Source organism: Pseudorca crassidens, chromosome 3, assembly GCF_039906515.1.
Source record: "Pseudorca crassidens isolate mPseCra1 chromosome 3, mPseCra1.hap1, whole genome shotgun sequence".
NCBI lineage: Eukaryota > Metazoa > Chordata > Mammalia > Artiodactyla > Delphinidae > Pseudorca > Pseudorca crassidens.
Window position 1 is genome coordinate 112,546,979 of NC_090298.1, and position 252,776 is coordinate 112,799,754.

At 46.2% G+C, this 252,776-nt stretch overlaps 1 protein-coding gene and 1 long non-coding RNA gene across 10 annotated transcripts; one reads left to right on the plus strand and one right to left on the minus strand.

The window, feature by feature from the left end:
* Window positions 1-20,110: 20,110 nt before the first annotated feature.
* Window positions 20,111-153,166, plus strand: LOC137221692 (uncharacterized). The gene is made up of 6 exons (XR_010942114.1): window positions 20,111-20,295; window positions 145,857-145,964; window positions 146,692-146,791; window positions 147,594-147,762; window positions 147,978-148,123; window positions 151,923-153,166. It is a non-coding gene; the product is annotated as an uncharacterized lncRNA (long non-coding RNA).
* MACROH2A1 (macroH2A.1 histone) lies at window positions 144,068-224,129 on the minus strand. 9 transcript variants are annotated; one of them, XM_067731804.1, is made up of 9 exons: window positions 223,956-224,123; window positions 213,710-213,914; window positions 193,273-193,379; window positions 192,612-192,809; window positions 171,059-171,169; window positions 161,667-161,757; window positions 156,758-156,847; window positions 153,987-154,161; window positions 144,068-144,848 (listed from the first exon to the last, which is right to left on the minus strand). In XM_067731804.1, exons 2-9 carry the CDS (start codon window positions 213,879-213,881, stop codon window positions 144,683-144,685), a joined length of 1,110 nt encoding a protein of 369 aa, XP_067587905.1. In that variant the 5' UTR covers window positions 213,882-213,914; window positions 223,956-224,123; the 3' UTR covers window positions 144,068-144,682. The 9 variants fall into 9 exon arrangements, with proteins under 9 accessions (XP_067587905.1, XP_067587903.1, XP_067587906.1 ...); XM_067731802.1 differs by lacking the exon at window positions 161,667-161,757 and adding an exon at window positions 163,519-163,618; XM_067731805.1 differs by having other exon boundaries at window positions 171,059-171,166; window positions 223,956-224,122.
* Window positions 224,130-252,776: the final 28,647 nt, after the last annotated feature.

The window sequence follows — 252,776 nt, forward strand, 5'->3', positions numbered from 1 at the left end:
CAAGGTGTTGTCTAGTTACTACGCTATATGCAGTTGACCCTTGAACAACATGGGAGTTGGGGGTGCCCACCCTCCACGCAGCAAAAATCTGCATGTAACTTATAGGCGGCCCTCTGTATGTGCGGTTCCACTGTATCCGCTGTTTCCCGTCCTTGAATTCGACACACCGTGGATCGTGGAGTACGGCAGTGTTTACTATCAAAACAAATCTGCGTGTAAATGGGCCTGTGCAGTTCAGACTCGTGTTGCTCAAGGGTCAACTGTAGTTACTTTTCTCCCTTGTAACTAATAAGTGGTCTGTGAGGAGACACTCTGACATGCAAATACCCTGCTCGTCATCAAATACCCTCCACCCCGAATTTAGCATCCATCAATGATCCCTTCTCCAACCAGTCTTTACTATGTTGGTCATAAAATGGTGATTTTCCAGTCCCAATACTTTCTCCACATTTATCAGTTCTCATTCTCCTTTGATGAAGAGCCTACCATCCTTTTCCCCAAACCTCTCTCCTTCCTTTTTCCTTTCCCTCCTCCTCCCCTCCCTTCTGCTTCTGCTTCTCCTTCTCCTTCTCCTTCTCCTGCAGCTGCCTCCTCAGTATAGGCTCATAGATGCCTATTTTATTCTATAGCTTATAGGGTTATAAGCTATACTATCAATATTTATTTTGATGCTGTAATTGTCCCAAGATGTACACAGTGAGATTGCCTTCCAGCTTGGCTCCTGTGTCCTTCTGACATGCTACCATCAATATTTTGAGTTTGCTTTCTGACACTAACAAGATGTTCCAGGCTTACCTTGTACCTTTCTTGTCGTAGTCTCGGAATCAGGAATTTTGCTAAGGAAGCCGGCTTCCTTTTAGTGCGGAATGATATTTAAATAGCAAGATCTAGGCAGTAGGTATGCCCAATGCTACGAAGTGTCATTGCTTCTAGACCCCTTCAAATATAGGAAACCCACACACACTTATATATCCTAGCTTTAAAATATAGAAATAAGTACATATACATATTTGAAGTTATATATACATATATGTATACATATTTGAAATTTTATATACATATATGTATATAAAATACATATTTTCGGGCTTCCCTGGTGGCGCAGTGGTTGAGAGTCTGCCTGCCGATGCAGGAGACATGGGTCCGTGCCCCGGTCGGGAAGATCCCACATGCCGCGGAGCGGCTGGGCCCGTGAGCCATGGCCGCTGAGCCTGCGCGTCCGGAGCCTGTGCTCCGCAACGGGAGAGGCCACAACAGTGAGAGGCCTGCGTACCGCAAAAAAAACAAAATGCATATTTTCCCATGATTCCATGATGTTGCCCTCAAATCCATTCCATTCCTACGTGTTCTTCATTGCCTCCCCTCATCCCATATTTGAATCTCCCTTCTTCTGCAGTGAGAACGCTGGCTCCCAACAACAGCACAATTTACTCATATCTTCAGTCCTACAATATACATAAAATAGTTTCACAATGGCTACACCCATACCACTATGAAAAACAAGCCTAATTAAAAGAGTTCACAATTAGTTTGCAGGTCTTTTTTCCTTTAGACTGAGGGTATATAGTCAACATACTTTGTTAAAAAATTACTTGGATTACTTCTTATTTCCTTTCCTCTTCAGTGCGGTTAGGGTTTGTCAGATGATTTCTCATGATTAGATTGATCAGGAATACAGTTTGCTTCATTTGCTTTCAATTTTAGTTTTTTGTTCCCCTCATCCGTGTTGATTTAATTTTATTTTTGATTATGTAGAATATTAATATGCTTCCAAAAGTCCAAGCTATACTAAAAGTATGCTCAGAGAAGTGTCACACCTCTCCATATCCCTTTCATTCCGTTTCCTCCCCGATCCCTCAGACGTAACCAATTTTTTTTTCTGTTTTTTTTCCTTACTGTGCTTGGTTTTTTTTTGCAAAAATCAGCAAACACGTGTTTTCCTATTTCTCCTTTTTTCTTACACAAAAGGTAGCATACTATAAGTATTCTTTTGCATCTTGCTTTTTTCTTTTAACAGTATATTCTAGAAATCACTCCATATCAATTCATAAAGATCTTTCCCATTCTTTTTTACAGCAGTATATTTTACTCCATTGTATGTATGTAACATAAGTTTATTTTCAACCAGTTTCCTGTGTTTAAGAACTTAGGTAGTTTCCAACATTATGCTGCAATGAATAAACTTTATGTGTGTATATGCTTATTGTGGGAGATGTATCTTTAGGGTAATTTCTTAGAAGTAGGATTGCTAGGTAAATAAAGACATAGTTTTGTTAGTGTTCCAAATTCCTCTTCATAGGAATTGTGCAAAATGCATTCTCACCAGCAGTGTATGAGAATACCTGTTTCCTTACAGCTTTGCCAACAGACCGTATGTGAAGATTTTGAATTTTTGCCAATCTGATGGATGAAAAATAGTATCTCAGTGAAGTCTTGATTTGCATTTCTCTGATTATGCATGGAGTTGAACATCTTTCATAAGTTTCAGAAGCATTCTTAAGTCTTTTTGGTGAGTTCTCTGTTTATGTCTTTGCTCATTTTCCTATATGATTTTGGGGAGTCTTTTTAAGGTATATTAGCCCTTTATCTGTGATGTACGTTGCAAATATTTGCTTGCAGTTTGGCGTTTGTCTTTTGATTTTGCTTGTGGTGTTTTGTTGCCATGGGAAACTTAAAAAATATTTGGTAGTCAAAATTATCATTTTTTAAATTTGATTTCATCTGTATTTTGATTCATAATTCTTATAGAAGAATTCACTCGTTTTCTTTTAGTTGTAGTGTAATTTAGTTTTTCACACTTAGATCTCTAGTCAATTTGGAATTTATTTTTGCATGTAACATAAGGAATGGATCAAATTTTAATTTTTTTTCCAAATGTCTATCCAGTGTATCAGCACCCTTTATTACAAAATCTATCTCTGCCTGAGTGATTTGAGATATCACCTTTATCATGTACTAGATTTCCACAGGTGGTTTGGTTTATTTCTGAACTTTGTAGTTTCTTCCATTCGTCTGTCTCTTTATGTGCCATTATCACACTGTTTTAATTCTAGAGGCTTTGTAATATTTAAAACTATCTGGTAGGGCTACTTCCCTTTTCACTGTTTTCCTACCTATTCTTACACATTAATTTTTCCATATGAACCTTACTATCACTTTGTCCAGTTACAGAAAAAAAATCTGTTTAGAATTTTTATTGGGATCATATTAAGTTTATAAATTAATTTAGGAAGAACTGACATCTTAACAATGTTGGAATCTCCTGACCATGGAGAAGGGTATCTTTTCCATTAGTTTAAGTCAACTTTTGTGTTTTTTAGGAGTGTGCTATAGTTTTCTTCATAAGGGTTTTGAATATTTCTTGTTAGATTTATTTTTAAGTACTTTATATTTTCTACTGCTTTTGTAAATGGGAGGTTTCTCTTCTGTTACATTGTATGATTGGTTTTTATTTGTGCTTATGAAGCCTATTGACTCTTGCTATTTATTTTATATCATACTACCTTGATGAATTATTTTCCTGTCTGAGTTAATTCAATGGCTCTCACTATGTGGTCTCAGTACACTTGAGGTTCCTGAAACACATTTAGTGGATTCACAAGGCCCAAATAATTTTCATAATAATAAGACATAATTTGCCCTTTTAACTTCATTCTCTCTTGAGTGTATAGTGGAGTTTTCCAGAGGCTACATAATGTGTGATATAATAACAGACTGAATGCAGAAGCAGATATGAAAATCCAGCTGTTTTCTATTACGCTCAACAAGAAAGATGTGCAAAAATGTAAAACAATGTCATTCTCACTGGAAGTCTTTGTTTATGCTTAGTTTTCAAAAAATGCTCTTTATGTTAACATGTTTATTAGTGTTTACTTTTTTTTAACATCTTTATTGGGGTATAATTGCTTTACAATGTTGTGTTAGTTGCTGCTGTATAACAAAGTGAATCAGCTATATGTATACATATATCCCCATATGTCCTCCCTCTTGCATCTCCCTAGTGTTTACTTTTAAGTTAATAAATATTTAAATTTTTCTCAGTTTTAATTTCTAATCTAGTAAATATAACCAGATATAATGCACATAAATAAAAGCTCTTTGAGGTCCTTAACAATTTTTAAGGGTGTAAAGGGGTTCTGAGATCAAAGTTTTTGAGCAATTCTGAGTTAGTTTTGTTATTTATTCTCTAGGTTTTCTGGGTATACTATCATGTCCTCTGCAGTACAGTTTGCTTTCCTTATTCTTTTCCAATTCTCAAGACTCTTATTATTTTCTCTTGCCTAACTGCATTAGCTAATACTTCCAGTACAATGTTAGCAGTGGAAAAGTGGGCATCTGTGTCTTGTTCTAACTTCAGTGGGAATGCCTCTGGTGTTTCCGCATTAAATAATAGGCTGAGATGCTGCCTTAGGACTGTGTGTATTATGTTATGTTTATTGAGTTCCTTTCTCTGAGTGTGATGTATTTCCATTATTGTCTAAAAATTTCTTTGGTGTTTAGAAAGGTTTGTATTTTTGATCTGGTGGTTGCCTTTGTATTTATACCTTCTATACTGCCCTTAATCCATCCTCTTCTTAAGCTTTTACTATGTGGTCTGTCAGTTTTAAATGATATACTTTGACTCCCACCTATTACCTAAACAACAATCAGTGGTCATATTTTACATTCCCCTTTGTTCCCATTTTAAAGGTTGCATTCTTTCTGCTTGGTCAGAACACATAATGTGTATATATCCTTCTGTTACCACGACCCCACCTTTTGTTATTCTTAGCTCTATAATTAAATATATTAAGTGATCACCATCAGTCCCTTTGCTGAAGCTCCCTATTATCTTTTGGTTGGGTAAAGCTTGGTTGGATGAAGGCTAGATATAAAATCCTTGGCTTGTACTGTCTTTCCTTGTGTGTTGAAAATGCTGCTTCACTCTGGCCCTGTTGTTTATGTTGCTCTCCGGAAGTCTTATGCCAGCCTAAATTTCTCACCTGCATAAGTATTTGATGCTTTTGCATAGAGGTTCCTGAGGACTTTTTCTTTGTCATTAAAATCTAATAGTTTTACTAGGGAACATCTCAGAGTTGATCATTCGAGATCAATTTTCCAAGCACCCAGGGGCCTCTTCAATATGTTGGTTTAAGATCTTATTTCTGGACAGTTTTCTTGGATTATATTTCTAAATACTATTTCTGTTCCATTGTTTTGTTTTTCTTGCTCACAGACTCCAATCATACATATGTTGGACCTTCTTTGCCTGCCTTCTATTTCAGTTACTTTCTCTTTGATCTTTTTTACTTCTTTTTAAACTCATTTCCATTCTGTTTTTTGTTTTACTACCTTTCTTCATTGTCCCTTATTAACCTTTTATTTGGACCTATTCTCTTGTGGGTACCTTGTAATTTATTCTTTATTTCTGAGATAGTTTTGACTTTTTCTTCAATTTTTTTTCCTGAATTTGATCAACTTTCACTGCATTTCTTCCTGATTTTGGGGATCCTCTTGTATTCTTAGTTTTTATATGTGAATCTAGTTTTTTAAATCTTCAAATTGATAATATTTAATTCAGCTTGAAATGTTACTTTATAGTTTTCTTCTGCTTCATGGTTGACTTTTTTGGAGGGGGAGAATTTTCTTTAGCTAAGATGTTTTTATTCATATTTTATTTTTTCTTCTTATAGTAGCTAAGTATGGCAGTAGTCTGATTTTTTCCCCTCCCACTTCGAGGCATTTTTAAGGAGAGTTCCTGTTTCAAGAGTGCCCTCTTCTGTCAGTATAGTGAAGTGCAATTTATTGAATGGATAGTGCTGGGGTGGGGGGGAGGAGGAATGGTTGGTTGCTTGCTCTCTTTTTTTCTGCAAGAGTCTTAGTTTCCGACACCCCCCCCCACACACACACCTTTTTTTTTCTTTTACTGTCACACCTCTAAGGGGCAGCACCTCTTCTTTATTTATTTCCTTCTTCTTCTAGAAGCCATAATTCTCTATCATTGCCACCTCTAAACCTACTCACTTTCAAGTGCCTTGCCTGTAGCCAGTGTTGTGAACTACTAAGTTTCAGACTTGTGTTCATTGTTCTGCATTTAGTGGGGGGTTTTATTTTTTTCAGCTTTATTGAGGTATAATAGACTTTAGTGTTGGACTTTTCCTTTCTGGGGTGATTCCGTCTATGGTTTATCTATGTCCTCCACTTGCCTCTCCTTTTTCCTCATGGAATTTCTTAAGACTCCCCTTTTTAGCTGTCTATACTTGCAAACTTGCAGCAGTAGTAGGTGCTCTGTTGGAATTTGGTGCTTATTTCTCTACTTGACTGTAATTTGAGGTTCATAGTATTATCTAGTACCTTGTAACATTGAAGGCATGGGTCATGTGTAGATATATTTTCCTTGTTGGTTTTCTTTTTTTCCTTGTCAATCTTAGCTTTTTGTTTGTGTTTCTTGTTTTTGGTTTTAGATGTGAGGAGAGGTTTGGATTTAGGAGGCCATAATTACCTTCCATACTTATTGCTGAATAAACAGTGAAAATACTGATTTTAAAGGAACTTTTGTCATTTCAACAAATAATTTTAAAATTACTTGGATTAACATATTTGGTGACAGTAAGACCACTAACTGTGTTAACCATGTTTTCATTTATTATTTTCAGTGGGAGAAATGCCCCATAGTGGAAGTTTTTAGAAATATTTTCATACAGCATATGATGTGAACCTCTTGTGGGAGAGGGGGGTCCCTATAGAAATATAATTGCTCTTCCTAAAAACACTTATTCTCTGAAAGCCATTTCAATTTTAATGCTGGCATTTTTCTACTATTCCTTATGGTTCAAGAACCCCTGCTCTCATCTTCTTTGCTGGTCATTGGCATATTGTTAAGTATCCAGTAATTTTTTTAAGCATCAAAAGAAATACTCTTAAGCTCTACATTTTTCTCTTGATGGAAATGAGTTCAGTCCAGGGTAAGTCTTTATAGGTGAGAAGAGCCTTGGTTCTGACAAGTGGCTGCTAACAAGAGAATTGTCTTTCTAATGAGGCAACTGCACACCTTTTGCTTCTTGGAGCTGCTGTTTTGCTGTCTCCACTAGTCTCTTAGGGCTTTTCTTACTCAATTTTCAGTAGGTATTTTGTTTTTGTTTTTTCTCCTAAAAGAATCTTTGTAAAAACTGAGAGCAGTGCAAGGCAAGTATTTCTTGAACAAGACACAAAACTGCTAACCATACAAGAAGATAAATTGATAAATTAGACGACATTAAACATACAAACTTCTCTTCATCAAAAGACACCATTAGGAAAGTGAAAAGGCAGTCTATAGAATGGAAGAAGACATTTGCAAAACCTACGTCTGACAGATGACTTGCATCCAGAATATATAAATAACTTTTGCAAATTGGTAAGAAAAAGAAGATAGCTCACTAGGAAAATGTACAAAAGACCTGAAAAGGTACTTCAAAAAGAGGATATCCAAATGGCCAAAAAGCACATGAAGTAGTGTTCAGCTTCATTAGTCATCAAATAAATACAAATTAAAACCACAGTGAGATAACATCACATATACCAGAATGACTGCAGTGGAACAAAGAAACCCAGAAAATACCCAACTGTTGGCAAGGATATTGAATACCAGAAATCATATATACTCTGTATAACTGTGTCTATCAAGGTTAAACATACGCCTTCTTATGACCCAGCCTTTCCCTAGTAGGTGTATACCCAACAGAAATGCAAGCATACGAACCTTGAAAGACAGGTATTAGGATGTCTATAACAACACCATTTGTAACAGCTACAAACTGGAAACGACCACATTCCCATCAAGAGTAGGATGGGTAAATGAATTACGGTATAAATTCACACGGTAGAATACAATATATTGCAATGAAAATGAGAAACCTACTACTATTTGCAACAATATGGAATGGAGCTCGTGAACATAAAGCTGTACTTCAATACAAAGTTAAAACAGAAATAAAACCAAAAAACTAGGCCAAACAACCTAAAAACTGATGCTCAGATGGGAGGTATTCCTGTGGTTTTGTAATAATGAGATCCTCCACATTTAGAACAGGTTGGCAAGGACATCCAGAGCTAGTTGGGCCCCCAGCCCACTGAAGGGGCCAGCATGGCCACCTGGCCAGCCTCTGAGCCATGGCTCTAGGACACACGGTAGGGAAAAAACCGTGATAGGGTCACAAACTCAAAGCAAAGACAGAGTCTCCTCACCCACAGAGGTTATAGCTTTGAGAATTCCTTTGTTTTTAATCAATTTTTAGTTACTCAGGCAATATAGAAATATAATTTCCTTACAAAGTTAAAACATTACTGGTGATGCGATATCTTAGATTTGCTTTAAAACAATATGGGGTGGGGAGTGGCTGGGGGCCCATAGTTGAAACAAGATTGGTCATGGGCTGATGGTCATTGAGGCTGGGCAGTGGATACCTGGGACCTTGTGGTGGTGTTCTCTCCCTTTTTGTATATGCTTAAAATTTTTACTGTAAAATGCAAACACACAGCACATCATTACTGAAAAGGCTAAAGTCGCTATAGACCTCTAAGCTTCAGATACTGGTGTTCATCCCTCTCTTCCCCCATTCCCCAGCTCAGTTAACCACTGTTACCAGTTTGGGTTTTGTCTTAGGAGGAAACAGATGGCACATTCTAACTAGGATAATTTGAGGAGTTTTTTAATAGAGAGGCAATACATAAAGTCATGTGAGGGGAAGCCACAAAGCATCACGCAGCACCCCGGGGAAGTCTTTCTCACCTTTAGGCCCAAGAAACCAAACCTGGGGAGAAGAGAGTGGGGCACCTTGAAAGGAGCGGGACCTTTGGTTGAGGGCTGTGGCCAGTTTTGGAGACTCCATAGGTGGAAACTGGGAGCATAAATACTCCAGTCTCATTCTCCTCCATTCCTTTGACCTCGTGCTGGTGCTCAGCATTGGCTGGAAGGCAAGGCCACCCACTGATGGCATTCATTCAGGTCAGTCTCCCAGGGCACGGAGCAGGCTGGAGCACAGCGGAGAGGGGATCTGCAGGGGCACATGGAAGATATCTCATTGAGTGTGGATCTTGCCAGATGTTTTTTTTGTGAATTTGCATATATGTTTATCAATCCAGTGGTTTTGTTTTCATTGTTTTTTAATATCCTTGGGGTCATGTCCTGTCCAGGTGTTCTTTCCATGCCAGTACTTCAAGGTCAACCTCATTCTTCTTTGTGGCTGGAGTATTCCACAATGTGGACACAGTATAGTTTATCTCGCCCTTACCCCTTGACAACAATTGAAGTTGCTTCCTTCTTGAGAACTTGTCTTAACCCTGGAGACTCTCTTGCCGTCTTGGGAACATCTGGGAAATGGCCATATGTAATACGTTGTTTGTTCCCATGGAGTCTCATGGCTGGTTGAAGCCTTTTTGTGTTGTCGTATATACTTGAACTGTCCAAACAGTTCTGATTTTTTGGCTGCTGGGGAGAATGTCAGGTAAGGAGAGTCATGAGGACTGTATCAGGCGTTGGAAGACGGGTTTGAGTTCCAGGTTTGCCACAGCCTTGCTGTGTGACCTTGAGCAAGTTGCTTAACCTCTCTGACCCTCAGTTTTACCTCTATAAACTGCAGTTGATACTTATACCTGCTCCACCTGCCACCCCCTGCCCCCCACTCCCCATGGTAGTTGTAAAGGTGTTCGGAGACAAAGGGTGGGAAAGAGCTGGAAGTGGAAGCCAGTGACAGTTCCCTGTCAGGGGACAGGGCTTGTGCCCCTCTCCTCCAAGCTCCCCTCTGCAGTCAGGACAATGGGAGTGTTGCCGAGAGGTGTGCTGTTTCCCTGCACACAGCACGCCCGTGTCCTGACCCAGAGCCATGGCTCAGTCCACCCCAGACCAAGAATTGTCTGACGTTGTGCTTTTTGGTTGTTTATTTCTAAGGGGCTAAGTTGCTGTGGGATTTGTACTTCTTTTTCGTGGAAGACTGAGTGTCTCTTGGTATTGGAGTTTTCTTTCCATGGTTGGCGGACCAGTAGCTGATCCTTCCCTCTTCCTCTGGCTTCAGATCAGAGAGGCAGCATGAGACAATATCACCCCCCGACAAGGGCAGGATGGCAAGCTAGGGAATGGGTCTCCGTCTCGTACTTCTACCAAAGCCTCAAAACTTGCCTTCTGCAGAAAGCTTCTCTCACAATAAACCACAGCTGATGCTCCTCGAGTGCTCACTCTCTGCCTGGCACCATGCTAAGTGCTTTCCATATATTATCTCATTTAGTCCTCACAAGAACCCTAGGATCACTAGTCTTACTTACATTTTACAGAAGAGGAAACATAGGCTCAAAAAGTTTAAGACCCTTGCCCCAGGTCGTGCAGTTAGAAAGAGGCAGAGTTAGAATCCACACCCCGGTCCAGTCTCTCGGACAGCAGGGCCATGTCCTCGGCCACTGGGCTCTACTGCCTCCTGGTTCACCCTGCCATCCCTGAACTCTGTTGCACATTTCTTAGGGTTTCTGTGTGATTTGACCCACAATATTTCCGGCCCATGTGTGTGCCTGGCTCCCTAAAAAAATAGTGAATGTGTTCTCTGCTCTTTTTTCCCTCCCAGAGTAACTGGGACAGAGTTGTGTATGTAGTAGGAGCTCAGCGAATGCCAATTTCTTATGACAGTCCCACTGGGGGTGCTGTTGGCAGGCTCGGCATAGCAAAAAGCTATGTTGGCCCTTTATGGAAGTTATCAGGAAGATGAATAAGGCTTGAAATGCGAGACCCTGGCAGGGCTGACTCAGACCTCACAGAATGGCTTGCCTTGGCCTTTGAAGAGCTGAGAGCTATTTACATCCAGCTAACGGACCTTACTGGCTGTGAGCAGTCAAAGCCGCTGTATAACTGCTCTGGCCTAAGGCCACAGAGTGAGTGAGGACAGGAACAGGAAGAGACCCCTCTTCATCCTCATCCCGTCCCGGAGAAGCCCATGGGGAAGCAATGGCTCTGGTTTGGTGGGAAGCCACTGGCAGCAGGCCTGTGTGGGGTGGCAGAATCGTCCCTAGTTGGCAATGCGGTATGCTGAAGTCTTTCCCGGCACCGGCTGCTTTGCATAAATAAATGGCGGCCAGCTGTTAGTCCTCCTATCAGCGTGAACATCCATCACGGCTTGTTTCAAATACAAGGCTGGGAAGGAGAAGCTCAGACGCCCATGAAAGGCAAATGTTGGGATGATCACCCGGCCTGGTCTGGCACACATCGGCTTCGAGAAACTCACAAACTGGAAACACTGGCTGGGGTCTATCCCGGGGGCTGGGCACAGTGTCTCATGTTCTCTCTAGGTGTCCCCCACCCCACCCAGGGGCTGAGTTTTTTTCCAACGGGGGACACACAATGAGACCAGTCTCCTGTTGGGGACCTATCTGGTGGAGCCAACGCAGTGCTGATGGCTGCTTCCATCTTCTGGGTGTCCTTCCCCGTCTCCTGCCACCAGCCTTGACTCACAACAGACCTTGAGAACAGGTAGGCTGGGAAGGGAAAAGTCTCCTCCCGTTGGGCCCAGCCCCCAGCCTGCACATAGCGGTCACGGCCCAGTGGCCGTTTGAGGTGCCCTGGTGTGGGGCTTAGCTGGTAACACGGCAGAATGTCACCATCAGTCTATGGCGAGCTCTCCAGTGCCACTCTGTCCACCTGCTGCAGGCCCAGAACCCACCTTGGTAGTCTTGTCTGCCTCCAGCCGGGCTGTGTGAAGGAGGCAGGTGCCTGCCCTGCCTGTACCCCTCACCTCCTGCGACCAAGGATGCTGTCTCTCTCCTCATTCGTTTTAGATCATTCGTATTGCTTTTTTGTCTCTCTCTCTGGGAACTCATTCATTCACCTACCCATTCTAAAAATATTTATTTTGCATCTACAGTGTGCCAGGCACTGGGAAGACAGGGGTGAGCCAAGAGGTGGTCCCGACTTCCTGGAACTGACGTTTCATTGGAGGGGAGCATAGTCAGACAAAACACAAGAGACTAAAAAATAACAGCCTGTTGGGAAGAGTGCTGTTAAAGAAACAAAGGGTAGGTAGGGTAACAGGAGAGACCTAGTCTAGATGGAGTGGCTTTTCTGAAGAGGTGACTTTTTAGGCTGAGGCCTAAAGACTGAGAGGGAGTCTGCCAAGTGAAGAATAGGGCAAAGAGCATTCCAGAAGCGAGACTAGCATGTGCAAAGGGCCTGAGGTCGGGCAGAGCTTGGTTTCCTTGTGGAATTAAAAGACACCAAGGTGTCTGGAGTGTAGAGAGTTGAAGGCGAGCTAAGAACAACTCAGGGTGGCATCGCAGGCCCTGTGACAGTCTGGAGAGCAGAGGAGCTTAGCGGGCTCTGCTGAGGCAGGGAGGTTTAATGGGGGCAGGGGATGCGGGACACTGAGAATGTTGCTTTGGGTGGTTTGGGTACATTTGTTACATTTATCGGGAGCCCAGTGCTTGCCAGGTCTTGTGCTGAGTGCCGGGGCAGGTGAAATTTAGTTTGGACCGTCTCCTGGAAGCAAAGAGGACCCCACGTGGGTCTTTAATGTGGGGTGACGTGGTGAGATGGGAAACGGGGCAGCCACAGGGGTAGTGGTTTCAGTGGGTTCTCTGCAAAACGGCTTCCCAGAAACCAGCCCTCCACTTTCCACCTGCAGCCTGGGGCTCAGGCTCGTTTGGTCTCTCGCTGCAGATGTGTCCGGTGCCCCCCTCACAGTAGGTGCATGCCGCACCCAGACTCTGTGGGGTGTGAGCTGAGGAGGCCTGGTCCTTGGGAGGAGGAGGAGGTCTGCTCTAAGGCACAGAAAGCACAGAGGTTGCAGCCCGCGTTGCAGATGTAAAGGGGAAACAGCACTTGTTGCCCACCCTCTTTGCAGGCGGAGAAACTGAGTCCTGGGGAGAGAGTAAAGTTTCTTGACTAGCTGATAATTGTACTTTCCATTTAATGTTTGAAAAGTACTTAAAGAGATAGGTGCCTGGACTTGCACAGCTCAAATATCTACCGCTAGTGCCGTGAAGGCGCTCGGGTGTTCCTGAGAGCATCCAGCAGCGGTGTCCTGGAGAACCCTTGGCTTGTGTATCCCAGCTCCTTTATTCCTGAGGACAAATGGAGTCACCTCTGGCCACAGAGGCTCTGCACCCTCATGTTTCTGGAGGGGTCCTTCCTGTTCTTAGGTTCTTTGCTTTCCTTGCAGGTTTACATAAAGTGTTTATAGCTGTTACCCATACTAGCCTCTGCTTACCACCATGGAAAACACGGGCAGGACTTATTTTGCTTTAGGATTTGGGCTTTAAATGGAAGACACTAGTGTGTGCTGGGAAGGCTGTGGCCTCCAGAGTCATGCTGTGCGGGTTCTAGCTGTTTGATTTTGGAGGATTGACTTAACGTCCCTGAGCCTCGGGTCCAGCAGGGGAGAGGGGAGAGAGTCAGATGGCGATTCCTGCAGTGGTGACTACAGCTTGCTTGCCAGGTGCTTGTCATTAGGCACCTTCCACCCATAGCTCAGTGACGCTCCACCTTGAATGCAGCACAATCACTGGAGGGTCTGTGCAAGCAGGTTGCTGGGTCCCACCTCCAGAGGATCCCATCCAGGAGGACTAAGGTGGACATGAGAATCTGCATTTCTAACCAGTTCCAGGCTGCTGGTCCCAGGACCACACTTTGAGAATGCCTGTGTGAGTTAATTTAATTCAGTCATCACGACAATCCCCTCAACTTGGTATTATTGTTATTGTGACTTTGCTGATGACGAAATTAAGGATTAGAGACTGAAATAACTTGCCCAGGGTCACACAGCCACTGGGTGGAGAAGCTGGGATTCACATCCAGGTCTGGGCTACGCAAAGCCATTGTTCTCAGACTCTGCAGGAAGGATTGTGTGAGTCCCAGCAAGGTGCCTGCCTGTCAGGGATGAGGCCCTCAGTAAATGCTGGCTGCAGTCCCTTTACCCCTTTCGACACCAATGGGCCTTTATCCAAGATGATAGTTGACACCAAATGGTTTTCATTATTGTTTTGTGATACAGCAGAACCAAATTATACTCAGAAAACTTGGATGAGAAAATCCAAACTTGAAAGGATGAGTAGCTGGAGAGACGTTGATTCGCCAGACAGTCATAGGCCTCCAGGGCCAGCAGGGACTGGGGAGTCACCTGGTGTCCCTCACCTTCCCCAGCAAGGGGTTCCCAGCCCCGTGGGAGGGCTTCTGGGGCTGGGGAGCTTACTCCCTCCCCTGACACTGGGACAGGGAGAAATGGCTTCATTTTCAGAGGGCGGGGATTGGCCTGATGGAGCCAAGCCAGGCTAGCAGAGGGAAGTCACAGCCTCTGTCTTTCTGGGCCTCTTACCCAACTGGGGTAGAGGATCCCGTCCCTAGAGGATAAACTGTCTGCACCGTGAGCCCTTCAAGCCTGTGCAGACAGCATGGGCATGAACACGAAAGACTGAGTCCAGGGAAGCAGTGGGGACCTTAAAGCTGGACTTTATAGGAGGGGAGGGATTCCTGGCAGGAGCGAAGGTTCAGGGCGTGGAAATGCACATGGCACCCTCAAGGCTCATCATCTGGTTCTTCCAACACATCCCCTCCTCTCTCCCCCGTGATGTTTCCCCTATGGAAACTTTTTTCTACTCTGGTCAGACAGTGGGCAGCCTTGAATACCAAGCTGAGGCATTTGGGTTGTCTCTGTTGAGGTAAGGGAGCCAGGGGCTACAAGGTTCTAGAAGGAGGGAGACCCACCGCCCAGCCCATCTCAGCCTGAGCTTCAGCTGCCCTGGGGCCGTGTTGCCTTTCTTTTTGAATTCTCAGCTCAAACATTTCTGCAGACTTTCCATGGGAATCCTCTGGAAGCTGAATTAGCATGGAGACTTCAGCCAGGCAGTCCCTTCTTTGCCCCCACCTTCCTTTTTTTTTTTTTTTTTTTTTTTTTTGCTGGCAGAGCCGTTGTCCTGTTCCAGCTCCCCCAGCCTGGAGCAGGCGCTGCTTAAGCTGGTACCTTCATCTCGGTGAGCTCAACCCTAAAGTCTCTGGGTCTTAGCTGGATTAAGGGCCTAGGTTGTTGCTGAGGAGGAAGGAGGTACCTCCATAATTGCTGTTTAAATCTACCTAACAATAGCCACATGTGAAGCCAGATTTGAGGCTTATTATATATGAGCACCATTCTTCCCCCAAGCATGTCTGTGTTTGCATAGCTGGGCAGCACGGGGAAGGGGGAGGGAGAAGGTTGCAGGGTCGAAAGGGGGCTTCAGAGGCCCCGATGCTGAGAGAGAACGGCCCTTGGTTCAGCCAGGAAGACTGGTGACCAGAGTCGCCCAGCCCCGACCCGGGGAAGCTTCCTTCTGGGGCACTGGAACCCATCACCCACAGAGCTCCTCTGACTGTAAGCTCTGAAGTCCCAGCAGGAGCAGCTGCTTCAGAAAAGCTTGGTGGGGGCAGTGCGGAGGGACTCACCCCAGGGCACTGCTCCTTCCCTAGAGGGTCTTGTCCCTCTGCAGCAGCTGCCTGCCGTCTTGGGGTGACACAGAGGGAAGCGTGGGGTGCTGTGGAAGGGCTGGCCCGTCTGCAGCCATTTGGGGACAGGCGGGCATGTGCGTCTCAGCTTTTCCCTAGTGCCCCTTGCCCACCATATAGGGTGATGGGAAAGAAAAGTGTGTTTTTCAGGTGTGCCCCGCCGTTGGTTCCCGCTCTTTCCACTTGGGGGTGGAGGGCAAGCGGGGGGCTCAGTTTCCCTGCTCTGCGTTGTCAGGCCTGTGAGCGGACTGACTCACATGGTCTCATTCGGATCAGCTGCTGTTTTGGAGACATGTGCTGTGCACGTGTGTGTGTATCTTCATGACAGGGAACCGGGTCAGGGAAAGGCCTGGAGTGAGCATGGGGATGCCTATCGAGGGAGTGTGGTCCCCAGAAGGGTGCAGCTAGGTTCCTGTGCGACCCTCTGGTTTGGGTGCTGTGCTACCGCCTGAGGCTATGGGGACTCCCAAGCAAAGGTCCAGCAGCGCCAGGTGGCTCTAGGGCCCCGGAGGCAGGACAGCAGGTGCTGGCCAAGGCAGAGGCCAGTGAATGCTGGTGCACCGGGAGGGTGACCGTTCTGAGCCCCAGGGGCGGGGCAGACCTGGCTTCCCTTTGGAGTGTTCCTCTCCTGTCACTCATCAGACACGGTGGCTTCTTAGCCATGGAGAACAGAATTAAAATCCTGCAAAGACACGTCTTTCCAGGTGACGGATCCTTTGATTTGTGCTTTAAATTATAGATTTCAGCAACTTTGTCAACTATGTTACTAAAGTTGAATTTCTAGAATGGAATCTAAAGCGTCATAAAGACAAAGCACAAACAGGGAATACGTTTGTATCATACGATCGATACATGATCATATGTCATACAGATATAACATACAGATTCCTACAAATCAGTAGAAACTTCTTTCTTATGAGGCTGGGGAAGTAGGAACCCTTGTATAATGCTGGTGCACGTGGCCAGAGTGTTGCTGAAAGGCCCTTTGTCAAAATGTATTAAATACCTTTAAAATTCGCACAGAGCTTTATCTTTTGTCTCTTTCTACATGGTTCTGTTTCTTACAGATTTTTCTCCCTGTTTTTATTTTTTTCTGGTCAAGAACAGCAAATTTTCTTTCTGCGGGTCCAGTAGTATAATACATTTGTTATAACTTTTGTTATATTTATAATGCAGTTTGTATGGAAATGCTGTTACAGATCGTTTCTATCCTGTCCGTAGTCCATGTTAGTAATGTTTCTAAGAGTGCTTTAATAAAAGCGGGGATGGGGTTGAGGAGAAGGGAGAAGTATGGGCTTCGGTGATGGTCAAGGGTGCCAATCCCAGCAGTGTACCTTATTTCCTGTGTGGTTTCAGTTGGGTTACCTAACCTCTCTGAGCCTCAGTGTCTGCCTCTTTCACATGGGGTCCTGCTCACCAAGGGGCACTGTTGCGAGGATCAAATGAAGGAATAAGTGTAAAGCCCCTAGGCACTGCTTCTGCACGTGGGGAATGCTTGATGAATGGAGTGATCGTTACCAGGTGGACAGGGTTCATGTGACTAGCAATCACTTGGTCCCAGGGATCTTCGGTGGTTCCTCAGGTCCAATCCCCTGCGTCTTGGCAGGACTGTATTCCAGGCATCCTCAAGAGACTGCAATCCACCCCCATCTCAGAGAGCTCATGGGGAAGGAGAGCCCAGACTCCTGCTTACTAATGCATTCCAGGGTCACGCCCTAAGAGCCAGGTAGTCCTCCTGAGTGTCTACACTTAATCCCCACGGCCAGATTTGAAGCTTCTTTTTTTCTTGCTGTTCTCTTAGGGAAAAAAGACTGAAATTTTGCTTATGTAAGAAGGTGTCTGACTTCCGTGGCAAGCAGCTCTATCTTGCAATCTCCGTATGAAATCCCCTTGTAGGAAGGTTCAGGAGGAGGAAGTGGGAGGGGCCGTGGAGAGAGAGCTGTAATATCCTGGGGCTTGTCCCTGAGCAGCCCTTGGAAAGGAACCACATTGCTGTACATGCCCATGTCCTCCCTTGGGACTTGTGTATTCTCCTGCATTCACTGTATTTCCACATGGCTGTCTCAGAGGAATATAAGACTCACTCTGGGGCTTCCCTGGTGGCGCAGTGGTTGAGCGTCTGCCTGCCGATGCAGGGGACACGGGTTCGTGCCCTGGTCCGGGAAGATCCCACGTGCCGCGGAGTGGCTGGGCCCGTGAGCCATGGCCGCTGAGCCTGCGCGTCCAGAGCCTGTGCTCCGCAACGGGAGAGGCCACAACAGTGAGAGGCCCGCATACCGCAAAAAAAAAAAAAAAAAAAAAAAGACTCACTCTGACCCTTCTACCGCAGCACACCCACTCCTCCAGGCTCCCTCATCTCAGGGGATGTGTCTGTTCATCCACTCACACAGCTGGACACCTAGGAGGCACCCCTGACAGGTCCTCTCTCTAACCCCCCGGGGGATCCAGCCCTACGTCTTGTTAGTTTTATGTCCTGTAGCTCTTGAATCGCTCTTTTTCTGTCCACCCTCGCTGCTGCCACTCTAGTCCATCTGCCTTTGTCTCTCACCTGGACAGCTGCCGCTGCACCCTAGCTGCCCTCCCACTCTCACCTGGCCCTCCTGAGTCCTTTCTCCACTCAGCACCCAGAGCCATCTCTGCAAAACACCCTTGCACCCACCTGCTTAAGCCATCCAGCGGTGTCCCATTGTCCTTTGCATAAAGACAGAATTCCTTTGGGTGCCCCATGAGCCCTTGTCTGTGGTCGTGCTGCCCCTTGCTCTCTGCCCCTCATCTACTTTGGCCACCTCTCCCAGTTCCTCAAACATACCATGTTCCCTCCTACCCCAGGGCCCTGACACATGGTCTTGCCTCTTCCCGGACCACTTTCTACCCTACCCATGTTTGCCTGGTTAACTGTCACTTAACCCTTAGATGTCGACTTAACAGTTACTTCCGGAAAAGCCTTCCCTGACCCTCAGGCCAGCTCAGGTGCCTTTATTAAAAGCTCTCCTAGACCGGAGCTCCTCTCCTATAGAGTTCCTAGCTGAGTTTACAGTTGGGCATTCACGAGCGTGGCTATCTGGCGTCTGTCTTGACGTGCCACCACATCATAAGCTCCAGGAGCACAGGATTCTTGTTGGTTTAGTTCCCTGTTTCATCCTGTGCCTAGCATCATGCCTGGCTCTCGGTAGGGACTCCATCCACCCCGTGGGATGAGTGCTTATCTCTGAAGTTCAACAAGGACCAGAGCTTTCCCAGCCTGCCATTTCGGGATTGTCTTAGAGCCCAGGCCTGCTTTCCCTGGCATCCTTTCCGTGGTCGTGCTCCCTTTACTACCCAGATCGTTTTTGTGGACAGGTTTGGTGTTTCGACCAGACAGGAGTTGTTCATCAGGTGCTTTGCACAGGATTGTTGTCAAGTCCTGACCTATGAGGACCTTTGTGCTTCTGAATGGCTGGTGCACTCAGAGTCTTTGTGGATGGGATTATACCCCAATGCAAGTAGAAGGGCTCTCGTTGTTTGTAAGAACCCTGGGGTGGAAAAAAAACAATCCTTCGGTAAAGCAAATAATTACCAGCTAATTGGTCCCTTTCGTGACTGCAGTTTGCTGTATGTACTGAGAGCTTTATGAGCTACCTGCTAGAGAAATGAGTGGCGTTAGCTGGCTAGAAGGTCTTTGTGGGAGTAGGGCCCAAGGACCCTGGTGGTCATGGTGTCTTCTCAGTTAACTGGCTCCACCTCCAAGTCTCAGAAGTGACGTCAAAGGTATTCAGTGGTTCCCACAAATAAATTGTTACTGTGTACAAACTCCCCAGTGAGTTGAAGAGCGAATTCTCTTTCTGTATCCGCCCCAGTCTCCCATCTCAGATGCATAACACCCTCTGGCAGCTCCAGTGTCTCAGTATTGGTGGGTAAAAAATGCCAACCTGAAAGGCAGGTGGTCTGGTGGGCAGGTTGGCCTGGGTCTCGTCCTGGCTTGTCACTGGCTGTCTGTGTAAGCTGCAGCGTCCCTTCATCTGTTTGACCTCAGTCTCCGCCTGCCTGATGCATTACTTACGTGTGTTGTGCTCACTCTAAGAAAATGGGTTAGAGGTGCTTTGAAAAGTCTACTTTATTCAAATCCAGGGAACTCTGAGGATTGAAATAGACCAGTTGGCAAATTCTGGTTTTCCAGTGTGAAGATTTTTTTTTTTTTAATTTTATTTATTTATGGCTGCGTTGGGTCTTCGTTTCTGTGCGAGGGCTTTCTCTAGTTGCGGCGAGCGGGGGCCACTCTTCATCGCGGGGCGCGGGCCTCTCACTATCGCGGCCTCTCTTGTTGCGGAGCACAGGCTCCAGACGCGCAGGCTCAGTAGTTGTGGCTCACGGGCCTAGTCGCTCCGCGGCATGTGGGATCCTCCCAGACCAGGGCTCGAACCCGTGTCCCCTGCATTAGCAGGCAGATTCTCAACCACTGCGCCACCAGGGAAGCCCCAGTGTGAAGATTTTTTAAAGCTTGATCTTCTATTCTCATGCGTGACCTTCTTGCATGAGCTCATCTACTTTCCTGTGCCTCAGTTTCCCCATCTGTGAAACAAGATGGGTTGATTCTGGGTTGGCAAATAAGAGAACTAAATGTTGTCCCCCTCTGTCCTCCCACAGTTAAGGCAGACATCGCTAATGAAGTCCGAGAACGCAGTCCTTCTGAGCAGAGCGCCACAGCCAGCCAGCCAGGGCTACTCTATCCAGGCTGACATCTCCAGCGAAGCTGTTTGCCAGTCGTGGAGAGCAAATCGTTGCAAATCAATCGTGAGGTGCCTAAGGGAGAATCAAGGCCCAGGGAGGTTGACTTGCCGAAGACTTGGGGGGTAAGTGCATCTATGAACTTACAGCCAGCTTTGGGATGGTGTTTTGGGTGGGTTCTTATGTTTGGAACATACTGAACAGGTCCGACTCAGGGCCAAGATGGGCCCTTCGTGTGTTTCAAAGGCATCACTTTTTTCTTCTGCCCGCCTCGCAGGAGGCCTTTGACTTTGTCATCTCCCGGAGGTCTCTGTGTGAGTTCCTTTGTCTGGCTGCCTCCCCTCTCGGGTGACCATGGCAGAGACCCCAACAGGGATTCTGCTTGTCCCTGTGGAAGCAGATCCGTGGCCATGTCCCTCCCTGAGGCCTGGGGCTGAGCACGCTGCTTGGAACACGTATTTGGGGCCAGGAGCCCCCGGAGGTACCATCCTTTCTTTAGAAGCAAGCTCGTTTCCCATCTCAGAGGTGCCCCAGGCAGCGGAGTGAGGACGGAGAGTTATTCTGTGGGGAGGGGAGGGGCCTGGGGAGTCTGTGCTGCAACAGGAAGCTTAGGTGAGTGGCTCAGAGCTCTCCCGCCCTCTCTCCCCGCTCCTTCCAGTGTTGGGTCCTGTGCAGGCACGTGGCCGGGGAAGGAAGGGCGGGCGTGCCAAATGGGGCCTGAGCTGAATTCAGGTGTGGGGTGGTGAGCGGGCAGTGCGATGTTTGGCATGGGCTCCCGAGGGCAGCAGGCCCGGTTGAGACACCAGCTCTGTATCGTGGGTGGGGTGGGGACTGGACTTAGGGGCAGAGGCCTGCTTGCTGGGGGCCAGAACAGGGTGGGTGGAAGTACCACGGGAGAGGCGAAGGTCCTCTCTGGTCTCTGGACCTTTCTCATCCCTTTCTCTAATTTTATTCTTTCCATTTTGCTTAAGAAATCGATGTAATGAAGACGTTATGTGGCCCAGTAGGCCAGACCCCAAGTGTGACCTCCAAACCCCAGATCCAGATAACCCTCCCCCACTGCTCAGGCATGTCCCAACGGCCAGGTACCCCTGCTTGTGAATTCTGGGCGTCTCACACAGGCCCTTTCCTCCGACCTGGTTATGCCGTTTAACAAATTCATTTGGGGGCGAGCTCGGAGATGAGCTTCAGAGGAGAGAAAGAATTGTCTTTTCTTCTTAACTGTCCCCGGGACGCCTCGAGCAGGCTTGGAGGATTCTCACTAATCTAATCCCTGTCAGAAAAGGAAAGATAAAACAATTCAGGCTTTAGAAGTCAAATCCCCTTCCTGCACTCACACTACGTCTATCTCTCTCCCGTACCATTTTTCCTCCTCTGTGATGAAGCCGAGGTTCAGCTTCTCTGTAAGGGTTTCAGTGGATAAGGATTTCATATTTCACTCTTCCATTTTTCATATTTAAATTTGCTTTACTCTCCGATTTGACTTTCCAATGACCCTTGAAGAATTGGCATATTTTAAGGAGGGGGAAGAGATCTCATTATAGGAAATGAGAAAAATGGGGCAGAGTTTTAAAACTTTTAATGACTAAAACACAGTGTTCCAAGTCGGTATTGCACTGGGGTTGAAGTCACCGTTTGGTTACAAGTCTTTAGGTCTAAACGGGGTTGATGACATCTGTTTAATTTTAGATGTCTGGAATACATTCTGAAAATAATGAAATCCAAATGTATGACCAAATTAGAGAACAATTTTATCTGCGACAAAGAAGTTTTTAAAACAAGAGCAAACATCTCGACCAAACAAAACTTTAAAAGACCTATCAAACCTTTGGTCATCTTGCCTCGACTTTTCCCAGTGGGTCTCCATGGTTGAGAGAAATTTGTGTGTGAACCAGACGTTATTATGTAATTTTATACCCATTTTCCTGTCCTTTCTCTGGGCGTGAGCTCTGCTCTGTGCTGTCAGCCATGGAGAGACCATATTTAGGGAAGAGAGGACCGTTTGCAGCAAAGCTTCATTGACGAAGCAAAGGGTACTTGTCACAAATACTTGGGGGGCCACTCGTCAGCTGTTATGTAATAAGCTCAATAGCTTGGGCAGGGCCCCAGGGAAAACTACAAAGTGCAAAGGCCGTGTTTATGCGGCAGGGGGCTACCCCGGGCATCGGGAGAGAGAAGGAGTACTTCTGACTCTCACACGCCTGGTGTCACCGGGGTAAGTCCCCGACCCTTTCTGGGCCTGGCTTTTTCCATTTGTATGAGGAGCTCAGGGATTCTGGGAGGCTTATTGGAGTTGGCCTCTCTCCAGGAAGGTTGTATTGTGGTGAGGGTCCCCTACGACTGGGATGTGCACTGAACAATTCCTCCCACCCTCCCTAAAAGCCCAGCATCTAGTATGACGTGGAGGTTCTGTGTGGGTCTCTTTGTTGTCCTCATCCCCGGGAGTCCTATGAGGGTGGTGTTGGCTGACCAACATTCTGTGGAGTCCACTCCATGCTGCCAGGGGATCCAGCGTCTGGCCATCTCCTCCATCCTGGGCGAGGCTTTCAGTTAAAGACAAGAAGTAAATTATGGTCAGAGTTTTGCCTGATATCTTAAAACATTTGCTTGCTTGGCAAGGTAATTCTGCCCTTCCTGGGTGTTTGCACCTTCCAAATATTTGTAGACTCTTACCTCCATGCCTTGTCCCACCCCTCCAATGTCAGCTCAGGTCTCTCCCTGAGAAGCAGCCCCTTCTCTGTTGAGTTCCCCCCAGTCCCCTTGCCCAAGGCCATCTGGCCAGGTCAGCTTCCTGAACCATAGTCCCATGTACCATTGTCTGTGCATTTCCCACATGGGTTAGGCTTGTCTGCTGGACATCTCAGAGGTGGAAGAAGGCTTCCCAAGGGCTTGCCCTTGACCGGTGACCACAGGCATAGCTGGAAATGGGGGGTACCTGCCTGTGCTGCCCAGGCTCAAGTGCCTGGCGTAAAGCTTGGGCTTGGTGACGCTTCCGAGCCAGACTGGCCTCTGCAGAAATGAACAGGTGGAGGTGCTGGCTGCTACGGATAGGTGACAGATGGATGGACAATGCTGAGGTGAGCCCGGGCCCGCCCAGAACTCTGGGGTCTGTACACTTTGTCCATCGGCCGCTTCCTTGCACTCTCTGGCCCATTCTCAGGACTCTGTTTTGCGGCTGATGCCCCAACTAGTTGGGAGGCGTCATTAGCTGTGCTCTTGGCGGTGGTGGAGGATGACCTGATGGTGGTGATATTTGGCAGGTATATTTGGGTACATTGGTGGGGATTCCAGAGGCTCCATCGTCCAGGAACGTGGACTCTTACCTCAAAGACAGTGGGCTGAGGTCAACAAGATGAGAGGCGTAGGAGCGGGGGACAGAGTGACACCTCCAACAGCAGGTAGTTGGTGAGGAGCTGTGGGTCTCTAGGGACCTGGAGTGGGGGTTTGGTTGAGGTGTGAGAGGTGGTGGGTGGAGAGCAGAGAGCACTGGCGTGGGAGGCGACACGGCCCCCACCTCTGATGCTCCGTGTGACCTTGGGCCAGCCAGAAACCCTGCTGGGCCTCGGTTCAAAATCTGTGAGATGTGAAGGCTGGTACCAGCCTGATAGGCTCATGGTGAAGCCCACATCACAAAACGGAATCGAAAACAACTGTAAAGATGGCATTTTGTGGAGTCTAGACAAGAATGAGGAATGTGAATTTTTGTTGGTACTAATAGAGATGCCAAAGGAGTATTGATGATAATAAGTCCATCCCTATTTTTTTTTTTTTTTAAGCCACTCAGGACAGAGGGTTTGAAAGAACAAGGAAACAGGAGTCAGATTATTGGATTTCCAGGTTTCTTGTCCCTCACTCTCTGTGTGGCCCCGGGGCCGAGTTCTACATGTCTTTGGGTATTAATGTCCCTGTGTGCATGGAGGGGCCTGTAGTCCTCACTCTCTTTTCCTCCCTGGGCTGCTTAGAGGCTGAGGTGTGGGCAGGGTGCTGGCGATGTGAGCAAGTGCTCTTGCGGCCTGGAGACACCATGGGTTGGGCTGGTGTTGACGGCGTAGGTTGCTGGGAAGGGCATTCAGGCCAGGACGTCTCGGTGCAACTCCGAGGACCAACGCATACCCTGTGGATTAGCCTGAGCTGGACGTTTCCCTGTGGCCCAGGAAACGAGGCTGCAGAGCTCGGTCCCTACATTTTTGTCTGGCAGTGAGGGGCTGAGTGGACCATAAGTTTGTCGGTGTGGCCGTCATTAGAACTCAGCCCTTGCAGGTATTAAGTGTGACTTAATGTTTTAACTACGGCACAATAAGTTTGCAGCATCAGGGCTGTGTCTAGCTACCTGGTAGACTGAAGGCATACAGAGGCACAGTCACATTCAGCCAGATACATATCAGAAGGGACTCCTGGGCACCAGGCTTGGTGCTGGGCTTTTACAACTTTTTAATTTTTTAACAGCTTTCGTTTTAATAGAGCAGTTTTAGGTTCACAGCAAAATTGAGGGGGAGGTAAAGAGAGTTTCATTTACTCCCCCGACCACAGTAGCACATGTGTTATCACTGATTAACCTGCGTTGACACATCATGATCACCCAGAGTCTGTAGTTTATGTCGGGGTCCACTCTTATTGCTGTACCTTGTATGGGTTTGGAGAAACGTTTAATGATATGTATCTACCATGATGGTATCAGACAGAGTCGTTTCACTGCCTTAAAGATCCTCTGTGCTCCCCCTGTTCATCCCTCCCTTCCCCCACCCCCTGGCAACGACTGATCTTTTCACTGTCTTCAGAGAGGTGAAGAGACCTGCTCAGGTCCCTCGGCCATAAGTGGGGAGCCAGGATTTGAGCCCTGGCTGTCTTCCTGCAGAGCTGGTGCTCCAGAGCGCAGGGCTGCCTCCTCGGCATTTCGCCCTCAGGCCAGGGCAGGCGTGGCCCAGGGCAGCCTGGGCAGTGGGGAGGTGGGAGTGGTGGCTGAGGCTCTGGGGGGTAAAGACAGCCACTGTGATTCCCACTCCCCTTCGCCCCCACCCCTGAGCTCTGACATAATCAGGACACTGATCTTCAACATGTGGACAGTGGGCCTTGTGAGAAAGGCCAGGGTGTTGGGGGAGGTTGGGTGGGTGACAGGAGGAGGGCTGAAGAGATGGGATGACACAGTCACTCACGTCATGGTGACTGAGCATCAAGGCTGAGCCAGGTTCTGTGCTGGATGCTGGGGGCACAGCAGAAAGCATGACAGATGAGGTCCCTGTCTCCTGGGGCTCCCACTCTGGTGAGAGACACAGGTAGCACACATATATTAATGACCAAGGAAATTGTCGGGGGTGACAAGTATACCGTAAAGCATTAAAAATGGTTGATGTGAGGGGCATCTCTTTTAAACTGGGTGGTCAGGGACGGCTTCCCCAAGGAGGTGACAGTTTGGCTGAGATCTGCATGACAAGGGATCAGCTGTGAGAATATCAGGGGAAAGCATTACAGGCAGATGAAACTGCAAGTGCAAAGGCCCTGGGGTTGAACAAGACTGGTGTGTTGAAGATGCAGAATGGACAGTACAGCTGGATGTAAGAATCCAGAAGGGAGTGCTAAAGGATGATGTGGGTGAGATAGGGTTCAGATCCTATGCGGCTGTGTGGGGCAGTGTCTAGAAGTTTGGATATGATTCCAAGTACAGTGGGAAGCTAGAGTGGTGGTGGTGGTGATGACTTGATTGGATTTATGTTTTAAAAAGATCCCTTTGACCACTGAATGGACAGTGGATTGTAGGGAGCAGAGGTGAAGATGGGAGGTCAGTTAGGCTAGTGCAGGAGTCCGGGTGCAAAATGGTGATGGCGTAGACTGGCGGGGCACGGTGAGGCTGGAGAGACGTGGGTGGCTCCAGGTATGTGCTGGGGGTATAGTCGAGAGGATTTTCTGATGGATTGGCACTCCGTCCACAGAGTTGCTCAAGCCAAGAGTTACACCTAACTTCCCTCTTTGCCTCAGCCCCACAGCCGTTTGCTGAGGTGAGGGAGGAGCAGAGGAAGAACAGGTTTGGGGGAGTGGGAATCAGTACAGTTTGGGACCTGTTAAGTTTGAGAGGCCTCTTAGACATATAAGCGATGACATCGAGTTTGCCGTCAGGCGTGTGGCGCTGAGGGGAGGGGCGGGGCTGGACATGGACATTTTGGCATCATGGGTGTAGAATTCAGCGCCACAGGACTGGATGAGCTGGTGGGTGGAGAGAGAGAAGAGAAGGGGCTCAGAGACTAGGGACAGGGCAGTCGTGGATGCGGGAGGCACCAGCCAGGGCGATGGGGAAGGTACAGCCAGACGGGTGGGAGGGAAAGGCTGCTGAGGGTGGCCTTCGACCACCCGAGCTGTTGGTGACCTGGTGAGAGCCAGTCCACCGGGGAGCTGTGGGAGGAGACAGCTCTATCCGATTCCCCCCCAGCTCTCGAGGTGTTTTGCCATAAAATGGGCAGCAGTGAAACGGGGTGGCACCTTGAGAGGGATGTGGGGGTCCAGGCAGGGTTTTCTGAGACATAGGAAAAAATAGAGCACATTTGTATGCTGATGTGAAAGATGCAGGAGGAAGCAGAAGTTTAATGATCCCGAGAGAGGGGCCATCGGCAGGAGCAATGTCTTTGGGAGGGTTCAGGAGGTGCGACTTGGTGTTGAAGGCAGGAGCTGGCCTTGAATAGGAGCAGGGATGCTTTCTTCATGCCCAGTCGCTGGAGGGAAGGCAGGGAGGAGGGTGGATTCGGTGGAAGGATCCCTATGGTTCTGTGACCCCTAGATGTCTGTCCCCAGACCAGACCTCTCTCCCGATCCTTCTGCCTTATCTGACTCCTAAGGTCTCCAGCCACGTGCCTCTGAGCATACTCGTCCTTTCTTACCTTTGCGCCCCATTTTATCCACTTCCACTGTCTTCTGTGCTTCAGCCCGTTCTTCCCCAGCCTACCTCTTAGACGCTTCCTCCAGGGAGTCTTCCCAGATTACCTCAGCTGCTGGGGCCCTGATGATCCAGAACCTAGACAGACCCCTGGTTACTAGGCCTCCAGGACCAGTGGGAGGGATGCTGCGTTGTCAGATCTCTTGTGCCATTGTCCTTAAGTCCTCTGTGGCTAGGGAGCACGCCGTTACTTTGTGGAGTGAGAGAGGAGAAATTGAGGGCTTGAGTCCTGAGGTCTCACTGACCTGGGTTCAAGTCAGAGGTACCTTACTGGTTCTCTGACCTCTGGCAGCTTTTTTTTTAGCCTCTCTGAGCCTTGGTTTCCTCATCTGTAAAATAAGGTTAATAACAGGACTTATCTCGCTGGCGTTTGGTGAGGGTTAAATGAGATAATGCACATAAAACTGTGCCTGGCGTGTTACCGACACTCAATTAATATCATCATGATCATCGTCATTCATATATTATTTTTCCCTACCATTTCTTCAGTGGGACCTTAGGGAAGTCACCTGACCTTTCCATGCTTCAGTTTCTTTATCTGAAAACCAGGGATCCTAGCGGCACCCTCCTGAGAGGGCTGCTGTGTTTAATGAGGTGAAGTGTGCAAAGAGTTGAATACAAGAGTTGGCACGTAGTAGGTGTTTAAGAAGAGGGACTTGCTGCTGGTGATGATGCTGGCAGTGATGATGATGATCACTGTGCCTTCCTGTTTCCCGGGACTGTGCAGCTGGTTGCCTGGGCGGGTTGGTGGGGGGTCCCTCCAGCTCTGCCAGGCATTGGCAAAGGTGCCCCCCACCTCACCCTGCTCCTCCCAGGCTCAGCTCTTCACGTGTTCCTTCTTACACTTTCCCACGAACCCATTCATCTCTGGCTGTAAGGTTACAAGGCTTTGAAAATGGATTTTAAAAATTATACTCTTCTGTCCCTTTACATTTCAGTTTAAATCCGCCTAGTGCCTTAATGAAACTCAGGCTATTTTGGGCCTCTTGGAGAAGTGAGGCTGACAGTGCCTTCTGAAATTTATATAAAAACATAGGAATGCACATGGACCCAAATATATACTTGTATAATTAAGAATAAAAATCATAATCCCCTAAGCGGACTGTGTTAGTGAGCATCAGGTTTAATAGGGGATTAGGAGGAGGAAGTAAAGTTGCCCAAGGGGTACACGGAGAGACTTCAAACACCTCTCAGAAAACAAACTAACGCGGTATTCAGAAATCATTTTCCAAGGGCGGCAGAGGGGTTCCTCGGGCTTCCCTGCTTTCTTTCGAAATGTATTTTTAACACTTGTATAAATAGTTTGCGCCTGTGGCACGGGGCTTCCTGTGCTCCCTTCATTAGCTGGCGTCTCTGGAAGAAGAATCCGGCTCATTATCTGGGCATTTGGACCTTCCTGGCGGCGCCTGTTGCTGCTGGGCCCGGCCTGGGACCACTCTTTTCTCTTTCCTATTGCCTGGTGGGGTGGAACCCATTGGTGTGTGCCTCGGCCTGTTTCCACATCTACCCACTCAAGCCTGGCTCCTGGTAGGTGGCCTCAATTCCTAGAGAACGGGACTCCTCAGGCAGAGGGCGGTGGCCTGGAGGTTGGAGGCTGGACATACCTCAGGCTTATCTGAGAAGCTGGCAGAATTGGCCTTCAGCGCCCAGTCTCCTCTGGCCCCTTGGTTTGTTTCCCGTTCCCCTCTCCTCGCGCATCTGCAGTGGAATTCCTGGCCTCTGCAGGTACAGAGTTTCCCATCACTGGAGGTATTCAAGCAGTGTCCGGGCCTAGGTTTTGAGGGGAGCTGTGCCCACCTGTGGAGTGGACCTGAATGGGCATTAAAGTTCCTCGTAAACCTGAGATTCTGTGATTTACGCTTTACAAATGGAGTCTGAGCTGGGCCATGCTGAACGTTTACAGTCACGAGGATCCCTGTGATAGAAGATGCAACACCTGGCTCCAGTCACCATCAGTGACCGCTGTTCTGCTGTCCTTGCCTGGGGCAAAGGAGAGGGCTTGCTGTTCTCTCCAAAGGTTCCAGGCTTACACGCAATCATAGGGCTGCCTCTGCAGATTTGATCCTGCAGGGACTCGGGACAAATTGTGTCTCTCTGGGGACCCTTTTAAAGCTCCCTTTCTTCCTGTGTAGGATGGGGGTAATAAATTATCATAGATCCAACTTATTAAACTCTTATTATGTGCCTGAAGCCCCTGGTTGCTTATAACCACTCAGGAGGCAGTACTATTATCGCTCCCACTTTGCAGAGGAGGAAACCGAGGCCCACGGAGTTGAACTCACTCGCCCAAGGCCACAGCTAGTAAGTGATGAGTGATAACATCTGATAACCATGTGCTGGGGATCTGCTGAGCTCTTCACGGGGAAGTGGGGGTGACCCCTCGACCTACCCTGAGTTCTGCCGGGAAACCAGGAGGGCACAGCCCGGCCTGGCTCTTGACCTCCTGGGAAGGCTCCGTGAGAGGAGCGCCTCACGACTTGGTCAGTGCCCTGTCCAAGGCTGGCAGGGCACAAGCGGTGAGCGTGGCATTGCCTTTCCCACCGAGAGAAGAGCTGGCCAACCAGTGGCATCCAGGCTGGGTGGTGGGTGTGCCGTCTTCTAGAAGTTTTCCTCACCTTTGCAAACGGGCTGGCCGCTGGAGGTGAGCCGCGAAGCTGATTCACCCTGAGTTCACATGAGGCCGCTTGCCCGGTTCGTATCTCTGCTTCCCGCCAATGTTGGGCAGGTGCCTGTGAGGAAGAAGGAGGGAACTTCCTTATCCTGAGGAAGGGGGTCATAGAAAGGGAGGGAGCGCTTATTTCCCTGATCTGTGGGTAAGGACACAGAGAGGACCTGGCAGCTTCCGCGCTCACGTAATACTGCTTCTCACTGGACCTGTGCGTAAACCTCCCCGACGCCCCCAGGCTGCCTGCCCTGCTCTCAAAGGGGGCTTTGGTCTTATGTCACAGAGCCATGGTCCCCAGCAGTGGGCTGCTGGTAGGGAACAGGACCATTCAGCTGAGCTCACTGGTCTGGCTGCACCAAGGAGGTTGAACCTTGAAGCACGGGAGAATCTCTATTGGCAGAGCAGGGGGTGAGAGTGGTTTTGAGCAAACCCCTGGACCATGAGTGGTGCTGAGCTTGCAGCACACATGCTCTTGTTTCTTGCTTATCACTGTGCTGCTACCTGCCTTTTCTCGGCCAGGGGACAGAGGAGGGCAAACGACTTGCCCAAGGTCATACAACTGGATCTGAAGTTAGGACAGAAGCATGCCCTTGAGCTCTCCCCTTGAGCAGCTGGGGGAAAGCGTGACCTACGGAAGGACCTGGTGTGTTTGGTGAACAGCTGGAGGGAGAGGGTGGAAGGGAGGAGGTGGCAGAACGTGAGGCTGGGGTTGATGGTGGTGATGGAGAAAGCCCAGAACGTCAAAGGCCTCATTTAGTAGTTTGCTCATAAGCATTTAACAACCAGCTCTCCAGGAAGAAGAAGAAGAAGAAAAAAAAAGCCCTGATTTGAAGTGTTTGCCCATTTCCATGGTGTAAGTATTTCCACCATGGCCCACTTCAAGTTACCCATGTGATAGCGCTAAGTTCTCGTGAGGCAGCGTGAGCTGTCTTCAGCATTCTCACGGCTCATCTCTGTGCCTCTGGTGTTTGGGGTTTGTTCAGGAGAGAGAGATCGTAGGACGACAGGTGACCTCTCAGGGTTGGCTCATGTTGGGAAAAGAGGCTGGAGAACATGGCCAATTAGGAAGCCACTGCTGACCCTTGCAGGCTGGAGGCGGCAGGGCTCAGGGCAGGCAGGGGTGGGTGGGGTCCTTGAAAGGGAGGGGCCAGGTGCCATCATATTCAGTGAAGCAAACGTCTTTCCCTCTGTTGGAAAACGCATGGGTCTCTTGCTCTAAAAATTCATGTGTCAGTGGGAGGCTTCTGGAGGCAGTGAGACCTCAATGCTCCCACCTCCGCGTTCCCCTCCCAGGTCAGGCTGGGCCTTGAGCCGTTTCACATGGGAGTGCTGGGCTTCCTTTTGTGCGTTCACTTTGTACAGCAACGACATATATTCCCCCAAGAAATGACCTGGGAATTTTCATTTGGGAAAAAAAAGATTTCCTTGAAAATAAACCCAGTTGGGGAGTTCAGGGCAGAAGGGCACATCAGTGTTTTGCTCAGCTGTGACAGAGGCCTGCTGAGCTGCTGGGATATCTTTGGGACTGGGGAGAGTTCAGAGAGGGCCTCCTGCCCTGACCCCATGTGGGCAAGGGGACCAAGGCCAGAGGAGTGTGGCCGGACAGACTGAGAGCAGGGCTGGTGCAGAATCAGCCCCCAGAGCTTCCCGAGGGGAGATGGTTGGGCTGAACTTTGAAGTGTGGGCAGGATCTGGAAGCATCAGGGTCTCTAGGTGGGAGGCTGAGGGTGTCTACGTGGCCCTCATTTGCTCAGAGCTGTTCCCAGACCCTCCCCTGCTGGCTCCACCGGCAGGAGTCTGGAGGGCTGGAGGAAGGGAGAGAAGAGGGCACTCCTTCCCATCTCTCTCCCGCAGCACCTGCCTCCCCCGGGGCTCCAGTTCTCACTCGTTGGCCTGTCTCCCCATGGTCTTGGCTCCCTCAGCAGGAGAAGGCCCTTATGTGAATGTAGCTTCTGCTGGACGGCCTGGTTTCTGGGCTCTCGAAGCACCTCCTCTAGCCTTTCCTCCAGTCCTAGGGTGGAGATTGCCCTCCTCTTGCTAAGGCTGACGACCTCTGCATCGCCTGTCTTTCCCCTCCTTGTCTTTGCAGCTTCTGCAACTGTGTAACCGCATCACTGTGATGCCCTCCTGGGCGTGAGCTCTGGGCTCTGTTTTCCCGACCGGATCCTGACTGATCCAGCCTGCCTCTTGGGGTGGGAAGGGGTGAGGGGCAGGAGAGGCCTCCTGGGAGTAGGGGGGCTGGGGTCTTGAGCCAGACCTGATGCCTCTGCCCCCCTGGACCCCAGACCCCTGAGGCTTTGGCGACTTCTGAAGCTGACTCCTGCCATCCCAGCAGGGCTGTCTTAGAGGCCAGGAACTTGGCTGACGCAGTGACCTATTATCTTGCGGTTCCTTCGTTCGTGTGGTTGGAACTGGCCCCTTGAGACTCTGCCAGCACCCACATGCTGACTGGGTGCCTTTCCCTCTGCCAGGCCCTTCTCCCTCACCCTGCCCTGACCTGCCCAGGGTAGAGGGCCCACTGACCTCTGGCCCAGGCCTCCCATTCTGTAGCTTCTTGGAAGCCTGTATCTGAGTGGGTAGAAAGGGTGAGGCCAGGATTCTGTCTTGTGAAGAGGAAGCACTCACCCAGGGTGACGCACCAGGGACAGGAGGTCTCAGCTCTGAGACACTTCCAGGCCACGAGTGTGACCACCAGGCTTCTAGGAGCAAAGCTGGGAAGTCATCAGTCTAGTCCCAGCTTCTGTTTTATGTGTGAAGAAACAGCAGCCAGGCAGGAACAAGGACTCTCCCAGAGTCTCTCTGAGCCAGTGGTGGAGCCGGCGCTCAGGCTGTGGTCCCCATCCGGCACCCGGTGGGTCCTGTCTCCAGGCCCTCAGTGGCTTTGGGAAACACAGTGGGATGGGCCGGAAGAAGGTGTGTGGTGAAAGCAGTGGCCCATGTGCAGGCAGAAGAGGCCTCAGGCAGGCCAGGGCCGCGGCGGTGCTCATTGCCCAGGAGCCCCTGCACCCAGCAGCCCACACGGAGGTCAGCAGAGGCCTCTCCAGGGCCGAGGTGCGCCTGGCCACTGTTCTCCAGGGGCAGGGTGTGCATGTGTGGCTCCCTGCCCTGGGAGCGGGTGCAGCCGCAGAGAAATCCCCAAGTACCAGCCAGCAGGATGGTGCCAGGTTGCACAAGAGCTGTGTGGCAGTGGTTGTGCTTGTGTGACTTTGTACAGAACTGGGGGGGCTGCGCCTTTCGTGGGTGAGGGATGACTCAGCAATGCCCGGCCCCTCAGGGGAGTTGCCAGGGGAGACCAGGACGGCAGGACCACCCTGAGGGTGGAGACAGTGTGTGCAGAGCCCTGCGGGAACCCGGCGGTCGGGAGTGGAGGGTGCCTTCTGCCCAGGCCGCTGACCGGCTCGTGCACCTGTGCGCTGAAAACACGCACCACCTAAAAGGTGAGGGCTATGTTTTATTCGGCAGACTGTCTGAGGACTTAAGCCCAGGACACGGCATCTCAGATAACGCTGAGAAAACTGTTCCGAAGAGGCGAGGGGGGAAGCCAGGATATATAGAAGTTTTTGCGACAAGAGACCAGGTGGTCGGAACATCAAAGGATTACCGTCAATAAAAGAAAACCAGGCATCTCAAGTTAAGGAAGTTAGCGCTTTTCTCTGTATGGGAAAAGGCAAGAGTCTGGGCTCACTGCATTCATTCCTTTGATCTGCACCTCAGCTATCTGGGGCCTGTATCCCCTGTCTTCTCTTCCTCAGTGCCCTCCAAGCTCATCGTCTGGCTGGAAGGTAATGGCTTGATGGCTACAACATCCTTTGTGTACTGATACGGCGGGCAGTACTTTCGTTCTCACACCCACCAAGTCCCCTCCCACACCCAGCCCTCGCTCTGCGGCTGCCTGACCAGCACGTGGGCCTCCGCTGGCTGACGAGCTCCCCTCACGCTTGGGCAGACCCCCAGCTCTGGGCAGCAGCCGCGGGTCTGCACACATTTGAAGTCGGGGACCTTAGAGGCAGGCCACGCCAGGAGTTCAGTGGGTAGTCCCATTTGGGTGGGAGATAGTATGTGTGTGTGTGAGAGCCCCGAAAAAGATGTCTAGAGAGCAGAGGTCGCTGCCTTGTCACACGAGGCCTTCAGTGACTGGTCTGCCTGGACTTCAGTGTGTGAAAACACAGAACCATGGAAGGCTTTGGGGCAGGTGGGCGCTGATGCCAGAGAAGTGCTTCAGGAAGGTAGGGAGGGAGCGCGTGGGTGGAGCTAGAGCAGGGTGGGCAGCCAGGGTTGAGACCACACAGTTTGTAACACAAGCACTGAAGCGGGCAGGTTCGGGGCGGTGGCCACAGAGGGGGAGCCAGGCTCGGTCAGCCTCGCTCAGCTGGTCCCCAAGGTCTGAAAAGGCACTGCTTTCCCTATGGCAGAAGGGTTGGGGGTCAGGAATGTGAGGTGGCAGTGGAGAGCACCCTGCCACACCCTGACTGACACCGTGGACAAGTTACTTAATGAGCCATGAAGTTACTAAGTTATTCACTTATTAAGCAAACTGAGACTCCCAACCTGCTAGTTGGAACCGATCCATACATCCTAGCATTGTTGAGAGGACTGAATGTATGCAGGAGGCCTGGCGTGCCACCTGCTGCTTACCTGGAAAGTGCTGGGTCCCTGGAGGCAGAGGGAGGGTGACTGATCCCCACGCTAGTTGATGATTTCTCCCAAAGGTCAGATCCAACGCCCCAGCATACGGCCTTCCAAGGCCCCTTCCTTCACCGCCTCTGTGAGGCACCCTCGGGTCAAGGTAGGGTCACTGCCAAGGCCCCTCCCCACTCAAGGCACCTTCACCTCTCACTGCGCCCATGACTTGGACGAGGCAGGAACCAGCCTGCCCTTTTTACCCGCTGAGGTCACTGGAGGGTCATGGCCCGAGATGCCCCATCTCCAACCACGGGGCTGGACCCAGGATGGGTTTCCCTTGGCCTCCTGGCTTGGGGAGCCGGTGAGGAAATGTGCCATGGGCTGGGTGGCCTGACCAGGCTGCTTCCATCTGTCACTCCTAAATCCCCCTTCCTTTAATGACGCTTATTGTAAGAAGTGTCTCAGAGAAAGCCTTTTGAAGTGAAGAGATGGGAAAGGAACGTTGCCATTAACTGAAACGTGTTTCTGGGAGGGCCCTGGTTTCTCTCCCATCAAGCGTGGGCCTAGGTTGGTGGGGGTCCTGGACAAGCCCCTCTTCCTCTTGGGACCCCAGTCTCCTTTCTCGGGTCCTTGAGCCGAGAGTGTGGGCACGCTGGGGGCCACTAGAACATGGAAGAGCACAGAAGCCTCCCTGCAGTCAGGTGAGGGGAAGGTGGGCTCGGAGGCAAGTCTTGGGGGTCGCTGGAAGGGGCGCTTCCTCCCTGGGAGGTGGGCAAAGGTGCCGCCGGCTAAGGAACTAGTCCCAGGCCTCTTCCTCCCCGTGGATGCCACACCCTGGGCTGACCTGTCCCTGGCTTGGTGGGGCTGCCGGGCCTTTGTCTCTGTAGGTTCCTGGCTTCATCCTCACGCCTGGGCAGTGAGCGGAGATGACTGACACAGAGCAGTGCTTTCTTGGCAAACAGGGCACTCCCTCCTGTTGGAGACTGGGTAGGAGGCTGCATTTGCCCGGGCCGAGGCTGTGTGTGTGTGCATGTGTGTGAGAGAGAGAGAGAGACACCATCAGGAGGGTGAGGGCCTGGTCCTCAGGTCACTGGGACAAGCAGCCTGAGGCCTTGGAGAGCATCTGCAAGAACTGCTTCCTCCAGCACGGGAAGGAACAGGCTGAGGAGAGGTTTTCCTCCCTGGATGTTTGCTGCACGGAAGCCCATCCTCAGCGTCTGAAGAGACTGAGGGGCCATGTAAGGCATGAATAAGGAGAGTTGTTTTTGCTCTAGGCTGATGCCCCAGGGAGCTGAGTCTTAAGAGAAGCTGCTGAGTCCCACGGCTGTGCCGGGGGGGCTTGCGTGCTGGCAGGAGACTGGATAAGGTGACCTCCTGCTCAGCTGCACCTGCTCTCTGACCTCCGGGGCAGCTGGTCTTGGCCAGCACCCACCCTGAGGACAGGTGCCAGGCCACAGTGAGCATTTGGGCAGGGTGCCAGGGCCCAGTCCCATTGCAGAAGGGCTCCCCCTGCAGGCAGCCCCCAACCGTGCAGCCCAGGGCTTAGAGGTCCCGCATAAAAGAGAATCATGGTGCTCTTGTCCATACTGACAGGGGAAACAAAACCCAGACTGGAGAGAACTTATGTTCTCAAGTATAAGTTTTTCCGCCATAAAATTTTAATTAAACCTTTGGCACCCATTATGTCTTCATCCCTGGAAAGCCCTTGCAGATGCCAGTATTACAGAACCATTTCAAAACATGTGTGGATCCAGTAAGCTGATTTGCAGTTCCACACGGGCCCTGCCAGGACGGGAACTTTAATAGTTTTCTGGTGGCCCGATGGTTGCATTTCCGACTGGTAAGATTGTGCTTAATCCCTGGGCTGGAATTCAGTGCATCAGTGCTCCGCTGTGTCTCCTGGGGGGCCTCGGTGACAAGTGCCAAGGTCCTTGAATAGGTAAAGAGATCAGTGGCTCAGGGCTCTGCTTTGTAATTCTCAAAGGTCTGCATTTCCATTTTGATGACAATCCTTGGAACTCATATGATCTTATCTATTTTATCTTGGTACCCACCTTGTAACCTGGTATTGCTGGATGATTTAAGAAACGTTCGCATGTCTTCCTGATGAGGTTGGTGTATTTGATTGCTCACGTTTGCTCCAAGGGAAAGTGAAATATAGCCTCAGTCCACTGTCTGGAGGAAGCTTAGTTCGGTTGCGTTCGTTCAGACAGAGAAAAGTGAGGGCAGAACGAGGCACGTGCCAGTAGGCCACGCCAGTGGCCAAGATACCTGTTTGCTGGTGGCCAGGGTCACTTTCATAGGACAAACAGATCCCAGATTGACGTGCGGCAACCGGTTAGAGTGTGTTGGCAGCAACAGTGCTGGGAAAAAATACGTGAGGAAGAGATAGCTCGAATTAGGATGAGAAGATTAAGAGTTTATTTAAGGCAGACTTTAGTACGACCATAAGGCTGATGTGGCGTCAAGTGAACAGGATACCGCTACAGAGTCATCACGTGATCCCTCATTAAATTGGTGCTGCAGGCCTGTGTGTAGGGTTTTGGTTTTGTATGAAAGCTGCTTATCCTTGTAAACAAAGCCTTAAGGTTATTAATGCCACTTTGTTTGCACACATCTGTTTGCAAGCATTTACTCTCTGTGTTGGTATTAATTACATCAAAATACAGAAACAGAACTGGCTCGAGGCCCTACCTTTCTACTATTAAAACCCATTCTTGGCAATTGAACTCGAGCAGAACATATCATCTAATTTTGTCGGTTTTGTTTGGATTTAATTTCCAAGTTCGCCTTGGCTTTTTACGCGTTCAAGATTGCTAAAGTGAGGAGTGGCTAGCTACGGTTTTGCTTCTCTGTGTGCATGCGTTCATTTACTAGTACATGGTTTGAGCTCCTACTGTGCAAGACGCATGTCCTAGGCACTGAGGAGGCAGCAGTGAACACATGAGATCCCGGTCCTCACGGAGTTTACAACCTAGAGAGGGAAATAGACCAAAAACAAAACAAAACAAAACCCCCACAAACAAATGAGTAAATATGTAAGATGAGTAAATAACATTATTAAGTGGAGATACAGAAAAATTTGGGTGAGGGGACAGAGCTGATGAAGAGTGACCTTAGATACGATGGTCGGGACAGGCGTCTCTGAAGCGGTGACGTTACTCAGAGCCCTGAGTGAAGCGTGCTGGTCGGGAGAAGAGAGCTCTAACTTAGGGAGCAGCAAAGACCCCTGAAATGGGGACATGGTCAGTGTGTGTTGTATAATATTATTTTAATCGCGATATGAATAAAACTTTGATATTCCTCAACACATGATGAGACTGGGTCCTGGGGTTTGGGGGTCTGCAGTGAGAAGTTGGGCAGCCTCTCAGCCTCCTGGGGGTGAGGAGACCCACAAGGACCCCTGACTCACAGAGGAGCAGCCCTTGGGAGCAAAAGGGCTCCCTCAGGCTTGCTAGCTTGGGAAGTGGGTACACCCCCTTGAGCTGAAGGAAAGCAGAGGAGCTGCTGGCACCCCGGCCCCGTGTCCCGTCCACCCCTCCCTGCCCCCAACCCGACGACTTGGTGATCCAGAGCTGCGTCACAGTCACCTAGGGGGCTTGTTAAAACACACACTGCTGAGCTCCACCCCCGGATTTCTGATTGAGGAGGCCTGGGGTGGGGCCTGAGAATGCATTTCATCCAAGTTCCCAGGTGATGCTGCTGCTTCTGCCGGTCCAGGGACCACACCTTGAGAACCACTGAGAGCAAACCGAAAACCGCGCTGGGATCTGTCCAGAGTGACTAGAGAGGGAACGAGGACTGAGCCTTCAGGAACTGACCTGCCTGGGCTGCACACAGATGGTCCCCTGGCTCAGTGGGCCCTGCTGCAGAGTTACAACCGTGATTCTGGGGCCCCCAGGGACATGACCAGGTCAGATGTGTCCCTCGCTGAACGCTGGTGCACGTGTGGGACGGACATTGCCCGTGCATCCGCACATCCACACCGGCTGCTGTGGCCATAACAGTCAGGAGCTTCCCGGGTCAGGTCCTGCAGCTGAGGGGCGGGCGGCGGGGGCACAGCCCTGGCCCAGGGCCCTGGGCAGCCAGCGCTCAGAAAATGCCAGCGGATGCTGAGTAATGCCAGCACTGATGTCACCGCCTAGAGATTCTCATCTCTGCCCCGTGGTTCCAGGGTCCGGCAGCTCGTCTGCCCTCTTCTCCCCTCCCTGAGTTTAGTCTCGTCTCCCAGCGCAGCTGTGTGTGAGGGTCCTCTCCCAAAGGTTTGGTGCTTTGGAAATGGGAGGTGGTGTTACTGAGGGTCCCCCGCCCCTGGCTCTGTTCTCCTCTCTGGTACAGCCGTGGGCGTGGGTTTGAGCGTCGAGGGAGAACGGAGGCTGCGGGCTGTGCTCAGCAGCCTGGAAGCGTGGCAGGAGCTGATGGGAAACAGTGGAGCCAATGGCTCTGTGCACTCAGAATAAATCCTGGCTTCTGAAGAAGCTGCAGAAAAATGATTATTCGCAGCTTCAATGGTCATCCTGAAGGATTTGGCGGGACTGAAACCGGGCCCATTTTCTCATCTCTGTGCACCCCGTGCTGCTGGGTCAGGGGTTGCACAGGCTTGTCCCAGAGGCAGAGAGGCCTGGGTTGGCCCCCGTCGCCCCTTCTTGCCCCTCCCACCACCCTGTGCACCGGGAAGGGATGTAGGGCCCTTCTTCCTCGGCTGCCCTCCGTGGCCAGCTGCTGCTTGTCTGTTGCTTGCCTTTTGGGCCTGCTGCCACGGATGTGAAAGGTGCGTGTGCGTGTGCAGCCGAGCTGGGATTGGGGCGTGTGTCCAGGGATGCAGCCGTGGCCCTTTCCTGTCTGGGGCGCGGCGGGACAGGGCTGCTATGGGCGCCTTGGGGAACTCAGCCTTTCCATGTCTGTTCGGTCCTTCAGAGAGCGCTGCTGAGGGCTCTGGGGAGACAGCAGCCAGCTAGATGGGGTCTGGTGTAGCTGGGCCCCTGGCACTGGGTGGCCTTGCCAGCGGTGGGCCTTGTCTGGGAACAAGGGCCCGCCTTCAGCACGTTTCCCCTGTGTGTGTGGAGAGTGGACTTAGCCCGAGCCCTAGGGAGCTGAAGGTTCCCACAGCCAGGGAGGAAGCTGCAGCTACAGACTGACGGTTCCCGGAGCTTCTGTTGGCTTTGGGTGATTTCAGGAAACAGTTGGCCAGAGCGCTGCGAGGCAGAGCTATGACCACTTGGCCCAGCAGCCAGCAGAAGGAGTGGCTTAGCCTTCCAGAGAAGTGCAGTGTGGGTTGCCACACCCTCCCCTGGCCAAGAGTCCAGGGAGCAGAGGACCTGGCTCTGTCCCAACTCGGCCCTGCGGACGTCTCTGCATCTCTCTTAGCCTGCTCCCTGGCTGTCAGGAGAGACTAGTCCCCCCCTTGCCTGGCTGCAGTGAAAACCCAGTGAGACGGGACCTAAGTACCCCACCTCTGCCCACGTGCAGAGGTGGAGAATCAGACATGGAAGGAGTCTGAGCTTTTGTGGTCCCTTCTGTTGAGGTTTGGAATCTGGAAATGGATCGTCTTTGCCGGTGGTCCTCACTGATGTGGACTGTCAGGGCCTCCCCCTGTGAGCAGCGTGGCCTTGCATCGCTTGGAGGTTTCCGTCTTGCTGGACTTACTGGAAGGAGCTATAAGTGAAACACTCTGCCCCAAAATGTCAAGTTCATCAGGGGGTTTCATGCCAAAGCCCCTGAAAAGTGGCAGACGTTTCTTGTTCCTTGTCTTGTTTGTAGTGGCAGCGTCTGTTGCCCATGCCCGGTGGCCCTGGTGTTTGAGCTTAGGGATGTGGTGGGGACATGGGGGTAGGGGAGGAGGAGGGAAGAAAAGGGGAGCATTGGACAGCTTACCAGGCTGGTAAGAAAAGATACTTTCGTTAGGTAAGGCATGAAATGGGAGCCCAGTTGGAAATAATAATAATGGTATGGATATAGTGTTATGAATATCGTTATTTTCCCCCAGCTTTGGCCTGATCAGGGCTTACATGCACTGGGATTTTATATATATATATATATATATATATCACATATTAATATCAAGTGTTATTAATAATCTTAATTACTAAAGAGTAGCTAACTTTTACCAGACTTTTATTTGCAGATACTGCAAAGTGCTAAGCCCTGTAATATGCATTATTTCATGAAATTATCTCAAGAACCTTATGGGTGATTATCATCCCCATTTTAGAGCGAGGGAAACGGAAGCTGAGAGGTTGAACATCTTGTCCGAGGTGCGCTGAGGCAGGGCAGGGGAGCCAGCAGCTCGAGCCCCCGCCTCAGACCCCGGGTTTCCCCTAAGGATACCACTTCCTGGGTGCTAGGTTGTGCCTGGGTGTGACCGATCGGCAGGCAGGGCAGGGCTTTCATTATACTAATGAGGAGGACAGTGGTCCAATGGCGGTCAAGGGCAAAGGTTGTGGAGCTGGACTGCCTGACTCCACATGCCCATAGGACTGCTTACCAGCTGGGTGGCCTTGGGCAAATGACTGATCTGCTCCTCGGTTTACTCATCTGTGCCTCCCTCGAGGGTTGTTGTGAGGATTAACACCGGCGAAGGGCCTAGAAGGGGGCTGTTAATATGCGTTCATCATTGTTCTGTCACTGTCCCTGTGCACGGTCCCGGGTCCACACTTGGGGGGTGTCTCTGGGTCAGGATGGAGACTGGCATGAAACAGGTGCTCAATAAATATTCTCTGCATGAGGGAATGGAGTTTACCAGGTGGTCGGCAGGGCTCCTCTAGTCATCAGTCTTCTCTTCCAAGGATCTTCCCCACCGTTTCCTGCCTGAGACGGACCCATAAGTAGGGCTGACCCTGCCTCTCATCCCCGCTGGCCAGCACGAGCTCGCTGGGTCTGCCTGGGGGGAGGGTCCTAGTGGACCCCGGTGATGGCTGGAGACACAGGCTTCTCGGAGAGGCAATTGATGGCAGATGCCAGCTCTCCAGCCTGCAGGGTAGGGCGTGTGGGAAGCCGGCTGTTCTCTGAATAGTGGGGGCTGCTCCGTGTGAGTGTGTGAGCTGCGGAGCTGGAGTCCCTGCCCGAGCCTCGTGGGAGGGGCTCAGAGGGCTGGGCGGGCCAGTGCAGGAGGCTGCAGAGCCTGTCAAGGTTAAGAGATAGGCCTTGGCTCTCCCCTAGGAAGTCATTCAGTTTCTCCCCTGACTCAGGCCACATTGTTTCAAAGCATGTGGTATAAACTACTAACCACTGGGGAATTGCTTGAATTAACAAACTCATTTTTCCCGAGACCTGAGGTTGAACTTGAGTGAGGAGTTCAGGGCTCTTTCGCAGAAATCCAATAGATCAGGAGAACTCATGTTACACCATGTTTTCAACCTTGATCAAATGCACATTTTGCACGGTGGGGCCTTCTCCACGCCTGCACACTTCCAGCTGCACCGATAGCTCAGGACCGTGGCAGACCGGGGCAGTAGCTGGCACTGGGGTTGGGCTTTGGGGGAGCTGGCCTCCTGCCTGGGTTGGAAGGCGCTTCAGAAAGGTTCCTCTCTTCCTCTCTCCCTCTTCTCCTCCCAACTCCTGCCACCCCCACGCCTGCCCTTCTGAGTGCCATTACTTAAGAGGAGGCATGAAGGTTTTGCTGGAATGGTCCTGGGTTCTGGGCTGAGTCACGGGGCCCCAGCTCAGCTCTCCGGTGTGTCTTGTCTCTGCCTGTGAAGACCTGCTGGGCCTGCTTGCCCTTCAGCGGGGCGCCCGGCACAGGGGCCACTATAGATCTGCAGGGTCAAGCAGGAATCAGTCCCTCTCCCACGGCCCTCCCCACCCACACAGCCCATGGCCAGGCCATGTCCAAGAGCGGAAGCTCAGGGGAAGCCTGGAGATGGCTCTACAGCCTACAGGACAGAGGCCAGTCCCAGTAGGCCAGGAACTCCCCAGGGACGAAGTTTCTGTGTGCGGTATAGGACTGAAACCACAGGGGACGTGGATGGCAGAGGATGGGGAAGGTGGGGCTCAGGGAGGAGTTCACGTAAGGAGGGTAGGCTTCCTAGAGGAGGCTGGGTGGCTTGTGGAGCCCCAAGAAAGAAGAGAACAGATGAGGAACTTCCCAGAAAACAACATTGCTCCCCAGACCCTGTCCTTTGCCATCCAGATGCTGGGGATTCTGTTTTTTGTGAGGCAAGGTGTATATGGCCCAAACTGGTGGTTCTTAAACCAGGCTCAGCCGCCTGATCACCTGGGGAACTTTGTAACACTATAGACGTACAGCCCCACCCCAGACCTATCCAATCAATTGCCCTTCGATGGGGTCTGGACATCTGCAGTTCTGAAGCTCCCCAGAGTGTTACGGTGCTGGGCCAGGGTCCAGAGACCCTTCCCCCTGCATGGGTTGGCTGTGCTCAGCCCTCTTCTTTCCTGGCTGGTGGCTATCTGGGGCTCAAGGACATTAAGCCATGGGGACACATTCGATGGAATCGCCATGGATTTCAGTGTCCCTGTGGCCCCACTCAGCTCAGGCTGTAGGAGGGCAACTTCTGGATCACGGAGGGTAGGACTTCCGGGCCCCAGGGGTAGGAGAGGATGGCTCAGCTACTCCCCTGTGCTGGCCTCTCTCCACCTGATGGTGGAGGGCTCTCACCCTCTCCTCTGCCCCCTGGCCTCTGTCTCGCAGCTTAGGGAGAGCCGGCTTTGGGAAATGTCATGAGTTTTCAGCTACAACTGCTGCTGCACTGCAGTTCTCTTGGGATTTTGTCATTCCAAGTTCCAGGGCAGGGAATCAGTTTGGCCCAACTCCGAGGTCAATGGTAGCCCATCGATTCCTGCGTCGGGGGCAGAGGGGAGGACAGATAATACAAAACACAGTCGCCAGTGCATCAGGGGTGGGGCAGGCAGGTCATGGCCATGTCCAGTACAGTCTCTTGGTTTTGAGGCAGAATCTTCTGGGAAACTGAAGCCTGGTAGAGGCATCTCCACCAGGAGAGCTGGGTGGATAGCCTTGGCCTCCATGTGCGGGCAGGAGAACTGAAGGTTAGAGAGGGCACCCCACTAGAACATTGACAAGCTGGAGTCTTCATTGTCATTTAGGCTGAGAAGAGGTCAGCGACCCCGGAGGCGGGTCCTGGACCATCTTCTGGCCACAGGCGTGGCTCCTACCTTGTGCATTAGGGGGAGTAATAGCTGCATGAGGATTGCTTCTCTGCCTTGGTCTCCTTGTGATGGGGAGCTTTTATCACAGACTGTCTTCATCTGACCTCCCCATGACACTGGATGAAAAGTGTTGTGTGAGCTTTTCTGGGCAGAGGGTCCGTACCTCTCTGAGATTCTCCCGGGGCCCTGGACTCAGTCATGTGTAGACCTGCTGCTTCTTGGAACTTGTTAGTTAAAACAATTTCTTGTGTCCGCAACTATGGAGCACGTGGCCTGGCTCTTTGTCATCAAAGACATGAGGAGGTGCCTTCAGTCTTTGCTGCAGGCCGGGGAGGTTGTCACCCAGGAGAGGGTGCACAGGGGCTGTGTTGTGTTCACGTGCTCCCCGCTGCTGGGTTGGCACCTGGCTCGGGAGAGCCCTTGCACTTGGGTCCAGGAGCGTTTTTTCCCCTACCTCCCCCTGTTCTTCCAAAAGAGCCTCCCCTGGGGCTGGGGAGCCACGTGAGCTTCTTGGAATGTGTGCCCACAGGGAGAAAGAGCCTCCTTCCTTTCCTGCCTCTTTAGGGATCATATCATAGCCCATGACCAGAGTGTTCCCCTTGTGGCTTCCTGTCCGGGTCAGGGCCAAGTTTCCCAGGCTTTAAGGGGTTCTCTGAAAAGATCAGACCCAGCGACGAACGCCACTGCACCTTTCAGAAAGCAGCTGTCACACAAGGTATTAGTTATGTGCCCGGAGTTTCCGACAGAGACATGTCAGTGCCCGGCCGGAATGCCTGAAAACATTCATCCCGGTGGCATGTAGGTGCTGACGGTGGGTGCTGCCACCCTCCCGCTGCCCGTGCTTCACATGGACATGTGTGTACTATTTACGTGGCTAATAGGCTTCTTTACTGAGGGTGACGTTCACATGCTCTAAAAAGTCCATTAACTGAATTTAAGCTTCTCCAAGAGGTCGTGGGGCCTAGTCTGTCTTTAGCATGTGACGTGGAGGGAATTGGAAATCCAAGGACCCCTTCTGCTGGGCCTTTACCGGGACTGGAGACAGTGAGCTTTGCTGAGTGAGTAGGTAAGTGAATGAGTGTGTGGGCTGTGTGAGACAGTGAGAGGATGGTATCTCTGGGGCCAAGCGTTTGTCTTGCAAGGCTCGTGAACAAAATGAAGCTATTTTTAGATGAGTATTCAGCAAACAGCCTTTGATTTTGAATGCCAAGTGGCACGGTCAAAATTCTCTATGGTAACAAGACAGCTTTTTTATTTTTGAAGATCAAAGTGTTTGAAAATACTGTCCTCTGTTTTCAAATCAACTGTTCAGAAAGCATTTTTGTTTTTGTTTTTAAGCTAAAGACTTCACAGGTTGAGAACGCACAGGCGTTTACCTTTCCCCAGTGCGACATTTTAAGCCTGAGCTGAGGATCGCATGTGCGTTCAGGCAGGGCCCTTTGGCCCATCTGCAAAGGGGACAGATCTGCTGGGTCCCTCTCCTGCCCTTGGAGAGTCACCCAGGTCCCGGAGCCACAGGCGGGCGGTAGATTTGTTTAAAGCAAGGTCTCTGCTGCTCTTCCTGGGCCACGGCAGAGTTTGAGTGACTCATACACCCCTGGTCTGGAAGCTTTCTCCAGTCACCCCCTCCCCTGGACCTCCTAGAGAGTGGCCACCCCACGCCTCTTGGGGCTCACACCTGAGAACAGTCAAACTGAGAGCTCCCAGGGACAAGCGTGGACCCCTCTTTCTGAAGCCCTTTTCTAACCCATTGCTGGACTTTTCTTACCCATTGAGTGTCTGATGCCACTGTTCTAAACAGAACAGCGTGAGGTGGTGGGAAGCCATAACATGACACTCTGCATCCTGGGAGGCATGTGCCGTGGGAAAGATAGAAACTTCAGAACCAGAGCATCCTGAGCTTGAATCCCGGCTCTCCGCTCACTAACTGTATGAGTTTGGAAAAGTGACATGACTCCTCTGAGCCTCAATTTGCTTACCTGTCACATGGGGGTGATGATATCCATATCTCACAGGTTGTTTAGAGAGCTTTGTGAAAGTGATGACCGTTGAGGGTCACGCTCAGCATAGATACTGCACATGAGAGCAACATCACAACAGCCCGGGTCTGAATCCCGGCACTGCTACTTCCATGAACCTGAAGCTCAGGGAGACCAAGTGACTTGCTGGTTTCCTCTGTAAGTGGTGTGCCGCCTCCTCCCTCCCCGTGAGGGCCCACGCCTCTGGTACCGGCCTGAGCCTGTCGGTGCTGATGAACGTGCAGTCGGCCCTCTCTGCTCCCTGGTCAGGTCAACCAGCAGTGGCTGGACCACCCCATGGGCTGTGGGTACTGCCGGGCTCCCGTCTACACGTAGGGGCCGCGGTGATTTCACGACCGTCCTCCCAGTCTGGGTTTGGGGGATTTGGAGCAGAAGGGCCTTAGCAAGTGCCCCCTTTCCCAGGCAGGCCCCCGAGCCCACTCCACTTCTTGATTGCTAGCAGGCCTCAGAACTGGCCAGGCTGTGGAGCTCAGCCTGGCCCTGACCCCAGGCCCCGAGCCCCCGTGCTGCCCCGCCTGTCATCCGCAGCCCCGTCAGGGCCAGCTCTCCGGGCCCAGGGGCTGCCCTGTGTTCCTCTGAGTCCCTGGCCGAGCGCACAGAGTTATGTAATGCTGCTGAGCCAACATTTCTGAGTCGCAGCCAATTTGCCGGCCTCGAGTTACACTGTGCAGATGCTCTGCGTTACGGTTGGCTTTTGTCTCGGAGGCCGTAAGTAAGCAGATAGCATAACTCCGCTTACCATTAGACGTTTCGCAAATCATCTGGGCTCTAGCGTGCCGCAGCCAGACAGTTCATTTATGCTGCGAATGGTATGATTTGTAAAGTAATAAATTTCCCGTCCCTCTGCCAGCAATAAAGTACAGCAAGCAGGCGAGGCCAGAGGCCTCCAAAAATACACTGGCTCCCAGTGAGACCTGGATGAGGGTTCTGTCCAGGTTCTGTCTCTGTTCCTGCCTTCGCTAGATTCTGGGAAATCAGGTTTGGGCCATAAATCCCCTCGACCATCTAGGTGGCCCAGGGTCCTGGCACGGACTTGTTATGAGCATGTGTAATTGGTCCCCGACCATGACACATTTGTCACTTCCCGGGCCCCTCTCGATCCTGGCATGAAAGGGCAGGATGACAGGCCTCGCTCAGACCGCAGTGATGGAAAGTCGTTGCCTGTCCCCCCCTCTCCCTGGCAGCACATCTCTGCTCGGGGCCGAGTCAGGGCTGTTTGGGAAGTCAACGGCAGACAGACAGCTGGTCGGAGCGCCTTACAGCCTCCCAGGAAGGGGTGCAAGAGCATTGCTCCACCCACAGATCAGGGGTCTCTGTTGTGAAGGTGGTTGCTCAGGGAGAAAGTCGAGGACAGAATTGGAACGAGCCTTAGGCTGTCTGGGTCCCACTTTCCTTTTTGGGGGGCGGGTCAGTTGGTGGTGGGTGCCTGTGATCAGCAGATGCTTTCATAGCAGCAGGAGTTGCCAGGGAGACCCCAGAGCTGCAGCCCCAAGTGCCAGCTGTGGTCTGGGACCCCAGAGTGCAAGTGCATGGCTAGGAGTCCCCATTTTTGACCAGCTCTGTCTTCTTGTCCTGAGTAGTGGCTTCTGTGGAGAGACCTGGCTCTGTCTCTGACCTCTGCCCCGGGTGATTGTGACGGCCGCTCCGTTAGACAGTCTGCTGCTTGGCGATGTCTCTGTCCCGTCTGGGGAAGGAGGGCCTGGGAGTGGTCCACAGGGTGCAAACACCCTCCTGCTCAGCTCTGGGGTGCTTCTCACGCCCTTCACCTTCTTCCTCCTCCTCCTCTACCTCTGCCTCTACTTCTCCCACCACTGATATTTGCTTTTTCAAAATCCCATTTCAAAATGAAATACCGTTTAAGAACTAGATATAGAAAAAGGGAGCTCTCTGTAGCACATTTGCTTTCTAAACGCAGTCGCGGTGATGGTTTTGCTGTGTTTCCTCCAGACCGGCCTTCGGTGGCCCCGCGAGAGACACCTTCCCTCAGTCAGGGCAGCTCTGCTGCCCCCCTGAGGACATGCGGGGCTTGTACGGAGCTTTTTGTCTCGGGGTGGGGGCAGGTGGATTCACTCCTCCCAGCGGGATGTGAGGAGGGTGCTTCCCAAAGGCAGAGCCCCACCTTGGAGATGGGCCCCCAGGAGGGTTGGAAGGAGCTGAGGCCTCCTCAGGGCTGTGCTTCCCTGAGCGTAGCCCCCAGGACCTCCTTGGCTCTTCTGTGTGCACCACAGCCTCCACTGATGGTCCTACCCTGTTGTCTCCTTCCAGCCTAGGTAGGTCCGTCCCTCAGTGGCGTCACTCCCTGCATGTTGACCTTGGGCCACTTGCCTTGCCCGTCCCGGCCTCAGTGCGGCCCTGAAGCGGGGTGCTGGTCCCTGCCGGGTGGGGTTGTGTGAGGATGAAAGGAGATGGTCTGGCATCCAGAGGGCTTCAGCAGTGCTGACCAGTTGTGCAGATCCGCCTGCAGCGGGCACAGGGCTGTGCTGTGGCTCAGGCCCAGGAGGGGCCCAGACACTGTCATGCTCGCAAATATCTCCCTTCCCTGCCCGGACTGGGCAGTGCACAGCCTCGCCCTGGAGGTGGCCACCCTGAAGATGATGTTTCGGGGCCTAGGACTGAAAACTGAGAGTCCAGAAGAGAAGTTTGCAGGGGAAGGAGGAGAGCCCAGCATGGGCAGTAAAGGGGAAGACTTGAGTCTTTGGACCTTGTTCTGGGGGAGAGTGGGCAAGGGTGGTGGGCTGACCCGGGCCATGGGGAGGAAGCTGCTCATTGCCATCTTGGTCTCTTTGGAGAGAGGTGAGGGCCGGAGGCCGAGAGTGTGGTCAGGACCTGCTGGCCAAAAGACCAGATGAGAAAGGCTGCAGAGAAAGAAACACTGCTATAGATGGCCAGGAAGGGTGACCTGAAACAAGTGCTGAGGCTCCAGGGGGCAGGAGTCCCGGGCAGGAGACCCAGGATGGAGCTGGTCTCTGCAACCAGAGCTGCGGGGGGTGCGAGCACACAGCCCCCAGGGGACCGAGCCTGGTGTACAAGGTCGGTAGGGACTGGTAGAGGGCCGCCTGGTTTTCACAGGATGTCATGCATTACTCTCTTCTTTCTAGAGACATGGCAGATGTCTATTGAGCAAGTTAGATGGGCCAGGCACCATGGGAGGGACTTCATGTATATGAGCTCATTTATTTAATCCTCACTGCAGCTCTGTGAGTGGGCATTAGAATGGGGAAACTGAGGTTCAGAGAGGTTAAATTGATCTGCCCCACCTTTCCCAGCTAGGAAAGAAATAGAAGCAGGATTTCAATCATTTCAAAAACGTCTACTAGGGACTTCCCTGGTGGCTCAGTGGTTAAGAATTTGCCTGCCAATGCAGGGGACACGGGTTCGATCCATGGTCCGGGAAGATCCCACATGCCGCGGAACAACTAAGCCCGTGCGCCACAGCTACTGAGCCTGCGCTCTAGAGCCTGAGAGCCACAACTACTGAAGCCTGTGCGCCTAGAGTCCGTGCTCTGCAACAAGAGAAGCCACCGCGATGAGAAGCCCGCGCACCACAACGAAGAGTAGCCCTGGCTCGCTGCGACTAGAGAAAGCCTGTGCGCAGCAGTGAAGACCCAATGCGGCCAAAAACTAAATAAATAAATTTATTTAAAAAAAAAACAAAAAACCTTCTACTAGACCGTAAGCTTTGTGAAGGTAGAGCCTGGGCCAGTCCGGCTCTGGGCTGACTGCCCATTGCACAGCCAGCTACCTGGCACAGGCAGGATGGAGCGAATGAGCCAGTGAGGGCAGAGATGGTCCCCGGTCTCAGTGTTTCCCAGCCCACACCTATGGCCTGGGTGCTCCACCTGGCCGGTTCTCTCTGCCCTGCCTGGGGGTTCCACTTGCTGGTGGGGCAGACCTTGGGCTGACAGCACCCTTCTCCCTGCTCCCTAGACACTCTAGGCCCCAAAGAAACTATTGAGTCATGTGTTTTCCTTGGGCTTTGGTGATTCGCGATTCATGTTTGCGAGGAAGGAAAGAGAGTGACTCATGCTGATTTAATAAGCTTACGAACATTCTCAAGAATCGGCTGATAGATCGCAGGCTGGCAGCCCACTCCCCAACGCCTGCCAGCGCCAAGCGCTCAGAAATCACCAAGTTAAACAAGTCTGCAGAAAATTCAATCTCCCTAGCATTATTTTCCTTATTTGAGCTAATAGCACAAGGCGCCTCTCTTCTGGCAACGCGAGGTGCACCAGGGGGCCCCGCCGCCTGCCCTGGGGTCCTGTGGGAGAAGGAAAGCAAATGCTTCACATTCGGCAAGTTCCTGAGGGTTCGACAGCGATAAGAGCTGCTAAGACCTCCCAGGGTTTACCTTGTGCCCTCGGAACCAGCGGCTGAGCCCCTGGGGAGCCAGCCCTGTGCCCCAGTGCCTGAATGATGGGGTAACGCGGGCAAGGCCCCTTCCCTGCAGAGTAACGAGAACAAGGCCGACAGCAGCCGTCCTAGCCTCTCTGGGCCGTGTCAGGACTAACACGCCTCGGTCAGGCCCGCTGAGCTCAGGTTACTCGATGTAAACAAGTGAAGGTGCAACGTGGCAGCCCAGAGGAGCAGGCCAAGGTGGCAGGGAACGCGTCATTTCAGACCCTCTCAGGTGACCGAGAGGATCCCTGACATCTAGCAGGTGTTGACATGGGGGTTAATCCTACTGGTTTATGGTTCTGTGCTGAGTCCCCATGTCCCTGTGCTCCAAGGCACTCAGACCAGTGGGCTGGAGAAGAAATTCAGAGATGCACTAGGCCAGCATCTGTGCAAAGATCCTGTTACTGTCTGCATGCTCTCAATTGGGACTGCATCCTTTCCGAAGTTCCTACAGTCCAAAGACGGGGGTAGGAGGGGTCAGGCCATGAGGAATCAGGGTGCCCTATTCAGATGCAGGTGATTTCCTAAGTCTGATCTCTTTTCTGTAAGTTCTTTGGTGTTCCCTCCCCATAATCACTGAGACCCTAGTGGGAAATTAAGCTCCATGCTGGGTCCAGCCAGAGGGACAGCGTTCTGCTGGAGCAGGTTTGGTGAGTCTGGTACTGGATTAGAGTGCAGTCTCCCCCGCACCGCCCCATTCCTCCCTCTTTCTATTCATCCAGCCATCCAAAGAATATTGATTAAACGTGATAACGTATGTAAAGCATTTAGCATCATGTCTGGCTCCATAAATGTTAGTTTTTATCATCAATATCATTGCTATTATTTGATATCTGTTGCATGCCAGGCAAAAAGGTGAATAATGGTACAAACTGGTGAATGTGCCACATGAGAGCTGGAAATCATCGAGACAGTCTAACGTTGCCCCTCATGCTGCAGGTGGGCATAGTGAGGCCCCGAGAGATGAAGAGGCAGACTGACGGGGGTCTCACGGTGAGGGCGCAGCTGTGTCAACCCTAGCGCTCGGGGCCCCCTCTGTCGTGGTGTGCGGCTGTCACACTGGGGTGGGGCAGTCTGAAGGAGCTTCGGAACCCACCTGGGGAGGGTGGGTTTTAAGATGAGCTTCGGAATAAGAGTAGGAATGAGACCCGCAGGAGAGAAGGGGCAGAGTGCAGCCTGGCGTGGCACAGTGTGGAGGAGGAGGCTATCGGCGGAGAAGGACAGCGGGAGAGGCACCACAGCCATCTGTGTGGCATCATTTGAGGAGTCCTGAGGAGGCTGCATTGTCCTCAGATCATTCTGTCATTACCAGCCGGTGCTTCTTTCTGGCACGTGCAAATCGGGACTGTTGGGGTTAGGGCTCAGCTCAGCCTGCCTTTGCTCATGCTCAGTGAGGACCCGTGGGTCCAGGCTGCAAGTCACAGGCCAGGAGCGGGTTCCTCTGGGAGAGGAAACCCATTCAGTCATAATTTGCCATTCACCCCTTGCATTTGTTTCCTTGGGCTGTTGTAGCAAATCACCAGGAAGCTGGTGGCTTAAAAGAACAGAAATTTATTCTTCCACCGTTCTGGAGGCCAGAAGTTCAAAATCCAGGTGTTGGCAGGGTTGGTTCCTTCTAGAGGCTCTGAGGGAGTATCTGTTCCATGCCTCACTTGTAGCTTCTGGTGGCTGCCGGCAGCCCTGGACTTTCCTTGCCTTGGAGCTGTGTAACTTGTCTCTGCTTCTATCCTCATGTGGCCTTCTCCTCTTCTGTCTGTATCTTCTCCTCTTCTTATAAAGATACTAGTCATTGGACTTAGGGTCTGTTGATGAATGAATCCAGGATGGTCTTTTCTTTTCTTTTCTTTTTTTTTTTTTTTTTTTGCGGTACGCGGGCCTCTCACTGTTGTGGCCTCTCCCATTGCGGAGCGCAGGCTCCGGATGCACAGGCTCAGCGGCCATGTCTCACGAGCCTAGCCACTCCGCGGCATGTGGGATCTTCCTGGACCGGGGCAGGAACCCGTGTCCCCTGCATCGGCAGGCGTACTCTCAACCACTGCGCCACCAGGTAAGCCCCCAGGATGGTCTTTTCTTAATTGCATCCACAAAGACCCTTTTTCCAAATAAGTTCACAGGTTCCAGGAGAACATATCTTATGGAGGACCACCATTCCATCCACTATACCCCTAGAGCAGTGTGGAAGTATGGCTCAAGAGATGAGTCACGAGGTCACTTTTGATGACATGAGGGGATAAGTCTGGTTGAGACACAGCACTGAGGGTACTAGGAAAATTCCCAGAAGTGTTTGGACCTTGGATGTAGGGGGTTTTTTTGAGACTGAGGGACCAGCTTAGAACTGTTGATCGGGGGCATATGGGCATCCAGCAGGGCCTGTTGACAGAGTCCACCGTGTTGGGGATGGACCATTGTGACCACCGCCTGCTCTTGGAATGGTCCAGCGCAATGCTATTACACTGCTATTACACAGCACATTACAGTGATGGAAATGTTCTTTACTATCTGATCCATCTGACACAGTGGTCACTAGCCACGTGTCTACTGAGCTTTTGAAATGTGACCAGTACAATGCAAGGACTAGATTTTACTTCTATTTAATTTTACTTTATTATAAGTAGACCTGTATGGCTAGTGGCTACCTATTGGCCAGCACATCCCAGCACATCCCAAATGTCTTGATGTGACCCTTTCCCCTCGTCTGCTCTTCATTTCACTATCAAAAATACATTTCATCATAAAGAGCTTAAATTCCTCTTTTGCTTTTTTATGTGTGTAATGCTTACTGTTTTAACTTTTGGCTGAGGGATAGAGGCCAGATGGAGTTGACTGGTTTTAGACCCAGTACAAGAAAACGTGGCTTGCTCTTTGAGTAACGGGAAAAGAGTAGTGTTTCCCTGTGGACACGCTTGTAGCTGACAGTTGCCTGGTAGTTAATCCGGAGCTGCAGCTAGAGAGGCCGTGGTGAAATCTATCCTCACTGGCAACGAGGAGGTTGCCTGGAGAGGTTGCTGAGAGCCCGAGGAAACGGGTGATGGCCCGTGTCTACTCCTCTGGCCCATGTTTGGGGGTCTATGGGTTTGGGCTTCTTTGCTCAAAAAGAAACTTCTTTTCATGGCGTCTGGAAAGCCATAGATACAATTTGGGTCTCATAGAGCTATTTCTCCCAAACTCCTCCTTGTATTCCTGCTTCCCCAGATGGGATACTGCACACTGTCTTACTTTAGAGTTAGGATATTTATTTTTGCACACTGTTTAGACATGATCTTAAGCAACACTTCATTTATTTACACACTTGCATGTTTTGGACCCTCTGGATGAAAAATAAAGCATTTTCCTGAGAGCAGAAAATCTCAAAGGAGGCAGTTCTCGGGGTGACGGGGTCTGCGTTGGTGGGACATGTGTGGGCTTACAGCTCATCTTTCCTCTTTCTCCTTGCTTCTTTCTTACCTGTGCTAATCAGACCCGGTGGCTTTGGGTCTTGAAGCTCAGTCTGCTTGCCTGCCTCGGTGCTCACGCTCGACGGGAACTCAGGGGTCTCAGCTGGAAGTCATAGGCCAGACACAGAAGAAGGTTCTGGCAATGCAGGAAGAGCAGCCTGTTTTAGGTGGGGAGTTGTGCTCAGGGTCATGCTAACACCGCACTGTGTACATGTAAGACACAAATGAGGGATTTAGAGGTGAGGAGTCCGATGAGTGTTGCTAGGCAACTTTTCAGCTGGGCCTGGAGGTAACATAATCTCTGGGAGCAGCCTGGTAGGAGGGCCTCCTAAGGACAGAGCTGAACTTCAGAACCAGTGCCTTCTGTGCCTGTACCCGCCAGTGCTGCCTCTGGGAGGGAGCGGGAAAGGTCAGTGGAGCTGTGTTACATAAGCCGCTGGGGTGACTGACGCGTCCACGGATTCTTTATTTGTTATGTCCTCTTTTTCTTACGTATTTACTTGTACCCCACCTTGTACAGAAGGGCATCTGAGGTGGTTTCAGAAATATAGCTGCTGTTACAGGATAAACATTAAATAAGGGAAGAAACTGGGGCAAAGGGAAAAGAAGGGTAAGGAAACGGGTGCGACTGGTCATTTGACAAGTCTCTGTTGAGTATTGATTGTGTGCCTGGCTGTGTAGGTAGAGCAGTGAACCAAACAGCCACAGTTCCTGCTCTCCTAGAACTTACGGTCTCGTAGGAGAGGTGTGAAGAAAAAAAAAACCCACGAGTCCAGTGCTCTTACTGGGGGTAGGCTATGAATTAGATTCTGAGACTCCTAGTGGCCAAGGCAAGAGGGGACCACAATTACGCGGGGCTGGGTGTATTCTCAGTGTTGTGTTGGTAACAATAGAGCAACAGTAATGAGCTTCGTCCACCTGTCCTGGACGTGCAGACCATGGCACAGTGCCCTTCTGCCCCTATGCAGAGACGCCTTTAGCCTCCCCTTCACTGCCAGCCTCCTGGCTGGGTTCCAATAGTCAGGCCAGATGTCCTGGGAGGCTGCCCGTAAGTGAAGGACTCGAGCACTTTGGGCCCAATGAGCTCCAGAACTCTCCCTGCACCTTCCCACACCGTGTCTTAGGCCAGACCACCCCTCCCCCGGGATGCCAGTTATCTCTGTTGCTGTCACTGTCTTCTCCCTTACCTATTTAGGGCTCTCCATTGTTTTCAACGTGCCCTTTACTGGCAGCATTTCACTTGATTCTCCCAGCAACACTTGTGAACTAGCCATGATTTTAGCCATTTGACAACAAAAGGAAACAAAGACACAGAAGGGCAAAGCAGTTTGCCTGAGGTCCCACAGCTTCATGACTCCACTTTGACCCTATCTTTTTTTTTTTTTTGCGGTACGTGGGCCTCTAACTGCTGTGGCCTCTCTCGTTGTGGAGCACAGGCTCCGGACGCGCAGGCTCAGCGGCCATGGCTCACGGGCCCAGCCGCTCCGCGACATGTGGGATCTTCCCAGATTGGGGCACGAACCCACGTCCCCTGCATCAGCAGGTGGACTCTCAACAACTGCGCCACCAGGGAAGCCCTATCTTTGACTTCCTCCAATTTGGTATTCATTATTATGCTTTCTATAGCCGGAGCCCCACTTGCTTATACATTCTGGAGAAGCCTGATCCTTCAGCCCCTGGCATCTCTTTGGGAGGCAGGTGGAATGTCATTAGCCGCTTCCATTGGCAGGCCAGGGTCTTCCCGTCATCCCAGGGACGGGTGGGATGGCTTGCTCTTTGAGTAAAGATACTGGCAGGTAGGAATCCATCCTTCCAAGGTAGCCCTTTTGTTTGTCTATTTATTTATTCATTCATTCATTCAACAAATATTTCTTGAGCATGTCAGGTGTTGTGTGTTAACCACCCATCATCCCTGCTTTCGAGGAGCCCAAGGTTTAGTTGAGGAAGAAGGATCAGTACATGTGAGATTTGAGTACAGAGTGAGAGAGGTTTGAGCATGAGGTAGAGTGCTAATCATCAGAGCAGAGATAAAAAACATAAGCAGGCTAAATGCATCCTGACTGTTTAACGACTTTTTATGTCCTGGCCACAGAACTCCCCTCATCCTGAGCGCCCCTCCACAGGGCTCACTCTATTTGGACAAAGTCCACCTTAAGGTGCAAGGGTTCAGAATGCAGTACACCTTGTACAAGTTAGCCATACAGAAGCAAGAAGGGCCTCACCTCCTTTGTTCTTGGAAGTGCACTTCTATTCATGCAACCTTAATTTGTAGCAACCTAGTGGTATAAGAGAGAGCCTAGAACAGGTACGCCTGCGATACCAGCCTCTTGTACAAGCAGTGCTGCCCAAGTGGGCCATGCTGAGGAACGCTGAGGGTGTCTTTCTCAAGGACATGAAAGCAAGTGCCTTGTGTGTGCTCCAATACTGAATGCTACCCATTCTCAGGTTACACGAGCAGTGCTCTTGGATGGATTTCAACATTTTGATCCCTCTTTAAAGAAAGCAACCACAGCTATTCCAATTATGAATTCTGTAATACCGTTTTGCAGCCATTGGGGTGGGAGATGACTGGGCCATTGTGTTATCATTCCATGCATCTCCCAGAGATAGAGACCTGCATAAGTAAAACCATATTTCTGTTTTCCAAGATCCAAGGTACCAATCCCAGGGACTGTCAGGCAGGCTCAGGAAGCAGCACGTGGGGAACATTCTCAGACTTGGTAAGTGGCTGGCCCGCTGATAGAGGAGATTAAGGTGCTTTTGATCTCTTTGCCCCTAATGGCAACGTCTCTAGTTTTTAAAGTGACCCGGGAAAGTCTTCCTTTGAACAGCCAAGGGATTGCTTCAAGAAAAGCAAGCCCTATTCTAGACAGACTGTCAGGGAAGTTATGCTGCTAAATTGTAAATGTAGTTACATGAAGTTTTCCTTCCAGTTCCTTAAGATCGTGGGTTTGGCCTTCAGATCCATTAGTTGACGACCCACAGTGCACTGGGGCTCCCCACTCCCTCCTCAAGTCAGGCTGTCTGTGGAGGCCCCCCAGGGCCTCAGGGGCTCTCACTGGCCAGCCCCGTCTTCCCTCTGCATTTGCCCAAGGACTCATCTGCAGGCTCGTCCTACTTAGGGCCACTGCTCTGCTGCCACACTCTGCAAACCTCCACCCAGTCTTGGCCTTCTGCCCATTATATTGGGTGGGTGGACTGGAAAGAGTGTTCTCCTGAAGACAGTAGGGCGATGTGAGGGCATTCTGGTGACATGAAATGTGGGAGTGGCACTTGTGGAGGATTTGTGTGAAAAAATGGTTGTGTGTGTGCGTGTTGCTCTGACCTTGGATGTATGGAGAGCTATGTGAATTAGTCAGAACTTAGATGTCAGGTCATCGGCATAAGAAAATTTAGTTTAAGTCAATATTTAACCTCTCACTCACTCTTTTATGAAATGGGGGTAAAGAGTAGACTCCAGAATCCAGACTGCTTTGATTCAGGTCTTGGTTTCTCTAGTTATCAGCTATGTGGCCTTGGTCAAGTCATTTTATTCCTCTGAATGTGAATTTCCTCATCTGGAAAACAGTATCTAGTTCATTGAGTTGTGACAAATAAAATCATGCATATATAAGATAGTGCCTGTTTTACCTGCTGTGTGCCCAGATGTTTGTTGTTATAGTTATTCTAATGTTAGCCATTCCTTCATTGATTGCACACAAATTCTTTTTTTCTTTAAAGTATTTATTTATTTATTTTTACATCTTTATTGGAGTATAATTGCTTTACAATGGTGTGTTAGTTTCTGCTTTATAACAAAGTGAATCAGTTATACATATACATATGTTCCCATATCTCTTCCCTCTTTGCACACAAATTCTTTACCCCATTACTATTCATAAGCTCTATGTGCAAGGAGCTGTGGGACTAAAGGAAAAGGGTAAGATTTTATTACAATTTCACTAGAAAAGAATAAGTGTACAAAAAGTGAATTTGTGTCAAAAATCTTATAAATACATACCCAAAGTTACTCATATTCATATTTAATGAGGGCTTTTGCATGGGCTGTAAACAGTTGCAAGAGAACGTTGCACCCTAACAGTAAGAACAAGGCAGACTGTTTACAAAATCATGTATTTTTAAGTGTGTCAGAGAGCTGAGGACACAGGGTAAACTGATGAATTAAAATCCAAAGGGTGACAGCCCCTCCAAGAAGAGATGGGACACGTGATTGTTTCACCGTGTGCTGAGCTGCAGGAAGAAGAGGTAGCCATCGTAGAAGCAAGTGAGAAGAAAACAGCTGAAGTTGGAATGAACTTTTAAGAGCCAAGTGTGGGCTAGCCTAACAGTTTAGAATTCTTGGAAGCCCCAGACCCAAGAGGTGTCTTCCTACTTACTTTTGTCCATGGGCTTCTACTGAGCGCTCACAAGGAAGATTGGGGGCAGGACAGGAGAACAGAGAGAAAACTCTCTGTTCAGGTACACAGGACCTGCCCGAGTCTGTAGTTAAAGCAGGAGAACCAACAAAAACTCTCCCATTTCCTGACCTTTCAGGAATAAGAGGCAGAAGTTATTTGCCACTGGGCGAGGGTAGGAGTGTTGAGAGACCTTCACCCTTGAGGAATTATCAGACAGAGGCTGTAAAATAACCGTCATAAATATGTGAAAGGATCTGGTGGGAATCGTGGGCAACATGGATGAACAGATAGAGAATTTTTGCAGAGGTATGAAAAGTATCAAAAAAAAGATCTAAATGGAAATACTGGAAATGAAAAACAGGATGTCAGGCATGAAAATTCTGTTGGTGAATTTAGGAGATTGGATACAACAGAGGAAAGAATCAGTAAAGACATGTCAATAGAAATCATCCAAACTGAAACAAAAAGAGTAAAAAAAGGAAACAGAGCGTTTGCGATCTAAGGGATAACACCAAAACATCGAACACACTTGTAACTGGAATCCTAGAAAAAGAAGGGGAGAGAGAAAACGGCAGAAAAAAATATTTGAAGAGATAGGGACCAAACATTTTCCCAAACTAATGGGAAAAAAAAAAAAAAATCAAGCCACCAAAGGTCTAAGAAGCTTGGAGAATCTCAGTTGGAATCGTAGTCATATTGCTGGACAAGGATAAAGATAAAATATTTCTGTTAGATTTATCATAGACATAGAAGAACAGTGACAAGAATGGTAATTGACTTTTCATCATAAATAATAGAGGTCAGAGGCAATGGAATGTCGTCTTTAGAGTGCTGCATGGAAAAACAAACAACACTTGTCAACCTGGAAACCTATATCCAGTGAAAATATACTTCAGAAATGAAATAAAGACATATTCACGCAAACAAAAGCTGAAAGAATCCATCTCCAGAAGAGCAGAAAATGCTAAAAGCAGTTCTATAGGCTAAAAGAAAATGATTTCAGAAGAAAACCTGTTCCTACAGAAAGGACTGGTATGAATGAAGAACCCCAGAAAGAGTGAATAGGTCTATAAATTAAAAGTACCTTTAAAACTCTTTAAAGATAATTGGTCAGTTAAAGTAAAAACAATAACAAAGGAATATGGAGGTTTATAGTCTTTTAGAACTAAAACCTGTGGTGACTAAGAGCACAAAGGGTGAAAGTGTTGTAATTGGAAATATATCATTATTAGTTCTTAAACTATGCAGGAAGTAGTAAAATATTTTTTGCAAGTTAACTGATAGATTAAAGGCAAACATGTAATCTCTAGAGAAATCGTTAAAGTATGATACAAATAAGCATGCCTAGCATGTCAATAGGGGAAGTGAAATGAAATACTAACAATATTTGTTTCATTACAAAAATTCAGGGTAGGAGTAACAGGAAAACAAAGGGTGTAAAGGACTAGTAAGAATCAAATCCAAATTTGGTACATTTAAAATCAAAGTATTGAGGCTTCCCCGGTGGCGCAGTGGTTAAGAATCCGCCTGCCAATGCAGGGGACATGGGTTCCAGCCCTGGTCCGGGAAGATCCCACATGCCGCGGAGCAACTAAGCCTGTGTGCCACAACTACTGAACCTGCGCTCTAGAGCGCGAGAGACACAACTACTGAGCCCGTGTGCCACAACTACTGAAGCCCGTGCCCACGTGCCTAGAGCCCATGCTTCGCAACAAGAGAAGCCACCGCAATGAGAAGCCCATACACCGTGACAAGGAGTAGCCCCCACTCACCGCAACTAGAGAAAGCCCGTGCGCAGCAACGAAGACCCAACACAGCTAAAAATAAAAATAAGTAAATAAATAAATTTATTTTAAAAAATCAAATATATAAATAATTGAATTATATGTAAATGGATTAACCTTCCCAATTAAAAAGCAGGGATTGTCAGATTGGATAAAAATGCAAGACCCAACCATATGTGGTTTATAAGAAATACACTTTAAATATAAAGTCACAAATAGAAGGAAGGTAAAAGATTGGGAAAAGATACCATGCAAACACTGGGCGTAAGAAAACAGTTGAAGCAATACTAATATCAGAAGGAGCAGACTTCAAGATGATACAAAGATAAAAGGTGCATTTTATAGTGGCATTAAGTGTTAATTAATCAAGAAGATATAAAAATCTAAAATTTGTCCCTAATAACAAAGCTCCAAAATACATGAAACAAAAATTGACAGAACTAAAGCTGAATCACAGCTGAGGAATTTAAGACCCTGCTCTTTGCAATTGATATATTGAAAGATTGGTGACTATAGGGAACATTTGAACAATGCCAATAACCTGATCTAATTTACATTTATCCAACACTCCACCCAACAAAAGCAAAATGCACGTACTTCTCAAGTGTACATGGAGCATTCCTCAACATAGACCATAAGCCAAACCATAAAACAAATCTAAATAAATTTATAAGCATTGAATTCCTAAGTATGTTCTCTGAACGAAATAGAATTAAAGTAGACATCAGTGACAACAAGATACATACAAAATTCTTCAAATATTTGGAAATTAAACAGTATAGGACTAAATAATCCATGAGTCAAAGAAGGAGTCACAGGGAAATTAGAAAATATTTTTAAATTAATGATAATGAAAAGATGACGTCAACATTTGTGGGATGCATAATTTTTAAAGGGAAGTGTATAGCTTTAAATGCTTATCTTAGGAAATAAGGGTGCAAGATCAACTACCTTTGCTTGCACCTTAAAAGTTAACAAGAGCTGAGCTAATCAAACCCAAATAAGAGTGGAAATCAATGAAATAGAAAACAAATATTAGAGAAAATCAGCAAAGACTAATGTTGGTTTGTTAAAAAGATTAATAAAATTGATTAACACCTAGGAAAATTTATTATTTAATGGATAAAGAATTTCAGTTTTGCAAGATGAAAAATTCTGGAGATTGGTTATACAACAATGTGAATATACTTAACGCTGTTGAACTATAGACTTAGAAATGGTTCTGAGGGTAAATTTTATGTTATTTATTTTTTGACCACAACAAAAAATTATAAAAAGGAAAAAGTGAGAAGACACAAATTATTAATACCAGGAATAAAAGGGGGCCATTACTAAAGACATTAAAAGGGTAAAGAGGTGATGTTATGAACAACTCTACAGCAGTAGTTCTACAGAACATCCAATTTCTACAAAATATCCAACATTCAAAAAAATCCAAGTCATCAGTGACTTGGATGAAAGGGACACATTACTTGAAAAACATAGCTTACAAAACTGACACAAGAAGCAACAACAAATCTAAACCCTATATTCGCTAAAGACATTGATTTGGTAATGAAACAACTTCCCACAAACAAATGTCCAGGCTCAGATAGTTTTTCTGGTGAATTCTTTCCAGTATTTAAGGAAGAACTAATATCGATTTTACACAAACTCTTTCAGAAAATAGAATATTAGGGAATACTTCCTAACTTATTTTGAGTACAGCATTCCTTTGATGCCAATACCAGACAAGGACATTACAAGAAAAGAAAATTACAGAGCAAAGTCCCGCATTAACATAGGTATAAAAATCTTTAAGAAAATGTTAGCAAATGCAATCAACGATGTATAGAAAAGTGTAGAGTCCATCCCAGGAATGTAAAGTTGATATAATATTAAAAATCAATCAGTATAATTCACCACATTAACTACAGAAGAAAATAATATTTCCATAGATGCAGAAAAAGCTATGGATGAATTTCGACATCTATTCATGATAAAGACTCAGCAAACTAGGCACAAAAGGGAGCTTTCTCAACCTGACAAATAGCATCTACAAAAAACCTACAGCTGACATACTTACTGGTGACTGAATTCTTTCTTTCAGAGGTTGAAGACTAAGTGAGGATGACTCTTTTACAACTTTTATTCAACACTTACTGGAAGTCTTAGACAAGGCAATGATATAAGCAAAAGAAATAAAGGACATACAGATTGGAAAGGAAGAAGTAAAATTGTCTTTACTTACAGGTGACATGATTTTGTACAAAGAAACTCCTAAGGATTTTTTTTAAAAATGAGTAGAAATAATAATTTATTTTGCAACAGTGAAAGATATAACAAAGTTATGGTTCCACATACTAGAAATGAACAGTCGACATTGAAAGTTTTTAAATAACATTTACTATAGCACAAAAAATCAAATACTTAGGGATAAATTTAATGAAAGATGCATAAGACTGAAACTATAGAACATTGCTGACAGAAATTTGAGGAGATCTAAATAAATGAAGAAATGTACCAAGTTTATGAATTGGAAGACTCGCTATTATTAAAATGTCAATTCTCCCAAATTGGTCAATCCCAACTGAAAGCCCACAAAGTGGGCATTTTTTCCTTTGACAAAGTGGTTTTAGAATTTATATGGAAAGACAAAAAGGCCTATAATAACCAAACAATATTAAAAAGGTAAAACAAATTTGGAAGACTTACTGTACCTTATTACAAGACTGACTACACAGCTATAGTAATCAAGACAGGGTAGTATTGATGAAGAATGGATAAATGGTTAAGTGGAACAGAATGGAGTCTATACATAGACCTACAGATATATGGTCCAAAGATTTTTGACGACAGTATCAAGGAAATTCAATAGGGAAAGAAAATCTCTTCAACAAATTGTATGGGAACAATTGGTTATCCATTTGGAAAAAAAAAAAAAAAAACCACAACCTTGGCTTCTATCTCTAATCATCTGTAAAAAACAATTCAATCTAGGTCATTGACCTAAACATAAAAGCTAAAGCAATAAAATGCCTAGAAAAAAAAATAAGAGAGTTTTTGTGAACTTAGGGTAGACAAAGATTTCTTAGAGAGGTCACAGAAAACACAGGCCATAAAAACAAAACTTGGTAAACTGGATTTCATCAAAATACTAAATTGAGGCTCATCAAAAGACACGTATGTCTGACAGAAGACTTGCATCCAGAGTATAAAAACTCTTAGAATTCAACAGTAAAAAGACAATTCAATTAAAAATGGGCCTAACCAATTTTAGTAGAAACGTCACTAAAGAAGATATTCAAGTGTATGTCACCTGAAAAAGTATGCACCTGAAAAAGTGTTCAACATCATTAGGTTTCAGGGAAATGCAAGTTAAAGTTACAGTGAGTTACTGCTAGTTATGCGCTAGAGGTTATCCACTGAAAGGGTTAAAGTGACAAAAATTGACAATGTGAAATATGAGAGAGGATGTGGAGGGACTGGAACTCTCCGGCATTGCTGGTGGGAGTATAAAGTGATATAACCACTTTGGAAAACTGGCACCTTCTTAAAAAGTTAAAAATACATGTATCCTGTGACCTAGCAATTCCACTTTTAGATATTTCCCTGAGAAAAATGAAAATACATTTTCACAAAAATTTTTCATAGAAATGTTCATAGCAACTTTATTCATAAAATTCTGAAACTGGAAGACAGCCCAGGTGTCCACCAGCAAAGAATGAATGGATAAACACAGTGTGGTACAGTCATGACAGAATACCAAGTAATATAAAGGAAGGAGTTTCCAATACACACAGTATCATGGGTGAATCTCAAAACCATGATGAGTGAATGAAGCTGGTTACAAAAATATGTGTACTATGTGGTCGATTTACAAGAAATTCTAGAGTAGGAAAAACTAACCTATGGTGATAGGAATCAGATAAGCAGTTGATTCTGGGGGTGGAAAATTGAGAAGAGGTGTGGGGAACTTTCTGGATGAGAGAAATGTTCCATGTCTTTGTATATATTCTTCAGGATGGATTGAACAAAACACTTAAAACCTGAGCATTTCACTTTCTGTAAATTATATACTAATAAAAAAATGTGGGATAAAAAATCATTTTCTTTCACTGGACTTCAAATCCCAGTTAGCAGATTTGAAAGTATTATATTTAAAATAACCCAATGATATAACTATTATATTTTGATGGGAAAATGCTATGATAAAACTATTGGAAGCTTTGAGTTCACTTTTTTTTTAATAACTAAATTTATTTATTTTTGGCTGAGTTGGGTCTTTGTTGCTGTGCACAGGCTTTCTCTAGTTGCGGCGAGCGGGGGCTACTCTTCATTGCGGTGCTCAGCCTTCTCATCGCGGTAGCTTCTCTTGTTGCAGAGCATGGGCTCTAGGCACACAGGCTTCACAAGTTGTGGCTCGCAGGCTCTAGAGCACAGGCTCGGTAGTTGTGGCTCACGGGCTTAGTTGCTCCACGGCATGTGGGATCTTCCCGGACCAGGGCTCGAACCTGTGTCCCCTGCATTGGCAGGCGGATTCTTAACCTCTGCGCCACCAGGGAAGCCCTGAGTTCACTTTTGACAAAGGTGGTAAATTCAGACAACATTATGGTCTAATAAACTTTATATTGTAAAAATGAAAAAAAAAACAAGTATTGGAAACCTAATTTGAACTATTTCACAAGAGCTACATCCTTTAAGCCTGTTCTCTAGCAGCAGCTATTCTCAAACCCAGATCGGCTCACTCAGCCTTCGTTTGCGGGGAGGTGAGGCTGGGTTGCAGGTGAGAGGCAGCCTCCGCCTGCCTCATGGTGAATGGGCACAGCGTCCACAGAAATGAACTTCAGTGGTATCTGTATATTATCTGCTGCTGAATCTGGAGTTTATGAAACACTGTTCACCAGAGTTCAGAAGCTGGTGAGTCGTCTTGGTTATCTCTTTGAGGAGCCCAGTGTATCCCTCTCACCAATCTGTGACATCAAAGATTCGGTTTCATTGCAGAATTCTCTGGCATGATTGGCTCCCCTTGGGAAGGGTTTGGAAAACAATGATGACTCAGAGCTCCGCTGAGGAGCATCTAACCCACCTTCCTCCTCCACGTGGCTTAGCCTAGAGAAGGAGGGGGCAGGGGGACCTGGCCCCCATGGGAAGGAGGCTCAGAGGCCTTGCAGAGATTTGGGGCTAAGCCCTCCATCCTGCCTGTGGGAACAAACCTCTCAACCTAGGCTGGGAAGGGTAGGGTTTATTTGCTTGCTCTCCTTGCTTTTTTGGTCTTTGGTGATAGTTTTCATTGACTGTGGAGTAAAACTACACTCCTTTCCTGAACTGGCCAGGGTCAGTTTTGATTCTGGGTTCTCCTTTTCCCATCCTTTTATTAAAGTGAAATGAGGATGGTTCCCTATCAGGTTCTTAGGTGAGCGTATATTTCTGTTTGTTCTGCTTCCCATGTTTTCCTTGCTAGAGTAAATTTTGTTTTCCAAAATAATATAAATTTTAATTTGTTTACATGTTTTTAAACCTAAGGACGTGAGTTAAATTTTATTTGTAGACAAAAACGGAACGAAAGATTGCTTCCCTACTTGTTTTTCTGCTCCCTGGCATACACTTTGGAAGTTAAAAATCTGGGTTGTTCCTTCTCGTGCTAACAATTCCCATCTCACTAAATCATGGCACAGATGCGAAGTTTCAGTTTAATTTGGATTCTGGTATTATGCTTACAGAGGTAAATGAAGACCCAGGCTTCGTAAATCTTTTTTGTTTTTCCACTTTTATTTTTACACGTAGCTAGACTCAAAGTTTATGTCCATTTAGCTGACCTTTTCAGTAATAAGAGCTATTTTATAAGGCAGCAGAAGTGAAAGTTATCAGCAAGGCTGGGTAATGTAAAGTATTTATGAATGAACGTGCAAAAACCAACCTGGGGGTGTAAAATATGGGGCTGTGCTCAGTCAGAACTGCTTGTGACTTGAGCCTTCTTTGCAGTAAAGCATAATTCATGGTGCTGTTAGCCCTTAGAACAGGAAATAATATACCCATTTAACTTAATCACAATTTATATTACATGTGCATATTTCTAAACAAATGTTGTAGATGGAGAGTTTGGTAGCAATAATATTTATGAATTACACTTTTAGTTAGCAAAGGAAATGTGTGACCTCTTACATTTGGTTTGACATTTGAATTTGGTGTTCAGTGTATTTGACAGGGGTGATGGATTCTCATTAGCTCAACGTATAAACAGGAAATGCTTCCTCGGTGAACAGTTATTAATGTGGGACATCTCTGAATTTGAATTTTTAGTTGCTTATTCTGGTCCAGACTGTGAAACTTATTTAAGCTCTCTCTTTAAAAAAATAAAAGGAAAAAGCAAGGTTTTAATTTTGTGGCTAGCGAACCTGAGCATATGCATGTCAGCCTCTAAAAAACGCAATGGTTCGTGGGCAGGTGGGAAGTGAGGCTGCAGAGATCTCAGACGCAGGGAGCAGCCGGAGCAGCGGGTGGCCCCCACGTGGAGTTGACTTGCCTTAATTTCTAAATAAGATAACCTATAGGAATTAGAACATGACGTGGGGGCAGATTGGAGTAAGCTCATACTTAACCTTTATCCACACCAGGATTAAAGCAGTTGGTGCAAAACGGGAATTGGAGCCCATTTGCAACATGGTTTAAGACAGCAATTTCATTTTGAGTTTTCAGCGCTAACTTGCTACTCTGCGACGATACCACAAAACAGGAGCTGGAGGAAAAGGTACGGGAAAGTTCAGAGTGACATCCGACTTCTGATGGGAATGAGGAAAAACCAGGCCAGCGCGTGGGCCTGGGCCTGTGCTCGGCCTCTTCTGAGTAACGCTCAGAATCTAATTAGAAGTCAGTTAGAAACCCGGAAAGTGAAGCTGGCAGGCCCTTAATCTGAATTTCAGGTCTGCAGAGGGGGAAAGTAGCATTTTTATTGTTGGAGGTCAAAGTTTAAATTTAGTTTATATCAGATTACCAAAATATGCTTTCGGTAAGGTTAGATTCTCATGCTCGGAGAGAGTGGGACTGTAATGAAAGCAAACAGGGCCGGAGATAATCCCATTACAGATGAACTCTTCACTCGAACTTCAAACATTGGGGAACCATAATAATACCATCTCAGCAAGAAGATAAAGGCTGAGCATGCGGGAGCTGAGAGGGAACCTCGCTGACCACCCTATTTAACATACCCCCTTCCCCTATCCCAGGAGCACACCCTGCTCCTGCTTCCCTTACAGCATTTGGCAAAATGACTTATTTATTAATTAGTTTTTCTTCTACTTCTGCCCCTAAAATTTAAGCCCCACTGGGGTAGAGATTTTTTTTTTTTTTTCCATTTTGTTCCCTACAATATGCCCACCCTGTAGATCACAGCTAAAGCATTCGCTAAAGAAACACTCACTAAACATTGGTGGAATGAATGAAGGAAGCTCACTTCCCCTGAGCAGAAAGGGAAGATTTTTAAAATCAAAGATTTTGAAACCAAGGTAGGGAGTCAGCCCCTTTGGGTTCTGAAAGAAGCGACGATTGCCCCAGAAGGAGGAAGGTGTCATCATTCCTGTGGGTTCTGGGAGGGAAGCTGTGAGTCTCAGATTGAAGGTTGCCAGCTCCAAGTCCATGAGAGCAGGAGCCATACCTGCCCTGGTACCCAAGGCCTTGCACCCAGCTATGGATGTAGCTAGGGATAAAGCTGGACAGAATTAACGAGGAATTGGGTTGGAAGAACCCTCAGTTGCACATCTGGGAAATCATGTGTGTCCTTGCCCCACACTCTCAGGACAGTGAATGAGTACAGGCTGAGCAGGACCAAGTGAACACCACCGGTCACAGACCGGACATGGATGGGGATGAACCATCTGAGGGCTGAGAAAAGGAACTGGCAGGGAGGGATGCTTCTCTCTTCAGAGCTGGCTTTGCTATCCCTGAGTAGACTAGGAGTATAAACCCAACCAGGACATTCCTGGGCTTGAAACAAAATAAAGCGTCACCCTTTTCAGCTAACGATGTGCCTGTGGGAAAACCACGCTCCTTGCTTATCCCTCCTTTAGAAATCACATAAAATAGCCCAACTGCTTATGCCTGCAATGAAAATATTTTGCAAATTACCCTCTTTCCTCCTTCCCCGATGGAAATAATGCACAGCCTGTCCTCTTCCTTCTCCAAATACTCGCTTAAGAATATTGGTATGGGTCACTATTTTCATTTGGCCTCTCAAAACAAAACTTTGTTTATCAGTCTTGTAAACTCCAGATCCTAGCTCTCTCCTTCCAACCCCTGGTAGTGTTATCATTCTGCAAGACAGCAAGGTGGGAAGCCAGATGCTTCTGCAACAAAGGCCAACTGTGCAGACCAACATAAGCTTGTCATTTACTCATCGAAGCCTCTGACAAGGGAGCGTGAGGCCAGGCAGAGCTGGTCGCTCGCTGCCCTCAAGCAGCTTAGAAACCAGCTGGGAAGACAGCAGCCGCCATCTGTGTGCTTCCCAGTGAGGCGGGTTCACTTGAGGCGGGGGTGGCGATGGGAACCGACCTGGGCGTGGCATGAATACCACTCTGTGGCCCCAGAGGTGAGCCTCTGCTCCCTGGTGGGGCTCCCAGACTTTGGAGAGGCTGCCTTTGGCTCAGCACTTGGGGCAGAGAGCAGCCTGGCTGTGAATCATTCCCCACAGAACCGCTCCTTGGAAGGGAAACCAAAACCTGTCCTTTGCAGAGGCAGTGTTCAGGCTGATGTGCAGACTCTCGTTGACCAGTGCCACCTTCTGAAGAGAAGGAGGTGCAGCAGGCAGAGCTCAGGAAGCACTTCTGAGCATCTACTGAGTGCCAGGCTCTTTCCTAGACCCCAGCCTCTCATGACCAGGCTCATTCACAGCCAGGGACCTTTTGTTTGTGCTGCTGCTGCTCTTGTGCTCCCTAATCCTCCATTTATCCAAGACCTTGCATTCTCAAAGCCTTGGAAACTTCCACCATGAATCCCTCCGTGAACACCCGAGATCCTGTCTGCCCCTGAAGCTCTGTGGATTTTAAAGTTGTTTCTAAGGGTTTCATGTATTTTGTCCTCCTGACTTGTCTGTGAGCTCCCTGAGTTCAGGGGCGGTGCTGCTTCTCTGACCATGCCATAGTGTTAATTAGTACACTCCATTAAGCATGTCTTGAGGTTCAGCTATCACTTCCCTTTTACCAAAGAACTTTGTTTTTGGAGTGATTAAAATTTTTTCTACTTAAAAATATTATAAGTGTAATATATGTTTGCTCTAAAAAACCCAAACAATTCAGAGTTGTATGTAGAAAAAGTTAATAGTTCTTGGGTCCCGCTTCCAATCCCATTCCTCTGAGGTTATCAGTCCTAACAGGATAGGGTAATTCCATCTACACCTCTCTCCATGCACAGACAAACTTAAATTAAAATGTACGAATACACGTATATTGGAATGTTAAATTTTCCTATTTTAAATTATTTATTTATCGTTAAAAAGAAAATCTGGCTCATACTAAACAAAGTACTCTATCTTGACATTGCTTTTTAATTAACACCACATCGTGGTATTGTGTTAGCTAGTAAATTTGCTGAGAAAAGCCTCCTTTATCAGTAAGGGGCATAGGCAAATTCAAACCTTCTGACATTCATGGATAACTCTTTTTTAATTAATTAATTAATTTATTTATTTATTTTTAGTTGTGTTGGGTCTTCGTTGCTGTGCACAGGCTTTCTCTAGCTGTAGTAAGCGGGGGCTACTCTTTGCTGTGGTGCGCAAGCTTCTCGCTGTAGTGGCTTCTCTTGTTGCGGAGCACGGGCTCTATGCCTGCGGGCTTCAGTAGTTGTGGCATGTGGGCTGAGTAGTGGCTCGTGGGCTCAGTAGTTGTGGCTCGCGGGCTCTAGCACACAGGCTCAGTAGTTGCGGCACACGGGCTTAGTTGCTCCGCAGCATGTGGGATCTTCCCGGACCAGGGCTCGAACCCGTGTCCCCTGCACTTGCAGGCAGATTCTTAACCACTGCGCCACCAGGGAAGTCCCCCATGGATAACTCTTTAAAAGATTAATTAATGTAAAGGAAAAATAAAGAAAAAGAGACTGAGTAATAAAACAATAGATGTTAAAGGACACTGCATTATAATATATAAGTAATTAAAAAGGAAAAAATTCATCATGGCGTTTTTCTGTTAGTACATGTATGATGTTATTTATTCTTTTTTCCCCTGATAGCTGCATAATTTATATTCAAGGGTATAAACATAACACAATTTATTCAATACTTTAACTGATGGACATGCATTTTGATTATACTTTCTGCCCTACCAAACAATGCTGCTATAAACATTCTTATATATATGCCCTGTAGGACATATTCCTATAAGTGAGATTGCAGGTATTTTAAATGTTAATAGGTGGTGCTAGACATCTTTTCTAAAGGTTGTAGCAGTTCATCAGACCCTAGCAATGAATGAGCACTCCTGTTCCCCTACACTTTTACCAGCACTGGGTGCTACTATTCTATTTTAATTTTGTCACCCTAATGGGTCAGATTTGTTGTTTTAATTTGTATTTCCCTAACTACCAGTAAAGTTGCATATCTTTTCATTGCTTACTGGCAATTCACATTTCCTTCTCTTTAAATCGCCTTTTCATACCCTTTGCCTCTTTTTCTGCTATTCTTTCTTTTTCTTATTTATTCGTAGAAGTCCTTTATTGAGATAGGATATAAACCCTTTGCCGTAAGTTTTACAAATTTTTCCTCCCATCTATTCTTTTAATTTTGTCTATAATAAATCTGGCTACCCAAAAATTTCAAACTTTGTGTTGTCATGTGTTAAAACCTCTCTTTCTTTGTGGCTTTGGTTTTTATGTCTTCTTTAAGAAGACCTTGCCCCTCAGAATTTACATACTTACAATTTACATTTTCTTAAATTTTCTTCTAATATTTTTTATAGTTTTATTTTTTTCATTTAGATCTTTAATTCACCAGGAAGCTGTAGACGGTATGATGTGCAGAGCGGTCTAGCTTTATTTAATAGATGATGATGGACTAACTGCCTATCCATAAGGGAAAAAACCAAACCAAAGCAAAACATCCTTTCCCCACTGTCTACACCTGTGTCATATATGGAGTTATTCTCCCTTATGATATATTAGGTCCCCAGACCTTGCTTTTAAAACTTTTCATTTGGGGTGGAAGACAGCACCCATTGTCCCGACAATGTACAAAGAATCAACACGAGCACTGGTTCCCTGCTTAGGTAAATCTCACTTTTCTTGACATTTAACTGTCAACAGGGAAAGGGAGGGTTTAGATTACACTTTCTCAAACTTAGGCCTATGTGAAGCTCTCAAAGCAGCAAATATGCCTTCTTTTGTCTTGAAGAAAAAGGACCAAATTTTGAATTAAACAACCCCAAGTGGTGCCCTAAATCACCAGGCTTCTTACATGCTGGTGGCAGCAGAGCCCCAGTACAAGAGGTCCTGGTCAGAGGCACCCTTGTCCTTGGGAGGCTTGGGGGGTGGTGTCTGGCTGGCTTTCTTTTCAGTATCTACTCCTGGGCTGAGATTTTCTTTAGGCCAAGTTTCAGCCTGGAGCAAATTTTTTATGGCTGTGAGCTAATCCCCTAGCAAACCCTGGTTTATATAGAAACGCTGACACAGTGCTAGCTCTGGTGATTCAACTGGGGCGGCTGGGCTATTTTTGGCTCCCTGATGCCAATAGGGGATCATTCTCATTTAATAGATTCCGTTTCTGTTGGGACAGGGATCCCGCTTTTTCTTTCCAGTGGGGTGGTGGAACTTCTTGCCCCAAGACCTGAGCAACTGGGCGGCTGCCGCGGGTGAGGGCTGCCTGCCACGGGAGCAGCTCAGGCTGCAGTAAGTTACAATCAAGGTGGGCTTTTCATCCTGGGATTGCAAGAGCCTTAGAAACAAATAAATATTTTCATCTCCTATTTTGTCTCTGGGCAGTGGACCCAAAAAGCATCTTGATTCTTCTCAGTGAAACTTGGGAGAAAAGCTGAGGATGACTTAATTCCCTCTTCCTCTTCCCCTTTCTGCACTTCGTTCTTTGTACTGAGGAGACCTGCAGCCAGGGTCCTAGGCAGCCACTGTTTGTGGGTGTGAGCCAGGCAGGGTTGTACTCGGGGGCCTCTGAGCGGTGAGGCTGTGCACATGGCAGACCCCTCCTGAGATGGCTCCTGTGCCCCATGTCGGGGCCGATGGGGCCATGGGATGGATTGGGGGCTGGCAGGAGGGGGCCAGTTCTTGGTTTGGGCTTCAGTTTTGTTATCAGCAGGTGTGAATCTTGGGTTTCAGCTTGAGCTCTTAGAAGAACTAGGGAGTGCTTTCTTTCCATTCCTCTCAACTGTCTCCTTACCTAGGGTCAGACTTTAAAAAAAAATTGTGATAAACTATTCATGACATAAAATTTACCATTTTAACCATTTTGAGGCATATAGTTCAGTGACATTAGGTCAATTTATATTGTGCAACCATTCCCGCCATCCATCTCCAGAACTCTTTTCATCTTACCCAGCTGAAACTCTGTGCTCATGAAACAGTAATTCCCGTTCCCTGGGAGATGGACTCTTGCCACTGCAGGATAAGGGGGTTTGGAGCTGTGAGCTCTGATGGCCTGGGGTGGGTGGTGGGGTGTTGGGAATTGAGCCTGCAGGTGCCGTGTGGCCTGGTCCTTTCTTCACTCCTTCTTTCCCGGGGCCACCATTGCATTCAGTTCTCACTGCTACCCAGGGCCCTGTTAGGATGGCTCTCAGGGCTGCCAAGAAACAGACAGCTCCATACAGAAGGGAGCCCTCTTCACCACGTCAAACCTGTCCCAGTGATGTTTGGAGGATTAGACAGGTAAATGTCATGGTCCCCATTTGTCAGAAAAGACCCAGAGCAGCAAGAGTAAGCAACCCAGTTACCCAGTGGCCGAGCTGGGGCTTGAACTGGGGCTGCTTGGCTCCAGAGCCTGTGCCCTTAACCCAGGCTGTATACTTATTGATAAGCTCTGGGGCTCCTGAAATAATCCCCAGACCAACAGGGTCATTGCAGGAGCACCGAGCGTTGCTCTCAGCTCAGCAAAGCATCCAGACTGGCCCCACCTAATTCGTGGCCTTTGAAGTCAGCAATGTCAAAAGCGGGACAGCCTTGTCTTTTACCAGTTTTATGGGGCCTGTCAGGGGGATGGAAACACTTAGAGATGGCAGGCAGATAAAGGATGGGCCGGGCTTGCCCTGATAAGGTGGCCCAGGACCGGGGAGACACTGAAGCCGCCAGGGCTGTGGTTTCTGCATGGGAGTAAGCGCAGTTTCTGGCAGAGCCGGAGAAGCTGTGAAGACAGGCTGGCGGCCACGGGATTTAGTGGTTTAGCTTTGTTGAAATCCTCAACTTCAAGGACTTCCCCTGGTGACTGAGTTTTGTCAGGCTAATTAAGAGCAAGCCCAGCCCTGCGGCCAGCCAAGCTCTGGGAAGAGAGGAGGGAGAGAAAGGGTGGGCGAGGGATGCCCAGACGGCTGGGAAGCAAGGAGCTGGTGTCACCCCTGATGAATGAGGGCCCACCTGTGACTGGCAAGACAGATGGTGAGGAAGATCCCGGGGTGAGTCCTGTTCTGCCTTTCACAGCTCCTCTTCCAGGCACCCCCTTCACCTTCCCAAAGGACCTGCCAGGCCAGGGTACCCACCTGGGGCTGGGAGGAGTTGGGGACTCAAGCCTGGGGAGTGGGGGGCTTAAGCATCCTTGGATTCAGAGTTCATCCATCATCTTGCCCTCACACGTGAGCTCGGCTGGAGACTAGAACCCGATGTGTGTCTCGTGAGGGACTGTGGGCTTGGAAGAAAGAGAGGAGCTGTGCGCGGATGGGAGCACACAGGGAGGCTGAGCGCGCTCCCAGATAAACGCTTCTTCAGGGCCATCTCCATGACGCAGGTGCTAGTGAGCATACCTGCCCAGGGCCTGCCTACAGCACAGGAAATAGGTTCCAGAAGTGGGTGGGGTCTTATTGACTAGTTGAATCCTCCCCAAGCCCCTGTGATGTGAAATGGATACTCTTGTTATCCCTGTTTTACAGCTGAGGAAATCTAGGCTCAGAGACGTTGAATAACTCGCACAGTGTCACACAGAATGTATTTGAACCTATGTCTGACCCCAGAGCCTAAGCTCTTCAGCGCAGGTTATGGAACCGGCAGCAGTGCCTGTCTGGCCGTCTGCCCTCAGACCGATGCAAAGAGACAGACCTGAGATGGGGCCCAGCTCACCTGTGGCCTCACGTCAGTTCCTTCTGCTTAAGGCTCTCTGGACTCAAGCTGGGTCCCTCAGCCAGAGGTGCGACAGGAAGTGTGGAGAGGCCTCAAGAGCCCCATTGGCCACCGCACGGTACTGGGAGCAGATCGGGGGAAGCCCTCGAAGGCAGGGACCACGTGGGGAATCTGTGTTCACACTCCAAGAAGCTGAATAACAAGCCAGGCAGTTCCCGCCACTGCTAACAGAGCAGGGGCACAGGCGGAGCCGGCTGAGGCAAGGGGTGAGGGAGGGGTTCTGGGAGCTGGGAGCCCTTGCCTGAGCTGGAGAGCAGGACGCTGGGTCTGGGAGGGTGAGCAGGAGTTGGAGGACAGCCCCGAGTAAGGAAGAGCATTGCTGCTGGGCAGAAGAGCCCAGTCGTCTGCTGTTTATGACCTTGAGCAACTTAACCTCTCTGTGCCTTTCTGCATCCCTGGGGATAATAATAGTACATGTGGCAAGTGGTTGAAGACCAGATGAATTAGTACAGACAGAAATCTAGGTCTATCTTCAGTAAACTGTGAAGTGACCACGTGGGCTCTGGGCTGCTCTTATTCTCCCAGCTAAGAAACGCTAGCAGGCACAACCTTTGGACAGAGGTGGAGGAAGGGGGCCGGCTGCTTGGCCTGCAAGCGGGCAGGTTACCCTTGTCTTTCTGGCCTGGCTCCCTGACCTCCTACTCTTTTGCATGGGTCTTCCCAGTGTGACATGTCAAGTATCGTCCAATAGAACATTTCCCAGGGTTGGTGGTGTTGCTCCAACTCGATTAAGAGTTAAAGCTTGTGGGGAAGACCATCCCAAAGAGTGGAGAGGTGCTTACTTCATTCAACACACAGTCTTTGACAGGTCTCTGTGCTCCCTGTGCAAGGCAACAAGCTAGGCTCTGGGAGAACAAACCAGTCATGGTCCTTGCCCTTAAGGAGCTCACAGTGGAGTGAGAAGACGTTATTCATTCATTCATGCATTCACTCAGCCACCATTTACTGAGCACCCACCTGATGCCAGGGACCTCTCTAGACGTTGAGAACCCAGCAGAGAACAGGACAGTTGGCAACTTCCTGCAGGCTACACTGGTGGCTTGCTTTTCCAGGATGGCATCAAGATGCATTCAGTCTGGCGTGATCACCGTGACCCTCAGTCCCTCATATGTGCTGAGTACTGGGAATCCACTGGTGGACAGTATGGCAGAGTGGTTAACAGCTGGGTCTCGGGTCACACAGCCTGGGTTTGTATCTTAGCTCTGCTGTGTACTGGCTGTGAGACCCTAGGCAGGTGACTTGACCTGTCTAAGTCTGTTCTTTGTCTGTAAAATGGGGATGCCAGTGATACCTTTCTCGTAGGGTCATGGTAAGGACGAAATGAGATGATGTGCAAAAGGCACTCAGTGCTCAGCACACTAGCAGTACTTACGCGATGTCCACCTGTTGGGACCACTGTCGTTATTGCTCTCCTCCTGCTTTTAGGTGCTCACCTGAGACCTTGGGACTACTATCCCCTCCTCCCAGTTGATTTTAGGATTTAACATCCAAGTACTGTTAGAAAATCAGGTGTGTAATTCCGGTTCAAGGTTAACAAGTTTCCTTATTTTATAAGTAAACTTTGACATATATACACTACTATGTATAAAATAGATAACTAATGAGAACCTGCTGTATAGCACAGGGAACTCTACTCAATGCTCTGTGGTGACCTAAATGGGAAGGAAATCCAAAAAAGAGGGGATATATGTATACGTATAGCTGATTCACTTTGCTGTACAGTAGAAACTAACGCAGCATTGTAAAGCAACTCTACTCCAATAAAAAATAATTAAAAAATCAATTAGACTCTGTAATGATCTATATGGGAATAGAATCTAAAAAAGAGTGGATGTATGTATAACTGATTCACTTTGCTATACAGAAACTAACAGCAGGAACTATCACAACTTTGTAAATTGACTAAACTACAATAAAAATTAATTAAAAATAAAAATAAATAAAAATCAATCAATCACCAGGGCTTCCCTGGTGGCACAGTGGTTGAGAATCTGCCTGCCAATGCAGGGGACATGGGTTCAATCCCTAGTCCGGGAAGATCCCACATTCCACGGAGCAACTAAGCCTGTGCGCCACAACTACTGAGCCCATGCTTTAGAGCCCGTGAGCCACAACTACTGAAGCCCGTGCGCCTAGAGCCCGTGCTCCAAAACGAGAGAAGCCACCACAATGAGAAGCCTGTGCACTGCAGCAAAGAGTAGTCCCCGCTCGCCACAACTAGAGAAAGCCCATGCACAGCAACGAAAGACCCAACACAGCCAAAAATAAATAAATAAATTTATTTTAAAAAATCAATTAGAAAAAGGCAGACAACCCAATGGAAAGATGGGTAAAGACTTGAGCAAGTAGTTCACAGAAACAGAAATAAAAATAGCTTATAGGCAAATGAAAAGAAGTTCAACCTTATCTGTATTTTTTAAAATGTCTATTAACATAACAAGATACAATTTTCACCCTGCAAACAAGTGAAGGTTTAAAAATTTGCGAGTACCTTTTGTTGGAAAGGGTATGGGGAAACAGGCACAATCACACATAGTGGGCGGGGGGTATGAATTGGTGTGAGACTTCTGGGGAAAGTTTGACAGTTTCTGCAGTATTAAAAACACACCATCCTTTCAACTTAGTAATTCTACATACAGGACTTTACCTTATGGGTATAATAACAAATGAATACAGTGATATGCATCTAAGGACATTTACTACATCCCTATTTATTATAGAGAAAAAGATGGACAGAACTCTAAACATCCCCCAATGGAGGACTGATTAAACTAAGGTACATCTATACAATGGAGTACCCTGCAGCCGTTATAAAGAACATGGGGGCCTATATGTACTTTGGAGATCTAACATATTGCCAAGATATGTTAAATAAGTATAGAAAAAGGAAAGTGCAGAGCAATATGCACAGAGTTCTTCCATCTGGATTAAAATAAATAAAAGGTATAGGCCAATATACATGTTTATATGTACAGAATATACCCCAAGGAATGTCTAAGAAACTATACTCACAGTGATTTCCTTTAGCCAGAGGTCCTGGGAGCCTGAACAGGCACAGGGGCCTGATGACTCTTCATCCTACCTTCTTGTATTGTCAGAATGTTTTTAATACCCATGAATTGCTTTTATAATTCTAAAGAAAAAATCAAACCAATTAGATCTACTCAGTAGTAGTTACAACATTTGTAGTTAAAAGATGAAGTCCTGTTCCAAGTTTTTTTGTCTGTGTTTTGGTGTTGGGACGGACACAGTGTTCTTCCTCTGAAACCCTCCCAAACTAGCTAAGAGGTGGCTTTCAGGCAGGGTTACCCATTTAGGGGTTTCAAACATAAAACAGCATCCTGCCATGCTTTGCTCAAGGTGGAGGAGAAAGCCCAGGGGTTGAGTCTGACCTAGCTGGTTGCGGGGGCTATCTCTCCTTCCTGAGTGCTTGAACAGTTGGTGGTTTGGTCCTGCATTTTGATCTCCCCTGTAGAATCAGAATCCAGAAACCCCTAGGGTGAGGCCTGAGGTTCTCAATGCATTCTCAGAACCAACCTCACCCCTGTGCTGGTGAGCAGGTGTTCACCAGGAGAGAGACCACAGAGGCAAGTGGTCCTGGAGGAGGTATGGCTAAAACGAGTCCTCCAAGTGGGTAAGCAAACGTGTGTATTTCCTGTGAGGACCATTAGGACAGCTTTCATGTGTATGGAACTTGGGGCCCAATCTATCCTCTGTCTGTCCGTGAATCCTTGGTAGCTAGAGGGGTCTCCCATCAGGAAGTAGAGAGGTAGGAGCCTTTGGAACAAGAATCATGCACAGCCGACCTGTAGCTTCTAATAATAATTCAGAAGCCAGAACGCCCATATTTTTTTTCTCTCATTCCTCCACCCCTTCTTATTCCTTTCCTTTTCCTCCTCCTCCTTATTGTTTTTCCATTTAGAAGTTTTATTCGTTTTTGTTTTAAATTTCATGTAAAAATAAAAGTTATATTTGCAAATAGTTTAGAGAGTCACATATTACCACTTGTGTAGACACACACACACACACACACACACACACACACACACACACACAAATACACCCACCCCAGTCCTGGATTTCTGCCCCTATTTTCTACTTCTCAGAGGCAACTACTTTTAGTAATTTATCTAATTCTTTTGATATTTACCTCTGGTATCTCTAAATAATGTACTTACACTTATGTTGCTTGAAGTTTTCATTTTTGCCATGGTTGATTGACTTCTCACTGGGGAAGATGAGGATTTAACTCTTTTTCGTCATCACCCGCACCTCCCATCTCCCATTGTTCCAAAAGAGTAGCATAATTTTATTAGATCAGTGTTTGGTGATTAAATTATTGTGATCCTGAAAACTCTATTCACAGCTGAACTATGAAGACTTGTACTTTCCTGATCAACATTTCCTCTCTGGAGTCAATTACCTTTTTTCCCCTCTGCCCAGTTTTTTTATTATAGGTCACTAATTCAACACCAAACTCTCCCCCAGTTGAATAAAATTTGTCTTAAAGTTGTTTTCATGAACCTTATTCTATCATGTCCATCTTCTTGAGAAAATCTCTCCTGCAACCTCTGAACTTGGGTGCTTTCTGTTGGGTTGGCCAAAAGGTTCATTCGTTTTTTTCCGTAAAACAGCTTTAGTAGCACTTTGTTGCCTTTAACTTCATTCGAAACAATTTTGTTAGATTGTATTGTGACAGCTGTCATACCAGCATTTAAAAAAAACTTATCAAAATTCATGAATTTTTGTGTAGCCATTTCAATATTGAAGATGGAAGAAAAAACCAACAATTTAGGCATATTATGCTTTATTATTTCAAGAAAGGTAAAAATGCAACTGAAACGCAAAAAAATATTTGTGCAATGTATGGAGAAGGTGCTGTGACTGATCGAACGTGTCAAAAGTGGTTTGCGAAGTTTCGTGCTGGAGATTTCTCACCGGACAAGGCTCCACGGTTGGGTAGACCTGTTGAAGTTGATAGCGATCAAATCGAGACATTAATCGAGAACAATCAACGTTATACCACACAGGAGATAGCCGACATACTCAAAATACCCAAATCAAGCACTGAAAATCATTCGCACCAGCTTGGTTGTGTTCATCGCTTTGGTGTTGGGGTTCCACATAAGTTAAGTGAAAAAAACCTTCTTGACTGTATTTTCACGAGATTCTCTACTTAAAGGTAACGAAAACGTTCCATTTTTAAAACAAATTGTGACAGGCGATGAAAAGCGGCTACTGTACAATAATGTGGAACAGAAGAGACAATGGGGCAAGACAAATGAGCCGCCACCAACCACGCCAAAGGCTGGTCTTCATCCAAAGAAGGTGATGTTGTGTATATGGTGGGACTGGGAGGGAGTCCTCTGTTATGAGCTCCTTCCGGAAAACCAAACATTAATTCCACCAAGTACTGCTCCCAGTTAGACCAACTGAAAGCAGCACTCAAAGACAATTGTCTGCAATTAGTCAACAGAAAACACATAATCTTCCATCAGGATAACTCAAGATTGCCTGTTTCTTTGATGACCAGGCAAAAACTGTTACAGCTTGGCTGGGAAGTTCTGATTCATCTGCTGTATTCACCAGACATTGCACCCTCGGATTTCCATTTATTTCGGTCTTTACCAAATTCTCTTAATGGAAAAAATTTCAATTCCCTGGAAGACTGTAAAAGGCACCTGGAACAGTTCTTTGCTCAAAAAAGATAAAATGTTTTGGGAAGATGGAATTATGAAGTGCCTGAAAAATGGCAGAAGGTAGCGGAACGAAACGATGAATAAAGTTCATCATTCAAAAAGTTCTTGGTGAAAATGAAAAGTGCGTCTTTTATTTTTACTTAAAAACCAAAGGAACTTTTTGGCCAACCGAATAAATCTGCTCTGCAGCTTTTGTTTGGGGTTTCTTCATTAGCATCTTGGCAATTCCCTTGGTTTTTCTGCTGATCTTCTGTTTCCTGGATCCCGTATCCTCCTCTTTCTTGGGTTTCTTCTTTGCTTTGGTGGAGTACATTTTCTTCCATTAACTTACAAAGAAGTAAGCATTGTTTTTGTGACCTTGGATGTCTGAAAATGTATTTATTCTACCCTCATGCTTACTTGATGGTTTGGCTGGGTATAGTATTCTAGATTGGAAATAATCTTTCAGAACTGTGATGGCCTTTTGCCATTGTCTTCATGGTTCCAGTGTTGCCAAGAAGGCCATTATATGAAATCTGTTTCTCTCTCTCCCTCTCTACTATAGGAGATCTTCTTTGCCCTGTTGTTTTGAAATATCATGATGCAGTTCCTTGGTGTGGATATTTTTTTACTCATTGTGCAGGGCACTTAGTGAGTCTTTTCCATCTTGGAACTCATGTCCTTCAGTTCTGGTTATTACTTGTGAAAATTGTTTCCTTGATTATGTCCACTTTCATTTCTCCTCTTTGTATGTTCTACCTCCCCATGTGCTCCCTGAAGCACCTCTTATTTAGATGTGCATCTACTGAACTGTTTCCCCAATATTCTTATTTTTTCTATTTTCCATCTTTTTGTCTTCTATTTTCTGAGCTGTTTATTTTGAAATTTTTATGCATTTTGTTTCTGCCATCATTTAAAAAAATTTCCAAGAGCTCTTTTTTGTTTTCTAAACATTCCTTTTTAAAATAACATCTTGTTCTTGATTCATAGATGTAATCAAGATGTATAGATGTATCTTCTCTGAGAATATTATAGTTTCACTAAAGTTTTCTTCTCCTTCCCTGTTTAATTTGGTCTCCATATTTCATATTATATAATTTCCACAAATGCCTGGTTATTCTTGATTGTCTCCTCACATTTAAGAGTAGAGGTAATTAAAAAGCTGACTTCAAAGCTCTATGTACTTTAGGTGGGGCTGTTTAAACTATGAACTTCATGTAGCATAATCTAGCTGGGCTATTTTCGTTGGGAATCCTCAATGCTTGTGTCTTTTGGACTTTTCTCTTGCAATGATCAGATTGTTCAGAGAAATTGTCTCCAGTCTTCTGCCTGGAGGATATATGTTTGGCTCTCAGCATTCAAGGAGCTTAGGAGGGGAAGAAGGCTAGCTGTCTCCTTATTCAGTATGTGTATTACTAGCCTGCTCAGGCTGTCATAACAAAATACCACAGTCTGGGTTGCTTAAACAACATAAACTTATTTTCTCACTGTTGTAGAGAGTGGAAGTCCAAGATCAAGGGTTGGTTTTTGCTGAGGCCTCTCTTCCTGACTTTCAGAAGGCTACCTTCTCCCTATGTCCTCACATGGTCTTTCCACTGTGTGCATGAGGAAAGAGAATGCTCTGGTGTCAGCCCTTCCTCTCCTTATGAGGATACCAGTCCTATTGAACAGAGCCCCAACTTATGACCTCATTTAACCTTAATTACCTTCTTAAAGGCCCAATCTCCAAATATGATAATATGGGGGGTTAGGCCTTTAACATGTGAATTTGGGACAGGTACAATTCAGTTCATAACAGTAATGTAAAATTTCACTTAACTGTTCGGTTTTCATTCTGATGCTTTTTCCTTCACGTGTGTTTGGTGATCTCAAGACTGTTTCAACCTCTCTAGAAAATCATCTTTGAGTCTACTGCTGGAGTGGTGATGAGGCTGCCACCTGGCTACATTGAATGAGGATGGGTCTCTGAAGGCTTGACAGTTTCTTAAATAGATTATAAACCAATTCTCCTTTTTAAAGATGCACATTCACCCCCAATTCCAGAGGTAATGTTGCTGCCAATTCCTGACTAGTTGAATTTTGGCTTTCATTACTGTTGATTTAGGACTAAGTTTTTCAGGTCTGCTAAATTGGTTACCACTTATCCAGCTTCCAAAATGTTCTTGCTTTGTAATCTTTCCTGTTCTCTCTGTCCATGGGAATTATACCATAAAAACCTCTTGTCAACTTGTGGGCTTTCTGGAGGGAGTAGAGGTAAATGCACCTTTGTTTAATTCTCCATCTTTAACTGGACGCCATATATCTCCTTCCCTTGAAAGCCAATGGAAGCCCATTTGAGGAGTTAGCTTTGATCCCCAGTCCATTTCTCCCCCAACTCTGATGTTTCCACAAAATGTATCTATTGCATCCAAATGTGTTTGATTTTGACACATTGGTTGATTTCTGAGGACTAATAGTCTGACATCACTTAACCAAAAGTTAGGGAGCACACTCGGAGCTCATCACAAGTATGCAAACAATTTTAATAAACTCAGAAAATGATTTGTGCTTTGAGTTGAACAAAGCCTCCACGTTTCCCTGAGCACCATTTCCCTGCATTTTAAAACTTGATATATTTCCAGGGGAATCTAATCCATATGTTTCCTATTTTTTTTTTGCTTTTATACATCATAATATTGTTTCATAAAGCACTATTTAAGTCAACATTCTTTATTAGCTTTTTTTTTCTTAAGTAAGCTTTTTTCCTTAGCTTTTATTTAGAACAGTATTTTTTTCAAAACTTTCCAACCACCAAGTTGGATTGAACCCCCAAAGATCTGAGTTTCACTTGAAATTTTGGCTTTTGTTGGGTTCTGATTAGAGGAAACCCATGTTTTCTAAAATCTTGTGGGTTCTATGTTTCCTAGTTGAGCAAATCTGTACCCAGAACCCACGCCACAGATCATCTTATTCCATGGTTATTTAGGCCAAAAAGGAAGTGCATACCTGCAGGATACCTCTTGTGGTCTACTATGCCACTGAGTAGACAAGAGTAGAAGGAGCTATAACTCTGCCTCTCTGGGAGTTGACAATCTAGTTAGGGAGACGAGGAAGGAAAGAAAGGGTCTATCATTTCTTCACTACTTACTACGTGCTAGATAACGGACTAGTTACTTTGCCATGATGGTCCTATTTAAACCTAAGAATACTCATGTATTGTGTATAAATTTAATCCTCATAATAAGGCTTCAGGGTAAATATAATTATTATCCCTATTTACAGAATAAGGGAACTGAGACTCCAAATGCTACTGATCTGACCCAGTATTGAATAACTAATAAGTGGTAGAGAGTCTGGTTTAGAATGTAGGCAGGATTCTAAACATATGAAAAGCAGGAAAATGATTAGGTACCTGTTTTGGAGTGAGTATTCAGTAGTGATTATGAAATTAATGTAATGGGGCCAATGACACATACAGTACTGTAAGATTGAGAGAAGATTTATGAGGGCTGCCACCATTAGGGAAGATGTCCTAGAGGAGACTGTCACCCCAAACCTATCTCCATCTGTACTGCTGCCAAGTCCATCCAAGTGACTGTCATCTCTTACCTGGATACCTGCTAGAACCTGCCTACTGCTCTCCCCACTTTCCTTCTTGCCCCATTACTATCCATTCTCCACACAGCAGCCAGCATGATCTTTTTTTTTTTTTTTTAATTCAAGGTAAAATTTGCCTACAGCGAAATGCATACAACTTAAGTATGTAAGCTGATGAATTTTCATGAAATGTATACACCGGTGTAAGCAACACCACAGTCAAAACAGAACATTTCCATTACTCTTATGTTCCCTTTTGGTCAATACCCACCTCTGATAGGCAACTATATTTCTTATTAGTATAACCATAGATTAGTTTTGTATGTTTTGAGTTTCATATAAATGAAATCACACAGTTTATACTCATTTGTGTCTGGTTTCTTTCACTCAGCATAATGTTTTAAGGTTCATCCATGCTGTTCTGTGCATTAGCAGTTCACTTTTTAAATTGTGAAATTGTATTTCAATTATATGATAATATCACTATTTATTGGTTTTCTCTTGAAGGAGATTGGGTTGTTAAAGTTTGTTAAATGAAGCTGATACAAGCATTCTTGTACAAGAGAACTTGTGGACATATATTTTTATTCTTTTGGGTGAGTAACTGAGAGTGCAGTTGCTGGTCATAAATAGATGTATGTTTAACATTTTACAAAAATGTAAAACTGTTTCCAAAGTTCTTTCACCATTTTACACCTCCACCAGCAACATATGGGGGTTCTGTTTGTTCCCCTTCCACTAGACACTAGAACAAGTGAAAATAAGAAAGACAACACCCAATGTTGGAGAGGCAGAGGAGCTGGAATAACTGGATATTGATATGGGGAAAATACAGCTTGACCTATCATATACTTCAAATTAATATCTGCATATGGTGTGAGGCAGGAGTCAAGGTTTAGTTTTTCCCATATCAATATACAATTGTTCTAGCATAAGTATTATTATTTTATTATCTAGCCCTATTTTTTTAAAAAAGTTTCCTTTTTCAATTGAAGTGCCTTTGCTCTTATGTCAAAAATCACATATGCAAGAGTCTATTTCTGGGTTATCCATTCTGTTCTTTCGATACGTTTGATAATCTTTATGCCAACACTACACAGTCGTAATCTTTTAAAATTATTTTTTAATTGAGTTATAATTGATATGTTATATTAGTTTAGGTATACAACACAGTGATTTGTTATTTGTATTTATTGCAAAACGATCGCCACAGTAAGTCCAGTTAACATCCATCACCATACATAGTTACGAATTTCTTTTTCTTGTGATGAGAACTTGATAGATCCACTCTCCTAGCTACTTTCAAATATGCAATACAGTATTATTAAGTATAGGCACCATGCTATACTTACATCCACATGACTTACTCGTTTTATAACTGAAAATTTGTACTTTTGGACACCCTTCACTCAGTTCACACCCCCCAGCCCCCACTTCAGGCAACCACCGATCAGTTCTCTATATCCATGAGGTTTGTTGGTTTGTTTGTTTTTTAGATTTTACATATAAGTGAGATCATATGGTGTTTGTCTTTCTCTGAGTGACTTATTTCACTTAGCGTAATGCCCTCAAGGTCAGTCCATGGACGTTGTCCCAAATTGTGGAATTAGGAAATTCCAGATGATGACAGAAAATCCCTTTTCATGGCTGAATAATATTCCACGTTGTGTGTGTGTGTGTGTGTGTGTGTGTACACAGATATCTATATCACATTTTGTTTATCCATTCACCCATTGATGGACATCTAGATTTCTGCCATGTCTTGGCTATTGTAAATAATGCTGTGTTGATCATGGGGGTGCATATATCTTTTTGCGTTAGTGTTTTTGTTTCCTTCAGATAAACACTCAGAAGTGCTAGAGCACATGGTAGTTCTATTTTTAATTTTTTTAGGAACTTTCGTACTGTTTTCCATAGTGGCTGCACCAACTACTTTCCCACCAACAGTGCACAGGGTTCCCTTTTCTCCTCATCCTAGCCAACACTTGCTATTTCTTGTCTCTTTGAAAATAGCCATTCTAACAGGTGTGAGGTGATATCTCCTGTGGTTTTGATTTACATTTCCCTGATGATTAGTGCTACTGACTTAATAGTTGTAACTTTATAATGGTTCTTAAAATCAGATGGCGTGAGTCTTCCAAATTTGTCCTTTGTTAAGATGGTTTTGGCTATATGAGGTCCTTCAAATTTCTAAATAACTTTTAGAATCAGCTTGCCAATATCTACAAAAGATCTTGCTGGGATTTTGATTGGGATGGTGTTGTATGTATAGAACTATTTGAAGAGAATTGACACCTTAACTATATTGAGTCTTCTAATCCATTAACCTGGTGTAGCTCTGCATTTATTCAAGGCTTCTTTAATTTCTCTTCTACCTTGTAGTTTTCAGTGTAGAGGTTTTGGACATTTTAAATTAAATTTATTCCTAAGCAATTTGTGTTTTATGATGCTATTTAAATAGTAATGTGTTTTAAATACCATTTTAAATTGTTTGGTACTAGAATATAACAATTCCGTTGATTTTTGCATTTTGACTTTTATACTGTGACCTTGCAAATTTTCCCTATTAGTTTTAGTAGTGTGTTTTTTTAGGGGTATATTTTTTACAATTTGCCATATAAACAATCATATCCTCAGAAGAGAGATAATTTTAGTATTTCTTTCCTACTGATCTGTATGCCCTATTTGTTTGTTCACTTATTTATTTAGCTTTATTGCACTGAAAAGATCTCCTGTTTACTGTTGAGTGGAATTAGTGAGAGTGCATATCCTTTCCTTGTTCTCTGTTAGGGAAGAAAGCTTTCAGTATTTCACTAAATATAATATTAATACTGTTAGTCATCATTTTTTAAGAAGTTCCCTTTGTAGTAGGCAGACTCTTACATGGCACCCAAAGATTCTCACCTCCTTTTATTCATACCCTTGTGTAATCTGCTTTCCTTGAGTATGGGCTGGGCATATCGACTTGCTTCTAATGAATAGAGCACAGCAGAAGTGATGGAATATCACTTTAGAGTTTAGGTCATAAAAAGACTGTGGCTTCCATCTTGCGGTTCACTGTCTCTTGCCAGCTTGCCCTGAGGGAAGCCAGGTACCATGCTCTGAGCTGCCCTATTGAGAGGTCCATATGGGAGGGAGGTCTCCAGCTAACAGTTACTGAAGAACTGAGGTCCTCAGTCTAACAGCCCATGAAGAACTGAATCCCACTAACAGCCATGTGAGTGACCTTGGAAGTGCATTCTCTGCCACCTGCATCTTCAGAGGAGATTGTGCCCCAGCCGACAGCTTGACCATAACCTCATGAGAGACCTTGAGCCATAGGCAGTTAGTTAAGCCACACTCAGATTCCTGACCCCAGAACCTATGAGATAATAAATGTTGATTTCCCCCTTTCATTCCTGGTTTACTAAGAATTTTTATCATGAATGGGTACTAAATATTGTCAAATGTTGTTTTTGGTACCAATTGAGATGATTGTATGTTTTTTATCCTTTAATCTATTAATGTGGTAAATTACATTGATTTTCAGATAAGCCCCACATGGTCATAATGTATTATTCTTTTATATATTGATTCAATTTGCTAATATTTTCTCAAGGATATTTTGCATCTGTGTTTATGAGGGATATTGGTCTGTGGTTTTCTTTTTATTATTGAGGTATAATTCACATACTACGAAATTCATTATTTTAAAATTCAATGTACAATTCATTGATTTTTTAGTATATTTACAAGGTGTGCAGCCATCACTACTATCTAATTCCAGAACATCTTTATTACCTCCAAAAGAAACCCTGTACCCATTAGCAGTTACTCCCCATTCTTTTTTTCTCTAAGTCCCTGGCAACTACTAATCTACTTTCTGTCTCTATGAATTTGCCTATTCTGGGCATTTCATATAAATGGAATCATACAATATGTGGCCTTTAGGATCTGACTTCTTTTATTTTGCATACTATTTTAAAGATTCATTCATGTTGTAGCATGTAACAGTAACTCATTCCTTTTTATCGCTAAATAATATTCCATGCTATTCCACGTGATGTGATACATCACATTTTATTTATCCATTTGTCAGTCGTGGACATTTGGATTGTTGTCACTTTTTGGCTATTATGAATAATGCTGCTATAAACCTTTGTGTAGAAGTTTTGATATGGACATATATTTTCAGTTTGTCTGAGATATACCCAAGAGTGGAATTTCTGAATTATATGGTAAGACTATGTTTAACTTTTTGAAGAACTGCCAAAAATTTTCCCCAGTGGCTGTACCATTTTAAATCCCCACCAGAAATATGTGAGGTTCCTAGTTTCTCCACATTCTCACAAACACTTGCTTTTATCTTTTTGTTTATAGCCATCCTAGGTATATAGTGGCATCTCATTGTAATTTTGATTTGCATTTCTCCAATGCATAACGATGTTGAGCATCTTTTCATGTGCATATTGTCATTTGAATATCTTTTCTGGAGAACTGTCTACTCAGCTCCTTTGTCCATTTTTAAAAATTGGGTTATTTGTCTTTTTATTATTGAGTTGTGATAGTTCTTGATAGATTCTAGATACAAGCCCCTTATCAGATATATTATTTGCAAGAATTTCCTCCCATTCTGTGACTTGTCTTTTCACTTTCTTAGTGGTGTCCTTTGAAGGGTGAAAGTTTTTAATTTTGGTGATAGTTTTTTTTTTTTTCTTTTGTTTCTGTTGGAGTCATATCTAAGAAGCCATTGCCTAATCCAAGGTCATGAAGATTTATGCCTAAAGTTTCTTCTAAGGGCTTTACAGTTTTTGCTTTTACATTTAGATCCTTGATCCATTTCAAGTTAATTTTTATTCAGAGTGTGAAATAGGAATCCAAATTCATTCTTTTGCCTATAGATAACCTGTTTTTCCAGCATCATTTGTTTAAAAGACTACTCTTTCTTCCATTGAATTGTCTTGACACCCCTTGTCAAAAATCAGTTGGAGATATATGTGTGTATATGTTAATGGACTCTCAGTTCCATTCCATTGGCTATATGTCTATCCTTATGCCAGTACCAAACTTTCTTGATTACTGTAGCTTTGTAAGTTTTGAAACTGGGAAGTGTGAGTCTTCCAACTTTGTTAATTCTTTCTCAAGATTGTTTTGGCTATTCTTAGTTGTTTCCATTTCCAAATGAATTTTAGAATTAGCCTGTCAGTTTCTGCAAAAATACTATTTTCCCCTAATATCTGGAAGAAATACTTTGAGACTATGCAAATATCCCGTTTCTCCTCAAACTTTCTCCCACTAATTTTAGCATCCATCATTGGATCTTGTCTACAACAATTATTGTGATATTCTAACAGTGATTTTCTATTTCCCTTACCCCTTCTGCTTGTATAAATTGGAATGCTTGGAAGAACTGTTCCTTCTCATCCATGTCTCACTTTCTCTCAGTATTGGCCCATGTATGTTTATTTTATAGGTTATCCTATAGGTTATTCTGTTGTTATGCATCTTATTGCTCAAATTGTTTGAGCTTTGGCCATTGGGAACTCTTTGAGGTTGGCTCCTGAGCCCTCTACAGGTGTCCTCATCTTTTTTTGAGCACTTCTTTACTTTCTAGCACACAAGATGCTCCAGACTCCTCTTGTATCTTCTCTGCCCCAGGTTTGGATTCAACCGTTTATCCAAGGAGCCCTGGTTGTGATAGTGGTTGTTTTCAGTTTTTGTTTTTTAATTGGACAGTGATATTCAGAAGCTAAAATCTGGGCATTAAAGTCCTCAGTGGTACTGAGATGTCATTGTTTCTAAGGTCTGTCAGCACACCAAACTTGGATATATATACATACACTAACTCATGCGTACACTCATTTATATTTATTTTTGTAACTATCTGTCTAAGTGAACATATTTTGAAAACTGTTAGTTCTTATTGATAGTTCTAATTCCAACCCAGTACCAGTGTGCCTTCTGACCTTTGCCATTAACTTATTTGTAACTGCTTTTACAGAAAGTTAAAAACCTAGTTTTCATTATTTACAATATATCTATTTATTCCTTCAACTCTAGTATGCATAGGAAGTTGCTTCAAAGTTGCTAACCTATACCTCTGTGAGAAACAAATTTACCAACTACAACATACTATTTATGTACAGTTCTTTTTCTTTTTAGCTTTACAGTATCTAGTCCAAATATGGTTTTTGAAAGTTACTAAGGTTAGTTCTTCTCTTTTCCATTCCCTCCAGTGTGCTTATGCTGTTAATTTGTAATACATTTAGATTTTACACTTAGGTTACAGTTAGTATTTCATCTTGGGTTCTCACCACATCCTGGTTGATTGTATTTTCTATAAATTTACATGCAGTAAAACTTGTTCTTCATAGTGTACAGTCCTAAGGACGCATACAGTCATGTCTTTACCACCAGAGTTGTGATGCAGAACAGTTCTCGCACCCCCATGTTCTCTTTTAATTTGCATTGTATCTGCCCCTTCATTGCCCTCTATCCCTGGCAACCACTGATTTTTAGTCAGTTTGCCTTTTTCAAAATTCATAAAAACAGGAGTGTAGGATATATAGCTTTTTACATCTGACTTCTTCCATTCAGCCAAATATATTTAAGATTCATCCATGTTGCATGAATCAGTAGTTCCTTTTCATTGTTGAGCAGTATTCCATTGTATTGTTGAACCATTGGCATGGTGTTTATCCATTCACCAGTTGAAAAGCATCTGGGTTGTTTTCAGCTTTTGGTGATGATGAGTAAAGATGTTATATAAATGTATGGGTTTTTGCGTGAACTTAGGTTTTTACCCAAGAGAAATAAAAACTTAGTACCGGGATTGTTTAGTCTTACAGTAGTTCTATGTTTAACTTTATTTTTTTTAAAAAAAAACTGACAGCAGTGTTTGCAGCAGTGGCTTTATTATTTTGTATTTCCACCACCAACGTATATGAGTTCCAGTTGTTTTGCACCCTTGCCAGCAGTTGGTGTTGTCATAAAAAAACAAAAGCAAAAACAAAAACAAAAGCGAAAATAAACAAAAACAGAAACAACCCCCCCAAAACCCCTTAGGCATTCTAATAATTATGTAGTGATCTCACTGTGGTTTTAATTTTCATTTGCCTAATGACTAATGACATGGAGCATCCTTTTATATGCTTATTTACCCTCTGTATATCTTTGGTAAAGTGTCTGTTTAAATTTTTTGCCCACCTTTAATTTGTTTTCCTTCTTTTTAAAGTAATTTTTATTGGAGTATAGCTGATTTACAATGTTGTGTTAGTTTCTGCTGTACAGCAAAGTGAATCAGTTATACATGTATACACTCGTTTTTAGATTCTTTTCCCATATAGGCCATTACAGAGTATTGAGTAGAGTTCCCTGTGCTGTACAGTAGGTTCTTATTAGTTACCTATTTTATATACAGTAGCGTGTATATGTCAATCCCAATCTCCCAATTTATCCCTTCCCTCTTGGTAACCATAAGTTTGTTTTCCACATCTGTGACTATATTTCTGTTTCATAAATAAGTTCATTTGTACCATTTTTTTAGATTCTTTTTTTTTGAAGTGTTGAATTACAATAATATATTAGTTTCAGGTGTACAGCATAGTGATTCAGCATTTTTAAAGATTATATTCCATTAGAAGTTATTACAAGAAAATGGCTATCATTCCCTTTGCTTTACAATATAGCCTTGCTGCTTATCTATATTATACATAGTAGTTTGTAGCTTTTAATCCCATACCTCTAATTTCTCCTTCGGTAACCAATAGTTTGTTTTCTATATCTGTGAGTCTGTTTCTGTTTTGCATATGCATTCATTTGTATTATATTTTAGATTCTACCTGTAAGTGATATCATACGGTAATTGTCTTTCTCTGTCTGACGTATTTCACTAAGCATAATGTTCTCTAGGTTCCTCCAAGTTGCTGCAAATGGCAGAATCTCATTCTTTTTTATTCCATTGTATATATACATACTACATCTTCTTTCTCCATTAGTCTGTTGATGGGCATTTGGGTTGCTTCCATATCTTGACTGTTGTAAATAGTGCTGCAATGAAACAGCTCATACAACTCAATATTAAAAAATAATAATAATCCAGTCAAAAAATAGGCATAAGACCTGAATAGACATTTTCCCAAAGAATATGTATGGATGGCTAACAGACACATGAAAAGATACTCAACATTGCTAATTATTAGAGAAATGCAAATCAGAACAACAATGAGATATCACCTGACACCTGTCAGAATGGCTATCGTGAAAAGTCTACAAATAATAAACATTAGAAAGGATGTAGAGAAAAGGGAATTCTTTACACCATTTTTGGGCATGTAAATTGGTGTAGCCACTATGGAAAACAGTATGGAGTTTCCTTAAAAAGCTAAAAATTGAACTACCATATGATCTAACATTTCCACTCCTGGGTATATATCTGGAAAAAATGAAAACACTAATTTGAAAAGGTTATTTATTTTCTTATTGTTTAGTTTTGAGGGTGCTTTATATATTCTGGAAACAAGTTTTTTATTAGATATGTAGTTTGCAAATATTTTCTCCCAGTCCGTGGTTTGTCTTCTCATCCTCTTAGTGTATTTCATAGAACAAACCTTGAAAAAATCCAATTTGTCAATTTTTCTTTTATGAATCATGCTTTTGGTCTAGCTAGAACATCTTGGGGAGAATTAATATTTGAATAATATTGAGTCTTCCAACTCATAAACATGGTATATTTCTCCATTCATTTAGGTCTTTGATTTCTTTCATCTGTTGATTTATACTTTTCATCTACAGATCTTGTGCATATTTTGTTAGATTTATACCTGTGTTCCATTTTTTGATGCTATTGTAAGTAGTACTGCTTTATTAATGTTGAATTCCAACTGTTTATTGCTAATATAGAGGAATACAATTGAGTTTTGTATATTGACCTTGTATCTTACAACCCTGTTATGCTTACTTAGTTGTAGGAGCCTTTTAAAAGTTTTTTTTTTTTTTTTTTCCTGTGTGGCCAATCATGCCATCTGCTAATAATGATGGTTTTCTTAGTTTCCAATCTACAGACCTTTTATCTCTTTTTCTTGACTTATTGCACTGGCTAGGACTTCCAATATGATATTGAATAGAAGTGGTAAGAAGGACTGATTTACTTTGTTCACAGTCTTAAAAGGAAAGTACTCAGTCTTTCACTATTAAGTATGTTATTAATGGTAAGTTTTTGTAGATACCCTTTATTAGGTTAAGGAAGTTTGCTGCTATTACTAGTTTGTTGAGAGTTTTTAATCATATGGATTTTGAATTTTGCCAAATGCTTTTTCCAATGTTGATCCAGCCTTGAATTCCAGGGATAACCCCAGTTGGTTGTAATGTATTATTATTCTTTCTTTTGTGGTACGCGGGCCTCTCACTGTGGTGGCCTCTCCTGTTGCGGAGCACAGGCTCTGGACGCGCAGGCTCAGTGGCCATGGCTCATGGGCCCAGCCGCTCCGCGGCATGTGGGATCTTCCCGGACTGGGGCACGAACCCGTGTCCCCTGCATCTCAACCACTGCGCCACCAGGGAAGCCCTGTAATGTATTATTATTTTTATGTGTTGCTGGATTTTGTTGAGGATATTTGCATCTGTGTTCATCAGGGATTTGTTCTGTAGCTTTTTTCCTTATAATATATTTCTCTGGTTTGGGTATTAGAGTTATACTAGTCTCACACAATAAGTTGAGAAGTGTTCCATTCTTTTCTATTTTCTGTACGAGGTTGTGTAGAATTAGTACTATTCCTCCTTAAATGTTTGATAAAAGTATTTAGAGAAACCATCTGGACCTGGAGTTTTATTTGCTCAAAAGTTTTAAATCATGAATTCAATTTCTATAACAGACAAAGGACTACTCAGTTTATCTACTTTTACTTGAGTGTCTTTCAAGGAATTGGTTCATTTCTCCTAGTTTGTCTAATTTGGGTCTTTAATATTTCCTTCCTTCTACATATTTTGTAGTTAATTTTCTCTTTTTTCCTGGTTTCTTAAAATAGAAACTAAGATGACTGATTTGAGAACTTTCTTCTTTTCTAATATAAGAAACTAATGCTATAAAATTTCCTTTAAGCACTGTTTTAGCTATATCCACAAATTTTGTTATATTTTCCCTTCATGTTCTTTCAGTTCAAAATATTTTCTAATTTTTCTTGAGACTTCCTCTTTTATCTGTGGGTTATTTACAAGTGCACTGCTTCATTTCCAGATATTTGCAGATTTTCCAGATCTTTCTGTTATTGATTTTTAGTTTCATTCTATAATAGTCAGAAAACAAATTTTATATGATTTCAAATTTAAAAAACATGTTAAGTCTTATTCTGTGGCCCATAGTATGGTCCATCTTGGTGAGTGATCCATGTGTACTTGAAGATAATTTTTTTTCTATTGTTTTTGAGTGGCATTTTATAAATGTCAATTAGGTCAAGTTTTTTGATGGTGCTGTTACAGTCTTATATATCCCTGCCGATTTTCTGTCTACTTGTTCTATCAAGCACTGAGAGATGAGTGTTAAATTCTGCCATTATAATTGTGAATTTCTCTTTGGCTCCTTTCAATTTTTCACTCCTGTTAGACTTCGTTCATATATTTTTCAGCTCAGTCAGTTAGGATTACTATGGTTTCCTGATGAGCCTTTTAACATTATGTAATATCCCTCTTTATCCATAGCAATTTTTCTTATTCTAGAGTCCACTTTGTCTAATATTAATGTAACAATTCCAGCTTTCTTTTCATTAGCATTTGTGTGATATATCTCTTCTCATTCTTTTACTTTTAACTTATGCATGTCTTTGTATTTAAAGTAAGTTTCTTGAATACAGGATGTAGTTGGGACTATTTTTTTTAAATCTAATCCGACAGTCTCTGTCTTTTAATTGATGTATTTAGACCATTGCTTTTAATGTAATTATTAATATTTATATTTAGGTCAACCATTTTATTATTTTTCTATTTGCCTACTCTGGTTGTTTGTTTTTTTCTTTTGAATTTTTATTTTATATTGGAGTATAGTTGATTCACAATGTTGTGTTAGTTTCAGGTGTACAGTAAAGTGATTCACTTATACAAATACATGTATCTATTCTTTTTCAAATTCTTTTCCCATATAGGTTATTAGAGAATATGGAGGAGAGTTCCCTGTGCTATACAGTACATCCTTGTTGATTATCTATTTTAAATATAGTAATGTATATATGTCAATCTGAAACTCCCAGTTTTTCCCTCCCCCCTCCCCACCTTTCCCCTTTGGTAACCATAAGTTTGCTTTCTAAGTTTATGAGTCTGTTTCTGTTTCGTAAATAAGTTCATTTGCATCATTTTTTTAGATTCTGCATATAAGCAATATCATATGATATTTGTCTTTCTCTGTCTGACTTACTTCACTTAGTATGATAATCTCCGGGTCCATCCATGTTGCTGCAAATGGCATTATTTTATTCTTTTTAATGGCTGAGTAATATTCCATTATATGTATGTTCCACATCTTCTTTATCCATTCATCTGTCGATGGACATTTAGGTTGCTTCCCTGTCTTGGCTATTCTAAACAGTGCTGCAATGAACATTGAGGTGCTTGTATCCTTTCAAATCATGGTTTTCTCTGGATATATGCCCAGGAGTGGGATTGCTGGATCATATGATAACTCTATTTTTAGTTTTTTAAGGAACCTCCATACTTTTCTCCATAGTGGTTGTACCAATTTACATTCCAACCAACAGTGTAGGAGTGTTCCCTTTTCTCCACACCCTCTCCAGCATTTACTGTATGTGGACTTTTTGATGATGGACGTTCTGACAGGTGTGAGGTGATATCTCATTGTACTTTTGATTTGCATTTCTCTAATAATTAGCGTTGTTGATCATCTTTTCATGTGCCTCCTGGACATCTGTATGTCTTCTTTAGAGAAATGTCTATTTAGGTCTTCTTCCCATTTTTTGACTGTGTTGTTTGTTTTTTTGATATTGAGCTGCATACGCTGTTTGTAGACTTTGGAGATTAATCCCTTATTGCTTGCTTTGTTTGCAAATATTTTCTCCCATTCTGAGGGTTGTCTTATGGTTTTGTTTATGGTTTCCTTTGCTGTGCAAAAGCTTTTGAGTTTAATTAGGTCCCATTTGTTTGTTTTTGTTTTTAATTCCATTACTCTAAGAGACGGATCAGAAAAGACATTGCTGTGATTTATGTCAGAGAGTGTTCTTCCTGTGTTTTCCTCTAAGAGTTTTATAGTCTTACATTTAGGTCTCTAATCCATTTTTAGTTTATTTTTGTGTATGGTGTTAAAGAATGTTCTAATTTCATTCTTTTACATGTAGCTGTCTAGTTTTCCCAGCACCGTTTATTGAAAAGACTGTGTTTTTTCCATTGTATATTCTTGCCTCCTTTGTTGTAGCATAATTGACCATGGGTGCGTAGGTTTATCTCTGGGCTTTCTATCCTGTTACATTGATCTCTATTTTTGTTTTTGTGCCAGTACCATACTGTTTTGATGACTGTAGGTTTGTAATATAGTCTGAAGTCAGGGAACCTGATTCCTCCAGTTCCATTTTTCTTTCTCAAGATTGCTTTGGGTATTCGTAGTCCTTTGTGTCTCCATACAGATTTTTAAAGTTTTTGTTCTTGTTCTGTGAAAAATAACATTGGTAATTTGATAGGGATTGCATTGAATCATAGATTGCCTTGGGTAGTATTGGCATTTTGACAATATTGAGTCTTCCAATCCAAGAACATAGTATATCTTTCCATCTGTTTGTGTCATCTTCAGTTTCTTTCATCAGCATCTTATAGTTTTTGGAGTACAGGTCTTTTGCCTTCTTAGGCAGGTTTAGTCCTAGGTATTTTATTCTTTTTGATGCAATGATAAATGGGATTGCTTCTTTAATTTCTCTTTCTGATCTTTCATTGTTAGTGTATAGAAATGCAACAGATTTCTGTGTATTAATTTTGAATCCTGCAACTTTACTGAATTCATTGATGAGCTCTAGAAGTTGCTAAAGGTAGCATCTTTAGGATTTTCTATGTATAGTGTCATGTCATTTGCAAGCAGTGACAGTTTTACTTCTTTTACAATTTGGATTCCTTTTATTTCTTTTTCTTCTCTGATTTCCATGGCTAGGACTCCTAAAACTATGTTGAATAAAAGTGATGAGAGTGGACATCCTTGTCTTCTTCCCAATCTTAGAGGAAATGCTTTCAGCTTTTCACCATTGAGTATGATATTAGCTGTAGGTTTGTCATAAATGGCCTTTATTATGTTGAGGTATGTTCCTTCTATGCCTACTTTCTGATGTCTCCTCTCTGTTTGGCTCCTCTGTACATCATTTAATGCTTTCTTTTGAAATAACTGAATATTTTTTTTGTTTTTAATTTTTATTTATATATTGGCTTTTTAAATTATATCTTTATATATAATATATATCTAATATACCTATCAATGTTATATATAATTTTTTAGTGGTTACTCTACAAGTGATACAATATAAACCTAACCTTGCAGTCTATTTAGAGTTAATATTTTACATTTTCAAGTAAAATATAGAAGACTTACAACCAAAAAGGTACTATTAACCTCCCCACTTTGTTATAGTTGTCATAGGTATTATATAAACATACACTGAGCCCTTCTCTTAGGGTTCTGTAGATTATCATGTTTTCTTTCAGCAGTCATATGTATTTTTGAAAACCTGAAAGGAAAAAAATAGCCTATTATATTTACCCTTACTGTTTCTATTCCCTCATTTCTGAAGACTGGAATCATTTCCCTTTAGCCTGGAAAACTTCCTTTAGCATACATTTTAGAGCAGTTCTGCTGGTGACAAATTCTCTTTGGTTCGTCCCTTCACTTGAGAATGTCACTATTTTCCTTTCATTTCTGAAGGCTATTTTCACTTGATACAGAATTGTGGGTTGACATTTCTTTCAGCACTTTAATGATGTTGTTTCACTATCTTCTGACCTCCAAGGCTTCTGATATGAAGTCAGTAGTATTTCAAACAGCTAATCTCCTATATATAATGTGTTTTCTCTGGCTGCTTTCAAGACTTTTTTCTTTATCTTTAGTGTTTAGCAGTTTGATTTTAATGTATCTGTATGAGCTGTCTTTTTGGATTTGCTCTGTTTTAGATGTGTTTGACTTCTTTATTCTGTAAATTTATGTTTTTTGTCAAATTTGCTAAGTTTGACATTTATTTTTCTTAATTTTTTTTTCTCTGCTAATCTTTCCCTTCTCCCTCAGGGACCTCAATGACATGAATGTTAGACCTTTCAAAATTGGCACACAGGTCCCTAAAGCCCTGTTCATTTTTTCTCAATAATTTTCATCTGTTCTTTAGTTTGGGTAATTTTTATCCATCTATATTTATTGATTTTGTTCTTTTTTCTGTCATCTCCATCCTACTATTGAATCTATCCAGTAGTTTTTCACTTTCAGATGTTGTATTTATCAGTTTCAAAATTTCCATTTGGTTCTTTTTCATAATTTCTATTTCTTTGCTGAGCACGTCTATTTTTCCATTCATTTCAAGAGTGTTTGTCTTTACCTCATAGAGAATGATTATCTAGCTGCTTTAAAGACTTTTATAATTCTAACATCTGATTCACCTTGAGGTTGGCATCTGTTGATTGTCCTTTCCCTTGAGAATTGGTCAGATTTTCCTGGTTCTTGGTAGGCTGAGTAATTTTGTATTATACCCAGGGCATTCTTTATATTCATTTGTGAGTCTCTGGGTCCTGTTAAAATATTCTGGAGAATGTTGATTGTTTTCTTTTAGTAGGCCACCAACCTGGTTGGGTTCAGATGACAAGTTCTGTCTCACCTTCAGTTGGGAGCCTTTTCTCACCTTTTCCTGATCCCTCCTCCATAGGATTTCCCCCACACTCTCCAACTTCAGGGCCTCCCTGGCCTGGTCCTCTGGCTAGAAATTTGGGGTTCTCTTGTTGATTTAGCCACTGACACTGTTGCAGTTTTGCATGATTGGGCCCATGGAAAATACTGACATGGTCACAGAACAGAGAAGAAAGCACAGCACTCTTTGCACAGCAGGATCCCCCTTTCTCAGAGGCACAGGCTTCTTGCAGGTGCCTGGCTTGTTGCCCTTTCCATGGTCCTGCACTTCTCAGACTGAAGCTGGCCTTGGGGTGGAGCAAGGAGGGAAGAAGGAGATTAAAAACGATGTGAACTCCTCCACATTCTCTGGTTTAATTTAAGGGCTACATTCACCAAAAGGGTCATTTCTTAGAGTTTTTGCTTCCTGCAACCACTTTGCTATTCCCCCATTTGACTCACCCTTCAGTTAAAGCCAAGAGATAAAGGAAGAAAAGATAAAACCATATAACTCGTTACCACCATACTGATTATACTTCAGGTTTTGACTTCCTTCACCAATCTACCTGCTGTTATTTACTTTTCAGGATCCTCAGGTAGCTGCTTTCTGAATTCTGTCCAGCATTTTTAGTTGTCATCATTTGGATAGGCTGTAGTAGACTTGCTCCATTGCAGTTGGAACTAGAGTTAAGCCGGTTTTTACTTTGGGGCCTTAACCTCTGGCTTCTGCATTTGATAGCTCACGTTTGGGCCCTTACGCCTGCATGGTTCGTGCAGATTCAGAAAACTCAGGTTGACGGACAGAAAGATTTTGTCTCTGTACAACAAGGAGTACATTCTTACCTCCCAGGTTTATGCAAGCTTGGTTCTCTGTCTCTGTTGCTTTGATCTCTGTTTGTGTCAGGGCATTAGAAATTAATTGGCATTGGTCTCATCATCTTCTGGGGCAGATGGAGCCAGAAAGGCTAAGTCTAGTCTCTTCTCCTTACTAGCTGTTTGATGCTGGAAGGGCTGCTTTACTTCTCTGAGCCTGAATTTCCACAACTATAAAGTATACATGAAAATGGCTGACTTGAAGGCTAGTTCACTTAACAGTTATTTATTCAGGATCTGTCACATGCCAGACATTATTCTAGGCACTGGGCATATAGTAATGAAAAAAAGCAGACAAAAATTCCTGTCTTCATGAAGCTTATATCCCAATGGTGAGTGGTGGACAACAAAAATATGAGTGTGGGAATTAGATATAATTTATTAAAAGCAAGACTAATAAGTGCTCAGTATATGCTCCTCACCTAGACATGGAACACATAAATAGCATGTTTCTCATGGTGTAGGTGGCAGTCAACTTTCCCTGGCATAGTGATGAGAATTAAAGTGAGCTCCAAGTAGTTTGACTTAAAACAAGTCTTGGCTTCACTTCTCTGCCCATCCCAGTTGTGCATGTACTTCCTGCTTACATCCAGAAATGGAAGTGCTCCAATACTGGACAGACCCCATTGACAGCATCGCCCAGTTGTAACTATTCCAGGCAGAGCAATTATATGTAAGAGATGAGGCTTTGCTTAGAAAAATGGGCCTGGAATAAAGTCAGATCCTTGATGACAGTGAGTCTTTTTAAATCTTAAGACCAAAAGGTCATCGTGGTTTCACTCTTGTGGCTACTGTAGTGGAAGAATAGATAACCTGCATTCACTGATTTATACGGATGGCAAAGTTACAGTAAGTTAAAATAATTCATTTGCTATGTGCACACTTTCCTATCCATGATCTCCTTTAATGCTCACAATATCCCTGGAAGGAGAAGGAGAAAAAAGAGAAGAGGGAAAGGGAGGAGGAGGAGGGAGAAGATGAAGACGATGATGATGGTGTGATGAGACTAACAGCTAACATTTATGGAGCACTTGAACTAAACACTTTATATACATTGTCTCATTTAATAAATGAACAGGACCAAGATTACTGTATTGGTTTCATTTCAGGGAAGACTGGGGCTTGGGGAATCAGTGGCTGGGATAGGTCTCAACCCCAGGCCCAGTCTACTGTCCCCTGTCTGCCTGGAGGACGGGCAGAGTCAAGGTCCTGTTAGTCATGTGACTCCAGCCACCTCCCAGGGCCCCCCCTGCAGGGACCTGCCAAGCCCTCCTCCCTCCTTCCCATCCCACCTCCCACCATCTCAGGCACAGGCGGGTTAACAGCAAGACCCCTCTGATGCAAACATTTCCTGGGTGGCGACCTTGCCCCAGATCCGGGAGCCTGGGCTGTGGAGTAGTGTGTCTGTCACACTAGCTGGTTATCACCCAGGAAAGTGTGACACTGATCATTGTGACGTGGCTGATCCAATGGTGCTGTTCAGATGTGTGACTTGTTGACTTGGCTGTTTTGACACGGACATTTTGACATGGTCTGAAGAAAAACATTGAAAATATATTAAAATTTCAACTTACAAGTGTTCGTTTTATTACCTAATAATGTGAAGGATGTCCTTGACTCTATCCCTGTTGCCTGAATATGAGGTTCCAGAATGGAGGAGGCCCTTGGCTGGAGTGGGGGTGAGGAGGGTGTGATGAAATCTGTAAGAACTGTATTTCTTGGTGGTAGGCAGGCACGAAGACTTGGCTGATTTCTTTTTGGATGCCGCATCAAAAAACTCCAAATCCTTATGACAGGCCACTCTTCACTGGGCATCCCTAGGGCAGGTCTGGGGGTCCAGGCACCAGAGGGAACCAAAGCCAGGGTGGTCCCTGACCCACAAAAAAGGAGGGCTCCGGAACGTCATGGCACTTGTTGTATCCCTCTTGCCCCAATCCATCTTTATTTCCGTCTCCTCGTGCCACAGTCTCTGCTGCCTCTTCTCCTCCTGGGCTTTTCCATGAGAGCACTTGGATGGGGTGTGTGGACACAGACACTAGGCTCTTTCTTAAAACGGCTTCTTTGGTGTTTCAAGGTTTTGACTGCTCATCTTTGGCTTTCCTCAGTGCATGTGCTGCAGTGGTAAAAGCAGGAGCTAAAATTGGGGGGCTGTCTCAGATCCCGGCTTTATAAATGGGAGATATTGTCTACTGAGAACGTGAGCTTTCAAGTCAGGTGGACAAGGGTTTAGCCTGGCCTCTACCACTTAACTGATCAGGTAGGCTAACTTCTGTGAACCTTGGTGCTGTGGACTGAGTTGTGTCCCCCCTACATTCATATATGGAAGCCATAACCCCCAATGCGATTGTGTTTGAAGATGGGGCCTTGAGGAGATAATTTGGTTTAGATAAGATCATGAGGGTGGAATTATTGCCCTTATAAAAATAGACACCAGAGAGCTTGCTTATGTGCCCCCTGCCAACTCCCCCACCCCGCCCCATGTGAGGACACAGTGGTAAGGTGGCCGTCTGCAAGCCAGACAGAGCTCTCACCAGAACCTGGCTATGCTGGCATCCTGATCTTGGACTTTCCAGCCTCAAGAAGTATGAGAAATTAAACTGGTTGTTTAAGCTACCCAGTCTGTGGTATTTTGTTATGGCAGCCAGAGCAGACTAAGGCTCTTCGTTTCCTCACCTGTGAAATGAAGGTTGTAATGTTTATTTCATAGACTTTAGAGAGTTTGAACTAAATGAATATGTGACTAGGAGCCTGCATATTACTAGACATTTCTTTTCATTAATATCATCAAAAATAGTCATCATGATAATTATAAATAACAATAATTTCATTTTAGGGCTGGGAAGTTCCACTGAAATGAATTATCGAGATAACACAATTTTACTTTCTTATGCAACAACTCTGAAACCAAACACGTTCTAGACCAAATAACATATATCACATACTTTCTGCCTTCTTAAATAGTACCATGAAAATAACATTTCATAGTGCATAACATTAGTAAGAGCATGGTTTTCTGAAAGTTTTGTTTCATATATTTATACATAAAATTATACATTTGAGTATACTGAAATGTAAAGTATATTTCTAATGACATGATTTTGAGCATTTTTCATATGCTTAATTGCCATCTGTATATCTTCTTTGGGAAGGAGTCTATTCAGATCTTTTACTCATTTTCAAAATTGTCTTTTTTCCCCTTATTATTGAGTTTTAAGAGTTTTCCCAGTCTTTGACTTTTCTTTTATTCTCTTAACAGTGTCTTTTGTAGAGAAGTTTTAAATTTTAGTGAAGTTCAACTTACCAAATATTCCATTCATGGATTGTGATTTTGGTGTTGCATCTAAAAACTCATTGCCAGGGCTTCCCTGGTGGCGCAGTGGTTGAGAGTCCACCTGCCGATGCAGGGGACACGGGTTCGTGCCCCCGTCCGGGAAGATCCCACATGCCGTGGAGCGGCTGGGCCCGTGAGCCATGGCCGCTGAGCCTGCGCGTCTGGAGCCTGTGCTCCGGAACGGGAGAGGCCACAACAGTGAGAGGCCCGCGTACTGCAAAAAAAAAAACAAACCCTCATTGCCAAACCTGAACAGGCCTATACCTGTCAAAGTAATTGAATTTATTTTCAAAAACCTCCCCACACAGAAAAAAAAACTCCAGGCTCAGATAATTCCACTGGTAAACTGTATCAAACATTTAAGGAATATATAACAGGAACCTTACACCAAATCATTCGGAAGACAGGAGGAAGGAATATTTCTCAACTTGTTTATGAGGACAGCATCACCCTGGTAACAAAAGCTGACAAAGACACAAGAAAACTATAGATTAATATCTTTCATGAACATGAGAACACAAGATGCATTAAGGACACAAAATCCTTAATATAACTTTGTTAGATCAAATCCAGCAATGTGAAGAAGGATACACATCATGATCAAGCAGTGTTTATTCTAGGAACACAAAGTTGATTTAATATTTGAAAATCAGTCAGTATAAGTCACCTTAACACTGAATAAAGGAGGAAAACTATATGATTATCTCAAAGACAGAAAAAGCATTTGACAAAACTCAACAGCCACCATCCTCATAAAAACTCAGCAAATTAGAAAGAAAAAGGACTTTTTCAACCTGATAAAAGACATCTACAGAAAACCTACAGCTTATTTCATAATGGGGAAGTATGAAACACTTTCTTCCTAATGTTAAAGACAAGGTAATGTTGTTCACCCTCATCACTTCAACATTGAACTGAAGATCCTAGCCAGTGCAATAAATCAAGTAAAGGAAGTAAGACATACAGACAGGGATGGAGGAATTAAACTTGTCTTCATTGGTGTATAATATGATCATGTATATGGAAAAATCCTAAGGAATTTATGAAAAAGCAACTAGAACTAAAAAGTGAATTTAACAAATTCAGAGGGTACAAGGTCAATTTGCAGCAATCAGTTTTTTTCCATATACTAGGAACAAACGATTAGAAAATAAAATTCAAGAGACTCTTGCATTTATAATAGCATAAAACCCATACAATACATAAGGGAAAATTTAACAGACTATGTGTAATACCTCTATACTAAAAACTACAAAACATTACTGAGAAAATTTAAAGAGACTTAAATAAATTGAGGGATATATCATGTTCATGGATTGTAGCACTCAGTATAGTTAATATGTTAGTTCTTCCCAAGTAATGCAATCCAAACCTGTTACAGCAGATTTTTGTTTAGAAATTAACAAATTGATTCTAAAATTAATATAGAAACACAAAGGTCCTAGAATATCCAGAGCAATCTTGAAAAAAGAAGAACAAAGTTGGAGAATTTAAACTACCTGATTTCAAAACTAACTAAAAAAGTACAGCAAACTCTAGTGTGGTATTGATTTAAGGACACACATATAAATTAAAAGAACAGAACAGGAAGTCCAGAAATAGACCCACATATATGGTAAATTAATTTTCATCCAAGATTCCAAGGTAGTTCAGTGGGAAGGGGATATTCTTTTCCAATATTGTTCTTGGAACGACTGGATAGCCATATGGAAAAGGAAAAGCACCTTGACCCACTGTACCTTACACCATAAACAAAAATTAACTCAAATGGATCATGAACTTAAATGTAAAGTCTAAAATTTAAAACCTTCTAGAAGTTTAGATAGGAGAAAATCTACCCCAGATTGGGGTAGACTAAAATTTATTTGGGCACAAAAAAATCACTAATCATAAAAATTTATAAACTGGATTCAGTAAAGATTAAAACCTTCTACTTGTCAAAAGACACATTTAATAAAACGGAAAGGCAAACAGACTCAGAAAATATTCACATATCTGATCAAGGACTTTAGCTAGAATATGTGAAGAGCTTTATAGCTCAATAAGACAGAAAACCTAGTGTTAAAATAAGCAAGATATTTTGAATAGACACTTCACACCAGAGCACATATGAATGGATGATAAGCACACGACTATACATTCAACACATATTTAGCAGGAAAATTCAATAACTCATCCACTAGAATGACTACAATTATAACAATTTTTTTTTCATTTTAATTTGCAATTTAATCCCCAAATTGATTTACACTGTTCCCTCCAGAAAATATAAAGATACCAAAAAGGACAGTCATCTATATCGTATCCTCAATGATAAGTTTCTCAGAAAATTTGTGGTTTTATTATTATTAAATATGTCATCTTTATTACATTATCCTCAAAAGCAGGCTATTAAATAATTACATTTTAGATTAATGTTAATTTTTTTCCAGTTTTATTGGGAAATAATTGAAATATATCATCGTGTAAGTTCACCATGATAGTTTGATATATTGTATATCGTGAAATGATTACCAACAATAGGGTTAGTTAACATCTATCATCTCATATAGATAAAATAAAAAGAAAAGCAAATTTTAAATTTATAAATATTATGAGATAAATATTTAATACCTCCACCTCTTCTTCCTCTCCCCCAAATTTTATCATACTTTTAATTATATAGTGTTTGCATCATTATAACAATGTAAATATGTTCTCCGCAGAACCTATTAGAATACTGTGATTCATGTCATTTTAAAATTTTAAGTATAATTGACCTATGATACTATGTTAGTTCCAGGCACACACCATAGTGATTCTATATTTCTGTACTTTACAAAATGATCACGATGATAAGTCCAGTTACCATCTGTCACTATACAAAGTTATTACAATATTATTGACTATATTCCCCATGCTGTACATTTCATGCCCATGACTCATTTATTTTATAACTAGAAGTTTGTACCTCTTAACCTTCATTACCTCTTTTACCCATTTTCCCACCCCCCCCCACCCCCTCTGGCAACCACCTGTTTGTTTTCTGTATCAATGACTCTGTTTTGTTTTGTTTATTCATTTGTTTGTTTTTTTAGATTCCACATATAAGTGAAATCAAACACTATTTGTCCTTCTGTGTTTGAATTACTTCACTTAGCACAGTACCCTCTAGGTTCATCTATGTTGTTGCAGATGGCAAGATTTCATTCTTTTTTATTGCTGAGTAATACTCCAGTGTGTGTGTGTGTGTGCGTGTGTGTGTGTGTGTGTGACATCTTCTTCATCCATTCATCTATCAGTGGACACTTTGGTTGGTTCCATGCCTTGGGTATTGTAAATAATGCTGCAATGAACATAGGGGTGCTTATATATTTTCAAATTGTTGTTTTTGTTTTCTTTGGAAAAATATGCAGAGGTGGAATTGCTGGATTGTATGGAAGTTCTATTTTTAATTATTTGAGGCATCTCTATACTGTTTTCCATAGTAGCTGCACCAATTTACATTCCTACCTACAGTGCACAAGAGTTCCCTTTTCTCCACAACCTTTTCTTGTCTTTTTGATAATACCCATTCTGACACATGTGAGGTGGTATCTCATTGTGCTTTTGATTTGCATTTCCCTGGTGACTAGTGATGTTGAGCATCTTTTCATGTGTCTGTTGGCCATCTGCACATCTTCTTTGGAAAAATATCTATTCAGGTCCTCTGCCCATTTTTTAATTGGGTTGTTTGGTTTTTGTGATGTTGAGGTGTATGATTTCTTTGTATATCTTGGATATTAACCCCTTAACAAATATATCATTTGCAAATATCTTCTCCCATTCAGTAGGCAGCCTTTTCATTTTGTTGATAGTTTCCTTTGCTGTGTGAAAGCTTTTTAGTTTGATGTAATTCCATTTGTTTATTTTGCTTTTGTTTCTCTTGCCTGAGGAGGCAGGAACAAAAACATATTGCTAAGACTGATATCACAGGGTGTCTACTACCTATGTTTTCTTCTAGGAGTTTTATGGTTTCAGTGTTACATTTAAGTGTTTAATCCATTTTGAGTTTATCTTTGTGTATGGTATGGGAAAGTAGTCCAATTTTGATTCTTTTGCATGCAGCTGTCCAGTTTTCCCAACACCATTTATTGAAGAGGCAACTGTTTCCCCATTGCATATTCTTGCCTCCTTTGTCATAGATTAATTGACCACATAAGTGTGGGTGCATTTCTGGGCTCTCTATTCTGTTGCATTGATCTATGTGTCTGTTTTTGTACCTCTACCAAACTGTTTTGATTACTGTAGCTTTGTAGCATAATATGAAACAGGGAACATGATACCTCCAGCTTTGTTCTTCTTTCTCAGCCTTGTTTTGGCTATTCAAGGTTTTTTGTGTTTCCATACAAATTTTAGAATTATTTATTCTAGTTCTATGAAAAATACCATTGGTATTTTGATAGGTATTACACTGAATCTGTAGACTGCCTTGGGTAGTATGGTCATTTTTTAAAAATTTTATTTATTTAATTTATTTATTTTTGGCTGCGTTGGATCTTCACTGCTGCATGTGGACTTTCTCTAGTTGCGGAGAGCGGGGGTTTCTCTTCGTTGCAGTGCGTGGGCTTCTCATTGTGGTGGCTTCTCTTGTTGCAGAGCACAGACTCTAGGCATGCGGGCTTCAGTAGTTGTGGCTCACGGGCTCTAGAGTGCAGGCTCAGTAGTTGTGGTGCATGGGCTTAGTAGCTCTGCAGCATGTGGGATCTTCCCGGACCAGGGCTTGAACCCATATCCCCTGCATTGGCAGGTGGATTCTTAACCACTGTGCCACCAGGGAAGCCCAGTATGGTCATTTTAACAATATTCATTCTTCCAATTCATGCACATGGTATATCATTCCATTTGTTTGTGTCATCTTCAATTTCTTTCATCAGTATCTTATAGTTTTCCAAGTACAGGTATTTTACCTCCTTAGTTACATTTATTCCTAGGTGTTTTATTCTTTTTGATGCAATTGTAAATGGGGTTGTTTTCTTAATTTCTCTTTCTGATAGTTCCTTATTATTGTATAGAAACCCAACAGATTTCTGTATATTAATTTTATGTCCTGTAACTTTACTGAATTTATTTATTAGTTCTAATACTAGTGGTGTCTTTAGGATTTTCTATATATAGTATCATGTCATCTGCAAATAGTGACAGTTTTACTTCTTCCTTGCCAGTTTGGATTCCTTCTATTTCTTTTTCTTGTCTGATTATACTGTGTTGAATAAAAGTAGCACGAGTGGGCATCTTTGTCTTGTTCCTGATCTTAGAGGAAATGCTTTAAGCTTTTCACCATTGAGTATGATGTTGGCTCTAGGTTTGTCATATATGACCTTTATTATGTTGAAGTATGTGCTGTCTATATCCACTTTGTTGAGAGTTATCACAAATAGATGTTGAATTTTGTAAAAAGCTTTTTCTGCATCTATTGAGATGGTCATATGATTTTTATTCTTCAATTTATTAATGCAGTGTATCACACATCATTGATTGTTCAGTGGATTTTGAACCATCTTTGCATTTCTGGGATAAATCCCACTTGATCATGGTTTATGGTCCTTTTAATGTATTGTTGAATTTAGTTTGCTAATATTTTGTTGAGAATTTTTGCATCCATGTTTATCAGCAATATCAGCCTATAATTTTCTTTTTTTGTGTGGTGTGTTTGTCTGGTTTTGATATCAAGGTGAGTTTGGAAGTGTTCCTTCCTCTTCATTTTTTGGAGAATAATTTGAGAAGGATATATATTAACTCTTTTTTAAATGTTTGGTAGAATTCACATGTTATGCTCTCTGGTCCTGGACTTTTGTTTGTTGGGAGGTTTTTGATTACTGATTCAATTTCATTACTGGTAACTCATTCATATTTTCATATTTCATATTTCTTTCTGATTCAGTCTTGGGGTATTGTACATTTCTAAGAATTTATACATTCCTTCTAGGTTGTCCATTTTATTGGTGTATAATTGTGTGTATTAATCTCTTATGACCCTTTGTATTTCTTTGGTGTCAGTTATAACTTCTCCCTCTTCATTTCTGATTTTATGTATTTGGGCCCTCTCTGTTTTTTTCTTAATGAGTCTGCCTAAAGGTTTATTGATTTTGTTTATCTTTTCAAAGAGCCAGCTCTCAGTTTCCTTGATCTTTTCTATTGTTTTTTAATTTCTATTTCATTTATTTCTCCTCTGTCTTTATGATTTCTTTCCTTCTACTAACTTTGGGTCTTCTTTGTTCTTATTTTGTTAGTTCCTTTAGGTGTAAGGTTAGATTGTTTATTTGAGATTTTTCTTATTCCCTGAGGTAGACTTGTATCACATCAACTTCCCTCTTGGAACTGCTTTTCCTGTGTCATATGGACTTTGGGTCATTGTGTTTCCATTTTCATTTGTCTCCAGGTGTTTTTTTGATTTCCTCTTTGATTTCTTCCTTTGACTTCTCCATTGGTTGTTTAGTAGCATATTGTTTAGCCTCTGTGTGTTTGTGTTTTTTGCAGTTTTTTTCCTTGTAGTTGATTTGTAGTCTCAACATTGTGGTCATAAAAGATACTTGATATGATTTTAATCTTCTTAAATTTACTGAGACTTGTTTTGTGTCCTAGCATGCGATCATCCTGGATCTGTTCCATGTGCACTCGAAAAGAATGTATATTCTGCTGCTATGTGATAGAATGTTGGAGTAAGTCCATATGATCTAATGTGTCATTTAAAGCCAGTGTTTCCTTATTGAATTTCTATCTGGATAATCTGTCAATCGATATAAGTGGGATGTTAAAGTCTCCTATTATTATTACGTTACTGTTAATTTCGTCCTTGAACAACACTTGTTACAGTTGCACCCTTGAACAACATGGGGTTGAACTGCTCAGGTCCACTTATACGTTGATTTTTTTTCAATAGTACATACTATAGTTGTACGTGATCTGTAATTGGTTGAATCTGTGCATGTGGAACTGTGGATGTGGAGGAACTATGTATATGGGACTGACTATAAGTTATAAGCAACTTTTTGACTGCACAGAGGGTTGCCCTAACTCCTGCGTTGTTCAGAGATCAGCTGTATTTAGGTGCTCCTATGTTGGGTGCATATATATTTAAAATTGTTATATCCTCTCTTTGGGTTGGTCCCTTTATCATTATATACTGTCCTTTGTCCCTTGTTACATACAGTCTTTGCTTTAAAGTCTATTTTGTCTGATGTAAGTATTGCTACCCTAGCTTTGTTTTCATTTCCATTTGCATGGAATACCACTTTCCATCCCTTCACTTTCAGTCTATGGTGTCTTCAGATCTGAAATGAGTCTCTTGTAGGCAACATATATATGGGTCTTATTTTTTTAAACCATTCAACCACTTTGTGTCTTTTGATTGGGGCCTTTAGTCCAATTTACATTTAAAGTAATTATTGATGGGTAGGTATTTATATGCCATTTAAAACATTGGTTTCTGGTTGTTTTTATAGTTCTTTTCCCCCCCTTTCTTCTTTTGCTCTCTTCTCTTGTGATTTGATGTCATATTTAGTGTTTGTTTATATTCCTTTTTCTTTTTTTGTGTGTGTATCTAGATTTCTGATTTTTGATTACCGTGAAGTTTTTATAAAGCTATATATATGATTATTTTAAATTGACGATCTCTTAAGTTTGAATGCATTCTAGCAACCTTGCATTTTTACTCCCCCTGCTCACATTTAATGTTTTTGACATCATATTTTGCATCCTTTTGTGTATCCCTAAACTACTTATTGTATATATAGATGATTTTATTTCTTTTGTATTTTAACCTTTCTTTAAAAGTGGTTGATCTATTACCTTTACTGTATATTTGTCTTTACCGATGAGATTTTTTCCTTTCATAAATTTTATATTTCTAGTTGTGGTCTTTTTTTTAAAAATTTTTTAATTTTTGGCTGCATTGGGTCTTCACTGCTGCACATGGGCTTTCTCTAGTTGCAGCGAGTGGGGGCTACTCTTTGTTGTGGTACGCAGGCTTCTCACTGCAGTGGCTTCTCTTGTTGCAGAGCATGGGCTCTAGGCACGCAGGCTTCAGTAGTTGTGGCACACAGGCTCAGTAGTTGTGGCTCGCAGGCTCTAGAGCGCAGGCTCAGAAGTTGTGGTGCAGAGGCTTAGTTGCTCTGTGGCATGTGGGATCTTCCTGGACCAAGGCTCGAACCCTTGTCCCCTGCACTGGCAGGCGGATTCTTAACCACTGTGCCACCAGGGAAGTCCCTCTAGTTGTGGTCTTTTCTTTTCTGTTTAGAGAAGTCCCTTTAACATTTCTTGTAAAGCTGGTTTAGTGGTGCTGCACTCTTTAACTCTTGCTTGTCTGTAAAATTCTTTCTCTCTCCTTTAAATCTCCTTACTCTTGCTGGGTAGAGTATTCTTGGTTGTAGGGTTTTTCCTATAATCGCTTTAAATACATCATGCCCCACACCCTGCTGAACTGCAAATTTCCGTTGAAAAGTCAACTGTTAGTCTATGGGAGTTCCCTTCTACCTAACTAGTTGTTTTTCCCTGCTGTTTTTAAGATTCTCTTTATCTGTAATTTTTGTCATTTTAATGATAGTGTGTCTTGGTATGAATCTCTTTGGATTCATCTTAGTTGGGACTCTGTGCTTCCTGGACCTGGATGTCTGTTTCCTTTCTTAGGTTAGTGAATTTTTCAGCTATTATTTCTTTGAATAAGTTCTTTGTCCCTTTCTTTCTCTCTTCTCCCCTGGGACCCCTGGGACTAGTGCCAACTGGCTAGAGGGCAGGTATGCCCCCAGCACTATTAAGGTAGAGGGAGGGCTCCAGAATGGCACTTGCCAGCCCAGCATTCTCATGGTGGAACAAGCGCTCCAAAGTGGCTGCCGCCAGCATCTGTGTCCCAGGGGGCATTACAGTTGCCTTCTGCCTCTTCAGGAGGCTCTCCAAGATAAGCAGGTAGGTCTGACCCAGGCTCCTTTCAAATTACTCCTTCTGCACTGAGTCTCAGAGTATATGGGATTTTGTGTGCACCTTTTGAGAGTGGAGTCTATGTTTCTTAAAGCCTTCTGGCTCTCCTGTAATGGTGCTCTGCTGGCCTTCAAAGCCAGACGTTCTGCGGCTTCGTCTTCCTGGTGTAGGACCCCTGGGCTAGGGAGCCTGATGTGGGGCTCAGACCCCACACTTCTTGGGGAGAATCTCTGTAATTGTGATTGTCCTCCTGTGGGTCGCCTACCCAAGGGTGTGGGTCTTGATGGTACCGCATCTTCATCCCTCCTACCCGTCTCATGTGATTCGTTCTTTACATCTTTAGTTGTGGAAAATCTTTTCTGCTAAGCTTCAAGTCATTCTGATTGATAGTTGCTCTCTAAACAGTTGTAAGTTTGGTGTGCCTATGGGAGGAGGTAAGCTCAGGGTCTTCCTACTCTGTCATCTTGGCCACTCCCTGTAAAATTTTAATGAGTGACAATGCCAAATGTTGGCGAAGTTGTGGAGCATTTAGAATGCCCATACATTGCTCTCTATGGGGATGTAAAATCATTCAGCCACTTTGGAAAAGAGTTTGGCTGGCTGAAGCACAGGCTTACCATATAGCCCAGCAATTAAACTCCTTGTTATTTACCCAAGAATAATGAAAAAATATGCCTCCCCCCAAAAAAAGACAAAAGAAGAATTGTACATGAACATTCTTAGAAGTGTTATTTATAATAGCCCCAAACTGGAAACAATCCACTGGCCATCAACTGGTGAATGAATAAACAAATTGTAGTATGTCCATACTATGGAATGCTATTTGATAATAAAAAGGAGTGAACTATTCATACATACAACAGAATGGATGAATCTCAAAGAGCATGAAGCCAAGTGAAAACACTACATACTGTATGATTTCCTTTGCGTGCAATGCTGGGAAAGGCAAAACTGTAGTTACAAAATGCAGATCAGTGGTAGGTTGAGGATCAGGGCTCAGGGGAGGGGGTCAACGGCACGAGGGCTCAAGGGAAGCTTTGGCGATGAAAAGTTTCTGTATCTTGATGGTGGCTGTGGTTGCATGACTATATGTAATTACTAAAGTTAATCAAACTGTATCCTTAACGCGGGTGAGTGTAATTGACTCTAATTTATGCCTCAATAAATCTGTAGAAAAAGAAAATATGTCGAATGCCTAAAAAAGCTGACATTTTCAAGCGCTAGTGAGGATGCAGGGTAACTATAACTCTCATATATTGTAGGTTGAGGTGTAAAATTGTACAACCTCTTCGGGAAACGGGTTGGCAGCTTCATTTAAAGTTAAATACGCACTTAACAGTATTTCATTCTTAGGTGTTTATTCAAAAGAAATGGAAACAAGTGTCCACCAAAAGACTTTTATATGAATATTAATAGCAGTTTCACTCCTAAGAGCCCCAAACTGGAAACAATCCAAATGCTCATCCGTAAGTGAATGGATAAACAAGTTGTGGTCCATGCATCCAATGAAATACTGCCTAGCAATAAAGGTCAGAAAGCTGCTGAAATACACAGCCTCATGGATGAATCTCAAAAACGTTATGCTGAGTGAAAGAAGAGCATATCTTTCATGATTCCATTTACATGAAGATTTAGAACAAGCAAAGCTGTAGTGATTGAAATTACATTCATTGCTGGCTGGAGGTAAGGGAAACTGACTGTACAAAGGGTACGAGGGAACTTTTGGGGGTGATGGAATTACTCAAGATCTTGACTGCTGTGGTTACGTCTACATATATGTATAAATGTTTTATACATATAATATATGTGTCAAAAATGCCACCTATCTCTTTATATGTATGGCCTAATTTAGGTGTCTGACCAGGATCCCTCAGTCTGATTTTTAAGGCATTCTGGGTTATAAATAGAAGAAAAAAATTTTTTAACTTTTTTTTCCAAAGATGTAGTTGGAGGGCAAATTCACACTCATTAGGACTTTGCATTATTACCATTTTCATGTGAATTTTTTTTTACTTTTCCAGGGATTCTCTTGAACTCAATTCCCTGTACTGAGCAATTCTTGTGGGAATTGCATTTTTAGTTGTAAGTACTCCTCTTGCTCTCTGCAAAGGCAAGGTTGTCCTTCTGACTTCTGGAAATATGACCAGGGGCTGGCTTTTCATCCAGGGCCACTAAGTCCCTTGTTTATCAGTCTATGTCTGTTGCACACATATGAAACTTGAGGCCATTTAGATAATTTCCATGGGGAAAAACACCTTGTTATTTCAATTATCTAGTGACAGTCATTAAAAAAAATATTTTGCTTTATCTAAGCAATTGATCCACTGGCCCACTTTGGGGTGGTGGTGCAGATGTGCTATATTCTGAAGTGGACACTGTCGTTGACGGCAGAGGACACATATTATGAAGAAACAGGGATGTGCCGGGCACAGGGCTCAGTACTTCACGAGCATCGTCTTCTACCCTCAAACAGGCACCTCAGGCAGCTCCCATCATCTCCATCTTTCGCCAGTGCCCAAGGGTCAGCTTAGAGAAGCAACGCAGCTTTCAAATTGTGGAACAGGATTGAAACCTGGGACCTGACCCCCATGATCTCTCTGCAACATCTCACCATCGAAAATAAATTATGGTCCAAAGATGGCCAAGGAAACAAGCCCGCTTTCATCGAATCTGAAATGCCATCTTTGTCATTTTTTGCCCAAAGAGAACTGACTGCCTGTTCCCACCTCATGTGAATGGCTGAGGAACATGGCAGGGGACAGGCCGCTGCCACGTCACCATCCAACAGCAGGCAACAGGACTTGTCTCTGAAGTCCCTGAGAGTCTGGCCTGGTTCCCCTCTAAATCTGCAGAATGTGTGCCTCCCAACCCCTCGACCCACCTGGAAGATCCCACAATTTCCTTGTGAAAAGATCAACCAGGAGTTCTCAGGGTTTCGAGAGCTCGTGCTACCCGCTCCTCTACCGAGCACATTTTACACTGGGTTGAATTTCCCCCGCTTTATGGAAGAACTCAGCCCTGTGCATGAGCACACCGCCAGAGTCATAAATATTAAGAACAAAATTTTCTTTCATTTTTCTCCTGCTGCCCAGCTGTGGTACAGGCAGCAAAACCAGGCAGGTGTACAATTCTGCATGGATCACTTGAGTTCTGTGGGCTCCCCATGGGTAGGGTGTGCTGGGCTGGGTGGTGCTTGCATTGCTGAGGCAGAAGAAATGCTTTTGTGCACGTTGAAGCCCGGGGGAAGGTTCATGGCCAGGTCACAGCGTCAGCATTCTTGCCTCGGCCACAGCGGCAGGGCAGTGGTGGGCCCCAACCGGAGAAGCCCAGGAAGGCGGGGCGTATGGGTCCTGGGAGGCAGAGCTGCAGCTGCTGTGTTTGGTTTCCCTTTGGTCCCAGGGATTGAGATAAAAGGGCTGCTTTTATCGATTGGGGAGATTGGGGGAGGAAGGGGGCTCTAGAATTAGTCTTTGCCTTTTTGTTTTTTCTAAGCAAACATTTATTGAGCATATACTGTGGACCAGGCATCGTGCTAAATGCTTTTCATGCATTATCGGGTTGAATCCACATGACAGTCCCGCTGTTACAATCTCATTCCACAGAGGAGGCGACTAAAGCTCAGAAAGGTTAAGTGATGTGCCCAAGGTCACACAGCTTGTACATGGTGAAGAGTGTGGACCCTGGAGCCCTCTCTCCCCTGAACTGTTGCAATAGTCCCCTTATTGCTTTCCTCTTTCTACCCCACAGCCCCCAATCCACTTGCAACTCTGCCACCAGAGTGGTCTTTCTAGAACTCAGCCCTGCTCTGCAGTTGCCAGTGGCTCTCCTTTTCCCATGGTGCAAAGTTCACAGAGTTATCTGAGCGCTACTTACCCTACCCCAGGAGTCCCCCTGGGCTTCCCTCCCTCACACCATGCCGTCCCCCACAATACTGCCTCCCAGGCCTCCTGCCCAGCTCTCAAAGCACCTCTCGAGGCCCCTCCTGTAGGGAGCCACCCCCAACCCACGAGTCACAGCTCCTCCACCAGCTCCTTCTGGCCCCAACGTGCTTGGCCTTGGTCAGACAGGGCTCCAGAGGGTAGGGGTATATGTTGTTTGTCTTCCCCCTCCCCACCGACTGCCTGCGTGGGAACTGGCATGTAGCAGGTGTTCCGCTAGTGCTTGTTACGTGGACTTGCATAGGAAAACCTACCTTTTTGCCCCCTTTGTCCTCAGCACCAAGGTGCTTCACCGTCTCAGGAATCTCCCAGACCCCTTCCCCACTTGGCAGCGGACCCACGCCTAAAGGAGGGTCGGCCTTAGTGGCCATTTCCTGTCTAGTAATAAAGTCACAGGAGAAATTGACCAGGGATTTGAGAGGAAGGTGCTGCCTCTGCGTGGGCTGAGGCAGGCCAGAAAAGATGGGTGAGGGTCTGGCTGGTTCTGGACAGACATGGGAGATGCTGGGGTAAGATATGGGGCCAGTTGGGGACGGACATCAGGCCCACACAGGGATACAGTAAGAGAGAAGGTGAGGGGACCTCTGGGAGTCCAGGTGTTACCCGGCCAACAGGAAACCAGAGGGGCAGGGATTATCCAATTTGAGATCACAGAGACAGAGATGCTTTGGATGCCATTTACTGAAATGAATTAGGACCCCAGCTGGGTATTCGAATTGCAAAAACACCTCAAAGAAGTATTACTGGGGGATCAGTGTTCTACACTCTAGTTAATGAGTGGATAATGCTTCCATGGAAACCCTTCCACTGAGACCTAAGGGGAAATCTCCCTGGGCCTCAGTTTCCTCATCTGTGACAAGAGGCTCTCGCACAGCGGCCCTCCCGCCGCGCAGTGGTGGTGTCCAGGGTAGAGAGACTCTGCCCCTGTGCTGTGGGCCGTGAGGACGGGTCTGCCTGAAAACGTTGTTCTGGGACCCTTAGCATCAGCAGTCACTCTGTGGGTTAGGACAGAACATGACTTGCTATCGGGGGGTTACGTTTCATTATAGGTTCCATCAGTTCAGAGTTTTAGCAGGAGTTTCTGGGTGGGGGTGTCTCCTGCCCTGCCTATCCTATATATGGGGCACAGATGGGCTCATTTCATTCCAAACGACACTGGGGGTGCAGCAGAGTTGGGGGGTTGGTATTCTCATTTGTAAAATGGGCGTGATGTGGCTCAGACAGGGCAGGTGCCGGTCCCAGGTCGCATAGGTGAGTCGTGGGGCGGGGATGGAAGTCAGGTGCGGCTCACTTGCGCGCTCCTGCCCTGGGCTGCTCTGTTGGTGGCCTTGCTCTGACCTCAGTGACAGAAAGGCCTCCCAGGTGCACAGCGTGGGACAGAACTGTGGCTCGTCCGTCATCCTCTTTTCCCGGTCCTCCCAGAACACCAGGATCACAGAACATACCAACCACATGTCTCTGCATCCACCCCTTGCTGAGGGCCGGCAGATTGCGCTGGAGGTGCCCTTCTGTTCTCGACCTGACGGCCCACGTGTGACCGGCAGCCCCGCCCTCTGCGTGGCTCACTCACTCTGGAAGGCTCTTGGTAGAGGCAGCGTTGCTTTGCTTACAGTTCGTTCCCAAGCTTAATGGTTCAAATGAAAACAAAAGAGAGTGACGCTCTGGGTGATGGCACGGGCTCACGGGGGTATGTGGCTGCTTACAGAGCGCTTCCACACCCCAGGTCATGCTGAAGAGGCCCACGGGCCTGACTTCCTTGCTGAAAGACGTTGGAAGGGTGTCTGGAGCAATGGTTGGAGACGGTGGCTTGCTGACCACAGCTGCATGAGGCAGGACTAGAGAGTGGGCGAGCGCTCAGGGCTGTGTGTCAAACAGCCTGGAGCTGGTTCCTGACGGCTACTTTGTGCCGTCTGAGCCCGAGCGAGTTGCTTAGGCTCTGTGGTCCCCTCATCTGTGCAACAGGGGAGATGATGATGGTGATGATAGGCGCTCACCATGTGGGGTGTGTGAGCCCCTGCAGGGACGCTGGGTCATGGGAAGCAGCACCTACGTGCTGGAAGTGGTTGACAGTTGCTGTTTTGACCCTGGTAGAATCAGGTTCTCCCAGCCCCCTCCCCCAGCAGGCCGGGAGGAGGCTGACTGGCCGAGCGACCCTGCAGGACAGGTTCCTCCACCAGGCCGGCACTGCGCCTGCCCAGGGCCCTTTCTGCAGGGAGACACATGCAGATAGTGTTAGGGCCCCGGCATCCATTGTTCAATCAATCAGGCTAATCTGCCTGGCCCTCGATAAGGGCAGGGATCAGGTTTCAGGGAGATTTTCCCGGGATTACTTCTGGTAGCCGCTCAGTCTAGACAGGCCTCTCAGTTACACGGGTGCAGACAAAGGCGAGGGCCGGGAGTGCCCGGCCACGAGGCAGGCCCAGAGCCCTGCCCCACGGGCTTCTTCCCCCTACAGCCCCTGCTTTCCTCCTGGGGGGCCAGGGCAGGGAATACATCAGCTCACTGGCCGGGGGCCCTGGTCTGTCCAAGCGAGGGTCCTGAGCCCCTCTCGTGTGTCCAGGCGGGGCCCCACGGCACCACCATAGTGTGAGCGGCTGGTGTCCATGGAGCCGTCTCACTGTGCCAGGCGTGGTGAAAGCACAGCTCATGCTTTCCGCCATTCAGTTCCTGCAAGATCTCGTGAGGTAGCTGCTAGTGAGAGAAGGGCTGTCCCCGTGCTGAAGAGACGGGCAGGGAAGTCTACCTACACGCTCACTTCTGGGTTCCCAGCCTGGTTTTTCTACTTCCTTGCTCTGAGACTTGGGTACTTGCTTTTGGACATCAGTGTGCCCATCTGTAGAATGGGCATGATATCAACCCTGCCAAATAGGGTCATTGTGTGATTCACCTAGAGAACGTGTGTGAAATGGTTTTGGAAATTGTGAAGTGCTGTGCTCATGATGGTCATGGGTTCCTAGTGTGCTGTCTGCCACAGAGTTGACCATAAGTAAGTGGATGAATGAATGAATGAATGAATCTGAATGAACCTCCCTCTACTATGGAATTTGTGAGTCTCAATTGCTCCCCTTCTCCACCTCCCTAACTCCCCCTGACCCTGGGAAATGTGTGGGAACAGCCTGAGGCACAAGGGACAGGGAGCTGCAGGGACAGCCTGCTCCTCAGTCTTTCTGGGAGAGGAGGGGGTGACATGTCCTGCCCTCACTGGCATCCTGGGGACATTGTAGGTGTGACCCCTCCCATTCAGATATCGCTGTGTCCAGATGGGGTGTGCCTGCCCCTCTTGGGCTTCGGGAACAGAGCCTGGAGAGGGGCTTTGAGAAAATGTCCTTTGGGGCTGGCATGTAAACTTTGGTCACGTAGGTGTGCGCATGGGGCGGGGGGGAAATGAGGAGACAGACGGACAAACAGCTCTTCGTTTTCTGGCTCATCTACCTTGGGTTTGAAACAGGCGCTACATTGCTTTCTGGTTCTCTACAGCTATACCCATGCCCTCTAACAAAGTTAGACTTGGCTCAAGACGACTAAGCATCGCTCATTTAATGAATTCGCTTTTCTCAAAGCAGCAAAACAAAAAGTCAAAATAGAATAAAAACAATGATAACAACAGCAAAGCTTACAAGTTCAATGAGACCGTCAGGCAGTGCTCTCAGGACACATGGCTTCTACCTCTTAGGGTTCTTTGATTTAAAAGCCTGCGATCAGAAATTGCCCTTGTACATGGAGCTCCAAGGGCAGAGGCTTCACAGAGGTTGGCTGACTTGCACACCCCTTATCTGGTGTTGGACAGTTATCCAGTCTGTAGGCTGTGTTCTTCAGATCAAAGGGTAGAATGACCAAGGGAGCATAGTGAGGTGGAAAGAGGACGTCTCTGTGACAAGGGACACTCAAAAGAGGCATGGGGAGGGCATGGGGACCTCATGGAGTTTTGAATCTCAGTGACCTGAGTTTGAGGCCTGGATTCACCATCTGCCAGCTGTGTGACTTAGGCAAGTCAGTTAACCTCTCTGAACCTCTGCTTTCTCGTCTGTGAAATGGGGAGAATGAGAGGACTAATGTCATGGGGCCATTGTGAAGATATGTCTGAGATGGCAGGCATGAAAAGGCGTGTGGGGAGAACAGGGCTTCCAAAGGGTCTGCCTCTGGAAGTGTGAGTGTGGGGAGCTGTCAACAGGGCGTGAATCCACCAGCAAGGCCTTCGCTGTGGGCTCTGCGGGTATTTGACTTGCTCGTGAATAACTGGCCTTGAGTGCCTTGACTCATTTCCATTTTCACAAATGCATTAAAAATGCCACCGGGCTTAGGACAAATGCCAGCTGAACCCTGTAATGGAGTCTGAACCTCCACCAAGCCATGCATGGCTGCTCCCAGCAAGATGAGCAGAGTTATAATGAAATCAGCATGTGTTCATGGACGTTGACTGCGTTAATAGCATCTCTGGATCTGATGAACCCTACTCTTTTCCACGGTCTGTGAGCGAACCATGTCAGTGAAAGAGAGATGGGAACCTTGCCGAAAAGGGAATGGTAGTAGCTCTGCCACCTCCTCTCAGTAGAGCCTTGAATAAATCACTTGGCACCTCTGGGCCTCAGTTTCCCTAATCTGTCATATGTGCTCATTCCTGTTTTGTCTGCCCACTGGGTTGTTTTGAAGAACATGTGAAAATATGTACAGGAAAGATGTTAGAATCTTATACAAACGTACAGAGTTGTTATTGATGGTAGAACATGGTGATGTATGGATAGCCACTGGCAACAGATGATTTGTAAAATTCTGTAGTTAAGTATTAGGTTTCTGAGCTCCGTGAGTGACTTGGAAAATAGGCCAACCAAGACAAGTGTTTACATTTCTACAAATACTACACTTTGTGTATTTTACATTTCATTGCACATCCTTCTGTCTCCCTAAATAGAGCTAAGACAAAGTATAACCTTTTCTTGTTGACCTGGTCTTTATAAACAGTATCAGCGATGGTAGCTGTTAGAGGCCAAGTACTGAATATGCATTTCCCGTGTATTATCTTATTTAATCCTTGCCACAAAACTAGGAGGCAGATCTCATTATTTATTCTGTTTTATAGTGAGAAAACTGAGGCTCATAGGAGTGGGATAACATGCCCCAAATCATACCACTAATAAGAAGAGGGACAGGGGTTTGAGACCCTGAAATTATTGTCCTCTAGTATTGCCAGTAAGTCATTTAAAAATATTTTTCCTCTCTTCCCTTCATCCCTCTTTTCTTCCTTCCTTCCTTCTTCAATACCTTAGTCAAAAAGCCCTTGGACATTGGTATGGTGGGAATGAGAGGCTTGGCAAATCCTCTCCCCAAATGACACTGGACAAAATTGTCAAAAACAATTGTTTCAGGGCTCTAGAAGCTGACCAAGATTATATATTTCTGGTGAGAATGTAAAATGGTACAGCGGCTTTGACAGACAGTTGGGCAGCTTCTTAAAAAGTTAAACATAAACTTGCTATGCAACCCAATTAGGTATCTGCCCGTATTGGTTTTCTGTCACTGCTGTAACAACGTACCACAAAACTTAGTGGCTGAAGAAAACACAAATGTATTATCTTACAGTTTTGGAGGTTAGAGGTCCCACAGGGTCTGACTGGGATACAGTCAAGGTGTCAGCAGGGCTGCATTCCTTTCGGGAAGCTCTGGAGGCAGAACTTTCCAGCTTCTAGAGGCTGCCCACGGTTCCTTTGTTCATGGTTCATGGCCTTCTTCCTCCATCTTGGTTCATGGTTCATGGGTTGAGTCCTTCTCACATCACATTACATCACTCTGACCTCCTCTTCTGCCTCTTCCACTTTTAAGAAACCTTGTGAGTAAACTGGGCCTGCCCAGATCATCCAGGATAATCTTGCTTTGTCAACACCAGTTGATTAGCAACCGTAATTCCGTCTCCAACCTAAATTCCCCCTTGCCATGTAACATAACGTATTCACAGGTTCTAGGGATTAGGACATAATATACAATAATCTAGGATAATCTTGCTTTCTTAAAGTTAGCTGATTAGTAAATTGGACTTCTTTGGGAGCCATTATTCTGCCAACCACACTACCCAAGATGAATGAAAATACGTATCCAGGCAAAGACTTGTACATGAAAGTCCATGGCATTATACATAACAGCCCCCAACTGGTAACAATCTAAATGTCTGTCTGCTGGTTAACAGATACTTTGTTACAAAGGTAACATACTTGGTTTAAGTCTGACACATCCTTTAAATGGAATATGATATGGTAATAAAAAGGAGCTGTGGATGCATGTTACCTCATTATGTAAAAACATTGTGCTAAGTGAAACAAGTGAGATGCAAAAGATATACAATTCCCTTTATATGACATTTCCAGAACGGGTAAATCTACAGAGACAGGAAGCACATCTGTGGTTGCCTGGGGATGGGGAATGGGGTCTGGCTGCAAATGAACACTGGGGAGTTCGTTGGAGTGATGGAAGTGTTCTAAAACTGAATTTTAGATGATGGTTAGGTGATGGCTACACAATTCTATGAATTTACTTTAAAAATCTTTGAATTGGGGCTTCCCTGGTGGCGCAGTGGTTGAGAGTCTGCCTGCCGATGCAGGGGACACGGGTTCGTACCCTGGTCCAGGAAGATCCCACATGCCGCAGAGCGGCTGGGCCCGTGAGCCATGGCCGCTGAGCCTGCGCGTCCAGAGCCTGTGCTCTGCAACGGGAGAGGCCACAACAGTGAGAGGCCTGAGTACAGCAAAAAAAAAAAACAAAAAAAACTTTGAATTGTATACTTAAAGTGGGTTAATTTCATGGTAATTTATAATTCACTAAAACTATTCGGGAAAAAAAGCATTTATGCAGGCCCAACAGGGGATGTGGCCTGGCAGAGGTTGAAGGCCATGTGAGGAAGGTGGCTGAGTGTGGTGGCAACCTAGGAGATTTGAGAATTTGATTATACACAGGGCGACTGAGCAGATAAGTAAATATATTAGGATAGTGGAGGCTAGTTTTCCTGTTATCAGAGGAAGGAGTTATAGATAAGGAAAGGGGAAAGTGAGAATGAACCCAGTGTTGTTGGCCTAAAATTGGAGGTATTGGTATAAACACTTGGTTTTAAACATAGATAAATGTAGAAATTAGCATATATGTAAATGTGATATATACGTGTATTCACATATACAAATATTACTGAGCTCTTTCCGCTGGGAGGTCATAGAAACAATGACACCTATGTAGCAAATAGCACACCTAGTTGCTCAGGTAATGGTTTCTAATACCATTTTCCACTAAAGAGGACCAGGCCTCCTTGGAGAAATGGCTGAATCCAGGGCTGGGGCAGGAAAAGTACATGATGAGTTGGAAACATCTTCTGCCAGAAAGTGAGGAGGTAATCAAAGAATGATGTGGGTATGTCAGAAGAACATGGAAGTCAAATTGAAAGGGCTCCCCCTGGTGCAATCTGGGACATTTGAGCATCAAATTATATAATGATAGTAATGGGTTAAAACCCAATGCACAGCAATCCGTGAGTCCACACTGGTTTAAATTAATGCAGAAGAGGAAGCTCCTTATCATGGTAGAATGCCAACAGATCAATGTAGAAGGAGTAATGGGATTAGAAAAAAATCTCCATTCGGCAGTCCTTATAATGATAATGAATTCAGGTAAAACTCATTCATTAAAATTGTTTCCTATTAAAACATTCAAAAATATATTTGCATGCAATGATGAGCCCATCATTCTGTGCTACTCAGATATATGGCACTGTCCGTCCCTGCCCTGAGTGGTCACAGGCTACTTTTTTTAAGTTTCTTTTCATCTGTTTTACGGATCTGCATTCTTTCCCTGTGTCTTTGCTGTCAGTTAGTAGCTGTCACTTTTTGCTATGGCCCGTGTTCTGTCTGCAGGTGGTCCTGCTTGATCTTCTCATTGGCGGCTCCTACCTGTAATTTCCAATCTGTCATGGCTTAGGATACCATAGGAACAAGCTTGTTAGGGGCAGCACCACTGGCTCTGAGGGACTTGTGCATGAGGAAAGGACATGGGCTTTTGTGCATGGAAGTTGGGACAGTACTTTTGGCCTCTTGGAGACCTTTTGGCCCATTTCCTGGCTCCTAAGATATTTTGAAGAGGTAAGATCGCCTGAGGGTTGGATATAACTTGTGACTGCCTTTGGTTTGGGAGGGACATCCGGTTCCTTTTCCTAAAGCAGAGTCGCTTGACAGGTCAATGTGAGAATGCACATTGACCTGGAGCCCAGAGGTTGCCCACTGTTAATAGATTGGCCAAAGCCACTTGCAGAGTGAGTTGTCCATAGGCAGATACTTGGGAGGTGGCTCCAGGGCTGCCATCCGGGGGAACACCAGCCAGATTATCCTTTTAATGAAAATGAGCAAATGCTTGGCTGTTAGTGAGCTGAGTAATTGCCTCAGTTATCCATCCAGACCCAGACCCTTTTGCTCAAAGACAAATGCAGTTTCTCTGCCTGCCAGTCCACACATTCCACAAGCCTCTTCACTTCCATGTTGTCTGGGCCATCGTGAACCCTGCAGTTGTGTCTGTCCTTCCTTCCCAGGGCCTGGGAGGAAGATATTTGTGGAGGCAGATCTCCAGGACAACTGTCATCTATGGAGACCTCATTGCCAGTGACACCTCTGGGACTGGGAATGTGGGCAGGACAGATGGCCCTGGGCTCTGGGAAGCTGTCCCAAGATGTTTGGTCTACCACCCACAAATAGACATTCATCATCCTGAAGCTGGAAGTTTGGTTTCTGGACTCATTTTTATGTACTGTTTATGTTGGCCACTCTCCTCAAAATAACCTTGGCCAGCTGAGGAATGAGGGAAGTCATGCTGTGTCCACTTTGAGAGGGTAATTCCAAAGGGATGAGTTGGATGATCAGGGACTTTTCTGATGGGGTCTGGCATGCCTCTGCTTGGCAGAGCTGGGATTTTATCTGGGCTGAGTGCTCTCTTGGGAGTGGTAGCAGGGGTATTCCAGGCTGGGAGAGGCCCCAGAAGCCAGTTGGCACCACGTAGAAGGCAGTTCCTTCCCGGGCGCGGCCACCGTGGGCCAAGTAGGGTCTGGGTATGTGGCCTAGGTATCAGAGCCCTCGGGGGCCTTCCTTTCTTCTTCTAGGCCCTGTCGCATGGATTTGGGAAGCACCTGTTCTCCGCGTACCCCTCTATAACAGGCTGGGCACATTCAGCCCTCTCTCATAGGAAACACAGGTTGAGAAGTGGTGCTCTGGCCTCTCATGTCCGCCAAGAGAGTGAGACAGTATATGCAGGCATTTCCCCTCTCTCTTTTGGAGCCCAGTGTCCTCATCTGTCATTGAGGGGGCCAGATTAGAGACCCCCTGAGATTCCTTCCAGATAACACGACACATACAAAGCCACCCGCCTGGCAATTCTCCTCAATAAAGGGTGTAAGCGTCTGTTCCCATACGTAGACCCCTAGGCGTGGAGTTCACGCAAGGCAGGGGATCAATTGCACCCTTGCTGGCAACTTTTAAGATCTTCTTTTTGTCTTTGGGGTTATCCAGTTTCACTGTAGTAGGTGTAAGTGTGAGTTTCTTTTTTTCTATCCTACTTGGGATTCATTGGGCTTCCTAAATCTGAGGGTTGATACCTTTTACCAATTCTGGAACAGCGTCTGTCATTATCTATTTCCCCTCTCTCATTCTACTATCTTCAGGGAATCTGATGAGATATATAATAAATAAACGTTCTCAATCTATCTTCCATTAAATTTTGCAGGGAAGAACTTATAACGGAAAGATTTACTTTTTGCTTACAGATTTGTAGGTTGGCTCTGGTGGCTCCACTCCATACTGAGGGTCAGGTTTGGGTCTGATCCACGTGTTGTCATTCCAGGACCCAGGCAGAAGGGACAGCAGTTACCTGCATGTGAGAGGCCAAGGAAAACCACAGGAGTACGTTTAACCTCAGTATACATCGTGTCCACTCACATTCCATTTGCCAAAGAAAATCACATGGTGGGAAGTCTCATTCACTCATGGAGGGGACTGAGGAAAGGTGATTATTTGCTGAGCGATAATGCACTGTCCTGCAGTCTGTCCACCTAGTCACAAATATTCACCTTAAGCAAAACACACGTCCTCTCTCCCCAAGACTGTACAACATTCTATCCAGTGATAGAATCAGGCTTAGAATCTTGTAATCTCCAACAGTTCTCCTGGCCCAGAGGCCTGTGAACTAAAGAGACAAGTATTTGCTCCCTATCCCCACCCCCTTCCCCGGCAAAAATAAAAACTACACAATATGCAATTGAATAATGGGGACAAAGTAACTACAATTATTATTCCCATTGAATCGAGGAAGAATGGGAGGAGCAAAGCAGTGGTCCACAGTAAATTCCTCCTTCTGGGAAAATACGGTGAGATCCTCTTCTGCGGAGGGTAGACAATATTCCTTGATTATTCCTTGAATATTCCTGGATTCCCTGATTCTTGGAGTAGCACCCACATCCATTGTTCTCTGTGGCTCCTGGTTTCACCCCTTGGGAGTTTCTCCCTCTTCCGTTGTCCTCCTTGCCTCCCTCCAAAGAAAGTGTTAAAAAATACGACTTCCTTCACTGGCTGAGAAACTTTCTCAGCCTCCTCCCCTGTCTGTGGAAAGTTGCGGGGGCCACGGGCTTTTTTAATGGCAATATTTCTGGTAATATAATACTCTCAAAATCATGTTTAAAAATGTATTTGACTTTTAGTTTTATTACATACCTCTAAAAATGTTTTTGAGTTCCAACTCCATATGCCACAAGCCAGTCTCACAATTCTTTTGAGGCCTGCCCCTCCCCCTCTCCTTCCCTTTCCCTCTCCCTCTCTTTGTCTCTCACTTTAATTATAGGTATTCTGAGTTAATCAGGCTTCCATGAGAGGAAAGCCTGACTTTGTCCTTGATCTACCCGGTATGATCTTAATCCCTTCAGATGTGAACAAATGCTGTGTGATGGCCACATCTGTGGTTTGATCTCTGTTCTGAGACAGTGTCTTAAAGGCTGTGCCCTTGATTTGGTCTTTGACCTAAGACTGAGTCTTATGGCTACACCCTCAACTTGGTGGGAAAGCATTTCCATTTTGCAGCTTTGCAAGTCCAGGGGCTTTAGAACCACCTCCATTCTGCTTACAAACTGGTCAGTTCTTCCCTGAGCTCATTTCTCTCTTGTAGCACCTTATGAAATGCAGCTAGTAACATCTGACTCACCCAAGGAATCATCTTTTCTGACTCTTCTTCACTGGAAGCCATAAATATATCAGGTGTATGTCCGGCTTTCCAGGTCTCATGGGCAGCACTTTTACCACCACATAACCCAAGTGCCATTTCTCTAGCCCTGTTTAGGTTTCCTTACCACTTGCTGCCCAGTCCCAAAGCCAGTGCCACATATTTTAGGTTGTGATAGCAGCCCATTTCTAGGTACCAACTTCTGTGTTAGTTCTAGCAGCAGTCGTACTTTCTAATAACTCCAGGGCTTACAGCAAAAAAAAAAAAAAAAAGCAACAACAAAAGAGCTTACTTTTTACTCAGGGATCTGCAGGGCGTCTGTTCTGCTCCAGGCTGTGGGTCAGGCTCAGGTCCACTCAACTGTGGATATTTTGGGCTCCAGGCTGAAGTACCAACCGCTGTGTAGGACATGTGCTCTTCTCACGGCACGTCACAGAGTGTGAGCGATAGCTTCGTTTTACACGTTTCTTTCATTTTCTCCCCCATCGCATTCTATCTTTGTGCCAGTTTCCAAGTTGTTTCTTTAGATCTTTTCCAGCTAATTTATTCTCACGTCAGCTCTCTTTAACCGTTCGTTGGGCTTCTAATTTCATTTTTCATTTCTGGAAATTCTAGTTGATTCTTTTTCAGGTATGCCTGGTCAGTCTTGAAATGTTCTTTTCCCATTATGTTTAAGCTTACAGGTCTTAATTTATGTTTGGTACCTGCAAATTTGATATCTGGTCCTTGGGGCCCAATTTTCCCACCGTTGTTCTTGCTGACTCTCACTCCTGGTGCCTTCTCTCCTTGGGTATTTGGTAATTTTTCATGGTGAGTTTATAGCTAACCGATTGTAATCTGCAAAATTCTTAGGGGGCCGGGGGTGAGCGTGCATCCCTTCAGAGAGATTTTGTGAAGGCTTCTTCCTGGTGCCCAGGGATGCTACCTCTCTGAAATCACTTTAAATCAATGTCTCTTCCTGGAGTTTCCCAGACTGAGAAGGTGTTGTAAATTCATACCCAAACCTGAGTGAAGGCAGGCTTGGGCTGTGATCTCCTATGAGATGTTTCTGGGGTATTTCTCATTCAGAGCCAAGGCTGGAGATGGCCATATTTCCTGGTGGTCTCCTTTTCCAGTGACTGGATTGGAGGAGGTATATCTCTTAGAGAGCCCTGGATCCGGGCAGAGATCTCAGTTCAGACCTCCCTCTTTTGTGGGCCAAAGGCTTTATCTGCTTCTGGGATTGGCAGATGTCCCGGGGGCAGCCCATGGCTTTAGTGTTCACATGGCCTTGACCCCCTTCTAGCACTGCTGGTTTCCCACATCTGCTCCCTTCCTCTCTTCGTTCCCTCTTTGCTTCCTTTGCTTAGCCTTTACATTTAAATTTATGTGTATCATGTCTTATCCAACATTTCTGGATGTTTATGGTGGGAAGGTGGCCTGGCACCCCTCCGTAGGACACTTGCTCCCGGGGTGCACAGTGGGCCCTGTTTCTCAAGAGGCCTCAGGGGGCACAGCCCTGGACTCAGCCCAGGGGCCATCCAGAGGAAGGAAAAGACTCACTTTCCCTTTATGAAGTCTTGTCCGAGGACAGGGTGGACAGACACAAGGAGGTGGAAGAGGACTAATGACCATGCATTTATTGAGCACCTACTGTGTGCAAGATCCTGTGTTGGCGCCTCTCCAATACACTCATATCATCTTATTTAATCCTCATGACAACCTTTTGAAAGGCTCAGAAATGGCAAGTGACGTACCCAAGGTCACACATGTAGTAGGTGGCCAGGCTGAGAAGCCAGATCCACCCCCTTTTCACTGTCCTGTGCTTCTCTAGAAAACAAGGCACAGGTGGGCCTGGCTGTCAGGCACGGGCTGCAGAGGAAGCAGTGTGACCCTTCAGGTACCACTGTGCAGCTGGCTCTGAGTGCGTGTGTACAAGCTGACATTGGACACCGATGGAGGGGGCGCTTTGAGGGGGCCTTTCCCCCTCTTCCCTTTTCATGATGGTTGTAGAAATTCAAAAGGAACCAACAAGTCAACTTCTTAAATGAGGTGAGGGGATGCCGTGTACTGTCTGTGGAGGCAGACGGCTGTGGGCTGGCGGGGCTGCCAAAGCACTGTTGGCTTTAAAGTCGACATCTGGAGCCGCTGGTGACTTGAGTGTGGATGCTTCAGAGGCGCGTGTGGACGAGGCTTGGCCATGTGGTGCTACCTCTGCAGAAGTCCTAGTTGCCGCGTTGTTGAATTGCTCCCCAAACATTCGCCAGCCAGGACTCGTCGGGCCCAGGATCCTCAGATGTTTTATTATTTTTTTAAATCAGGATTCATTCCCAAGGATCACAGCAGCTTTAACACACAAGTCTGGACTTAGATCTTCTCCCCCAACCCAGTAGTGTCTGCTTACACCTTTGCCACCGAGAAAGTCTCAGTTCAGCTCTCCTCCCTGGCACTGCGTCAGCCCCCATGAAGTCGGTTCCTCTGCATCAGGAGGTCCCTGTCACCGAGAGGTAAGGCTCCAGCAGATGTTGGTGGCAGAGCAGAAGGAAGCTACCCCTCAGGGAATACAGGGCCCTGGGTGCCGTGTTCCCTTTGGTTTTCCCGGGCCCGCAGAGACAGGGTGCTCAGCGTAGGCAGGCGGGTAGCCTGGGGGTGCTCAGCTGCTGCACGCAGTACCCTGAGCTGGCTTTAGGTTCACAAAGGCTTCCTAGGCACAGCAGCTTGGAAGCTGGGGCCTCTGGACGGAGTTCTGCGATGGGACGGGAAACACCAGGACAGGGCGGGAAGCAGAGTGGTTCAGAAAATAGGCTCTGGTGTCAGACCTGGATTCAAGTCCTGGCTCTGTCACTTGCTGTGTGACCTTGGGCAAGTTCCTTAACTTCTCAAAGCCGCAGCTGCCAGCCCTGGCCCCCACCTTGAGAATGAGAGTAATGGTAGCGTTCCCCTCTGTGTTGCCGCTGCTGCTGCAGCGCCTTTGGCACAGGGCCTGACCCGTGCTAAGCCATCGGTAAATGTTCCCTGTTGTTGGTGTCACCACTGTAGATGTTGCAGGACCCTGGAGTCCGAGGCTCTGACTTCCGTTGGCTCTGGTCTGAGGGGTAAGAGGAAAGCCCAGACCACAGAGCCCAATAATTCAGAGCACCAGTGTAGAAAGTGAGTTGCCAGTACTGGCGAGGCGGCAGCCCCCAGCTCCGGGAGGAGGGCGTCTGAAAGGCCGAGTGGGGTCAGCAGGTGGTTGAAGGGGGAGGGTCCCTCCCCGTAGTTTCTGCAAGGAGCCTGGCAGGTGAGGCCTCTGCTCCCCTCTCAGATGGGACTGGTCTACCCCGCCTGACTCCCTGAGTCCTCCTGGGATGCCAGGAGATGAGGGCCTTTTCTAGGTGAAGGCTGCAGAGGAGCCTGGGTTGCCGGGGAGAAAAGCAGGCAGTCTAGGACCCCAGAGAGAATTAGGAGAAAGCCACCAAGCCTGACGATTGGAGAAGGGTAGATACTTACCCACTAGGCTTCACTGTGCCTGTGACTGTGGTCGTGTCAGGGCCCGCGGGCTCAGCCAGCTGCAGAAGTAGGCATTGAACCGGGGTTCATGGGCTCCAGAGCTCCGTTCTCAACCTGCTGGCTGTGTACGTCGTGTGGGAGCTGCTGTGTGTAGCTGGTACAGGGGTGCTCAGAGCCCACTCCCCGGGCCCTCTGTGACTCTGCATCCACCCCTATTTCACCCCCTGCCAGGACTTCACAGGCTCGAAAACTTATCAAAAACCAAGTGGCTGGAGACCACATTTGCAGCTTCATTAGGTGATGCCATGAAAGATTTGAGTGGGGCATGGCAGCCAGGTGGGGGAAGGTTTGGGTTAAGCAGTGGAGGGCCCAGGTCCTACTTCCCACAAGGGCCAAGGGCATGCCTGACCCTGGAGACAGCCCAGGCACAGGAGAGGGTCCTTGTGCCCCCTGGGCCGGCAGAGGCCCTCAAATTCATGTTCATCAGGTGACACTGGGAGAAAGAGCACTTTGTAGGGAAAGATGTGTGTCATCTACTGGATTTCCTTCCCTCGGTGACACATGGATTCTGCTAACCCTTTTCTGATGGCGAGTCCATCTTTCCCTGTTCTTTGTGGCGTGAGGACCACTTATGCCCCAGGGGTCTCTGAAGACACTGCTGTAGATGGAGTAACACCCCCCAACGAGGTCCAATCCTCATCCCCTTTACGTGGCAGGAGACTTTGCAGATGTGATTAAGTTAAAGATTTCGAGATTATCTTGGATTATACGGTTGGGTCAATGTAATAATCATAAGGGCCCTAGAAGTGAGAGAGGAAGGCAGGAGTGTCAGAGTCAGAAAAGGACATGTGATGACAGAAGCAGAGGTCGCAGAGAGTCAGAGAGAAGTCAGAAGGTGCTACACAGCCAGCTTTGCAGGTAAAAGAAGGGGCGCGAGCCAGAGACTGTAGGCGGCCTCTAGATGCTGGAAAAGGCAAAGAAACAGATTCTCCCTTCAAGCCCAGAAGGAACACAGCCTGGTGACACCTTGACTTTTAGTGCAGTAGACCTACTGTGGACTTCTGACCTATAGAACTGTAGGATAACTTGTGTTGTTTTAAGCCACTAAGTTCTAGATAATTCATGACAGCAGCAGTGAGAAACTAATACACGCACTAAGACCTGAGCTTGGGCTGAATGAGATGATGAGCAGAGGGCCTGTCCTAGATCTGCTCCAGAGCCTCTACCTGAAGTGGCCCCCAGCCGCTGTTCTGCACCAGTTCTGCTGCATGGGTTTCCTGTTCTTCCCTTGCTACTACCCGACACTCCGCTGGTGTGTCTCTGTGAGCGTCCTCTATCTTCTCACTGTTCATTTCCTTCAGAGTTGCATCCAACAGCAGATTAGGAGCAAACAGAAAGAATATCAGGCCACTGAGGGAAGATCAGTCTCACTGATGTGGAATGGAGCCCCTTTTTCCACATGAGTCACAACTGTGAGCTTTGCGACAACAGTTTCTCCATCCGGCTGCATTTCTTCCACAATCTCTGGCTTTATAGCAGTGTTCCAGAGGGCAGAGCTCCCAGAAGGCTGAGTGCCAGCCAAAAGGTGGGTTCCGGGTGCTTTCAGCGAACACAGGAGCACTCACTCCACTTTCTTGCATGTATAGAAAGCCAGCACAGCAGTAGAATCTGTGAGCTTTTGCAGAAATACCTTTGGCTTTGGCGTACTCAGAGAGCAAGCGCTAAACCAACATCTTCACCACGGCTTAAAGAAGACAGCGTGCGGTTGGCAACTGGCTTTGTTAGAGGAACCATCAGGCTGTGTTGATGGACAGGGGGTGGGATGCGGGGGTGCATCAACTTTGGCGTTTTGCTTTTTCCTAAGGCCGCCGGAATCTTCCATGAATAGGCCAGCCTTTGCTCCTGGTGGGCCCCTTCCTAGAACCTGATGGACCTACACATTTCTGGACCTTTTAGCAACTTGGAAAAACAATTCAGCTCTTTATCCAAAGAGGAATTTAGCACAGACAATTACCATGGGATTTGGGCGTTTCAAGGCTGTTATAAAGGAGGGTGAGGCAAAGACAGAAAGGCAGACAGACCAAGACAGTGACGCTTACCTCCCCAGCACTGATGCAAAGCTGGTAACTGGGTCTTGCGTGGTCCCTCTGCACTGGGGCCTCAGTTTCCCCACCTGCTATCCAGGTGTTCCCCGTGGATCCAGCCACTTACTTCTGCCTTGTACCACTGGTTGATTCTAAACCTGAGCATCGCCACAGGCCTATGTTTTACATGACTTTACACTGAGGAGGTTTTGCTCCATTCAGAAACAAGGAGAAACTATTTCGTGAATGATTCCAAGAAATTCTCCTAGAAGGTTAGAATTCCGCAAAGGTGGTTAGCAGACAGTCCTCAGAATTTGCAAAGAGATATCAATTTTCCAGGTATTTCCGGACTAGGATGTGGTGGAGAGATGCCAGCTCTTTGAGGGGGATGCCGGGCAGCCTTGACTCCTGTCTGCAATCCCTCCCCACCCCTCCCTCCCTGAGCGCCCAGCCAGAGGACTTCTGTCGGCCTGGCCTCCACGGCTGGGAGGCTGCAGGGCCTGGCCTCTCGGAGCCATGTTTAGTTAACTGCCCGTGGAGTAGGGGTTTGATTTTCTGCAGCAGATAGTAAACTGGCCCCCCACACTAGACTGACTCCCTTTAGCACTGAAAACATTATACCACCACTACCCTCCACCATCACCGGCTCAAACTAAGAAACAGAATTAAACCATGGGGCCGAAATGAAAATGATTTCTTTGTAATTCCAGCTAAGTTTCTTGATTTCTCACTGATTGAAGGGTCTGCTTGGCTCTCAAGCCTAGGATGTTTTGTAGTAAAGAGTTCATGGTCGTGGGCTTAGGAGTCTGAAAGACCTGAGACTTAAACGCAGTTCTGTCTCTTTCTCAAATGGGACTTTGGGTACGTCGATTAACCTTCTCACTTCCCTCGTTCTCCAGAAGGGGAGATTGGTGTCTTCCTCTCAGTGTTTTTAGGCTCTAAGCTACCATTTATGGAGTGCTTGCACCATGGCATTTAATATTCACAGCAACCTCATGGTGGGTGGGTGTGTGTTTGGGGCAGGGGGTATCACTGTTCCTATTTTAGAGATCAGTTATAGACTCAGAGAAGCTAAGTGACCCACCCAAGGTTACAGCTAATAAGTGGCACAGCCGGGACTCGAACCCAGGAATTGACTCAAATGTCTGCTTTCTTAACCACTGAGCTAATGCCCACCACATGCCCAGGAGGCCTTGCACACATGCAAATGCTCATGCAAATGAGTGAACAGAGAGAGAGCTGTGCACATGTCTGCAAACCTGACCCAAGATGTGTCCTGTCTCAGGCGTGAAACCTTCGTTCCCGTGACCTTGGCGTGATGGCAGGCAGGCAGACGGCATCCTTGGGGATTGTTCCAGGGCGAGGCTGGGCAGGAGAAGGCCTTCTGGGATGCCCACGCTCTCTCGTCCTCTTCCTCCTGGGTGGGCATCTCTGGAGTCTGAGGCTGGATCCTGGATCCTGGAGGCAGGCACAGGGGTGCTTAGATTTAAGGGGTAAGTTCAAAGCAGAAAGGAAGCCCTCTTAAAAATGAAGGGCAGCATGAGTGTCGGGGCCAAAGGAGGATGGTTGAGAATTCCTAGTAAAACTTTACAGCTTCCGCATTTCCCCTCCTCTAAATCTTCCCATGAAAACCGTGCGTCTGGGGGCCTGTCTTGACTGAGTGAGGGCAGGAGCCACCCATTAGCCCAGCCAGGGAGGGCTTTCCGGCATCACCAGTGCCCGCCCATGGTCTGGTGGACAGCGGCCTGTTAATTGGGGGCCATGCTCCAGTCCCAGGGGTGAGGAGAAGCGGCCACAGAGGCCTGCAGTAGCTGGGTGGCACCCATGCTACCCTCCAGCCCTGCTGGACCGCATTTGCGCAGAGGAAGCTCAGCTGTTGTCCCTTTCATGCGTATTGACTTAGTGGAGTGCGAACATGTTAAAAGTTCACTTTCTCCTTTATAGGAATCTATAAAAAGGCTCTTAAACCAGAGTCCTAGGTCTTCAGCAAGACACATGTAGGCTCGGGCCCTGGGGAGGGCATGGTCCATCCCTCGGCCTCCAGCACGGGGTTGTGATCCCACTTAGGACGTTGCTTCAGCTCAAAGCCTGGAAGCTCTGGTTTAGCTGGCATGACTGCAGTGGACACATGCCAGCAGGCAGAGGGTCCCAATGCAGGGGCTGCCTGAGGCCCGCAGGCTGCTTGAACCCAGTGCCTGGCGTTCATTTGTTCAATGAACCATAGACAAGTGAATGAAGGTGCTGGGGCTCACTCCAGGGGCCTGGCCGCCGTCACCCCCGTCCTGTCTCCGTGCCTTGGTGTGCGCCACAGCTAGGGCTTGGGGCAGGAACACCTCCTGCTCAGAGGTGCGTACACTGGGGTGTCCACCTGACACCTGGTGTCCCTTTTAACCCCGCTGACCTGACCCCGCAGAAGGCCACGCTCCCTGAAGGGGGTTGGCAGCACAGCTAGGGCCTTCATCCGTGGGCTGCCCCCATGGTACCTGGCCCCGGGTGGGCCCAGTGAGCAGGTCCCTCTAGGAACTAGGGTGGCTGATGGGGCCAGGGCAGCCCCACTGGCCGGGAGGGGCCTTCACAAACAAGTCTGAGCTTTCCTGAGAGGAAGAAAAGTTCAAAGCTAAGTGAAAGGCAGGAAGAGAACTGGCACCTTTTGGAAAGAGCAAGCATCCCTCGGGGTGCAACTGTAGTCAAAGCACAGGAGAAGGTGTGACTGAGATCTGCACCTGAGGGGAGGCTGGCTTTGAAGTTGGAGCTAGTTTTGCCACTACGCCTTGCTGGAGTTCCTGAGTCCATTTTGTCTTGAGTAAAATGGAGATATGTCGCCAACTGTAGAGGATTTAGAAGGTGGGGTTAAATGTGATAATGAGTGTGAGGTATGCAGCACAGTGCCTGGAACCTAGAAACCGTCAGTGCATGGATATTACTGTTTCCACCCTGACGATCAGTCCCTGTCCTTGTCATTATTGGTAACATAGAGGCATTTGCTGGTGGAAATGCCCTGGCCGTGGTTTTTGCTCCACACACTAAATTAAATGGTATGAAAACCTTGGGGAGTTGCTCAGAAGGGCTCCAGGGACTGATGTTCTAGAACAGAGCTGCCCAATGCTGTGGCTGCTGAGTACTTACAATGTGACCGTGAAAATGAGGAACTGAATGCCTAATTTTATTTAGTCTTAATTAATTTAAATTTAAATAGCCACATGTAGCTAATGGCTACTGTATTGGACAGCACAGTTCTAGAAGGTTCCCTCCAAACTGGGCATTGCCCAGCTCCTCTCTGAGCTGTGATAGCACAGGGTGGGGAAGGGCTCGCTGATGACTCCAGCCTCTCAGCCACGTACAATCAATGTTGGGTTAGAATGGACCATGGTATTGATAACCACCCAGCCGGGTTCCCTTGAACTTGGCTCCCGTGGAGATGAGCTACTGTCAAACACTGACCATAGCCAGAATTTGGATTCTAGCCATGACAGGTACATAGCTTCTAACCTTTATGGGAATCAGAGCAATAGCAAGAAGTAGATCACTTTGATTATGCATTTGTCCCTGACACTGTGCTGCCAACTCTATTTTAACAGATGAGACCACGCCCACAAGAGGTGGGATGACTCGTCAGCGCTTCATCCCCTAGCAGTTCCTCAGACCACAAAGATAAAGGACCAGCCGGGTTTTGTACTAACGGGACACCAAAGTACAGAGGCTCAAGGTCATGGGCTGCAGAGCAGTGCTTTCCCGGCCAGGACGAGGTGTGGCTTCCCATCGCACAGCTGTAGGGATGGAGGGTCGGAGGGGTCAGGGGACGCCAGGGCGGTGCTCAGGGCCGCTGTCTCTGATCCCACTTCTCTTACCACCCAAGTCCTCCCTGCCCTGCTTCGACTGCCTGCGACCACTCTCGGAGCCCACACACCCCAGGAATGGACAGGCCCCATCATGGGGGCACCTCCGCGTGAACTGGAGGGTGGGCAGGGCCCGGAGTGGGGTGGTCCTGCCACGGCAGGGCGGGGTGTATCGGTGGGGGGCTGACAGCTGACAGCCTTAATGGGCACATTTTCCCCTCGCAGCCGTGAGCGCTGCCAGCCACTTCCTCACACACCGTGCGCTGGATGAGCTCATGTCTGGGCTGCGGGCGGTGCCGGGCGGACGAGCTCGGCTGCAGGGAGGCCCGGCAGCCGCGAAGCCCGAGCGGCTGGGGCGGAGGAGTCGTGAAGCGGAACGTTGTAACGAGCGACGCCGGCTGGATTTATGGGGCTGCGCACGTGCGCCTGGCCTTCCTGCGAGGGCCTCGCCTGGGAACAAAAACAAGTCCTGGCCCAGGAACGGCACGACTTGGTCTTAACTAGGGCCCACTAATTACTGGAAGGCCCCGGCCGGGTCCCCAGCCTGCGGAGGAGCAGAGCTCGGTGCTTCCTGTGTCAGTTCAGGCTTCGCCAGAGCCCTGGATCTCTACCTGGGAGGCCCAGGAGGGCGTCCAAGGCCGGCGTCTCCCTGGCTCTGTGGCATCGTGTAAGGCACTGATCCCCTCCTCACTTTTCCTCACCTGTGAAATGGGATAATTTACCTTTTGCGGCCACTGGGAGGCAGTGTACTAGAATGAGCAAGGGTTGACTTCAGAGTGACTCATTCCTGGTTTTGAATCCCGTTCTGCCAGGTTCATGCTCTATCGCCTGGCCAGGTCACTTCACCTCTCTGATCCAAGCTCTCTCACCTAGAGAGGGGATAATCATGTTCATTTTCAGGGTCATTAGGAAGGGTTGATAGAGAACGCATGCAGGCTTCTTGGTGTTCCTAGCATTCACACCGCTGCCACTTCTCGACGCGTGGTCGCGTCTCTGGCTGTGTTGTTACTGTGGTTTTCCACCCGAGTGTGGAGGTGGCAGACAGGGTCCCGAAGGTTCTGCATCACTGTGATTCTGCCCTGTGCTGTGGTGGTCTGGGCAGCACAGGGTCGGACACACATCCCGTCCGGGGCATGGTGGAGACTCACCAGGGCCAACGTGTGCTATGTGCTTGTGATCACAGCCTCTCTCTCCCTGTGGCAGAGCCAGAATCTAGGCCTTGGACTGAGCTGGCAGCAGGACCTGGTCCTCCTGTTACGGGGCTGGGGCTGTGAGAAGCTTCCTGACTCAGACTTGCATGTCAGGTCACCAGGAAATGCTGCCAGTGGCCCATCAAGGACACCTGCCCGGGGTTAATACGCTGGCCTGTAAAATGTGTGCCCCCAGCCTCACTGGTACACAGGCAAGGGCTCTCGGCTGCCATAATTCAGAGGTTTCTCCTGCACACATTTCCCACTATTTTCCCTGTTTATTGATACTGTGGATTTAGCATCTAGCCGGAAAGGTTCCATGTCCACACCCTTTTCAAATCAAGAGCCAGGGGAAGCAGAAGCACCAGATGCCATGAGATCCAGGCTGTGGTTAGCAGTGCGGCAAGCTGGTGCCAAGCTGAGGCCTAGTGCCAACATCAGCCTTCGCTCTGAAGCCTCTCTGTACCCACACGAAGCCAGAGAGCCAGCGGGGTGTTACCCCTGGCTGACTGCTACAGAACCAGAGTGTCAGGAATGGCCCCGTCCGCCCCGTTCTTCCCACTGCCTCCTCTGAGTCAGGCTCTCTGCCTGATGACTGGCCTTCGAGGTCCCAGCAGGCTCGGCTTGACCAGTGATTCATGCAGCCCTGAGAGAGAGCCCCTCTTCTGCCCCAGACCCTCTGGGCGGGGCACCGAGGGTGCTGCAGGGTGCAGGGGCTCTGGTCCCTGGCCTCTTGGAGGGTGGGGTCTTCTCTACTTTCTCACTGCTGTACATCCAGAGCTTAGCACAGTGCTTGGCCCAGAGGCTCAGGGGATGTGTGAGAATGAACGGCGCTTGCTATCTGATGGGGAGACAGCCACGTCAGCACATGAGAGCTGTCCAGTAAGTACAGTGCTGTGACTGGTGCGTGTGCAGGCTACCCTGAGGGAAGATACCTGGCTGGACAGCGGGGTCAGGGAGGAAGGGAGGTCTAAGAACAGAGACCTGAAGGATTGAGCAGGATTACAAAAAGGCGGCAGTAGCGTGTTCCAGGCTGAGGAACTGACACATGCAAAATCTTGAAAGCAAGATAGGAGTGGCCTGAAACAGAGTCGGCACAGATGGGAAGGGGAGGCTGGAGAGGAAGACCAGCCTTCCTCGATTCCCAGGCCTTTGTAGACTTTGAAGGCGGCTTCTAAACTTCCATGGGTCCCGTTTCCTTATCCCTTTTATAAATGGTGACACTGACCATCACCCCGGGCACCGTGAGGACTGAACCAGCAGTGTGCATGAAGGTCTTGCATGCTAGAAAGGGCTGAGTGGGGTGTGGTGATGGTTGCAGGGTGCTGTCCTCTGAGAAGCCCTAGGGGTGGCTGGGGACACATAAGGCAGTGGAGGGTTCAGGTGAGGGCCCCCTGGGAAGCGAGGTCCCCTGGATGTCATCTCAGTGAATGCTGTCAGCATCCTCCCAGGTGTTTGGATTTGCCCATAATTAAATCCTGCAAGGGCCGTCAGTGGCTGTTGACAAGCATATCATAAGTACTTGGCTAAGTCAAAGTTCCCCGAAGTTGGCGCCCCCCTTGCCCAAGGTGACATTTCCCTCCAGAGGGTGTGTAGCAGCGCCAAGTAAGTGCGTTCTCTCCTGGGGCTCGGAGGCCGCCTCAAGGTGGGAATCCGTAGCCAGGACCTGCGGGGACCCTAATAAGGAGCTGCCAGGGTTCAATTACGCGCCCAGCCCGGCTCTGCACTGTTTGACTGACAGCTCATTACCCTGCTGCCATTTTGGGGCAGTGGAATTTAATCTCCCAGATGGGAAGCAAATCAATTTGCCCATCGGCCGCAGCTGAGCCTACTTGAACTCAACTCTAATTTATTCTCCTAAGCTTAGGAAGCTTGGTCGTCTCAAGGTACAGAAATATCAGGTTTCCCAGCCAGACTGGGCATGGGGTACATAGGTGGATGTGTCGAGAAGGTCGAGCCTGGGGACCCACCTGGACCAGCTATGGTGGTGGCCTGCCCAAGAGCTCAGGCCTGGAAGGGACTCCTGCCAGCAAGGCACACATGACCTGCTTACACGCGTTCTAGGGCCGTGTTCCTCTGTGTTGAGGTTGTATGTAGCTCTGGTTCCTGGGCTTTGGACACAAGAAGCTTTGCGGGGTCTCATTCTGGGACTGTGAGCTTTCTACCCTCCCTGCAGTGTCGTCATACATCCACAGCCCAGACAGTGACCTTTAACTTGTAACACCGGGACAGATTTCAGGACCATCTGTGGCCTCTTCCCCGGTGATCACGTTACCTGCGGCGTGTGCTCCAGGGCACATGGCGGCGTCCCCTCTGCTGCGGGCGCGGGACCGCAGCGGGCTCTGGAGGGCCGTGTGGGTGCCCCCACTAAGCACGCCAAGGGAGGGTTAGCGGAAGCTGCACATTCACAGGGCGAAACAGGCCAGGGAGGGCGTCTCTGAGCAGAAACTTTAGCTGTTTTACAGAAAACTGAGTCCTGGCTGATTCTGTTCAAGCTGGATGTCTCTCTGCATGTCCCTCGACTCTGCCTCTGCTGGCCCGGGGGGTCTGGAGTCTCCCTCCTTAGGTGAATGAGAGCGTGTGTGTGTGCATGAGCGTGGGTGTGTGTGTGCACGTGTAAGCGTGAGTACGGGTGTGTGCGTGGATGTGGGCCGGTTTGGTGGGAGAATGGGAGTGAGGGGAAAGTGCCGTCTGTGGAGAGAGTACTTCTGAGGCTCTTTCTCTGAGTTTGACAAAGGAGCCCCTGGCTGGGTTGGTTTTTAGGGGTCAGGGAAAGGCCAGTCTATTTACACACCTTTGCTGAGGAGTATGGAGGGGCGGCGATGGGGGCCGGGATTAATGAGCAGTTTTATTGCCTTTCCTGTCAGGAGGGTCATGCGATATTATTTTGATATCGGGGCCCCCAGAAGCAAACACAACGGGCCAGGTTATAAATGGAAGAAAAGCCAAAGAAAAGGTGGCCTCACCCCTTGCCATTGAGCGTTTCCCTTTCTTCTCGGCCAGGGTTGGGCCCCAGACACTCCTCCCGCCCCCAGTGCCTTCGGGTGGATCGCTTCAAGGCGGCACCAAGGCCAGCTCCCAAGATAACACTGGCCAGTGGCGCCTGGCCGTGAAAATTAAACATCGCATTTGCTAATGAATAAATGCGCCACGCCATCCCCCAGCCACCATGGCCCCTGATGAGAGCTGGGCCAATCTGGGTGATTGACGATGCAGCCTGAGTGACACATAAGGAAACAAGGGGATTACCTGCCCTCTGAATTGACTGGCCCAGGCTTCCACCTTCCCCAGAAAGGCAAGACTTAAGAACAGGCCAGCCCAGCTGTGGGACGTCAGGATTTCCAGGGGTTTGTGATGGGATGAGAGAGGGAAATTACTGCCCATCTCTTGTTTCCTCCCCTTCCCCTCCTCCCTCCCCTCCCCTTCCCCTCCTCCCTCCCCTCCCCTTCCCCTCCTCCCTCCCCTCCCCTTCCCCTCCTCCCTCCCCTCCCCTTCCCCTCCTCCCTCCCCTCCCCTTCCCCTCCTCCCTCCCCTCCCCTTCCCCTCTCCTCCCCTCCCCTTCCCCCTCCCCTTCCCCTTCCCCTTTTCTCTTCTCTTTTCTTGCTTCTTGCCTCCTTTTCTCTATCAGGGCTAACTGTAGCTGTGACCAAACACAGCCACCTGACCCTGAATGGGAAGGAGGAATTCTGCCAGATAAACACATCCACAGACGGACAGATCCATATGCCAGGGGCAGGGCTGGGGGTAGAGCCAGGGCTGACATGGCGGCCTGGCTGCAAGTGGGGTGCAGCCCTGGGCTTCCCAGCACAGGGACACAGCGAGCTTCCCCGGCTGGGGCCGAGATGCCTGTGCACCATCCTGCTACTTGTCACCTATCACCTTGCTCTCTTGGCCTAGAAGATTCCAACCTTTCCCACAAAGTCTGGCTCTAGGTTATCTGCTCCAAGAAAGCCTCCCTGAGCACTCTCAGAGTGCCCATGGGTGCAGCTCCCCACACTGAGCCTCTCCCTGCCAATATAGCAGCTGAGTCTGTGGTTCACCCACTCTGCTGGACAGAAGCAGTGTCTCACCTGCTTTTGCAAGAGGCCCTAATCTGAGGCTTCATTCACAGTAAGCACCCAATAAGTCTTTTCTCGGCCACTGGATTGCTTTAAGTACACGTCTCTATCCGCCTATCATCCAACAGGTGCTGTGTATGCCCCCAGGGCCAGCTGCACAGGACGTATCAGTGAATAGGCAAGAAGCCCTGCCTCACTGGAGCAGAATTTGTGTACATAACAAAGGAGAGGTCAGTCCCACGGGAGCTCTACTTGTAGAGTCAGACAGCTGGGTTCAAACCCCATTCCACCACTGATAGCTATGTGACCTTTCTAATCTGTAACATAGGGATAGTATGGTTAACCTCATAGGGTTGTCATGAGAAGTAGATGAAATGATGGATGTAGAGGACCCGTGTACGCGTACGCATGTGCCTGTGTGCACACAGACGCCGTGCACACACACACACAGTAGTTATTATTGTCAGTGTGGTCCCAGTTGGAGCCATGGCGCTGTGTTAGATCTCAGACGTCATTTAAGGGAGCTCATGAGGCACGCTGACGAAATCGTCTGGACTTTTCAGGGCAGAGCCCAGCTGCTGAGGGCAAAGTTTGACCCTCAGAAATAAGCGGGAGGGCATGTTTCTGCTGCTGCCACCATCCCAGGCTGCATCCCAGGCTGCGCGGCCGCGGAGGAGTGGCTCTGCTCCACAGCCCTCACTGCAAGCCTGCCTCTGTCTGACACAGCTCAAGGCAAAGGGGAGGGCGGGACAGCCGTTACCTCTCCAGAACCTGCAGTTTTCCCCCTTCACAGAATAATTTCACTTCTGGTAAATTTTACTAACTGCAAACTTGTCTTCATTTGAGGTATGTGTATATTTCAACTGGTTCCTTGTAGTTATACCTTTTTTTAAAAAAAAAAAAAAAGTAATGAACTGTTTTCTTTCTTCCCTGAAAACATGAGGCTGACATCAGAGAACAATTTTTGATCCCAGTTTTAAAAACAGACTGGGTGGTTTAGAGATGGTGGGGCTCCCAGGCTGGGGGTTGGCTCTCTTTCCCTCAGTTTCATTGGAAACAATTTCTTCAGTGAGCCCACAGCTCAGGGGCACAGCGCACTCTGGATTATTGAAAGTTTAGAAACATTTAGCTGATTATGGTAAATAATTCACGCAAATCCTGACAAATGCAATCTGTTCTTTCGTGCAAGCCCAAGGAAGAGCAGAAACCTGCTGCCCTTTCCTCTCTTGACTTCCCAATTCTTTTAGCGACATCTAGTGGACGATCTCCGCTAAACACAGGATTGGCTTCTAAGGTGTTCCTTCTCCAGAGCGAAGGAAGTGAACGCCATTTACCTAGAAGCCATTTACAAGTTACTCAATCTCTGGCAGCCTCGGTGTTCTCAGCTGTAAAATGGCTCTAACAAAAGGACCCTGCCCTACAGGGTTATCACAAGGAAGAATGAATGGTACCCACAAGAGACTCAACACAGTGCCAGGCGCACAATAAATAGTATCACAAACTCACAGTAACCACAGCGTACTTCTCATCACCCTACACGCTGCAGATTCTACCTGCAGAAACAACGCTCTTGGGTGAATAGCTACTCTGTATGGTTTGTCCAGGCAGACAGTTTGCTAATATTATTTATGGAGTGAATTCATTTTTAAGATGCATCTTCTTTTTCTTCTCATTGTTTTTATTTTCATATTGGCGTATAGTTGGCTTTCAATGTCGTGTTAGTTTCAGGTGTACAGCAAAGTGATTCAGTTATACATATACACGTATCTATTCTTTTTCAGATTCTTTTCCCATTTAGGTTATTAGAGAATACTGAGTATAGTTCCCTGTGCTATACAGTAGGTCCTTTTTGATTATCTATCTTATATATAGTAGCGTGTATATGTTAATCCCAAGATGCATCTTCTTGAAAAGGCAATGATAAACTTTCTCTCTTTTTGCCAAAATCTAATCAATAAGTAGGAATATGTCATCTATACCCAGTAAAGATCTTGGGAAAAAAATGTAAAAGTTTTAATAACACCTTACGTTTAGGAAAAATTTGAAAAATCTTTCAGGTTTGAGTGAGAAGTAGCTGCTTTTAAACTGAAAAGATTGGTTGTGTGATGGCTTAGGAATTCTATTTTGATTTCATTAAGCACAGTCTGGAAAGGAAAAACGATCCTTTACATTCATCCGTGATGTGCAGTGTGCTGCGTATTTCCTCCTGGGTAAAGTCTGCTTTAGAATCAGGCACATTTCTTTTTAAAGCGACAAGAGCAGTCTTCTGTGCATTTTAGGCAAATTTAGATTAAGGTGAAAGTAACTGCTAAAGCAAATAATGTCTGCATTTTGCTAACAAGTTTAATTTTTATTTACTTTTGGCTGCGTTGGGTCTTCGTTGCCACGCGGGGTTTCTCTAGTTGCAGCAAGCGGGCTACTCTTCGTTGAGGTGTGTGCACTTCTCATTATGGTGGCTTCTCTTGTTGCGGAGCACGGGCTCTAGGGAGCGTGGGCTTCAGTAGCTGTGGCATGCGGGATCAGTAGTTGTGGCACACGGGCTCAGTAGTTGTGGCACACGGGCTTAGTTGCTCCGCGGCATGTGGGATCTTCCCGGACCAGGGATCAAACCCGTGTCCCCTGCATCGACAGGTGACTTCTTAACCACTGCGCCACCAGGGAAGTCCTTGCTAAGAAGTTTAGGTAACCAGAGTTAAGCTACTCTGGTGCAGCTGGGATCATCCCTAAATACCCACAGCTGCGAGAAGGCATGTAAAGGTGACAGCATGTCTTGGGGGCCTTGGTGGTGGCACCTTGCCTTTGGAAAGCTCCTGGCGACAGGGGCCTCATCCTGTAGGGACAACAGACCCAACAAAGCCCCAGCAGAGGGCTCAAGCCTTCTGTAGCCCCATCTGGCAAGTGGCCCAGGGGCTCTGGGTCCAGCCATGAGCCAGAGAGATCGTTGGGAGGGGGCAGATAGCAGGAGAGAGCTGGGCTAGAGAGCTGGGCTGGAGTACCAGCCGCCCACTTGCCACCCACATGGCTTTTGGTACATCTGCTTCCTCATCCATGAAATGGGGATCAGGGCCTGAAGATGCTCTCCCCACCCCAGGGGGTGCAATGGCCACTGTGGTGCTTCCTGGAGGTGGGCTGCCCCACCCAAGGTGCCCCATCCTGTGACGAGAGAAACCGACTTAGGACTCGAGGGCACAATAACTTGGAACACGCCAGTCGCAACAGTTTAACATTTTACTAAATCAATTCACACGAATTCCAAATTGCAAATATAATTAAGGACAACAGATTCTGTTCTGCCTTTTAACGCTTTCATTTTCAAATCCATCATTAAGACAAAGAGTAAACAAAAATTAAGTCTGCTGCAGATTCATGATTTTTCTTCTTGAGGGGAAAAAAAAGAACATTATAGTAAAAAGAATGCCACTGGGTGTACAATAAAGCACCACGACACATGGTTACAAAATGGGCTTCCTGGACTCTGCCCCACGTAGAAGACACTGCTCTCCCCGCTGCTCTGCGTCAAGCAGGATTTCATTAAAATAAAACTATAAAATCTCCTAGGTTACGCTAAAGTCAGACACGGTCTGGAACACAGTGCTTAACAACAGTAATGTCAACTATCAGTGCTAACGTAAAAACATTTTAGAAGGTCAAAAACAATTAAACTGGAAACCAAAACCTTATTTTCCCTAGATGAGCAAAACTGAAAAAAATGAAAGGGTTCCCGCCTCCCACTAGGAGTGGAGGGAATCTTTTTTTTTTTTTCCTTTTCTTTCTTTCAAATTGGAGGCGGGGGCACGGTGCGGGCTGGTTCTGCAGTTCCTCAGCCTAGTTGGCGTCCAGCTTGGCCATTTCCTGCACGTAGATGCCTATACTCTCGCTGTCAAAAAGCACAAAATACACCGTTTTGATGGAAGAGGACATTGTTGACACGAAGTAACTGGAGATGGCCTTCAGGATCAGCTGAGCTGCCGTCTGCTTCGGAAAACCGTTCCTGCAAGAGAGAGAACGACGGCTCAGCAACTAGGGGGCCATGGCGGCCACAGGACCCCCTCCCTGGCCACATCCTCCCTCCGCGAGCCCCTCGAGGCCCTCTGTGCTGCAGTGGCCTCGTGTTGGGTCAGGGTCCACAAGTGGTACTCGACCTCTGGCTGCCTGTACACAGGCGTGAGACAGCCCAGTGCCACCAGACAGGGGAGGAATGAATAGACAAAGAACTATGGCCCGCAGGAGAATGTGCTGTGCTCTGAGAGGCAGCATGCCAGCAAGGCAACAGAATCTGTGTTTCACGGCGTGTGGGCTGAGTGTAGTCTCCCGCAGGCAGTGTGAGCGCCCACGGTTCTTTTCCCAACATCACCGGGACCAGCATGGGCCTTGAGACACAGCCCAGGCTCCCAAAGGCCCCCCCGGGGGTCTCAGCCTCAGGGACGGCTGGAGGCTGGAGCTTCTCCAGGAAGCACGAGCCTCCATTCACGCAAGTAGAGGGTTACTTCCTTCACACTGGCCTTCAGATTTCATGGGCGGCAGGAATCCACCGCCCGGCACACACCAGCTTGGACACCCCATAGGCCCAGGCCTTGGGGAGCTGCGTGCAGGTCGTTACCCTGGGACAAGTAGACTCTTCATCTCAAGGGACAGCATCCCAGTCTCCAAGCCAAACTGGTGTGAATTCCCATACAATTCCATTTAAAGTAAACGTCACGTGGCAATTCTGGAGGCAGGGGCTCAGAGCTCAGGCAAGAATGTGAAAGCAGGACTAGGAGGACGGGCGCTCCTCGCTCTGTGTGTGCTGGGGCTGTTCCTGGTCAACGCTGCAGATGCAGGAGGACCCAGGAGGACCATGGCAGCAATGTGTCAACTTGCCTAGTCTGGGGGAAATAACGTGGACTTTGGAGCCAGTGGCCCTGGATTCAAATCCCTACTGACCCCGGTTTACAGCCCAGGATACTGAGGGTGAGAGTGAGGGGCTGGTCTCCATGGGGATTTCTTTGTTCCTAAGCAGATCGTCTTCAGTCTGCCCTGAGCCTGCGGGTCCAGTGGAGTCCGAAGTGCTGGGTCAACCTGCCAGTTTCGGCCGGGGCTTTCCTTCGGATGGGGTACCTGCTGCCAGGTGAGAGGTTTTCAAATGTGTCAGGTGCGGGATTTCTCCTAGGCTCACTCGCTAAGTGCCATGAGTTGTGGACCACCTCAGCGGCTTCTTCTGGAGGGTCACACTTATTCTATTGTCAGCACTCAGGGCTTTTCAGAGCCTTTCAGAGCCAAGGAGAAAACCATTCTTGCGACTTGTTTTTGATCAAACAGGGCTTCACCCAGCTTGACAGTGGACCCCTAGCAACTCGTGGATGCTTTAGAAATGAAGTTCCTTTTTAGAGGACCAGGGTGTCACCCCAGGCCCGTTCCTAGCCTGTGCAGAGGAGCCTGCAGGCAGTAGTAGGGTGTGACCTAGAGTTGGGGCCCCTCACGTGCAGGTGACTCCCCCACCCCCAGGCACAAGGCATCCTGCCTGGCAGCCAGCACACATGAGCCTGTGAACCAGACCAGGGTCAGAGTCGGAGAGAGAGCTGCAGGGGCGCTCCGGCCAGGCCAGGGCTGCCGGACAGGCGGCTTCCTCCTGAGGAGACCCTGGGGCTCCGACCACCAGCAGAGTTGGGGGGACCAAAAGGCGGGCTGGGATGGAGGGTGGTGGGAAGAGGGGCTGTGCTGGAAGTGGGGAGGGTGGGGACCCCGCGTGGCAGGTGATACCCCTCGTACCCTTCCCCACTTGGGGCCTGCAGGCTCTGTCTGGGAAGAAGCTGTCCTCACAACACCTGGCTCAGCCGCCTTGACTATTTTCACAGGAGTCGAGGAGCACAAAGGCTACACTGTCCGGAACAAGACACGCGCTGGAAAGCGCTGGATGGAGTGAACCCGACCTTCTGCTCTGAGGGCCTCTCCGCAGTGAGTGTGTCGTGGGGCACCCAGCTCGCACCCTTATAGGGGCCGCCCTTCCTCCAAGCAACCCTACTCCTGAGACAGGGGCCAGGCCAGCCACGGTGGATGGCAGGCACAGGGTCACGCGAATGAGGGCCCATTTTAAACATCTCACAAAGAGCAAGTGTTTATTCTCCTGCTGTAAATACAGGAGCTGCCCTAAGGACTCATTTCGTTCCTGGTGAGGAAAGCCTGAGGCGGCGGCAGCCCCTGGGCAGACAGGCGGGAGTGGGCAGGGCTGTGAGGCTACGGCAGGACAGCGGGGCCCGGCCCGCCACTGGAAGCAGCCTGAGCTCAGGCCAGGGACTCTGAGGGCCGCTGCCCCAGGCAGAGCTCGGCCTGTGGGCACGACCTGGCTAGGCGGAGGCTGAGAGAACTGCAAAGAGTTGCTTCTGCACTGGAAGCCCGAGACCACGCTCCACCAGCCCCAAGCTCCCCCACTAAGGGTGCCCTCCTGCACGTCGCAGGTGAGCTGGGCTGAGGTGAGGGCCTGTGGAACTTCCCTGAAGAGCAAGCTGTCTGTTGTGTGGCCTGATGGTCACAGCCCATCTCCGCTGGTGTTTGCCCAGCCTGAGCTGACCCTGGCCTGGGCTTCGTGAGCTGCCCTTATGCCACCCTGCGGCCACTCTGCCCGAGCCAGGGGAGATGTGGTGCGGTGCAGAGACGCAGGGTGTGGCCGCAGGGCCTCCCTGGAGCACCCGCAGCAGGCTGGTCACTCCGCCTATGCCCAGCGTTGCGCCTATGCCCTGACACAGACCTTCTCCCACAGCTTTCTGTGCCTCTGCCTTGGACCCTTGAAAAGGGATGTGTGACTCTGACCGAAGGGACATCAGTTCCTGTTCCTCTACATCAACAGTTCTCAACATTAGCCTCTGTCAGGATTACGGAGGGCCGGCCAAGACGCAGGCTGCCAGGCTCCGCCCAGGAAATCAGATGAGGTGAGCCTGGGGACCATGCTTTGAGATCCACTGTTCTACACGCACTCAGGGTGGGCCCAAAGGTTAAGAACCTGCATTGGGAAGAAAGGTCGGGATCAAAGGTCACAGACCTGCAGCCCATGCCTGGATGCCCTACTGTTAAGGGAGCTTGGGCTGGTCTGGCCTTGTCCTTCAAGGTTGCTGTTGGGTGAACTGTGAATATGATTTGTTTCCAGGAAAACCTCTTGTTGACAAACCCATCCCTCTGTCTGAGGCACTCACAGCCTAAAGGAGAGACCCAGCCATGGGACTATGGCCCCTCTGGACCACGCAAGCCGCCAGGAAGGAATGGAAGAGGTGATGGCTTTCCTGACGTTTCCAGGTGGGTCCCAAAAATGTTTTCTAGTAGGCACAGTTAGAAGTATTTGTAATGAAATGGAATGTAGAAGTGGATGCTTTCACAAGCATGCTTTACATGCAGAGGCCCTGCACCCTCAAAACAGGGGCAGCTGTGGCACACGCAGTGGCCTGGAGCCACACGGGATTTGCGTCTGGGCCCTGTCTCTGTGCCTTGTTTCCCCACCTGGTGAAATGGGGTAGGTAATCAAGTATTTATTACCTGGGGAGGCTGTGTGTATCGAACAAAATACTGTACAGAGAGCCCTCAATCGACAGTGTCATCTCTAAAGTGGGTAGTCTCAAAGGGTCTTTCTAAAGGCCCACACAGTGGAAAATGGCCTTCCCAACCCGACCCCATGATAGCTGGGACTGGGTGACTGCTGCTATCTTTGCTGCTTCCCTGTGCTGACAAAGTCAGCCTCAGGGCCCCAGAGGGCTGCTGCCCGGGTCTGAGATGTCCCGTTCTCTTGGAGGGCCACGGGCACGCTGCGGTGTGGCAGGGGCCCCGTCGGGGTCCCCTGGTGCAGTACTGAGCAGCTTGAGAGTGGCTTGCCTACGCATCTCACTCATCGTGTGGCTTCCTGGCTGGCTGGCTGGGTTCTTTTGTTGAATAACCACAGCCCTTCTGGCCAGGTCTTTGTGCCGTCCTCCCCAGCTCAGGCTTACTGCTTCTGTGACGGTCACTGTTCTACCGCTGTACCGTGTCCGCCTTCTGGATGAGACCAGATGGCCCCTCCTCAAGGTGCATTAGAGCAAGGGCAGGTAAGGGCTTCTGCACTCCAGTCAGATTCCAGTTTCAATCTTAGCTGCCCTCGGGAGCAGGCGCTCACCTCTCTCAGCATTAGTTTTCTCCACTGGAAACTAGGTACTGCTTGGCGATGGCAATGACGACAGTGGTGGTGATGCAGATGCGGCTCCCCATGAGATGGGTGCCCCTCCTGTTCCCATTCGGCTCCTGACCCTGCCAGCTGTGCTCACGCCAAATGTCTTAAGTTCCCCTGCGGCCAAGCGCTTCCCACCCCACATGGAGTTTATCTTAGACTTAGACCTTTTTTATTGCCTTGACCCGACTAAGAAGGTGTCTGAGCTTCCCCCTGAAGTCGCTCCAGCTGTGTCTGCAACAGCCTTTCCCAAGTGTCTTAGACCTCAGTTTCCCTGGCTGTTCCAAGGGGACTCCATGGGCTACCTCCCACCTGGTGCCCTCCTGGGTCACCTGCTCAGTGATGGCCGGGGGCTGTACACATTGGTCGCTTGTCCACTGTCCCATCTGATGGCAGAGACGTGCGTTCACAGGGCCACAACACAGAAGAGGATTTGCTCCCTCCAGCTGTGCTGGGCCCCTCCTCATCCCTGCTCCTGGTGAGCTCAGCCTCCAGGGCGGGACAGGGCAGATGCTAAGGACTCCAGGCCGGGGGCTGTGCTGAGCCGGCTGATCAGGGACCCGGAGATTGCCGTGAGGAGAGGCTGTGTCCTGGGGGTTGGAAAGCGCGGATGGATCCTCTGGAGGAGCAAGTTTAGGAGCCTGACCCTGAAGGCTAACTAGGAATTAAAGCAGATTCTAGATGGACTCTGCTTTTCTTTTTGCTGGACCAGGCCACCTGTCTAATGGTCTGGGCTGTTTGGGAGATGGACAGGGCAGGGCGTCTTGGCAGCCTGGGTGACGTGGGCAAAATGTCTGTCACCCCATGTGGACCCTCCTCTGCTGGGATTAGGTTTCCCGCACACTGTGCTCCTGGGCGTTCCTGTGTTCTGTCTGGCTTTGAGTAACTGCCCAGCCAGAGACTACCCCATCCAGAGGTAAAGGGGAGGCTATCAAGGCCCTGAGCTGAGAGCAGTGGGTTAGAAGAGGGTGAAGCTAAAATTCAGAAGGGGATGGTGATGGGCCCAATGCCTCCAAAGCTAGAGAGAGGCCGGGGCAGCACAACCCTACAGAGGCCTCTTACCTTCTCTCACTCCAGGGCTCACGTGTTTTGGGTTAATAAGTAATTCTCCCCAATTCAGTTTGTCTCTCTGTCCTTTATATTTGTCTTCTGAGGCCCACACCGAGGGGGTAGGGAGGCTGACAGCTCTGCCTGGGCAGGTCAGGGAATTCCAAGAGGTGTTTCCAAGGTTCTCTAGAATCCACTCACACAGAGAGTGCAGAGGCAGTGGGGTGATCCTCTGGCAGGATGCTCGGAGGTGGGTCTGTTGACCAAAGGGGACAGGAGGCAGGGGTTCCGTGTGCCTAATACCGAGAGCACTGAGGCCAAGGACCTCTGAGCAAATTCTGGCTCTACCAAGTACACGCCGTGTGACCTCTGGTGAGTGACTTGACCCCTCTAAGCTTCTGTGTCTTTGCCTTTGAGTGGGATTAATAGTGCTGCTCACTTTGTGGGGTTGTGAGATACTGCAGACGAAGGGATTAGCATAGTGCCTGGGACTCAATGAATACCCACAAGTGGTAGCTTCAAGAAAACAAACTGGCTTTCCTTTTAGGCTCATAAATCTAAGGAGAGTTTAATCAAAGCCCCAAACTAGCTAGTCCCCAAGTACTGCCTCTCCGGAGAGGGGTCGTCCCCTAATGTCAAACAGAGCGGAGGGAGTGGGGTATCCATCAATATTGTGACCAGGATGCCCAAGGACAGGAGGTCCGGATGCCAGAGGTGGTTTCCCGAGGCCAGGGTTACACCCCGGGTCTCATTTGCCTCCAGTGGGCTTTAAGGTTGGCCCCCAGTCTTGGGGGCCGATGGGCTGGAGGAAGGGAGTTGTTGTAGGGCTGTGGTCATCGTCCACATGCCCAAGATGCCGGGCCTCAGCTGAGAGAAAGTGATCCCACAGCTCTTTACCAACATGTTTTGCATTTATATTGTTTTAATTCCAACATGACTTTTATGCCAGAGACACTGGATGCCACAAACAAGCTGTTTTATTTCCCCTCCTAAACCCCACTGTGATTTACTGGCCGGCTCTGGTATAATCCCAGTCTTTGCTCATGAAAGAGAGGGCAGCTGTTTACACGGCTCTGTGGGGCAAGGTCTGCCCGACAGATGTGGGGCTGGGTGGCTATGCACATGTGCTTGACTTTGGCATTCCGCCCTCTTAAAAGCTTTCAACTGATTATTTTTTAAAACTTTTTACTCCGTGAAAAATGTAAATAAGTAAGTTTGTAATAACAGATGCTCTTTTATGGGCATGACTTTTACGCTTCAATTAAAAATTTCCCACTAGTCATATGAAAGAGCATGAAATTATTACCTCCAATAAAGGCTCCTATTGCTTCTCTCCTCGGAAGCACCTTTCATCAGAGTAGATCAAAGTGCCTCCGATACACTAATTAACTGAGCCTCAGAACCGTGTGTGAGGAAGGGCAGTCCCTTAGCCTCACTAGCTGATAAGGCAGGCCAGGGACAGAGAGGGTGATTCATTTACCAAAGGTCACACAGCAGCGCAGTGCTGAAGAACAGAACTTCCATGGGAGGTGGGGGGCTGGGAAGGTGGGAGAAGCAGGAAGTTAGCTAATTATGCTCAGATCCAAAAGCACTTTGTAAAAAAAAAAAAAAAAAAAAAAAAAAAAGGCCTTGAATTGACTCTGGGACTGAATCGGGCACCTATACACCTCTCCACAGTTCCTGGGAAAGTTTAACCTGCTGGGTGCTTGCTGACCAGCTTATGAAGGATGCTCGTCTTCGCCAGGTGCTCTTAGAGCCGACTGAAAAAGGCTGTTTGTTAGATGCTCTAGCTCTGTCAGCTCTGCTTTCAACAGGCATTTAAATGGTATTGACTTTTAAAATGATGCTCAACAGATGCTTTTGGCAGAAGCGAACGGAATGAAGATGTATGGTGACGGGAAACATAGATGGCAGTCCAGAACAACAATCGTGTCAGCTCTGGATGTCCCTGCAGAGCTCGGCACAGGGCGGAGTGAGTGTGGGAACGCGAGGCTGGGGGCCGTGTGCGTGTTCACCTGTCCTCTGCTCAGGGCCCCTCCCCCGACACCAGCTTCTTTGTGCTAGTAAGTCCCAGAAGAGAGCCCACTGTCAGTGCAGAGGACTGAGGGGCCCTCACACAAAGGAGCACCTGGTCTGGGAGGCCTCGGCTGCCCGGAACTGCAGGGCCAGGGCCAAGGCCAGGAGGGGAAGAGAGGGGAGGTGCGGCGCCCACAGCTCACCTCCAGGAGGGACTGCAGAGGAATGCTCCTTCTGTCCCAGATGGAGGCAGGCAGTGACAGAGGCTCCAGAGGAAGATCTTTTCCCACATCAGGTCCTCTGGTGGGTCCACCAGTCACGTGTGACTGCCCTGGCCCACAGGAAGCCCTGGGGCACAGTGCCTGTCTGCCTGTAAGCAAGGCCTTCTGGGTACAGCGACTAAGCTCTGCTTGAGCAGATGTGACAGGAATTCCGCCCAGACTAGCTCTGTCCCTGGCACTTGGGGTGTGGGACCCTCAGTGATGGCACTGTTCAGGGAAGCGGAATTACAAGGCCTGCCCAAGATAAAAACAGCAAAATCCACTCTCTGTCCTCCTCATGGGTTTGGAAGAGAAGTGCTTTGAGAAGAGCAGCTTTCTATACACACACGGAATAGTGCTGAGGACTGTGACTCAGGCTCTCCCAGGAGGGCGATGCAGCCTGCGGTGTCACGGGACGTCAGTGTGCTGGGACCTGTGTTGCCACCGCACAGCCCGCCTTCCTCGGGAACTGGGAGGGACTGATGGCAGAGACCCTGGAAGGCTCCCGATCTCCATGGGAAGCCCCAGGGATGATACAGAGTCCGGGGCTGCGGCAGCTCTGAAGGCCAGTTTCCCTTTGCTTCCGTGCCCCATCCAGATGGCGAGCCTTCCAGAGGCCTGCTGCTCAGACCCTTGGTAGGGAGGACCGTGGAGATGTGGCAGGCAGTGAGACACAGCCTCAGAGGCAGCCCTCATATCTTCATCGTGGCAGAGTTCTCAAAGCATGCTCCCTTTGGAGAGCTCCTTTAATTTCCGAGCAGTCCTGAGAGGCTGCGTGGGGGCACAGTCACATCTATTTTACAGAGTAGGGGGCTGGATTCAGAGGGGGGGTTAATTTGCATGCCATCACGCAGCTGGTTAGCCAGGCCCGAGCCCGAGCCCAGGGCTGCCCTGACAGGCAGGACCTGATGGGCTGTGTGCTGGCATCTGGGGGTGCACCACCCGGGAGCGGGGGTGGTTGGGGGTTGTGGCTGAATCCTGTCTGCCTCATCAGCGGCTCAAGGACTACACCCTTCCAGTGCGGGCCCTCTGGGTGGTGTGTCTGTCTTAGGGGCAGTTGTGCTGCTCCCCACAGCCTCCGTGAGTCTCCCTGGGGAGATTTCAGGGCTGGGAGGTGGGGGAGGCCCAGCCCTATTTCACCCTCACGTATCTGCCCACTCAGCTCCACCTCAGCAGCAGGGCAGTGAGGCACAGGGAGAGCAAGCAGGTTTGGGGGAGGTGGAGGATGCTTGGGAATACAAAGATAAGGGGCAGAGGGCTGTGCCCAGAGGATGCTGGGGTTCGGGGACAGAACTGTAACACAGCTATATGGGCTGGGTCTGGGAGGGGCTCTCCCGCTCAGTATCCCTGCATTCACGCCTCCCCACCCACCTAAGGTCTTAGTGTCCTTCGAGGGTCACCTTCTGTGATGACATCTGCTGTCACGGCTCAAGTCTGATTCTCTCCTCAGGCTTCCTGTCTCCCTACATCTCTTCAACTGTCCCTCACAATTACTTAATGTCTATGTTCTTCCCGATTTCGAGCTTCCGGTCTCCTCAACAAAGGCAAGTGCTTGAAAGTAGCCTTAGCCGACCATGGGCACAGTCGGAGCTCCCTGCAAGCATGGGCCGCATACGCAGGGGGACAGGCCGTGGGCCCTTACCTGCCGCTGCCGATGGATGGAAAGGCGATGGACTTCAGCTTCTTGTCATCCGCCAGGGCCAAGCAGTTCTTCACTGTCTTTTCCAGAAGTTCCTCACACTTGTCTGCACCCCAGACGGGACTGTTACAGTGGATCACAAACTTGGCGGGCAGGCCATGGCCTGCGCTGACAGCGGCTGGAGGGGACAAGACAGAAGCAGTGAGCTGGGTCCCCCTGCAGTAGCACGTGTGCTAGGTGCCGAGCCCAGGCCGGCTCTCCAGCTCCAGCACGTCTGCCCGGGGCCCCTGACCACCTGGTCCAGGAGGGCTGCAGCTGCCTGCTGCCTTGTGATTCCCACGGAAGCTCGAGCCGGAAACTGCTTGTCCTGCAGTCTCCTCCCTCGGTGGCGGGGTGGGGTGGGGGGACGCCAAGCCAACCCCCACCCTTGGAAAGTTGGCGTTAGGACGCGTGGCCACCAGGAACTTTAGCCAAGGTCACAGTAAACCCTCTCCCTAGCCTCCCAGAAGGCCGAGCCATAACCATCTAACTTGACCAAATGTGTCAGAATGTTTGTAGCCTCCAATTAATCGCCTTTCGGGGGTCTCCAACCGCCCTGTCCTCAAGTGGATTAATGTGCATTTAATTATGATGTACCGATATCTATAAATCTCTGACACAGTTCGGAACAAACCTCCTGGGAAAGTAACCCAGATAGCATGTCTGCTGCCCTGTTCTTCTCCCTGACTAACCGATCCTGTTAGTTTTGACAGACTTAACTGGACAGTGCTTTTAGGATGGAACTATTTTCCTCTCCTAGAAGAGGAGCCTTTTTCCAACTACAGATCTCCATAGCAGACCTGCCTTTCCAGACTTGTTCTCATTCTCTGCCTCTTGTCAGATCTGAAGACACTGGTCTTGGGTCTGCTCCTACCAGGAAATATATAACAGGCCAGCCCATGTCTCCCAGAGCATGTTCCAGGATTCCTGTCCCAAAAGTTGCAATGTAAAGGTGGTGGTTCTGGAACCAATGGGTCTGGTGAGTGCTGCCTGGGAGACCTCTATGCAGGAGCACACTAATGTCTCCACCCACTGCTCCAGTAAGACACCCAAACTTTTTTGACCAAGTGTTTTCTAAACCCACTTTGTGACGAACACCATCAGCGCTCTCCAAGGGGTCTGGGCTGTTAACGGGTATATTCTGTCGCTAGGAGAACCTGGAGAAGAGTGATTTATGGGAGGTGTCTCATGCTGCAGTAGCAACTGCTCTGATCCCAGAGTCACAAGTCTGATTTTGAGTCCTGGCTCTGCTTGCTGACTGGTTCAAGAACTGTGGGCTTGAGACTGGGGGGCTTAATTCACCTGGATGTCCACGTGAGAAGTAACTGCTAAACTATGCATTGAAAAGACAAGAAATGTGTTAGCAGTGATTATCTTTGGACAGCGGAACAGGGATATGTTCTATTATTTCCTTTCTACTTAAAAAATATTTTAAAACATTTTCTAAAATAGATCTTAAAATCAAGAACGAAATGTGTTCTTGCTTTTGAAACAGGCAAACATATCTTTAGCTGTGCTAAGTCTAACGGGTTTGTACCAGCTGTGGCTCTGGTGTCACCAGACAAGTTTGGTGTGTGGCAGCATCAGGGCCACCTCTTATCACACCTCCTGCTGAGGGTCACCAAATGGGCTCTAACTGGAGTACCAACAGGAAGGACCCTGGGCTGGCACAGAGGTGCCAGTAAGGGCCTGAGGAAAGGCCAGGAGCCCCTGGCTGGGTAGTTTATGCTGTGTGTGTCCTCCCTGTTCAGTGTGGGCGGTTCCAGCGGGGAACTCCCTGGAAGAGCTCGGTAACTGTGCCCCCACCAACTCTCTGCAATGCCATGCCCTTTGCAGGCAAAACAGAACTGGCAGAGCAGAGGTCAAAGGCAATGCCACCCTCTTATCCCCGCCAGGACCCGTGACTAGCCCAGGATGGGAGTTTGTGCGTTAGTCACTGGGGAAGGAGAGGTAAGGCCTGGGGTACCCTCAGAGAAGGTTGTGTGGCTGTCACATAGTAACTGTTGATGCCCACATTAAGATTCATTTTAAAAACAAACAGGATTGGAAAGACAGAATTGGGAACCATCTAGTAAGAAGAGAAAACTGGAGCCCAAAGGGGAGGAAGGGAGTGGCCTGTCCTCACATAGCTGGTGGGGTGAGCCAGCCTCACCCACTGTTCAGACTCCCAGGTGCTCGGGAAACCCTGTGTCCACCTAAAATCCCCAAATCCAGGCTGGCATCAGTAAGAAGTGCCCTGCCTCTAGTTCTTAGCAGTAAATTCTCCTCACATCACATTTCAAGTCATCTTGTTACACCCCTCTTATCAGGAAAGGTGTAATTGGCAAATGAGAGATGTGTATTTACATTTCTCCCATGAAAAACACAGATGGCTGAATGAAAATGATTCATTTGCATCTCTCATCAGCAATTTTGCAGATGGCTCAGTATCCCTATCTATACTTCTCAGCTCTTAGATTTGCCGAACTTGGCTTCTGTAACTGCTTAGAATTTGAGGGCTAGACGTCAAACACTTAGAAGCTATTTTAAGTAATGAAGAAAAAACTTGGAAAGGCAATTTCCACAACCCTTAAGTTCCCCTGACAATTTGTATGTGATAAAAGTCTAACAGGCTTTCTTCTGCCTCCGGTCTCAGAGATAGCCACGCACCTCTGAATTCTAAGTCGTCCTGTAAAACCGTTTCCCTAAGGCAGCATGCACGACGCCCAGATCAGCACAGTGCCTCCCCACCTCACCTCCAGCTACTTCCAAGGGCCCGTTCTTTTTCCGGAGTTCCAGAACAGCTTCCACGAACTCCTTGCCACCCTTCTTCTCCAGCGTGTTTCCTAGACAAGGACAGGGCGAGGTCAGATGGCCATCCTTGCGTCTCAGGGCACACACAGACACTTAGCATGTCAGGTGATTACATACTAAAAATGATCTGACTGGCTAAATGTCCAGACAGCTGCAAGACAGGAACAAAGCCCTGGCTGAGTCAGAAAAGTGAAGTTTCGAAGAGATTCACCATCGGCCAGTTACCACTCTGCACTGCCGGTCACCGAGCTATCTTTGCTGCCTCTTATCTGGGGGTGACTCGGGGTGATCCTGGACATGCCAGAGATGCGAGGGAGATGGGAGACGCCTGTTCTCTGCAAGCACGCCTGTCCTGCATGCTTTCCATCAGCGTGAGAAAGCAGATGGTGCCGGCTTCCAAGGCTGATGCCTCCCCCTGGATTTTCTTCCCTGTCTCTGGGGAGAAGCCCCAAATAAGGAGGTTTTAGAAGAAGCACGCCGCGCTTCCATCAGCAGCTAGCTCTCCTCTTGGCGGCAGGCCCGGAAGAGAGCATGCAGACTTGGCCACCTCGGGGCCAGCATTGTTACCATGCTTAGTTCCTATTTTGCAGCTCTGGTGTCATATGTGAATACAAAAAAAAAAAAAAAAGGCCTCAGACAGTATTTCCTTAATCACACAAATGATTCAAAATCCTTTTAGGTAAAGGAGAGCAACACCAGAAACAGAGCTTAAAGATGAACTTGTACGCTTAAAGAAGGATGACTAACTGTTCAGGACCAGATTAAAAAAAAAAAAAAAAAAAATCAAATGGAGGCAGGGAGCAACTCTTCTTGAATTAGGGTACTTGGTAAGTAATCAATCCTTGCTATGAAAGCCAAGTTCCCAAATAAGATTACCAACACCTATAAGGTCTGCGGGTTAAATGTCTCGCATGGGACAGCAAGCAGCAGTCAAAATCGTCCTTTTAAGTTTGGCCAGAACGGGGTCTTAGTCTTCCATAAGCTCTGCTTCCTCAGTTGTGCACATTTTAAAGTACATTCCTCACAAGAGGATAACATACTCCCCTTAAGATCCACCATTTGTCTTGGAAAATTCAAGGTGCCCTTGGCACATTCTGGTATGGGTCAGTGAGGGTGCACTGGGAGGCACCAGCCCAGATTCTCTTTGGATTCACCCTGGAATGACCAGGACTGATTATCTTAGAGAAACCTGCCTCATTTGCATGTTGTTCTGGTGGGGTGAACTAACCCCAGTAAGTGCCTAGAAGGAAAAGCAGACAGCCTGGGCACTGTTACAGATGAGACGGCACAGGGCTAATGGCAGGCACTGCCTATAAGCCACCCCACTCTAGGAAGTCTGGGGGCCTGAACGAACGTGAGCAGCAGGCCATCACCCACAAGGAGCTCTCGGCTAAGAGAAGGCCTGACTTTCAGACAGAGATTAACTTGGGATCCCTAAGGTGGGATCCAGCGTCCCTCCTCATTAGCCCAGACTGCCCACAAGCCTTCACCTGTCTTGGAAAGCAGTGAAGTGGGCTTTAAATGGCAGAGGTGTCCAGAGGGAAAACACATCCGCTTCAGAGGTTTTTACCGGCAGTGGTGGCAGCCTCTGCCTGTTTCTGACAAAGTTCAGCATCAGAGACAGTGGCCAAATGGGCTTAAGGGAGCAGGCTTGGGCCTCGTGGCTGAACTCCACCCACCAGGAAGTGGAGAGTTTGAGGGTACAACCCAGGTGAATGAGGCCCAATTACAGGTTCACCCGAAATATCCATGCAACCGAGAAAAATGAATCCAAAGTCTGAATCTGCTGGATCCCAAATGCTGCTGCCCAGCTGTACCCGGTCTGGCCTTCCCTCTTCACCCATCCTCCACCTTGAAGGATGGATACAAACATGCTCCAGGCAGGACTATTTCAGGTCCACATTCTCTATCCTATCTACTCTTTAGGAGAAATGGGAAATTTGGAAGGTAAAGTAAAATCAGTGTTGTATTAATACTACCAACTCCTTTCTGAAATAGAAAAATATTAAGAAAATGGGCTGATTTATAATTAAAGGTGTTTTATCTTAGGAAGAGTGTTTACTTTAAAATTTTTACTTATAATTAAATCTTGCTTTAATTAGAAGTGAAATTTGCACGTTAAATTACACTTAATGCATTTCCCAAACTTAAAAATTGAACCCTAGATTGCAGGCAATCAACCCGGTCAGGACTCGACTCCTACACACACATATGTATGCACATGTTCATGTAGACACACGTGTACTTTTTAACAAGAAACAGGCCCATTTCAACTGTATTGTCAACACTCTGAATGTAAGACTCTTGCTTTTTAGGCTTAACTTCAGGGTTAATCATAAGGCAATTGGCTTATTTGCCACCAAGCATAAACATGTGTTACTCCCATGAGAACAAGAGCATTATTTCATGCTTAGAAAGCAGGCATAAGTATCAGTGTTCAAACCAGCCTAAGCGAAAATTTAGGCTTGGACAAACGTCAGGCTCAGCCTGTGGTCTATTTCACTGTTAGAAAGAACTTTCGATGGGTAAAAGTTAATCACTGGGGCTAAGCATTCCTGCACTCGCATTCCTTCTTCCAGCAGTCTCGGGACTCAGGAATTCACACCAAGTATGAGAAGTGGAGTGATTACATCCTCGCTTCCTCTTTTCCCCTCTCACACATCAAAGTGGGAACTGGAACCAATTGAGACCATGTGTGAATCTGGTTGATCATTGTTTTGGTATTGCAAGAGATCTGGGTTCAGTACTAGTTTGGAATGGTTCGCTGAGAAAAAGCACTGAGGTGGGCTTTGGAAGACCTGGGTTCTGGTCCTGGCACCGTCTTTCCTCCTTGGCCAGTCAGGTTGTCTGGACCTGCTGTGACAGTATCCACGAGTGATGTACGACGTAACCTTGGCCGAGCTCTCGGACCCGAGTTACTTACATGTCACCAAGGCTACTCATGCCTAACCTGTGCATATGAATGGGTTAAGGGCAAGCATGTCAGAGAGAAAAGCACTAGCACTGTCATTATTCCAAGGAGACCGGTTCCATTCATGGTTTAGGAAGGACTGGGCTCTTCTGGGGGCAGAGGCGGGGCACAGTTGGCTCTGCATGTTACCCCGTCTGGCCCCTGCCAGCCTCAAAGCCTCCAGCTCCACCTCCTGGTGTGGCTAATCCTGAGGAAACACTTTCACAGCCGCAGCAGGCTGGCCCCTTCTTCCTCTCCCTGAGCCTGGGCGAGATTCTTCTGCCCAGCAAGTTTCACAATTTCCATTTCACCCAAAGTTCTGGATGGCAGGATGAACCTAGGCCTTAGTCACTCCTGGCTGAAAGATAAGCCCTCAGCTGTTTGTTTATTTAGTTTCCTCCAAGTAAGTACTTCCCTCCCATCAAGTTTTCACTTGGTTAAGAAAGGAAGTATCTTTCTCTTAAGCTGCCTGACTTAGGAGCTCTTAAACTCCTCCAAAATCTTGGGAAAGGGGAGTTTATTTTAATTGCCTACAGCCTGATTTCATTTGGGCCTGGCAGGCTTGGCGAATCCTGACTTTCCATCCAGTTTGTCTTTCTATCCTTGTCCAAAATCCAAAATGCCCAGGAGAGCAATTAGCCCAAAGCAAAGTGGCTGGGGCAGACTGTGAACAGCAGGCTTTGCGAGTGACACTGAACAGAGCTGGACAGCTACAGATTGCTAAGCTGTTGCACTCCCAGTGTCTGGGACACTCACGTGAATCCCAACAGCATCATCCTTCAAGATGACTTCACTTCTGCCCTTACTAGAAATGCATCCCTTCTCTTTGGAAGCTGGTGTTTGAATCTATACTCAGAATGCTGCTCTCAGCACCAGCACACCTACTGTAAAAATCACATACGCACCTGAGAGCAAGACCTTTGCAATAAGCACCTATCATGAACCAGGCAATGAAGCAGGGTGCTTCGGTTACATGACTTAACATAATTCTCTTCATCACCATTATTTTACAGATAGGGAAAACCAAGGCATTGAGGAGTTATGTGACTTGCCCAGGCCCCATAGCCAGTAAATGGTAAGGTTAGGATTCAGGATCCTTCTACCTAGCTCCAAACCTGTACTTTTTTGCCATCACACCTGGATGCCTCCTCATTATAAAGGCCCCTCAACACATTCTTAAAGCAGGGCACTATCTATGTTCGTGCAGCGGGTCTGCAGTCATAGTACTTGGCACGCCACATGCTCTCTCCGCCTCACCCCACCCTCAGCTACTCAGTGCCAGAAGCCAACTGACCACATGTGTCAGCTGCTGAGGAGAGGAAGGAGCTTTCTGGGTCTAGGAGAGTGTTTCTCAAGAGAGTGATCTAGGAACAGCACATCAGAATGAGGTGGCTTTCGTACACATAAGGCCTGAGAACCCCTGAGTGTGAGAGTGCGCTAAAATTCCCCCCACGTGCATCTAAGGCTTGAAGCCCATCTCAGGAATGAGTGTGCTTCTGACACAGACCCATGCATAGGCATTCCTGTGTATCTGGTCCACGGGGGGCACAGAAGTGGTCCTGGATGCCACTCAGCCGATCTGTCTGCATCCCGCTTGCAGCTCAAATCACGTGTGAACCCAGTCTCCCACAAAGCTGTGCCTCAGGAAGCAGTGAAGAAACGTTGCTGAACCAGTTTCCAAACCAGAAGTGTGCCCATTTGTGAGCTGCAGGATGCAACCTGGCTGACAGTTAGCTGTAGTTCTCGCATTCACAACCCGGGGACAGGAGACCTGGGGAAGGTCAGGACAGCTGGAAGTGTGAAATGAATGCAGCCCTGCATAGCTGTCAAAGGATCAAGCTGTCTGCGGCGGCTGACTGACCATGCACACACACACTCGGCAGCACCCAGCTAGGCATTACCTACTTCACCACCGGTGTAGAAGTCAGTGTTTGTCGGGTGAACGACAGCATCACTGTCGATCGAGGCAATGTCAGCCTGTACAACTTGCAACTATAACAGGTAAACAGATGTATATCAACTGTGTTGGACCGAGACCCACGCACAGGCACATTTACTAAGGCCCCAATGGCAGGGCTGGCCTACCTGGTCGATTCCAACATATGAGCCAAAAGGGCAATCAGTCCACGAAGTGTGCGCACATGTGGATGGGGGTGAGGAGAGGAGGAGGAGGAATATCAAATGTGACATGTTTAAATTAAACATTTGAATGACAAGTCCAAAAAAAGAGAAACAGACACATGAGATCATTTCCAAAGGTTAAAAGAAATAACAAAACAACGAATGCCCCACTTCACTTCGCAAAAGCCTGTGAGACTGGCACCCCACTGAGAAGGCTACTGAAACATGGCATCTGTTTTTAAAAAACGTGGACTATCAGGCGAACCAAAACAACAAGTTTCTCCATTTTATCGGCAGTAGTCACCTTTTAGGGTTTGATTTTTATTCCTGTGATGGTCATCATTTTGTCTACCTTCGAGGGACGTCTCTTGAAAACTGAGAAAACAGTATAGGTGTGCACAGAGGAATGCCTTTATTTTTCCCCCTCGATGTGTAAAAATATTTTTCCAGCCTACCTCTTATTCTGATCAATCTCATTTTTATGTATTTTACATATAAAATATACTATGGATAGACAGGATCCTAGTTTTTTCTAGCTTGTGGGGGTTTGTTTTTGTCTTTTTAAAGAAAGTATCTGTATAAGGCAGTTAGAAAACAAGTTCAAGCAGGGCATTTTTGAGTCCCAGTTCTCATGTCTTCAGCCCACTACTGTACCCAGTCTGTGTGGGTCGGGCCTGGGCTCTGGCATGAGCATCTCTCCCGGTAAGGAAATCTGCCATCTTACAAAGGTGGCCGAAGATGGGAATTAAAGATACACAAAACATACCTAAGTCAGCATCAGGCACAAGGCTGCCTTGGTGGGAACCTGCTAGCCTGTTGCCCCCTGCAAGGCTCACAGCTAAGGAAACAGGAGCCTTCACCGTGCCCTAAGCTGACAGTTCTTCTCTGTAAAGGTGAGGCCACAGAGTGGGACACCTGAGGGGTAGCCCTCAGCTTGCCCTGAACCGTCCACCCTCCTGTGCAGGGAGATGCCATGGCTCTGGGGCAGTTTTCCTCTGGAAGAACTCACTCAGAAAGAGATATTGCCCTTCTTTTTAATATCATACACGAGCCAAGTAATTCATGAAGGTGGCACTCAGTCATATACTGTTTTCAGTTGTAGAAGAAGTCGAAGTGACAGTAGGTGGTAAATTTGGGGGAAATCAATTTGCTGGTGGATTAAAGACAACTTAATAGTATACTGATGCAGCTTAATTGTCTCCCTTCTCAAGTGTTTTCATGCTTTGTTTGTCATTTCTAATTAAGGCTTAAATGGAGAAACTATCATTTTGTAGTTACCTGAGATTTTTCAGTTCTTAAAAAAAAAACAAAACAAAAAAAAAAAACACAGTTTTAAAAAATCCCCCCCGAGTAACCAGCAGTCAGTGTGATCATTATGGAAGAGAATTTAGATGGCAATATATTTATAATCAAGGAGAAAGCAGCCAATCGGGCTTAATAAGACATAATCAGATCATTCCCATTTGGAATGGCTTGAAGTAAGTAGACATTCAATGTCTACCCTCAAACATCAATCTTGCTTTTGGGAATTTGGTTTGACCATCTGAAGTTTGAGAAGATGAAGAGCCAAAATTCTGGGTTCCATAACTTTTCAACTGACAGCTGATGGTGCCAAACCCCATCCCCAATTACCTAGGTCATCTTTAAGGTCAATGTCAGCATTGGTAGGATTGATTATGGCCTCCACCTCAAAGCCGGCTAAATTACTGATTTCACTGTGAATAAGGTTCAGCTGAAAAGAAAAGCATGAGGTGGGAAATAACAGGACAGCTGGGAAGTCACAGAGACGTGAGCCTTGGGATACAGGTGAAGGGCAGTGGACACTCCAGGTGCACTGGGCACAAAGGGGAAGAGGGAGTCACTGGCTAAACTGAATCCGTGTCAAACGAAAGACTCAAATGCCACTCGGGATGCTAAAAGGAAGCAAGCTAGGCTGAGGGTCCAGAACGTGTTTGCCTGGTGATGCCTGGGGCCAAAGGGAGGCATAAGCCATATCAGGCTGGTGGATCCACTTCCCTTGAAAAGAACTTGTGATCTGGGGGCCCAAGTACAGCATCTCTCAGGACCCAGAGTCAAGTACTCATTGCTGGGGTAGGGTGGGGTGGTATATGTGACCGTCCCCTTCTTTGAGCACTGGGATGGTGCAGAAGTCCTAGCTGGTTTGGGCAAACCCCTCGTAGCTCTACCATTCTCTTCCAAGTGGTCATGGGTCTTTGAGGCTGTCCCCATCACCGTGACTACTAGCTGGCTGGCTCCTGTGCCCTGCTCAGGGGTGGCGAGAAGCAAGAATGGCCTGTTATTTAGTAACATCTAATTTTACGTGCCTGTTAGTCATGTAATACTGAAGTTCTGGCCAAACCCAGGAAGAGACACAGCAGTTCTCCAGCAAGATAGTGTGTCTTTTAAACTGTTCACGTTGTTGGTGAGGCTACTCTGAGGCCCAAGGGGTAGAGCATTTTCTTTGAGTGAGTTTTAGGAGTACCCTACCACCTGAGTCTTTGTAAAGAACCGCTGAATGTCCTCCCTCCCCACTGTTACTCTGGTGCCATGGCAACCCTCAGTTTGAGAGGAATCCTAAGTTCTAGACTGGCTGTCAGAGGGCAGGGGGAATTAGCTGGCCCAGGATCCCCTTCCTGTTCTTAGGTCCAAGCGCGTGCAGCTCAGCACTCACACTCTCTCAGGGAAGATGGCTATTCTTCAGTGACAGACGTTCCTACCAGATGCAGCAGAGAGCAATGCCCAGAGGAGCGGATGACCAAGACCAACTGCAGTCCCAGCCTGGGGAGCTGACCGCACCCTCAGGGCCCAGCAGGGCAGGCGCTTAGTCCAGGCGCTCACTCCCAGGAGAGGGCCGTGTGCAGACACTCAGCTGGGAAGCTCTTGGCAACTGAGCTCCAAGTCCCTGAATTTCTGGGGCCAAACATTTTGTTGAAAACAAAACCAAACAAAAAACCTGATGTGCTATAAGCAGTAGAAATATAAACCCACATTTCTGATTCCCAGATGCAATCAGCAGATTCTCAAAAAAGGGACCTGCTTAGACTGAAAGTTGTGGAAATGAATTTGGTCTTATGGCCGGGGGAAGGACTCTGGCTAGGCCCTGCCACAGTGTGGTACGCCTCATTTTTAGTTAGGGCTCGAAGAGAGAAGAGGTACAAGCTCTCTCCACTTGGACTTTCTGGGGTGTGGTTCCCAGCACTGCAGGGTAATTAGGGGCCAGCCACTGGCATTCCTGAAGCTGAAGGAAGCCCACTGGGGTGCCCTCACACAGTGAAGCTCTCAGAGCACAGGTCCTGGTGCCAGGACAGAGGCACAGAAGAGACAGCATCAGGGAGAGGGTGCTAATGGTGTTGGTTCAGGGGGAAGGGGTGTGGATGGGCACACAATGGGGGGGGGGGGGTCGGGGTCTCAGAGTAAGGCAAGTGAAGGTTTAGGGTTCAGGACAAGGTGAAGGGTTTGATTATGGTATCATGTAAGTACTGCATATGACTTCAAGCAAATGCTGTTTATAAAAACTCAAATTAAGCCAGTACTCCCTGCTCCCCACCAAAAATAAAAACCTACACTGTGTGAAGCAGCAGGAGATTGTTGGGGGAGGAAGGGAAAGGAGAAAAAAGGGAAAAGAACACTTCACTTGGTGTTATGAATGAATACACTTTAAAGACATCTAGGAGATTCCTTTTTTGTTTGTTTAAAAACCATACATGTTTAAATCTTTAAACTTCATAATATTTTTTTCTAATTGTACACACACTTCTGGATTTGTATTCAGAAATGTCTCACCGGAGAATCAGCTCCTGCCATGGGCTCTGATTCAACTAGCCGGGGAGACCCTGGTAGACTGTCTCTGCCTCTGCCTGGGGAGCACTCCCCCTGCTCTTTAGGGCTTTCTGGGGCAAAGTGCAGGGCTTTGTGGCCTTGCTGAAGTGAGGAAGCGGTTGCAAACAGAATTCCCAGCTGACTCAGGGCTTACCACCTTCCCTCTGAGCAGAAGCAGCCCCGCTCTTGGAAGCACTGAATCCTGCACATCAGGGAGCCACTGCCACCAGCATGGAGAAGCCCCAGCTAACCAAGTGCAGTTTCACTCTCACCCACCTCATGCTCTGCTGGGTACCAGGCTCAGCAGAAGTCCTCAGGGTGAGGGGCTGAGCCACAAAACAGTATTGCTATTAAAAATGTACAATTATAGAGGACTATAAAGCATGTGCTTGGGGGAGGGGGGCGGTCTGTGTTTGTGTGTTTGGGAGAGGAATGGGGAGGGGAGAGGACAAATTGCTTCAGGCACTTTGGAAAGACAGATGGACAATCATCTTGGCTTGGGCAGGCTGGCCCAGGGGGCAGAAGCCAACAGTGATCTGATCATCTGGTCATGAAACAAGAACAGAAGCTCCCCTGGACAGGAGAAGGATAAGCAGAGGCCACGTATACACATGCCTGAAAAGGCTCTCACTGTGCCGAGGACACACACCAACAGGCCTGGCAGGCCCAGGATAGATGCCCAGTCCTAGGAGGTCCCAGGCCCCCCTAAGCCCACCCAGGGTCAAATTCACCTGGGCCTCTTAGCCAAAGGGGCCCACAGCTGTCTGAAGCACATGGCAGAGCAGGGATATTTGTGGGCTGGGAAATCAGATTTCTGGGAAACTGAAAATTCCCAAGTTTAGTCTGATTTTCTGGGAGGGAAGAGGGTCATTAATGATTTCAGAATATGAACAAGGTAACTACTTCCTTGTCTTAACATTGGGAAAGATGGAAAACTAAGTTTTAAACCACAGAATGGTGAATTTAAAGTATCTGTGAAGATTGCTGGCCACTGGAGAGAGTGCCAGTTATAGAGCAGAAGGGGGGTCCCACTTGGCTGCAGGGTTGGGGGAAGGGGACTGAGCTAAGTGTCCTTCAAGATCTCTTCCACCACGGGGACCTGATGATGCTCATGTCAGTGGCCTCTACTGGAGCCAGCCTCTGATGTCTACAGTACCCAGTCTCCCCTCAAGGAGTTATGCCCAGTTAACCCTTGTTGTCTACTCCTGATGTGAACTCGTCAGGCTACAAGCTCCTTGAAGGCAGAGTGCAGGCTGCCTCCTGCCCAAGGGCCATCCGATACCTAAGACAGTGCTCGGGTTTCTGAAGGCCCACAAACAGAGCTGGAACTGAATGTCAAACATCCAGACACAACTTTAAGATGAAGTGAACAAACCGCTTCCCCGAAAGCAGAGCTAACGGAAAGGCTAGAGCTCAGGAACCGGGCCCTTGGCCTGGCTGGGACCTGAGGTGGCTCAGAGCTAACCTGGCTATCCTGGAAGGGAGGACGGCACCCACCACTGAGAGCAGGTCGGGAGGCAGCCTGCCCATGATAAGGAAGGAGCCGGTGGCTTGGGGCTACTGGATGGACATCTGGGCTGCCTTGACACAACCTCCTTGGCTACGGGAAATAGTACAATCCTTTTTTTTTTTTTTTTACACATATGTGATCAGAAATTCAATTTTAGGAAATAAACGTGATTTTTAAAGATTATCTGAGTGACTTGTTAAGTCTAGCCTGTCACTGTCCAGACTAGCCTGTTCGTATCTCTCATTCCCTCACAATGGACAAGGAAGACTCCTTTCCCTGTGCCCACCACATAAAATGCAACGCTTTTCCTGTCCCCAGGGTCCACTTTAACTAAGGAAGATGGAGAGGTGAGGTCTTCCACAGAACTGTTTCCACTTCCTCATGAATCACCATGTGTTCCCTGTGGCCTGCTCCAGGGCCCATTCCTGCCCTGGCCTCTGGGGTGGAGGGACTCCTTCCTCTGTGCTATGCTGCCAGCCTGCACGCATCTCCAGCCTGAATTCCCCCAGAGGCCTCAGGCCTGGAGGAGGCATCTGGTGGGTTTCAGGCTAGAATGTGCCACACAGAGACAAGGACAGCTGTGCGCACTGCTGGAGGCCCAGAAGCATGGCTTCATCAGCGTCCTAAACTGTCTCAGAAGCCAGTCGTCAGCCATAGGGTGGAAGAGGGTGGTGGGCCTTTCCTCCTCATTCCTGCTTCAAGAGCTCCCTCTCTCTTTACTGTTCCCCAGCCCCCGGGACTAGGGTGTCTGGATCTAAGGAAGAAAACCCATGGTACCTACCCCTGCCTCTAGCGGCCCACAGGGCTGTGACTGCAATCCTGATAGCTGGGGAGGCACACACGCATGCCCTCCTGACACTGCTTTCCCAACTGCTTCTAATAATACTGACTCTTCCAAGGAAGCCTACATCGCTTACTACCACTGACACAGATTTATAGAAATGCACTTTTTTTGGACATTAAGCTTTTTAAATCTGGAGAAGAAGCTGAGAATCTCCACTGAACCACAAAGCAAACACATTTAGTCGATTCAGATTCACAGCACTGTTTCCCTTTTGAAAACAATTCAACAATGTGTGTGAATACTGGGTAAAATCAGAGAGCAATGAGGGCGGTTACTCCTGAGACGTCAGTATGTGAGATATATTATCATCAACAACAATTGGATCCCCGGCTCCTAAGCCCTGGGCCAGCTTCTCCTGCAAGTAGCTTAGCAACTGTGCCTTTCAGGGCTGTAGCGAGCACAGTATCACCTTTCTGACCTCAGCTTGCTTTGCACTATTCCAGCATTGGTTTCACTGTCACAGGTGGAAAGTAAGACTCATAGAACACAGAGCACCATACAGTCACCATTGTAAAGCACCCTTTCTGAAACACTTCCTAAAATCCAAGTCAAAATTAATGTCTGTAATAATGACATTTTAAAATGTGCTTTGTGTAAAAATTCCTATGTGTCAGTTTGACCACTCTGGCCCCTTTTGCACTAAACGCCATGACTTTCGATCGACAGTAAAAACTATTTATAAAGGGCCAGAAAGCCCTGCTTCAAAATAACGCTCTCAACTATGAATACTTATTCCCTCTCATGCTGCAGGGCACAGGGTTCCAGAAAGGGCTGTTAGGACACTAGCTTCTAACAGGGTGCCCAGGCTGACTTGAGATGATGCTTTATTCTGTGACACCACTTTTGGGGAGACACAGTTTACTCTGCTAAAGGGCACCTGCAGGGCTGGATTTGGGGGTAGCTCATCCTGGATGCGTGTGTCCTGGGTCATTAAGCTGGAAGCAAAGGGCCGCCTTGTGGTAGTTTGGGGTTATGTTCTCACCACTCACACCAGACTGTGTGATACGGGAAAGAAGGCAGGTGTACTTTCTGGCTCTGCACTCAGCCCCTTCTCTCACAGCTGACCATGTTACACTGGGCTGCAGTTCAACCAGTCCCTTCAGGCTCTCCCTCCAAAAGTCAAGATATCAAAAAGCCACATTAGTTTTGCTGTCAAGCCTCCATCTTCCATTTTCCTCTATCTCTTAAATAATATTAGATAACATGCCTGTAAATGACTATAGAGTATCAGTGCCTCTCTATAGCTTTTTGGACTCTCCCTCCCCAACCGTGAGTGGCATATAGTCAGTATTAGCTGGATCTGCACTTTCTGGTACTCTCCTGCCTGTGGTGCCTGGTCCTGAGGCCTGAGACCAGGCTGTGCCCAAAATGGAGGCGACGGCACTGCTTGGCTGCAGAGGAGCTAGCAATATGTCTGCAGTCTTTGTTGCCTCCCTTCCCTTCCAGGGCTCGTATGCAGCAGACGAGGCCCTGATCCCAAGGCCAAGAAGGGCAAGAAGGGCATCTCCATTTGTACATGGACATTTGTATGGCTATTCCGGAAATCCAGCAAGGGGGTGTGAGGAGTTCTGACTTGATGCTGGCTTTGGGGTAACCAGCAGGAGAGAGCAAGAAGAACACAGGGAAGGGAAAGGCCAGGGTCAGGGTACGTGAGAGTGGGGTATGGGAAGGAGTGAGGGAGAGGGTGGACCCAGGCACTGAACTGTTCTACCTGCTTAACAGGTTTCCAAGTCCTGGCTCTAATCGTCAGCATTAGGGATCTGAAGCACACTGGAGCTAGTCCTAAATCGCAGAGCTTTTTTGCACTTTAGTTCAAACCAAAGCAATTTGGATGACAGGTCACATTAACTTTCAATATATTACCCAAAGGACAGGTTAAAGGGTGTGAAAGTAAACCCAGGTGGTTGCCTTCACTGCTGAGCTGAAATTTTATAAATAAAAAATATTTTAAACAAAAACTTACAAAGCCCCAGACCTTAAGATGACAGATAGTGCTGCTTATTTTTTCCTTTGAAAAATGCATACAAAATACAGATAATGGTTATAAAATGTACACTGTAATGGTTATTTGCTGGAACACAGAGTCCACCACAGGAATTGCATCATGGGAGCCTGAGTGCAATTAGCGACAGGAAGAGGGAGGGGGAGAAGGAGCACTTGCAATGACGTGAGCAGGACTGTGTCACTGAGATGCCAAAGAAAACTGACAGTGAGGTTTTAAAAATGATGCAGCTTCAGAACCAAGTTGTTCACCACATGCAAACTGAATGCGATTTACATGGAAGCTCAAATCCATGCTTTTAATTTTTTTTTAATGTAGGATAAAAAAAATTCAGAAAAGTAATTTCCACTCTCTCTCCACCCCCTTTTTTGGCGTTAACGGAGAAATATGAACTCTCATTCTCAGGTCTTAAAAGCCTTTGCATCATTTTTATTTTCAACAAAAGTGAATCATTTGTTACAAAACCATGGCGTCCTGGCAAATTGGCATCACTGGGGCGGCTGAAAACATATTGCCCACGGTTAAAACAAACAAACGACTGGCTTGAGGAGTCCTCAGGTGGCACAGTGTGTCTAGCAACAATCCCGCCCCCTGGATCAAGGTTCCACCTTCCGTGCCCACCGGAACACCTGGGCTGCCTGCTAGATCTTTCCCTTTCTAGGACCCAGTTTTGACTTCCAGCTGCTTTTCTGGGCAGGACTACAGGATGACCAGGTCATCCCATATACACAGCTCCTTCCACAGACTAAGCCCAGGGTGTCCTGACCCCCACAGGAGCTGCTGTCCCTCTTCTTTACCACCATCTCCTCTCCCCACCTGCCAGTCTCCCCTCAGCACCCTCTCCAGCCCTCCCTGAGTTCTCTCCTAAAGCCACCCCAGGTCCCACTCTCTCCTCCAGCCCATGAGGCCAGGAGTGGTCCTCAGTCAGCCTTCCTGCTGGTGGAGGCACCCACCTGTCCCAGGGCCTGCGAGCAGACCGGGGCCCGCGTTTGCCTACCTTCTGGCCGAGGAAGAGGCTCTTGGTGGAGAGCACAGTGAAGCCATCGGCGGGTGTGCCCTCGGTCGTGCTGTCAGCGCTGGCTGCCTTGCTGACTTCTCCCTGCTTCTTCTTGCACAAACAGAAGAGTCAGTATGAGGCCTGCACAGATGGAGACCACGTGAATCTGGGCTTTTCTAACAGGCAGGTGAATGCCCATAATACTCAAGAGAAAACAGGAAACTAAACCACTACTAGTTCTCAGCATTTTTCAAAGTGGGGGCTGCAGGCTTATTTTGAAGTCCAAGAGTAAAGAGTGCTAAACTGTATTTTCATCACCTTTATAATCTTAAAAAAAGAGCTACCTAAAGGCAAAACTTCACAGTGATAATTTAGAACAGAACCACTTGCATAACTTTAGACCAAGTAAATGTCTCTTAATTCAGGGTCTTCACTTTCTAGATGCCTGTACAGTATTCACGTCTGCGGGGAAAAACCAAACTGCTCTGGATCCTTAGTTCTCAAAGAGCCAAAACTCAGACCAAGGATCATCACCCTCCAACCCTCCGAGCCCAGGAGGCAAGACTCTCCCACCCTCCTTCATTAAGACCTGCCCTGGAGAAGGATCCATATGGGGGCTGTTGGTAAGCCTATCTGTCCCCTTGAGATGCCCCACCCCCCTGCAGTGAGCATGGATCTTGGCAGGCTCTTGGGCCTCTTTCCAGCATCGTTCAGACTGAAGTATATGTCCTCTGGGGTTTCCAAGAGCCTTGCAAAGGTATGTTGTGTAGAGAGGTATGATTACTTTCCAGATCCTCTGCTGCCTAATGTACTTCTTCCTGAAGTGGATCTGCCCTAAGAGCGATCTATGCTTGCAATCAAGGTTTCATGCTGGGTCTCCCTTCACAACCATTTCTCCCAGTTCCCAAGAGTGAATATGAGCACCACCCTTCAAGTAGGGATACATGTCTTTCTCAGTCTTTACTTCTGTCAAGGACGAGGCTTGTATTAGAAATGGATATTTTGGCTCATTTGGGGATTTCTTGCATTCAGATATATTGTTGAGTGAGAAAAGTGGGCACAATAGCAATTTTTGTTTAGGTACTTTTTCTTTCCCCCAATTATTATCAAAAAGGACATTACTCCTGAGGATGGTCCAGTGGGAGCAAATCAACAAAGTACGGGGTGAGAAATATTATAAAATATATAAAATATGATAAGTGGCCATGGCTTCCTGAAGGAAGGATCTGGACAGAAAACTCAGGGCAAGGCCCGTGCCCTATCCATTTTCCCTTTTAATACTCAAATTCATTAACATATTAATATTTTTACTTACACTGAAAAATAAGGTCTAATTTTACTAAGTGCTTTAACAATAAGGACTGCTTTGGCATTTAGGTTATGTGGCTAACCTGGAACATTTTCCATTAATTAAATGAGCTAAATTTGATGCTCCAAGATTTTGATATAAATTCTAAGACAGAAAGCATTTTAACAAGAAACATGGTATTAGCAAAGATATAGTAAAATTATCACTATTTTGGTTTTCCTAACACTTCAAGTGTATCAGATTTGACAGGTATAATCAACAATTACATGGTAAGTCTTAGTAAAGCCTTTTTGATATACTTTCCAGGAAATAAGAAAAGCAAAGACGGGATGACAAATCCTTTCACAAGTCAGATGTTTCTAATTCTGTGCTTTCAACAAAACTGAAGAAATACCAAATTGAGTTAACAGCTGATAGACCACTAAAGAACAGATTGATGGAGTTTAGTTAACAGTAATGTACCAATGGGGGTTTCTTAGTTGTGATGAATGTACCAGGGTTATGGAAGATGTTAACAACAGGGAAACTGGGTGAGGGATATTCAGGAACTCTCTATACGGGCTTTGTAACTTCTGTAAATCTAAAACCGTTCTAAAATAAAACATTTATTAAAACAAATTGATGACAGATTACTATGTGATTGTTGGCATGTAACTCAGAAAGAGTTCAGAGGATTCAGCGATGTTGCTATAACAAAATCCTTTCCAGTCCCATTTAATTACTTTTGTGAACAAGATTTCCCAGGCACTTATACCTATAAATAAAATATAGGATGATGACTCATTTTTACAATGAGCAACATTTATCTTTGGGTACTTGAGTTAACTGAAAAAACTATCTCCATGCATTCCACGACATGATACAGTTCCAAAAAAATTTTACTTCCTCCTTAATAGTTAAAATTAAAATGTGTCAAGTATTTCAGTTTGATCAACTGTGTATTATTAATAAATGTGATAACTATCCAATCCTGTGGAAACCATAATATTTAGTGCTTTTATGATCACAAGAAAATTTTTCAAAATGAATTTAAATTTATGTACATTATTTTTGTTGCGCAAATCACTAACATACTACAAGCGAAAAAAAAAAGTGTTACATTAGGATAAAAATTTGTGGGGCAAGTGAAAGGAAAATAAGGGCTCAAAGGAGTAAAATTATATAAATTTTCCAACTGTTAAAAAAGAGCCTGTTTGTGTATTTTGTGGTATATCAAATCATCACAGTAAGTAGATTTCTTTGGATACATTTAAATGATGAGAGTTTTCTTTTTAAATTTCAATATGTATTATATATCAAAATTATACCCTTTGTAGTAGATATTTAAATTTATTATGAGAAGTTTAGCTGTCAAATTTTAGATGTATGAGCTATGAAGATTTTCAAAACTGCTTTAGGAAGTATGCAAGCAAAAAAGTTTTAAAGCCACTACTCTACCCAGTGAACACCATTCATACACGAGGTGCTCAGTAAACGCTTGGGAATGAAATGCAGTTGCTAAGTAGATAAATATTTAGTGCTTCTGCCCAAGGATATTTGGATTTGAAGAGGTCAGAAAGCCCTAAATGATAGAATTTCAAGCATCTGGGAATTGGAGCTGGTTTTACTGGGAGGAGGGGACCTGAAAGGCTCCCTGGGCCCCTGATACAAGTCAGCAGCTGCCTATGCAGCCAGGTTATAAAGCTTAACCTGTGATAATTAATACTGATAATTTTTCAGCAATGATTCATTTGCATATGGTTACCTGCATTAAAGCTGTTGCCCCACATTGTAAACTGGTGCAGCCACTACGGAAAACAGTATAGAGGTTCCTCAAAAAGTAAAAAATAGAACTACCATGTGCTCCAGCAATTCCACTTCCGGAAATATATCCAAAGGAAATGAAAACACTATATTGAAGAGATATCTGCATCCCCATGTTCATAGCAGCATTATTTACAATAGCCCAGACATGGAAACAACCTAAGTGCCCATCAACAAATGAATAAAGAAAATGTGACACACACACACACACACACACACACACACACACACACACACACACACACACACACACACACACACACACACACACACACACACACACACTGGAATATTATTTAGCCATAAAAAGGAAGATAATCCTGCCAGGAAGCTGAGAGTTCCAAATAAGATGAACGCAAACAAAACCATGCCAAGACACATTATAATTAAAGTGGCAAAAGTTAAAGACAAGAAGAGAATCTTTAAAACAGCAAGAGAAAACCTGTGACACACACACAAAAAACCCATAAGACTATCAGCAGATTTTTCAGCAAAAATTCTGCAGGCCAGAAGGGAATGGCATGATTTTTCTAAATGCTAAGAGTAAAAAGAACTTCCCACCAAGAATACTCTACCGGGCAAAACTGTCCTTCAGAAGTGAAGAATACAGAAAGAGTTCTCCAGACAAGCAAAAGCTAAAGGAGTTCATCACCACTAAACTGGCCTTAAAAGAAATAATAAAGGGACTTCTTTTAAGCTCAAAAGAAAGGGCACTAATTAGTAACAGGAAAACATATGAAAAGTACAAGTACCTTTGTCACTGATAAAGGTAAATATAAAGGTGGTAGATTAATCACTTATAAAGCTAGTATAAAGGTTAAAAGACAAAAGTACTAAAAATAACTGTAACTACAATAATTAATTAAGGACTATACACAAGATAAAGAGGTGTAAAATGTGATGTCAAAAACAAAACATGGAGAGAAGAGTGAAAATATAGAGCTTTCGAATGGGATCAAATGTGTTATCAATTTTAAATAGACTGTTATAAGTTGTTATATATAAGCCTCATGATAAACACAAAGCAAAAGCCTATAGTATATACACAAAAGAGAAAGGAATGTAAGTGTACCACTAAAGAAAATCATCAAATCACAAAGGAAGAGAGCAAGAAAAGAAGAAAGGAACAGAGGAACTATTGGATTGGCCAAAAAGTGCCTTCGGTTTTTAAGTAAAAATAAAAGACACATTTTTCATTTTCACCAAGAACTTTATTGAACAACGTATTCAACCTTTTGTTCCACTACCCTCTGCCATTGTTCAGGCAACTTCATAATTCCATCTTACCAAAACTTTTTATCTTTTTTGAGCAAAGAACTGTTCCAGGTGCCTTTTACAGTCTTCCAGGGAACTGAAATTTTTTCCATTAAGAGATTTTTGTAAAGACTGAAATAAATGGCAATCTGAAGGTGCAATGTCTGGTGAATATGGTGGATGAATCAGAACTTCCCAGCCAAGCTGTAACAGTTCTTGCCCAGTCATCAAAGAAACATGCAGTCTTGCGTTATCCTGATGGAAGATTATGAGTTTTCTGATGACTAATTCTGGATGCTTTTCATGGAGTGATACTTTCAGTTGGTCTAACTGGGAGCAGTACTTGCTGGAATTAATTGTCTGGTTTTCCAGAAGGAGCTCATAGTGGAGGACTCCCTTCCAATCCCACCATATACACAACACCACCTTCTCTGGATGAAGACTGACCTTTGGAGGGCTGGTGGTGGTTCATTTCGCTTGCCCCATGATCTCTTCTGTTCCACATTATTATACAGTAACCACTTTTCATCAACCATCACAATTTGCTTTCAAAACGGAACGTTTTCATTACGTTTAAGTAGAGAATCACATGGGGAAATATGGTCAAGAAGGTTTCTTTTTGCCTACCTTATGTGGAACCCAAACATCAAAGTGATTAACATAACCAAGCTAGTGCAAATGATTTTCAACGCTTGATTTGGATATTTTGAGTATGTCCAGTATCTCCAGTGTGGTATAATGTTGATTTTTCTCAATTAATGTCTCGATTTGATCGCTATCAACTTCAACAGGTCTACCCGACCGTGGAGCCTCATCCAGGGAGAAATCTCCAGCACGAAACTTCGCAAACCACTTTTGACACATTTGATCAGTCACAGCACCTTCTCCATACACTGCACAAATCTTTTTTTTGTGTTTCAGTTGCATTTTTACCTTTCTTGAAATAATAAAGCACAATATGCCTAAAATGTTGTTTTTTCTGCCATCTTCAGTATTAAAAAGGCTACACAAAAATTCACCAATTTTGAGGTTTTATAAAATGCATGCTGATATGACAGCTGTCACAATACAATCTAACAAAAATTTTTTCGAATGAAGTTAAAGACAACTAAGTGCTACTAGAGCCATCTTATGGAAAAAACCAAGTGAACCTTTTGGCCAACCCAATACAAAACAGCCAAAAAACAATTAACAAAATGGGAATAAGTGCACACCTATCAATAGTTACTTTAAATGTAAACGCACTGAATTCTCCAATCAAAAGACACTGAGTGGATAAGTACACAACACCCATCTATATGCTGCCTACATGAGACATGCTTCAGATGTAGGGATATACACAGACTGAAAGTAAAGGGATGGAAGAACATTTTCCATGCCAATAAAAACCAAAAGAAAGCTGAGGTAGCTATACTTATATCAGACAAAACAGACTTTAAAACAATGACTGCAATGACAATGAATGTCATTACATAATCATAAAGGAGTCAATCCAACAAGAGGATATAATATTTGTAAATATTTATGCACCCAACACAAGAGCAAATAAATATATAAAGCAAATATTAACAGACCTAAAAGAGAAAAAGACAGCAACACAATAATAACAGGGGACATTAATACCCCACTTTCATCCATGGACAGATCTTCCTTACAGAAAATCAATAAGAAAACACTGGCCTTAAATGACATGTTAAACCAGATGGATTTTAAAAATATACACAGCATATTCCACCCAAATCAACAGGATACACATTCCTCTCAAGTACACATATAACATTTTCCAGGATAGACCACACGATAGGTCACAAAACAAGCGCTAATAAATGTAAGAAATCATGTCAAGTATCTTTTCCGACCACAGTGGTATGAAATTAGAAATCAATTACAAGAAGGAAACTGGAAAAATCACAAATATATGAAGATTAAACAACATGTTACTGAACAACCAATAGGAAAGATTACTTATCTTTAGTTTATCTGTTAGTTTCATTTACCTTTTCTGTTGTTCTTTTAATCTCTATTTCATTCATTTCTTCTCTGGCCTTTGTTATTTCCTTCCTTCTAACAACTTTGGGCTTCATTTGTTCTTTTTCTAGTTCCTTCAGGTTATGTTTTTTTATTTGAGATTTAAAAAAATTTTTGATGTAGGCATTTATTGTTATAAATTTGCCTCTTAGAACTGCTTTTGGTGCATGTCATAAGTTTTGGTAAGTTATATTTCCACTTTCACTTGTCTGAAAGTTTTTAAAATTTCTTTTTCCTCTTTTCCTCTAGCCACAGAAATTAGGCAAGAAAAAGAAAAGGCATCCAAATCAGAAAGAAAGAAGTAAAACTGTCACTATTTGAACATGACATATTATACACAGAAAACTCTAAAAACTCCACCAAAAAAATTGTTAGAATAAATGAATTCAGTAAAGTTGTAGGACACAAAATCATTACACAGATTTCTGTGGTGTTTCCATACACTAATAATGAGCTATCATAAAGAGAAATTAAGAAAACAACTTACAACCACATTAAAAGGAATAAAATACCAAGGATTATATTTAACCAAGGAGGTGGAAGTCCTGCATGGTGAAAACCGTAAGGCACTGATGAAAGAAATTAAACACACAAATAAATGGAAAGATATTCTACGCTCAAGGACTGGAAGAATTAATACTGCTAAAATGTCCATACTACCCAAAGCAATCTACAGATCCAATGCAATCCCTAATCAAATTCCAGTGGCGAGAGAGCCCCAGCCAAGACAGCAGAAGAGAAGGACCTGAGCGCACCTCCTCTCACGAAAACACTAAAATCGCAAGTAACTGCTGAACAACCATCGACAAAAAAAACTAGAGCCTACCAAAAAAGATATTTTCAAAGACAAAGAAGAAGCCACCACGAGATGGTAGGAGGGGCACTTTCATGACATCATCGAATCCCATACCCAGCGGGTGGCTTACCCACAAACTGGAAAATAATTATGTCACAGATGTTCTCCCACAGGAGTGAGAGTTCTGAGCCCCACGTCAGGCTCCCAAGTCTGGTGGTCTGGCATCAGGAGGAGGAATCATCAGAGCATTTGGTTTTGAAGGCCAATGGAGCTTAAGTGCAGGGGCTCTACATAGCTGGGAGAAACAAAGACTCTGCTCTTAGAGGATGCACACAAGGTTTCACATACACTGGAACCCAGCACAGCAGTAACTCCACATGAGCCTCAGCTGGACCTACCTACGAGTCTTGGAGAGTCTCCTAAGGAGGCGAGGGTTGGCTGTGACTCAGTGGAGGGGCAAGGACACTGGTGCCAGAGGTCCCAGAGAATACTGATTGGCGTGAGCTCTCCCAGAGGTCACCATTTTGGCATCAAGACCTGGCCCTACCCAACAGCCTACAGGCTCTAGTGCTAGTACACCTCAGGCCCAACAACCAGTAGGATAGGAACACAGCCCCACCATCAGCAGACAGGCTGCCTAAAGCTGTGCTGAGCTCACAGCCACCTCTAAACACACCCATTGACACAGTCCTGCCCAGCAGAGAAACTCAACCCAGCTCCACCCACCAGAGGGCAGGCACCAGTCCCTCACACCAGGAAGCCTGCACAAGTCCAGGACCAACCTCACCCACCAGAGGGCAGACACCAGAAACAAGAGGAGCTACGGTCCTGCAGCCAGCAGAAGGAGAACACGAAAACAGAAAGTTAGACAAAATGAGATGGCAGAAAAATATGTTCCAGACAAAGGAACAAGATAAAAACCCACAAAAACTAAGTGAAGTGGAGATAGGCAACCTACCTGAAAAGAATTTAGAAGAATGATATTAAAGATAAGCCAAGATCTCATAAAAAGAACAGAGGCACAGATCGAGAAGATACGAGAGACATTTAACAAAGAGCTAGAAGATATAAAGAATAAAGAAAGATGAACAATTCAATAACTGGAATGAAAAATACACTAGTAAGGATCAGTAGCAGAGTAATTGAAGCAGAAGAAGAAATAAGGAGCTGGAAGACAGAATGGTGGAAAGCACTGCCGCAGAACAAAGAAAAAATAATGTAAAGAAATGAGAACAGTTTAAGAGACCTCTGGGACAACATTAAATGCACCAACATTTGCATTAGAGGGGTCCCAGAAGGAGAAGAGAGAAAAATGGCCTGAGAAAATATTTGAAGAGATTATAGCCAAAAACTTCCCTAACATGAGAAAGGAAACACTCACTCAAGTCCAGGAAGTGCAGAGACTCCCATACAGGATAAACCCAAGAAGGAACATGCTGAGACACATATTAGTCAAAGTGACAAAAATTAAAGACAAAGAAAAAATATTAAAAGCAACAAGGGAAAAGCAACAAATAACATACAAGGGAATCCCCATAAGGTTATCAGCTGATTTTTCAGCAGAAATTTTGCAGGTCAGAAGGAAGTGGCACAATATATTTAAAGTGATGAAAAGGGAAAGTATATAATCAAGAATACTGTACCCAGCAAGGCTCTTGTTCAGACTCGACGGAGAAATCAAAAGCTTTACAGATAAGCAAGACCTAACAGAATTCAGCAGCACCAAACCAGCTTTACAACGAATGCTAAAGGAATTTCTCTAGGCAGAAGATAAAAGCCCAAACTAGAATCAAGAAAAGTATGAATGGGAAAGCTCACCAGTAAAGGCAAACACACAGTAAAGGTAGGAAATCATCCACACACAAGAAGAGAGTACAAATGCAGGATACAGGAAATGCATTTGAAACCGAGAGACCAGAAACTTAAAACAATCTTCTACATATACAGACTGCTATATCAAAATCTCATGGGAACCACAAACCAAGAATCTACAGTAGATACATACACACACAAGGGAAAGCAATCCAAACACAACACTAAAGATAGTCACCAAATTACACGAGAAGAGAACAAAAGAGGAAAGGAAGAAAAAAACCTACAAAAACAATCCCAAGACAATTAACAAAATGGCAATAAGAACATACATATCGATAATTGCCTTAAATGTAAATGGATTAAATACTCCAAACAAAAGACACAGACTGCCTTAATGGATACAAAAACAAGACCTGTATATATGCTGGCTACAACGGACCCACTTCAGATCTAGGGACACAGACTGAAAGTGAGGGGATGCAAAAAGGTATCCCATGCAAATGGAATCAAAACAAAGCTGGAGTAGCAATACTCATATCAGACAAATTAGACTTTAATTTTTTTTTTTTTGGCTACGCTGCATAGCATGTGGGATCTCAGTTTCCCGACCAGGGATCGAACCCTGTGCCACCCTGCATCAGAAGTGTGCAGTCTTAACCACTGGACAACCAGGGAAGTCCCCAAAATAGATTTTACAAGAATGTTACAAAGAGACAAAGAAGGATATTACATAATAATCAAGGGATCAATTCAAAAAGATATAACAATTGTAAATATATATGCACCAAATATAGGAGCACCTCAATATATAAGGCAAACACTAACAGCCATAAAAGGAGAAATCGACAGTAACAGAATAATATGGGGGGATTTTAACACCTGACTTACATCTTTGAACAGATCATCCAGACAGAAAATCAATAAGGAAACACAGGCCTCAAATGACACATTAAACCAGATGGACTTAACTGATATATATAGAGCATTCCATCCAAAAGCACCAGAATTCACTTTCTTCTCAAGTGCACATGGAACATTCTCCAGGATAGATCACATCTTGGGCCACAAATCAAGCCTTGGTAAATTTAAGAAAACTGAAATCATATCAAGCCTCTTTTCTGACCACAATGCTATGAGATTAGAAATCAACTACAAGGGAAAAAAAACAAAAAACACAAACACGTGGAGGCTAAACAATATGCTACTAAACAACCAATGGATCACTGAAGATATCAAAGAGGAAACCAAAAAATAGCTAGAAACAAATGAAAATGAAAGCATGACAATCCAAAACCTATGGGATGCAGGAAAAGCAGTTCTAAGAGGTAAGTTCATAGCAATACAATCTTACCTCAGGAAACAAGAAAAATCTCAAACAAACTAACCTTATGCCTAAAGCAACGAGAAAGAGAACAAACAAAACCCAACGTTAGTATAAGGAAAGAAATCACAAAGATCAGAGCAGAAAAAAATTAAATAGAGACAAAACAATAGAAAAGATCAATGAAACTAAAAGCTGGTTCTTTGAAAAGATAAACAAAATTGATAAACCTTTAGCCAGACTCATCAAGAAAAAAAGGGAGAGGGCTCAAATCAATAAAATTAGAAATGAAAAAAGAGAAGTTACTATTAACACCACAGAAATACAAAGAATCATAAGTGACTACCTACAAGCAACTCTATGCCAAAAAATGGACAACCTGGAAGAAATGGACAAATTCTTAGAAAGGTACAATCTTCCAAAACTGAACCAGGAAGAAATAGAAAATATGAACAGACCAATCAAAACCACTGAAATTGAAACTGTGATTTTAAAACTCCCAACAGGGAATTCCCTGGTGGTCCAATGGTTAGGGTCAGTGCTTTCACTGCGAGGGCCCAGGTTCAGTCCCTGGTTGAGGAACTAAGATCCTGCAAGCTGCAGTGCAGCCAAAAACAAAAATACAAAACAAAAAAACCCAAAAGAACTCCCAACAAAAAAAGTCCAGGACCAGATAGCTTCACAGGCGAATTCTATCAAACATTCAGAGAAGAGCTAACACCTATCCTTCTCAAACTCTTCCAAAAAGTTACAGAGGAAGGAACACTCCCAAACTCATTCTATGAGGCCACCGTCACCCTGATATTAAAAGCAGACAAAGATACCACAAAAAAGGAAAATTACAGGCCAATATCACTGATGAATACAGACAAAAATCCTCAACAAATACCAGCAAACCAAATCCAACAGTACATTAAAAGGACTTTACACCATGATCAAGTGGGATTTATCCCAGAGATGAGAGGATTTTTCAATATCTGTATATCAATCAGTGTGATACACCACATTAACAAATTGAAGAATAAAAACCATATGATCATCTCGATAGATGCAGAAAAAGCTTTTCACAAAATTCAACACCTTTTATGATAAAAACTCTCCAGAAAGTGAGCACAGAGGGAACATACCTCAACATAATAAAGGCCATACATCGATATGTCAAACCCACAGCTAACATCAGAGTCAATGGTGAAAAGCTGAAAACATTTTTTCTAAATCAGAAACAAGACAAGGATGTCCACTCTCGCCACTTTTCTTCAACATAGTTTTGGAAGTCCTAGCCATGGCAATCAGAGAAGAAAAAGAAATAAAAGGAATCCAAATTGGAAAAGAAGAAGTAAAACTGTCACTGTTTACAGATGACATGATACTATACATAGAGAATCCTAAAGATGCTACCAGAAAACTACTAGAGCTCATCAATGAATTCCATCAAGTTGCAGGACATTAATACACAGAAATCTGTTGCATTCCTATACACTAACAAAAGATCATAAAGAGAAAATAAAGAAACAATCCCACTTACCATCGCATCAAAAAGAATAAAATACCTAGGAATAAACCGATTCAAGGAGGCAAAAGACCTGTACTCTGAAAACTATAAGACGCTGATGAAAAAAATCGAAGACGACACAAACAGATGGAAAGATATAACATGTTCTTGGATTGGAAGAATCAAAATGACTGTACTACCCAAGGCAATCTACAAATTAAGTGCAATCCCTATCAAATTACCAATGGCATTTTTTTTGCAGATCTAGAACACAAAAATCTTAAAATTTGTATGGAAACACCGAAGACCACAAATAGCCAAAGCGATCTTGAGAAAGGAAAACGGAGCTGGAGGAATCAGGCTCCCTTACTTCAGACTATACTACAAAGCTACAGTCATCAAAACGGTATGGTACTGGCACAAAAACAAAAATAGAGATCAATGGAACAGGACAGAAAGCCCAGAAATAAACCCACGCACCTATGGTCAAGTAATCTACAACAAAGGAGGCAAGAATATACAATGGAGAAAAGACAATCTCTTCAATAACTGGTGCTGGGAAAACTGGACAGCTACAGGTAAGAGAATGAATTAGAACATTCTCTAACAGCATACACAAAAATAAACTCAAAATGGATCAAAGACCTAAATGTAAAGACGACAGTATAAAACTCTTAGAGGAAAACATAGGCAGAACACTCTTTGACATAAATCACAGCAAGATCGTTTTTGACCCACCTCCTAGAGTAATGAAAACAAAAACAAACAAATGGGACCTAATTAAACTTAAAACCTTCTGCACAGCAAAGGAAACCATAAACAAAACGAAAAGACAACACACGGGACGGGAGAAAATATTTGCAAACAATGCAACAGACAAGGGATTAATCTCCAAAATACAAAACAGCTCATGCAGCCCAACAGCAAAAAAATACACGCAACCCAATCAAAAAATGGGCAGAAGATCTAAACAGATATTTCTCCAAAGAAGACATACAGATGGCCAAAAGGCACATGGAAAGATTCTCTAATGATTAGAGAAATTCAAGTTGAAACTACAATGAGGTATCACCTCACACCGGTCAGAACAGCCATCATCAAAAAGTCTACAAACAATAAATGCTGAAGAGGTGTGAAGAAAAGGGAACCCTCCTACACTGTTGGTGGGAATGTAAATTGGTGCAGCCACTATGGAGAACAATATGGAGGTTCCTCAAAACACTAAAAATAGAGCTATCGTATGATCCAGCAATCCCACTCCTGGGCATATATTCAGAGAACACCATCCTTTGAAAAGATACATGTACCCCAATGTTCATTGCAGCACTATTTACAATAGCCAAGACATGGAAGCAACCTAAATGTCCATCAACAGAGGAATGGATAAAGAAGATGTGGTACATATACACAATGGAATATTACTCAGCCATAAAAAAGAATGAAGTAATGCCATTTGCAGCAACACAGACGGATCTAGAGATTATCATACTAAGTGAAGTCAGACAGAGAAAGACAAATATCATATGATATCACTTGTATATGGAATCTTAAAAAATAATAAAAATGAACTTATTTTCAAAACAGAAACAGACTCACAGACTTAGAAAACAAACTTACGGTTACCAAAAGGGAAGGGGGAAGGGGAAGGATAAATTAGGAGTTTGGGATTAACATACACTCTACTATATATAAAACAGATAATCAACAAGGATCTACTGTAGAGCACAGGGTACTCAATATTCTGCAATAACCTATATGTGAAAAGAATCTGAAAAAGAATAGACATATGTATATGTATAACTAAATCACTTTGCTGTACACCTGAAACTAACACAACATTGTAAACCAAATACACTCCAATATAAAATAAAATTTAAAAAATAAAATGTACTCTTAATAAAAAAAAGTATATATATGTATAACTGAATCAACTTACTGTACAGCACAAATTAGCACAACACTGTAAATCAACTATACTTCAATTTAAAAAAATAGTAAAATGTGAAAAAAAAATTCCAATGGCATTTTTCCCAGAAATAGAATAAACAATCTTCAAATTTGTATGGAACCACAAAAGACCCCCACATACCCAAAGCAATCTCAAGAAAGAAGAATAAATCTGAAGGCATCGTGCTCCCTCATTTCAAACTACATAACAAAGCTGTAGTCGTGAAAACAGTATGGTATTGGCATAAAACCAGACACAAAGATCAATGGAACAGAACAGCAAGCCCAGAAATAAACCCAGGCATATATGGTCACTTAATTTACAACAGAGGCAAGAACATACAATGGAGAAAGGACAGTGTCTTCAATAAACAGTGTTGGGAAAACTGGACAGCCAATGTAAAAGAATAAAACTGCACCACTTACACCTTACACTGTACACAAAAATTAACTCAAAATGGATTAAAAACTTGAACATAAGAGCTGAAACCATAAAACTCCTAGAGAAAAATGGACAGTAAGCTCTTTGATATTAGTACTGGCAATGACTTCGGATTTGACACCAAAAGAAAAGGCAACAAAAGCAAAAACAAACAAGTAGGACTATATCAAACTAAAAGGTTTCTGCACAACAAAGGAAACAATCAACAAAGTGAAAAGGCAACCTATGGAATGGCAGAAAATATTTGTGAATCATTTATCTGACAAGGGGTTAATATCCAAAATATATACAAACTCAGACAACTCAAGAGCAAAAAACTCAAGACCATTTTTCCAAAGAAGACATACAAATGGCCAACTGGTACATGAAAAGGTGCTCAACATCGCTAATCATCAGGGAAATGCAAATCAAAACTACAATGATACAGCACCTCACACCTGTTAGAATGGCTATCAAAATGACAGGAAATAACAAGTGTTGGCAAGGATGTAGAGAAAAGAGAACCCTGGTACACTGTTGGTGGGAATGCAAACCGGAGCAGCTACTATGGAAAACATTTTGAAGGCTCCTCAAAAAATTAAAAAGAGAATTCCCACACAATTCAGCAATTCCACTTCTGGGTATTCATCCAAAGGAAACAAAAACACTCACTCAAAAGGATATATGCACCCCATGTTCACTGCAGCATTATTTATAATAGCCAAGATATGGAAATATGGAAAAAAACCTAAGTGTCCATCAATGGATGAACAGATAAAGAAAATATGATACACGTACCCACACACACACACCTATATAAAACAAAATGGAACATTCATCAGCCATAAAAGTGAAGGAAATTCTGCCATTTGCGACAAAATGGATGGACCTTGAGAGCACTATGCTAAGTGAAATAAGTCAGATAGAGAAATTAAAATACCATATACCACATAATCCCTCTTATATGTGGAATCTTAAAAAAACAGTAACAAAAAAACCCAAACTCACAGGAAAAAAGATCAGATTTGTGGTTACCAGAGGCAGAGGGTTGGAGGAGGAGGAATGATTGGAGGAAAGTGGTCAAAAGGTACAAACTTGCAGTTATCAGATAAATAAGTACTGGGAATGTAACGTACAACACAATGACTATAGTTAACACTGCTGTATGATACGTAGGAAAAGTTGTTGAGAGTAGGTCCGAAGAGTTTTCATCACAAGGAAAAAACTATTTTTTTCTGTATGTGAGATGATGGATATTAACTACCCTTATTGTGGTCATCATTTCATGATACATGCAAGTCACATCATGCTGTACACCTTAAACGTATACAGTGCTTTATGTCAATTATAATTCAATACACCGAGAAAAAGAATGTTGTAGAGGGTAAGAGGTGGAAATTATAAACAGAATATATATCATGAATGTACAAACAAATTTAATGAGAGGCCAGAATGTGTTATTTTAAAAAAGTTTTTTAAGGTGTTGCCCCACTCACTCTGCAGTGGGCGGCTTTGCAGCCCTCTACCATCAGACCAGAGGGGATTCTACCTAGGGACGTGGTCCATAGTCACAGGACTCACAAGTAACACTTTATCTGAACTCTGAAGTCCTGCATTTGAGCCCTGGTCTACTAGCTGCATAGCCTTAGGTACATGGCTCACATTCCCTAAGACTTAGCTTCCTCATCAGGAAAGTGAGATAAGGCAGGAGAACTGACTAAACAAGTGGCCAAGGCAGAGAAAGTGGCAAACCCTGTGCAAGACCAGCTGCTCCTTCCCAGTTCTCACAGTCTGTCCACCTGGCAACCAACACCTGCCTCTTCCCTGCAAGGCGTGCAGCCCGTGACACGGTGCTTCAGGTTTACACAGTTGCCTTGGGAGATGTCACTATATTCCAATCGTAACAACTGTGCCCTAAGTTTTCCTAAGGTCTGTAGTCTGCGATTAAGTCCCTTCCTCACTTCTTGGTATTAAAATGCCCTTCCTTATATGAAATGGTGAGAGCAGATGGTAGATTCTTTACACAACCTGGCCCAGGGAGGACAAAAGCTAGCAAGCAATACTTTGTCCATCTCCAAAATGATTGACATTTTATGGATGGCTAGTGGGAAGCTGCTGCATAGCACAAGGAGATCAACTCTGTGGTCTGTGATGACCTACAGGGCTGGGGTAGGGAGGGTGGGAGGGAGGCTCAAGATGGAGGGGATATGGGGATATATGTATACTTATAGCTGATTCATTTTGTTGTACTGCAGAAGCTAACACAACATTGGAAAGCAATTATACTCCAATAAAGAGTTAAAAAAAATGATTGGCAGCTGCATAGCACAGGGAGATCAGCTCGGTGCTTTGTGACCACCTAGAGGGGTGGGATAGGGAGGGTGGGAGGGAGACGAAAAAGGGAGGAGATATGGGGATATATGTATATGTATAGCTGATTCACTTTGTTATAAAGCAGAAACAAATACACCATTGTAAAGCAACTTTACTCCAATAAAGATGTTAAAAAAAATTGACATTTTAGAAATTCATATTGTTGTACAAATCCAGTAACTCCATGTATTGTGCATACACCCAGTTTTGTTTTGAGCAGCAGAAAACCTGTAAGGTCAGAGTCAGTGGGAGACGTATTTAAGAATCTGTAGAACTGAGTGTCCAAAAAGACTTGTGTGAAATTATCAACCCAAGATTACCTACGCCTAGTCTCCTTTGCTCTGCTGTTTGAATCTCTGGAAATTTCATTAAAAAGTCAGCAAAATTTTGCAAGGATGGCAGCTTCTCAAAAGAACCAATCCCTTTTTTTGGCATCCCTTACCAGAACATTAATCACTCATTTGCAGTTTAAATATTTCTCAAAAAGAAAGAGGCGCTCTCCCAAAATCATCTTGGGCTTTTTGCCAGGCAGTGAGGAGCAAGTGTATCTTCTTGATGGGGAAGAGTGATTCACATATGGGGGTGGAGTTCAACTGGGGTGGTAGAGCGGGTTTACATTTGAAAAATCCTAGGTGAGATGACTATTTATCAAAACTTTTGGCAAAAACTGCCTTCTTGGAGATACCTTAAAGATTATTCTATGAATCTTGGTGAGCATTCTGACAGGGGTCTTAACCTTGAAGATTTAGGCATAAATGGTTTCCTTTGAATCTTCGGTATTTTATGCATTTTAAAACCTTATTTTGGACTTCCCTGGTGGCACAGTGGGTAAGAATCCGCCTGCCAATGCAGGGGACACGGGTTCGAGCCCTGGTCCGGGAAGATCCCACATGCTGTGGAGCAACTAAGCCCGTGTGCCACAAATACTGAGCCTGCGCTCTAGAGCCCGCGAGCCACAAGTACTGAAGCCCAAGTGCCCTAGAGCCCACACGCCACAACTACCGAAGCCCAAGTGCCCTAGAGCCCGTGCTCTGCAACAAGAGAAGCCACCGCAATGAGAAGCCCGCACACCGCAACGAAGAGTAGCCCCCGCTCGCAACAACTAGAGAAAGCCTGTGCACAGCAACAAAGACCCAACGCAGCCAAAAAGATAAATAAAATTTAAACAAACCAAAAAATCATTTGGGGCCAGCCAAGTCCCTCTTTAAAAAGTAAAATTAAAAAAATAAATAAAACCTTATCTTGAGAAGAGTCCCCAGGCTTCTCTGAAACGTTGGGGACCCCACATGAAGGCCTGTCCCATTCTCTCTGGGAAGAGCCAGGCATGCTCCCCCCTGTGCCAGGAGCTCTCTCCTCTCAATCACTTAAATGCCTTGAGTGTTACCTTACCAGAGAAGCCTCCCCTGAGCACCTATGTAAGACAACACTGCCATGCCATCACTCCACTTTATTGTGGTCGGAGCACCACTTGCCCCCCTCCTTGTGCAGTGACTCTACCTCCCTCACTAGACCAGAGCTCCCTGAGCACCAACGTGCTGTACCCTCACTACCAAGAAGGGGAACAAGCACATGTAGATGTGATAAATATGGATCGAATGGATGCATCTTCTTTCAACAACTCAGTGTCAAATGTGTAAATAAGTCCACTCTTGAAATTTCTTAATGGGATAATAAGCCATCAGAGTTAAAAAATACACTCTCTGCTTCAGTAAGTCCACCTTGAGGACTTTCTCCTACAGATACACCTGCACTTATGCACAGAGACCCACACACAGTGATGGTCACTGCGGCACTGTTTGTCAGGATGGACACGAGGAACAATCCATAGAGAACTGGGTACATTGCTCCTGCCTACAGTATCAGTAACTGGAGCCACACCATGAGAGACTACAGCAGCTCCACATGCCAAGATGAGTAAGAACTGCCAAGGGAGTAACAGCGGCAGCTGACATGTGTGCCAGACACTGCTGTAAGCACTTCACATGAACCCTCTTTTAAGCCTCCCAACCACCCTGTGTTATACCTCCATTTTACAGATGAGGAAATTGAGATAACAGAGGAATGAAGTAACTCCCCCAACTCACACCTCACACAGCCAGCAACTGGCAGAACTGGAATATGAAGCCAGATGAGCTGGCACCAGTAACCACTGACACCACACTGCAAAAACAGTGGGGAACACCACACACACACACACACACACACACACACACACACACACACACACACACACACACACTCTCTCTCTCTCTCTCTCTCTCTCTCTCTCTAAAGGCCAGTAGGATGGGGAAGACTTTATGTATCTCTATGCTTTTTATGTGCTTAGACTTTCTGAAGGGTACATGAAAACTCATTCCAGAGACTGCTCTGGGGAGAAGTGGGAGGACTGAGTGAGATTTTATTACCGCACACTCTTTGTACCGGTAAACTGAGGCACAGACTTGCCTGAGGCCACCCAAGTAGAAGGAGGAACCCCAAGGCACTGCCAGGGCCCCAGATGCCCAGCCCCTGGTGGGTTCTGTCGCCTTCTCTAACAGTTTCCACTATGGCTGACTCAGCTGTCACAACTGGAGACTTTCAAAACCTTCCAATTACATAGAATTGGGGGGAAAATTATGGTTTGGAATTCAAGTGTTGACACTTGAAAAATACCAACTCCCTTTCACTACAAGTGCTTTAGCATGTTACTAAGGCTTTGTCTGCATGTCTCTGGAAAGGTTATTTTCAGAACATTCCACTTAAACCTGGAGATGCAGGGTTCTCCGCTGTTTCTGGGAGCTGGTACCACAATTTACATTAAACAAATGTTTTGAAAATTAGCTGTTCACGGTTCCAATTTCAGCTTCCCCCAGGGTTTAATGTTAGCCAAATACTGGTACAGTAAGCAGACAATGTGTTTTATTGTGTAGAAGAAAAACAGACCACCATAACAGACTTCCTGCTTTTGTAATCAAGGGAAAAGTTGAGTGTTCAAGTGATTATTGGCATATGGTTATTAGAAACACTGAGTTCCGAATATAGCTACTAGAAAACACACACACACACACACACACACACACACACACACACACACACACACACACACACACACACACACACACACCCCCTCTCTATTTCAAGTCCAAAAAGAAAGAAAAAGCATTCATAGTGTTTGGGAAGTTGGGAAGTTCGGAAAGTTACGGGGCAAAAACTACGCCAGAAGACTGGGGGTGACAGGGAGCAAGGTTCAACCCAGGGTTGCCAGAGACACTCGGGTTGGAGAGGTGCCACAGTTCTGCCCCTGCTGGCCCCCTGCTCTGTGGGCAGCCAGCTCCCTGAGGCCCATAATCAAGAGATGATGGATTTGGCATCTTCATCTTCTTTTTTAACATTTAAAGGGGGATACACAGGCACTTTCCCCTGCCTTCCCTGTCCTGCACCTCCCCCCAAATGCAAATGTTGTAAGGGAAAAAAGAAACAGTTCAATCTGCTAATTTTATAGTTAGCAGGAATGAGCACTCTGTGAAATCCCCAGCCTGCCCTGAGCCTCCTCCAGGGCTTGTGAGCAAGGTGGAGTGCAGTGTCTGGAAATAACTTACAGGACACTCTTCTGTATCCGGTTTCTCTCTCAAAGAGCTGGGAGTGATTCTGAGCCTGGTGGGGTAGGGTGGGGTGGGGGGTGTCTGTTGGCAAGAGGAATTTAGATTTTGTCGTTTTCAGGGAAGTGTTTGTCCACACCCAGAAGGATGTACAAAAAATACAGCCTCTTACACCTCAACTAAAGAGAGTCCACAAACACAAACAGTGTGGGTGGGAGGTGAGAGGTCACAGAAGGTGCCCCCATGCGGTGAAGGCCTGCCTGATGTCTGGATGGGCTCAGCGGAGGGGACATGCTGGGAGGGCGGGCTGGCATGTGGCCCCGGGTCACTGCTCCTGGACCTGTTCTGGGAAGGTGTCCTCACCAGCTCACTCTGGTGAGGGCTTTGGGCTCTAGTAAGAATGTCCTGACACTGACACTGCATTAGGCCTTGCAGGGCATTTCCAAGGGAATATTACTGGGGGTCTTTCAAAATAGAGAGGCCACCTTCTGCCAGAGATAATTTCCTCTTAGTCTGGCTAGAGGCCAGAAGGGTGACTCCTGAGGGGGCACCCCAGGGCAGGGCAGGGTGGAGCAGCCTTAAGATTCTATTTTATTAAACACAGAGCTGCGCTGTTCCTAGTCTGCTGGCCCTGGAGTCTGTGACAACAGCTGAGAGGCAGGGCCCAGCGAGGAAGAAACACAAACCATGTGTCCCAGTTACCCTGGAGTCTCAGACAGGTGAATGCAACCAGCCACGGGTGTGGACCTCCCGAGGGTGGACCAGGAAGATCCTGGCTTGGGATTAGTGGGCCTGCCCCATCCTAGAAGACATTAGGTCACACTCATGAGAAGGTTTCGCTCCCCACAGAAAGATCAGCACCTACAACCTAGTCTCAATCCCGGCTGGGTCTGGCAGGAAGCACCCAAATAACACATCTATTTTCCTCCTTAACAAGGTGGTCATTTCAAAGAGCTAACCATCTGAACCATCCCTGCTGGAACAGGCTCGGAGGAGGACATGCAGCCATGGCAACACATGACAGTTCTGGGCACGTCAAGGGCAAGCGGGCAGCTGGCAGCTCTGGGCAGGACTCGACTGCTGTCGCTCGCACAGGGAAGCTCCTGTATACACATGTCCCATCCCACGGGCGTGAGCATCTCCTGGAAGGGTGGGCACCAGGTCCCTCCAGCCTGGGGCTATCTGCCCCAGCACCTCCCCACATCCCCCTTGCCTACAGAAATCTAGTCCCCAACTTGCGTCCAGACGCTGGCCACCTGAGCTGCACTAGCCCTCTGTCACCAGCTCCATTTGTTCCACAGGCCCCCACCCCAGAGGGGAATGAGCCCTCAGTAGGAAGGGGAGCCCGCATGACCCCGCCTGCCGGCACCCGCCCAGCCCCACCCTCCACACGTCCCTGCCAAATCACCTACGCACCTTGGATTTCCGGGCCCCTTTCTTGCCCCCTGCTTTCTTAGACACGGGCTTCTTCTGGGACGGAGACTTGGCCTTTTTGGCTGGGGGTGGTGTGATGATGGCTTCCAACTTCCCTTTGGATCCTCGTTTCTTCGCTAGCAACTCCGGATGGATGTTTGGTAACACTCCCCCGCTGGCGATGGTGACTCCTTTTAGCAGCTTGCAGGAAAACCAAAGTAGTGGATGGTGAGTCAGACCAGCACGTCCGTGACCTTCAAGAACTCAGCCCTGCCCCCACCCCATGCTCTTGCTTTGGGTTGGTAGAGCTCCCTCCTCCATGGCATCTACAAGGAGGCTGACAGGACCCTGGCTCACAACACGGGGAGCAAGTCTTCAGAGTCCCTCACTCGGGTGGAGTTTCCACTCGGGTGGAAGAAAGAACCATCTTTCTTCCAAGGAGAGCCAAATACCTTGTTTCATTCCCCTCCCCCAAACCAATAAAATCTTGGGGAAAAACTGCCATGGGGTGGGGGGGGGACGGGGAAGCTGCTAATAGTCCAAAATGCAGTCCACACCCTTGATAGCCAGCCAAACAGCACCCTCCCTCTGGACAGACAACTCTTGGGCAGCAAGATTGCCTGCTGGTGTGTCTGGGTGGGGGAGGGAAAGGAGAGCCCCATACCTGATTCAGCTCTTCATCGTTGGCCACGGCCAGCAGGATGTGCCGGGGCGTGACCCGGCCCTTCTTGTTGTCTCTTGCTGCATTGCCAGCCAGCTCCAGAATCTCCGCTGTGGGGAGCAGAGGGGAAGGGCATGTGGTCACGTTAAAGCATCAGAGAACCGTGTGCATCCTCCCGGATCCCCTGTTCTTGGTGCCAGGAATGGGAGCAGGCAATTGGCTTCCCGAAGCAGCTACCCCGAACTACGAAGCTGCAGGCAGTCTGCCTGGCAACACCTGGAGCCAAGTCACAGAGGTGTTGAGAGGCAAAGCTGAGTGAGACTAGGAAGACCCCTGGTCCAACCCCTTTGTTGTGGACGTGAAGACCCCGAAGCTGAGAGAGGAGAAAGGACCACCAGCTGAAGGCCCTCAGTGAGAAGTGGTAGAGCTGAGATTTGAAGCCCTTTCCCAGAACAGGGCTGCCCAGTCAGCGCTCCAGACGTCACCAGCAACAACCCCGTGGAGCCAGCAGTGTGGCCGAGACTGAACTGTGCATCCTGAGCAACGGGTCATACATGGGTTTACAGAACTTCAGGGGGTGGTGGCATATTACTTAGTAAATTTCTGTTAATGGAACCAATGTTGAACGCCTGTACACTCAGATTCAAAACTAGAAGGATATGACTGGACCCTTTACAAAGTCAACGTCATAAAAACATAAAACAAAAAAGGTGGAGTGTAGTAGATTAAAAGAGGCTACACAGCCACAAGAGCCAATTACATATAGTGTCAATCCTTGATGGGATCCTGATTGCAAAAAAAGCTACAAAAGTCATTCTGGAGACAACTGAGGAGATCTGAATGTAGACCAGATATTAGACACAAAGGAATTATTGGTTTTCTTGGGTGTGCTAATGGTATTACCACTCTGAAGGGAACATCTTGTCCTTAGGAGATACATGCTGAAGTATTTAGGGGTGAAGGGCTTTGGTGTCTGCAATTTACTCAGATAATCCTGAAAAAGTCTACAGAGGAAAACAAATGTGGTGAAACACTAACACTTGTTAAATCCAGGAGTGATGTAAGAGAGCGAGACGTCAGAGAGTTCCTCTCTCAGCTTTCTGTATATTTGACTTTTTCCACAAAATAATAAAAAACCTAGAAGGATATGAGCCTGACTTAGAGTTGGTGCTAAGTTAGAGTTTATTGACCAGTCCTTTGGGGCAGGGTTTGCCAGACAAGAAGACAGGTTCTTCCACAGCACCAAAGATGGGGAAAATTAGGAAGTACCCTTTGGCAAGAGATTTTTTTCTCCTTGGTGGCCCAGTTCTCTTTGTAAGTGTCAACCTCATCACTTTCGCCTCATTTTCTTAATGAGAAATGCAGACTGTCCCAAAATGTATCTTACACCCTCACTTCTGCAATTCTGTCCACGCCACAGCCCTGCCTGTCATATCCACCTAGCGCTCCCTTCTAGGCTCAACTCAAGTCTGACCTCTTCCTGGTACTAAAGGATTTCTAATATTCGAAGTTATGTTGCAAACACTAGATGTCTCCAGCAAAGCGAAAACTCAGAATCATTATAAAATAACTAGGGAAAAAATTCTAGCTACATTAAAACCAGGTATTTAAAATTTACAATATTACATGGTTTCTGTTGTTAAGGGGTACTAACAGCTGAACCCAACGCAAAAACTAGTCTGTGTGTCAAGCTGAAAAGCTGCTTGGATACTCACACCTGGATCACACGATTCAATGCCTAAATCCAAGGCAGGAATTCCTTTACTCAATAATCAATCACTGCACTGATGATACTTGGACACCAGAGGCAACTGAGCCCCCTGCCTGCTTGATGCTCCCAGGCCATAGGGGTCCCTCGCCCTGAATGTCACATGAGCAAGTCACTAGAGTGAGGCCCGGGGAAGGGGAGATAATCAGTACACTTCCCACCCTCATCCATTAGTCTCCACAGGGCTGTTTCCCATACAGCCTGAGTACAGGCCCACCTGTCAATTTCATGGAAGCTTCCCTATAATTGATGGTGACTGTGTGTCCCGAAGCCCAGAGGAGATGACCCTGTCACAGCCAAGCAAGAAAGCGTGCTTGGGATACCTAAGTGACCTGATGCCCATGTGCAGAAATGAGCCCAGCTTGGCTTCCATTCTCCCACGTTCACGCAGGAGGCAGCACATCTGCAACGCTATTGTCCAACTCACTGCCTGTGAGGAAGTGAGGCCGGAGCCTGACGCAACAGGAGCCTGACCCTAGGAGTAAGGGCACAGGAAGGAGAGCCAGCCACAGCCAGCCCAAGGGGCAGGAAGGCTGGAGAGGGCAGCTGGCACCGCTGAGCTGTAGCCCACTTGGCTGGTTTCCTGCCCTCCACCACCCCCTCACCTCCCCAGCCTTCCTCCACTTTGAGGCCACAGGAAACGCGAGGCCATCAGCATTTACAAAGCCAGAATACACAGGAGGAGGCTGGGGAATTCCAACCTTCTCCCCATAATGTGCTAAGAATGCTTTACCTGGCCCTCATTTAAAAAGAGAGAGAGAAAGAGAAGGAGACAGAGAGACAGAGAGAAACCCACAACAGTGTCCTAAGCCCATCCATTTGGCAAGAAGATCGTTTGAAATTATGGTTTCTCGGGAAAGTGGAAGTGGCCTGTTTTCTCTTCCTGCCCAGAGTATTGGTGCAGGTTCTCCCCCAAGAGAAGGCACAGCGGCCGCTGGTGGAGGCTGGAGGGGAAGAGGCAAGTGGTCCTTTTATTTTTGGCATCACTACTTTATTTTTTGTGCGGGGAAGGTGCAGATGTTGAATGCAAAGAGCTGGAGGGTGGAGAGGGGTCACCAGAACTCCAAGTGTGTTTGGGCCCCTGATTTGGGTGAGGGACAGGCAGTATGTAACACAAGCAAGTAAAGCAGTGCACTGAGCTCTAAGGAGCACCCACAGCTGAGAAACAGGACGATCAGGTCTCCAAGAACTCCCCTGGACTACCACTAGCTCCCCCTCCGCCGTCACTCTCACATTGTGTCTGCAATCGCAAATAGCCTGAGTTTCTCCTCATGGGAAATGTCAAGGACTGTGCTCACTTACTGCTAATTCAGCCTGGACTCAGGGAAGCCAGACTGGATCCACCTGGGAGTAATAACAAGGTGGACACGGAGGGGCTGGAGAGGTGTGTGGAGTGGGGTGAGGAGTGTTCTAACTCCTCAGAAAGAGCTGGGCTGGGGTGTCCTTCCTGTCACTCCTCTGACTTCTTCACCAAGGAGCTAGAAAATCCAGGACTCCTTCCTTTCTGCAAAACCCCAGCTCACTTGTGATCTGCAAAGACCAAGATAACTGGCCCTCCCACTCCCTATCTTCAAAGAGAGGACCCTCAGCCCTGTGGGGAGAGAGGGAGCTGCGTCAATTGGGTAACAAAGAGGGGCAGAGATTCCCATCTTGGCTGGTTGCGCAAGAGCTTTATCTTCCGTTTACTCCTGCATGTTTTCCAGTTGGATAGTTACCACCGCAACGGCTTCGGTCAAGGGACACACAAGAGGGAGCACCTCAGAGACACACCTTTTATGAGCTGTGTTCGCCGCTCCGCCCCAGGCAGAGGGCTGGGGAAGCTGACAACAGCCCAGAAAGATGGAGGACGCACTCCCGCTGCGCACAGAAGTAGGAACCCAGAGCACGAACTCGCCCCTTGCCAAGTATTCAGTAATACCAACCCCCCTTCGTCCTCAGTCCAGCGTTAGAAACGGCAATCATAAAGGGCTTTCCTGGCTGAGAGAGGGCTGCCTGCTGCAGTGGGAGAGGAGAGGTGCCAACTGCCAGCAACTCAACAAGATGGATCAGTTCCCACCTGCTCTCCAGGGCACGTCTGTGGGAGGGCAGGAGAGAGGGCGGTGAGTGCCGAGGAATTGGGGCAGGGCACACGCCACCAAAGGTGATTTCCTGATTAAGTTTCCTTCCTAGTAAGTGATCCTCGGCTTTGCAAATGATAGCAAGGGCAAATTCATGGAAGCCCTAGGCTCAGGGCTGTGCCTGGGTTCCTGCCACTATACCCACTGCCCGCGGGGATGGGCCCCTCACCCCCACCAGCAAGGGGGCCGCCTCCTGGGCTAGGCCGGAGCCAGCTTCAGCTCCGCCTCGACTTGAATGCAGCTCGTGCCTCCCTACCAGGGAGGGTTTCCTGCACATGATTAATCTTGCATTTTGGAAGGCTTTGTGCATCTCTAAATTTTTTTTGCCTCTGGCTGTTTTAAGAGGAAAGGGATTCTGAGAAAAAGAACCAGGAAAGCAGCACATCGACAGACGCAAATTCTTTTCTCCACGGTTTCCAGAGCTCCATGCTTGGATCCTGCCTCGGAAGGAGGTTCAGAAGCCACAGCCCTGAGGCTGTAACCCAAACAAATGGAACCCGTTAAGAAACCACGGGAGGAACCTGGCAAAGAGCAGTAACGGGGAGAAGAAACAAACCCCTGACCAGGTCCTCCACCCCTCAAGCCAAGTCTTCCTGACCAGTGACAGTCTAATTTTGATACCGCCGACCAGCACTGGGACTGGTGTGGGGCTCAGAGCACGTGGGGTCACTCTGGGGAGGACCCTCAGTGCGGTGAGGTTCCCCAGTTATAAACACTGCAAAGGGGACAGGTTGAATGATGAGCTACACCGGCCACCTTGTGAGGTAGTTTCCTGTTTTAAGATCTTTTTGTTTAAGATCTAATTGGCAGAACACCGGAGTGTCTCTGGCTCCGACTCCTGGCCAGGGCCGGTCCCTGGCGAGCGGTGAGTCGCTGGCTCCATCATATGCAGCGGCCTGGCCCAGCGACGTGACCTTATTCTCTCCTCAGAGCAGCAGGCACCCCTGGGCCCACCATTCCCCAGCCGCGGGGAACGCGATTGTTTTAAGGCCACTTGACGAAATTCCCACAACCTTGAGTAACAGCATTATTTGGCAGCCTTCTCAGCTACAGCCCAGCTGTCTGAACATGAATACCTCTGATAGGTCTACTTTCCAAGTTCACCAAGAGACCAAAGGCTTAGAGTCTTCCCCCCACCCCCGCAAACGCCTGAACTGAGCCCTATCTGTTGTACTGAAGCATTCTATCTCCCTTCAGGGAGCTGAAGTCATGGTTGGCAGAGTTAGACTCCTAACAGCTAACAGGTGATGTGTGGAGGCCGCACCAAAGGCTAAACACAGACCTTGCAAAGGGAAGAGTCGGGGGCTTCTACAGAACTGCTTGAAGCGTCTCCTCTCACAAAAGCAATACTGAAAAGAACAACCAGAAATCAAAGGAAAGCAAATGTTCACGTAATCCCAAGGAGAAAACAGGTATCTGCTACAAAGCTGACAGCACGACAAGGAATCTGTTTATCGTATTTCCTTCCATTCATCAGGCTGCCATCGGCAGTTCATGGAGTTCAGAACCGTTTTACGCCATTCTGGAAGGCCTTAACCCAATCAACCCCAATCGGAGAGCGACTGCTAAGCATTTCCTGCGTCCTGACTGCACCACAGTTTCCTCCAATTCCCTCGGCAGCCCAGAATCCACCGGCCCACATCCCACCTTTTCGGGAGATGAGTGGCAGGGGTTGAAGCCCGCTGAGCCGTCAGCTTGGAGCACCGGGGTCTTGCCTGTGGGCCAGAGCAAAGCTCTCTAGTCTGCCTGTCCCAGGGGCCTCCGAGGAAACAGGGGTTCCACAGAGAAAATAAAACCTACGGCAGTAATCGAAGGTGGTATGTTCTGTGCAGAAAACAAGGTATTTTGTAAGAATGAACCATTCTGTTGCTTTTCTGCAGATGTTCCGAGTCTCATACAAACTTGTCCACTGCTGTTAAGCCCACACGACAGATCCCCTCCTCAGGGCCCATGAGCCAAGGGCCCAGGAGGCAGCATCTGGTCCAGTCTCCCACCTATCCCACAAAGTCTCCCAGTAAGAAAGAAACACAGCTCAATATGAGAGTTTCTAAAGTAAGCTAATTGTTTTTGGTATTTCAAAATAAAAAATTAGTAATTTTGCATTATGCAGATTAACAAAAAAGAGATTATGATTCTTGGCAAATATTACCTTCATTTAAACTGCCAACCCAGCTTGGTGCGTCAGGAAAGCCTTGCTCTTCCTTCCCCAAGTCTCTAGCGATTCTGCGTAAGCTCACCTCCTAGGTCTGTCTTCAGTGGAGGCAGCAGCCCCGAACAGCACCGTGCTGAAGCCGGGGGCGTGCTGTCAAACAGCCTGGGTGTGAATCACAGCTCCTGCACTTTAGCTGTGAGAGTTGCCAAGACACACCTGTGCCTCAGTTTCTCATTCTATAAAAGGGGATGATAATTGAGGTCACCTCTAGGCTTGTGACGATTAATGAGTTACCAAACGACATGCTTAGAACACTTGGTAAACGAAAGCTCCAAATACTGATGCTACGGCCACACACTTTATCTTTTAAAACAGAGTATAACAGGCTTGATTTCTATGGGAAGGAAATTATACTTTCTTTTCCTCAGTTTCCTCTATCAAAATAACTGGCTGGCTGGCTGGCTAGGTGGATAGATGGGATGTATGTGAGAGCCAAGAGGAGGAGGAGAGAAGCAATATGGAAAACCTGGCGTTTCCTCCCCTGATAGTTTACCCTTTGCTGTTACACTTAACAGTTTACATATGTTTGAAAAATGCACTTGAACCCGCTTAACCTCGGTGCTGCCAGACTTGCCTTGACATTACGCAGCACCCAGGGTGGCCCCACAGGCATCCTCTGCATAAGGATGGGGTCTGGGGCTTTTGTCTGACTCAGCAGGGGTAACGTGGCAAGGGCAGGACCAAAGCCAGCTGCTGAGGCAGCACAAGTCAAGGCCCCAGAAGGAAGGCGGAAGGACGAGGTGGCTGGGGAAGGCCAGAGGAACCTGCTCTGACCCAGGGCCTGGCTGACAGCCGGGCAGGGCCCTCTCCCCACCGCTCACTGCTTTCAAGGACTCGAAATTAATTTACAAGGAAATGGTTAATATGTATGTTTGTTTTGATATGGAAAATCACAGCCATTTGTTCTTAATTCATCTCAGGAAGGGGTGAACAATCAAGAGATGTCTGCTGACATGAAATGATTTGAAGAGTGTAATGTAAAGAGGAAACTCATTTAAAGAGCCCTGACATGGTGCCATTTCCCAGATGGACTTTTAAAGGGGAAACAAGGAGCAGAGCAGGGCTTTTGTAGGCTGCCATCCTGTGGGGGGCAGAAGCCATGCCTGTCGCCCACGCTTGAGCCCGCGCTGACATGTGTTCCTGGAGATGTGGCACAGCTTTGCCTCCTGGGAGTGGAATTGGTGACCATATCCGAGGGAGACATTTTTTTCTACCCTTTTGGCGCTGTCTGAGTTTATCTTGTGCACAATTTATCTTTTCAAAATGTAAAAAGTAAATTGAAAACACAGCATAAATGAGAAATGGCAACTATGCTATATGCCACCCCACTGGTTTTGGCAAACGGCATGTCGTAAGCACCCTCCTGCCTTGACATCTGTCCCAGCCTGCTTAATCCTGCTTCTGGAAAAAAAGATCTGACCACATGAAGACTCTTTAGGTTCTTCCATAACTGACTGTTTTTAGAGCGATATGAGTGTGTCATAGTAGGGGAGGCCCCGAAAGGGGCTGCCGCTCCTGGGGTCACCTTTACTAGCCCAGCCCTGTCTGCCCAAACGAATTCCCAATGCTGAGGGCCACTTGTCTAAGGATTTGCCTAAGCTCTGTTGCCCAGGATTCCACCTCCCCTTCACTAAGAGGACAATGAAGGGACATCGGGCAAAACCCTTTGGCCCTTCAGTCCACCCTCAGCGCTGCTGAGTGCTACAGCCTCCCCACACCCGACTGGGCACTGCCCTCCGCTCTGCTCAGGGCGGCCGTCTGATGCTTCTCCCCCAGGACCTCTGTGTCCAGCTACAGGCAGCACCTCCCACACTGAACAGACTGCCCCTTCCCTATAGCCCAGCACACGTCCCTCCAATGGCCATCACCCCTCTTGAGCTCGTGCACCTCCTTCCTGTCAGGGACTACTCATCCTTCCAGGTCCATCCCGCGGGACCCCTGTCCTGTTTGCCCACAGCAGGCCACAGGGCTGTCTCCCACCTGACACACCCACACCACGTGCCCTTTGGCAATCACCTGTGACTGCGCAGGGCCCGCTCCTCCCGTTGAGTCCACATCTGCCTTCTCGGCCAGGCTGCTGCTCTGGGGAGGACAGGAGCCAGCCATGGAGGCCTGGGCATATCCCATCCTCCTGAGATGTCCACTAAAGGCAGAGGAGATGCAAAGTGCACTGAGTAATCCCAAGCCCCAGGGCTCCCCTTTTCACTGCTAAGATTTCAGCTCCATTGAGAGCCTACAGAAATGCTCTTCTAGAGATGAGTTATTGTGCTGAGTGACCTTGGAGAAGTTATTTAAACTCCTCGAGCCTCAATTTCCTCCTAAGCAAAATAGGTGGTTTGAGGATTCAGTGAGTTACCAGATGTAAAGCACTTAGCCAATGCCTTGCACATAGTAAATGCTCAATGTATGACAGGCGTTTTATTCTCTAAACCGTCCCGCCTTTGCCTGCGTGCAAAGCACTGCCCTCTGTGCCCCAAAACTCACATTTTGACAAGCCACGATTTTAATCTGTGAGGGAAACTGCCAGGGCCTGGGGCAGAGGTGGGAGAGCAAAGAAAACAATGCTACTGGAGTTAAAGACCTTCATTTTCTGAATGAACAGCAGATATTGACTTGCAGCGGTCAATATCCAGATTTACAGAGACAACAGAGAAATGTTAACCAAAGACTACCTCAGTTACCCTTTACCACAGGAAGCATCAATCAGGATATCGACGGCAAAGGAAGCCGATAGATTAGCCTTTTCCAGAGGCCCTGGATTTCCACATGGTCCTCACAGTTCTGAAGGCAAGAAATGTGGGCTCTGGCAGAGAAGGAGCCTCCTTCTATACGGAGGACATATGTAAATGTCTTCTATCAAGGCCATTCGACACATGTCCCCCTGTAGACCCCACAGGCCTCTTGAAGTACCAGGGAACACATGTTTTCTGGCCACTAGACGGAGGGCACTTGTCTAACAAGGAAGAAGGTGGGGTGGAAGATAAAGGAAAAGAGCAGGAGGGAGGGAAGGCAGAGGCAGGGTCAGAGCTGTAGGCTGGCTGAGCAGCCTGGCAAATCCGAGGAGTGTGTGTGTCATCCTCTTGGCAACCAGAACTGGAGGGGGTGGTGGGAAGAGGGAGAGAGAGAGAGGCTGACTGTGGTTAGTATCCTTTGGGTTTGTCTCCTTGCTAGGACTTATTTATAGTTCTGAGAAGTGGCTTTTTGCTCTCATGGTATTTTATTCTGGGTTGACTAAACAGAGAAGCCCTCAGGCAGGGAAAGAAGGTAAGAGGGCTATAAATATATTTTATTAGTTGCTGATATTTTAACAGGAAGATATTGAGAGAAGAGATATTTGTAGAATTCTTACCTACTTCCTCCTCCTCTCAGTAAGTAAGTAGTTCTTTTAAAGCCATTCTTGATGGTCATCCACGGGGGACCCAGGGGGACCTCAAGCACCTCTCCAGGGACGCTGCTACTTTAATCAGGTGGGCAGCTCCTGGCTTCCTCTGTTATTCGAGGTGCAGCTGGAGACCTCCTTTTCTGGCAGGAGTGAGAGATCAACTCTTGAAACACTCCCAGTGCCTTCCTATTTGCCACCAACAGTTGCCCTGCCACTTGCCTCTCCTCAGGCAGGTCTGGTCCACGACGCCCTGGTGTTAATCCTAATTATGCATCATTAAAAAAATCCAGGGGTCTAGTTCAACTCTCATCCTTACCAATTTCCTGGCAGCATCTGACATTACCTACATTCCCCCCTCCAGAAATTCATCCTTCCTCTAACTAGTCTTCTTACCCTTCAACAAAAACCTATGTGCTGAGCAGCTGAGTACACAGTGATGAGGGAGGGGGAGGGAAGGCATAGTCCCAGCCTTGGTGGTCACTAATATGTCCTCAGGGATGTCTGACCCATCACAGACACTCAGTACAAATCTGCTGAAATCAACAGTGATTCTTCGGACCCCCAGAACCCAGCTCAGCACCTTGTACCTGGTCAGAGCTTGGTAACTCTTTCACAAATAGGTCATTACAGATGAATTACTAAACCAGTGAACAAGCACTGCAGCATTCAGGCGGTGATGCAGGATGGAAGTGCAGGGATGTTCTCCAAGGCACTGTCCTGGTTTTATGGATTAGAACAAATACTCAGGATCCATGGCAGGCCGTGTGAACTACAAAGCTGTCATCCCGGGGGGAAAACAGCCCCAGGATGGCCCAGGATCCAGGCAGGCCGTCCCTCTCAGTCTCAAATCAGGACTCAAGGTTGGCTGAGGGAACCAGCGACGTTGGGGCAGGTTAGAGGCAGATCAACCACCCTCAGATTTGGGCTCAAATATAAATGTCAGTCTCTGCATATCACATGCACCCATTACATTTACTATATTTATTTTGAAATGAAAAGGGAGAAGAGTATATTTAGAAACATATACAACATATATAAGAAACTGATAACACTGATTGTCTCTTGAGAGGAGAACTGGGTGTGTGAAAGAGTAGGGAGAGAAATGCATGTCTCACTGTATGTCCTTTGGGAACATGAATTTTGTCATTGGTATGTATTACTTATTAAAGGAAACAATTACTTTGTGTAAAAATAAAAAGACAGGAAAGACCTACCAGATATGAGAAACATAAAGTATATAACTAGATAAACATACCAATGAAACAGAAAAGAAAGTCAAGAAGTAGCCCTAATTATATCTAGAAATTTCATGTATGGTAAAAGCAGTATCTCAGATCACCAGGGAAAAGACGGAATATCCAATTAATTGTGTTGAGACAGATGGGTAACCACCTGGAACAAAATTAAGTTGATCCCTCTCCCACGCTGTATATCAGGATAAATTCCAAATGGGTCAAAGTAAAAATGTAAAAAATTAAACCATAAAAATACTAAGCAAGAGCATGAGGGAATTCCTCTGTAGCCTTGGAGAGAGGTAGGCTTTCTGAACAATGACTGAAAATCCAGCAAAAACAGACTCATGAAGACTTCAGATAAACTGGGTAATCATTTCATTTATGTTAAGGCATCGCACTGTACACTTTAAATATATACAATTATATTCGTCAGTTATTCCTTAATAAAGCTGGGGAAAAATAATTATTCAGAAAAATATATGTGAACTGTGTATAATATATATTTAAAGAAAAATGTGAAAATGAAGAGAAAACAAGATATTATAAAGAATGACCAAGCAGATTCACAAAAGAACCAAACAACTTCCAGAGTAAAAAATATCAACTGAGATTAAAAATTCAGTGACTGAATTAAATAGCAGATAAGACACAGCTGAAGAGAGAATTAGTAAACTGGGAGATAGTTCTACAAGATAGACCAGAAGTAATTATCCAGAAAGTAATCTAGAGAGACAGAAATGAAAAATACGAATGAGATGAACAGATATGGAACTTAGATAAAACACTAATGAATGTTTAATTTGTGTTCCATAAGGAGAAAGAGACTAGAATAGAGACACTGAAGAAACAACAGCTAAAAACTTTATGGATGAGATAAAGACATGTTCAAAATCAGAGCCCGAGAAAGCTTACGACCAGAAGACCTCACTAAATGAAATTCTGAAGGACGTATAAAGTGAGCCCAGATGGAAGGTCTGAATGAAAGAGGCATGCACAGTCTGGGTCACACATTTTTCCTTGCCTAAATCCAGAATCAGTTTTGTAGTGCTTCGTGCCTTCCCATTGGCCCAAGCAAAAACAGAACTTCTGGTGGGAACTCAGCTATGCATATGCTGACCCCAATGACAGAAATGAAAGCTGCATATAGCCCTTCAAAGGGAAATCATGAAGCAACAATGAGAATCCTTGACCACTGAGGTTTCCTAGGCAACGTGGCTTATCTTCAAGAAAGCAGAGAGGTTTACAACAAATGGTGCTGGAACAACTGGACATCCACATGCAAAAAACTGAATCTAGACAAAGACCTAACACCCTCTGCAAAAATTAACACAAAATGGAGCAGAGACCTAAATGTAAAATCCAAAACTATAAAACTCCTAGAAGATAACACAGGAGGAAATTTAGATGACTTCAAGGTTTGGTGATGATTTTTTAGATACAACATCAACGGCACAATACATGAAAAAAAGAATTGAAACTTTTTTAAAATAAAAAACATTCTGCTCTTTGAAATACAGTGTTGAGAGAATATAAAGTCACAGAGCAGGAGAAAATATTTGCAAAAGAAAGCAATGAGACCTTTCCTTTCTCTGATCCAAGTGATGTGGTCCAACCCCCGGGGCTGGGAGTACAGGGGACATGGGGCCACTGTTTTGTGAAGGGGGCCCAGGCCACACTTAATACTCTCCTGGACAACCTCATGGCCTCTTTAGAAGAACTGAATGAAGGACCAGATAAAAGTTCAGTTTTTGAGCTCTGCAGCAGATTCAAGTGGCCTTGGGAGAAGCACGTCCTCAAGCCGTGCTGCCGCCTCCACACCTTGGATGGGGAAGTGAAGCACTGGGGAAACTCCACCCCTCAGTGGTTTCTATGTCTGGCCTCAGCCCCGAGGTCTGACTCACCTGGGTCTGCTAACAGGCTGGCCATCTTACAACAAGTCATCAGGGAAATGTCAAGGGAACACTGTGCTAAAAAGCTGCTTTTTTCCAGCGCCCCTTGAATGTTCATCCACCACGGAATCATCTATTCCTCCTGGGAGACTGAGGAGGACTGACAATGTAGCTCTCCCTTAATGACTTCATGATTTGCTTCGTATGATCATGTACAGTGATCATCAATAGCAGATATTAATAAAAACAAATAGACTAAAATCTAACTCCCTTTCATGCATGTACACATACACACAAAAGGCATTCAGTGCCAGCAGCTATCTCTGGGCAGTGGGATTATGAGCGAGTTTTCCCTTCTTAAATTTTCAAACATAAATTACTCACATAACTGGAAAAGGGAACATACATTTAAATATAGGCTGCCAGAACACTGGAGTTTCAACTTCTGTGTTTCCAATTTTTTTCTAGTCGCAACCCTCTAGCTCATTAAAATCTAGTCCTCCCTTTCAGCTGAAGGACTTTACAGAACAGTGAGTGCTGTGGGGTTCTGGGAGCCCCAGGGAAGCATGAAGTCACTGGCAAGAGTTAGCTGGGTCCTGGCCTGAAGTGTAAGTCTAAGGTAGGGTGGTCATGCAAACAAGCAAGAGACACAGGAATTCAGAGAGCCTCGGAGCATCACGGAGCCGGCCTGTCCTCTTCTCCCTGCCCTATTTTTAGCTGTGTGAGTACAGGACACAGTTGGCTGTTCCGGATAGAAAAGTGGTAAAGAGGCCAGGTAAGTGACAGAGACAACTGCAGGCTCCGCCTACCGTAATCTTCCAAGCTTATCGGATCCTTTCTTTCCCAGGCCAGAAATGCTAAGTGGATGGATGTTTGTTGAAATGAGTATCTGTGTAACAGGACACACTGCTGACAGAGGAGGCCTCTCCCTACTATACTTACAAGAGATGGGGGCAGGGATGGAGTGCAGACAATGACTAACACCAAAGGGATATGCAACATCTGACCTGAGTTATAGATTAGAAATCAAACAAGCTGAAATTTGGGATGAGGATGATCACTTTACTAGCCAAAACCAGATAGCAAGATGTATTTTTAACAACCATCCCTTTTCCCCGGGGTTTTACTACAGGATGCAGTCAGGCACAAGGGCTAACTCATCCAGTCTGTAAAGCAGCCATAAGGGTGCCCTGGGTGAACCCTGTTCGTTCCCCAGGTCAGGAGCTGGCCCTGTAAACTTCCCCATGGTTAGCGAAGTACCCGCAGGCAGTTTCAGACTGGAGTGCCTGCTGTGAGCGATGCCAGGTGCCTGCTAGAAGAGTGTGGAGGTCCTGGTTACTGACGAGAAACAGGAGAGGGAAGACCGAGGTCTGAAACACAGGGCATGGTGAGGGACAGGGCATGGGGAAATGGAAAAGGAGTAGGGGGTTAAGAATATGCAAGTCTGGATATCTTCATCATTTTGTAGATTAGAGCCAAAAAAGACAGAAAAAATAATTCTAGCCACGGCCTTATCCTATAAGAGGTGGAAATATAATACTACAACAGTAGGTATTTAAACAGACCAGAGCTGGGGTATCCAAATCAGCAGAACTCTCATGGTGGTCCCCTGGGGGAGCGGGGGGGGGGGGGGTGTCTACACTTATTACAAAGTGTCAACATTCAGTCTTGAGAGCTGGCAGCCAGGGCTTCCCATCCTCCTTACTGTGGAGAAATCCTCTGAGAACAGATTTGATTTTTGCAAACAGGCTTACATCCTAGGAGGCAGGTTGGCACAATAAGCTGTGTGATCAGGCTATGTAACAGGGTTTCTGGACCAGAAAAAGAAAAAGATGTCATCAGGCGTTGGGTGAGTGCCTCCAAAGGCACTTCCCTCCAGGGTAAGTCCCATGGGCAGGGACTTTTGTCTGGCATATTAGTGACTGCCACAGCCCTAGAGAGTGGTCAATGCATGAGTGGCTCAGCTTAGCAGAATAATTGCACAGCTTTCCCAAGTCATAGCCTCCCTGTGTGAATGCTGAAGCACCTTCTAATGTGTTGGGCCCTGTATGGAGGAGGCACACCTAGGTCTCCTTATCTATTAGCCAAGCTCTGTGCCTCAATGTCATGAGCCAGACCAAAATGCATCCTTCATGGTGGCCTTCAGCTTTGTTTCTTCAGTTGGCACTCTTCATTTCTCATGGGCCTAACCCATAAGTGTCCCCACACGGTATGGCGCAAGGTGTTTACAGGTGTTCCTTGAAAGGCTTTCTGATAAAAGTCTGGGATCCACTACATATCACAGTTCCCTCCCTTGGGGATTCATGGGACACCAGTATATTAAAGGCTCTGAAAAGTCCTGCAGTAAAGAGAGCAGCTTCTCGGTGGTACCCAAACTAAAACCAGTTCCTTTACTCAGGAACTCAACAAAGGTATTCACATATCCATCTCAAAAGACGGAGTGTGAATCTAGCCACCTCCTAATTTCACCCATAGAGCCTTATGTTTTGGTGGACTACCTCTTAAATTTCACCAAACACCTCGGTTCTGCTGAACACAGTCTGAGCAATGCTGACCCAGAGTGCTTTGCATCCATCGAATCATAGCATGGTTGCTTTTTGCTCTTCCACACACTTCTCATTCCCCCTGCTACCCCCACTGTAGGACTCCAGTGCTTCTAACTTGTCCCTTAGACCTGCCCTATTCCCCTACTGGTTTGTGGGCTTGTGTGTCCCTAACATCGATGGAAGTTCCACTAGGGCAAAAGCCATGTCACGTGTTCCTTATTTCATGTCTCCTATACCTTCCAGCACAGAGCAGTGCTGTACTGAGCAGAGCGAAGAAACTCCAAAGAGGCTTTCTGAGCTGAACTAAATTCAAGTTCCCTTTAAATATCATTTAAGAAAAAAGTACCACAGTAGTATGGGGACCAAGATGATGCCTCAAAGAAACTACCTCTGTCTCCCCATGATAATACTTATTTTTATCCATCATTTATTGAGTGTTTGGTAGGAATGCTGGCTAAATTCTTAAGATGCAATATCAATCTTCAAAGCAACCCCAAGAGGTGGGGCTACTATCATCACCTACGCTGGAAGGTCAAGGGCCAAAGAGTTGAGAATGGACTGTCCTGGGGCACTGAGAAGACCAGCAAACAGCATCACATTCCTCAGGAGGAGCTCTGGGAAGAGTCAGAAGGGCTGCCAGGCACAGAGAGGTGTGCAGAAGGAGCTGTCTGGTCGCCAGACTCAAGCTTGTTCCAGATGTTGCCTTTTCCTTTTAAGTTCGGCAGATGATTGGGCTCTGCACCCAAGAGGAGAAACAGATGCCAGCTTCAAGTTTCACAGCAAGACGCAAGGCCACATCCTCCTCCCACATCCACCCCAGCCTTGAACAGACCCTAAGGATGAGTACTTACCCACGAAGTACTCCATGAGTGAGCATGGTCCCTCACCCCCGAAGACATGCTCTCCACAGGAGATCATCTATCTGGGCTCTGATGGCCCCTGGCCTGCCGGGCTGCTGCCTGTCCAGATGCTCTAATGTTGATCTGGCCTCAGCTCTGGCCTAACACAGGCCCAGGGCTGGGTATGCTCAGCTCCTAGCTAACCAGAAAACCCTTCAAGGTTTTCATGAGTGTGCCAGGAGCTCAGGACAGAAGTGGCCTTCAATACCAGACAAAAGAGTTTGGTTAACAGGGCACCTTGGTGTTGAGGGTGATTCAGGCTTGAGGAGGGGTCAAATGGCAGCTTGAAATAAACCAGAGCAAGTAGGCCTGAAACAGCCAAGATATTCTACAGGTGCCTGATGAAAGGACACCACGCATGAGTGGGCAGTGACAGCCCCATCGCCATCCCTAAAGGAAGTGGGCAACCCTCAGTTACCTCAGCAGCCAGAGCAGGATTACTGGGGACCCCTCCCTCTGCTTTTACGCTACCAGTTAGCATTGGGGCACCTACACTGTGCAGGCACAGAAAAGCACTTCACGTGCATCCTCTCATTTCCACCTCATAATAACTCTATGACACAGTGACTGTAACCCCCATTTCACAGATAATAAAACTGCAGCTTGAGGATGTGAGTGACCTGCCTAAGACCACAGCGAAGAAATGGCAGCTCTGACACCAAGGTCCACACTCTTAACCACCTGGCTCTGCTGCCTCTACCCGATTCTACTGAACATCGTGGCACCCCAAGTGGTGCCCCTGGCTGGCCACCAAGGAGACGTCAGCTCCCTGCTCCAGAGCTACCTGTTCCTAGGTGGGCCCTGCAGCTAGCTCCGCAACTCCTGAGCATCCAGACCCCTCCTCATCTCTCCACCGGGGCCTTCTCACAGGAGGAGGCCTGGCCCAGCCATCTCAAAAGAGCATTGTGTGGCAGGCACCCCATCACCATGCCTGCAATTGTGTAGGCCACCTGTAAGAGAAGAAAACAATCCCTCCATAGGGCCCTTCAGGTGACAACTGGACAAGCAGGGCAGCTCTGGTCAACTGGTTAACAAGCATCCTCCAGGAAATGTTTTCTGAAACCTACTCCCAGCACATGCAGTCCTACCTCATCACTGCCTTTTTCTTGCCTGTACCTGCCTCTGGACAAAGCTCTTTGGGCTGGGGGGAGGTCTTGTTCTGGCTTATATCTCAGCACCGGACACACCGTAGCTCTCATGGGGACCTGCGGAATGGGTGGTACTTCCTTCAGATGCCTTGTGTTGGAGCATGATGTCTGGGCCACATCCTTGACTCGGCCCTAAGCTGCATGAGCGTTGCTCTCCTGGCTTCTCCCAGCTCTGGGAAGAGGCTGGCACCCAGTAGGTGCACTGTGCGCAGGTGAGTGGGTGGCAGAGCCCCTTTCCCAGCCCTCGCAGGGCTGGCTGGCACCGTCTCCTTCTCCAGGTCTCAGCTGATGTCTCCTCCTCAACGAAGCCCTCCTGGGCCACATCATCACCTGGGTCCCTCTGTCCTGTTTACAGCCTCCACAGCACTCAGCACAGTCAGTAACCATCTGGGTTGGTTGGTTCTGTCTCCCAGACTAGACTGTGAGAGCTCCACAGAGCAGAGACCATTTCTTCCCCAGTCATTCCTGTGCACTCATACAGAGCCTAGCACGGTCAGGCACACAGCAGGTGCTCAGTAAGTATGTGGAATGGGTGGGAAAGGGTCTTCAGTGAAACAAGAGCAAAGAGCGAGAGCGAGCTGGTCCACCTTTACTTCTCTCTCAGGGACCAAAACCAAAGTTCTGAGCAGGCAGATGCCCAGGACTTCCCAATATCCACGTGCTCCCACATCCCAGCCCGAGGGGCTCAGGGCAGATCACCGTCTAAGAGCAGTGAGGGTGGGTGTGCAGCACTGCCCTGATGGGTGGAATGGAGCACTGCTTCACTGGATGTGGCCCCAGAACTCAGCTCCTGTCCCATCAGGCAACCAGACACAAGTGACCACCAACAGTGATTGAGTATAGTGCTCAGGACGTCCCTCAAGGCCCATCACACAGACCAGGTACCCAGTCGGGGGCAGGCACTGGGCAGCAGTCACATAATGACTCAGCACTGCGTATAGGCAGAGGAAATGGCTCAGATTCAGCTAATAGCTCTGCTGGAAGCACTTGGTAAAATTTAAAAATATATATTACTCTTTAATATACAGGGGTTAACATGGCTAACGCCAGAGTAAGGATTTGCCTTGAGCGACTTGGCCAGCTCTAGGGCTGGGCTGCCCTGTCCCACCCCTCTTTGGGACCACTACTGCACCTATGACAGCCAGAGACAGGCACAGTTGGTGGGGAGGGTGCAGGGTCTCAAGGTCCGTTCCCATGAGAACGGACCAGCTGACCTGGCCTTCATGAGCACTGCACTCAGTTTCAGAGCCAGCCAGGCATAGACAAGGAAGACGTACAGATTTTCTGTGCGGCACAGACAGTAGTTGCCTCAGACATGATGGGGCAGTGGTATCCCCCCACCCACGCCCTGCTAACTGAAAAGAGGAAGCTTGACAGAAGAAATGAACCTGCTATTGTACTTGACCTAATGAAGGTGTCTATGAACACCCCAGTGTCACTCCAGTGCCGGGGGCATCATAGCATTCGGGAACCAGGAAACACCAGCTGGCTGGGTTTGCACATCATGTCAGCTTTCCCATTATACTCAAACAAAGCCCCTCTCATAGCAGCCTGGAGTTGGTGAAGCAGGGACTGCTGTCTCCATTTGATTTGTAAGGAAATTGGGGTCCAGAGAGGTTAAGTGACTCTCTCTGGGTCACACAGCATGTAAACTGCCGGGCCAGATCTTAAAAATGTTCTCCGAGTCCTATCTAGTGACGTCTTCCCTGGTCTCCCTGGCTGACTGCCTGTGTTATACATGGTTTTCCTGGATGTGACACATAAATTCTGGGCTCTGTTTCCTCATCCACATAGTGAGAAGAATTAGGCCTACTTCATGCTACCAGCCATGCCACCTACGAGTCTCTGACAAGCAGAGGGTCCAAGTTCCAAATATGTGCAAAGGCCTCACAACTATAACCCCAATTACTTTTTTCGCCTAGACTCTTTTAACAGAACACAAAAAAACTCTATAACCCTCATGGCTGTGTTCTCTGTGGGGGAAACCTTGGTGTTGTCTTATTGAGAGGCCTGGGATAGCAGGAAGTGACCCAGCTCTTCTACTGCCTAACCACTTCCATTTGGAAGAGGCGCCCTGTCTTGTTGAGTCTCTCCTTTCTGGCTCTAGGGAGGCAGCTGCCCCTGCCTGCCACCTACCCTGATGGTGTATGGAAGCAAAAAGTGGTAAAAGCATTACAAAAGGAGAGCAGGATGTGCATTCCTTCTCAAGTACTTCCTAGTTATATGTGACCCTAGGCAAATTTTTTTATGCCCAGAGGTTGGTTTTCTCCTTACTAAAAATGCGGGGTGGTATCCCTGCCCAGCTGGCCTCCCACAGTTTCCATGGAGCCACCAATAACATTATATCTGGGAAAAGGACCAAGGACGCCCCTGAAGGGATGGCTGATTCCAAGACTAGGGCAGGGGAAGGTCAGGGGGAGATGAGACTATCTCATTATGTTGCAAAGCAAGGAAATGTACAGAAACGGATGGAGAGGGGGCAGAAGGACACAAAAACCAGCTTGAAGGTCAAATTTGAGACAATGTGACCATCATAACGAGTAATGACATGATAGTGTATAACACACTAAATTTTAAAAATCCGTGAACCAACATTGATAGAACAAAAAATAAAAAGCAGAGAAGGGCAGAAGGAAACCTTTTCTTAACAGAAGAATGCCGACTAACAAATGTAGGAAAAATAACAGAAATAGAAAAATCACTATTTTATAACCGTCATAGTGATAACAGATCCACGTAAGATCATCAAGGAATGCTAAAGCCAATGGGTGACAGATTGTGATCCAGAATGTGCAGAAATGCACAGATACCACCTTGAACGAATGACTAAAGCAAAGATCACTAATGACAGGACAAACCCACAGCAGGTACCTTCTGACACAATGCCAGAGAAGGACTCAACATCCCTTACGGAATTCTCCTACCAAAACATTTAACCTAAATCCAAGCCTTAGGCCAACCCAGATTAAAGGACATCCTGCAAAACAACTGGACTGGGCTCTCCAGAAACGTCCAAGTGCGTGCGCGCGCGCACACACGCACACACATATATACACAGGGTGGAGGGAGATAAAGCAAGTGGGGCAACATGTTAACAACTGTTGAATCTAGGTAAAAATGTTCACTGTACTGTTCTCGTAACTTTTCTGTAGGTTTGAAAAATTTCAAAATAAAAGAAATGAACAAGGTCCTCCTACCAATCCTTGGAAAGCTGTGGTGTCTGCAGTGACTTGGGCACACTCACCTGTCAGGTACTCCAGGACGGCGGCCATGTACACAGGCGCGCCCACTCCGATCCTGTACTTGGGGTGGCCTTTCTTGATGTACCGCAGCATCCGGCCCACAGGGAAGATGACTCCTGCCTTGGCGGACCGGGAGGTTTTGGTGGACTTCTTCTTCCCACCCCGGCTGGACATGGCGGTGGCCCTGGAGATGGATCAGTAAACACACTGTGGAGGCAAGAGACACATGGGTCAGGATTACTGGGGACAGGGCATCTCCCCTTTCCCCATGCCTCTGGCCCCTGGAAGAAATGGGTTGTGCCAGCAGATGCCACTGCCTGCAGCCGCTGAGCCCCACAAGCCCAGTTTCTGCATTCTGCCGGTGCGCTTCAGCCCTGGAAAAGAGAACGGCTTCGCTTTTCCCGTTTTATACCATGACATCAATTTTATCGGCCACTTCCATATAAACGTTACTCTGACAATGACTGCTCTTAAGTGCCTCGCCTTTATGCCACATGATGTAAAAGAAAATGGGATTTCTTGGCTACAATCTACACGCTTGTTTAATAATTGTATTTTCATACACTTGAGACCAGGGCTGATAAATTTGCTGAAGCCTTCATAAAAGAAAAGAAAACTATGTCACCTGCCCCTAGAATGAAGATGTAAAGCATATACCTAGGTTCTCTGATGAAAGCAGTACCTCTACCTTAAGGTCCTTTATTGTGAGAGGCAAGAACAGCTCACAGCAGTTCAGTGGGCAGCCAGCACCTTCAACTACTTCTGCAGCACTGCTTCCTGCCACCCCTGCCCAGGCTGATGTCCCAGGCTGCCCCTGGAGTTAAGAGGCCCTCTGAGCACTTGCAGACTGCTAGACAGGCCTGTCCTTAGAGAAGAGGGAGGAGAGTTCTTCCTTCCTTGGCCCCCACCCCCCCCCAACCAAAATGCCCCTCAGTCCGAAGGATCCCCCCTCTTCAACACCTACTGTGGAGTCCTCTCTTTTCCACCCCGACTGTGCCTGGATCCAGGTCACCACTATCTTAACCAAACGATCACAAACATCTCCTGAAAAGGTCTTCTCACCACAGGCCACACTCTAATCTACCTGCCCTCCACTGGCTGGGCTATCTCCGTACACACAAACCTGAATACGCCATGGCCCAGGTCTTAAAGCTTTCCCTGCTGCCACAATTCCCAAGATAAAATCAGGACCCCTGGACTGTCACGAAACGCCCTAGAAATCTAGGCCTGGCACCCCCATCTAGTTTTACCTGTGCTTCCTTAGGTCTAAACGCAAACACAGGTAGTGTCCCCAAATTCCCTCCTCCACCGTGGCTGTGCCTGTTAGCCAGGACCTCCTTTACCCTTCATGCTTCTTTTCTGCCCTCTGCCAACCCCTCCCTGAGTGCTCCATCCTCTGGGCTCCTATGTGCTTCACACCACAGCACTGACGTGCACACGGCCCCGCCCCACCCCGCCGTCTCTCCCATCACACTGCAAGGTCTCAGACGGCTGCCCCCAACTGTATACCTAGTGTAGCACGACACAGTAAGGTCACAAATGTTCACTAAGAGCATTCAAGTCATTCATGCATTCACTTCAGGAATTATGCTGGGGAATGGAGACAGCAGTGCACGAGACTGATGTGGTTCCTGTTCTCCCAGAGCTGGTGGGGAAGAGAAACAATAAATAACCCGACAATCATTTAAATGGTAACTGTGAAAGGCCAGTGCAGGGTGCTGGGAGAGGGGCTATGCAGAGCCCTCAGCCTGTTCTGGGGCGTCAGACATGCCTTCCCTCGAAGTCACTGATGCTCAGACCACTGAATAAAATGGGCAGGTCTCTCATCTTCTCGTAAACTGAGGTCAGGCTCCACGGTGTGTGGGCCCCGCCAGCTGCCACAGCCCATATCTCTATGACCATGGAAGCCACAAAGTTAGGAGTCCCTGTTACTCTGACACCCGACCCTACATTCAAGATATGCATGGTCTATACCTAACATCAGTATGACCCCCAAGATCATCTCAGATCACATGCCTGACAGAGAGATGGCCAAAACAGTAGAGAGCAGAATTCCTGGACACTCTGGGGCAGCTGTGCTGACTGGCTCACCAGAATTAAGGGGGCTCAAGGCCTCTGTAATGAGAACCCTGTATTTCACCCTGTCAAGGGGGGCACCAAGTCTTAACTGTTCACTGAGCGCTAAAGAGAGTCCCAGAAGGGTCTGGTTTTTCTGAAACAATTAGTTGGCTCCATTTCTTCTGTAATGAGCTCTATTTTAAAACATTCCCTGCAAACAGGTGCCCATGCTCACTCTGAGCAGGAAATGGTATGTGTACACATGTGTGCATGTGTGTTCGCAGGGAAAAGCTGTAACTGGGCTCCTAGCAGTCTTCTGCTTTAATGCAAATGTGTTTCACAGACCAACCCCATTCCTTTGGCCTAACAGCTTTTACATCTGAATGCTTCCCCCCTTCCAGAAGGAGAAGCCTGTTCTTATTGGAGCACAGACTCCAGCTCTGTCTACAGGCGGACCTGTCTGGGAATGTTTGGGGCTGCCTTTGTGGGAATGGGACAATCTCCTGTCCCAGAGAGGAGCCACTACCATTGAGGGATCTGATGGGTCCTAGACACGCTTATTCTTCAAAAGTAATGCTCCTGGGGTTTCCCTCTGACTTGAGTCAAGAGTCTTAGTCGACATGCTGGTGACTCCCAGGTCCCTAACCCAGTGCACACCTGTTTGCTGAGCCCCAGAGCTCTGTTCTAACTGCCTGCGGCAGGGTCCACTTGTTAAGTCACACAGGCAGGTGAACTCCTGGGTTTCTCAGCCCCAGCAGTGGCAAAACCATGCATCAAGCTGCCAGGCGGGAGTCACCCTGTCCCTGTTTCTCTGCCCACCACCACAGCTCCCAGTCATTAGTGAGGTTCCACGGAGGCTTCCCTAACTTCTCAAGCCTCTTCCCTTCTCTTCGCCCTCCCTGCCTTGGTTCAGCTCCCACTATTTCTCACCTGTTCTCCCCAGCACCAGTCTCTCTCCATGGACACCAGAGGATCTCTGCCCACTTTGCTGGTTCCCCATCACCCTGAGCCAGCCACAAACAGCATCCTTCAACTACTTCTGCAGCACTGCTTCCTGCCACCCCTGCCCAGGCTGATGTCCCAGGCTGCCCCTGAATTCCTGACCTGTGAAGCTGTGTCCAGAATGTTTTTATACACGCTGCTTCCCCTGCCTGAAACACCCTTTGTCCTCTTGCCAACCTGCTGAACTGATGCTCACACAACCCCTCTCCTCGGTCCTGACCATGGAATTGCTCACTGCTCTGTGTTCCCACAGAACATACCCCGGCACATATCTGTGTGCCTGCCTCCCCAGCTCGACTCAACCTGGAGCTACTCCATGCCAGGTGCTGTAGTCAACTCATCTGTAGCTCCCCAGGTCCCAGGAAAGATCTTAAACATCACTGCCACTCTGCTGATAGAAGAACATCTTCACGTCTTATTTGGAGTCAGGCTCCTCTCTGATAGAGCAGCCCGAGTTTTCATCCCCTCCCCAAGGGGCCTGTCCTGAAGGGATTCTGTTCCTCTCCCCTCCTCATGTGCTTCCTGCACTTCTAACTATAAATCCCCAAGCTGCAGGCACAGCTCTGAAAGAATTCTGACTGAGCCATGCAGCCTCATGACATCCAGTAACTGTGGTGGTTTTTAAAACGTCATTTGGAAACTGATGTGCAATCTCCAGATCAACCAATCTACGAACACGCTGGGTCCGTCCTGCTCTCCAGAGGTCTATGGGATGCGGGGCAGCTGTGGCCAGGCACCAACATGGGGGGAGAGAGTGGCTGTGACAGAAGTGGCTGTTGAGCACTGTGGTTAATAACTCGAATTCCAAAGTCAGACTGACCTGATTCAAGTCACAGCCTCACCACTGAAAGCCTATGCGTCCTAGGTTAGCTGCTGAAACAAATAAGCGCCCCCAGCTTACTTCTCACTTGTGAAAAGTCCAAAGTGGCTTCCATGACTGGCTGGTGCTTCTCTGCAGGATGATTTGTGGATCCAGACTCCTCCCACCCTTCAATGCACAATTCAGGGTTTACTACTGGAGGGAAAGGGCCATGGAGGACAACACATGGGGGCTTTCAGAGGCCAGGCCTGGAAGTGGGGCACATCACCCCTGACTGTGATCCACCGACTAGAATGTGGTCACGTGGCCACACCTAATTGCAAGAGATTGGGAAATGGCCTCCAGCTATGTGCTCGAAGAAAAGAGGAAACAGCCAGTCTCTGTAACCTGACAAACCAACTTGAAAGCTGACCCTGAAACCAGGGTCTGAGCGACCAGTCAAAGCCTACTTTGACCCATGTCCTGTGTCTAGCCTTTTCTGAGAGACGGACAGTCCTACGTCATGGAGCAAGTGGCTTCTTCTGCATTCACCTTCTCTCTGGGGCACTGAGCTTGCCCACAGGAGAAACAGCAATAATACCTTATCGAACTAACAAAGCTGTGTCCTTCCTTCCTGGACTCGTCCACCAGGGGGGCACCCTGTTAGCAAACCAGAAGCCCTCAGCCCTGTAGAGGGCCCCACAGGCTTTGAAAACAGTGATAGGTCTTCAGGCAACCCTGGCATCTGTTCGTTACTGAACATTAGCTTGGCGGTCTTTTTGACTGTTATCAGGCCAGGAAACGAAAATTCTGTGGTTGGTCCTGAAGGGATCTCTGTGGTCTTTATCTCTGCAACTCCTCCAACAATCAATCATTCACAATAGACATGAACCGTGTTTGCAGAAACCCAAAGTTCACACAGAGACACACTGGTGGAGGGGGCTGTAGAGGGAAGAGCCAGGCTTGAGTGAGAAGCAGGTCTTTGATGACAAGCCCCCCAGCGATCGAGATGAGACCGCGACAATGTGATCTGTCCTCAAAGCACAGGACAAAGGAGAAGGCTGGCTGTGAGGATTCCATGAATAAAATGGACACGAAAACAAGGAGGAGGGGCAACAGAGTTCAGGAGGGGAAACGGCCACCCTACCACACCGTTCTATTCCTCACCAACAGGGCACCCTTACTGGTTCCTAAGTGCGCTGCAAACCACCTTCATTCCCACTTCCACCCTTCGGCACATGCCACTTGCTCAGTCTGGAACTCTCTCTCCAGCCCTCAGTCTGGGGCAATCCTACCTAGTGGTCCCAACATGTCCTCTGGCGATGGAGACCCATTCCTGCAGTGGCTGTGCCATGTGGCCCCCAGTCCCAGTCTAGTGTGGAGCAGCCCCACGCCCAGACTCTAGCTTTACACGCAAGGTCCTGCTGACCTCCAGCTCATCTCTCCCTGTTTCCAGCAATGAGGGCTCCACCAGGCTGAATCGCTCTCAGTTTCCTCAGTAGACACTCCTGCGGTGGCCCCTGAGCCCAGCGAAAAATCCCTTATAATGCACCTCAGCCACCACGGAAATATGTTCAACTGCTTTTCTCAGTCTTATATAAAGTGCTTGGCAAGTGCAGTTTCCAGCCCCTCCCTCCAACATGATTGCCACTCCGGATCCAACTTACATAAACATTCTAAAGCCAACTATCCCACTCTTAGCACGTGTTACACTGTATCACCACTGCCTATTTCCTTGTCTGTCTTGACCGCATGCACCAGGCTGCTCTGCTCACCACTGTATCTCTAAGAACCTACCACCCAGCCACGTTCCTGAGAGGCCCTCAAATGCTGGCTGGGTTGGGACTGATTAGTTACAGTGGATGGGGTTCTCCTGACCAAAATGAGGGCAGCATTTCCAAAGGCCACAGGACTCAGAGATGTGGCAAGTGAGACACCAGTCCGGGACCTTCTTTGGGACCATTCGTGTGGGAGCCCAGACCCTCAAAATTCAGGGAGCTTGTGGAGCTACCTTGGGGATTCCCAGGAAGGGAACACTGCAATTTCCCCGATGGCTGAGGCTGGAGCCTGCAGAGGCCTTCTGACTCCCTGACCATCCTATGGCTCCAGCAGTCTCTCTTCTTGCCATAAGATGGGCACCGTAACACAGACCAGAGGAAAGTACTGACCTTCCTCATATCTGTAAGACACTGACCTCTGTAAAAGATGCAGCATAGAAAACTTAAATAATCAGGACGCTCACAAAACCATTGGAATGGTCAATGGTGAAGTCTTTTATTTTCTAAGCAATGAATGTGTGCATATTGATCTTGAGCAAAATATTGATTAGAACGGCTGGGGGGCTGCGAGTCAGACAGCCCTATCTCCAGCACCTGAGGATGGAGCAATCTGAGCTATCAGCGCTCAAGTCGCTGTTACAGAGCGGGGACTGCCCCATCCATTCCCTGCAGCTGGATAAATGCCCACGTGTCCACATGCATTTGTCACCTTCCCATCAACTCCAATCACAAAGGCAAACCTGAGACACTTAATTCTGAAGCGCAGGACACTAATCCTGTTTACTGCATTCTCTTCCGTTTACTTCTATCGTACCAAATGATTAACGGTGTTGTTGCTGTCATGTCCCCAGAGGCATGTGGATATACTACATAACTATCACTCACAGAGCAGGGGTTCACAAGCTGCACTCTGATTGGCTCAGAACAGAGACTTGGTCTGGTACTCTGGCCAATCAGGAAAAACATCTCTCTCCATTCATAAAACACTACACCATAAAATGAGGCGGATGAGTAAAGAACTTACAGTCCACCCTCAGTGAACCAAGGGACTGAAAACAAGGAGAGAAGGATAAATTGAGACAGTAAGTAAACCCTAAACCACACATTTTGTTCCAGCAGATACTACTCTCCTCATGTGTTAGGTTTTTAATGGCGGGAAAAAAACAAAAGCTGAACACAAGTGTTACTCACTACAAGCAGGTACAGTTAGCAGGAAGCTAGTCTGGAATTAAAATCTCACCTCTGCAAACCCACTCCATGATGTGCTTCCTGAGTGACACTAAAGGAACCAGCACCATTCTTCAACAACAGTAAGGCACTGTCTGCCTGCTTCATAAGGACATTTTCCTTCAAACCTCCTCTCCCTTTTAAAGGTTGTGTGAAACTCAGAGAGTATCACTCCAATGGAAGGCCCTCAGAGGAAAATGTGAGCTTCAGTAGGGCAAGACCCTGGTGAGGCTTGGCATCTAGAAGCTATTCAATATTTGCTGAACTGATGAAGCATTCCCAATAAAGGACATCTGACCACATCTTCCTCCTACTCAGAGCCTTCAAAGGCTTGTGACTGCTCTTAGGAAGAAGTTTAAATCCTTCCGTGTGTTTCTGATCAGGATCCTCTGTGATCTGGTCTGTTTGGCCCTCTGGCTTCACCTGACTCCCCTCTAGAATCCAGCCATCCTGAGCACTCTGGCAGTTCCCCCATACGACCTCTGTTCTCATTGTTCTCAGACTCTGCACATGTGGGGCAGGTCTCAAACGCTTGTCCCCACCTGCCCTCCTTTGCCCAGCCAACTCTTACTTGGCCTTTCCGTGCCTGGTAAGGGCTTGCTCCTGAATAGGCTACTGTCTGGGAGCTGCTATGGGATCTACTGTGGCCTCCTGTACTGACCCTGCAATGGCTGCTTGCCTGCCTTCTCCTCCTCATATCAGCTTCCCAAGGATAAGAATTGGGCATCTCTTTTTTTTTTCTTCTTTACTAGATTACCAGTTTATTAAACTTGGAACAGCCTGATGGAAGAGATACATAGGGCAAGGTCTGGGGAAGGGCATGGCGCGTCCATGCCCTCTCCAAGTGTGCCACTCTCTCCAAACCTCCACTTGTTCACCAACCTGGATGTTCTCTGAACCCTGTCCTTTGGAGGTTTTATGGAGGCTTCATTACATAGGAGGCACGACTGACCAAATTACTGGCCACTGGTGACTGATTCAACCTCCAGCCCCCTCCCCTCCTGGGAGGTGGGGGGACATGGCAATACTGGACATTTCTTGATCAGGTTCTGCCCCTAGTGCCTGACCCTCAAGAAAATGATTCTCAAGAAATATTTACCGAAAGCTGCAAGACACTGATCTGGAAGGCCTGATCCAAGTTAACAAGCTATACAACTCTTTGGAATGAAGAGCTGACGCACTTGGGCTCACTCATAAGAGCTGGGGTGGGGCCCAATGTATTTCTAAACCTACAGAACTTGGGAAGGACCCATAAGACAGGTATGGGCCCCACTGAGCCCTGCCCCTTCCTAGTCCATGTGCCAAGAATGGGGCTCTGAAAAAGCTGACATAAACCCAAAGGCACACTCAAATGAGAGCTAGAGGCTGCTGAAATTCTGATGAACACCACATATAGATTCTTGTTGGGTTTTGTCAGGTTGGGTTTTCAGTTTATGCTTCTGTTTATTTAAATAAAGCTCCTTTAAATGGCTTGGGGCAGCATTAACTCTGAAGCTATTAAAGGCAGGTCTGAGAATACATGTATGTAGTCCAAGTCTCTCTTGGAAGGAAGGGATGAGGGATCTTCCAGAGATCTGCTGCCTGGAGGACCAGAAGAAATGTTAGATTGAGACGTACCCCTCCCTGACCCTGGCCCATTTGGTATAGACCAAGCCAGTGACTTATAGTTGTGTAGAGTGTCATGTGTGATGTTCCAGACAACTCTTAACGTTTAATAAAATGTGAGCCATTCCTTCCTCATTCTAAAGGCCCTCCCTGCCTCAGACAATTTTCACATACTTTAACCCCTTCCCTCCTACTAAACGCCTTTATCTAGGGATCAGCATTAACAATGGTAAGAGATTAAAACAATAACAAAGTGGAAAGATTTCCCACTCTCCTCCTAAAACTAGAGTAAAGAAAAATTTAAAGTCTTGAGGATTTAAAAAAAGAAAGAAAGAAAAACAGGTTGAAAAACACAGTTATCCTCATCGGGTAGTCTCTTGTACAAGACTGAGATGCTACTGCCCAGCTTTGGTTAGTTGTGTACAATGGGTATTAATTCCAGTTGCAGGCATAAGGTGTCCATTTCAGAGCTAATAACTCCTCTGAAAGCAGACTAGTAACCGAAACGTGGCCATGGATTCCATCTAATTCACAACTAGAGTCTCCCACTCAAACCTAAAACTGTTCAAAATTCCCTGAGTCCCTAGAGCAGGAAGTCTTGTAACAAAGCACTTTCCCCCCTCTTTAATGATAAAACCTCAAACCACAAGGGTAGAAGAGAGAAGCTAGCAGAAGTGCCCCTCTAACTGTCTATTCTTATATGCTGTTTCTTGGATCATTAAAGTCTTACAAGGACTTCGTGGTAATTTTAATTATTGAATTTAAGGCTTGTCTCAGCTGTTTGTATCAATACATAAGTCTCTTACTTTCAAACTCAGGAATATTTTTCTCTAACATCTTGTCTAAAAGAAACTTCCAAGCAATCTACTGACAAGATCCTTGAGTGATCTGTGATCTCTGCAGGAGTGGAGGTGGGGCGCGCCATTCCGCACACCTGTTGTCAGGTGGCATGGCCAACAGCATCCTGCACACTCACCTCCTCACTCCACCCCACCCCCAGCGAGTCTCTTCCCTCCCGGCCTTCTCCACCCGAGGAACCTAGAGCCTTCCAGCCTTCCGGAGTTACCTTTAAAAAAAACCTCCCAACCACAAAGCAAACAAAAGGCCGGTCAGAAGACGAGCGAAAGCTGCGGGGGTTCCCGTGGCCCCTCTCCAGGCAGTCCCTGAACAAACCCCTCCCCGCCCCTGCCTGGTTGCAGTCCCGCAAGTATCCCCCAACCCCCCACCCCACCCTCACAGCAGATACCAGCCAGACGCCTACACCACGGCCACCTGGGGCTCGGGCCCCACTTATTGTGCCGGGGCCGGCAACTCGCCGGCGGACGGGCGCCTCACCAAGTACAACTCCGCGCACAACAGCTCCCGGGCGTCCAGGCCCAGGCCGACCGGCCAGCTCCCCGCCGCCTCCCGCAGCCTCGAGTCCAGCCCGCCCGCCCCGGGAAGGGTCGCCGGGGAACGGGCCAGGGCTGTCTCCTGCCCACAAAAGCGCCCAGGCGCAGGCAGGAGGACGCGGTTCTAAGAGAAGTTGGCTTCCGGGTTTGCTTTTTGAACAAAACCAGAGGGACTCCCGCGCGGCCGGGGCAGGGCCTGGGAGGGCGCCGTGCATGCGCGAGGCCCAGGCGTGGGCCGCGCTGAGGCCGGCAGCCCGAGCGCGGCCGTGCGCCGCCCGGTACACGCCAGGCCCGGAGGCTCCCAGGCACCCTCGGCCGGAAGAGCGAGGCGGCCGGACCCGGGCGGCAGGGACGGGGCGCGCGGCGAGGGGGCCCGTGCGGCACTTACGGGGCGGCTTGGCGGCGGCGGCGGCAGCAGCAAGGTGTCTGGCCTGTGCCCCCTCGGCCGCTCGCGCCTTTTCTTCTCCGCGCTCCTGGCTGGCCCGCCCGCCTCCTCGCTTCCCGCCCGCGCGCCCCGCGCTCGCCCCCTCCGCCCGGCTCCGCTGCTGAGTGAACTGGAACCACTAGCCGCGGCCCCGGGATTCCCACAATGCACAGCGCGCCGCTCGTCACATCCCATCCCGTCCCCGCGCGTCCGGCCACCCCTCCCGCTCCACCCGGGCGCCCCGGCCTTGACCCTAAGCCCGCGGCTGCGCGCGCGGGGGACCCTCCGCGCTGTATTGCCTGGACGTCGGTGGGTCAGTCCCCTGGCCGCATCGCGGTCCTGGCTCTGGCCCTCAGCCCTCGGTCAGCTCGCCAGGACACCGAACGCTGGGTCCCGCCCGAGCCGGGGACTCGCCCTGAGCTAAGTCCTGGGAAAGGGTCGGGACCCCGGCAGAGGCACTTCTCCAGCGCGCGTCCCAGCCTGTGCGTCTCGAGTGACACTTACTGAGCGCCTACTGAGGGGGGCTTTTGCTGCCCATCCCTAGAAGCCTTCCCATTAACGCAGGGAGGGAGGCACGACTGCTGTTACCAGCAAGCACTTTTCCCTCCCCAACCAATGCAAACCTCCCGCGAACTTCAGAACCTCCCGCTGTCTTTAGACACAAGCCCCCATCAAACCTGGTCTTCCCCACGACCATCTACTGCGCACCCCTGGGGTTCTTCATAGTGACCCCTAGAAGTCTGGATTGCTCTGTTGCATGGAAGGCGTTTACTTCGATTCAGCAAATGTTCACTCTTGGACCCAAGTTGAGATTTACTAATATAAACAGTGATTCTTTATCATCACACACATTTTTTTTTTAACTGCAGACAAGCAGAAAGAGGGGCCGATGCAAAACTTATCTTGTATTCCTAAATTGGTTTTTGGCCTGAAGGCGTTAGTGACCCATCCCAAGGACTTAAATAGGGACCTTTCCTCTCCTTCTCTCCTCTCCCTCCACCAAAGTGTGGAGGGGGAAGCCACCTCGGCACCCAGCTGTGGACCAACTTTAGATAACAATACTTACCCTCCGCAGAGTTGTTCTGTGGCTGCTGGAGTTGGTGATGGGAGGTTATGAGTCACTGAAGACCCCTCCCTTCCCTCGGGCTGCCCCTGTAGCAGCTGGTGGTAACCTCCTCCCCTCACCATGATGCTTTACACTAGGCTTTAAAAGTTTGCAGAGCAGTGTCCAATACATGCCATTCACATATCCATTAATTCAATTAACTACTATGGTCATACTTTGTGCCATGCACCAATTTGGGTGATGAAGATGAAGCAGTGAACAGAACAGGCAAAAATCCCTGACCTCCTGAAGTTTGCCGTGTAGTAGGGAAAGAAAGGTTATAGGCAAAAGAGATGATGTGCCAGATGGTGTAAATGCTATAGAGGAAAATAAAGCTGTAATAGGGAAGAAATTTTGTATCCTACTACAAGTTAATCACTAAAAGGGTGTTTCCTATAAGCTTAAATTACATATAATGGCCCATCTCTGCGAACTCTGCCTCCCAGGTAATGAGCATGAAGCTAAAATACCTTTGGTTAGCTCACAGGAACCATCCTTACCAGGCCCACCTGTGAATGACTGCAGGGAGGAAGAAATTAACACATCCCCTCCAGAGGCTGACCAGAACTAGCAAATGTTTGGCTTTACTCCTTCCCCTTTTAGTATAAAAGAAGCCTGAATTCTGACTCAGGCAAGATGGTTTTTTGGGGCACAAGTCCACTATCTTCTTGGCTTGCTGGCTTTCTGAATAAAGTCATTATTCCTTGGCCCAACAACTCGTCTCTTGATTTATTGGCCTGTCGTGCGGCAAGGAGTACGAGCTTGGGCTCAGTAACAAAGCAAGGAAGGGGGATAGGAGGTATGAGTTGGGGTGCAGTTTCAAACTTTAGAGAAGGCCTCCCTGAGAAGGTGACATTTAAGCAAAGACGTGAATGAATTGAGGGAGCAAGCCAAGTGGATATCTGGGGGAAGAGTATTCCAAGCAGCAGGAGGGCAAATGCAAAGACCCTGAGGCAGAAGAGTCTCTGAAATCATCAAGGTATAGTGAGTGTGTTCTTACCATTAAAAAAGATAACGTTTGACATGATAGAGGTGTTAACTAGCGCTAAGGTGGTAGTCATATGGCAATATATAAATATATCAAATCAACAGGTTGTACACCTTAAACTCACACAATGTTATATGTCAATAATATCTCAATTTTTAAGAAAGGAAGAGTGAGTGTGAGGCTGAAGTGGAATGAGTGAAGGGGAAAATTACAGGAGGTGAAACTGGAGAAATGATAGTTCTTTGGGTCCAAAAACAAAAGCATTAAGGATGTGTGAGGACTCCCCCAGGGAAGCTGCAGAGAGGTGTCTGGAAAGGGACAGAGATCACCCCCCACCCCAGTTGCTCTGTCCTTCCCCGCTCTTTAGGGTGGTCCCTCAGTTCTGCAGGGGCCAGCCACCAGGTGAGGCTTCTGTAGGCCACAGCAAGTAGGGAGGATGCCAGACTTCAATAATTCACTCAACAAATACTTGCTGAGCACCTGCTGTGGACCAGGCTCCTTCCAGGAGAAAACCCCTCTAGGTGCGTTGCCACACTGCCCAGACTCTGGTCCGAAACATAAGCAGTACTCCTAGAAACTTAACAAGAGAGAGCAGCTGGGCTGTAGGGAAGGCCAGGCATGTGTGGAGAGGAGGAGATGCCTGCAGCCTGCTGGTGTCTGGCTGTTTACAGACCTGAGGCTTCCTCTTCCCCAGGTCCTTAGTGATGGCTAAGACCAGACACAGAGCATGATTGTCTAAGAGATCCCAATCTGCAACCCTAGAGCGCCAAGAAGTAATTCACTCACCTCCACCCCAGCTTTGGTTTCTGACTAAATTGATTTCCCTGGTGACATGGAAGTGGGTCATGCCTACAAGGCTGTTTTTTCTTTCCATCTTATTGCACACTCACTATGTGTCAAATCACATGTATCATTTACATTTCACATCAGCCCTAGCAGGCACACTATTTCTGGGACATCTCTATCCCCAGTTTACAGATGAAGACACTATAGATTCGGAAAGCTAAGAAATATGCTGGAGATCACAGAGCAGGTAGGCTGGCGCTGGAGTTCAAATCCAAGTTCATCTGGGACCTGAGTTCTCATGGCTCAGTCCTGAAGAGAGCCCTTCTAGGGGCTTGGTTTCCTCTGCGCCCAGCATCTATCCTCGGCATCCTCCCCGGCCATTCAGAATGGGTCTTTTTGTCCCCACTGAGTCATGCACTGTTGTCCTTGGGTTAGAGTCTATACCCCTCCAAGAGCTGGTCTTAGTGCCATCCCCCCTCACACTCCCCACCCCCCCGCCACAGTGTGCCATGCTCATAGAACTCAGTAGGAATATTGTCCCTGGGAGCAGTTCAAGATGCCCTCTCTCCAAAAGGCTCCACCACCCTTTCTCTTCCCCTCTAACTTGTGTGCTCTGTTCTTCCACTTCAGTGACATGCACTCTCCCCTAATCTGGCTCAGAGGGTTCCACCAGCTTTTTTTTTTCTCCAATTGCAAAATAAATGCATGCTTACTATGTAAAACTTGGAAAATAAAAATGCTCAAAAAAAAAATCACCCTAAGTATACCACTGGGAGAGAACCACTGATTCCCTTTCAGCCCTTGTATCCATATCTACCTAATAGTAAATGTATTTGGGTTCCTATTGTATTTAGGGCTTGTCACCTGCTTTTTAAACTTAATGGTCCTTTATGAACATTTAACCAGGTATTCTACAACAGCAGTTCTCCAAACTATTTGAATTCAAAACGCCTTTATCTTAAATTATTGAGGACTGCAAAGAGCTCTTGTTTATGTGGGGTATATCTGTCAGTATTTGTTCTATTAGAAATTAAAACAGAAAGATCTTAAATACCAATTTATTCATTTTTTAAATGTTAATATGTAAACAAGTTACACATTAATATAAATAATGTATTTGTATAAAAAATAACTATATTCTCCAAACAAACAAAATTTAGTGAGAAGAGTGTCATTGCCTTGCAACTTTGCACATTTCTTTAATGTCTGGTTTAACAGAAGATAGCTAGATTCTCATGTCTCCTGTATTTGGTCGTTGCTATCTATTGTTTTAAGTATAAAAAAATCCAGCCTACATTAAAAAAAAAAAACAGATATGTGTTTGGGAAAAGATAGAAGATTTTAATATCCTTTTCAGATAATTTTGGATGTTCTTCTTTGATACCATACCAAAACCCAAAAAGTAGTAGTTTCTTAAAGGTTAATAGCAATGTAGAATCTGAAACCAATGGATACATTTCTGAATTTGGTAACATAAAAATCCATTAATCTACTTTTTTATTATTTTGAATGGATTTATTAATCTATCTTATTTGGGGGGGAATGAGCAGAATTCTTAAATTTTATTTTACATTTAAAAAGTCTGCATTAGGACAGGAATAAAGACGCAGATGTAGAGAATGGACTTACACGGGGAGGGGGAAGGGTAAGCTGGGACGAAGTGAGAGGGTAGCATTTACATATATACACTACCAAATGTAAAATAGATAGCTAGTGGGAAGCAGCTGCATAGCACAGGGAGATCAGCTCGGTGCTTTGTGACCACCTAGAGGAGTGGGATAGGGAGGGGATATGGGGATCTATGTATACATATAGCTGATTCTCTTTGTTATACAGCAGAAACTAACAAACATTGTAAAGCAATTATACGCCAATAAAGATGTTAAAAAATAAATAAAATAAAAAATAAATTAAAAGTCTGCATTAAAAAAAAAACACCATAAATCAAGTCCAAGTAGAAATGATAAGCTAGGAAAACATGATTTGTAACTCACACCAAAGGCAAAGGGCTGATTTCCTTAATAGTCTTTTATTTTTTTATCCATTATTTTGATGGACCTTTAAGCCATGCACGATTTGGTGTCATCACTCATTGGTCATTTGGAAAACAGTGGTTCACTGAGTTATACAGATCTCCCAGTCTTCCAAATGCCAACTCCTTTCATGGTACAATCAGATCACATTCCTTAATATCACCGCTGATATCAACAGAAGGTTTTTAAGTACTGAGAAGATTTCAAGCTCATGGTGGCAGATACAAATTTCCCAATATTGTAATTTTTCCTTGTAAGTTCAAATTTACCATTGGCAACATAATGTCACAACTACCTTTCTTGAAGTGACAAGTTCATTTTATTCATTTTCAAGAAAATGTCCACCATATACACAGGGCTGCATTATGACTTTCCTGGGCCTTAGGCATCTTTACCTTCTTGGGCTCCCTTCCTCCATTTAAAAACAGAAACAAAAACAAACAAAAAACCCCGGCACTGGTGTAAAGACAAATATATTAACATGATATATTACAACTATGCCTCATGGAGGATTCAGCCTTGCACACACCCAAGTCTGAACAACCACAGTTCGTCTGTCAGTCAGGCCCACCTTCTCCATTAGGAACAGAGCCCAGGCCCACATGACTTTATGGGTCCATAAAAATGTTTCAACTTCTTTAAAATCAGAAGAAGAAAATGAAGGTTACTTCTTTTAGATCAAATAAAATATTTTTAAATATAACATTAATATATTTGTCTTTATACTAACATAGTCATAAAATATAATTTTTATATCTTTTTATAGAGGAAGGGGCCCAAAAAAGCAAAAGTGCCTGGAGCCCATGGAAATATTAATGTAGCCCTGCTGTCCGTCATGGTCATTTCAAATAAAAATGGTGTTTCATGAAAAAAGCAGCTAGTTTAGCCCACAACTCAGTCACACAAATGCTTTTTCTCAAGGCAACCATCCTAGTTTGTTATATAGCAGAAGTACGTCACACATACTTCCCAGGTGGTCACAGAGAACATTTTAAAATGTAAAATGTGTCCTGAGGGGTCAAGATCAATAAAATCCGTTAATCAATAAGAACAATAAAATTAGTGATTTTTACTGCTTCATCAAGGACATTCTTAAGTGAAACTGTTGGGATTTTTTTTTCTGCGAGTGCTTGGCAATAAATGATAAAATGATGATTAGTAAAGTCTGGTGTCATTGCTGATATGTGCTGTCACCAGCAGTTGTACCCACGATTGTTTTTGCACCATTGGTACAAAGACCAAGACAGTGAAAAAGCTAAATAATGTCTGAGCATTATCATGAAAAGTCTGGGGTCTCAGTGACCTTCAGGGATCTGCAGACCCCATTTTGGGAATCACCGTCCCAAACATCCTGGGCTGTACCATTGTTTAGTTAACCAATTATTATTGGTTATCGTTGTTGTTACTGTTTTTCTTTCAGGCAATTTCCCACTCTATTAGAAAGACCTGATGAATGTCCTTAGAGATGCATCTTTGTGCACATCTGACTGTTGAGGGTAAGTTCTTAGAAGCGGAACTGCTGGATCAAAGAGCCATAGTTTACAAGCTTTAACACAGGTAGCCAAATGGCCCTCCAAAGATCTTGGGGCAGGGCAGGCAATGCGTGGGATCGAGCATTCGTGCATTTCCCCAGCACCTCCTGGCCCCACCCTGACTGTTCTCCAAGACCTTTGATGATCTGAGAGTCAAACGGTGGGGTGTCACCATTTCCCCGGTTTAGCTTGACCTTATTTGTGGAAGGGCAGGGAGTGGGGTCTCTAGTTAGTTCCTAAGCTTTTCATCAACACACTCAAGCAAAGAGAAGTGAATGTGAGTGCTCGAGGGAGTGGAGGAATCCCAGGAAAGACATAAACCTCCCCCCACTGTCCTCTGCCCCCCACAAGCAAACAGATGTGGTCTTTTCCATGGAACAGATGCACCACCGTCTAGTCTCTTCCTCTGGAGCCTTTCTTCCTTACTTCATTACTGCAGAGGTAAGTTCTCTCTCTTTGATCTGTAATTGGCGGTAACGTCTGACTCCTTCCCTTTTTTTCAATAATCCCCACCCCCTCCTGTCTTTGTTAAGCAGTTAATGCCCTTCTCTAAGAGAAGTACAGATGAATATTTACCCTTAATTGGGAACAACAAAGGGACCAAGGAAAACCATCAGGGCTACATTACCTTTTTCCAGGCCTAGAGACATCTCTAGATTTAAATATTTTCCCCCCTGAGGTTAGAGCTGGATTGAAAACATGGTTTAAAGGATTAGGCTACCTGTAGAGCAGTGGGACAGGTAGTGGGACAGGGACAACTTCAGGGTCCCTGAGACTCTTTATTGGGGTCTGTGGGTTGAGACTACATTCATAATTAATAGTAGGGCCTTATTTGCCTTTCTCACTGTATTGACACTTGCACTGATATTACAAAAGCACTGGTGGGTAAAACTGTGTCTTAGCATAAATCAAGGCAGTGGCCCCAAACTTAGCAGTTATGGAATTCTTCAACAAACACACAGTTTCACTTAAGAATTAAAAGTGTCTTTAATGGCCAGATTTTAAAAATTTTTGAAAGCCTGTGTCTGCCACCATGAGCTTGACAGTTGACAGCTTCCCAAAACTTAAAAACTTTTCTGATGATATTGGTGACGGTATTAACTAATATAATTTTTTGATGTTATATAATAAAAATCTGTCAACATTTAGAAAGATCTTAAATATCTTAGTAATATATAAGATAGTATAACTTAGTGAACTTATATTTTCCAAATGCATGATGTTATAACATCATGCATTGGTTAAAAAAAAATTCATTCAAAGTGAAAGAAAAACCAATGGATTTAATGTCACAGAGTATGAAAAGTCCAGTGATATGTTTTAATATTCTACATAACTACTAACCGTTAGGAAACTACCACTTAATGAGTTTGGGTGTAGAAATCAGAGAACAATATTCACAATTATCTGAAAAGGTTATTATAATACTTCTCTCTTGACTACATTAAAAACATGAAAAACAAAACAAAACTTTTCCATGGAAAAAGAAAACCACCATAAGAAAGTCAAAAGACAAATGACAAACTGGAAGAAAATATTGGCAAAATATAACACAGGTAAAAGTTATTGTCCTTCTCTTAATCTGCTTAGGTTGCCATAACAAAATACCATAGACTGGGTGGCTTAGATAATAGAATTTCCTCACAGTTCTGGAGGCTGGAAAGTCCAAGATCAAGGTTCTGGTACAGTTCAGTTTCTGGTAAAAGCTCTCTTCCAGAGCACATGGCCACTTGTCTTCACATGACCTTTCCTCTGTACACCTGTACAGAGAGAGAGAGAAAGAAATAGAAGAGATTATTCTCTGGTGTCTCCTCTTATAAGGACACTAATCCTTTTGGATTAGAGCCCCATCCTTATGACTTCATATAACCTTAATTACCTCCTAAAGGCCCTATTTCCAAATATAGTCACATCGGGGTTAGAGCCTCAGTATGAATTCTGGGAGGGCACAATTCAGTCCACAGCAGTCATATAACTATATCTCTTCTGAAAACTGGGGGGGAGATTTAAAATTCTATTGAAAAAATGCTCAGGGACTTCCCTGGTGGCGCAATGGTTAAGAATCCACCTGCCAACACGGGGGACACAGGTTCCATCCCTGGTCTGGGAAGATCCCACATACCACGGAGCAACTAAGCCCATGCGCCACAACTACTGAGCCCGTGTGCCTAGCGCCCATGCTCCACAACGAGAAGCCACCTCAACGAGAAGGCAGAGCACCACAGCGAAGAGTAGCCCCGGCTCGCCGCAACTAGAGAAAGCCCACGCACAGCAATGAAGACCCAACGCAGACAAAAAGAAAAAAAAAAAAGAAAAAATGCTCAAATGATACGAACAATTAACAAAAGAGATATAAAAATGGTGCTTAAAACATGAAAAGATGGTCAACTTCACTCATAAGAAAAATGTAAATAAAAATACACCTAGGGGCTTCCCTGGTGGCGCAGTGGTTGAGAGTCCGTCTGCCCATGCAGGGGACACGGGTTCGAGCCCCAGTCCAGGAAGATCCCACATGCCGCGGAGCAGCTAGGCCCGTGAGCCATGGCCGCTGAGCCTGCGCTAGGCCCGTGAGCCATGGCCGCTGAGCCTGCGCGTCCGGAGCCCGTGCTGCGCAATGGGAGAGGCCACAACAGTGAGAGGCCCGCGTACCGCAAAAAAAAAAAAAAAAAAAAAATACACCTAGATATCATTTCTCACTTATCAGACTGGCAAAAGTTCAAAAGCTTGAAACTACACCCTGTTGGCACAGCTGTAGGAAACAGGCTCTCATATATTGCTGGTAGGAATACAAACTATTACAGACTTATGGAGGGGAATTTCACAGTATTTAATAAAATTATCTTTGTATGTACCCTTAACCAAGCAATTCTGCTTTTAGAATTTACCCTGAAAATGCACCCCAATGATACGAAAATACATCCTCTCAAGATTATTCATTGCTTCACTATTTGTAATTGCAAAATATTGACAAATACTTAAATATCCAAGCATGTAAGATTGGTTGAATAAACTCTGATACTATACTACACACTGTAAAAAGAAAGGATGAAGATCTCTATGAACTGATTATGGAGTGATTTACAGGAGATGTTGTTAAATGAACAAAGCAAAGTGCAAATGAGCATATATAGTGTGCTACATTTTGTATAAGAAAGAAGGCGAAATAAGAAAACATACATATATCTCTACAAATAGAAACACAGAAAGGATAAACTAGAAAACAACGAACATAGTAACCTAGAAGGGGTAAGGGGCAGAAAGCAAGGGAGACAGTAACACTTCTCTGAGTATATTTTGCACACTTTGGCTTTTGGAAGTATGTTAGAGTTCCACATACTCAAAAACTAAAACTGCATCTGTAAGAATGAACAGGGAGAACATTTCTAAAACTAAAATCAAACTAAAACCAGTAAACCCAATTTATTTCAAATGAATACCATAACCCTACAGAATGCGGGGGCGGACAAAGAAGCAGTTGACTTTACTTATGAATACAGTATTTGATACTTTGTCTGTGGTGAGGAAGGGAGGCAGGGAAGAGTTACAAACAAATCCTGAACCGTTTTTATTGTTTGCTTTTTTTCTGCAATGCTATAGGAAAATCAATTCTAAAACAATTTTTTGGGGGGGGCAGGGGGCTGCGTTGCTGCTCGCGGGCTTTCTCTAGTTGTGGCGAGCAGGGGCTACTCTTCGTTGCGGTGCGCGGTCATGTCATGGCGGTGGCTTCTCTTGTTGTGGAGCACAGGCTCTAGGCGTGCGGGCTTCAGTAGTTGTGGCTCGCGGGCTCTAGAGCGTAGGCTCAGTAGTTGTGGTGCACAGGCTTAGTTGCTCTGCGGCATGTGGGATCTTCCTGGACCAGGGCTTGAACCCGTGTCCCCTGCATTGGCAGGTGGATTCTTAACCACTGCGCCACTATCTTATCCTCTAAGATAGTTTTGGATCTATTATATGTTTTAGAAAAAAGAGTAAATGTGTTGATATTATTGGAAGCCAGGGTTCTCACCATGGGGAAAAGGGATGTAGAAATATGGAATGGAGGAAGGCAAGGAAGAGACCTATAGGGATGAATTGGGACTGGAGGTACTGGTGTGAACTCATTTCTAAAATAGGTATGTATAAATATATATGTGCATATACCTGTATATGTTCACACACATATATATTTGTGTGTGTATATATGTGTGTGTGTGTTTATTATACACGCATATATTTCCTAGCTCTATTTGCTGAAAAGGCCAAGAAGAAAAGACACCCCTGTCGCAATATGGATATCTAATATCCAGATCTTGATTTTTAATACCATTTCCTACTAAAAGGAGTCTAGGGCTCCTTGGAGAAATGGCTCATTCTAGGGCTAGGGCAGGAAATATATAAGACTGGAATATCTTGCTATGCTAGGAAGTAGGGAAATACACATGCACAGACACACACACTCACAAAATGATCAGAGCCAGTTAAAGAGGCTCAACAACAAGCCAGTTTAAGAGGCTCCCATGGGCCAAATCTGGGACAATTTGATGGATTTATGAGTCCATACTGATTATAAAAAGATAATATATATATACATATATAATATATACTTATATATATAGTATATTGCATATAAATATATGTTTAATAGATACTTATACATATAATATTTATTTATATAGAAAGGGGGAAAAAGTTCTGTTCCTTTAGTAGAATGACAAGTGGCAACTAGAAAATGTAGAGGGAGTGCTGGAGTTGGAAAATCAGCATGTTGCAACCATCAAAGTAAGGTTAGTTTTGGCAAAAATCATCAGTGGATACTACATTAGTTTCCTATTACTACTGTAATAAATTACCACATATATTACAAGATGTCTGCTTGACATTTTACCAAAAAAATATTTTTCCTATCTTCCCAATAATTTTAACACCTTAGAATATTTTAATTTAGAATATTTTTAACTCTCTCAACTTTTCATTATTCTCATGAATCTTCCACATATATTTTAAACTCCACAACATTATTAGGATTATTCTGTATAGTTACCTTAATTTATGTTCATCCACATATTTATCCCTTCTGGTGCTCTTCAGTCTCTCTTGTATATCTATGTTTCCATGTGGGTCATTTTTATTGCTTTTTTTTAATTGAAATTCATTTATTTTTAAAAATTTATATTGGAGTATATTTGATTTACAATGTTCTGTTCGTTTCAGGTGTACAACAAAGTGATTTAGTTACACATATACATATATCTATTCTTTTTCAGATTCTTTTTCATTTTTATTTCTTGAAAAAACTACCATTAGTGTTTCTTTTAATAAAGACTTGCTGGCAACTAATTCTCTTCATTTTTTTCTTCTTTAAAGAAATTTTAAAACTTCTTTATTTCACCTTCATTAACAAATTCTATTATGGAAAAATTCACATTTACAACGTAAGGAGGAGAGTATTATTAACGCCAGTATATTCATCACCCAGCCACAACAATTATCAAATTCTGCCATTCTTGCATCCACTGTACTCCCCCGAACTTCCCTACCTGATGATGATTTTTAACAGTTCTTTCATTTTAAGGTAAAATATACATGCATGGAAGTGCACACATTTTAGCTGTACGATTCTGACAAATGGATATATCATTTAATTGCCTCTTTTATCATGATACAGAACATTTTCATCACCTTAGAAAGTTCCCTTGAGTCCCTTCCCAGTTAATCTCTACCCCCAGAGGCAACCATCATTTTGATGTTTTTCACCTTCGATTGGTTTTGACTGTTTTAGAACTTCATAAAAATGGAATTATAGAGTATGTCTCTTTTGTCTTCAGTTGTTTTTGTTTGGGACATCAATCCATGTTGCTGTGTGCATTGATTGTTTTTATTGTTGAATAGTTCTACATTGTATAAATACATCGTGATTTGTTTATCCACTCTCCTGCTGATGAATATTTGGGTTTGAGTTTTTTTCCCAATTTTTTTGTTATTGTGAATAAAGGTGTGTGGAGCATTCTTGTATAAGTTGGTTTAAAGAAATATGTTTTTGTACCTCTTGGATAAATAACTAGGATTGGAATTGCTAAATCAAAGTGTAAGTGCATGTTTAACTAGCTAAGAAATTGCCAGAGTTTTTGCAAAATGGTTGTACTCTTTTATGTTCCTACCAGTAATATGAGAGTTTCGGTTGCTCTACATCCTTGCCACTTTCCTAATGCCTTGTAATGTTGAGCACTTTTTCACAAACTTATTGGCCATTCAAATATCTTCCTTTGTGAAACGTCTGTCAAGTTTTTTGCTTATTTTTATGGGGCTGTTTTTCCTTTAAATTATTAAGTTGTAGGAGTTTTTATGTATTCTGAATATAAGTTCTTTCTCAGTCATCTATCTTGTCAATATTTTCTTTCAGGCTGGGGCTTGCCTGTTTATTTTCTTTCTTTTTTTTTTTTTTTTTTTGTGGTACGCGGGCCTCTCACTGCTGTGGCCTCTCCCGTTGCGGAGCACAGGCTCCGGACGCGCAGGCCCAGTGGCCATGGCTCACGGGCCCAGCCGCTCCGCGGCATGTGGGAACTTCCCGGACCGGGGCACGAACCCGTGTCCCCTGCATCAGCAGGCGGACTCTCAACCACTGCGCCACCAAGGAAACTCTGTTTATTTTCTTGATGGTTATCTTTTGATGAACAGACGTTTTTACTTTTGATAAATTCCACTCAATCAATGATTTCTTTTATAGTTATATCTTTCTAGTTCTGAGAAATCTTTGCCTACCCCAGATCATGAAGATATTTTCCTTACTATCTTTACAGTTATAGCTTTTACATTTAGGTTTATGATCCATGGCAAATTAAATCTTACATATAGTGTGAGGTAGGGAGGTCAAGTTTCATTTGATCTCATATGGATATTCAGTTGTTCCAGCACCTTTTGATGAAAAAACTAATCTTTCCCCACTGGTTTGATTTGGCATCTTTACTGAAAATGAATTGACCATATAAATGTCTCCTGAAAATAATGTGTATTCTGCACTCATCTGGTAAAAAGTTCTCCCCTCAATGAAATCTTATCCTTTAATCTCCATTGCCTCAGTAGTTCTCTGATGCTTTTGAATATATGATTTTTATAAGTTGTCTGTGTTTCCAGGGGTTTTTTTAGTGGGAGAATTGCCTTGCCACAAACCACTTCATGCACCTGGAAGTGGACCTTTTTGGGTTGAATATGCTGTTGATATTCTAATTTCCTGGAGATAGATGCTCTTTCCTCTTTTCTCTTACATGAATTCCAGGTTATAAATTTCCTTCCAGGTCCAGGTCCATTGTGACTATGTTCCACAATATCTTAGTCATTCCATAACAAGATTCTATAGCCTGGATGGCTTAAACTTTTATTTCTCATAATTCTGGAGGCTGAAAATTCCAAGATCAAGGTGTCAACAGATTCAACACCTGGTGAGGGCCCTTTTCCTGGTCTGCACACCTTCTTGCTGTATCCTCACGTGGTGAAAACAGAGAAGGTTCTTGTCTCTTCCTCTTCTCCTATGGGTACCAATCTCACCATGGGAGCTCCATTCATGTCACCTCGTCTAAACCTAATTACCTCCCAAAGGCCCCACCTCCGATACCATCACACTGGGGACTAGGGCTTCAACACATGCATCTGGAGGAGACACAAACATTCAGTCCACAGCTCACAAGTTTTCGTATGTTGTATTTTCATTATTATTCAGATAGTTTCTCCTCTCTATTGTGATATTCTTTGATCCATGATTTATTCAGAAGTATATTGCTTAATTTCCAAACATTTGAGTATTTTCTAGTTTGTTGTTATTGGTTTTTAACTTAATTCTACTGTGGTTAGAGAATATCTTCTGTATGATTTCAGTTCTTTGAAATTTGCTTTATGGCTCAACACATGCTCAATTTTGGCAAGTGTTCTGTTCACTTGAAAAGAAGGTACAGTCAACCCTCGAACAACCAAGGGGTTAGGAGCACCAACTCTGCATGCGGTCAAAAATCCAAGTATAACTTTACAGTCAGCCCTCCATATTCACAGTTCCACATCCTTGGATTCAACCAACCATGAATTGTGTAGTACTGTACTGTACAGTAGGTGAAAAAAATCCACATATAAGTGGACCCAAGCAGTTCAAACCATGTTGTTCAAGGGTCAATTGTGTACTCAATCTCTCACTGTTTAGAGGTGGTAGTATGTATGTTATAGGTCAACTTTTTTTATTTTATAGCTCGATTCTTTTAAATCCTGATTTTTTTCCTGCTTGTTCTATCAGTTGCTGAGAGAACTGTATTTCAGTCCGCTACTGTAGTTGTAGATCTGTCTTTTTCCTTTTTACTTTGATCTAATTTTGCTTTTTATATTTTGAGCCTCTGTTATGAAGTGCATACAAATTTGGAATTGTTATATATTTCTGGTGGATTGACCCTTTTAATATACATGATCCCTCTTTATCTCCAATAATGCTTTGTTTTGAAGTCTACTTAGCTACACCAGTTTTCTTTTAGTTACTGTTTGAATTGAATGTCTTTTTCCATCTCCATTTTTTAATAATTTTGTATGCTTATAATTAAAGTATATTATTTAAAGAAACATTTGCTTAATGTTGTTGTTTCTAAATCTCCTCTTAGACTTTTAATTGGAGCATTTTCTTCATTCATACTTAATGTTATAACTGATACTTAGGTTTCAGCATTACAACTTACTATTTATTTTCTATTTGTCCTACCTCTTTTATGTTCAATTTCCTTTCTTACTCTTTCATATTAAGTATTTTTATTATTCTATTTTTCTTCTCTGTTGGTTGCTAAGTTACACATTCAGTTTCTATTATGTTGGTGATGAAACTAGAGATTCAACATGCATTTTTGATTTATTAAAATCTAATATAAGTGAATATTTTAACAATTTCCCAGACAATACAAGGATTTTAGAACATCTTAACTCCATGTATCCCCATCCTTCTGCCTTTGAGCTATTGCTGTGTGTTTTAATTATGTACATGTTTTAATTATGTATGTAATCTAATTATATGTGTTTATGTTTATTAATATTTAATGTGTATATGATTTAATTATACGTGATGTTAAATACACGTTTATAATCCCACAAGACGTTATTATTCACGTTTTCACCAGAGAAAATTCATTTGGTTTAACCTATCTGTTTACTCTTTTCTTTTTAATAAAAGTGTATTTTAGAATAGTTTTAGATTTACAGAAAAGTTGCAAAGATAGTACAGAGAGTTCCATATACCTTGCACCCACTTTTCCCTATTGGTAACAATTTACATTACTAAGGTACATTTGTAACAATTAAGGAGCCAACATTGGTACATAACTATTAACTAAACTGCATACTTTATTTGGTTTCCATTAGTTTTTCCCTAATGTTCCTCTTCTGTTCCAGGATACCACTTCATATTTAGTCATCATGTCTCATCTGGTCTGTGATAGTAACAGATTTTCCTTGTTTTCGAAGACCTTGAGGGTTTTGAGAACTGGTGTTTTGTAGAGTTCAGTACACCCTCCCTTACACACGTTCTCCCTTCTGCTCTGCCCCACTCCCTTTCTTCCTCACTCCAGCTTCCCTGCAAGTGTGTTTCCTGGCAAAGTGGCAGCATGCAAGCTTTTGCCTCTGGCTCTGTCTTCTAGGAAACATGGCCTAAGACCCTCTTATTCTAGGTAGTAGATCTTTGAGACGCCCACTGAAAACCTGGGCCGTTCATCGTATCCTCTCCTGATTGGCAGGTCTCAGACTCCAATTTTTGTTCCTGCAACCCGGTGAGAGGCTGTCAAGAGTTCTTACTCAGCTTCTCAGCTGCCACTTTCTGATCAGCGCTTCAATCAAAAAGTCCAGGGACTTCCCCGGCAGTCCAGTGGTTAAGACTCTGTGCTCCCAATACAGGGGGCACAGGTTCGATCCCTGGTCAGGGAACTAAGATCCCACACGCTGCATGGTACAGCAAAAAAAAAAAAAAAAAAGTCCAAACTTCTCAAGGAAAAGAGGGATGCCAAATATTGGGCTTAGATTCCTGGTTGCCCCTTCTCTCTGAGATCTTGCTTCTATAAATCTTTGGTTGCTCTTTAATGCCATCGAACAGTTTAAAAGATATATATATATATATATTTCTGTCTTCTTTTCTAGTTATTTTCAGCTAGAAGCTTGGTCTGGAAAAAAGCTAGACCCCATCTCATCCCCCACCCATTCCAGGAAGCAGAACTCACAACCTTGGGTTTTAATAAGAAACCACAGGGTATTGCTAGAGAAACTGCTGTTTCCTTATAAACTCTTGCAAGCCCCAGGCCCAAGAGAAAACAAAATGGTACTCTGTCTCCTCATGTGCGTCTCCTTTTATATCTGCTTTTTCCCTCAATGCCTCTTTTCTAAAAGCTCTGCACATTTGTATGTTTTGGTGGAAGGTAGCTTCAGCACAGTTTTTCCGTCCCTCGTGCAACAGGATATTTCAGCTAGAGAATTTTCAGACATGCAGGAAAATTACAGGCAGAGTTGGTCCTTAGAACAATTGCAAAGGAGATGGAGGTGGGGGACACATATCTGGAAGAAACTTTCCTCACTGTCCCCCACTACATCACACAGAGACCTTCCACAATCCTGGTGTCAGCCTCCTGCCCCTTTCCATAGTTACTGACTCCATTTCTCCCTTTCATGAGGATTCAGTTATCATATGTGTATCAGCCATTATATAGTATTGCCCTCTAGTGGTACAGGACTGTTAGCCCTGTATTGAATGTGTCCGGAATGCTGCTGTTCTGAGCACTTTGTTAACAAAGAAGGAGACAGAACAATTAAAAAAAAAAAAAAAAGGACTGACAACTCTCATATCTTATAATGAGTCTCCCCACCTTGACCTCTTGCCCTAACTCACCTGGGAAGCTGGTAAATGGTACCTATTACAACTGTTTCTGAATTAAAAGTCAATCGGTAACAGGCAAGAGGCCACTTCGGCTTCTCAGATTTTAAAAATTCTTTGGGGCTGGCTCTACATTGGGAAAATAGGGGTGATTTGGAGACCAGGATTTGCCTAATTTCAAAATGGTTCTTGTATTATTCAGGGTAGGCTAACTGCTGTAACAAACAAGCTATGCATTTCAATACTTCACACAATACAGTTTATTTCTTGCTTGTGCAATGTCCCATCATAGGTTTTCCTGATGAGGCAACTTTTCTGTATGGCTCTCCTCCACAAGATGTCACAGGGACCTGGGCTCCTTCTGTCTTACAGCTCTGCCCTCTTCTAGGACCTCAGAGAACTCTCCAGTTAGCCAGTAGATAGGAAAAGGTAACCAAGGGTTGTTCGTGGGAGGGTTTATGGGCCAAACATGGAATCTGTGTCCATTACTTCTACCCACTCTGGGTATTCCATTGGCCAGAATCCAGTCACATGGCTGCCCCTACCTGCAAGGGAGGCTGGGAAGTATAGCCCAGTGCTTGCCCAGGAGGAAGAGGTAAATAATTTGTGAACAGCTACAAGTCTCTGTCACAAGTCTCATTTGTATGTGTATGTGTGTGTTTCTGCCTTCTGAAAAAGTAAAAGGAATGTCTGTGCTTTTGCCAAAGAGCCCCTAAACCTTCTTGACTATTTCACTCCTCAGTTTTCTCAAACCCTGAGTTAACAGCAGCACTGGATATGGTTTGTTCAGGCTCTTAAGACTAGAAGGAAAATACTTTTCAGGGAAAACATGGACTATTTTCCTGGTACTGAGGGAAGTCTAATCAGCCACTATTGTTTTTATTTATTTCTTATTGAGGTAACATTGGTTTATAACATAATTTTCAGGTGTACAACACTGTATTCTACTTCTGTGTACCCTACAGTGTACTTACCACCAAAAATTTAGTTTCCATCCATCACCAAACAGTTGATCCCCTTTACTGATTCCCCCCCTTCCTCCGTACCTGTTCCTCTGGTAACCACTACTCTATTCTCTGTATCCACGTTTTTTGTTTGTTTGTTTTTTTAGATTCCACCTATAAGTGAAATCACACAGTATTTGTCTTTCTCCATCTGACTTATTTCACTAAGCATAATACTCTCTAGGTTCATCCATGTTGTTGCAAATCAGCCCACATTATTTTTAAGTAAGCTTTTGATTGAAATTTGACGTAATATAAAAAATGAAAAAAAAAAACCCATAAGTAATCAGCTCAATGAATTTTCACAGGGTCAATACAGCCATATGACTATCACCCAGATCAAGAAATAAAACATGAACATGACCACTATCTCAGAAGCTAACAAGTAAGGGTTCAGGGGGATTTCTTAGTGATGAAGGAATTCTAGGGGCACTAAGTTTGGGCTATGACGCCTCCTCCTTTAAATGTAAGCTCCAAAGTTGAGGAGAAGATGAAGCAGCCTGGGTACTGCCCCCACCCCCTTGATTCTAGCCATCTAAATTACCTTTGGCAGGTCACTTCCTCTCTCACAATCTCTTTCTCTATGAATACAATGCAAGGCTTAACTAGCAAGCCATGAAGGTCTCTGAAGCTGGAACAATGAGGTTTTTAGGACTTGCCAAAAATCCCAAGGGATGGGGTATGATGGGGGAAATGCATGATGGACCTGGAAAGAATCCCTGGAGTAGAGAAATGCCCTACAAGCTGTCCCCAGGCCTGCTGGAAGCCCCTCCACTGAGTTCTCCAGACTGGCGTCCTGGGAGCGGGTCACCACTGCTCTGTTACAAGCAGTGTCCACCCAGCTGGTATTCAATCTTTTTGCCTTAATCCAGCTGTGTGTGTGCTGTGAGGGGCTGCCAGACCTGGGAGGGTCAGGGAGGTGTACACATAGCCAGGGGCTAAGGATTTCAGAATACGGACTGAGACAGACTTGCGTGCCAACTCTGACTTTACCACAGACTGACTGTGTGACCTCGGATGAGGCATTTAACCTCCCTGAGACTCAATCTCCTTATCTATGAAATTCAAAGGACACAGTCACCTACCTCAAAAGTTCTTGTGCAGAGGAAACGAGCTAATCTTTGTAAATATGCTTGGCATCATGCCTGGCATCTACGTGCTAGCGTTAGTTGTGAGAACTGCCCTTCCATGCTAACCCTTCCACAAGGGTGCTGTAAATCTCCCCAAGCTGCAACGGCAGGGAGTGAGGAACCTGTAGCCTGGAACAGAGATCTAGGAGGATATAGGTTTGCTCTGCAGCTAAGTCCAGACTAGACACATTTACTTTCTCTTAACCACTTCCTCTGAACGCTCTCTCCACTGATACTTGAACAATTCATTTCTCATGACTGCCAGAGTAATTTTATCCATAATAGTCTCCTGGCAATTTAATCTGAGATCTATAATAACCACCAATGTAATTATAATTAATAGGAATGCTTAGAATATGTAGAGTGCTTTTGCTCCTATATTCCCCAGAAAGCAGTGGGTAAGAACAGGCTTCATAGTCATGCAATTTTAGGCTTAAGTAATGGCTCCACTACCTACTAGCTGTGTGACCTTGTACAACTGGCTTAACCTCTCTGGACACAACTGAAAAATGAGGAGGTGAGGCACCCTTATTCTCAATTCAACCCTCCTTCCTTGGAGAGCCTGGAAAGCTCCCCAGACACCCTTGCAACTAGAGTTCTGGATGGGAAGTAAGTCCCACTAGCTGGTGGTTCTCATGGGAGGTTTGGAGCTGAGGGAGGCCTCTTCCTCCTGCTGAGGCAAGCTTGGCTGTTGTGAGTTTAGAGGTGTTCAAGAAAGAGGGTCACCAGCTTCAGGCTGGGAGAGGTCATGTGACAGTAGCCATGGTGGCAGCTATAGCAGGTTCCTGATGTCTCAGCCATGTAATGGGTCCTTATAAACAGCAGCTTATTATCACCCCTTTGCATAGGCAGCCCTACCACAATCTGGTTGGCATTTGATTCCCAATACAAAAATCCCCTTTTGCTCGAAATACCTAGAATAACCTGTTTCTTACACTGAACCTGGGATGATGATACTGTTTAGCTGTTAAAATTTGGGGGAAATCAGTTCTGTAAATTGCATCTTGCTGCCCACTGGTGTTAGAAGGATTCCCCGCCCTCCCCCCACTTCTTTTTCCAAGCGGTCAGCAGGCATCTATAACAAGAGGAAAAGGATCCTTGGCTAATGTCGCTTTCCCCTTATGTTCTTGCCAACAATTCATGTTGCCTTAAGAGATCAGGCCTTTTTATTGCTTGCCTCATTGCCCTGCTGTCTGCACCAAAGTTATGTCTTGGCTGGCTGGGCGTGTCCTTCTGATGGAGTCCAGGCCTGCTGCACAGAGAGCAAGGGGGTTATTTGATCTCCTGACTGTGGCTCTTACAAGTCCCATTGAGAGTGTGCTTACCCACAGAGCTCTGCTATGCTAATTGGCCCAGTGTAGCCCAAGAAGCAGAATTCCATCTAAAGCAGTGAGTGTTTTTTCTGGCAGGATCTGGCATTTGTGAGAGGGCAGCCTCTATGGGGCTCAGGGGTCAGCACTTCCCAGACACTCAGAACCCCCACTGGGCAGCAGCTTCTCAATGAGGGTGATGGCGGGGGGCGGGTGGGGGGCGGTATTGAGGGGCATCCCCTGACTCCGGAGAGATTTTCACACAGCCTGGACTAAAGTCCTAGAAAACAAGAAAACCTCTCTGATCGGATATGTCTCAAGATGGATCCAGAGCCTGATATCTTGCCCACTGAGCACTGTTGCACAGACACTGCTGGTGGGAACACAGAGCAGTTAGTCTCTCCACCCATGACTCACATGTTTTTCTTTATTAAAAAGCTGGATGGCGCTTTTCCCACTGTTCATTCTCATGACAGCTCTTCCTAAAAGGCACAGTTATCCTACAAAGTCAACACATGAAATCACTAGACCCTGGAGAGAGGCTCAGACGCAATCCCTTCCACTGCTACGAGCTTCATGAGAGTGGGGGACTTCAGGTTTCCACGGCTCCATCGTCACTAATCCTGCACCTCTGCCCCCAGCTCAGTCACTATCTGCGCAGTCTTCTTAGATCTCAACCCCGCCCTCCCAACTCCCAAACTCTTCAAACTTGCTTCAGGACTATAAGGTGCTCTTGATGGGCCACTGAATTCAGCACTAGGAACCAGTGTTTGTTTAAAACCACAAAAAAGAAAAAAATTCTTTTTCTTTGAAAAATGACAAAAATCCCCTTCCCTTTACCTGAGTCCTTATCTCTGTTGAAAGTTCTGTCTCCTTTTTATTTTTTATTTTATTTTATTTATTTATTTTGCGGTACGCGGGCCTCTCACTGTCGTGGCCTCTCCCGTTGCGGAGCACAGGCTCCAGACACGCAGGCTTAGCGGCCATGGCTCACGGGCCCAGCCGCTCCGCGGCATGTGGGATCTTCCCGGACCGGGGCACGAACCCGTGTCCCCTGAATCGGCAGGCGGACTCTCAACCACTGCGCCACCAGGGAAGCCCCTGTCTCCTTTTTAAACAGTACAGTTCTCCAGCTTTAGTGTGCATGAGAACTACCAGAAGAAAACCACATGAGATACCAATTCGCATCTACTAGGATGGTATAATAAAAAAAAAAAATGGAAAATAACCAGTGTTGTTGAGAATGGGGATGGAACACTCATGCATGGGAATGTAAAATGGAGCAGCTGGTGGAAAAAACTTCAGCATTCCTCAGAAAGTTCAACATAAAATTATCTTGTGACCCAGCAATTCCACTACTAAGTATATACACCAAAAATTGAAAACAGGGACTTGAACAGATACTCAAAGACCAATGTTCACAGCAGCATTATTCACAAAAGCCAAAAGATGGAGTGTCTGTCAATCAATAGGAGAACGAGTGGGTAAACAACATGTGATATATCCATGCAATGGAATATTATTCAGCCATAAAAATGAAGTTATGGTACATGCTACAACATGGATGAAACCGGAAGATATTTACACTAAGTGAAACAAGCCAAACACAGGACACATACTGTATGATTTCACTTACGTGAACTACCTAGATTAGGCTAATTCATAGAGACAGGGAGTGGATTAGAGGTTACCAGAAGCTGGCGGAAATGGGGAATTATTGCTTAATGGGTACAGAGCTTCCGTTTGGGGTGATAGAAAAATTCTGGAAACAGATAGTGGTGATGATTGCTTGTGATGTTGTGTCGATGTGATTAATGCCTGCCACTTTATTATACATTTAAAAATTATTTTATGTTATATATATTTTACCACAGTTAAAAAAAAAAAAAGAATTACCTGAAGAGCTTGCTGAAATGCAGATTCCTGAAATCCACTCCCAGAATTGATTCAATAAGTCCACGTTGGGCCCCAAGATGTGCCTTCTTAACCGCGTCCTCTCTTCCGAGAACCTTAACCGCATCTTGTATCTTTGCCGTAAACTCTTTCCCGCAAGCAGTTTTACCGCACCGCTTGGCCGTAAGGCACCTCTGCCGTAAAAGATAAAGTAACTGGGTGACAGTTTGGTTTCAAGGCCATAAAAGATAGTATAAAAGAGGCAGCTAGTGGTTCACAACACTCTTCGAGAGCGTTAATTATCAATTCTTTGGCTAATTTAGATCCAAATTGTTCTCTAATGCCATCTTTACCAAATTTATCGTTGCAATATTAGAAGTTGGAGGCAAAAGAAGAATCAGCACTTCCTATCCCCCCTCCCTCGGCCAAATAAATGGTTACATGATTCCTGATGAGTATAAGTTTCTTGAAAACGGTGAAAAAAATTTTGCAATTTGATAGTGGGTAACATGATGGAGACAGAATTTTGGTATTTGGCACAGAATTTGGCTTAGATGATTTGGTGAAATTTTAAAACTGGGCATGTGATGGAGCATTTAAATGTAGTCCAGATGTGTACTACCAGTTATATGGGCTACATATATTGGTAAGAAATATCAGCTTTACTTCCAGGGAAATCTGAAGAGACTTACAGCAGAGGTTTTTTTAGTATTGTAAAGAACTCACATACGCCTGACATTAGATCCTAAACCCTTAATGATCGACTTTGAGAAAGGACGATCTCTAAGATATATCCAGATACAACTGTAATCATGAATCTACACACATTTTTTTTTTTTTCCGGTACGTGGGCCTCTCACTGTTGCGGCCTCTCCCGTTGCGGAGCACAGGCTCCGGACGCGCAGGCCCAGTGGCCATGGCTCACGGGCCCAGCTCCTCCACGGCATGTGGGATCTTCCCGGACCGGGGCACGAACTCGTGTCCCCTGCATTGGCAGGCGGACTCTCAACCACTGCGCCACCAGGGAAGCCCTCTACACACATTTTAAATGTATTCAAATAGTTTCTGTATTTTCATTTTCCACAATAAATCTCTTTTAATTTTGTTATTAATTTTCATGTTTCATTATGTCCTTTTTAATGTCCTCTTTTATTTTCACTATTTTATCTTTTATGTTATTTCAGTTGGTCTTATGGCCAGTTCGTTGTGCGGCGAATCAGCCAGCAGCAAAGATTTTTAGGAATTCTTAGGTGAAAGAAGACAGCACGACCAACTACAGGAGGGGATTGGAACCCAAATCACCCCCTGCTCCTGGCTTTTGCCAGACCGAGCAGAAGAGTCTGTCTGGGGAAGTGCAGGCTGGAGAAGTTTGCAAGACAAGGCTCTAAGTGCTTGTATGACACCTTTAAGCATGGACTATTTCTAGGCAGTAGGGAATACCAGAATATTTTGCAGTGTTGTTTGCAGTGTTGTCAGATTTGCAGTGTTGTTTTTTTTTAATGTATGAAAAATTTTGTAAAAAGTGGACAGAATAGTATTATGAACTTCCCATGAACCCATACTGAAACTGAACATTTTTTTTACACAACTACAGTGCCATTATCACATCTAACATAGTTTCTTAATATCTGATACCAAGTTCATATTCAAATTTCCAAGATTGTCCCCAAAATATTTTTGTTTTAAGGTTGATTTGTGTGAATCAGGATTCAAATCATATTGCCATATTGCATTTGTGATTTTGTTTCAGAAAGATCACCAAAGAAGGTGAACTGTGGAAGGCTCAAGTGTACTGGCTTGGGAGAAAGGCCAAGCTGCCTTGTTTTGGTTGAAAATATAGGTCTGGAGTTCAGGAGAGCAGGCTGGGCTGGAATCATCTCTGTGTTTGTGGGTGAGAAAGGGTGGGGTCCAAGCCCTGGGGAGGACCAGCCCTAAGGGGTGGCAGGTGCGGGAGTCTTCGGCAATCTTCTAAGAGAGATGGGGGAGGGGTGCCTGTGGCCAATGTGTCTGAGGGTCAGGTGGCCAAGCACTGAAAAACAACTTTGATGTTTGGTTCAAGGGGGGCCTGTAGTAACTCTGAGGATAGTCTCAGTGGAATGGTGGGGGTGGGAGTCCTTCTGTGGTGCCCAGAGCAGTGGGTGGAGAGAAGGACGAGGGATGTGGACACCTCTTTCAGGAAGCTCTGCTGACAAAGCATGAGAAAATGGGCCACAGTGAGAGAGGGAGTCTTGGGCAAAGAAGATATCTTTAGGAATGGGAGGTCCATGAGCCTCTAAAGGTTGAGGCCAGAGCTTTTCACTAGAGAAGGAAGGATCGGGATGGTGTGGGTAAACAGAAACCACTTTCTGAAAGACAGACTAGCAATACATATCAAGCTCTTCAAAGTGGCCATATCATGGAGCTTGCCCACAGAAACTGATACAAAGGACATAATCAGAGGTGCAGCATGATTTATCTAGGAAGTCTGCTGTTGCCTTATTAATAACATTAATTATTATTAATTATTTACAGGGGGTCTCAGCCTCAGCACTGTTGACGTTTGAGGTCAAATAATTCTTTGCTATAGGGGCTGTCCTCTTTAACAGCATCCCTGACCTACTAGATGCCAGCAGCCACCATGCCTCCCAAGTTGGGACAACCGAAAATGTCTTCACACATTGCAAAATGCTCCCTGAGGAGGGGCAAAATCAACTGAGGTTGAGAACCACTAGGTTAAAGCATGGTATGTCCCTATGGTGGCACGTTACAGTGTCATAAGGATAGTTTTCAAGAGGCATTAAGGACGTGTGCACAAATCCTTACAATATCATATTGAGCCAAAAAAGTCACACAGGCACTTTTAAGTTCAAAAATATGACTAAATGTATAAAATACACACACATCATACATGGCAAAAGGTGGGAAGGAAATAGACTAAAAAATAAAAAGAAGTAACTTAGGATGGTAGGATGAGGGATCTGTTTCCAAGTTTCTACATTAAAAAAACCATTTTCTACACTGAACATGAATGTTTTATATTTGTTTTTAACACGGTGTTGCCAAGGACCTGGAAATTTATTTTAAGGAAATTTATTGTGAACTATAACAAAAGACACAGAAAAGTGCCAGAATCATGAGTGTACAGCTCAGTGGGTTGTCACTGAGTGAACATACCTGTGTAAACAGTTCCCAGATCAAGAAACAGAACATCCATCAGCAGCCCTTCAGAAGTTCCCCTGTCTTCCCTTCCAGTCACTACCACCCTCAAGGATGACCTGCTTCTGAGTTAAACACCACAGATTACATTTCCTATTTTAAAACCTTATACAAATGGAATCATGCAGTGTGAACTCTTTTTCTGTCTAGTTGCTTTTGCTCAACGTTGTTGATGCGATTCACCCACATTATGGTGTGTAGTCGTAGTATATTATAATAAGCATATATAGTTTTTAAATCATAAAACTATTTTTAAAAATATGGCGGATGGCAGCTGTCAAAAACCTGGATGTTTTCCACTTCCCAATGAGGGCTCTACAGTGCTTCTGCTAGGGAGTTAGTTATGGCCTCCTGCTCCCAGCCCTCTGTCCTGAAGTTTCTGTCTCCCAGTTGCTTCTCCAGGTCTCGGATGGATCTGTGCCAATCCCACCATCCCTTGGCTCACCTGCCATCACCAATGACACATATTGGTGTTTGAACCCCTCAAAGAAGAAACCAGTCAGACAGGGTGGGAAGGGGACATGTGCATCTTGCACAAGACTGAACGAGACCGGAAGTGGGGATGTGGGTGTCTAGGATGGGGTCAAGTCCTCCTGAAGGGCGAGTCTTCACCTCCGTTCCTATGGTGACCATGGCTGACATGCCACTGACGGAAAATCAGAAGTTTCCTGGCAAAAGCAGCCTCGCCTGGTCTCCTGGCTTGTCACATTCCTCAGCATAAAGCACCTCATGGACATTCTTTTATTTCTCACACCAACCTTATAAAGGTGGGGCTATCATGATTTCCCATTTTATCACCATGAGACTGAAACTGAGAGAATTTAGCTTGTGTAAGAGCACAATCTGGGCTTTGAGCCCAGGTCTGTTGTGAACCCCAGGATCACCCCCACAAGCCCGCTTCCCTGCCCTTTTCATGGCTGGCTGAGATGGGAAGATGGGAATCACGACTCAGTCTTCAGTGATGGACTCAGTCTGGTGGCCTGGTCCCAGCCAGCTGTATGGTCAGGCAAGCCACTGTCTCTGACGATGATTTGGTTGGTTTAACCATACAACAGGTAGCTCAGTATCTCTTTTCTTGTTCCAAGCCCTGCCTCCTCCAGCCGGTAGGAATCTCTGGAAAAATATTCTGGAAAAATGGAGGCATTTTTACAACTCTCTCCTCACCTAAACCTGCTGGGCCAGGACAGAGCACAGAGCCTTGGGCCCTGACCATTATCCTACACTTTGGACCCGGGCTGCCCCCGGCTTTGATGTTGTCTTGGTAAATGTCCCTGAATCACTGGTGGGATCTGATCTCTCCAGCACCTAATAATTCAAACAGCCTGGGGCAGTGAGCAGCTAATCATCTGGGCAGCCCTTGCAGCTGCAGAATGAGGTGGAGGGAAAAGGGAGTGCTTTCATTCTTAGGGTCTCATTCCATGACCTGATGGCCAAGGCAGACACCCCTGTCCGCTAGCCCAGGGGTGAGGTTAATTCCCGCAAGGACCTGGGCGGGGATCTGCCTGGCCGTGGTGGCGGTTACATGGTTTGAATCATGGCTGTCCTGGCCAGGCCATCGGGTGGGAATTAAAATTTAATTTAGAGAGTCCTGTCTCTGCGGCCCTGGTGGCCGTCGTCTGGGTGACTGACTGGCTGGTTTCTTTCACCTTTGCACGCCTTGGGTTTTTACTGGCGGAGGAAATGAAGGCTGAACTGGGGCAGGAAATTCCATGTACACAGGTGTTTCTGGTTAGCCCCATGCACCTCGCCCAGGGGCACAACTGGGGGCCAGAGATGCCTGTGTGAGCCTGGCGCCTCTCTGGCCCGGCAGCTGCGGCAGCTTTGCATCTAGAGAAGGCTGGGCAGGGCGCTCAGGCTGCCGCAGGGCAGAGAGAGGTACCCGCGTATGGTCCCCTGCCAGGTCCTGGGAGCCCAATGACCGCCTGCCAGTGATGTGAGATCATACAGGCAACTGGGTGAGAGCCACCCGGGCCTCTGTGCCTGCAGTGGGCGGCTGGTGGCACCAGGCCCTGACCTGGGAGATTAGCAGCGCTCTGTTTACACATTGCGGCCAGCACTTCATGTGGCTGACCTGCCCCCATTTTCACATCTTCTGAAGGGCTTAGAGATCCAAAAAGCATGCCCTCCCTGGCTTAAAGGGTCCTTGGAGGGACTGAGGAGGGCAGTCTTGGGCTTGGTCAGAGACAGCCATCTGCAGGCTTCTTTCAGAGGTTGAAGAATCGACATTCTTCATCCTATAATTATCTCCGTGCTGCCATCCAGGCATTTCCACTGTTACTCATTTACATGTAGCCTTGGGCAAAGACACTCAGGTCTCCTTTTAAACCCAGGGTGCATCGTGAGGGAGGAGGTCACATGCCAAGAAATAGCACAGGGAGATACCCACTCCACCCACCTCAGTTTTCTCATCTGTAAAATGGGAATCAAGAATGCACTATGCTGGGTTGGCACATGGATAAGTGAGAGGCCATTCATAGAACATCAAGCCCACAGAGAATCTTCACACAGCTCTCAACTGGGCATCCAGCTCCCGGGAACATCTCCAGGGGAATAGCTCAAAAGGAACATTATTTTATAAATAGTTTAGGGTGTTACTTTGAACACAGTAAAAAAAAAAAAAAAATGTAACCAGTGAAAATGCTGCCCATAGATTGGTTATACACTGAGGTGTGTCATTGATGCCATTAGTGAATAGCCAATAAGATCAATATGACAAGTATGAAGCCATGTCCAATGCCCAGGAAGTAACTGAAGAAAGCAAGTGTACGCACCCTGATTATGACTGTGGGAAAATGCATACCCTGAAAAAGAAAGACTGGAGGGAGATGTAATTGCTTATTTAAATATATTTAAGTCATTCAATATTTAAATGCATAATAAAAATGAAAATTAAATGAGAACAGAGATTGATATGAATGTGTCTAAGTTATCAAGTTCCTGCTAGGATGAGAGTCCATGTC

Coding starts and splice junctions, on each gene's coding strand:
- MACROH2A1 (XM_067731802.1), bottom strand. CDS start 213,881: ATGTCCAGCCGGGGTGGGAAGAAGAAGTCCACCAAAACCTCCCGGTCC. Junction 171,170..192,611: donor AAGGGGCCCGGAAATCCAAG/GTGCGTAGGTGA, acceptor TGTTTGTGCAAG/AAGAAGCAGGGAGAAGTCAG. Junction 144,849..153,986: donor CCATCCATCGGCAGCGGCAG/GTAAGGGCCCAC, acceptor TCTCTCTTGCAG/GAACGGTTTTCCGAAGCAGA.